Genomic DNA, 270262 nt, shown 5'->3' with positions numbered 1-270262 from the left:
CACCCGCAGTGGAAAGTGCCCCAGCCCGGAACCAGCCACACACCCCAGCTCTGTCATCTCGGGTGAAATCAATTCTCTTCTCTGTTAAGTGAATCCACAGCGGGTGAGGTCTCCCGAGTTCCCTGATGTGTTGTGGAATACAGGTGGGGGCGCTGAGCCCACGCTCTGCGCTAAATGGGGCCGCTCACGCTGGCAATTCCATCCCTCACGTCCACCCCTTACACTAGGGATGTTTTTCAGTGTTCTGGAGTTTGTTTTTAAATGTAAATATCACCCCACCATCAGACCCGATGGCGGAGAAGTGAGCCGCTCGGTGTAGGGGAAAGACTGACGCTTGAATCAGCGGTAATAGGAATGAGGGCTGTGACCTCGGTCGAGATTTTCAATTACGCTGAGCTTTCGCATCTGAGGTCATATGTGGATTAACGGGAGACAAGGCACGTAAATTCCCTGATGCATCACGGGGAGCAGTCAGGGGCATCCGTTATTACTGATCGATGTCTAGCCGAGACGAGGCATCGGTGAGAATGAGAGAGAAGTAAGAGAAAGGATGCGGGGGAGGGCACAGGAAGCTGGCCGAGGAAAGTGTAGGATGACCGGTCAGGTGTCACGCATTCTGATCCTAAACATGCTCACATTTGTCAAGGGATGAGCGCTGATTTAGAGGTTGGAAAATAAGGCAGTCGTGGCCAAGGTCGAACTGTTTCTCTCTGTTTTTATCAAGCCATAGCCCTGCCAGTAGCCACTGCAGAAAAGGGGCAATGGGAGATGGAGTTAGCTACACTGATGCTTGGAGCTAGGTAAGCTGCAAATAAGCGTTACTTGCAGACAAGCATCAGGTAAATTGCCGCAGGGGTGGCCCCGTCCCAGGAGACAACCTACTTTCCTTACAGGCTTTTTTGGGGGCATTTTGGTTCAGCAGGGATGGAGTGGTGGTGGAAATCGGACTTTAATTTGAACTCCTGTAGAGGACAAACGATCACATTTAAATGGTTAGAGCACACAGAGACTGCAGTCTGATAGAAAACAAATTTGTGGTTGGTGGAGGGGGCGGTGGAGGGATAAATTGGGAGTTGGGGATTTGGAGATACACTACTGTATATAAAATATATAAACAGCAAGGTCCTACTGCAGAGCACAGGGAACTATATTCAACGCCCTGTAATGGCCTATAATAGAAAGGAATATGAAAAGGAATTTTAACTGAATCACTATGCTGTGCTCCAGAAATTAACACAACATTGTAAATCGACTATATTTAAATTTTAAAAAAAGAGAGAGAGAGAGAGAGAGAAAGGACAAATGAACTTTTATATAAAACAGAAACAGACTCACAGACATAGAATACAGACTTGTGGTTGCCAGGCAGAGCGGGGTGGGAAGGGATAAACTGGGAGTTCAAGATTTGCAGATACTGACTGGTGTGTGTGTATATATATATATATAAATTTATAGTGTATAGCACAGGGAAATATATTCAATATCCTGTAGTAGCTTATGGTGAAAAGAATATGAAAATGAATATATATATATATTCATGTATGACTGAAGCATTGTGCTGTACACCAGAAATTGACACAAAATTGTAAACTGACTGTATCGCAATAAAAAAAAACCTGTGGAGAGACTCTATGGGGCAGCCGGTAGGGGGCAGAATGTAATTGAAGATGGGGTGAGGGAGGGTCTCCCCTACCCAGGATACCTGCAATTTCACCTTTAGAAACAAGGTCTCTTCGGTTTTTAGGCCCCCAGTTAAGATGCATATTTGATCAATTAACCTTCAAAGTGATCTCCGGTGGGGATGGGCTGTCTACAGGACCTGGGGCAGCCTGGGGTCTTGAGGTGGACAGGGAACAGGGGATTGAAAGCAGAGGGTTATCGGGAGGCCAGCAGGTGCCCCTGAGCTTTGTTGAAATATGACCAAATGACTCAGACCCATTAACATTCTGGTCCTAGGACCGGGCCTTCAGTGTTCCTACTTAGTGCGAGAGAGCCTTCTCTTTCATGGACTCCGGGGAAGCCTGAGAATGGAAGGTGGGTGTAGAGAGGCTGTCCTGTACCCATGACAATGGGAGCCTTGATTTCAGTCACAAGATTGCTGCAGGGGGCGGGGCAGAAAAGAAGAAATAAAAATAAATCTTGGTGAAATCACATCCTGGGAACATTGTATCAAAAGCCTTGGCTTTCAAAGCAGAGAAATAAAATGCCAGGCCCAGATAACACAGAGACCAAGTGGCCACAGGGAAACTGGAAGGAAATAATCCCTACAGAATTCATACAGGGCTTTCCCCGAAGACGCTGTTCTGGGGTCCTCCCCCACAGCATTGTGAGTCACCAGCCCCTTATCACCCGAGGGGACACAGAGGGGGGCACAAGAACAGGGACCTCACTGAGACCCCAATCAGCTGAGTAAGACATGATGTGATGTCTGGAAACTCAAAGAAAAGAATGACGGATGAGAGACTTGCGACAAGATGGGTTGGCACCAGAAGGCAGAAAAGCTGCGTACGATCTAGGAGGGTTTCATTTCAGTAGCCACCTGGGGTAAATATCACAGTGGATCTGAAACAGTGTCATTGGGTGGCCACTCACTTCAGCTAGCTGTCCCAGTGACTTGTCAAACAGGACACACCCTTAAAAGGGAAGCCCCCCCCCTTAAAAATGTCTGTCCCTGTTAAGAACCATTCTCCAGGGTGTTATTTTTGTATTCGTTGTGCCTCTTTTCTGTAAGTTTGAAATTACTTCAAAAGAAACAGGGAAAAGCTGAGTTATTCTCTTGGAGGAGTAATTCAACTTCTGAATTGTCAGCCCAATGAAATAAAAAATTTAAATTCCCATACAAGAAAATGTTAGGTGCAAAACATTATCATTACTATCGAAAAACAGAAAATGACGTGTGTCCAAAAATAGGGAAAGAGTCCTGTATTATATGTCAGGATAAGGCAACATTGTGTAGCCATTATGATGATTATATAGAATTATACAGACCATCAAAATCAATCTTAAATTAACTTACCCAAAAGAAGTAGAAAAATTTGTATATGAACTGTGATATGAACTATATAAACATCACGTATGCGTGTGGACAAAGATTGGAGAGAAAATCAAGTGTGGAGCACTGTTGTTTTTGTTGTTTTTTTTCCCCCAATACTTTGAAATTACTTTAGCAAAAAGAGGCTTCCTTGACGTCACACCAGATCCAGGCCGTCAGAAGTTTCTCTTTCTTCGTTTTTTATTTATTTTTATTATTTTTTTAATCTTTATGTGTTTTTTGTGTTCTTTTTTCTTTTTTTGTTTTGTTTTTTTTCTTGTTTTTGTTTTTATTTTTTATTAAAAATTTCTTTCTTTCTTCTTTTTTTAAATTAAAGTATAGTCAGTTTACAATATTGTGTTAAATCTTTTTTTTTTTTTTAAGTGGAGGTACTAGGGGATTGAACCCACCACCTCGTGCATGCTAAGCACGCACTCTACCACTGAGCTACCCCCTCCCCGCCAGCAGTTTCTCTTGTCCAAGACAGTGTGTCAGGAGATTGGGAATTTTCCTGAACCTGTTATGGAAAGTTATGGGGTCATCCACGAGGGTGTTCAAACGCTTCTTGAATATGTCTCATGTTCGGTCAGTTCCTTCCTGGAGAGAAGGAGTTTCTCGGGTTGGCTTCCTGATTTTCTAAAAGAGAACTTTCTGTTCCTGGTCCTAAAACTGTCCCTTTGAGCTCTGAGACATCACCTCTGGTGTCAGCTTTTCAGAAGTCGGCAAATACACACATCTCCACTGTGCTCCCGCGGGTGAGCTGTACCCTCTGTGAGCTGTGCCATCTAGGGTAAGAGCCTGCAGCTGTAAATTAGGAAATTCACCTTTTTTCTCTGGAATCCTTTACCTAACTGCGGCCACTTTGCCAGGATTCCAGAGAAGAGTGATAAACTTGATGATTATTACGTGGCTCAGAGAGGCTAACGTGGGAAGGAGCCGGCTCTTACGCTAATGATAAACTCTGGATGATTTCATAAGCCGTTTCGTAAAGTTTTTATAGCTTCGTTTGTGCCCTGTGGCTCCCCTCAAACAGAAAGCCCTTTGCAGGGAAAAACCTCTCCCTTTCCTTTCTACTTCAAATTTTCTCAAACTGTCTTCATGGTAATATTAGTGTCACACTTGGGGAAAAAAAATCAGTACCAATGATATTTTTTCTTTTAAAAACAATATCACCACACTAAACGTCAGGTAATAAAGGAGGGAGAGAAGGGTATGTGGGAAAACGCTCGTTCTTCTTATTTATTTTTTCTTTAATTGAAGTATAGTTGATTTACAGCGTTGAGTTAGTTTCTGGTGTACAGCATAGTGATTCAGTTATATATATATAATTTTTAAAAAAATTTTTATTGAAGTATAATTGGTTTGGGAAACTATTTTCTGCTCAGTTTTTCTGTAATCTAAAACTTCTCTAAAAACTGTCTATTAATTTTAAAAATATTGACTTATAATGCAAAATATGGCCATTTCTGATCTAAAACAGAGAATATTATATTTATGTATCCATATTCTACCTAAGAACCCAGTTCCTATGGTGTTTTGGCAGAGATGAGTTGTTTTCTGAAACCATCCAGTGCTGTCTACTTATTTCCAGGCAGATCCTTCTACCTAATCAATACCTATAAGGATTCTGTCAGCATTTTAAGGACATCTGTGGTCCATTAAATTCAGGTAAATTGCACTATTCCGGGCCCTTAACTTTATTATTTTTTTAAATTTTTAATTGAATTGTAGTTCATTTACAATGTTAATTTCAGGTGTACAGCAAAGTGATTCAGTTATACATACACATACATATGTATACATTTTCTTTTCAGATTCTTTTCCGTTATATATTATTACAAGAAATGGAATAGAGTTCCCTGTGCTCTACAGTAGGTCTTTGTTGTTTATCTATTTTATATATAGTCACGTGTGTCTGTTCATCCCCAACCCCTGATTTATCTCTCCCTGCCTTTTCCCCTTTGGTAACCATAGTTTGTTTTCTATGTCTGTGAGTCTGTTTCTGTTTTGTAAGTAAGTTCATTTGTGTCATATTTTAGATTCCACATATAAGTGATATCATTTGATATTTGTCTCTCTCTGTCTGACATACTCCACTCAATATGATCATCTCTAGTTCTGTCCATATTGCTAACATTAGTTTATTCTTTTTTATGGCTGAGTAATATTCTGTCATACACACACACACACACACACACACACACACACACACCCCACATCTTCTTTATCCAGTCATCTCCTGATGGACATTTAGGTTGCTTCCATGTCTTGGCTATTGTATATAGTGCTGCTATGAACATTGGGGTGCATGTGTCTTTTTGAATTAGACTTTTCTCCAGATATATGCCCAGGAGTGGGATTGCTGGATTATATGGTAACTCTGTTTTTAGTTTTTTAAGGAACATCCATACTGGTCCCCATAGTGGCTGTACCAAGTTACATTCCCACCAACAGTGTAGGAGGGTTCCCCTTTCCCCACACCCTCTCCAGCATTTATTATTTGTAGACTTTTTAATGATGGCCATTCTGACTGGTGTGAGGTGATACCTCATTGTCATTTTGATTTGCATTTCTCTAATGATTAGCAATATGGAGCACCTTTTCAAGTGCCTGTTGGTCCAGACCCTTAACTTTAAACCTAAGGACACTCAGAAGTGGCTGGTGGGAGTCACCACATAGGTGCCACTGGGTGGTACCTTGTCCTCCTCTATCCAGTGCCACCAAACCTGGCGGCCCTCATTGGAAGGTGGTACTTGATTTGTTTGCTTTCAGCCTTTCTGGTCATTTCCTTTTTGTTTTAAAATAACAGCAGCAGCTATAACCCAAACTAAGTGGACACTTCTCTGTCCCCGAGCTGACCCCAATGTGTCAGGTCCTTGCTGTTCCTGGGACCTACTTCCCGGAGAGAGTCCAACCCCTCCCACCTCCCATGGGATCACCCCGGCACAGTTACACTGGCGAGACTCTCCCGCCTCCGTTCTGGTCACTGATGGGGAAACTGTGTGTGTCTAGGGGAACAGGAACACGCCATTTCCACCGGACTCACTCCCACTGCAGCATCACAAGACCCCCTGTCTGGTGGCCCCCTCTTCCGGAGCCAGACATTTTTGCCCAGTGAATAGGGCTGTGGTGTGGCTTTCCGCAGCTCCCCTCTCCTCCACCCCAGGGAAGTGATGCATCTTTTATGAGATGCTCTTTTCACTCATCCTGACTGAATTGTACATTTTTTTCCTCTGTGAAGGGTTTGTACCAATCCGAACAAGAGATCAGATTTTTTTTTTTCCCTAGCTGCCCTTTATCTGTGGGGCACAGGGTTTCCTGTTTGATTTTTTAGATTGATGGCTTTAATCACATTCCAAAAGTCACTTGTCTTATCTGTGTGGTTCAGGAATGGCTCAGTCCACAGTTTTTATCAGAAATTGAGGGAAACTTCCAGAAAGCAGAGCCCTGAACACACACTTGTTGATCTGAATAATCTGACCTTCCTCTGGTTTGAAAGGAAGACCTCTGTAAGCACCGACCCACCTACCTGTCCCAACCATCACGACTGTAATAGGTCAAGGGCACAGATCCATCCATTCTCAAGTTAGCGTTTGAGGGTTTTGGGCTAAGAGGGAAATTGCTGTGGAAGGTGAAGACATAATTAGATGACCAAACATTTTGGTGCCAACCTTTAAAAAACACACACTTCCCCGAGGGTTAATAGCATAGGAGTGATTATAACTGAAGACTTGGATGACAACGGCTCTAAGATAGTATTTGAAACCAAGGGAGTGGGTGAGCCCCTCAGGAGAGAGTGTTGAGAGGGTCGGGTCTAAGCTTGGATTTAGAACCGGAGTGTAAGGGTTTCTAGCATGTTCAAGGATGCTGTGGGGATGGGCTGTTGGGTCCAGGGATCAGGGATGGGGCAGGGTGAAACTGGAGGGCAGAGGAGATCTGAGGCCCTGGAGACAGGGAACTGGGCTGGCTCTGGGGCAGCATGTAGCCAGGAAGAAAGATGTCTCATTGGGGAATGAAAGGTCACCTGAGTCACCAAGGAAGGGAGAAGCTGCCCCTGAAGGGTGGTGCTGGCAGGGTGGTCCCCAGTGTCACATTCCCGCAGCAGCAATTCCCAGGGATTGCTGAGACTTTGCAGAGGAAATAGAGAAGGAGATTTCAAACAAGGAGATGCCAGATGCTTCCAGGGTGAGTCCACCTGGCAGACACCACGTGATGCTGGTCATCACTAGTTTTATGCAGGGCTCTGTCTTTTATAGGCTCTTCCACAAACTTGATCACATCTATTCTTCACAAATGTGATCGCCTAGGAGTGGGACTGAGACAGTGTCACCCGATTCACAGAGCCAGAGGCAGACAACGGGCCTGTGGCCCCAGAATTGCTCACTGGAATAGGAGGGAGCCCAGCGAGGTCAAGTGAAATAACATCGGGGCTCAGCCGGGACAGCGCACAGCAGAGGGGCTCCGGGCATCTGTCAGTGGGCAGGGAGCGGTCCCACCGCAGCCTCTCCTAGGCGGCAATTCGAATAAGGATTAAATCTGTTGATGTTTTTGTCTGTCTGGCTCCCAGCAGAACCCACACCACATCAGAAGCAGACTTTCACAGTGTGTTGGCCAGAAAGGATGCTGCTGTGGTGGGTTTGCCTGCCAAGAGGCTTCCGGTAGCACACACCACCCCATGCTCCCCGTGGCCCCAAGGCAGAGCCACCTAGCGGGCTCTTGTCACCACAGAGCGGTCCTGTGACAGGGAGTTTATTTTCTCCTGCCTGTCTCCTGCACTGGGGACATTAGAAGACCCCTTCCTCGAGGCTGCAACCAAAGTGGGCCCTCCCACTGGGCCAGGAGCCCCTTGTGACTATAGGTCGTCAGCCAGCCCAGGATGTAGAAGGCAGAGGATGTTGTGGGGTTGGGGGTCAGGGGTGCAGCAGGAGGCAGGTGGGAGGGACAGGCTCACATTCTGAACACATCTGCCCAAAGGCTCCCCAACTGCCTGTATTAGTGCTAACATGGTCTAGAAGTCAAGCTAGGTCCCAGGCCATTCGCCGGGTGCCTCCAAAGCTCTCAGATCAGTTTGCTCATCTGTAAAATGGGAATGAAATCTGACACTGGGCCTTCAGAGAGGTTTTGGAGGCTTGAATGCTCAAGGGTGAGACATTGCTAAGCAAGAATCAGTTAAGTTATGACTCCCTATGGAGAACCTTCATCGAGGGTAGGGTGGGGACAGAGCAGGCAGGGAAGGCAGTGAGTTACCTCTGCACGCTCCATCTGGCAACCCTGCTTCTGGGGTTTTGCTCAGGCGACCCTGGGACCATCCAGCTGTGCAGGATGGGGGCTGACTCTCTGGGGAATGGACGGTTCAGGGAGCAGGGGGGCTGGAAAGATTGACCACATCATTTCTCTTAAGCACCCTGCCTGTCCTAAACAGGAAACGTGCCCAAGTACCAAATCCTAGAAATGATTCAAGGTAAAGCAATAAACAAAAACATATCTGAAGTGGTCCAGTCCAGCTGGGGGATGAACAAAAAGCTAAACACCCTTGTGGATGCCGAATCGAGGAGGGATTTCAATCAAGAGTCTAAACTTCCTCATTTGCAACAGACAGCAGAGGACCGTGACCCCCATCAGCACACAGCAGTACACCCCACTGGCCAGCACATCTCAGCAGCTCGGAAACCTGCATTTTTACTTCCGGCCACGTGAGCTGGTTCACAGAGACACAGTTCTGTGCTTCTGCATCAATCTGTGGGCATCCCACCCTGACCCATGACATGGGGAGGAACATGGCCCCTGGGGTCCTACGACTTGCTGGGGCACAGGTGTCAGTGGCCACTATTGGCCCCAGCAAGTGGACCTTGAAGCAGCCTTGGACAGGGCTCTCTCTAGAACACCATGAAATAAACCTTATCTCTCCAAAGAAATGACTGAGATGAAGATAAATATGGCCACAGGGTAAGGATGCTGCCTGTCTGAAGACAGGCTCAGCCATGACCCTCCACGAAAATAGATCTAGAAAGTCCTGGGCAATTTCGTGCTCGAAGCCATCACCACTTCATGACACACCAATTTGATCTCTGGTTTTCTTTCTTTACAAAATCTGTGTACCCTTCCTGGGACGGAAGCAGGTGCACACAGCTTCCCTGATGCCCTCTGATCTGTGGACTCTGTTTTGCGGTCCCGGGGCATCCTGGGGGCATCCTTAGAAGCACCTGGCAGAGACCAAAGCTTTTCATCATCCAGAGAAACTACTTTCTGTCACCATTTCATTCTGATGTGCTTCTGGGATCCAGGAGACCTTGTCTCAATCAAACAAACCCCATACCTCTACATTCAAGCCACACAACGGGCCCCCCCTCCACGCAGGGATAGGAAGACTGACGAAATGTGCCTCCTTTATTTATGGGTTTACTCTTTCGCCTCTCGAATGTTGGCTGGATTCCTGCTTTGTGCCCAGCAGGGTGGGACCTGCTGGGGACATTGAGGCAGATGACCTCCGCTCTCAGGCAGCTGACAGTCCAGAGAAGGGAGACAAGAGTGTCCAAGAGAAGATGCTGGCAGATTCTCTGTGCAATGCAAATGGTACAGGGCCAGTGGGGTCTTGGTCGTGATGACACAACACTGTCACTGCAGCGTGAGGACAGCTGTGCGTGTCAGCTGGGGAGTGGGGCCATGTTCTGATTCAGCCTGATTCACTGAGTAGGGTGACGAGGTGGGTTTGGCCCATAAGCTGCAGTTTGGGGTCCGGCACTTAGGATGGAATAGGCCTCGTGGGGGAGGCCTCGCTGTGCTGAGCTGATCAAGGAGTCTGAATGTGCTGTGTGGGCTGGGCTGGGGGCAGCATGGCTGGAAAGGAAGGCACGTGGTGGAGCAAAGGCCCTGTGGTCAGTACCGCATGGGACCTTCAGGAGCCACAACCCAGTGGTGTGACTAGACCGGGGGGAAATGGGAGCCAGATAGGAGGCTAGGGAAGGGGCGAGCCCTCAGGGAGGCTCAGAGCCCCACCAAAGACTTGATCTTGGTCCTCAGGGCAGAAGGGAAGAGGAGCAGACAGGCACAAGGTGTCTGCATTCAGCACTATTTCAGATTGTTAACATAGGCAATCTCACTTTAATTCTCACAAAATACGTGAGGTTGGCGTTATTAATCCCATTTGGTGGTGCAAACACTTGCTCAAAACGTCACCGCTTCCCTTAAGCGGCAGACGTGTTTGGTGCCAGGCCCCTGGCCCGCTCTCCGCTGCCTGTCATGGGACCTGAGCCCTGAAGACCCCTCCTTCCCTTGTCTCACGCCTTGGCCTCCCCTGCCAGCAGGAAAGGGTTAAAGAATGCCGGGATTTCTGAGTTGGAAGAAAGTTAAACCATGGCTGGTTGGGGGTGGGTGGGAAGGGGCGCTGACTGGTCAGGCAGGGGAATCCTACACAGCTGGCTGGGAGCCTGGTACCCTGCGGGGAGGGCGTGTCCCTGTGCCCTTCCGAGCCCGCAGGTCCTGGGGTCTGAAGTGAGAGGAATTCCAGGGGTTCCTGCGTGAAGTCATCCCCCCCGCCCAGCTCCTCCTTGGGCCTCATTTCCATGGTTGCTTTGTTGGCGAACATTTGGGTTCTCTGTGTCCACGCTGTGAAAGCGAGAGCGAATGGCATTTGGTGGGCACTCACCCGTGGTCGCATTTAATAATGAACATCAAAGTGTATCATTTATACAAATGCCTTTTATTTGGTTCTTCACATTGGCTCCACACCAAGACCTACAGAGATTTGCCCTTTACAGAGATCTGGCTCCTGGCTGCTCCAGGCGTGGACTTAGCAACAGGAGAGTTTCCAGCTCCTCCCAAGACCTGCTAAATCAGAATCTTAATTCTAATAAGATCTCTAGGTGATTCATACGCCCTTTTAGGTTTAAGAAACACTGGGAATATGATTTTGCAACCGTACCCAGAAATGGTCGCTAATTCCATTTCAATTCTTAAGTCACCTCTAAAGCGCTGTTCTTTATATGTTATGAATCCAGCTTTATTCTGATTCTTGAAAACATTATCTGCCCCACCCCTACCTCTCCCGCTTCCTTGTTCTTTTCCCTGCAAGTACCTGCCCCGCACCTGCTTCTAGGGGCCCTGGTGGTTGGGTGGGTGGACTTCGAACAGTGATAGTGGTTGGGTGGGTAAGAAGGAAGTGAGAGCAGAAAAATTGTAAAGTGACACGTTTGAGAGTCAGAGCCAAATGCCTCAGCCCTGATTTCCCATCTTACGTACAGTATGTATATCGTGTGTCCTACTTCTCCATTCTTTTGCCATTAGAGGTTTAGAGCAAGGGTAAGGTTACTCTTCCAAGGCCACACGACTAATCAAGTGGTGAGGGATGGGACAAGGGTCCCCTGGTGGTAGCACTGTCCCTGGAAAGACAGCAGAAACCCCACTCCCCTGAGCCCTGGGCCCTGGGCCCAGCCAGCGCTCTCTCTCGCACAGAAGGCAAGCTTCTGCCTTGCTGGCAGTGGCACCTTCTGCATGGCTGCTGCCTGGAGTGGAGGAAAGCAGACCAGCTTCAGTCAATGTGCTTGTTTTGAATCTTAGTTCCATAATTCGCCAGCAGTGTGGTCCTTGGGTGAGATACACACTCTCTGAGCCTGTTCCTTGTTTGTAAAACCTGGGGCAATATTCACTCTGCAGACCATGAGTTGCCATTCTATTGTCGCCTTGCTCAAGAACCTTCATTGGCTCCCTACTACCGATGGACGAAAGTGCAGACTCTTTAGAAAGGGCCTCTCCTGTCTAGTCCTCACCTCGCCTTTCCAGTCTTGTGTCCTAAGTATCCTTTAAGTGAAGGTGTGCTAAGAAATCTGATTTTCTCATTTCTAACTTATATGAGTATTATTTCTTCTAACATATGTAGAGTAGTTCAATGATTTGTTAAGAGTGCTAGTTGATTAAAGGAATTAAGCCACTTAAATTGATGCCTTCTCTGATGCTGACTATGAATTTTTGTTATTTTTATCTATTAACAAAGAGTATTTCCTATTTCAAAAAATCTATACTTCCTTTTTCTATTAAAATAACCTTGAGGTTATTATTGCTAAAAGTGTATTTATAGTTTAATCTAAATTTGATTTCCCTTAACTGACTGTCCAGGTGGAGTTGGCCTCTCTCCCTTACTAACAGATCTTCTCACGATATTGCAACATAGATGACTTCATTCTTTTAATTGTTCGTGGAATTGTTGGTCTAGTTACAGAATTTTAAACTGATAAGATTTAGTCGTCTCATTCTGGTTAATTTCTGATGCCAAAAGATGTAAGTTTCAATCTTTGCTAACTTTTACAGTTACTTTGATTGTTTGCCATTTTCTTAAAACACATTCTTAAAATCCCCAGTATTTTTTCACTTCTTTAAGTGAACATGAATGTTTGAGGAAATGTTAGCATAGTTTAATTAGACGTAGGAAAGGACTAGGGTGAGTTCAGGGTAATCAGGTGTCCCCCAAACCACCCCCAAGTCACTTGGGGGCTTGGACTGAGTTACAATTTATTCATGCAACTTACAGTCTTACAGTCTGTTCCTGTGTTCTGACCCACCTCCTGTAATAGTTCCGATAAAATACATCAGATTCTAGATGGTGGGTTTTTCATTGAGGTTGTGTATGAGTGCTTTATAGATTGCTTTTTGGTAATAGATTGTTTTTATTAAATATCAAATCCTCCTTTGAACTATTTAACCATGGAGACATTCATAAACCACATACGCTGAATGAGAGAATGTAGCTCCTTTGTTCTTAACTCAAACGCTGCACCTTTTCCTGACAGTTTTATGATTAATCTTGTACTTACTTTTGTACTCAGCCAAGACTTTGCTGATATAAAGGTAACTAAGCTAAGGTTTATCGGACAATCAATTATAGGACAGATTCTCAGAGAGAGTCAACAACCGCACATTCTTTGAGTTTTAAGCCATTACTAAAAAATGCTTTGTCTGTGTTAGTCTAGAGTGAAGCATTGTGAAGTCTAATTCTCATCAGGGTCTTGACTTAGTCTCTAAAAATCAATTTCATAAATCACCAATTTGCAAGCCCAGAGGTTATAATTTATTCTGTCGGTAGATACTAAAACCATTAGGCCAAAGATTGTGAGTGAAGCAACATATGTTCGTGACACCATCCACAAATTAATTATGAATTGCAAAGAGAAAATTTATCTTTATAATGGAGAGATCTGATGGTCCCCACTTTAATCAGATGATGAAAATTAACTAGTCACAAATAGTTGGACAACCTGACTGTATGAGCCTCTTAATGGGATGGGAAAAGCATATGACGGCCCCCATGAAGTCTTGTCCAAAATGGCTGACCTGGGGGATGGTAGAGCTCAGTGGCAGAGCACCGGGTTAGCATGCACAAGGTCCCAGGTTCAATCCCCGGTACCTCCATTAAATAAGTAAATAAACCTAATGACCTTCTCCCTCCAGAAAAAACAAACAAACAAACAAAATGTATGACCTGAGTCTACCAAGGCTGTAAATCTAACTTCCTGTTCACGGGAAGCACGGGGGAGAAGGGGGAACAAGTTAAATGACAGTAAGAGACCAGTTAGACAAATCTAGGCAGATCACACTGTGGAACTTTCCACAAGACAAGTGTCCTGGACTCATCAAGAAGTCAAGGTCATTCAGGCAAAAAAAGGGGGTGAGGAGACTGCTGGTCTGGAAAAGACTGAAGCATATGTAAAGAGCAATGACAAGGCAATAAAAGCCATAAATACATTCTGGGCACAATTATAAGGAAATTTGAAGATGGAGAGTGTATAGAGGCTCTTAAGGAGTGATTGTTCATCTTTTCAGGTGTGATAACAGTACTGTGAGAATATGAAAATGAATATATGTATGTTTATGTGTGACTGGGACATGGTGCTGTACACCAGAAATTGACATGTTGTAACCGACTATACTTCAATAAAAATTAAAAAAAAAACAAAACAGTACTGTAGTTACACAGGAGGTTGTCCTTGTTCTTAGAAGACTCATGCTGGATTATTTAGGGATGACTTGCTCTCCTGTCATAATGTCTGCAAGTGACTTTCTAATGACAAAGCAAAACAGAAACAGAACTTATACAACTGTACATACATCTATTGATCCATCGACTGATCCACCCATCTGTCTGTCTATCCTTCTAGAGAAACAAGAGAGATTGAGGGAGGGAGAGAGTGCACAAATATGCTGAAATGTTAACAGTTGTTTAATCTGAGTGGCAGGTATAAGGATTTTCACTGTACCATTCTTTCACTGTTTCTGTGTGTTTGAAATCTACTCTACCCACCCCCTGCAAAAAAAAAGGGAAAAAAACTGAAGTATCTTCATGTTTATTTCAGCTGGAGCTAGCCACAATTCAGCTAAATTTTAACTTCACTTTTTATTCTTAGACTTTTTAATTCTTTACAGTGGGGAAGGCTGGTTGGTTGGGGTTGACTCTATGAACCCAGTTGCTGGATGAAATTTACCATTCTAAGGGCAGCTTGGTCAAACCGTCATGTATTGTTTGATCATTTTTAATTATTTGTGGATAAATTTGATTCCATGGGAACGTGGTCAAACAAGATGCGGCGAGCTGCCTTATGGTGTCCTCGGCGCTGGGGACTTTCAGATTTCGTGTGTCAGAACCCCTTCTTCTTGGTGGGCTGATGCTTGAACACACGATTCTGCTGACAACTGACAACAAAGCCAAGCCTGGCCTTTAGGTTTGTGGGTCTGTAAAAGCCTGTGTGGGCATTTCCATTGCCAGGATTCTATTAAGCAAGGCCAACTCAGGGAGATTTTGTGTGCTGTTGTCTCTTCAAAGCATAAAAATCAGTCATTTTAATTTAATGTAAAATTATATAGGGATAGCTCAGTCAATGATCAATAGATGTGCAGTTGTACGATTTATGTTTCTGTTTTGCTCCATCATTTGAAAGTCAGTTGCAGACATTATGACAGGAGGACAGGCCATCCCTAATTTAATGTAAAAAATTATATTACGTAGTTTTACGTATATGTAAAACCAAGGTAAAGATTCTAAAGGATACATTAGTAATTTTAATATTATTTATACCTAAAATGTAGTCTTTTAATATAGGGTAATAGCTTTTGCTGTTGTATATAATAAGATTACTTTAGAGGTATAGCAAGATATTTAAAGTAATAGGGCTAGGAAATTCAAGGAGAGTGTTTCAGGAGGGTTTGCAGCCAACTAACCTAATTTTTTTTTGCTTGTTTTGTTTGTTTTTTATGAGCAGGAGGTAATTAGGTTTGTTCATTTATTTATTTTTAGAGGAGGTACTCTAAAGGATTGGACCCGGGACCTCATGTATGCTAAGCATGCACTCTACCACTTGAGCTGTACCTTCCCCCCTAATTAACTTAATTTTATGTTTATTTCCTGTTTATGCTTAATTAACTCATGTACATTTGCGGCCATGTACATATCTTTATTAGCCATTGCTTTTGATAAAATGAAGATTTATTTTATGTCTCAGAAACAGTAAGAAAATAGCATTTGTAGATCACATGCTGCAAGTTCTTAGCCTATACTTAGGTTTTTATAGCCACATCTGGATTACAGCATCTCCTTCAATAAGATCCCACATGATCTGAGTGATGTCAAGCTGCAGCCTCACAATTTATGTACTTCTCTGCATGGATGTTAAGGTTACGTGAAAACAAAATAAAACAAAAGCCATCCAGCTGATGAAACCACAGTTCTGCGTGACTGTGGACCAGTGAGTCATGAGTTCACTGTCATGATGTTTTAATTAAGAGGGATCAAGGGCAGTTTTAGGTTCCAAGATCTCGAAGGAAGGACCAGATACCATCTGGCCATGGTTCAGCTTAGAAACTGCTTTGAGCAATGGTCCAGGGCCAGGAAGGATCTTCGCGGACAGGGTTGCTGGTTTCTCATAAGTTTGCTGATCAAGGAAAGAATGGGGGTGATAATGTGTATGGTGAAAAGGTTACAAACAGTATGTGATATGGCAGGTGATATGGCACTTTGTCTTTTAAAAAGGTTAATAAAGCGAGCATGGTAAAATGTTAACATCTATGTTTAAATTAATGGTAGATGTGTGGTTGTCGCATTCTTGGCTTTCCTGAAGGTTGAAATATTTCACAATTTATATTTTTTAAAAAATATAAGAACAAGCATTCAACTAAAGTGAGGCTAACAGCTGCTAAAGATACCAGCTGTAAAAAGGAAAGCTGAGAACAGACTGTTCATCCTTAAAGCTGGAATTCATAAAGCCATGAATAAAACTGCTTTGAACAAAGCGCACATTTAGTGGTAAAGGATTTTTAAGTATATTGGCTTAATTCCAGTTGGCATGTTATTACTCCTAATAGGCAGAACATTGAAAAAGCAAGAGTTTTTAAAATGTTTAAAAACAGACTTTATTTTTAGAGCACTTTTAGGTTCAGAGCAAAACTGAGTGGAAGATATGGTAAGTTCCCATATACTGCAAGTCCCCACAGTAGCACAGCCTCCCTGCCCCCAGTCAACATCCCCCCAAGAGTGGTCCATTTGGTTCAGTTGATGAACCTACATGGGCCCATCATCATTGTTGCCCATTGTTGCTTCTTTTTAAGTAGGTTTGATTAATTTCAACTGGTGTTATTATCACTCTTAGTAAGTCAAAGATTGAAAAGCAACCATTTTATTTTTATTTGTTATTAAAGTATAGTCGATTTACAATGTCATGTCAGTTTCTGGTGTACAGCATCCTGTTTCAGTCATGCATGCACATACATAGATTCCTTTTCATACTCCTTTCCATTATAGGTTATTAAAAGATATTGAATATAGTTCTCTGTGCTATACAGTAGGTCCTTGTTGTTTATATATTTTATATACAAAATTTTTTTTTTTTTGGTGAGGGGAGGTGATTAGGTTTTTATTTATTTTAATGGAGGTACTAAGATCTCATGCATGCTAGGCATGTGCTCTACCACTGAGCTATACTCTCCCCCAGTATCTGCAAATCTTGAACTCCCAATTTATCTCTTCCCACCCTCTTCTCGTGGTAACCATGAGTGTGTTTTCTATGTGAGTCTGTTTCTGTTTTGTAAATAAGCTCATTTGTGTCTTTTTTTTTACATTCCACATATATGTGATATCATATGGTATTTTTCTTTCTCTGTCTGACTTACTTCACTTAGAATGACAATCTCCAGGTCCATCCATGTTGCTGCAAATGGCATTATTTTATTCTTTTTTTGTGGCTGAGTAGTATTCCATTGTGTATATACACTACATCTTCTTTATTCATTCATCAGTCAATGGACATTTAGGTTGTTTCCATGTCTTGGCTATTGTAAATAGTGCTGCTATGAACATTGGGGTGCATGTATCTTTTCAAATTGGAGTTTTCTCCAGATATATGCCCAGGAGTAGATTGGAAAAGCAATCATTTTAAAATATAATTTTTTCATGGAGCTTGGATTGCCATCGGGGCTTATAAACAGACTGCTTTGTTTTGTTTCATTTTGTTTTATTTTCTCTAGGAAATGTTAGACTCAGATTCCTGTAAACCAGTCCTGTTCCCAACTTGTCTTGGAATGAGCTGTTAGTGGTGGGAGACTTCTGCTGTAGGAGACAGTCATGACCAGAAGCCAAACCGGGGTGATTTCTCAGGAAGCCTAAAATGGGTAGCCAAGTAGAGCTGACTATAAAAATTACTTAAAAGCTTATTAAGTAGAGTCAATTATAAATATTTCAGAACCTGATTCAAAGCTGAACTTTCAATACAATGACAGAGAACTGGAGAGGACACTGTGTTTGCTACTGTTTGACCACATTGTTAACCAGTTAATGACAGACATGACTTCCATGCTTCTTACCCAATAAAAAGTTTGAAAATATTATTAGGGGTAATTGTTATAGTGATCATAAATGAGGGTGAACTTTTGGAGTAATTGATTAATATTTGAGTAAATATCTACTCATTTTTGAAAATTTCAGAACTGACCATGTACTTAAAAGGCAGTAGGAATAAAGTTTCTCAAACAAAATCAAATTTAACATTTTTGATTAGCCTAAATATTTGCACTGTTGGTCAATGCAGGTTTGCGGCGGTACTCACCTGACCTGCATTAATAAATGGGGGACCAGGGGAAGGGGGTGGGAAGGGATAAATTGGGAGTTTGAGATTTGCAGATACTAACTACTATATATATAAAATAGATAACAATAAGTTTATACTGTACAGCACAGGGAACTATGTTCAATATCTTGTAGTAACTTATGGTTAAAAAGAATATGAAGACAAATATATGTATGTTCCTATATGACTGAAGTATGGTGCTGTACACCAGATATTGACACAACATTGTAAACTGACTAGACTTCAATAAAAATATATTAAAAGATAAAAAAATAGTTTAAAAAATAAATAAATGTAGGACCAGGGAGAAGACCAGTTATGAAGGCATGTGGCAAGCTATTTGAATATAATCTGATAATGTGAATATTGCTATAATTTATGCAAGTATGTGGATAATGTAGGAAAAGTGATCAACAGGTTCCTAATTGAAGGATTAAATTTATTAATACTTTTAAATTTGGAGTATTACCCAGTTTTTGGCTCCTGAAACCAAAAATCAAAAACCATTATTTAAAATCTAAGAAAAACACTGTTACACAAGGTAACCAGAATTAGAAATTCTTAAAATTTTTCTTAGTAAGTAGGAAGTAATGAGCTTCTCTTCCCAGAATCACAGTCCAAAGTTTGATTTAAATTGTATTTACAGGACTTGAACCAAAGAATAACTTTAGGATTAAGTTATAGTAGAAGATAGATTACATATAAATTCATGTGGGCATGTTTGTGTACAAAAGATGGTTTAGTGTGATTAAAATGGTATATACACATGCTACATTCTTTTATGATGACTGTATAATTAGAAAGGGCTGTAATTACTAAATCTGAACCTGTTAATAAAGGAGTAATGCTCAATTAAAAGAAAAAAGTATTAGTTACAAGTTTGTCCCAATTAGATGAATAGGAAGAAAAAGCTTATTAATGTCAGCTGACAGTAATGTTTATAATCCTCACACAAGTAAATAGCACTGCTATAAATCTCCTTATAATTTAAATTACCAAATGAATAATATAGATGTTAAATCATGAGTGAGTATAAGAGATTCGGCCCCTGAAACCTTCAATGCTTGAATTAGTGTTGCTGCTACTACTTACGGATGCAGAAGCCACTTGTGGTTTTTAAAAAATATTTTATTTTATTTTTTTATTATTGTATTCTTTAATTATTTTATTTTGGCAGGGGTGGGTAATTAGGTTTACTTATTTTTGGTGGAGGGATTAGAGATTGAACCCAGTACCTCATGCATGCTAAGCATGTGCTCTACCACTGAGCTATGCCATCCCTGACATCAACCTGTGATTTTTTTTAAGTCTTTTTATAAATATATCCCAGGCAGGCAATATTAAAAGTGGATAGAGTCTCTGCTTCTGGGAAGATGGAGTAAATGTGCTTTTCCTTATTCCTCCTGCTGAGTACAACCCAGGACATCGCTTATAAAACAAACTTAAGAAGACCGGAAGGTGGAGAGAAGGCAGGGATCTGTCCAGGGATCGCGAGACCCAGGGAAAGACACGGAGGTGAGCTCTCTGGGTTTTCTTCTTGCCTCACCTATTTCCCAGACTTGGGGTTGGAAGAGAGCCACCTGGGAACACCAGTGGGTGCAAAAAAAAAAAAAAAAAAAAAAAAAATCCCTCCAGAAAAGCCTGTTCTTTCTACCAAAGGAGCAGGGAAGGGGCAGCCTAGTAAGACAAAAACTTGTAGCCAACACCTCTACCCTAAGCCAAACATCGCAGAAAACTGAACCCACAGCCACCTACATCAGCAAAGGCTGAGGGGGAGCCTGGACCTCCACCCTCTTCTGGCTGCAACGAGGTGCTCCCGTCTCCCTCCTGGGGGCTGTCAGAGGAGCACTGGGGAGAACAAGGACTTTCTCTACCACCCAGTGGTAACAAGGTCACCCCCTCCCCAACATGGGTGTCATAGGGAACCGGAATGCCCACCCAACCCAACAGTAATGACCCCACCCTTGGGGATCAACACTGGCTTCTTCCCCTCCTGGCTCTAATGAGGCAACACCTCCTCCCCATCTTCCCTGCCAGAATGGTGTCAGAGGCAGTATACTAAAACACAAGGCTTAGGAAAAGTTCCCGAGCCTCGTAATATGATACCCCAAATGTTCAGATTTCAACCCAAAATCACTCATCATTACTAAGAACCAGGAAGAACTCAAACCAAGTAAAAAAAGACAACCAATAGATGCCAAGACTAGCGGGGAGGGTATAGCTCAGTGGTAGGATGCGTGCTCAGCATGCATGAGGTCCTGAGTTCAATCCCCAATACCCCTATTTAAGTAAATAAATAAACCTAATTACCTCCCCTCCAAAAAAACAAAAAAAAATTTTAAATCGATGCCCAGACTGAGCAGAGATGTCAGAATTATCTGATGACGATTTTAAAGCAGCTGTCATAAAAATGCTTCAGTGAGTGACTGCCAACACCCTTGAAACAAATGAAAAAAGAAATAGAACGCCATTGCCGTTTGTAGAATTAATATGGAAATTTAAGCTTGCGTGCTTATAAGTAGTAGTGGTAAAAGCCAAGCTGTTAATACTGTAAGAGGAGAGAAAGGGCCCCGGTGGAATTGGTGGAAGTGTGTGGAATTCGAGCTCAGATCAGATGATTTCCTTATATCGCAGTACAGAACCTCATTAATATGGTAAAACAGAGAGCATCCTTTTAAAGCAGGGATGGTTTAGAGCATCAGCCCTGTCGTTGGGATAAAATTTTCCAGCATTGAAAAACAGCTAGGATTTTGAATAGAACCAGTATTGCAGATGTTAGATGCTGTTACTAGCAAGCCTCATTTCACAGCATCTCTGTTCACTGAAAATAGTAGAAGACTTAGAGAACTTAGGGTAGATATTGTCAAGGTGATGGATAAAGGAGGCAGGACCCCGATAAGAAATAATAAAGGTGTAATGAAAACTCTCTGGTTGGGGTTGGTCCGTGAATTATGGCTGAGTTCTGTAGGGGCTTGGGGAGCACGCTGGTCCTGTGCTGCTTTCTGTCACCCTCCACAAAGACGTCAAGCCATTCTGCCTGGTCGTTGGTCATTGTCCTCCCTCTTTGCAGAATCTGCTGCTGCTGCCCGCGGTCCTTCCGTAGCCTCTGGCTTATAAAGCCAGTGCCCCATCTGGGAATGGTGTCCCCGCATCCCTGCCGAGCACTAGTCACTCCTGGTGCCCTCCGGGAGGGCTGAGAGACACGAGGTCTGGACACACCTAGTCCCCATTTCCACGTGACTGCTGGGGAACCAGGCTTGCAGGTAACAGGCTGGCCACTCTGGACATGGGCACAGGGCTTCTGTATTCTCAGAGCCCCAAGCATCCCTGGGGTCTTCTGGCCCACCACGGCCCTGAGTTGTGGTCACGATGAATAATAATAACAACGATCGATTAACGTGATCGACAGCAGAATGACAGCTAGTGTGTGAAACGCTTTTTTTAATTAAATTTATTTTAAAAAATTTTAATTGAAGTATAGTCACTTTACGATGTTGTGTTAATTTCTGGTAGATAGCATAGTGGTTCAGTTATACATATCCATCTATTCCTTTTCATATTCTTTTTCATTATAGGCCATTACAAGGTATTGAATATAGGTCCCTGTGCTGTACAGTAGGACCTTGTTGTTTAATCTATTTTGTATATAGCAGTTAGTATCTGCGAATCCCAAACTCCCAATTTATCCCTCCACCCCCTCTTTCCTCATAGTAACCATGTTTGTTTTCTATGTCTGTGAGTCTGTTTCTATTTTTGTAATTAAGTTCATTTGTGTCATTGTTTTACATTCCACATATAAACAATATCATATGATATTTTTCTTTCTCTTTCTGGCTTATTTCACTTAGTATGACAATCTCCAGGTCCATTCATGTTGCTGCAAATGGCATTATTTTATTCTTTTTTATGGCTGAGTAGTATTCCATTCTCTAAATATATTATGACTTTATCCAATCACCTGTTGATGGACATTTACATTGCTTCCATGACTTGGCTATTGTAAATAGTGCTACTATGAACATTGGGGTGCATGTATCTTTTCGAATTAGAGTTTCCTTTGGATATATGCCCAGGAGTGGGATTGCTGGATCATAGGGTAAGTCTATTTGTAGTTTTTAAAGGAATCTCCATACTGTTTTCCATGATGGCTGCACCAAACTACATTCCCACCAACAGTGTAGGAGGGTTCCTTTTCTCCACACTCTGTCCAGCATAGCATATAAAATTGTTTGTGCTGCTGCTCACAGACCTGCCTAAGGCCTTGAGGTTCAAGGTTGATTGAGGTCACAGGACTGAGTTCCAGTGCAGCAGACGATACTGAGAGGAACCCCAGGTTCACAATTTCAGGTGAGCTCAGTGATGGACTGGTGTTCAGAACATTAAAATAAGAGTGAACAGTCCTGGTCTTTTGGTTAATAATTTTAAGAGCATCTGTATTTGGACACATAATCCTTGAGCTTTTAGAATTGCAGGTGGTCTAGAATTTTATTCATACTTGAAAAATCAGAATATAGACAGAAACTTGGTTGAACTCAGACGCAAGACTTTAATCACTGAGTGCTTCTGACTTTCTTATCAGTTACCCCACGAGGGGATCTGACTTCAAGGCTGGATACCCCTTGTCTATATAAACTCCAAAACAAGGGTCCTATTTTGGTGGGGTGGGTAACTACTTCTGAACACTTTCGTAAAATGTATTCATTATTTTATTTGGGACTTTGCCATGCTTTGAGGTCTTCCAACCAAAATGTGGAGATCCAGATCAATGCATGGGTCCTGTCAAGAATGGATTAATTAACTAACCTAACTAATTAACTAAATGGGTCCTTTATTGAATGGATTAATTAACAAAAACCGTCACAGTTTTCTAGTCTGACCTGCTCTTGGCACCAGGTGGTTAATTACTCTGTTTAGGGGAAGAAGCAAGTAAAACAGAATCCACTCTGTTTCCTGTTTAGAAAATAAGGGGGAACGTGTCCTTGGCTGTCCCTGGGCTGTGGCTACTAGACACGTAACTGAACAAGCAGGGTCTTGAACACACGCGATGCTACAGATTATATTTTGAGCAAATAGACCAGATTTTATTGTGCCAAGTTCCTTTTGCTTCTTTTAATCTTCTTGACTGTCCTCTGTGTTGGAATAACAATGATTCGAGAAGTAATTTATACTTAATTTTATAAGATAAATTGTCAGCTATCAATGGACTATCCAGTGACCCTGGATTGCTCCTGTAATTGGACCAGGATTGGAAGGCAGTAACCAGACTGAGGAACTGCAGGGTGGACTGTTTTCTAAACTGTACCAGGATGGACTGACGTCAGTTATACTCCTGTGATCTATTTTATATCATATGGGGGAAGATCTTCTGATGCATTCAGGAGGCTAACCTGAGAATGTGTTGTTGCCAAAATGATTTACTTTCAAAATGCCAAGATAATGGTAACTTATATTGACATATGACTTTAGAGCAGAGTTTGTATGTGTTTCTCATTTCATCCTCACACCAGCCTAATGAGGCAGTTACAGTGCCCCACTTTACCAATTATGTCAGAACCAGGCCTGACACAGCTGTGTAGGGGGCCCCAGCTGTAAGGCCATATCCTGAGCCTCCAGGGACGCTGGTGCAGATGAGGAGCTGGCTACTCACAGACCATGCCCCTGCATCAAAAGCAAGGTGATGTCATGTGTCATTCTGTTTTCCAAGTCTGAGCCCTCACTTTCTCTGGGCAGAGAGTTGTGCGTGAGAAAGCAGCTATGTCCTAGTTGGCCACTTGGTTGTAAGGAAGTGGTTCTCAAACTGGTGGGCTTAGGTACCATCTGAACTCATCCAAGGGCCGATCCCTGGGTTCTTTGTCCTGGAGTCTGATTGATTCCATAGGTTGGGGGTGAGGTCCAGGAGTCCAAACTTTTAAGAAACTGATGGCCCAGAAGGCACTCTTTTGAGCAACAATGTAGATCCAACATTGGAGGAGAACTAGAATGCACTTGTAAAAAAAAAGTTTAATTGTGGTAAAATCCACATATATTGAAATTTACCATCTTAACCATTTTTAAATGTACAGTTCAGTCACTTTAAGTATATTCACACTGCTGTGTAATCATCACCATATGTCTCCAGGACTCCTGTCATCTTGCAGAACTCAAACTCTGTACCCACTAAACAATATAAGTATCGTTAAACAATTCTTAGACACTCACCTCTCCCCCAGTCCCTGGTAACCTCTAACCTACCTTCTGTCTCTATGAGTTTAACTCTTCCAAGTACCTCATATAAATGGACTTAAACAATATGTATTCTTTTGTGCCTGGCTTGTTTTGCTTGGCGTAATGTTCTCAAAGTTCATCTATGTTGTAGCATGTGCCAGAATTTTCTTCCATTTTAAGGATGAATAATATTCCAAATACCCCTTCAAGTCCTTCATTTCAATTATTTTGTGTTTGTACCCAGAAGTGGGATTTCTAGATCATATGGTAGTTCTATTTTTAATTTTTTGAGGATCCATCATACTGTTTTCCACAGTGGCTCCAACATTGTACATTCTCACCAACAATGTACAAGGGTTCCAGTTTCCCCACATCCTCGCCAACACTGGTTATTTCTGGGTTTTGGTTATTTTTGTTGTTTTTTAATAATGGCTATCCTAATGGATGTGAGCTGGTATCTCCTTGTTCTTTTGATTTGGGTTTCCTTAATGATTAGTGATGTTGAGCATATTTTTCATGTGCTCATTGGCCATTGGTGTATCTTCTTTGGAAAAATGTCTATTCAAGTCCTTTGCTCATTTTTAAATTGGATTCCTTGGGGGTTTGTTTTGTTTATTTTTTACTGTTGAGTTGTGTATAATCCTTTGTTAGTTAATTTTTGTAACGTGGTATAAAGTAAAGGTCCGTGTTCCTTCCTCCTCACGTAGCTATCCAATTTTCCCAACACCAACTGTTGAGAAGACTGTCCCGGGAGGTGGGGGGTATAACTCGTGCTTGGCATGCATGAAGTTCTGGGTTCAATCCCCAGTACCTCCACTAAGGAAAAAATAAATAAATAAATATTTTTTAAAAAGAAAAGACCGTCCTTTCCCTAGACAGGCTTTTGAATCAGGAAGACTTGGGTTCAGATACTGATTCCCTCACTGACTAGCTCAGAGATAGATGTGCGATTCCAAAGAAAATCTCCAGCAAGTGCACTCTCCTTCTGAGTGGAAGTCAGTGGGATTCAGAGGCCATGGTTTGTCTGTTGCTCCTCAGTCAGCTGTGCCAAGGTCTGTGTGTCCCTCCCCAGACAGAGGGCACATTTGCAGTGAAGGGCGAGATCACAGGACATCTGGATAGCTCTGAACTAAAGGGGTTTTCAGGTCCTTTGTTTAGAAACCACACTTTGACAACTTCTGTACATATTAGGGGTACCTCTCCCTTTCCCATCAGGACCCCCAAAGCCGTGGGAGTTTTGGGAGTGGATGACATCATGGGTCTGCAACTTCTGATCAGAGGGAAGCAATAGAACAGGTCAGGACACTTCATCCCCTCAGTACAGCAGACGGATTATACACACAAAGGCTTAGCGACAGGTCACCGGCCATCTGTCAGCTGAGCTCAAAGGTGTCCCCAGCTCTGGCCGGAGAAGCCTTTTGCTGGTTGAGCATCACATGGGCAGGCGGAAAGCAGTGATGGTTCATCTGGACACCACTCAGCCCGCATGTGACAGCAAGATAAAGGGAGAGTCAGCCCTTGCCTCCAGGAGCCGGTAGTTTCATCTTATTGTGACCACAATCAAGGACTCTCTGACTCAGAGGGGAAAGGCAGCTCTCGGTTCACCAGACACAGAGCCTTCATTTGGAAAATGCCTATAAAACATAAACATTTTGGAGAGCAGTTTGGCAAAGACTATCCCAATATTTACATCTGCAGACTTTCTGATTCCACTTCTAGGGATTTCTATGATATTCTTGACATATGTGCATAGATACACGTACAAGGATGTTTATTGCAGCACCATCATGGTGGCCAATACTTGGAACAACCATCAGCGGGGAAATGGTTAAAAAGTGCCACATCCATCCAATGGAATATGAAACTGCTGTTAAAAAGAATAAGAACCGACACAGACTTTCAAGACAAAGTATGAAGTGGAAACAAATTGCAGAAGAGTTTCTCTCTGTGAAAGTTTCTCTTGTGAGAGTTTCACTTTCTGTACTATACTTTCACTTCCTGCCTAAGGAAGATGAACTGGCTTCTGAGACCATTGATAGCATCTTTCGTCTTGCAGGTCATTTCTCCCAGACAACTGTTGAGTGAATTTTAGATGCTGGTAAAGAAGAAGGATGTTCTCCAGGAAGCTCTGATCTTCACCTCGGAGTCCAACCTTCTCTCCTTTCACCATTCCCTCTGGTTCATGCACACTGGCCACATGCAGGTGGACTCTAACAGGGTGGGTAGTTCTCTCTCTCCGAGGTCCAGGTATCTGCTCCAAATTTGAATCACAAAAGAAATCAGCGAAGGAGAAAATTTTACAGTCGTAAGAGGACTCTGTTTTGCTAGATCTCTGAAGAGTTCTTTCAACAGAGACCCTCTCTACTTCAACTGAAAAAGGATTACTTTATAGAAATTGGTATAGACAGCCTTTCAGAAACATCTATTACATCCAGCAAGGAATATGGCTGTTAACTGGAACTAAGATTGACTGTAAGACCTTTGATTGTCCCGGGGAAAACCCAAGGACTCTTCTGCCTTCTGGTAGGACATCAGAACCTACTAAACCCTGCCCTGCTGTGAGGCACACTTTCACGATCGCCCCAGAGAGCAATGGAGAAGGTGGTATGGGTCCTGGAATTCTACAAACTTCTCTGCAGCCTGGAGCAAGCTGTCTCCTCTTTTCCATTTCCTCAAGAGCAATGATTAGAGAGACATTTTTCTCACTGAGTTGATTTTGATATTTAAATGAGATCATGTATCATTTTCCAGCTTTGAAGACACAGCAGGAAGCTACAATAATTAAAATAGCCACCCCCCCAACCCTGGAGAATAAAAGAGCGCTGAATTAAACAAAATAGAGCTCAGAAACAGATTCAAAACAAGTGAGGATGAAGTTTCTGATAAAGGTGTACTTCAAAGCAGTGAGAAATAAGATGGATGTTTCAGTAAATGGCTGGAACAATAAGTTAGCCTCTTGAGGGGAAAATAGTGCTGAATCCCTACCTCACTCCTCACACAAAAGGAAACTCTAAATGGATCGGTAAACCAAAGAAAAGAAACCACAAAAGTACAAGGAAAAATCTGAGTGGAGTTTATTGATAATTTTGTAGTAGGGAAAGCCTGTCTAATCAGACTATAAAGCCTCAGAGCCACAAAATATCAATTAACTGGCTATCAGAAGTGGTTTTTTTTTTTATATCACAGGAAGCAGCATCAGAATATAAATTGGGGAAAATTTGTCAAAAGGCTGGTGCTTTCATTTACAAGGCAGGTATATATTAATAAGAATATGTTTATTTATGAGAAAAGGATTCCACCAGGCAGTGTGAAATATAAATGGCCAATAAACCAATGAGAGCTATTCAGTATCACATGTAACGCAAGAAATCCATTTAAAACCATCATCGAATTGACGAAATTTTCAATTGTAGGTAACACTTAGAATTAGCAAGCTTCTAGTTAATAGATGCTCCCATACACGTTAACCAGAATCTTGATGAGTATATATGTGAGTGAGCACGTTTTTTTCTAATCTTTTCCAGGGAATAATTGAAAACACCTAGCGTATTTTTGAATGCATAAACGTGAGCCAGCATTTCATTGCTAGGAATTCGCTGTACAGTTGTGTTCCCAAATGGAAGCTGAGATGTATGTGTAAGACTATTCACAGTAGCAAACTTCTGTAATAGCTAAAAACTGATAATACTGCAAATGCTTATAATAGGTGAGTGGTTATAAGTCATATTACATATGTACAATAGTACCCCCAATCCATCAGTTGGGCGAAGGTGTGTGTGCCGTCAGCCCCCTGAGCTTGGTTTCCAAATACCGCTCTCTACTGAAAGGAACCAGGACTCACTGGAGAAAAGGATGATTCCAGGACTGCAGCATAGAAAGTCTAAGAAGATCCTGGAACATCTTGTTGCCAGAATGTTCCAGAATGTAAGGAAGGGCTCAAAGAGTGATGGGGACACATCAAAAGGACACAAGTGCCTGCCAACCTGAAGGGGTTTCACTGGCCATCTGAGACACGTGGAGCATTAAAATTAATGTTAATTAATTAAATTAATAAATTTATAATTTATAAAAATATATAATATATAATTTAATAAATTAATTGATTTAGTAAATTAATTAATTAAAATTAATGTTAATTAATTTTAATGATTAATTATGAAAATAATAGCATTGCATTACAACTCATTTAAAATCTCAGGGTTTATACTAATATAAATAAAAACAAAAATAAATGGTGGAGAAAGGAAGACTTTTTTTTTTTTAATGTTCTATTCATGGAGTTGGGGAGGTAATTAGGTTTATTTATTTTTTTTAATGGAGGGACTGGGGATTGAACTCAGGACCTTGTGCACGCTAAGCACACACTCCAACACTGAGCTACGCCTTCCCCTGGGAAGGTTCTTCTTTATAGTAGACTACCAACTGTAAGAATGATGGAGTTAGAAAATCATCAAAGGATACAAAACGAATGGATGACAGTGCAACGAGTTGGATATTTACACAAATCACCATAATCACAAAGGAAAAATACTAACTTTACAAGTGCGGACATCTGGTAGACATCACCTTACCCAAGTGATAGAGGTTAACAGCGCCAGTAATCCCTGGGCTAAAGCTGTGTCAGGTACCCCCTGAGATGATACACTGAGAAAGACACAGTACTGCACCAGGCAAACCCTTGCGGAGGTACATTCTGCAGAACAACTGGAGTGTGCTCTTTAAAAACATGACGGTCCAGGAAGAGAATGAAACGCTGGGGAATTTTTCCAGGTTGGAGGAGACTAAAGATAGAGGACAATGAAATGCAACCTGTGATGCTGACTGGGGAAACAGCCGTAAAGGATGTGACAGGAACACCTGAGGAATGTAAGTTCGGACTGTGAACCGGGAAACAGTTCTGTATCAAGGTTGAAACTCCTGATTTTAATCACTGAGCAAAGGTTATGTAAAAGAAGGTCCTATTCCTGGCAAATACCCACTGAGTAATTAGGGGGAAAGTGTACCCTGTCTCTAATGTGCTCTGAAACGGCTATGTAGGTATGCAGATGGAGAGATAGATAAAATAAATTGGTGAATCTGGCTTACGGATATACAAGAGTTCCTTTTACTGTTTTGCAGGTTTTCCACAAGTTTGAAATTATATCAAACTTAGTGTATATACTGACATTGAAAGACTCCAGGATGGCATATACAGTGACAAAGGAAAGACCCAGAGACGTGCATGGGTTGTTCTGCTTTAAGACAACATCCCCTGTTCCCCCTACAAAGGATGCACAAGAGATGTTGGCTCTTGGCAGGACAGACGAGGAAGTCAGACCTGGAGAGAGAATTTTGTTTTTACTTTCCATTTTGTTTCTTTCTTCCTGTTTGGATTGCTTCTTCCCTCTGGTAATAGGTCAAGATGTGAATTTACCTCCTCTGCTTTTTCCAATTAACATTCAAATGCCCCTGTGAGTGGTCCCACTCACGGGAAAGGGCAGGAACTGGAGATGGAGGATCAGGGAAGCTGGGTGTGGTGTGTTCAGACAGAAAGAAGCCCCAGCCCAGAGGCAAGCTGGAGGCTCAGTCCCACTTGACCTGTTTGGAGATCTGGTGGCAGCCTCCTGTAGGAAGGACAAGTCGGGGCTGGCAGACAAGCATGCAGGTGGGCCAGACACCCCTGGCCAGGGGTAGGGCCTGGACTCAGGATGGATTTGGGTCTGACAGTTGAATTGCAACATAGCACAGGCTTTTAATGAAAGTTCCCATCTCTGTGGCCATGTGGCCTCCCCCTTCCTCCCTCTGGAGAGCACCCGGCCTGTCCCTTTTCTTCTCTCTGTTCCTCATTCCTGGCCGGGGCTCAGTGCTGAGCCATCCTTCCTGCCTCACCTAGCTCAGCCGGGTCTGGAGCAGCTGACTGGATCCCTCCTAGACGCATTATCTTGGTCATCCCTGGCCTCTGACTCCTCATTTGGCCCGAGACACCCAGCCCAAGCCAGCAGCCTGGCCACCCCTTACCAGTTCTCTCCAAATGGTAGCTAAGAGGTTAAATGAACAGGGGCCAAACTGCATAACTACAAGTAACTGCACTGGTGCTGGCAGAGGAGGGGGTGGGGTCAACGGCAAGCGGGCAGGAGGGAGACTTTGGGGTGATGGAAATGTTCTGTGGGGTGATTCTCATGAGAGTTACTAGGCTACATGCAGCTGTAAAATAACGCAATAAATTGTACACTTAAAATCGGTCAATTTTCAAGTTTGTACATGATACATCTCTATCAACGTAATTTTAGATTTATTTTTATTTTTAAATTTTTATTTGTTTCAGTTCATCCAAATGACATTTATTAACAATTCTGAAGCATCTCCTAAGTTCTAATAGCAGTACTATTTTTTTTTAACTTTTTGTTTTAATTGAAGTATTTAGTTGAAATCCTACCAAATTGCTACAGGTCCCTTTTTCTTAGAGGGTAGTGGCTGGGCGGGGACAGAGAAAGAAATGAGACCCAGTGTAGATAGATGTCCCCATTAGCTCAGGATTTTGGCCATGCAAGGGGAGGTCCGCGAGGGGCGACGGAGGGTCTGGAGTAGGTGATAAGAGCCTGAGTGGCAGCACATGGAGAGCCGGAGACAAGGGGGACCGTCAGGGAAACGACGGGCTTTGAGCCCCAGCCTAAGACAGTTGAATCCAAATCAAAGTCAGACGCTGTGCGGGCCGCCTTGGGGCCCCTGGCTGCAGGTTCTGCTCAGGACCTAACTGGGGGCTGTGGTTTGGGAGAGGGGGCTGCTCTACCTGAGACATTGCAGGGCTCTGGTTCTCTGTCCAGGAGCAGGAGATGGGGTGGGGGCTGGGCCAGGTGGTGGGACTAGAAGGATGCTGTTTGGCGTTTGTTTCAAATTGCCTGTGGTGCTGGGTTGCATATTCCTCCATCTCTCCAAACCTTTGGTGAAGTCGGTAAATACCAGTCCTTCTGTGAATGAACATTTGGATGTATTCAAGGGGAAGGGCCAGGTGAACTCTGAACAGCAAAATGCACAAAACACCCAACTGCCATTTCTGAGGTCTCGGGGAGCAAGAGGAGGGCACTGAGCAGGAAGCACCACGAGGGAGTTGGGTGGACCACCCAAGCCCCCCTCCTCTTCAGCCTAACCCTGGTCGGCAAGAGCATGAGAAGAGCCATTCAAACTATTAAACAATTAAGCAGTTACAAATAGCATATGGTCACTGATGACACTAGGGTCCTGCTCGGTTACAACATGGGCTTGGGTCTTTTTGATTAAACCTCTTTTGTAATGTGTTCAATAAAAAGCTGATTCTTTTTTAAAAACAATTAGTGATAACTGCTCTTTAGGACTAGGACAGAGAGTGGTAACAAAATAGCTCATTGTGGTGGAGAGGAAGACAGATTTAGAAAGTATGGTGATGAATTTAGCAAAAGTGGGAGCTCAGAATCAGAGGATGCTGAGAAACTTATGACCTGTCTCACCCACCATTACATACCACCATCTCTTACATCAAATTCCTGGAGAGACGTGAGAGGTGAACCCACATGGGGCCTTTCACTGTAAGTGAGGGACACAAAGGACAGGGATCTCGCCAGAATTCTGGATTATTGCATCTAAAAAATAACAGAATTAATAACTACTATTCAAAGAGGTATTTAAAAGCACCAAGCTCTATACTGGATAATGTATATATATTATCTCACTTAAACCATATATCCATGAGGAGTAGGTTTTATTAGCTCCCATTTTACAGAAGAGAAAACTCATCTCTAAGGCTCAGTGAGGTCCAGTTAAACCACCTGAGTTCACAAAGCCAAGCAAACATAGAGCCGGCATTAGAACCACATCTCTCAGACTCCAGAGACCACTTATACCCAGATGCTAAAGGGTGCAGTATCACTAGTCATTGCATTGGCCAACTCACTCATTCATTCAGTAAATTTTTATTTTAGTGAGCATGTATGGTATTCCAGGCACTGGGAATGCAGCAGTGAGCAAAACCTCTGCTCCCATGGAACACAGGTAGGATTTCAGAACTAAGATGCGCTAAGAAACATAGCTGCCAGGTGGTATGAATACACACGCCCAGCCCACGTCCCTGGCTTCCCTGACAACGCGGCCAAGGGATGGGCAGCTGTAATTTAGTGACTTCTTCCTCCTTGCTCTGAATTTACTGGAATAAAAACATGTGTATGTAAAAATGACGGAAGCTTACAAAGTGATTTCCTCCTCTAAGCTATCCTTCTTCCAAAAAGGGTGACTCAGGGCCCCAAATCCCCAGCCTTTAGTGTTTCACCCAACATTTGAGGCATGATGCCGGCCTGGCCCATGTCTTATTCAGAGATAGAGGTTAGCTGCACTTTCTTCGTCTTCTGCAGCCGGCTCTGTGCTGAGCCCTGAAGGGTCTGGACAGAAGTTCATTCTGACCATCAATCTCGGCTAGCCCACCCCCACCTCCCACCAACTTCCCGAGAAGAAAGGTGGATTTCTTCACGTCTTCCAACTAAACAAGTCTTCCAACTTGGCTGACAAAAGAATTTTTGTGGGGTGGGGGGTGGGGGAACAAGTCCTGACTCTCCTCTCCCTGCAGGGCTGGGATAAAATAAACTTGGAAGGAGAATGAAAGAGTTGCTGAGGTCACTGAACCAAAGCTTACTCTGGCCGGGAGCCTGGGGAAATCCTCCCTGTGCCAAGTGGTCTGTTTTATCGCCATCCTATCTTTTAAACTGGTTTTTCTTACTGTGGCTCAGCTCCCAGATTTGCTCAGAAAACCATCCTTTCCTCACTCAAAGGCTCTCAGTGCTTCTTTGTCTGGACATTATTAGGTGAGAGCAGTTTTCTCAAAGTCGGAGCAAGAGTATAGTTATCTTTGACTTAATCTGGGAAGAAGATTTTATTTTAAAATAACCCCCTTATCACCAACACTGTAACTGCCTCAACCACAGAACAAATTAGCACCGGAATTTGTATTGCTTGGTTCTCATCTCTCATTACTTGATGGCTGTCTGTGAGTCTTAACGCCTCCAGGAAGATTCTAGGTGCCTCTGATGAGAGTTCCATTGCTTGAATCCCTTGGGTCGGCGGAGCCCGGGGCTGTGCCAGGCACTCGGGGTGCTCAGTATTTCTGCATTACCCGTCAGTCACTGCTAAATAGCACATCCAGCCCCAAAACAGGAAGAAAAAGGAATCTTCTGCTGCTGCATCTGAAAATATTTTTTTTGGAAACAATCTACTCACTCACATCTCTAGAGCAGGATAAAGACCAGATGGTAGCCAGCAGACAGGTCTTATCTGGAGGGAAAAAGAGATTTAAGATGATAAACATCTCAGGACTTGATAAAACCCAGAGGCTCCTTCCTGGGCCATCATTAATTTTTTTTTTAAATCCAGTGACGTGTCTTATCAGAGAGATTTATATTCAGTTGAAAGTTATTTTGAGCTGAGCAAAGGAAAAAATTCTTAAATTATAGTGGTTCAGAGTAAACCTTGGGTATATCAGTAGATGTCTCACTATGTTTCTCAGGGATAGTGATTTTCAGAAGGGACAGGATTAAAAAGAAACCTTTGTGTGATGTCAAACAGGAAACAGACTCTCCATGGGTCCCAGCAGACCAAGGAACTCAGTAACGTTTTATTTATGAAAATACATTTATTTTAAAAATTGATTTACCAAAGAAATACGGTATACTGAGAAGATGGTAGGCACTAGTCTTAAGTGTTTTACGACTCTTTAATCAGGTTCCTTTCTCTTGCTGCTTTGAGGCTGAGTGTGCTATTTAGCAGAGACAATAGGATACATGGAGAAATGGAGAAATATGGAGCAGCCTGGAGTGCCTGGCGCAGCCCTGGGGGGCTGAACCCGCGGTTTGGGTTGACTTCAGTTCCTAAGAGTTAACTTCAGCCCCTGGGCTCTGATCTGGCAGGCGCGTTCTCCGTGTCAGGCACGGCTCTTACCATCTTATCACATCTACCTTCACAACTGCCCTGCTGGTACCTCCTGTCTCTGGTTTCTGTGCCCTCCTGGCCTCCTGCTGTTCCCGAACCAGATGGAACTGCTCACCTCTGTTGCTGATGTTTCACTTCTTTCTGTTTGATAAAAAAAAAAAAAAAAAAGACAATTTCATGCAATTCACCCTAATGTTGCCTCCTTTTAAAAATTGAGGTATAGTTGATTTATAATATTACATGTTTCAGGTGGACAACATAGTGATGCCAAATGTGTATAGATTATACTCCATTTATAGTTATTATAAAATCTTGGCTGTATTCCCTGGGCTGTACAATACATCCTTGTAGCTTATTTATTTTATACATGGTAGTCTGTACCTCTTAATTCCCTACCCCTGTCTTGCCCCTCCCCTCTTCCCTTGCCCCACTGGTACCATTAGTTTGTTCTCTAGATCTGTGAGTCTGTTTCTTTTTGTTATATTTACTAGTTTGTTTTATTTTTTAGATTCCACATATAAGTGATACCATATAGTATTTGCCTTTCTCTGTCTGACTTATTTCACTCAGCATAATACCTTCCAGGAGCATCCATTAATATTGCCTACATTTTAAAGAAAATAAATGGGTGCTTAGAGTGGTTAAGTAACTTGCCTTAAAGACTTTGAGGCAGGCAACAGCAGTATCCGGATTCAAAACCCAGTTTGCTTCCTTCTGAACTTCCTAGTATGCTGCTTATAGCCACAATTAAGAGCTTGGGCCCAGGAACGAGCTGCTAGGGTTTGAGTATCAGATTAACATCCACTTACTAGCCTGTGACTTTGAAATAGACTTTTTCTCTCTGTGCTTCAGTTTTCAATTTTCTTATCCGTAAAATGGGGGTAATGATTACGCAGTATTGTCCGATTTGTAGGGTTGCCTTGAAGACTGAAGGAGGAGATCCAAGTACAGAATTTACAGTGCCTGGCACTTAGTAAGCACTCCATAAAAGTGAGCTGGTAACTTCAGGTTGCCTTTAATACTTTTTTCCTGCTTGAGTAAATATACCAACGCACACAACTCCTTTGTCTGCTCGTATGATGCGGATGAACTGAGAAATTCAATAGTAAAAACCTCACTGTGATGCCAAGCAGGCAGGTGATGGACCATTAACCCCAGGGCTAAGAGCCGTTCTCACAATTTCCCTACGTCACTGGGGGCTGAAACTGCTGCTTAGTGTTACCCTATAGGTTTTTTCCTGTTCTTTATTTTCTAAGGCTGGGGGGCGGGGGCTGTCACTTCTAAGGACCTCAGGTGGGATTTATCATTCTCCGTGCGAGCCAAAGAGCCTCCAGAAGAGGGGAATGCAGCCTGAGGACAGGAGGCCCGCGGCGATTCTTGTAAACAGTTCCTAGATCAATCCCAGCGGGGGCCGGGAAATTCCCCGAGTTAAAAGTCTAGGAAGCGAGTCAGGCTGACCCCGGGAAGGTCGGGGTGAGGAAATTCCCATCTCCTCTGCCCCAGAAACCGCTCAGATCAAAGTCGCCCATCTAAAGAGAACTCCGGCGTTTTCGGGCTCATTTTTGGGCTGTTCTTCCATCGCCCGGGGCACAACGGGTCCTGAGCATCCCGGAGCCCCGCGGAATCACCCACTGGCCGGGAGGGGCGTGGCCTGGGGCGCGCGGCCCCTTTAAGGGCTTCGGCCCACGTGCTCCGTGACGTGAGAGCAGGAAGTGTTTGAGGAAGTCGCGCTGGGCTGGCAGGTTTGAGATTCCCGCACTTTAATGTCTTCCGGGGGGGCGCCTGAGCCCCGGCCCCGCGCCCCCGCCAGGTGAGTCCCTTGGCCGGCGCCCGGACGCCTGCTGCCCGGCGGGCTCGCACCCGCTCCCGGCGGAGGCTCCCGGAGACGCTCGCGTCGAGTCCCGACTCGGGGTTCCGGTGCGGCTGGGAGCCGGGAGGCCCCGGAGCCCGGCACGGCGGGGTGGTGCCAGGTAGCGGCCGCGAGGTGGGGGCCCGGGACGCGGCGGTGATTCGTCCGCGCAGCGATGACGCAGCGCCCCGGGAGCTCGGAAGGGGAGGCGCCCCCGGCCACCGGGGCAGGGCGCCCGGGCAGGGTCCCGGCTGGGAATCCCCTTTCGGGTGCAGGGCAGTGTGGCGTCCGGTCCTCCCGGCTGCGTCCACGCAGCAGCCGAGGTGGGGCTGCTGGGTCAGGGGAGAAACCCTGCAGTTGCTACCCAAAACAAAAACCTGGTTTACTGACAAGATAAAAACCAGTCCCGAGTTTTCTTCTTTCACTTTGAAGGGCTACGCTGTCACTTTTGTTGTCCATCTCCTTGAGTTCCCTTTGCCCTTAACCTTCCCCTTGTGTCCTCCACCCAGATTGCTTACGGAGTTAGCAGGACGTCAGTATGAGCTGGTCGCCTTCCCTGCCGACCCAGACATGTGGGGCCTGGGAAATGAAAGAGCGTCTGGGGACAGGGGGATTTGGGAACGTCATCCGATGGCACAATCAGGTAGGCCCCGCGCTGCTGGGAAGAGCCAGGGGCGGCAGGTGGGCGGGGAAGGCAGACTGCTCTCTCTGCCTCTACCCAACACTGGGCTCCGTGGGTGAGTGGGGCTCACCGCTGGCCCTGAGCTTCTTGGGAGAGAGTGAGGAAGGGGGCCTCAGGGCCCTGAAGCTGACTCTAGGTTAGTGGTCTCTCAGCTTTATTGACTGTGCTCGTAAACAAATGGTAAAAAAAAAAACAAAAAAAAAAACGTAAGCTTTCAGCCTCATTTCTGTATCTAGATTTAAAATCCTGTATCTATGCCAGCATTAGATTATCACCTACTAATATGTTACACGTTATGAAACACAAAAATAGAAAAATTTAAAGAGTGAAAATAGTAAAATATTTTTAAATGTTTTAAAAAGTAATTTAAAACATGTTTTAAGTATTTACCCATGATGGTGTCTTTCCCAGTATTGTCTACGTACTTCACGGCCTCGAATTATACAGAGACACACGAAACTGAGAATCGTTAAGGATGGTAGATGAACATCCGTACTGTGAAGAAGTTTTTATAATTTTGAATTCTTTGGACCGATTTCTTTTTAGATCTGATAGATCCTCATTGTTTTTATTCCTTACGTGTCTGACATGAGTTTATCACATCACATGTGTTAGTTCTTCCACATTTTTTGTTTGCTTGTATAGGTGTTAACATGCACTGAAGTTCTCACAGGAATCTCTTTAACTCATTCGTCCATTTTATGAAAGTTTTTTTTTTTTTAGGGAAAGAGGTAACTAGGTTTATTTATTTACTTAGTTTTTAAGTGGAGGTACTGGGGATTGAACCCAGGACCTTGTGCATGCTAGGCAGGCACTCTACTACTGAGCTGTCTCCTCCCCCAAGAGTTATTTTATTAAAATTGGATAATACCATCCATAATGCTACTCAAGTGGGGGCACACGAAACCTGCCACATGTCCCAATAGGCCTCCGTCCACCCCCCCGCCTGTGGCATGCCCACTTTCCTTGCGATGCCTTGAGTGTCAGAAGTGTCATGTGACCCGACAGATGCTCTGATCTATACAGTTAGTATCAGAAAAGCTTTAATTTCTTGGATTCCAGTCTTGGGTAACCCCTGCAGATGCTCAGTTTGGAAATCACTGCTCGAGGGAACCCTCACTCACCAAACAGCTAAAATTGGCTTCTTGGCCCCAAATTCAGACACCCTGAAGTCCTAGGAGGAAGACACCTACTTTTTGTGTGTGTGTGTGTGGAGGGGGGTAATTAGGTTTATTTATTTATTTTTAGGGGAGGGACTGGGGATTGAACCCAGCACCTCATGCATGCTAAGCACGTGCTCTACCACTGAGCTATACCCTCCCCTCCAGGCACCTACTTTTTAATCAAGGGCCGAGAGTAACTTTTTGGACTGGAGAGATGGCAGATTGCATACTGCCTCCCAGGAGCCTGGCTGCAGCGAGCAGGGAGGTCCTCCAGGCCACCGGCCAGGGTGGCAGAGAGCCATTTCAGACAGCCGCCCTACTTTCCTTTATCAGTGGAAAGACATTTTAGGACCCGCCCTGAGGCCTGTCAGCTCTGAGTGGATGGAACAGGCCCCTGGAGGAATGTTGGGAGCCAGAGCTGGAGGGCAGAGGACAGCTCTAAAATTTGTTCTGGTCAGAGTCTAGCCAGAGGCCCGGCATTGTGATGCAAGGGCCAGGTCATTCCACCGCCCCTCGCAGGCCTGGGCTGGGCTGCTCGCAGACAGGCAGTGGCTCTCAGAGTCTTGACCATGGCAGATGTCCCTCTGCAGCTGAACCAGAGACATCTCGATTTCCTTCAGAAAGAGTTCTGTCAGAATGTACCACCTGCTCTCGCCCTAAATGGCCTCCATCTGGGCTTGGAAGGCTGTCATCACGTGGAGTTTGTTCCTGGCTTTATAGCTGTGAGCCTAAGAGAGGGGGGGTGTGTGTGTGTGTATTCATCTTCTAGAATGACTACTTTCAAGTTCCTTCTGCAAAAACCTTAATTTGTTCTTTATTTCTAATAAGCCAAAGACCAAGCTCTCATCCTGCCGGTTGAGGCCCCTCCACTGTCTGTCTTTCCAGCGTCTCCTCCCCTGGGGGCTCCCAGCAGGTGGGTCAGCTGAGCCCCCTCTGGGACAGGCCTCTCTCTCCTGGACAGCTTTCTGTAAAGTCTGCCCGTCCCTCCAGGACCCGCTATAGGCGACCTCTTCCACATCCCAGTCCCGGACCCCTTTACTGGATGGGAGTTACTTCTCCCTGAATTCCTTCGGCCCCTTTCATTCAGCAAGCCTCCCGCACCACCTTTTTGTCTGTAGGACTGTTCCCCATCAGCCTGGGCTCTGTCTGGCTTTGGCTTTCATTCATTTCCCCGATAGCGACTGCCTTTCTGTTCGGTGCACACAATCATCCACTTTTTGATAAAGACCTGATCAGAAAAGGGAAAGTCCCACTAGTCAATTAGGAGAAACGTAAGCTCCCAACTATGATCATTGTGACCTGGGGAGGGGCCCGGTGCGGTAAGACCTTCTGCCAGGGGCAGGATTGCTCAGGGGACAGGAAGACCTCCGCAAGGAAGCTGCCCTGGAGGGGAGACCTGAGGGTTGGTGGAAGTTAGCTGGGCAGAAGAGATGGGAGTCGGGCCCTGCCGTAGGGAGCCCGGCGCTGGCTGCACGAACCCACTGGAAAGGGCCCGGGCAGGGCTGTGCTGGGAGGTCAGCTCTCAGAGAAACACCCCGGCTTGTACAGGGTAACAGTAGCTTATTTCAAACCACTGACAGTCGAACGACCTTTCTCACCAGAATCCCAAATATCTAACAATCAGCTCTTGGGAGCTGGTACTGGGACCCCAAATGGCACTGCCCTGTCCTGAGGGGAGACCAGTTCTGAGGCTTCCGGAGTACAGGATGGGACTGGGCCGGTGGTGGTGGAGGTGGAGGGAAGGGGGCAGATTTAAGAGCTATTTTAGGGGAAGGGTATAGCTCAGAGGTAGAGCGCATACTTAGCATGCAGAGGTCTTTGGTTCAATCCCCAGTACCTCCTCTAAAAATAAATAAACCTAATTAGCCCCCCCAAAAAAAACTAAATTAAAAAAGAGCTCTTATAGGGGTGAAATTAGCAGGACTGAATGGTGGGATAGGCAAGGGAGGGGCCAAGGGAGAGGGGTCAAGTTACAGGTGCTTAGTGAGTGCCTGCTCACGGCCCCAGTCAGTCCAGGAAGCTCTCCAGGTCCGCCTGGAGCACTCCTCCTGTGGGGAGGCCTCTGGGGCCGCCCTGGTGCCTAGGGGAGGCTCTGTGACCAGCGGTCAGGATCAGGGCGCACATGGTGTGCACCCTGTGCACGCCCCTCTGTTCAGAGCCTCTTGACGAAAGAGACTGGGTTAGGTCGGTGAGTCCTGAACCCCAGCTGGACAGAGCGACTATACTTAACACGATAACCATGTACGTTTCCCTAATACTCCACGTACTTTGTCTCGGCTGCAAGAGAGCGCATTTTCACTTCATCACAGGAGAAGTGACAGGCGAGAGCCTGAGCGTTGGTATCCTCAGTCAGCTCAGCGATGCCTGATCATCAGACCCGTCGTTTATTCGAGAACGGACTGCGTGCTGGCACGGGCTAGGTCTTCCTCAGGCTTTTGTCTCCAGCCTGCACCGTAACCCTAAAGGGAAACACTCTAGTCTTTACTCCCGTTTTATGACTGAAGCACAGAGAGGTCAAGTCACTTACCCAGAGCGGCAGAGCTAGCACGTAAAGGAGCTGGAAGCTTCTGAACCTGCATGGGTTTGAATCCCAGCCTCGTGCTTGTTCCACTGGCCTGTGGCTTCTCTATGGTGGGGATCTGAGGTCAGGGCACCCCCGGGACAGGCTCAGAGCTCCACCATCAATTTAAACAGTTTCGAAGCACTACAGGGAAACCCCTCTCAGAAGGAGAAAATATACACCCGCATTGCTACACAGAGAACCCTAAAATGAGTATTTCCCAGGAAGGAAGGGCTGTGTAACAAATGAGCCCCCTACCGTGTCCCTGAGTTTTTTGATTCTCTTACCAAGCATGGGTCTCGACAGTCCTTGCCATGTGGATGCTGCCTTAAGACTTCAGCCCAAGAGTCAGGACCGTCTAGGCAGGCTGATGTTTTCAGTAGGATGTTTGTTAAGTGTAGAAGCAGAAGACAAGGGGATGACCCGAGTGACCTCAGCCTGCAGCACCTTGCAGGAGTGACCGGGAGAAACCCACAGTCACACAGACCTGGGCCTGAGTCCTGGCTCTGGTGTTGTCAGCTGCGTGGCTTTGGGCCACAGCATCCCATGTGGGTTTCAAGGATGCTGAGATACCGGTCCCCTCTGCTCTCCATGTGGGGCCGCTAGCTCCTCTCTGGAAGCGTCTGGAAACGTCCCAGCGTGCCTTGCAAATATCGCATTCTCTGCGCTGTGATGGGAAGGCGCTGGGACGTGCTGCCCCGGGGCCCCAAGGACACACCAGCTACCCCCTATGAAGTGGCACTGGCTTATCCTTGTCCCCTCACTGGACAACGCTGAGCTCACTTTAGCCTGTGTGTGTGTGTTTTAAATAAATTTAAAAAAATTTTTTAAAACTGTTTTTGAAGGAGGAGGGTAATTAGGTTTATTTATTTTTAAATTTTTATTGGTTTATTTTTTAAGGGAGGGACTGGGGATTGAACCCAGGACCTTGTGCATGCTAAGCACGCACTCTACCATTGAGTTATACCCTTCCCTTCCTGGTCTGTGTGTTTTTGAAGTCTTAGACTTTCGTCAGTAGTTCAGGAAGGATTTATTGAGCACTAGCCTAAGCGCCATCAGGGACCCATCAGGGAAAGAAAGCTGACCCTGACTTACGTGCCTGTGCTCTGATCGAGGGCATGAAACGAGTAGTTAGGGACACACCACGTAAGTGTAAAACTCTGCCCCGGATCCTGTGGCAGTGGTCGTGGCTCCTGTGCATCGAGAGCGGCACGTGCCTGATGTGCTGGGCGCTTTATCTGCACTTGACGGGCTCAGGGGTGACGGAAGGCTCCCGAAGCAGGACTTGAAAGGAGGTGGACCGCTGATGGCCTGACAGGAGAGGAGAAGGCAGTTCAGATGGTAGAGCCACGTCTGCACGGGTCTTGGAAAGGAAGTGGTACTCCCAGGATTGACTCAAGTATCAGCTGCTCATCTCGGTTTAACTGATGTCTCCGGAAGTGGGAGAGTCACCTGCGCCTTGTGGGTAAAGACCCGGGAGCTTAAATCACGGGCCTCAGGTCACGCGTTCACCAGGTGAAGGACGAGGGATGACAGTCAGACCTGCCTCACCCCTGAGCCCCTGCGGGTGGGTTTGGAGACCTCTGTGCCTGTTGGGTGTTTACACCGAAGGGAATGGGTTGGAGTCAAACATCTCAGCGTAGACTGATCACCGCTGTTGAGTCAGAATGAAGCTGGGTCCAGACCCTCAGCCTTCTGACTCTCAGCCCTGGGCTCTGTCCCTGGTCCCTCTCTGGGTCAAGCTGTGCACCACCTTCTGGAACCATTCATCTTGGAGGACAGGTCCTCAGAAGGAACCAGTTGGAGGGTCGCCATGGTAACAGGAGTCAGCTTTGTGACCTGTGGGTTTGAAGGAACTTCTTGGCTTCCTGTGAGCATCCTTTAGTCTTTAGAAGAAGGTTGACTGTGTGAGGCCGGGTTTTCTAGCTCAATTCTCCTAGAGCCTTCGGTGATCTCAGAAGTCTGAGGATGCGTGTCCCCACCCCCACTTCAGAGTGCACTCACGTTTATATTGCAGGGTTCATGTTTTCATGTACAAAAGGCAAAACATCACAGGGACTTGAAGGACCTTCACGATCAACTGCCTTCGATGTAGATACCATGGTTGGCCCCTTTCTCCGTTTTGTCAAAATACAAACCGATTTTAAATTGTGTCCCAACTTATTAGGAGTTAGATGCTGAGATGGTTCTGGCCAAGGTTCCATGTCCAGAGAACTGAGCTGAGACTAGGAGGTGCCAAGCCACGTGGGGAAAGTCCTCTGTGCTCCTCAGTCTCGTTGCTGGTGGGAAATGAACTCAGGGTTTCAAACCAGTCTTCATCATCTGCTTTTTCTGTACTGTTGAATTGAATTTTGCTTTCCAGGGCAGGTATGTTTTTAGCAACAGAAAGTCATTCTATTTGAGCTTCCGTTTCAAATGCAACATGACTCATGGAAAAACTGGAATATGTTAGAGTACTTCCTAGAGGGCAACCTTGTAAGAAAATGTGTATATCTGTCTCTGTGTGGGACAGTCCCAGGCCCAGGAAGTCAGGACTTCCCCTGCAGCCGTGGGGCTGGGCTGAGCTGTCCACAAGGACAAAGTCGGTTTTAGTGTTTGTGCCCAGTTACTCCACGATGTATTCTGTGTTTATATCACTAAGTTCAAGCTTTAGTTTGAGTTTGCATATTGAGGCCAATGTCAGATCAATATCAACCTTCAATATCAAAATCTATTCCTGGTCTCTGGAATGGGCCAAGTGACAGCCATGTGTTAGCTTGAGTGTTTGTGTGGGGCAAAATTGTGTATAGTTATCTACAGTCATCCAGTGTGTACACTGATTCCCTAAAATATTTCTCAGTCACATAATAAATCTGCCTTTTGGGTTTGATTTATCTGCCATCTTTATGAGGGATGCGTACTCTTTGTGGTCAGCAGATGAGGGCCCCTCCCAAAGATAGTCTACATCCTCATTCCCTGGACCCATGAGTATGTCTGGTTATGCGGCAAAGGGGTTTCAGGTTGTGAATCAGCTGACCTTAGGTGGGAAGATTACCCTGGGTGATCCGAGTGGGCCCAGCAGAATCACAAGCTTCCTTAAAAGTGGAAGCCGGAGGCCGGAGAGTCAGTGTCAGGGTGATGCAACGTGGCAAAGACTCGTCTAGTCACTGCTGGCTTTGAGGATGGGGGAAGGGGCCGTGAGCCAAGGGACGCGGGCAGCCCCTCGAAGCTGGAGCTGGAAGGAAACGTGTTCTTCCCTGGAGCCTCTGGAAAGGGACACGGCCCTGCCAGCATCTCGATTTCAGTCCAGCGAGACCCATGCCAGACTTCTGGTCTCTAGAACTGTCAGGGAATAAATTTGGGTGGTTTTAGGCCAGTAGGTTCCTGGCAGTTTGTCACAGCAGCAATAGAAAGGAGTACACTCTTCTGTGGACTGAGGTTAAAATAGTGCAGATTTTTAAGTGTCTCAATTTAAACTCTCAGACTCATTCTGAGTTAACAAACCACGAGTTGCAGCATCTGCTGCCAAACTGTCGCTTGAAGTCCATGAAAACATTCCACGCTGAGTGGGTGCTCAGTGGGCTCTCAGTGGGCACAGCCTGGCCATCCGTCTTCTCTCGTTCGTAGAACCCTGCATCCCACTGTCCAGGTTTCCATGGAGGCCCCACCTGACTAGGGATGAGCATCTGGAACGCACTTCAGAGCAGCATCAGTGAGGTTGCCGGAGACGTTAAGAGTCTAAACACTAATAGGAAGTGAAACGAAATCAGATTCAAACCGGTTTGAGGGTAGAGGATTCGGGAAGTTCATGCCATGGAGGGTGTAACGTCTGTGAGCTGTAAGCTCAGTCCGTTTGTACGTTGATTGAAGAAACGATGTTCTCATGACACATCCCCTAATTCTCGAGAAATATGAGGTGTACTTCCACCCGAGTTCACACCTGTAACTGTACTCATGGGCCCAAGAGCAACAGGATTTACGATCTCACAAAGAGGTCAGCTCTTCAGCAGTGCCTCAGAATCTTGGCCCAAGATCAGGGTTCTAGCAGCAAAGTGAGTGAATGATGTGGCAGAACCTGGCCATCGGCGCCTGCTTTCAGGGTGGCACCAAGGAGTGCTGTCACAGAGGCAGGTAGGGGCCACCGCAGGGGCGAGCCTGGGGACGCTGGGCTGGGTGAGAGAGGCCACCACAAAAGACCCCTGCATGACTGTTGGAGTCCCTTGATGTGAAATGTCCAGAACAGCTCAGTGTGTGCGGACAGAGTAGATGGGGGCGGGGTGTTGGCGAAGATGCAGAGCGATGGCTTATGGGTGTGGGGTTTCTTTGGGGGGTGATGAATGTGTTCTAAAGTTGATTGTGGCCTTGGTCGCAGTCCTCTGCACTCACCCTAGACCATTAAAGTGCACGCTTTAAATGGATGAATTGTCTGGGACACAAATTACATCTCAGTAGAGCTGTTAAAGAAAAAAGGTGTGTGAGGTAACTGTGTGACGGGGAACTTAACCAGGGCGTTGGGATTTAATAAAAACAGCTTCTGAGAGTGTTTTGGAGGCATTGGAATTACCTGCGTCTGACCTTGGAGCTGTCAGGGTCGGAAGATGCCTCCACTTTACTTCAGAGGCTTTCCATCTTGAGCGTCAGTTTTAGAGATGGATCTGCTGACCAGACGGTCTTACTGGACACCGTCAGTCCATCTGTCTGTCTGGGGACTCCCATTTTCCTCTTTTTCTCAGGGTGGGTCCTTGCTCCCGTGGGCATGGTGGCCGGTTTCGTCGCCATGTGACCGCGATGCAGTTCTGTGGCCGTCAGGATGGCACGTTGGGCCCTGGAGGTCCTGCCGCGTCCCCCACAGGCCTGTGTTAAGTCCTGCTCGGTGCTGAATGAGTTCCTGCACTTACTCGACTCATTCTTTTCAGGGTGCACTTTCATAAACTCAGAAAATGGCCTGACAGGGCCTCTAGGACATCTATCCTTCATTTGGGTACCAGTCGAATTTTGGTCCTGCTCTGAAACCTTTCCTGGCCAGATTGATTATCCATCCCTCCCTGAGGCCATCCCAGTGCGTGGCGGTGTGGGGCTGTCAGGGTTCTTGCCGCAGGTGCAGAGGGTACGCAGGGCCGGAGAAGAGGTCGGCGTGCTCAGGGAAGGGGGCCAGCACCCAGGCTGCTGCCCTCAGGGCACCTGCTGCCCCTCAGCACCCATGGACCCACGAGGTGGTGGCTGAGTGTGGTCCCTCCACCCCCAATGCCAGTGGTTCAAGGCCCTCCCCTTTGAGTCTGTCCTGAGTGCTGCCTGGACACCAGGGGGAGAGGCAGAGTTAATCCTCAGGACCCAGCAGTCCGTCATCCACAGGAGTTGCATCGATACTTTCTTTTCTGTTCGGAAACCTCCACTGAGGGCACCGTGCCAGTTACTGGCGTAGGGGTTCAGCCCGAGGCTGGACAGGCCTATAATTTACCAGAGAAAAGAGAAAATAGCCCTGTGCCCCTGCAGAAAATAAGTCTTTGATAATAAGTGCAATGAAAGGGTCACCTGCTTAGAGAGGAGGGCAGGAGCCCCTGCAGCAGGGCGGGTGAGGGGGGGGCAGTGCCTGAGCCCCTTTGAGAGCTGGCGCGGAGGCCAGACGGCACAGGACCTGGCGGTGGTCTGACGGAGGGTGGGGGAAGGCGGGTTGGAGCCCAGCCTCGGAGGATTGTGAATGTCAGGAGTCCGTGTGTGACACAGGGATGCCCACAGGAGTGTTCCTGAACGCCTGCTCAGGGCTGGACTCGGCTCCAGGCTCAGCTCCAGGGCAGCCCTTGAAGGTGGGTGTCCAGATCCCACTGTACAGATGCCGGGGTCTGCCCAGGGTCCCAGAGCTGGTGAACGGCTGCATGGGAGTTGAATCTCCCGTGTTCTGGGCTTGTTCCGTCTGGGGAGAGGAACTTCCCGGAGGGAGGAAGATGAACCCCGATGTCTGTGCCTGAGCCGTTAGGTTGGAGCATGTGGAGGTGATGTTCACGGGGTTCGGATGGTCGAGTTCAATGGCTTCAGGGGCGGAGGAGTGAGGACTCCTGCGGGCAGGAGTAGTCAGCAGAGGTCCCGTGGAGGAGGGGGGGCCTGAGTGCTTCCATGCAGACTTGGGATGGAGAGGGTGAGGGGCGAGGGCAGGCTGAGAGGTTGGGCTGGAGGAGCCCAGCGGAACGGGCTGGAGGTGATCACAGTCCTTGCTTTGGGCCTCGGGGGACAGTTTCGGATTTGACTCGGGCGGTCTTCTCTGCAGGAAACAGGTGAGCAGATCGCTATCAAGCAGTGCCGGCAGGAGCTCAGTCCCCGGAACCGAGAGCGATGGTGCCTGGAGATCCAGATCATGAGAAGGTGAGGGCCTGGTGCGCACATGCAGGGGCCGGGGGCACCGCAGGGGCCGGGGGGGGCCAGGGATGTGAAAGGCCCACAAGGGGGGCAGCCAAGCTTCACCACAGCCCCCACCCTGCATGTGGAAAAGAGTCCTAAATCCCAGCCCCTCAAACACGACGCCGGCTGGGCTGTCCAGATAGATGACTGTCCACCACGGGACCCTGTTGGTCAGTTTTGCTCGTTACATTAAATAATTTAAAATAGCCATCATGGTGGATTTTCCTTTGTCAGCAAAAATCCTTTTCCCTCCTGTATTTCCAGTTCTGAGGTGGGACATGAGTCTCTGCTGCTATGAACGCACTGCTGGTATCTGTGCCTCCCGGGTGGGCGCAGGGTCTGCCGGCGCCCTGGGCACATGGGAGGCCCTTAGATAAACTAGCACCTGGTCAGCTGCAGGACCACGTGCAGGAGTGCCCTCCCAGACCTCTTGAAAAGGAGGGGGGCCTCGCCTTGTTTGCATATGAATGTGCACACACACACACACAAACACACACACCACACCCACCACACACACACACACCCCTCCCCACTTAACGGGGCATGAGATGGAAGCCCCTGGACTTTGTCTGCAGGACAGAGAGGCCCGGCTCTGGGGTGTTCTGGGGGAAATGAAGGTAGTGGGATGCGCTCCCGCGTCCGTGAGCTTGTGGAGCTGAAAAAGTGGAGCAGGGTGGGTGCTAACTGACCACCGTCCCTTCCCCTCCCTATCGAGGCCCCTGGCCGCTCCAGGCCAGGGAGCTTGGCTGAGCCGAGGACGGAGGGAGCTGGAGCTGGGGCCTGGTCCCTCCCTCACCAGTCCCCTTCCCTCCTAGGCTGAACCACCCCAACGTGGTGGCCGCCCGAGACGTCCCTGAGGGGATGCAGAGCCTGGCCCCCAACGACCTGCCCCTGCTGGCCATGGAGTACTGCCAGGGGGGCGACCTGCGCAAGGTGAGTCCCGGGCTTGCGGGCACCCCTGCCCAGGCGGGGAGCTGTCACCAGGAAGCTGGGAGCGCTGGGGCCCCCGGGGTGACTTCTGCTCTCAGATGCCCCACCACACCCAGTGCAGGTGGCATGTGCGCTGTGACTCAGGGCTCCTGCATGGAGGGCAGGGCTTGCTGCACGGCGAGCTGCGCGAACATTCCTGAAATGATGAGGCAACAGACAGCGGGTCTCGGGTACCGGGAGGGCCTGGCCGGCTTCCAAAGCAAACCTTCCTCCCTGGGCTTGTCGGGGCCCCTCAGCCCTGCAGGGTCAGCCAGGCTGCTGTCCTTATTAGGAGGGCTGTCTCCCAGATGTGGCGACCTGCTGCACACAGGTCACCTGGTGGGGTGGGAAGGGACTGGCTCAGCACCGGAGCCTCCTGCCACTGACTCAGCTGCTGGGCTCCACGTCCTTCCTTCCCGCCACGCTCCTGTCCCTTTACCGGAACGCACACCACGGGCTGGGCGGTGGCAGCCCCTCCCCGCAGGTCTCGGGGACAGTTGTGTCCACTTGCCCAGGGTAGCATCCCTGCCTGCTTTCCCATGTGGCCTCGTGGATTTTCAGCAGCCCCATGACATTGGTAAAATCGATTGGATTTCCACAGAAAACTTGGGCACCGAGGCCCAGAGAGGCTGGGCGGGGCACCAGACATCACACAGCTACAGGGCAGAGCTTGGGTCTCGGCCCATGTGACCCCAGCCGCAGGCCCCTCTCCCTCTGTGATGTGATTAAAGCCTCAAAGCGTGAGGAGCATGGAAGCTCCAGCCAGAAGATGGTTTTGTATTGAGAAGAACTGGCTGTTGGTCCACATCTCCCTCACCTCTTGCTCCAGAAGAGAGTTCGCAGTATTGGGTGGGGGCTGTGGGGGCTGTGGGGGGTTCCCAGGTAATTCTTCATCCCTGGAAGGCAGTTTCCCGGACCCAGTGTCACGTGACTTTCCCACTGCTCTTCTGGCCTCTTCTGCCTCTGTTTCAAAAGGAAACTTCCCACGAGGGGTGATCTGCCTGGGTGGCTCTCTTCCACCCTGGGAGCTGGGCACATCCTGGGAGTGTCGCAGCAGGATGTGAACACAGTCACCGGCACGACCCACAGGCCGGGGACTGATCCCCGACGGGAAATGGAGGACTTGACAGTGCTTCATTTTTCTTTGTTATCTTCCTAACCTTTGACAGTCATCCGATTACTAATTGCAGTTATTTAAGGAGATAAAGTCGTATCACTGTAGTCGGGTGGACAGTTCTCAGGGTGGCAGGGGAGGCAGGTGGGTGTGACCAGATTACGGAGGCTCTGAGCCGGGCAGACGTCATCCCGTGGGCAGCAGAGAGCCAGTCAGCCGGGGTGGGGGCGGATACACGCTTTGGCGTGGTTGGCCTGGCGTGGGGTGCAGGGTGATAAGGGGGAGACAGGAGGCAATTGTACCCTGAGGGGCCTCTGTCCATGCTGTCCTTGGGGACCTAGGGGAGCTGGGGGAGGGCGCTGCTGCCCAGAGCGCTGGAGATCTGTCCTGCATCCCCAGATGAGGTGGCCTGCCTTTCTCTCCTCTAAAAAGTTCAAAATTCACACTCCTGGGCCCGGAGAGACAAGCTGGGCCAGCACGTGAGCAAATGTAAAAGGCAGAGCTGGGGGAGGGAGGGGCTGCGTGGGCCTGGCTGGGGGACCTGCTCGCAGACGGCATGGATGTCGGTGTTAGTTAATGACCAGATGCCCCAGGTGGGAAGTTGTTTCATTTGAGGCCAACTTCCAGCCCCACAGGGAGCCCCCGACAGGGCCAGGAGGGCCCAGGGGCTTGGGCACGGGCTTCAGGTGGACGTGCGTCACTGGCCAGCTCTGCCCCGGAGAGGCTGTGGGAGCAGATGGGTGGTGGACCCCAGGCTCAATTTCTCTCCTGGGAAATGAAACTCCCCCAGGGCTGACATCAGAGGTGGGGGGGGGGAGGGGAGAATGCAGTGAAGTGGTGCAGGTAAAGCCTCACTGACCAGCCGTGCAGCTCTGCCCGGTGCCGGCACGTCATAGGTGCCCACTGATGGTTCCTGCTGTTGTCCCCACCCCCCAGCAAGGCCACACTGGGGAAGGGGTGGGAGGGAGGTGTTCAGTGGGTCCTTCAGGGCTCCCGGGAGCAGTGGGCCTCTGGTGGCTGAGCTCAGACCAGGCCTGCCTCCATCAAGACCACCGCACAGGTGAGACTCGAACACCCCTCATCCTTGAATGGCTCAGACACGCTGGGTGTACCAGGAGTTCTCAGAACTGCTTCCTCCTTCCTGGCGTGGACCATCCCTGCCAGTCAGGCCACCTGTCAGCCCAAGTCCCCAAGGCCAGGGCCGGGGAGCGCTCAGGTGGCTTTGGCTGGTGAACGACCCCTGTGGACGTGTTGGTGGTCGGTACCCACTCACCCTGACGCCTCTTCTCCCCTTCCTGACAGTACCTGAACCAGTTTGAGAACTGCTGTGGCCTGCGGGAAGGAGCCATCCTCACCTTGCTGAGTGACATTGGTAAACCCCAGGCGCAGCCTGACTCCCGGGGCACAGAGGGGAGACGTCCAGGGGGTCGGCGGGGGCAGGGGGGAGTTCGGAGGGGTTGTCACCAGGTCAGGCAGGCGCTGAATAGATTTCTCTTCCTTCCAGACTAAGTCACGAAGTAAATTATGATGTATATCGAATAATAGATTTCCTTTCCCATTAAAACGCTCCACTCCCTGTTTTCCCGGAAAGGCCAGCGACGGCGTAGGTTGTCATTTGAGTGAATTTCATCCCCTGGCAATGAATTTTTCCACTTCCACATTGGCAATTTTTGCTGGCTGCCGGCGTAGGAAAAACGGCTCTTGTTTAGTCCTTTGGTGCCACCGTGTCCTCTGAGGAGGGTGTCAGCCGCGCCCTCTGAGAAGGCCTGGCCTGCCTCAGGGGGAGCGTGACCTCAGCCCACAGAGGTCAGATGCCATCTTCCTGACTCTGGCACCTGCCCTTTTTTATTTTGGAAAATCTCTAAGGGTGACGGTGCACGGTGATGGTTTGAGATCTGGAGTTGGAGTTGCCCTGAGTTGATGACTAAGCACTTGCCCCCAGATGTGGGAGGAAGATAGCATTTCCACTCCTCTTCTGCCACAACTTGTTTGAAGCTGTGATTTTTTTCCCTTTTTCTGTGTTCAAACTTCCTTTTTAGAAGAAGGTCAAATATATAGAAAAGCTGAGAGAGTAGCACAGTGAAACCCACACACCCTTCACCCAGGCTCACCAACTGATACTGTTTCAAGCATCAGCATGGCCAGCCCTCGGCCTGGAGGGGCGGGTGGGCCTCCCGTCCCTGCAGCGCTTGCCTCGCTGGTGCGGGCCTGCCTCTTCCTCACTCCGGGCGAGAAGGAAACGAAGAGGGAGGTTGAATGATGACACACTTAAGGCCTGGAAGAGGCCCCGTCCCTCTGGCCTGTGCCTCTGCCCTGTGGGTGGAGTTCAGCGCGAGGGCAAGTTGACGTTGTACAGGTTTGGGGGTTCTGTGCCAGCTGAGATAAAACTGACGTGTAACACGTGTAAGTTTCAGGTGTGCCGCGTGAAAACCATCGCACCAGTTTTATGTGAGCAGAGTGGGCGTCAGCCTGTGTCGCTGTGCGGGCAGGGTCCTCTCTGACTCCCTAGAGGGTCCAGTCCGTAGGCCAAGAATCCCACCTGTTCCCTTGACGCCTGGCCCATGCTGGCCCATCCAGGCCGTGCTTAAGACACTGCCCTGCTAGTGTCCCTTGCCGCAGTGGCCAGGTCATCAATTCACTCTGGTGAGTTGGCTTGAAGGCAGCTTAGTAAGTCAGGGAATATTCTTTTGCTCTTCACGGGCAGCTTTCATTTTGTTTCCCTCTGGTTAGAACTTCAGGTCATCTTTTGGGATGTTGTTCCCTCAAATATTGTGCCTTCCCTCATTAGATGATTCGTGCATTCAGGAAATCATTGTTAAGGAAGTCTTTAACTATTGGCTTAAGCACAGTTAACTGTCTGCTTCCTCATGCAACCTTTCACTTCCTCGAGTGATGCTCCAATGATATTAACAGAGCCTCTGCTGGTTTGCTGTTCTTTGATGTGGGCACGTATCTTATCCAGTTACCGTTGCCTCCTGTGGTAGCTTTCCTATCATGTCATCAAGGTGTGTTAGTGTGTAAGTTACGTGTAAATCAGAATAATGAAGGTAGGCAGACCCCATGTGCTCGTGTGTTCAGCTCTCCTGTCAGTGGATGAATATCAAAGATCTTTAAGTCACTGATTCCCCGTCTTCCCTCTCTGGGGCCCCAACTTGGAAATAAGGAGGCTTTGAAGTACTAATCCCCAGGAATTAAACTCTTGAAGGCCAAGACTGTAGTCACTGCTGTGTCTCCAGCATCCGGAACTTCTCCATAAATATTTCTCAAATGAATGAAATAGATCCCAAAGGAAATTAAAGTAAGGATGTGTTTTTTATGAAGAAGAACAGATGTCCAGATATAATTAAATTGACCCTCCGGGTCAGCTACCCGCCCTTCCACCTGTTGGTGGTGTGACCTTGGTTTTATTTGCTGTGAAATGGGAACATGACTCACTGCAGGAGAATTGTTGGGAGGATGAGGGGGTAACCCGTGGTCCCAGCAGGTCCTGTTCTGCCCTTCCCACTCTGCGTTTGGATGTCTAGCACCCCTTTTGGGAAACCTTAGCTGCCCTGATTTGGGTCATGCTGGGCCCCCGTGAGCCAGGCAGGGGGCTGTCTCCTGAGACTGCCCTCCCGGGCAGTGGTTAACCTGGCTCAGACCCCGTCCCCCTTGGCCGCCTCCTGGGTGCAGGCACACCCCCGGGTCTCGAGGCTGCGTGGAGGCTGCTGATAAGCTCATGTTGTGCTTTCATTCCCACTTCTGATTTGTGTCCAAGATTCATCACATTTATTTCTTTTACAAGGATGTCGTCATTGAGCCCGAGTCAAAGGGTTTTCTGGAAGCTCATCTAACATAACTGTTTTGTATTCTGAAACGTTTCCTGAGCGTATTTTGTTCCATTTTGTCCCGAGTGTTGGCCCCGAGTTCCCTTTGTCGGAGCTGCCCTGCTGGTCTCCGCCACGTGGGCTTGGTTAAGCAGCAGAGCCACGCCCTTGCCCGCCGGGTCCGGCTTCGTGGCCTGCTCCGGGTTAAACCTCTCCTGGCCTCCCTGGCTTGCTCACTCAGAACAGCGTCAAGATTATAGATGGGGGCTGGGTTTTTCCAGTGAACGTTGAATTGTCCAGGAAGATCTCGCAGAGTACGCCCAAGGGACTATGCAGATGCCTGGCAAGCACGTGGGTGAGCCCCATTTCCTGTGCCCGGACAGGCCAGTAAGAGGTCTGGGGACAGGTACAGAGGCACTAGAAATGATCTGTCTTCCACATAAAGGGACCCAAAAATAGCTCAAGGAAGTTCTGTCTAAATGGACTTCATTTAAACAGTCTTGCTCATCCGTTGGAAAACATCGATGTGTTGTTTCCTTCTGCCGGCAGAGGGGCAGACTCCTGTGCACCCTGGGGTCAGGTCTCTGGTGTCCGAGGGTCTGGGACCCGCCCATGCCCACACCAGCTAGCAGGACTGGGGATCACGGCCCCACGGGATCTTAGATCTGAATCCATCTTGGTTCCCCAGGTGGCTGGTGCATTGTGGTGTCCGGCCGTCCTGTCCTCTGAGCCTTCAGGGGTCCCCTGTGTTTCACTCTCTGAGTCACCGTCTCGGTCCCTGTTGGAGCTGCTCCTCCCCAGCATCCAGCCCTTCCATGTCGCAGAGCAGAGAGGGCTCCAAGGGGAAGGCGGCTCCCCCGTAGGGATCAGGACGCTGGGCACCCTACCTGGTGTTGCTGTCACTGTGGGTTTCCTGGCTTGTTCTGCTCATTACTTACATTCTGATGGCGCTATGGGTGGTAATGAAAGATGATTTCCTGGTCTCAGAATTTCAGATGATTTGTGTATAAAATACGTTGAGAAACGTAAATAACCAGATGAACAACTGTAACAATGATACAAGAGAAGATGGCCGCTCTCAGGCCTGCCTTTGCCAGCTTCCCAGCGCTGTCTCCTCTGACGGGGCCCCCACTCTGTGGAAAACTATGGTGACTTTCTGGGCTTGTGTGTCCTCAACTTTAAAATGAGGTCTTGGATAGGTGATCTCTCGGGTTGCTTCTGACGCTAAATATTCAGTTTTCATCATTTAGGTTCTGATTCTCAGAAAGGTTGCCGGGGAAGTCTTTGTCGTCCGCTGCTCTGCCCCAGCCTGACTGTTTCCCGCCATTTCTCTCTCCTCTGCCTTTAGTGCATCATCTGCCCAGAGATTTGTCTCGATGCTTTCTGTTTATTCCCTCCCCATCCTGTGTGTCCCTCTGTGTACCTGGGTGACCGCCCGCTGCTCCCAGTTTTCTGTTTGTTCTCAGGGCATCTGATCTGCCATCTCTTCCTTGAAGCCTCTGTGTTCAACCCTGACCCCCATCCTCAACTCTGTGTCCACGTCTGCACAGTATTACTCCCAAAGTCACTTCCAAATGGAAGTTCTGGACTTCCTTCCTAACCCCATCCCTTCCTGACTTTCTCTATCCTTGTCACTAGTCCCATGTGTCTGCCAGTCACCCAGACCCCAGCCCCGATTCTGAATCTCGTCTCTTCTTAGGCTCTGCCCCTCTCCCAGCTCCACACCCTCCCGTTCACAGCCTCCAGTCCCTTGACCCTTCCTTCGTGTTGTCTGTCTCGTTTCCCCCTTCTGTTCCCCCTGCCTTCACCAGTTCAGTGTCATAGCTTACCTCTTACAGGTCCCCAGTTCCCATGGGGCTCACCCACCTTTCACGCTCCTGCAAGGATGCTTTCATCCCAATCTACCATGAGATCAAGGTCTTACAAATTTTGTGCTCTTTTATGTATTTATTTTTTATCTTTTTATTTTTTTATTGAAGTGTGGTCGGTTACAACATGTCAACTTCAGGTGTACAGCATCATGTCCAGTTGTGCGTATATATACATATATTCGTTTTCATATTCTTTTTCTTTAAAGATTATTGCGAGATATTGAATAGAGTTCCCTGTGCTATACAGAAGAAACTTCTTTTTTTAATCTATTTTTACGTATAGTGGTTAACTTTTACAAATCTCAGACTCCCAAATTTGTCCCTTTCCACCCATTTCCCCTGATAACCATAAGATTGTTTACTATGTCTGCATGTCTGTTTCTGTTTTGTAGATGAGTTCATCACTGTCCTCTTTTTTCTTTTTTTTTTAAGATTCCACACATGAGTGATGGTATTTTTCTTTCTCTTTCTGGCTTCACTTAGAATGACAATCTCTAGGTCCATCCATGTTGCTGCAAATGGCATTCATTATTTTATTCTTTTTTATGACTGAGTAGTATTTCATTGTATAAATATACCACAGTCTTTATCCAGCCATCTGTTGATGGACATTTAGGTTGCTTCCATGTCTTGGCTACTGTAAATAATGCTGCTGTGAACATTGGGGTGTATGTATATTTTCAAATTAGAGTTCCCTCTGGATATATGCCCAGGAATGGGATTGCTGGATCATAGGATAAGTCTATTTTTAGTTTTTTGAGGAATCTCCATACTTTTCATAGTGGCTGCACCAAACTACATTCCCACCGGCAATGCCAGACCTCTCAACCTCCCATTTCTCCCAACCGACTGTAGCCTACTTCACATGTCCATGACTCTCAGCACCCGCTTTTCGGGCCTCTGCTAGCTTTGCACATGTGTCTCTCTTTAGGATGCTGCCCTAGGACCTCCCCACCCACTCCCCCCTCTGCGGGGACTGCCTTGACTTGTTCGTGCACAGGGGGTCTCCCTCTAGGGTTTCTGTCCCGTGGTCTCCTCCACTCGGTACTTGGTTTCCCTGCTGTGGTCACGTGACCTCTGCCTGCTCGTGACAGTTAGGACTGACTTCCAGGTTTGCAGCACGTTGAGCAGACTGTCTGTGCCATGAGGGAAGAAAACGCATCGGTCCAATGGCACGTTTTCTATAGCACATAGCAAATAGAAGCCACGTCCTAAGTGCTGTCAAATGAACAAGAGAGCAATTCTGCACTTTTCTTTTGCACTTGGTGTGACCGCCTTGCCACCTTGCCGATGAGTCAGAGGGGTGCTTTAAGCCAAGAAACCATTAGCTGGGCCAGATCTTAGGTCCGCGTGTCCACACTTGGCCTTCCACTGTGTTTTGCTTGGAAAGTTCAGTGTCACACCAGAGTGACTGGCAGGCAGTAGGCACGCAGCCATTTTTTATCGGGTGAATGAGCACCCTCTTGCCCTGTTTACTCATTGGCCCTGGAAGCCACCCGTTGGGACTGTCTTCTCTTTCTCTTCTAATCTCAGCTTTTCAGCCCATTTATCTTTCCATCTCTTCCCTGTGGAATTTATCACAGGCAGAAATATTCCCAGCAGAGCCTAGTAATCCTTTTAAAATCATAGTGTGGTGAGTAGGGACCAGGGACACAGTCTCACACACCTGCTTTTCTGCGTGGACGTCTAGCTGGTCCTCATCTGTTCCCTAACGTGTGGTCTGTGATCTGAAAAAAACACACCAGAGTGGGGTCTGGGGTTGTGGTTCATACATAGGAACCCCACGAGTGTCACATTTCACATTCTTCAGTCTGTGTCTGTGTCTGCCTCAGGAGCGCAGGGAAAGCTGGGGTCAGGCCCCAGTGCCCTTCCTGACAAGGATCCTGCGAGGAGGGGGGTGCATAACTCGGACCCTCTCTGTACAGTGTCTGTCCTCGGAAATGCCACTCTGTGGTTTAAAAATCCACAGAGTACTTTGCAGCTCTTTTCTGTAACTAGGACGTGAGAAATTAACTCGTGGGCTTTTATGCTTTGTGGCATGGTTTTCCATTTTTATACACATGTAGTATCTCTTCTACTGTTAGGAGTTTAGATTTTTTGAGAAACATTCAGACACAAAACTATTTTTCTTAATCTCAGATTCTCATTTTCCATCCAATTGAAATGGAATTAGTTTCTCTCGGCTTGTGACAATTCTTTTTTTTTTCCTAAGAATGTAATCATTTCATGTAAGTTGTCAAATTTATTGGCCTATGGTTGCTCCTAACATCTTCATATTATTAAAAAATTTTTTTTAAAATAGAGATACTAGGAATTGAACCCAGGACCTTGTGCATACTAAGCACACGCTCTACCACTGAGCTGTACTCTACCCCCACCGACTTGAGACAATTCTTATGCATTTCACGACACTGCTCTTGGAGTACTATTTTGTCAAATGAGGCACCGTCAGACTGAACTAAGCCCTTTAAAGTCTGATTCCATAAAGGGAGCTCTCTAAGAAGTCTTGTCCATCAGAGTTTTGTCTGTTTCACTCTGTCCAAGAAACCATATGTATTATTACCTGCAGTATTTAATCCAGGCTTTGTTAAGTTGACAAAAAAGTATTTGTGAATAAATGACTTCCCTGAAACGGGGACTGAGGTTTGTCACGGACTGTTGGTTAAGTATAAAAATAGACAGTTATTAATAGTGAACACAGGGTGAGTCACCTCCTTGCCCTCCGTCCTCACTGAAGACCTGGTGACAACTCTTTTATCAGCGTGGCGTAGAGACAGGGCTCACAGCCTGATCTGAATGCTCTCCCCTCCCTGGGGGGCTTCACGGGACACCTCCCCTGCCCCTGCCCCCACGTCCTTTGCACTGAGTTGTTCACATCCTTGTCTTAGTCTGGGCATTTCTACCTGCTCAAAATGCAGTGAGTCTCCACTTTCATACAATCTGCCTTTGAACAGACTGACCCCCACCTTTCTGTATGACACCCTGACACCCATGACCCACAACCAGGCGGGCCTTCTGTGGCCCAGTCACTGAGCAGACAGGCTCCGGGGCTGGTGGGGAGCACCCACGACGGTGCTCCCCACCAGCCCCGAGTCCACGTCCAGTGGAAGTAGCATCCTTGTGTGCGAGGTTACGTCTGGCATTGTTAGAGCTTTTTGTTCCACTGTGCTTTGATTCTTTAGTAAAAATGAATAAAACCAAAAGGCAAGTGCTGGTACGGAGAAACAGCCTTTCTGAAGTTAACGTAATTGAGAACAAGGTTGAGTGGGATTTTTTTGTTTGTTTTGTTTTTTTTATGGGGGAGGGTAATTAGGTTTACTTATTTATTTTAATGGAGGAACTGGGAATTAAACCCAGGACCTCGTGCATGCTAAGCATGCGCTCTACCACTGAGCTGTCCCCTCCCCATCGAGGTGGGGTTTTTTTAAAGGCACCCTTTGAAAGCAACGAGTTTGTCGGACCTAAGCCAGTCTCCCGTGTCCAGTTAGAAAAGAAAAGGAAAGGAAGGAACAAGTGTGAAATGTTGAAACTCTGTGGTCACAGGCTGGGCTTAAAAGGGCAGATTTCATGAGCGGTTTTGCAATTTGACTTACTGTGCAGGTGGAGCTTCCCTGAGAAGAGGGAAGTTAGGTGTTTGGCTCTCCTCCTCCTGTGTCTCCGGGAAATACTCACCATGAAAATCTTTCCCCAACATCTCTGATCACTCGGTTTGTGTGCGAGGGCTGCTCTCCTGCCCCGTCTCCACGGGGCCGTCTTCTCTCCTTGTGTGACCCGGGAGGGCGGTGACCCAGGAGGACTCGGGGTAAACTCTCTTAGTGTTCTTAATGCTTCAGCTTTTTACTTTTTTTTTCCACTATTCAAAACCAACTCATACCTTATACCATTGGCATCCCTCTGAGTCAGATGATACAAACCTAAGTAATTTTTAATAATTGCCTGTTATAATGTGGGTCTCCCATAACTTGTTCCATCATTCCCTGATTGGTGACTTTCAGTTTATTTCTAATTATTTCACTCCACACTATGCAGTGCTCACCCGCAGTTGTATGCACTGATGGTTTGGATTTTGCAAGCTGGATTAGCAGAGGTGGAAATGATGGGTCAGACAATCTGTACGTCTTAAAATTTAATAGCTTTTGCCATGTTTCTTTCCTCCAAATGCACACAAATTATTATTATTACTCCTTCCAAGCAGTGTATGGGAGTGCCTTGTAGTTCTTATCTAACATGCTTGCTGGATGAAGAAGCAAAAAGACATTTCATAGGTGCTTTTAATTAGTACTTTGTGGACGGCCAGTGAGCTTGAGTGACTTTTTGTGTAATCGCGTAATTTCTTGTGGTTTGAATTTCTGCTCCTGTAAGTTCCTCCTTCACTTGTTCTTTGCCCGGTTTCCTACTGGGTTTCTTTCTCTGTGTGTGTGTGTGTTAAAATTGCCTTTTCTTTATTAAGTTGTTAATCATTAAATTACATTGATAGTAGAAAATATTTATTACTTTTAGATGTCTTTAACCTGGCAAAAGAAAAACAGTAATCTTCTCTTGGACCCCATCCTGACTTTTTATTCTTAATTTTACCAGTTTGAATTGAAACGCCTGAGAACACATATCGAACCTACCTCTTCATTTTCTTTTATGTTCCTTTAAAGGAAAAAACTGTGGAATTTTGTTTTTCACTAGTGAAGTAACATAGCATTATGATATTGAAAAACAGGTTCAAAAAAGGAAAAGCAAAAGTATTCTTGCTTCTCTAACCCCTGCGTTGCTTTCTCATTGATTTGTAAGAGCTTTTGTTTATTAGCTATTTGCTTTTCAGCACGTTGCAGGTATTTTTTCCCCTTTTTTTGGTCTTTTGCTTTGTATATAGTATCTTTTGCCATAAACTTTTTTTCTTTTTAGGGAGGGGGAAGGTAATTAGGTTTACTTATTATTATTTATTTATTTATTTAATGGAGGTAGTGGAGATCGAACCCAGGACCTTGTGCATGCTAAGCACGCGCTCTACCACTGAGCTATACCCTCCCCGCCTTTGCCATAAACTTAAAACCTCTGTGTGGCTTTTCCTTATGCCATATGGCTTTCCTCACATGACACTACTTTTTTTTTTTTTGCTGAATTTATCCTTAGGTATTTTAAAATTTGTGTTGCTAATGTGAAAGGGATTTTTTCTTTCCTTTCAACTGGATATTGTGACAGGGAGAAAAGCTATTGATTTGTATATACTTGTTTCCAGATAACTTACTAAATTTTTCCCAGTTTTTAGTCTGTTGAGTCCTCTAGACACATAGTCAGCTCATTTCCAAATAAAGATAATTTTATCTCTTTCCAATACTTACTCATTTTTTTTCTCTTGTAGTACAGTTAGCTAGGACTCCTGTTAAAGTTATCAAACCTCTCTTACGGGAAAAAAATCACATCCTGCTTGGAGTCTGAGCTGCAGACCCACCCCCTCCTTGCTCTGTATCTGGCCTCCTGTGTGATGTCGTCACATTCCTTCTTCCCGGCAACAGCTGTGGTGTCCCGTGACTTCACAGCCAGCATGCAGGCTCCTTCCTCCCCAGCTAGGTTCCGAGCCCTTTGAAGTTGGGGACCACATCCCTCAGAACCTCACAGAAGACGGGGGCACGTAGGGAACACATGTCGAACTGTCAGGTGTAATGACAGGCCGCCTGCTGTCTCCCTGCAGTGCTCCCCGCGTGCTCCAAGTGGACCCCACATCAGTGACCAAGTGCCGTCTGCCCAGAGGGCCCTTCTTCTTACCTGCCCTGCAAAATTTAGATTTTCCAGCCTCAGGCCAGAGAAGTGCCCCTTCTCAAACTTTGTCCGCAGCAGCAGCACCTGGAGGGCTGGGTGAAACACAGCCTGTGGGCTGACCCCTGAAGTTTCTGATTCACTCCGCCTGGGGTGGGACCCGGGGGTCTTGCGTTTCTACTGAGTTTGGTTGCTGCTGGTCTCCGCTGTGCGACTTGAGGACCACTGCTGGAGACTGTAGTTGGTGACCTCGTGGGTGCAAGGCTCAGAGTTCTTTGCACGAATGAGCTTGATTCCAGGGGGAAGGGTATAGCTCAGTGGTACAGCACATACTTAGCATGCTCAAGGTCCTGGGTTCAATCCCCAGTACCTCCATATAAATAAGTAAACAAATTAATTTTAAAAAACTTAATTACCCCCCCCCAATAAAAACTAAATTTAAAAAAATAAAAAGTAAAAAAAAAGAGCTCGGTTCTGGTGCTGGTGCAAGTTCTGCTCACGTAACCAGATCCCCTTCCTTGCGCCCTCGGGGCGTCTGCCCAGCCCGGTCCCGCCCGCGCGAGCCCCGCGAGCTGAGTCAGGGTACGTGTCCGGGGTGGGTGATGCCGAATGAAAAGCCTTGTCCAGGATTCGGGGAAATTCACTCCCCTTTCCACCCAATTAGCCTCTGCGCTTCGATACCTTCATGAAAACAGAATCATCCATCGGGATCTGAAGCCAGAAAACATCGTCCTGCAACAAGGGGAGCAGAGGGTGAGCGACCCCGGGCGGCCTCGGGGAGGGAGGGGCTCGGTGGGTGGGGCCGGAACGCGCTTGCGTGTCTGTTTCTGTCCCTGTTTCCCTGCACGCATGTCTGCTTCGATTCCCTGGGAGTGCCTTTTGATTCAGTGCTTCAAAATTCAGCTGAAAGTTCTCACTCGCAGACTGAGACAGGATGGAATGGCCCACATTGTTCATCGTCCAAGTTGCAGGAATCTGATAAGAAAACTAATGCTTGGCTTCCATCCTCCACCCCCCAGCCTTTGGGACCCACGCTTCTTGGAAAACAGACTTTTTGTTTTCCATTTGTCTGAGAGCCTCAGCTTTCGAAGCGAACACGAAATCCAGCTGGATGGTGGGAACCTGGTCCAGCCTGCAGTCTTCCCGGGGCTCTCAGTGACCCTCTTTGGCGTCCCCCTGCTTGGGCATGGGGTCACCCCCCTCCCCCGCCACAGGGCTTGGCGCTGCCCTCCCCACGGCCTTGTTTGTTCCCCTGGGCCACAAGCAAGGGCGCAGCTGAGTGGAGTGAGTGGCTCAGTCCATGGGCCCTCTCACCTGGCTGGTGCGGCTTCCGCCAGCATCGCAGGCCTGGCCCACACCCACCGTGGCCCTCACCTTTGTCCCGGCTCACACTCATTCCTGCCTCTACTGCTCAGATTTGAGAATCTCAGATTTGGGGATTTACTGAGAAGGAGCTGGCCTGGTCCTTCATATATAAAGTCCAGCTTCAGCGATCTTGGGGGCTGGTGCGTGGTCTGCTCATCCTGACCTTCTTCCAGCAATTCGAGGGCCGTCTTCTGTGTATCCGGTGGTTCTTAGGAACTTAGGATCTTAGGACTGGGAATTCAGAAATACCCTCTGCTCTGTCAGAGACATTCAGAATTCTTGTAGGATGGTGTACTCTCATAACCCTCAGACTTCTCCTCCCTCCCACCCCCACCCCCCCTTTTTTTTTTTCAGTTAATACACAAAATTATTGACCTCGGATACGCCAAGGAGCTGGATCAGGGCAGTCTCTGTACGTCCTTTGTGGGGACCCTGCAGTACCTGGTAAGAAGCGGGGTTCCTGTACTTGTGGGTCCATTACTCTCTGATGGCCATATCCCTGGGGCTCCTCCTCCGTCCTTGCCTTCTGCCGTCTAAGTTTGCCGGCTCTTTGGCTGTTTCCCAGAGGCATAGGAATTGTGTGAGGTCAGGCTCAATCCATTCAAGTCAGCGGAGGCCCTCTGGAAGGACGTGGCCATCTTCTGCTCGTGTGCCCTCGCTCAAACCCCATACCCTCTCTTGTGCTTCAGTATTTTATCTGAGAACAGAGAGTTTAAACCAGATCCCTGCTGGTCTGTAGGGGTCTCAGTTTCCAGACAGCATCTCAGGGGCCATTGAGAAGAGGGCTGAGCCTCGCGCCCCCCACCCTTTCATTTTGTTATTTGGTCTGAGTAGTTGGATTCTATTTGAGTCACTCAGTCATCCAAGAAGTATTGACCGAGTATAGTCTCAGAGTTTAGAAAGAAAGCAGGCATCACCGTGGTACTTACACAAGTGAGGAAATTACAGTTGTAAGTACTGCACAGGGAAAGTGCAGCGGGTTATAAGAATCTATTTTAAGGGGACCTAGCCTGGTCTGGGGCCTGAAGGATGAGGGGTGAATGGGCTCTGGGAGAGCAAGTTCCAGGCAAAGAGATAGGACATGGGGAGACCAGAAAGTGTGGCCGGAACCAGCGGAGAAGGAAGAGGGGAACTTGAATTGGAGCTGAAGAGAGAGGCAGAGGATGGATCATTTGGGCTCATGTTGGCTGAGTTAGAGATTCTAGGCCCTAAAACCTCTGCAGAGACTTTGAAGGGTTTCAAGCTTGAGAGGGAGCAGGTTTACCTTTAGAAAAGACCACTGTCGGTGAAGTGTGGAGGGTGGCCTGCAGGTAGTGGGCAGGTAGTAAGGAGGACATTGCAATAGGCAGTTCTGAGCTGCCGGGTAAGGAGTAAGTCAAGAAATTCCTAAAAGAGGCTCAGCTAGACTTGATAATAGACTGCTGGCTGGTGGTAACCAGTAAATGTGGATTGAGTAAAGGAGCCTGCAGTTTAAAGAAGAAAAACAAGAAAAGGTGGAAAGCTACTGGGCTCAACGAGCTTAAATAACCCACCTAATTCTTAACTAAAAAGGGAAGAATCTATTCTCTGAGGTCTTTTGAGTGCATCTCACTTCCTGCTAACCTCCCCAGCTAGGTGGGTGGTGGGCTCTGAGATTCATCACTTGCTCTGTGGGACAGAGGCTTCAGAGCAGGGGCTCAGGGCTGAGATTCAGCACCTTTGTCTGTGTAATGAGATCCTGTAGGCCCTGCCAGGTGTCCTGGAACCCTTGTCAGCTCATCAGCGGTCAGTGGGGGACCCCAGGCCCTGATAGGGTGCTTGAACAGATCATTCACTTGCGGGGCTAAAACTTCTCCTATAACCAGACCACAACAGAGGCCGACTCAACTGTCCCCACGGTTTTCCTCTTGGTTGGGTCTCCACGGTCCTTCCGTGTGTTGTGCCTCCAGCCAGGCCGGCTCAGTCCTGCCTCCATGCCTTCACTTGAGATGGTCCTTTCTGGGATGTCTGCCCCCAGACACTCATGCGAGGAGCCTCCTCCTGAGCCGAGTCCTGTCCCGCCTGTGCTGGGAAGCTCTCCTCGGTCACCCCAGCTCTCTCTGCTGGGGCAGCAGCCGGGCACCCGGCTTCTCCTGCCTGATTGTAATATTCCATCCCACTGGTCGACCACATGCCCTGGACCTGCGCTGCTCTGGGAGATTCTGCCAGTGTCCACTGCGTGTGTTGTGCATGGGTGTGCATGGCCTGGACCACTTTCCCTTGTATGTGTGTGTCCCATCCTCCCCTCCCTGTACATTGCTCAGAAGGAGGGGGCACAGTGCACTCTGGCCCACCTAAAAATACCCCAGGCCCTTATCTCAGCCTCAGGATTGAATGGAGTACAGAGAAATCCTAGATCCCCCCCTGCACACGTGGTCACCTCCTCACTGGATGGAGTGTGAGACACCATCAGAAGGCTGGATGCCCCTCGGATGGGGGCGGCTCAGGTGTGTCCCGCCATGGTCCTTCGCAGGCCCCGGAGCTGCTGGAGCAGCAGAAGTACACGGTCACCGTTGACTACTGGAGCTTCGGCACCCTGGCCTTCGAGTGCATCACGGGCTTCCGGCCCTTCCTGCCCAACTGGCAGCCCGTGCAGTGGTGAGTGGGCGCCCCGGGCTGGGGCCCAGACCCCTAGGATCGGTCTCCCAGAGGAAGTTGTGTTAGGACCCGGCCAGTGGGCCGTCTGAACTCCAGAGCCCTAGAAAGACGGAGCATTGTTATGTATCAGCGTGGACCCTGAACCTTAACAGCTTGAAGTCTAAAACCATATGAATGTCTGCTCTGCTCAGTAGCAAGAAGTCAGTCCTTTACAGACGGTGTTTGCAGTGCGCACTCACACCGAAAACGCTCAGTGCTAGTGAACAAAGGGTGTGTTCACATGACAAATAATGAGAAGTATTTACGTGAAAATTTGTTGTTGGCAAGTTTTACTACACTTCAATACAAATTTTTGTTTTTAACGCCTAAGAAAGTAGCTTAAAACGTGAACTAAATAAATTACCAAAAAGATTTTCTAATTAAAAAAAAACAAAGGAGGAGGCGAGGGGATAGCTCAGTGGTAGAACATGTGCTTAGCATGCACGAGGTCCTGGGTTCAATCTCCAGTACCTCCATTAAAAAAAAAAAAACTAATTAATAAGTTTATTTCCCCCAAAAAAATTTTTTAAAAAAGGATATAGTTAAGGTTTTAAAAGTTTCTCTATATTCTTGAACTTTTTTCTGATTATGATAATAATGTATTTTATGTATATGTAAGTTAATCATTACTGAAATTCATAATTTTATTCATTATTATTTAAAAATTTTTAATGAAATAAAAATTTTCTGATGGAGGTACTGAGGATTGAACCCGGGACCTCACACAGGCTAAGCACGCGCTCTACCACTGAGCTGTACCCACTCCCAACCCCAAAATGCCTAATTTTAAAATTAACATTCCCCTAAATCAGTTAAGATTCATTCAAATGATTCCTTCAGAGGCCACACCTTAATTTAAACGAGGTTACTGTTGTGCAAAATTTTTTTTCATTTCCAGTTTTTATTTTTTTGGAGCAGGGATAAGTTCACATGGTTCAAACTTCAAAAAGTATTAAAGAGTGAAAGTCATCGCACACCACCTGGTCCCTCCCCACAGGTCCCCGGTACCATTGGTTCTGGGTGTGCCTCCAAGGATGTTTTGTACATGTGCAAGCGGATGGGCGTGTATCTGCTAGTTCATTTGTGTGTTTGCCCCTTTTTTTGACCCCAGTGATAGCATCCTGTGAACACCACCCGCTACGTGCTCTTAGAGGATTTTTACACTATGAGAATTTCCTTCACATAACCTGGAAACGGCCGCCGTGAACATTTCTGTGTCTCCAGGCTCAGTGTGCGTGTGTTTGTTTGAAAAACAAAAATAGGTTACCATACACACTCTCACAAAACCTGCTCTTCAAACTTGCTGTTGAAAATGCTTTATGTTTTTCCATGTTATTTGTCACGTCTGTATGGTGGTCCGCTGAGCGGCCGTAAATGTAGTTTGTTTAACTTATTTCCCATTATTGGAAGCCTTGGTGGTTTATAGTTTTTGCTTCTTAAAGAAACATCAAAAATAGCATTGTTGTAGGGAAATCCTTGTATATCCACAGGTACTTCCCTTGGATAGATTCCTAGAATTTTCAGATCAAAGGTGGTGCACATTGTAAAGATTTTTGATGTGCACTAATTGCTCAGCAGAAAGCTTGTATAAAAAACATCTCCACCAGGAATGCACAGAGTTGCCCCGTGGACCACACCATGGCCGACACGAGCTACTGTCCTCTTTTTCAGTCTTTCTGGAAGTAGTAAAAACATGAACTTTTTCAAAGGACAGGTACTTACATCATGAGACTGTTTGTTTATAAGAATAAGATGCAGCCTTTGAAATCAATCCCAGAGGAGGAGTTTTGTGAGACGGCAGCCCGGTTCAGTCACCAGAGCCTGGAACAGATGAACCGGCCCGGTCCCAGCATCTAAGGAGTCTGGTGGGGTGGCAGAGAGCGCCCTCCTGTGGGGGCTTCCTTTAGGACAAGCGGTGCTCCCCAGCTGCGTTCTGGGACATTGAGGAATTAGCTCATTCATCTGTAGTCACACCTTGTAACGTCACCATCATGACAATTGCTTTAGACAGCTGTGCCTCTGTAGTGTTTTTAACTAACCAAGGAATCACCACATTTCCTCAGTTCAAATGTTGAGCCTTTTCATCATTTATAGCAAGATGAGTTAAAATCATTAACACTGGAAGATGTGCTATTTGAAACTCTCCCAGACGGCTCCGCACGTTCATAGTAAGTTCGTTGTCTGCGGAACCAGCCTCCCTCACGGTTCTGGAAGGCCAGGTGACCGCTTTCCAGCGGACTTCCCTAAAACCCAATACAGAGCTGTTTCTGGGCTAGTTTGTGAGACATACCTGTCTTGTAATGTCTTAGGCAACTTTTAAAAATTGCATTCTCATCTCAGATGGCGAGTGGATAGTAATTTCAGGACAAGTGGAATTTGAGCTCTATTATCCTATTACAAAGCCACTTGGAAATACATTTTGGGACCAGTCTGAGCAATAAGCATTTCACTTACTGTGTCCTTTTACTTACACAGTTTCCCATTGGCAGACTAGGTTTCCATCAGGGGACTGTCCCCCTGTGTGTAGTGATAGTTGTTTCAGCCAGACCCCAGCCCATCGAGGCTCTTGTGTGCTCCACGTGGTCCAGTTCACCCTTTCCAATGAGACCTCAGGGCTAAAGCATTTTTTATTTGAATTTCCTACATGTCTTTGGAAAGGAAGGATGAGGACATTCAGATAGAGTAGAAAGAGTGCCCGACCTTGGGTCTGAGTCCCCAGTTCTGCCGCTGTCGGGTTGTGACCTTGGGCTGACCACCCAGCCTTCCTTCCCTCCCCGCTGAGCCCGCCACATGGGGTCATCATGCAGAGTCGGGCGTGCTCACCACTGATGCCTGGTTATCTGTGAAGCATTAGTCACATTTGTGCGTCACCTTCATTACCCAGAAGATTTGAAACCAGTTTAAACATTTTTTCCTTCAGTTACTATTTCTGATGCATCAAAGGGGTCACTAAAGTTGGGAAGTGTGAGGGTTCATTCACCATCAGAAGTAACACTTAGGCACGTGCACTGAGAGGGAAGCGCGTGGCGTGTGTGTTGCCTGCAGATTTCACGTGCACGTGGTGTGCGTGCAGTCATCTCGGTGTGCAAGTCCTAATTTTATCCTCTGCCAAAACCCGAGGGTTTTGTATTAGATCAAATGAAAAGTAGAAGAATGGTAAGGACGGGCCCGGGGTGAGGTCAGGAGTCAGCGGCGGAGGTGGGGCGGGGAGGGGAGGGTATAGCTCGAGTGGTAGAGCGCATGCTTAGCATGCACGAGGTCCTGGGTTCAATCCCCAGTACTTCCTCTAAGAGTAAATAAATAAGTAAGCTGAATTACCTCTCCCCACCCCCCATAAAAAAAAACATTAAAAAAAAGAACTGTTTAAAGAGAAAAAGAGTCAGCAGGGCTGTCTGTACAACTCCGGGCACCGCAGTTCGGTGATGCTTGGCGGTCTTGACGGCCTTAAACTCAGGGCAGCCGTCCTCGCAGGACGCAGGCACACTGGCCGGCATCCCAGGTGATTAAGAAGCGGCCTTGGGGGTGTCCCGTCTGGTTGTACAGTGGACTGTCCCCAGTGTAGAGGGGCTGTTGGCCACCAAGTGATGTAAGGGTCATTACGAGCGATGTAACAGACTGGATCCCCCGTTCGCAGGCACTCCAAAGTCCGGCAGAAGAGCGAGACGGACATTGTGGTTAGCGAAGACCTGAACGGGACGGTCAAGTTCTCAAGCTCTCTGCCCTACCCCAACAACCTCAACAGGTAAGGCCCAGCACGCCCCTCTCCAGTTGCCTTCCTTTCGAGAAATGGGTGTCAGAGCTGACATCCTGTGGCTTTTGCATGGTTTTCAGGGTAGCGTGCTGTGGTGTGAACCGATGTATCCATCTCAGTCTTAAATTTAGGATGCATTCCCACCCCTCACCCCCGCCCAGAAATCTCTCTTCTAAATTCACGTCACAACTTCTTTGGGCTTCTCTTCACCCTCAGTGGCTTCTACCTTGTGTTATATTCGGGTTTGCAGAGGGTTTACTTCCTGGTCAACTGTGAGCCTTTTAAGGAAAGGAGATCACGCTTTCAATAAAGTTCTCGCACTGCTCACGCAGCCTGGTGCTCTGTTACCATCAACAAGTAAACCTTTGCAGGTTGAACAGCGTTGCAGTCTGGCCTTAGAGCCAGCATGTGAGCAGTCAGATAATCAAGTCAGAATCGGGTAATCGTGCAGAGAAAGCTACCAGGCAGCTGCACACAGCTGAGGGGCCCGGGTAACTACTGTAAGTGTTTGGAGGATGGGGAGAGAGGTACCCTGTGGACCAGCTCTGCAGGATGACAGGATGGGCTGGAATTTTCTGGAAGGATCTGGAAAGGTGTGCAGGACAGGGATGGATGAAGAGACAGGAAGTTCAGGGGGGATGGGATTGGGGGGCGAGGCAGGGGCGCGGCGTGTAGCGATGTTGACCTCGGGAGGGCTTCCATGGAGGGGCAGCAAGGGGCCGCTGAGGGTGATGATGGAGCTGGGGGGCTGTGGGGGGCCCCCGCAGAGCTGGGAGGGAGTGAGACTGTCGTGTGCGCTCACCGGATGCTTTCAGGGAGGTGGTTGGTGGAGTGAATCCTGCAGGGTGGGGTCTAGATTGTGCGTGGGGTGGCCAGGGCGGGGCCGTGCCAGGAAAGCGCATAGGAAGCTCCCGGGAGGTCCTCGCCCAGCCACCTGCCGAGATGTCCTGGACATGAGGGTTCTGGCAGGTGCCGGAGGTGACCCGAGTGCTTAACTGCGTCAGGGACACTCGCCTCTCCTTTCAGATGAGCTCCTCCCCAGGGGTCACCTTGCCTGTGCATGCTGGGGGTGGGGCGGGCGTGGGAGGTGCACTCGCTTCCAGCTCAGGGGGCCCCCGCAGCCGGCATGAGCGGCCCCCCCACACCCCCCTCTTCTCAGCATCCTGGCGCAGCGGCTAGAGAAGTGGCTGCAGCTGATGCTAACGTGGCACCCCCGGCAGAGGGGCACCGACCCCGTCTACGGGCCCAACGGCTGCTTCAAGGCCCTGGATGATATCTTAAACTTGAAGGTGAGGCAGCAGGCCCGGGGCTGCCTGGGCAGTGGGACACGCGGGCCCCTGTGAGAGCAACTCTGTAGGAGGGTGGTGGGACCGCTGGCTGACATGGCGTCAGGCCGTCGCTGTGGACAGACAGGAACGTCCAGACGAGAGTGTGCGCACCGGCCCCGGACCCCCTGCTCGGGCCCGGCCCTCGTGGGGCTGGAAGTGTGGGGAGGAGCAGAGGCCCCAGGCCCTAGGTGGGCGTCTCTGTCAAGTGGTTTTTTTTTTCCAGTAACGTCTGGTTGTGTTGCAGCTGGCTCATGTCTTGAACATGGTCACAGGCACCATTCACACCTACCCTGTGACTGAGGACGAGAGTCTGCAAAGCCTGAAGGCCAGGATCCAGGAGGACACGGGCATCGCCGAGGAGGACCAGGAGCTGCTGCAGGAGGCGGGGCTGGCCCTGATCCCCGACAAGCCTGCCGCTCAGTGCATCTCAGACGGCAAGGTGGGCCCCGAGGAACCGCGCGTGCATTTAGTTTCAGTTCTACCGAGCCGGGCAGCCTGTTAACCACATGGGGCGGGAGCCTGTTCTGTGAGAGCCCCTGTGGCCCGCTGGGAGACTCCAGTCACTCCACACTCGACTGTTCCTCCCAGACCACTGAGCCTTCCTCTTGCCTTTGCCTCCTAAGTGATGTTTAATTCTCCCGACTCAACCAAAATTATTTTTGACACACCTCTGGTGTGCAGAACTGTGCTGACAACTGCGGTCACATAAGACGGGGTCCCTACCTGAAAGGAGCTGGATGGTTAATGTGGGAGAAACAGTCGTTGAACAGTAAAGGAGGTAGCAGAGGTCTGACCGGCACATATGGACAATCAGAGTCGGATGGAACATAGCAGGTGGTACATAAAGTGTGCATCCCAGGGACACGTGCAGAAGGAGCACAGGGCGGTAGAGGCCAGAGGCCCCGGGAAAGGTACTTGCTGGCTGAGGGCGATGCTGCTGGGAGGCTCCGAAGTCTCCCCTTTGTTACCTGGGCAAGGAGAGGTGGCCTCCGCGAGACCTCATTTTGCTCTTGTGCCTTCGCAGCTGAACGAGGGCCGCACCCTGGACATGGATCTGGTCTTCCTCTTCGACAACAGCAGAGTCACCTACGAGACCCAGGTCTCGCCACGGCCCCAGCCTGAGAGCGTCAGCTGCATCCGTAAGAGTGGCACGGTCTTTAATTTTGTTTGAATTTCTTTTAGAATTTCATTGTATTTTTTAGGGTTCTTTTGGGGGGGGGAATGGGGAGAGGTAGTTAGGTTTATTTATTTATTTATTTGTAGAGGAGGGACTGGGAATTGAACCTGGGACCTCGTGCATGCTAAGCATGCACTCTACCACTTGAGCTATAACTCCCCACTCGGCATGGTCTTTAAAAAAATAACCGCCTGTGGCACTTGGGACGAGGCAGGAGAGCCCTGGGCCATGGGAGGGGTCCGTTCCGAGAAGGTGAGTCCACCTGCTCGGTCCTCGGCCTTGGACACCGAGGCGTAGCGCAGCCGGACAGAGTAATGTCTCTGATTAATTTCAGCCTCATTTAAATGGAGGTCAGGGCATGCTGCCCATAGGCCCCTGAGCTTCAATCCCATGGCCCTTTTATTTATATTTGAAGCTTTATAGTTTAATAATTAGTCCATGTACATGATACCAAAAAATCAAAAGGCACAAAAGAATATCCAGTGACAAGTAACCTCCCCGCTGTCTCCCAGTTGCCCCTGCTGCCAGGTTCTCGGGTCTGCCTTCTGGGCTGCCTGCTCCATGTGTCTGTAAATCGTAACACGCCTATGCTGTCGTGGGGCGCAGGAACACGTGAGCAGGTGACCAGTTACTAACGGCAGAGCAGTTAACCTAACTGAACACCGCAGACGTGCCAGCGGGCCCCGCGGGCGGGATGCGGTTCATCACGGGGACCGCGTTCTGATGGCCCTGTGTCTCTGTCCAGTCCAAGAGCCCAAGAGGAACCTCCCCTTCTTCCAGCTGCGGAGGGTGTGGGGCCAGGTGTGGCACAGCATCCAGGCCCTGAAGGAGGACTGCAGCCGCCTGCAGCAGGGGCAGCGAGCCGCCATGTATGTGCCCGGCAGGGTGGGCTTTGCTCATTTGGAACCGTGGGGTGGCCCTGGCCCAGAGACAGGAGGGAGACCCGGGTCTGGATGGGGTGGGCAGCGGTCGGTGGGGCTGGCTAAGGGAGGCCCCATGAGACCCAACTGGGCATGTGATCAGCAGGCAGGTGGAGACGGGGTGGGGCTGGCTGGACTGGGTGGAACTGGGTGGAATTGGACCAGTGGAGAAGCCACTGCAATTTGGGTCAGCGCCCTCCCCTGTCGTGCCGGGCCTGCCTGCCTCTCTCCCCAGCTGCCGGCTGCTTTGGGTTACCTCATGCGGTCCTTTGCTTAATTCCAGGCTTGGTGCGGAACCTCATGTGTGGCCTCGGGCTGGGCAATTGGTTATAAGTGGCTGCTCTTGCTATAACTGCACTGCTGAGAGCAGGGGCCGGCCTGGGTGTTGGCGGCAGGTTTGTGGTTGTCCGGGAAGTGGTGCTGGGATCCCGAAGACGCCCCGAGGTCTGTGTCTGGTGGCCCCACAGGATGAATCTGCTCCGGAACAACAGCTGCCTGTCCAAGATGAAGAACTCCATGGCCTCCATGTCGCAGCAGCTCAAGGCCAAGCTGGACTTCTTCAAGACCAGCATCCAGATCGACCTGGAGAAGTACAACGAGCAGACGGAGTTCGGCATCAGTGAGTGTGCCCTTTGCAAGAAGTCTGTAGAGGCCCAGCCTTTCTTTTTTCTCTTCCTGAGGTTTCTCTTGTCCTCTGAGAACTGAGTCGCCTCTTTTTGCTTCATTTTGGGGGTTTTTGTTTTGTCTCTAATTTCTCTCTCTCTTTTTTGTTTCTAGCGTCAGACAAACTGCAGCTGGCCTGGAGGGAGATGGAGCAGGCCGTGGAGCTCTGCGGACGGGTAGGAGGCTCCTTCGGGCCCACAGCCCTGCTGAGGATGCGAGGTTCTTCGCTGCCGCCTCCCCCTTTCTCGCTGAACGCTAGGGCGAGCTTGCGTGTTGAAAATTAGCTTTTCAGGGGGAGGGTATAGCTGAGCGGTAGAGTGCGTGCTTAGCATGCATGGGGTCCTGGGTTCAATATCCAGTACAATCAATCAATCAGTAAGTAAATAAATAAACAAATAAGTAAATAAGTAAGTAAATAAATAACTAAAAAAAAAGATAACACTGCCCCCAAAAGAAGAAAATCAGCTTCTTTTCCTCACCTAGGTTTAATCCCCAATACCTCCACTAAGATAAACAAACAACCCTAATTATGTCACCGCCACCCCCCGCCACTTAAAAAAAAAAAAGAAAGGAAAATTAGGTCTTCCCCGCCCAGCTCTCTGCCCTCAGCTAGGACTTGCTGGAAAGAGGCTGGCAGGCGGGTGGCCAGGGAAAGGGGGCCCGCCTGCGACAGGCCCGGGAGCCGCAGGGATTTGGATCAGGAGCACAGTGTGATGTCTCCTGGGGGATACCTGCCTCCCTGTCTGCCCAGGGCGCTCCTGCACATCTTTGAAGACTCGGGCTGGGTACCACCCTGTGACAAGGCCTGCCCTGCACCTGCCTGGCAGACGTGACCCTGTGCACCACTCCCCTGAGCTCTCCAACTTCAGCACACGTGACTCTCACTGCACTGACTTGTGACACATCTGTCTCCCCTAGTGACTCTGCCCCATCCCTCTTTGAGTTTTTATGTTCCCACCCTGAGGCTCCTCTTCGCATGAGAAAGGGCCACGGATGAAGGAGCAACACTCCGTCTCATCAAAGATTTTCCTACCTCATCGGGGCACTCAACCCACAGGACAGAAAGTCTTAGCACAGTATAAATCGGGTGCCCTGAAGATGTTGGTCATGAGGCAAGGAAGGAAGCGTGACTCAGTGAACCTCTCGCAAATCGAAAACTATGGGCTTGGAGGCTCTTCTGGACCTTTTCACCATTTTCCCTGTGAACTTGGGCAAGGAGCTTCGCCTCCGTCTTAACATCTGTTTCTGTCATTGGTGCTGATGTGCACCCTTAAAGGTGCGTGGTCCATCGGCAGGACCTCGCGGTGACAGCGAGTGCCCCTCCCCATCTCAGTGCTCGGGGACGAGATCCCTGAGAACAAGGTGTCCCAGCCACCCCACTGGGGACAGCGTGGGATGGGCGCGTTAGGCCAGGAGAGTGTGCTGGTGTCTCCCTTGCGCCAGGACTGTGCTGGGTGCTCCCCCAGCTCTGTCTTATTTCCCCCCTGCATGGCCAGACCCGTGGCTCCAAGTCTGTATGCTTTCAAACTGCTCCGTTGTGAGTCTGCAGCGAGGCTGGAGGGTTCCCCCCACCCCCAAGAACCTCGCGACTCGGGCCTCTCGTTAGGTCAGCTCACTGCAGCCCAGCTCTTCCTCCAGGAGAATGAGGTGAAGCACCTGGTGGAGCGGATGATGGCGCTGCAGACCGACATCGTGGACCTGCAGCGCAGCCCCATGGGCCGCAAGCAGGGCGGGACGCTGGATGACCTGTGAGTGTCAGTGCGCCGGCCTGCCGCCCCTGTGTCTGTGTGTTTGTGTGTCTGTGCGTCTGTCTGTGTGTTGGGGGTGTCAGGTGCGGGCCTCTGGAGCCCCAAGAGGCTGTTCTCCTGTGGAGCTCATCCCCAGGGAGTCATCCTGGCACGTTACAGAGATGAGCACGGGCAAATCCCCGTCCCTCTGAGCCTCGGTTTCCACATCTGTTGAGTGGGGAGAAGACCCTTCTGACCCCACAGTTGTGAGGACCAACCCAGACCACGCCCAGAGTTCATGACCCTTGAAGGCTGCCGAACAAGGAGCCTTTACCAAAGTGTCAGGTCCCACGCTGTCATCCAGCCCCACCACCGGGCGTGGCCAGAAGAGCGGGAGGTAGAAGAGGGAAGGAGCCTGGCAAGTCTCAGAAGGTGGGGCCTGGAAACTTCACTGGAGTCTTGACCAGGAGCTCAGCTTGGCTCCGGGAGGCGCCGGGTGGGGCAGTCCTGCCTGCGGGTAACCACACACGGCTGGGAGCGCAAATGGAGGGGGCCGGCGAGCCGCGTCCCCTTTGGGCTCAGCGGTTCCTCTGATGCTTTCCTGGGGTTCTTGGGACAAGAAGCCCGAACATCAGAAATCTGATTATTTGTAGTCTATATTTTCTCAAATTATTTAATCCTTTATTCTCGACTAGTTTTCCAGTGAAAGTCACCCCGGAAAAATGTAAGCCGGTCTCGCTGTGTTAGGGGCACAAGCGAGAGGAGTTTGTGTCTGCTCTTGGGCTGCAGTTTTTGGGGGGAAGAGGGGGCACGTTCTCCGGGCACAGATCCAGTGATGGTGCCTGGAATCAACTGCAGAAGCTGGGCGGTTGGGAAATTCCAGGAGACAGACGGACACTCCTTTCCTTTGGGGTATCTGGGTTTTGATAGTGAGGACGAGCCTTCCCTTATCAGAGATGTCACCTGCGATGTCACCAGGAAGAATAACTTCCTCCAGTCAGGGCGGGCTGCCAGCTTGGCTTCCAGAAACCCCTAACCCTGCGGCACGAGTTAGGTCAGGTACTCACCAACCTCAGATCCTGACGGAGCTGCCTCTGTGTGTTTCAGAGAAGAGCAAGCGAGGGAGCTTTACAGGAGGCTGAGGGAGAAACCCAGAGGTGAGTGGGGGGCCCGCCTTGCAGTCCCACATCCGTCGGTCCAAGGCCGGCCACCTGCGGACCACACGGCTCCATCCCTCTTTGCAGACCAGCGGACTGATGGTGACAGTCAGGAAATGGTCCGGCTGCTCCTTCAGGCCATCCAGGGCTTTGAGAAGAAAGTGCGAGTGATTTACACGCAGCTCAGGTACCGGCCCGCCTCCCCTCCCGAGGGCGAGGGCGGAGGAGAGGCAGCAGGATGGGGTGGGGGCCCTGGTCACCCCTTTAACCCCCAGAAGATGCTCCATCCGCTGCGGCTGAGTGGGGTCCTGCTTTCTCCAGCCCAGATGCCCTGAGCTGGTCCCGCTTGTGCTTTCCAGCAAAACGGTGGTTTGCAAGCAGAAGGCCCTGGAGTTGCTGCCCAAGGTGGAGGAGGTGGTTAGTCTAATGAACGAAGACGAGAAGATGGTGGTTCGGCTTCAGGAGAAGCGGCAGAAGGAGCTCTGGAACCTCCTGAAGATCGCGTGTGTGAGTGAGCCCAGGCGGCCACGACTCCAGCCACTCAGCTGTGCCACTGCTCCGCTCCTCGACTTGGCCTGGGCCGGGAGGGGCCGGGTGGGGCCTGGGCCCTTCGCTTTTATTCACGCACGTGGCAGCTGTAATACATTCCCAGCAGAGTTATCATCACGGTTCTGGAGGCCACAAGTCCAAAGTCACAGTGTCAGCGGAGCTGGGCTGCCTCCAGCGGAGGCTTTTGGGGGAAAATCCTTCCTCGCCTCTTCTTAGATTCTGGGGGCTTCTGGCATTCCCTGGCTTGTGGCGACATCACTCCAGTCTCTGCCCCTGTCTCCGAGTGGCCCTCTCCTCTGTGTCTCTTTTCTGGGTGGCTCTTTTCAGAACACAAGGCACTGGATTTAGGCCCCACCCAAATAGTCCAGGATAATCTCATCTCAGGATCCTTAAATACACTTGCAAAGGCCCTTTCCCAACTAAAGTCACATGCCCAGGTCCCCGGAGTTAGGAATGCGGACAGGTCTCCGTGCAGCCCTGCACAGTGCACGCCGCCCGCGGCTGGTGGCTCCTCCCCCGAGTCTGCTGTCAGTGCCGCAGCCCCCGCTTTCTGTGCCCACTGCCTTAGCGTAGCTCTGATCCCATGGAATGTTGCAGCGCAGAAAAGAGAGCTCAGGATAGAGAAGTGAGAGGAGCTGGGTGGGAGACGTGTGGTGGAAGCCAGAGCTGCCACCCTGAAGGCTGCAGAGGGGCTAATGATGGAGCGAGTTCGTCCCCAATAGGGGAAGATGGTTGTTTAAGGGGGAAGTCGGGTACAAGATGATGCTTCTCAGGATCGAGGAGACGGAGATGGGAGCACACCTGCGGGCCAAGCGGAAGGAGACAGGGTACCGGGGGTTCACGGTGTCACAGAGCCGTCAGGGAGCCAAGTCTCAGTCCCCAGAACAGTGGGGAGCTCAGCATCCCGAGTGTGAGGGGGTCGGGAGGGCAGCGTTCCCTCCCGTATGCAGGGAGGAGAAGCGAAGGGGAGAGGTGACCCTCGAGCGCTTACTGCCCAGTGGGTGCTGAGAACCGGAGACACAGGAGGGAAGGCATGCCGGGCAAGATGGGGAACAAGAACAGTTTAGGGCAGGAGTGGTAAGCGGGAGCCACAGCAGGAAGGCAGGCGCCGCCGGTTCTGGAGGGGAGGGAACCCTAGGAGACGGAGGGGAGGGCCCCCCGCTGGAGATGTCCATGAGGAGGTGTCAGTTCACCCAAGCAGGGGTTAGGCAGGTGCGCGGGCGGGGATGGGGTGTTCCTGGACAAAGACATTGCTCAGCCTGGAGGCCCAGCAGTGTGGTGTGTTGGGTGTGTGGTGGGGAGAGGGTCTCACTGTGGGTGAGGTCGGGCAGGTAGGGAGGGCTAGCTTCACAGCCAACTTACATATAAAGGTGTAGAGGAACCGTGGCAGGATTGGTGTTTTCCTTTCATACTGAGTGTGTGATACACAATCACATTTGGGTTTTAGAAAAATTACTCTGATGGCAGCTGGAGGCCCTCACCACTGGGAGTGAAGGGCCCCTCCTGCCATCATCACAGGACAGGACAGTGGGAGTGTGGCGGGGGGGCCTTTGCCACACTCGAGGACCCAGGGCAGGAGGTGGGGGAGGGTGGCTGGGTCTCCATGGGCCACAATCGGCCAGGAAGACACAGCAGAGGGACAAAGAACAGGGCGAAACTGGGTGTTGGAATGTCCAGGTGAAGTTAGACCTTGACTCTCAGCGGGGAGAGATAGTGGGGGTCATGATGGGTCCCCCAGACAAAGCCTGAGCGGCAGGTGGCGGTGAGGGCAGGGTGGGGGCTGTGAGAAGTATGTGGGGCCAGCAGAGGACGTTTGCTGGAGCTCGGGGGAGGGAGAGGAGGCGCGACTTGCTGAGAAGGTTGACAGAGGTCGCGTCCGGCTGCGGGTGTGAGGAGATGCAGGGGCCGTTGGTGTGACTCCTCGGCTCCAAGCTGAGCGGCTGCAGCAGCCCAGGGATTTCCTTCTCGCCTGTCGCACAGGTGGTGCCAGTAGCAGAAAGTCACTTAGGACTTTGTCTTCTGTTTGGTGAGAGTAAACAGACTTTCCTTCTTGCTTCCTTGTCAGAGTTTGTTAAGCAATCAAACTAATGACACAGAGCCTGCAAATCCAGGCCCTTAAGTCTCCCCGTATTTAGAACCTTTTATCCAAAAGTACACCTGCAGATCCAGAAACACTTTCTAAACTGAAACACAAACTGTCAGATAGCGATGTTGGCCGATTTCTCCAGGAACAGCACGTGTCCCGTGGCCAGTTGTCCCAGGAGAAAGTACCTGGGAGTGAGTGCAGATCTTGAGTCCCTGCTTTGCTCCAAACCTGTGGTGACTTTCTGGTTTTATCCTCCAGAGCAAGGTCCGTGGTCCTGTCAGCGGAAGCCCAGACAGCATGAACGCTTCTCGCCTGAGTCACCCCGGCCAGCTGATGTCACAGCCCTGCACTGCCCCCGACAGCGAGGCCGTCAAGAAAAGGTACGTCCCTGTCAGCAGTGCCAGGCGTAGCGGCCAAGGGCACGTCAGGAGGTCGTGGGGACGGAAGTGCGTGTTTCACCCGTCAGGGACCCTGTGCGTGCTCTTTGGTGTTTGCTCTGTATGCTGGGCACTGTGGGGACAGATGTGGCATTTTGCTCTCAGAGTCCCTTGTGACTTGTCGGCTTAAGTGTCCTTGTCTGAGAGCTGGCTGCTCGCTCTTCACTGAGATACTGAAAGTGCTGGTCAGTCCCCTGCTGGTTGCTAGTCCACACATCGTGGTATGTTCTTCAGAACCAGGTCCTGCAGAGCATGCCCCATGCACCACGCCAGTGTCACCTCGCCTCCTCCCTCCCACCCCGCTGCCACTTGGAGTCACAAGTCCCTGGTTCCTCCTGTGGCCTCTCCTCACCTCCATTCACCCCTCCTGGCCCTGGCTTCGCCTGCATCCCTGCCACAGAGCATCTCAGCCCTTCTGGCAAGGTGTTCCCTCCCTGCATCCTGTCTAGTCCAGCCTCCAAGCCCCCTCTGGTCAACTCAGTCTTCACAGAACCCCATTGCGATCGAGTTATTCCTTAGTCAGCACCTAGTCATGGCTTCCCGCTGCCTCGAGGTTCCAGCCTGAGCCTGCTCAGGCCTTCCCAGCCTCTTCTCCAGGCTGATGCCCTGTTCCTAGACAGCCTCCTTCCTCTAGCCCAGGGGGGTCTTAAAGTCTGGTCCAGACCAGCAGGGCCAGCGGGTTCTGGGTACTTGTTGGAAATGCAGATTCAGGATCAGGAGCCCGGGATGGGGAGGAGCCAGCCCTGCCTGACTCTCACGCACCCTGAGGTTTGAGAACCTTGGCTCCAGCCGATGCCCTCCCTTGGAGCCGGCCTCCCTTGCAGACCCTGACCACATGCACACACGGGGATGCTCTCCTCCCAGACCACCCGTGGGGTTTTTTGTTTCTGCTTCTGTCTCACATTCATTTATTCAGCACCTTCTCTGCGCTGGGCCCCAGGCGCTGGAGATGGGTAGCCTTGGTTCCTCTGGGTAAATCTCTAGGCGTAGAAAGTAAGTTAGTGGTTGCTGAGGGCAGGTGGGGAGGGGAACGGGAGGTGAGTGACAACAGGTTTAAGATCTCTCTTTGGGGCGCGAAAATGTTCTAAAACTAGATTATCGTGATGGTTGCACAACTCTGTAAATATACTAGAGCTACTGAATTGTACACCTTCAGTGGGTGAACTTTATGGTTTGATAAATTTATCTCAATAAAGCTATTTGTAAAAATCCCGTTCCTGTACTCGGGGAGTCTGTATCCTGTACTGGTTTGGTACTTAATCACTCGTGGCCTCAGGTTCTGAATTCCCTCCCCAACTTGCTACGAGCTAGTTGAGGATAGTAACCAGGTCCGACTTGGCTCACGGGGCCCCGTGGGGCCGGCACCAAGGCTGGACTCTCGTCAGTAGCCCGTAGGTGAGGCTGAACAACAGTGTGCTCAGCTGTTTCCACCCACCTGCGCGGGGCCCTTCTGCCTGGATTTGTCACACTCCATCCAGGAGATACTCAAAGCTCTAGAAGACTCATCCCCGGAGCGCAGGCTGCCGTTGGTCTCTCCCCATCCTAGAGGCGAGCTTAGAAAAGGACCGATGGCCGGCCGTGCTCTCCCCTGTCTCACGTGGCCCGTTCCTGGTGGGACACATGCGTTTCCCATCATAGAAGAGGACAGAGCACAGTGCAAGAGTCACTCCTCACACACCTCAAGGAGCTGGGGAAATTGCATGGCCAGCGTATTTGTTTCCATTTCAAAAACTGGAAAACAGGTGATTTGGGAGAGATCTTCACGCTTGGGCAGTTTGGAGAGAATTTTTATTCAGCTGTCTAGTTAAGTCAGAAAGAGCTCTTCTACCTCTAACTTTCTTTTATCAAGCAGGGATCTCTGCTTTTTCACATCGTGGACAGTAATGCTTGTGGCTGGATTTGGGCTTCTGAGCAGCGCTTGACTAGATGAATGAAATCACTTAGGCAACGACATGGTGTTTGAAGACACTGCATCATAAGAATTGTTATTTAATTTTAAAAACCTTGTCGAAAGCTCTCTAGCGTCTTTGCAGACGGTTAGTATTGTCTCTGAAAAAAATAATATTGACCATTTTCTAATAATTCAATCATTTTCTTCAGCGAGGAGCTGGTGGCCGAAGCGCACACTCTCTGCACCCAGCTAGAAAATGCACTGCAAGACACCATGAAGGAGCAGGACCAGAGCTTAAGGGTAATGGCCTGTGTGAACCCCAGCTGTTCCGTGCTCTTCCTTCCTCCCGCAAGTGAGAAAAAGCTCATAGAAAGGCGACGCTGTCTCTCCTGGCTCTCAGTATACACTTAGGAGTTTCTAGTACATTCGTATTATTCACCACGATCCCCGTGCTGATGACTGTTGAAGGGGAACTTTCATTCATTGTGTGCATTGTCTCATTGAATCCTCACTGCTCTCAATCTTGATGAGAAGACAACCTGATTGTGAGAAGGCCTCCCCCCACCCCCCGCACCTTCTGTACCTCTGCGGAGCATCCGTTGAAGGGGATGCTGTGCTGGACTCTGGGGACAAACCAAGAGCCCGTCACCACCCCACCTCTCAGGGACTCGGAGCTTAGCAGTTGGCAGTACTAGTTAGAGGGAAGCAAACCTAGAGAAAAACTAGTCCACACGGAGGTACGTTAAGACAAAGCTTGAAATTGCCGAGAGGATGTTAAATCATTCACTCGGATCTTTAAGTGGCTTCTTCCTACCAATCCACTGCGAGCTAGCATCCCCGAACTGCTCAGTGTGGGGAAGAATCAGAGGGGATGGATACTGCTGATTGTAACCTCGTCTTAAATAAGACGTGTCCTTCTCCACTTCTGGGGCTTTCGGCGTCTCTTCCTGCTGCCCTTCCTCCTCCGGGCACTGTGTACTTTGATCCTTTCACTGCCTGTTCGCACTTCCGCCAGATGAAAAGGAAGTCTGGCCAGGCCATTGCACCTGGTGAGGTTGGAAGCTGAGGGCTGAGATTAGCCCTGGGTACCCCCTACCCACTGGGAGCATAAGTGAGTGCTGTGAGCTACAGTCATACCAGACTGCTTTTCCAGAATCTCGGGCTCCAAGCCCGTCTGAAGAAAAGCTTCTGCACAGTTTTGAACGTGTAGCTTTAGGTCAAGGGTACCCTGCAAAACAAGACTGTTGTTAGTGCGAGGAGTGAAATTCCCTTCTAAGCTTGTGCTGGTTGCCTCCCGCAGACAAAAAGCAGCCAGAGGTGCGTGAGTGGCCGCTGTATTGTTAACGTGCCTGTCGACTTTCAGTCTCTAGACTGGAGCTGGTTACAGACGGCGGAGGAGGAGCAGAACGGCCTGGAGCAGGCCTCGTGACCCTGGGGGGCCCTGACCCGGACGGGCTGCCTGGCCTGAGCCCCTTCCCCACCAGGGCCTCGCGGTCATCACAGTCCCTCGGTCTTCGGCACCAGACAGAGGTCTCGCTTCCCCAGCGGTTGTGACAGTCGCCGTGGACCAAGGGTATGGCCCTCTGTGGCCACTGCCAGCAACTTGGCTGCACACTGGAATGGGCCCAGGCATGGGCGTTGAGGGAGACAGAGCCCCAGCCGCCGCTTCCTCTGCTTGGAGCAAAGCGCCCCAAGTATGGTTGCCCCACAGACCAGCAGACAAACGTCTAATGTGACTTTCTGGACAAAGTAAGAAGGGCACTTGGTGCCAGCTGTCCCCTCCTGACCCCTCCTGGTCTCCAGAATCCCCGATCCACCCATCTTCACAGCCAGGGTTTCACCTGGATGCAGCTTCTCTGAAACAGTCGTTTAAATCATGGATTTGGCCTGGCGCCCCCTCCCCCTCCTCCTCTCATTTCACTGCTGCTAACGTTTGCCTTCTACCGACGACTTTGGTGGCTGTCCCCCCTTCGGCAAGGCTGCAGGTGATCGTGACACTTCCCCCGTCTGCAGTCTTTTCAGCCGCAGACTGCACGACTCGTCTGAGCCAGGGTGGAAGAGCACCTCCCTTCCTTTGGGTCCCAAAGACCCCCAAGGGCGAGTTGCCGTGGAGAAGAAGGAAAGAAGGGTGTCTGTCACCCGTCAGCCTGCTGACCACCTCCTGTCTGTGTGCGTGGCGGTGGTGCGACAGGGGCGTCCCCGCCTCTCGTGTCATCCCGCGGGATTATTCAATTGATTTATTTAAAAAAATAGATTCTCTATTTTTAACATGACTCAAATCCCACAGTCTATTTTTGTAATACCTCCAGTTAGGACTTAAGAACTCAAAAGTCCAAAAAAAAAAAAAATAAAGAACTCGAAGTCCAGCTTTAATTGAAAATTTTATGCAGTCGAATCGTGCCTGATCAAACAATGCTGCACCACTAACATTGCCTCTTTGACGTTTCACGAAACTTCGCCTTTGTATTACGGCAGGAAAGCAAGATGAGTTCAGATGATAACAGATTGGCAAGCTGGGATGGAGAAGAAAGCTGGGCTAGAAGACTTCCAGCGAATGGCTTCCAGGAAGGCGGTACAGTGGGTTCCACGTCAAGTACGTTCGGGAAATGCTTCCAGCTTTAACTGCCTCTCGGAGATTCACGTTGTGCACTGGTGTATTAAAGTATCTGAAAGTTCTGTAAAAATAAACTGGCTTAACTTTGTGTAAATCCACTGTTTATCAAACTCATTTGACGGTAGAGCCTTTTTTTTTACCTCCTGTGTGTACAAAACATTTATGAACATCCCAAAGAACTAGGGTTTGATAAAGCGTGATTTTGGAAACACTGATGTGGGAAATAAGACCAGAAACACAGACTGGGATGGGGTCAGATCAGAGAGGGAGTGAATGTTGAGCTAAGAGTCATGGGCTTATTTTATAGGCAGTTGGGAGTCACTGAAGAATTTTGAGCAAGAAGACATCACCACCCAAGCTAATGTTTAAAAAGATGAATATAAGCAGAATATGCTATTGACTAAAAAAGCAAAAACTCCAGACGCAGGACTTCCACTTCAAAAAGGTGCAGCAGATATACCTTTTCCTATTCCTCCTGCTAAGTACAGCTCAAATCCTTGGACGTTATTGATAAACAAATAGAAGATGACCCCACAAGGTAGCGAGGAGGAGGCAGACCAGCTTGGACTTGAGCAGTGACGTGGCGGTGAGTTTCCCGGGTGTTCCTCTTGACTCCAGTGTCCCTGACAGGTGCTGGAGAAGCCACCCAACAGGCACAAACAAAAAAGCTGCCACAAACTAGAACAGAAATGTATTTTCACAGTTCCGGGGGCCAGAAACCTGAAATGAAGTTCCCCCAAGGTCTCTCGAGGAGATTCTATTCTTGCTTCTTCCAGCTTCTGGTGGGTCCAGGAGCTCCTTGACTTGTGGCTGCATCTCTGCCTCTGTGGTCATATTGCCACCTCTTTTTCTACCTGTCAAATCGCCCCTGTGTGCCTCTTATAAGAACCCTTGTGACTGAGTGTGGGGCTGATCTGGATATTCCAGGGTAAGCCCCTCTTCTCAAGAGCCTTAATTTAATCACGTTTTGCAATATAAAGCGGTATTTAAAGATTCTGGGGATTAGGATGTGGACATTTCATCTTGGGGGGGCCACCATTGAATCCATTACAGTCCACTAACTGGCCCCCCAAAATTCATGTGCATCCCATGTGCACATACTTTCACGCCATCCCGAAGTCTCAACCCACTATGGAATCAACTCTGAGATCAAAATCTCAATATCATCAGCTCACAAGTGTTGAATCTCGTCATCTATCTCAGGTTTGGCTGAGACTCGACATGATCCATCCTGGGACAGAATCCCTCCATCTGTGGACCTGTGAAACTAGAAAACAGTTTGCTTGCTTCCAAAATACAGTGGTGAGACAGGCCTGTGGTAGACATTTCCATTAAAGAGGAGAAATGTGAAGGAATAAAGGAGTCATCATTCCCAAGGAAGTTTGAAATCTACCAGGGTAAATTCTATTAGGTTGCAAATGCTGAGAATAATTTCCTGTCACTTGAAGTTCTGCCCACTGGGCCCAAGGCAGCCTCACAGGCCTTTGCCTCTGCACCCACTGCTTCTGCACCTGCTCCTCCAGCCTCTGCCTTTGCACCCATGGCTCTGCTCTCAGACTCATTCTTCCTTTTTCTTGAAGGCTAGCACATTTCCAACCTAGTTAACTCTACTAATGGACACTTGTCATTGGATTTAGAGCCAATTCAGATAACCTAAGGAGAACCGCCTCCTCTCAAAATCCTTAACTTAATCACATATTCTGCTTTATAAGATAAAATATTCACAGGTTCTGGGAGTTAGGACATGGGCATGCCTGGGGAAGGGGGGCACCATTTGACTCACTACATTAGTTGAAGGATCAGGACAGGGGCAGCCTGGCAAAACAGAAACATTGAAACAATAACCGCTCGATTGCAGCCAAACACTGCAGAAAACACTGGCCCCACCCTCGCTAGCAAAGACCAAGTGGGAAGCTTGAACTTCCACACACATCAGGCTGTAATTACATGCCCCACCCGAGTGACATCAGTGAAGACAGGGTGAGGAACTGGGATTTTTACTGATGCTAGACAGTAACAAGGCCTCTCCCAGTGATGTCATTGGAGACCATATGGGACATGCTCAGCAGTAACAAGGCACTCCTGCCCCCAGGTGACCGTGGAGGTCTACAGTTATAGAACAACAGAATACATCTTCCCTCTCAGGCACCCATGGAACATATACCAAGATAGACCAAAGCCTGGGTCATAAAACAAACCTCAACAAACTTATAACAATTGATATATAGAGTGTGTTCTATGACCACAGTGGAATCAAACTATGGGTTAGTCACAGAAAGATATCAGGAAGATCCCGAACATGCTAACTAAAAAAACACACTTCTAAATAACTCACAACTCAAAGAGGAAGTCTCACAGGAAATTTTAAGAATACACTGAACTGAATGAAAATGAAAATAACATCAAATTTGTGGGACACAGCTGAAGCAGCTGAGAGGGAAATTTATAACACCAGATGACGTCAAGGACTTAGGAAAAAAAAGAACAAAGTAATCAAAAGCAAGCAGGAGGGAAAAAAAATTTATTTTTAAAGCAAGCAGGAGGAACAAAACAAAGATAAAAGCAAATCAATGGCACTGAAAAAAAGGCAAACAATAAAATTAATTAAAATGAGCTGCTTCTTTGATAAGATCAATAAAATGGACAAACCTCTAACAAAGAGAAAAGAGAGAAGACATAGATTACTAATACCAGAAATGACACAAGATAGTATTATTGATGTGGCAGATATCAAAAGAATAACTGAATACTATGAACAACTCTATACACATAAATATGACAACTTAGATGAAATGAACCAATTCCTTGAAAAGTTCAATTTACCACAACTCATCAAGTAGAAAACAATTTGAATAGCCACATAGCTCTGAAGGAAATTAAATTTGTAATTTAAAAACTCCTGAAAAAAGAGATCTCCAGGCCCAGATGGCTTCATTGGAGAGTTCTATGAAACACTGAACGAATTAACACTTACTCTCCATGATCTCTCCCAGAAAATGGAGTAGGAGTAAATCCTTCTCAATTCATTTCATGAAGCCAGTTTTAATATGGTACCAAACTAGACATAGCAGCATTATTTATAGTCTTCAAGATATGGAAGCAACCTAAGTGTCCATCAGCAGATGAATGGATAAAGAAGGTGTGTTGTATACATACAGTGGAATATTACTCAACCATAAAAAAGAATGAAATTTTGCCATTTGCAGCAACATGGATGGACTTGGAAAACATTATACTAAGTGACATAAGTCAGAGGTAGACAAATACTGTATAATATCACTTATATGTGGAACCTAAAAAATACTGTAAACTAGTGAATATTACAAAAATGAAACAGACTGACAGATACAGAAAACAAACTAGTGGCTGGTTACTAGGTTGAGGGGGAAATATAGGGTTGGGGGAGCAGGAGGTACAAACTATTGGGTGTAAAATAAACTGCAAGGATGTTTTGTACAACATGGGGAATAGAGCCAATATTTTGTAATAATTGTAAATGGAGTGTAACCTTTAAAAAGTGTATAAAAATAAAAAATAATAAGAAATCTAAAAATAAAATAATAAAGTAAAAATAGACCCAAAGGCAAAAAGAAAAAAAATTCTTAGGTGTAAACCATGTATAGGACTTGTATGCTGAAAACTATAAAATGCGGATGAAAGAATCCAAAGAACTAAATAGACGGAGAGAAATACCATGTTCATGGATTGAATGACTCAACATTTTAAAGTATCAATTCTCCCCTAATTGATAATCACGTAACAGAATTTCTATCAAAATCTAAGCAATACTTTTCGTAGATATAGGCAGGATCATTCTAAAATTTATATGGAGAGACAAAGGAGCTAAATAGCTGAAAGAATTCTGTAAAAGAAGAATGAACTGATGTAATTACTCAACCCAATTTCAAGACATTCTATACACACAGTAATCAAGACTGTGTGATATTAGAGAAATAAACACATAGATCAAGTGAACAGAATAGAAGACCCAGAAATAGCCCCACACAAGTGCAAGCAACTGATTTTTGACAAAGGTGCAAAAGTAATTCAACAAATGGTTGAATATCCGTTAGCAAAAAAAAAAAGAAAAGAAAGAAAGAAAGAAAGACCTAAGTCTCACACTTTATGTAAAAATTTTCTCGAAATGGATCATAAAGTGTAATATGTAAAACTACAAAACTATGAGGAAAAATATAGAAAATCTTCTGGCTTGTAGAGCTTCGTGACGCTTTCAGACATATTAAAATCATGGTCCATAAAATTTTAAAAATCAGTAAAGTAGACTTCATCAAAATTATAAACTTTTGCTCGGTGAAAGATACTTAAGAGACTGCAAAGACAAGCTATAGACTTGGCGAAAATATTTGCAAACTACACATCTCACAAAGGATTCATCTAGAATAGATAAAGGATTCTCAAAACTCAGTATTTTTTACTAGCAATCTGATTAGAAAATGGACAAAAGACATGGAGAGACATTTCACCAGAAAGGATGCATGGATGGCAATCATGGAAAAGATGTTCAGTATCATTAGTCGTTAGAGAAATGCCTGAATCACTCTCTTCCCAGATGTCCTCACCAGCCCCTTCTGCTTTGTTTACATCCCTGCTCATCTGTGGCCTCATCAGAGAGGCCTCTCCCAGCCATCCTCTCTGTACTGGTACCCATCCCTACTCCCCCTCCCCGGGACTGCCCTGTAACACTATTATTTTGATTTCTTTTGTTTTATGACACTTGTCAGCATCTGATATATTTATTTGTCCCTCCCCCAGTTAAAAAGCTCCACAAAACATGAGATTAACAGATACACACTACCATCTGTAAAACAGATCAACGAGAAGAATTTACTGTATAGCACAGGAAACTTAACTATTCAATATCTCTTCATAACCTTTAATGGAAAATAATTTTTAAGTATATATATACACATATGTATATATAACCGAATAACTTTGCCAATCACCTGAAACTGACATGATGTTGTAAATCAACCACAATTAAAAAAAAAAAAAAAACTCCACAAGATGGGATTTGATTGGTTTGTTGCTGAATACCCAGCCCCCAGGACAGTGCTTGGCTCTTAGTAGGTTTTCAGTAAGTGTTGATTCAATGAGCACTTTTTATTTCCAAGAAACTCCCTTAATCACATTTGGCCTTAGACGTACTGAGCACTATCTCTTTAAAGGGTTTAGGCTTTGGGAATCCTGAAATAAGAGACTTTTTGCTGTATTCCTTTTTTCCCCTGAGAAAATGAAACAACTGCAATTACTTGTTTGGGATGGGTGAGAGGGAGGAGAAAATTGACAGTTCACGTTTCAAAAAGAGAATCCTTTGCACAAGTTCTTACATCCCATTTTCCCAAGAGATGGGACTTGGTCAGTTCATTGCTGAATACCCAGCCCCCAGGGCAGTGCCTGGCTCTTAGTAGGTATTCAGTGTTTGTTGATTCAGTGAGCACTTTTTCTCTCCATTCACATTTCAAAGAGTATCCCCAGCAACAGTTCTTACTCCCATTTCCCCAAGAGAGTCCACAGACTTCTGGGTTCTAAAGTAAAGAATGGTTTTTTTTTTGGCAAGAGCCACTCTTTCCCGGTGGAGCCTTGAGGTCCTGCTCATCACTTGTCTTGACTATTGTAAACAGTGCTGCTATGAACATTGGGGTGCATGTATCTTTTCAAATTAGAGTTCCCTCCAGATATATGCCCAGGAGTGGGATTGCTGGATCATATAGTAAGTCTATTTTAGTTTTTTAAAGAAACCTCCATATTGTTCTCTGTAGTGGCCGCACCAGTTTACATTCTCAACAACAGTGTAGGAGGGCTCCCTTTTCTCCACACTCTCTCTAGCATTTATCATTTGGGACTTTTTAATGGTGGCCATTCTGCTGGGTGAGTTATGTTTCTCTGATAATTACTGATATTGTACTATGCTCAATTTTACATTCAATAAATATTTATTTTTTAAATTGCTGCAGTTGGGAACTGTAAAACAGTGATCGGTGTTGCATTCCAAATGAGATTTTGTTAGTGTCACGATTTGTTAAGATGGTGACAAATCTTAGGAGGACCAACTTCTCTTGGTTTGCACAGAACTTTCCTGGTTTTAGCCCTGAAAGTTCTGTATCCCAGTAAACCTTTTGGTCCCATTAGCTGCATATCCATATGGCACCTTAGGATATTTATCCAAGTATTGAGCTCTTCTGTGTGGCAAACAAGATTAAATCCCTACTCCCATGGAGCTCACAATCTGCCGTGGCGGGAGGAAGGGTAGAACAGAGAGTAGATAACAGACAAGTAACACATGGGTATATTTCAAACAGTTTCAATGCTAAGAAGAATATAAAACATAGTAATGGAATGGAGAGTGCCTAGGGTTGATCAGGACTGTGACAAGGAAGCAGTTTCTGGGCTGAAACTTGAATGATGAGCAGAGGGCAGCCAGGCAGAAGCCCAAACAATGAAAGAAGAGCCCTGAAGCAGGTACCTGGGTATGAAGGAACGACACTGTGTCCTAGACAAAGGGGAGAGTGGCCAGAAGTGAAGCAGGGATGTTGGTAGTGCTGGAGCAGACAGGGAGCTAGATATGAGCAGAGAAAGAGGACGCAGACCAAATGGCAGGAATTGAGCAAAAAGTAGAGGCACAGGCCAAGTACAGGAAACCCTACATCGTGTATTAGCCTTGCAGATTAGAAGTACCCATCATGCACCGATGTCGTGACACTTCCGATCCAGACTAAATAAGGACAGAAATCCCTCCTCCCTTCAGGAAGGTGGAGCTGGGATGAAAGTCAGGGAATACGACCCCAAACCCTCCCCTCCCCAATGAATATTCCACCTGTTCATTTTTTCACCCTATGTAACCAGTTCGCCAAAGAAACTCAGGGCAGCTGCTCACCTGCGCCTGCCCGCTTTCCCCTTGAGAGCGAAGTACCCATCCCTAAGTTAACTTTCTCTTTACTTTCTTAACCTCTGCATCTTGTCTCTGAATTCTTTCTGGGACAAGGACCTGGACATGAGCTATATCTACTGGCAACAGTAGGAGATGGGTCATGTTAGGCCTCGGAAAGGAGCATGGATTTTGTTTTAAGTGCAATGAGAGGGTACTGAAGCTTGTAAGTGATGTTTTATGATACACTTTTTTTTTTAAAAATCACTTGTCCTATGTGGAGAATGGCCTTTAGGGGACAAGAGCAGAAATGTGGAGCCCTGAGGAGGCTCTGGCAGTAACTGGGGAGGCAGATCATGGTAGACTGGACTAGGGTGGTGGCAGTACAGGTGGTGAGAGGTAATCCAACTCAGAATAAATATTCTGGGGACAGACCACACAAGGCTTGCTGACAGATTGGGTGTGGCATGTGAAAAGAGCAATTGAGAATGACTCCTAGGGTTTTGGCCTGTGGCAGGGTGGATTAAATGGTATTAACTGAGACAGGGAAAAGTTAAGGAGAAGCTTAGAATCAAGAGTTTGTAGAACAGTTTATCTTTGAAATGCCTGTTATGGACAAGGAGGGAGATCCACTAGGCAGTTTGATATGAGACCTGAGCTAAGGGAGATCAGAGATAAGGGAGATCAGGGCTAGAAATATAAATTTAGGAGTCATCAGTCTTCAGTCATGGTGAGGTGGGAAGCCCCATAAAAAAAGACTGGCAGGACCCCCAGGCAGGGCCACTACTCTCCTGCCAGCACCATCTGGTTCCCTGGCCCAGAGGCTCTGTCTCACTTTTTGCCTCTGAAACAGCTTACTTCTAGGAAAGTGGAACATACCCCTAGAATTCTGTTGGTTCCCTGAGCTCACTCCTGATTGGTTATTTCCTTCTCTCCTGATTGGTCCATTTCTCTCACTCCTGATTGGTTATTTCTCTCACTCCTGATTGGTCCATTTCCCTCACTCCTGATTGGTTACTTCTCTCCCTCCTGATTGGTCCATTTCTACAAAGCTTGTTCCTAATTAGTCAACTTTTGTTATACCTCATTTACATATGATGTTTCAAAGAGTAAACTGGCAGCCTATAAAAGCCTGTGTAAACCTACAGATGGGGTCCAGAGCTTGGAGTGTTAACTCCTCTGGGCCTGCTGGTGTAGTAAACCTGAGTTCAGCTCTTCGATTGTTGCTTGATCTCTCGCCCAGATCCAGGTTGCTGTCACAACTGAGCTGTAACACATTTTTCTGCAACAATGGCATCTAAAAAGGTAGAACTGGACCTGGTGGAAAAGCTGGTTAGAGAGCCAAGGCCTAAGGCACCTTCCCATGAAGGCTGGAGTGCGGAGGAGGAGCTGGGACCAGCACACACACAGAAACAAACAGAACAAAGCATTGGAGAAGGAGTGGCTGGTAAGGAAGAAGGAAAACCCAGAGGTGGGGCTAATTTCGAAGCCAAGTGTAAACAAACCATTTCAACAGGAGAGTGATTAAGTGAATCAAATGTTACTGGTTGGTCGAAGAAGTTGAGGACAGAGAGTCGATCATTTTCCTGGGATTTTCTGGTGCTGATTTTTTAAAAAGTTGGCATAACATACCAAAATTGATCCCACAATTCCCTAAAGTTGTTACTTTCATTATTCAGAAGAGAAGAAAACCTTTTTTTTTTTTCCAAATGAGAAATGATCATTCTTCAGAACAAAATAATATGAATATAACCCAGAATAGAGGTGGCAGAGGGAAAAAGGAGAACAGAGAACATCTAAATGAAGATGGAAATCAAGGTGTTAAGAAGGTTTAGCATAAAGTTAAAAGCCTACAGCAAAGGAAACTATAAGTAAAACAAAACGACAACCTCCAGAATGGGAGAGAATTTTTGCGAATGAAACTGACAAAGGCTTGATCTCCAGAATATATAAGCAGCTCATACAATTCAACAAGAAAGAAGCAAACAACTCCATCCAAAAATGGGCAAAAGACCTAAACAAGCAATTCTCCAAGGAAGAAATACAAATGGTCAATAGGCACATGAAAAAATGCTCAATATCACTAATTATCAGAGAAATGCAAATCAAAACTACAATGAGGTATCACCTCACACCAGTCACAATGGCCATCATTCAAAAATCTACAAATGACAAATGCTGGAGAGGCTGTGGAGAAAAGGGACCCCTCCTACACTGCTGGTGGGAATGCAGTTTGGTGCAGCCACTGTGGAAAACAGTATGGAGATTCCTCAAAAGACTGGGAATAGACTTACCATATGACCCAGGAATCCCGCTTCTGGGCATATATCCAGAAGGAACCCTACTTCAAAATGACACCTGCAGCAAAATGTTCATTACAGCACTATTTACAATAGCCAAGATATGGAAACAGCCTAAATGTCCATCAACATATAACTGGATAAAGAAGTGGTATGTTTATACAACGGAATACTATTCAGCCATAAAAGCCGACAACATAATGCCATTTGCAGCAACATGGATGTTCCTGGAGAATGTCATTCTAAGTGAAGTGAGCCAGAAAGAGAAAGAAAAATACTACCATATGAAATTGCTCATATGTGGAATCTAAAAACACACACGCACACACATAAATACAAAACAGAAACAGACTCACAGACATAGAATACAAACTTGTGGTTGTCAAGGGGGAGGGGGTGGGAAGGGGACAGACTGGGATTTCAAAACATAGAATAGATAAACAAGATTATACTGTATAGCACAGGGAAATATATACAAGATCTCGTGGTAGCTCACAGTGAAAAAAATGTGACAATGAATATATATATGTATATTATATATGTATAACTGAAAAATTGTGCTCTACACTGGAATTTGACACAACATTGTAAAATGACTATAACTATTAAAAATGCTAAAAAATAACATTTCTTAAAAAATAAAGTTAAAAGGCAAGGGCTAAGGGGATAATGCAAATATTTACAACAAATTTACAGGTACAGTATACAAAAAAGTTTAGTAGTAATAGTTTAAAAATCAGTATGTTACTAACCGATAACTACCCCATTAGAAAAATTAACAAAGGATATAAATAGGAATTCGCAAAAGAAATACAATGTCCAATAAGCATAACTTAGGATGTACACTGATACTGTAAAAAAAAAAAAACACAACTTAATCACAGAAACTAATTATATCTAAATAATTGTTCCATTATTGAAAAAAATGGGAATTTTTAAAGAACTAGATTAGAAGACTGGAAGTATATGCCTCAAAATATTAATAATGGTTAAGCTGGATGGTGAGATAATCACTGATTTTAACTTTCTCTTCTCCTTTTATATACTTTTCAGATTTTGCCACAGCAACCATGTATCATTTTGTTAAGCTTTTAATTTCATTTACACACAAAACAATTGCCTGGAATTGGCAGTTGAGTATGAGCCCCAGGAGTTACCCTTGTAAATGAAACGTTGCTGATGTCACCCTTCTGCTTCTCAAGCAGACCTCTGAATTTACGTCATTATGTTGTAAATGATGGTGCATTGCTCATCATCTAGGGTAAGGACTTTTCTCTTCCTAGTGGTTTTTCCACTTTGGTCCCTACTGCAGAAGGAGGGGAATAAAAAATAAACTATCTTCTGACACTGGTTGGCATATCTGCTAAAAATTTTAGGAGGCTTTCCTATGATGGGTAAATAACATTCCAGTCAGCCTTACAGGACTCCTTTGCAGCGTGAACCGCAACGCAGCCTCACAGAAAGTTTGGGCAGTAGATCTGACGCTGGTGTTGCGTCTAATCACACATAAAGCATGTGATGCTCTCAATAACGATTACTGTGCACATATGGTGTGTATTCCATCCCCCGCCCCAGCATCTTACATGCCCCCACCTCTGATGTTCTGACTTCAGAGTCAAAACGCCTCTCCCATTTTTCCTCTCCTAGGGAGAGGATTCCGGAGAAACGTACTGGGAAGATAGGTACGTCTTAGGTTAGAAATCCAGGTCTTCTCATAGGAACCCCCTCGAAATGTAATCTCGGGCTCCCATTTTCCAACCGCCATTTCCAAGCCCTGGCCCAACCTCCTGGTCCAAGTCTCCGCGCACTCTAGGTTCCCTTCACTCGCTCGCCGTCCAGGCCCCGCCCCCTGGACCCGCCCCTCGCCCCGGACACGCCCAAGCGCGTGACGTCACCGCGCCGCGCGCCGCGCCCCCTGTCAGAGGCAGCCATTGTTCAGCGAGTCGCTCTGGCTTCGGCGCGGCTGGGTCGGTCCTGCCCCCTGCCCCCTCTCCAAGACCCGGCCGCTCCTGAAGCTGGGAGAGGGGGCCAGGCCCTGGCTGTGAGCGCCCTGCGGACCTCGGGTGCAGGCCACCATGAGCAAACGGAAGGCGCCGCAGGAGACTCTCAACGGGGGCATCACCGACATGCTCACGGGTGAGCGCCGGCCCGGGCGCGCTGGCTTTCTCCTCTCCTCCTACTCGCTGCCTTCCCTCCCTGCCCTCGGGTCCCCCAGCCCAGCGCCTCTGGCTGGTTGTCAGCCCTGCCGGGGACTCTTCCGTGGCCGCTTGGGCTGCCCTTGGCCTGGCCTGTGTACAAGCCGGGGCCACTGTCCCGTAAGAGGCTGTTAGTCCCTTTCCAGGAAACTCGGTCCTCATTTGTTTACTCGTGGTTCTTGTTCACCGGAGCATCTCGTTGCCTTTACAGAACTCGCAAACTTTGAGAAGAACGTGAACCAGGCTATCCACAAGTACAATGCCTACAGGTGGGTCGGTGCAGCATTCTCGGGTACCGTGCGTTCCAGGTGTGTGGCAGTTAACAGGGCGAGGGTCCAGTGGATATTTGGACCATCTGCAGGGGGAGGAAAAAAAGCGAGAACTCAGGGTATTGACTCTAGTGGCACCTTACCGCGATTTTTTCTGGGAGAGTTTGGGCAGAGCTCTGTAGGATCAGTTCTGATTAGTTGCCTATTCTGATTGAAAATAGGCTGATCCTTATTTTTCCCGTCATCAAACTTGAATTACTGAAAATGCAGTTTGGTTTTAAATTATAATGAAAGACAGCGGGTGAGATCTGTGCTATGAAATAGATTTATTTCAAGGAAATCGTTCCAGCTGGTTGATCTATGGCTGATCGTTCACCGTTTGGGATCCTGTCTTTGTCGATTTCACCAGGGGCCTGATCCTAGCCATTAAGGCCACATCCCTTTACTTCTGCTCCGTTTACTGTAAACATGTCCAAGACCCTCAGCTCTTAAAAGCAAAACCAAAACAACTTTCTTAACTTCCATCTACCCTCTAGCTAGCACCTTACCTCTTTTCTCCATTACAGTGAACTTTGAATAGCCTGTGTTCCTTGCCTGGAATTCCTCATCCCCAGTCATTCCTTATCTCAGTGTAATTTCCATCCTTCCATTCCTCTGAAAATGCTCATCTTACTAGACACTCATCTCATCTCACCTTACTAGGCGCTCAGTGGCATTTGGAGACTCCAAGTCTGTATCTCGCTGGGCTTTTCTTCAGATTTTCAAGCCTCTATTACATTTATCTCTACTCTTTCAAAACTCAACTCCCTTCCTCCCTTCCCACTCACCATAATTACAGACTGGTTACACTCCTCCCTTTCCTTACCTCCTGTGGATTCCTATATAAAGTAAAGCCACTGTCGTCCACACATTTGATGATCTCGAAATCAGAGAGATATTCAACCCTATATTCCATTTGAGTCTCAGCAGGCTTCAGGGAGGTGGTGTTTACTCTTAAAGGGGCCCATCAGAAAATAAGGGAGAGAAAGAACAGTCTAGAGAGGGGAAACAGAATATGCCAAGGTGTTGAGACATGAAGGGGTATACGGTTTTCTAGGAAGTCAGTAATTCAGTTTGCTTAAGAGATATAGTCTGAGTGGGAAACAAGTCTGGAGAAGCAGGTGATGCCCTACATCCCCTAACCCTACGTGCTCCTCCGCCACCTCCGACCCCCATATACAGTCCTCTTCATGTGGCCAAAGTATTCTTTTGAAAATAGTTAGCTGATCTTGTCATTCTTCCACATTAAATAATTAAATATTTCCTCTTTACCTTTTCCCCCCCATTTTTTCTCTTTTTTTTGGGGGGGGGGATTAGGTTTATTTATTTTTAGAGGAGGTACTGGGAATTGAACCTAAAACCTTGTGCGTGTTAAGCATGTGCTCTCTACCACTTGAGCTATAACCCACCCCTCCTTTCCTCTTTACCTTGATAAAACCCCGCAGCATCGGGGCATAAGCAAGGCCTTCCAGGATCTAATTCTTCCCTTTCAGGGTTATGTGCCATAGTGCCAGTCATGTGGCGCTGCTTGCCTTTGCTGAAACATGTCCTCCACAAACTGCCCTGAACCTACCTTTCCAGATGCATCATCAGTAATACGCTGATAGAGAAGTTGAAATCCAAATCTCAAGCTTATATGTGCTAGAACAGAATCAAAAACTAATTCTCCAAAGACTATCCAATATTCATGCTTTAGACTTAGAAGTACTGTTGCTTTGTACCAGCATCAACGCTAAAGGGCATTTAGCATTGAAATGACAGACAGGGTACCATCAGTGAGTTCCCCGGGTGTACCCAGTCTGTCACCAGATTACCAAGCTGGGTGTGGGTGGAGATGGACAAGGGTCACAGGTCACTGCTTTATGTGGAACTGAGAAGAGACAGATGAAAAGAAGGACTGGCAGAAGGACATGGGGATACAGTTTTAAACCATGAATTTAAAAATGACCATAGATAAGCCAGTTTGGTATCTAGTTGTTTGAATACTACTAGGTGACACATTTTTTATGAAAGAGAGTTACGAACAATTTCTAAAAATTAGCTATTAAAAAAAAAACTTCAGTGATGTTTTCCAGTTAATCCCAAAAAGGAAAGGTTACTGATTTCCTGACTCTCCTTAGTTTTACATATACAGTTAAAATTGTATTATTCTCAAATGTGAAGATTTTCATGATTCTTAAGAGTCGGAGATGCAGGAGTCCTGTCAGCTCATTGACTTCTTAAAGTTTTACACGGATGTGGACAATTAGTTATCTTAGTGAGTTTAAGCTGCATATTTGCTCGTATGCGTATTATCCCAGTTTAAGAAAAATTGAAACCTCACTCGATTTCTAATTGGTTTTCCTCTTTTTTCCTTTAACTTGTAGAAAAGCAGCATCTGTGATAGCAAAGTACCCACAGAAGATAAAGAGTGGAGCGGAAGCTAAGAAGCTGGTAAGTTTAGCAGCAGGTGGACTGAAGGGCTCATGCATATGCAAATTTGGTGGGTTCCCCAAAAAACGAAATTTGCCTCTGAAGCTACCTTGACCCACACAAGCAGATTTCACTGCTTTCTTGGAATAGTAACGCTGTTTCAAGCACACTTTTTCAAGCTCAGAGTGTTTTGGCAAAGGGGATGGATTTAAACATTTAAAAACTATACGTGGTTATTTTCCTTTCTCTGTTTCGCCATATATATATATATATATATGTATCCATTCTCACCTTGAATTTCAACTTGAGTGTTCATCCTCAAGAAGAGTATGGTGGGAAGGGGGTGGATATAGCTCAGTGGTAGAGTGTGTGCTTAGCGTGCACGAGGTCCTGGGTTCAATCCCCAGTCCCTCCATTAAATAAATAAATAAATAAACAAACCTAATTACCCCCCCAAAAAATAAAAAAAATTAAAAAAGAATATGATCAGAGTGGTACTAGTGTGTCTGCTCCATAGCTGTGTTTCCAGGATCCCCAGGTATAGGAACTTCAGTGAGTTAGTGAGAGTCTGTGTTCCCAAAGAGATCTTACCTACCAATAGGCGCATGACTAAGCACCTCTGTGTATGGTGGTACTTAGCCCCGCTCTCTGTAATTTCCATGAAGCCCTGTCTGCTGGTAGTCTCACAGCTTCTAAAGGTTTAGCTGCATCTCTTGGTCATTAATTTGTATTAATATCACCAAGAATATCCTCGGAAAGTCTACCTATTGGTAGATGGTTCTCTGTCATCTAAATCTCACTGCAAGTTTCCAAGTTCCTCAAGGTTAAGGACCACGTCGTATTCATCTTTCGTGAAAGGTGTCCAACTGACATGGCTTTTGATTAGTCTAGGTCCTGACAGTTACCACCTTCTGTTCTTTCCCCATCTGTGTTTCACAAACCTCCTCTAGAATTTAGGTATCAATATTTGATTGTCCTTAATTTTCCCATGTGAGCCTTTAGAAGGTGAACTATAACTGTCCTTATATTTTTACCTTTCAGTCATAACATTCCCATAAATCGTGTACATCTTATGACTGAGTGACAGATTATCCGCATTAATTATGTGCCACAACTTTACCTTGAATTTATTACTCAGTACAAATTATGCTCTGGTGTATGGGTTTTAAATCCTTTTTGGCATAAACGGTTCTCCACATCAGTGTATTCTCCTGCAGTGGGCTAGCCAAGCAAGTGATAAATACATTAGACTCTCATTCTGAGCTTCTGTCTTGGTGAGCTGACTCAGTGGTAACCTCAGGAGCCACTTCTGCATCTCTTCTGTTCCCCTTTTATCACCATTGAATTTCCGTCTTCATGTTAATTGCAGATAGCCTGCTCATTTATTAGAGGCAAACTTCTGACGTGTTGTGATGCATTTCATCCCAGATCTGAGCCTGTGGTGTATCCCTGACAAAGACACAGAAGCACCCAAAATTGCTTTTGCATATGGCTGGACTCGTGAAAGGTCATCATTATTCCTTTTCACCATTATTTTTAAAAATCACAGACCTCCTCTCTGGTGCATATGAGTGTTTCTCAAAAACCTAGTAATCTGCAGTTTCCAAAATGAGTGTTTTGCCTTTTATCCTTTAATGTTAGGTTTGGAAGCTGCCTCAGATCAGTATGTATCTTGTGATAGAGGAAATGAGAAACCCCAGTACTTTCCCCTTTCTGTCCTACTTCCTAAATTTTGTTTGTTCCTACTTGTAATTGCTATTTTCAGATACGCATTCAGCAGTCTTGGGACAGGTATTAATCTTTAAATAAATCAAGAATACAGAAGGGTGAATTTAAGGCTAAGAGGCAGTAGGAAGTAACTGGCCCACATTATGCATGTTGCACGCTTATTACTAAAAAGGACCGATAAACATGAAGGAATGTTTCACTCATAATCAGAGTTGCAAATTCAAACAAGATGCTATATATAGTGAGTGCCTACCACATTATCAAATATAATGCACAGTGTGGGCAGAAATGTGGGAAAAAAGACTCATTTATTGCTGAGCAAAGTGTTGGTTATTTACAGCTTTTCTGAAGGAAGGATAAGGTTGCAGAATGTTGGCAAATTGTGTATATCTTTTGTCCCAGCAGTTCTACTTTGAGGAATTTATCCTGAGGAAACCAGCAGAGATTTTTTTTTTTAATTTTTATTTTTTGGTGGGGGGAGGTAATTAGGTTTATTTAATTTTAGAGGAGGTACTGGGGATTGAACCCAGGACCTTGTGTGTGTATGCTAAGCACGCGCCCTACCACTTGAGCTATACCCTCCCCCCAGCAGAGATACATTTATACAAGGATTCATTAGCTCATAATTGTTGAGCACCTGTATGCCAGGTATTCATCCAGGAGCCAGGGATAAAGCAGCAAAAAGATAGGATCTCTGCTGTCTTAGAGCATGTATTCTAGAGGAATGCTGGTAAACATGAAGCCACATTTGGCTTGTGGGCTCTTGAAAGGTGGCCAGTGTGATGAAGAAATTGAATTTTTAATTTTGATTAATGTAAGTATAAATTACCACCTGTGGCTGGTCTCTACCATGTTGGCCTGTGCAGTTTTAGAGCAGTGGTTCTCCATGAGTGGTACCCAGACCAGCAGCATCCGCATCACCTGGGAACTTGTTAGAGATGCAGCCTATTGGGTCGGAAACTCTAGGGTGTGACTTGGCATTCTGCGTTTTCACATGTCCCCCAGGTGATGCTGGTGTATGCAACAGCTTGAGAACATCTGTTCTAGAGGAAGTTCATGACAGCATTGTTACACTATCAAAAATTGGAAACCATCTAAATATTCTCCTGTATTTTTAAAGTATTTTTAAAGTAAATTATGTTACAGTCGTACAATGATACACTACGCAGCCGTTAAAGATGTTTTAAGTTGTATTTATTTATTGATGTGGAAATTTGTTCATGATGCATTTTTAAGTTAAAGCACTTAACAAAGCAGTATGATTCTAAAGAAAGTAGGAGTGTGTGTGTGTGTGTGTGTGTGTGTGTATAAGCAAAAAAGTCGGTGTATAACATGTTAAGTGTTAAGTTATTTTCATTTTCAGGGTGATGGAATTAACAAGTGATTTTAGTATTTTTCTTTATGCAACTATCTTTTCTAATTTTTCTACAAGAAAAATTAATTTTAAAGAAGAGTCATTTAGAATTGTCTTATTGGGGCTTCTCTTTTGTCAGATCATTGAAGCATTTTGTCTTTGGGAGAACGTCTTTTTACTGGTGCTCAATTTTCTGTGTCCTTTGTTTCGAAGCTGGTCATGTGATGATCACTTGTTTTGCATTTCTCATTTCTTACTTTACCTTTTAGTGATTTGGTTAGCATTATATTTGTGTAACTTTTGTATTTTTGATTTTCTACGTAGCCTGGAGTAGGAACAAAAATTGCTGAAAAGATTGATGAGTTTTTAGCTACTGGAAAATTGCGTAAACTGGAAAAGGTAACATTTCACTTATTTGCTTGCTTGCTTGATGATAGTGTCTGCCTTTGTGGCAGCGGTCACGTACCACCGCTGCAGGGCGAGTGATGGCCTCACCCTCTGAGACGCAGGAGGAGAAGGGAGTAGTGTTTATGGCTTTGTAAGTGTCCTATATTTTAAACTTTGAATATTGTTCCTATAAGCAGTTCACTGATTTTTACGTGGCATTTAAGAGATTGTCAGCATCTGTAATAGAAATACCTCCCCATTTTCAGTACAATTCAGAAGGGAGGTGATAAACTTGGACTCAGTGATGGTTATCTTTTAGCATGTCTATGCTTAAACTCTCCCAAGCATTTTTACTATTTTATTTCACCACGATAATAGTAATTCTATCATTTCTGGTCTCTTTTAAAAGTGTTAGATAAATTAGAGATGGGACATCTCCATCCATCTTACTCACCTGTACCCACTGGAGTTATGTATGAAACGCTTCTGCACAGGTTATCCAGGAGACTGTAAATGGCTCTTCAAGTCCCTTAGCTGACTGGTGTGTTGCCAATAAGAGTATTTGAGCCCTCAAAGCATTCCTAAATCATTGTTAGACTTTTTTTTTTTTCTTAAAGATTCGGCAGGATGATACGAGTTCATCCATCAATTTCCTGACTCGAGTTAGTGGCATTGGGTAAGAATTATTTTTTTAAGCAGACACAGTAGAGGGTTGGTTTAATTTCTGTATGTCAGCCAAACTGAAGTAACTGCTGTTTCCCTTGGCACCCCCCACCTCCGTGTCTTTGCCCGGGAAACGCGCTCTTCCATAATTAACGTGTCAGAGGCTGGTCCTTCACAAGCCGCCTCTACTTTAAAAGCCCCTGTTCAAGGCCCGTATTACCGGCTTCATGATTCAGTTTGAGTCCTCAGCCCAAAACCATCTCTCCTTCCTGTAAACCCATTAGCACTTGCTCTGTGGACAGCTTGTCACTCCCTCCAGAATCTACCTCTTTTGCCTCAGTGTGCATGATATTTATCTTAAACATTCAAGCTTTTGTATGAGTTTGGACCAAACACTCAGGTATTTCTTAATGAAAGCATCTTTATCTTAAATTTGGGCTAGCAGAGGTGCCCTTGGCACTGGGCAGAGTGAAGATGAACACCAAAATACCAGAGCTGTAGTGAATGCTTTACCTAACTCTTGTCTTGATAGAATGAGACGGTCTTTTAGATACATGATGACCGTTCCTGAATGGCAACATTTTGATGAAAGCTATTTTACAATATATTAAATTCCTAAACCTCGTATACAAAAGGAGCATGACTCCCTGGGGACCCAAGACAATGATAAAATATTAGCATTTGTCTTAGACATCATCTGCTAACATTATTCTCTTTAACGTGAGATGCTGTGGCAGAGCCAGGAATAGGACTGAGATCTCCTGACTTGCGACTCAGATCTATTATTTCTACGCCCAGTTGGCTTCCTGATATGAATATCAGTTTCTGTACAAAGGCTCTTTGTCATTCAAATCTCACCTTAAATATCACCTGAGAGGCCCTCCCTCACCACCCAGTCTAAGGTAGACCCAGCCACTCTGCCTTACGACCCTATTTTAATTCATCTACCTGATATTTTTCTTTGCATCTATTTACTATCTCTCTCTACCCACGGGAATGTAAGTAGGTAAGAGCAGGGCCCTTATCTGTCTTATGCTGTATTTTCAGCACCTGGAAGAGTATCTAACATGTAGTAGGCCCTCATCAGATCTCATTTGAATGGATGAACAGTTTCAAGTGCCTGTATGTATGTTCTATGAATAAACTGCACAGGCATCGTGGCACCTGGCTGCTCGGACATCTTTTTCGTGTCTAAGTTCATGATTGTCTTCCTAGATTAAGGCTTCAGGAAATCTCTTTGGATGAAATTGAATGTCACCAGAGTAACCTACGCAACAGTTTAGCAGGTCTTTTGTAGCTCGACAGTAACTCTTTATGTTTGACAAGCGAAGACGCGAAGACATAACTAGTTATTTGTTACAAGGATCCTGAGTTTCACTCGATACTGAAATAATCTTCTTTCTTTGTAGTCCATCTGCTGCAAGGAAGTTTGTAGATGAAGGAATTAAAACATTAGAAGGTACGTATGTACAATAGGTCACGAACTTCAGGTTAGATACAGTCCTGAAGGATCATTAATGCGCTAACAATCTGGAACTTGAAAAACCCTTTTTCAATTAGTAGGTACGAGTGACAAGATTTCCTTTTTAACAGTAAAAAATAGATATAAAGTGTAAGTTTATATTCCCATTTTAAACATGTTTTGGTTTATAAGTCAGAAGAAAACCAAGAAGTGGCTTCTTGGTTTAAAGGCAGTGATTTCATTTGCAGATTTTTAGACTATTTAAATTGCTTTTGTTTCTTTAATAAAATTTTAGACCATAAAGTCCTACACATTCAGCCTAAAAGCCAAGTTATGTATATTGGGAAAAGTTCTGTCGGAGGCTTGCAATGCCTACGGAAGGAATTTTTGCTTTCAAAGAAGTGATAAATATAGAAGTCAAGTAATTATAAAACATTTCCCTTAAATCTGATATAGCCATCTTTTAAATATAGTGTATCTCTTCATGTTTTCAAGGATGTATACCATATGGAGTCATTACAGCACATCTGTGGCTTCTGTGGGATTAATATTTGTAGGTTCAACTATTTGTAAGCAACCCAAATGATTAAGTGGACAGATTGTAGAGAATGACTTGGGTTTGCATCCAATCTCCACCACTCTATTAGCAAGGATGACTGTAATGCTTCAGTTTCTTAGCCACAAAATCTTATAATTTCTCCTACATTTGATTTAAAGCAATAATGTATGTAAAAGACTTAGCAGAGTGCTTGGTACCTAGTAAGTACTTAAGGATAGTAACTGACTTAAGAGGCTTGATTAATTAGTAATATTACTAAGTTAAGAATTTGTGTGAATCACATAGCTGGAGATGCCTTTCTGCCTGTGGCATGAATAGTTTATCTGAGTGAAATATTGGTTAAAGAGGCCAAGACTTTGTTTCTCAGAGGTATTCAGTTGCATCCCTTGGAAGTATCAAGGATTTACTGTAATGGTTTTTACATTATTTCACAATTTACAGATACGTAATATAACTATTGATATTTCTCCTATATTAATAAACTCAATATTTCTGTCATTTACTTTAATGTTTTCTGTGTGCACACAACTATGAGAAATATTATGTGCTCCATGTAGCATAAAGAGTTTATTTTTCTCCACTTTATACCTCCAGAGAAAATTCATGTTTGTGAATATAAAGGTGACAAGAGGAATTCCTTCTGAAGCATGCTTATCTTGCTGTTCCTTTAACAAGGCTCCCTCCTGTACTCATGGCCACGGAAGGAACGCCCAGATGGAACTAAGTCACTTTCAATTTAAGATACGACATCTTTTAAATTAAAAAATGATGATAATACCTCTCCTTTCAACAGGAGTTTTAGCATAGGATCTGCTCAAATTGGTACTCAATAAATACTAATTGAATGAAGGAGTAAATGAAAAAATGAACAATATGAATGAACTTCTGCTACTGTTTACCATAAACTAAGCAATATAGGTTCTTAGGAGGCTCCTTTTTGCTCTAGTCAGTGAAATTTGGTACCATCCTGGTAAGTTTTATTTACTAGCCTATGTAACTGTAATTGAAATTTTGATTCAGTAAATAAAAAATGATCATGAAATCAACTGTTAGGTTTTATTAAATTGATTTGAAGAATCACTTTTATCTAGTTCTTAATATCTGAACCTGTTTTTCATTGTCTTTTCGGAATCATTACAGTGTGTTTTCCAGGTAGTTCTTTGAAAAAAGGATCACTGAATTTAAAAGTTTTTTCTAAAAATGCTTAAATTAGCATCTCAACTTTATCTTCTATATAGATCTCAGAAAAAATGAAGATAAATTGAACCATCATCAACGAATTGGGCTAAAGTAAGATAGCAAATTTTCTTTTGACACTTGATATATAAAAGTAAAAATTATTAATAGCCATTCTTCATATACCATAATAAGTCTTCAAACTTAGTTAAACACAACCATTTTCCTATTCAGAAATGCTAACGTTTGTTGCAGACTTCTGAATTCACACGTTTTGTTGTTGCTTTCTTGTTTGTTTGCTTGTTTTGAGTATATCCCTCATTCCTTTGACTTTGGCTGGGAGCTTCCTCTTCAAATACATAGAACTGAGGGCATCAGTCAGTCAGCAGGTGTTTATTTCACGCTTACATTGCAGACAGCACCGCACTAGGTCTGAAGTGAGGATATAAACAGGTTTGACATGGCTCTTAAGAAGTTTAGAGTCTGCGTAAGAAGACTAGACATGAACATGAAACACCAAATTTTTTTAATAAAAGGAAAAGAGACAAAACCCCAGACACCTAAATAACAGAATAGGAATAACTAGTAGACATGTGGTCTGTCAGCATCAATGATCACTTTCTAATTGATTATTTGCAATGCCTAGGGCATAAGCTCTGTACACATGGACCTCCTCGTCTTCTACAGCCTTGTCGCTCACTCAGTCCTGATTACCTTCTGAACTTCCCTGTTGATGGTTTCCGCAATGTGATAACACGCAGGCTGCCCCACCTAAACTTTGAGCAGGAAGTGATCAGGATTGTGTGGTTCTCACTCTCTTTGCATTGACATAGTAAGTCTTCTGAAGAAAGTGGTTGTTGTAAGAATTGGTTTTGAACAGTCACTTTATCATTCTTCAATGTTGTTTCATACTGAGATAATATTTTTCTAACAGCCTCATTGAAATGCAATTCATATGCTGTATCATTCACCCGTTGGAAGTGTACAATTCAGTGGTTTTTAGTAAATTCACAGAGTTGTACAACCAGCACTGTAGTCAGTTTTAGAACATTTGTGTTATCCCCAGAAGAGCCCAGATCCGTTACTGGTCACTCTCCATTTCTCCCCAGCTGCGCTTTCCTTCCCCAGTCCCTGGCAACCACTAATCCACTTTCTGTCTCTATAGATTTGCCTTTTCTGAATTTTTAATGTAAATGAAATCATATAATACATGGGCTTTTATAACTGGTTCCTTTTACTTGCCTAATGTTGTCTTCATTTATCTATATTGTAGGATAATATTTTAAAAAACAATTTCTCAGGACTTAAGAGCAATGAACTGTAACCCCTTGATTTGCCAGTAGGGGGCAGTCTAACTTGGGACGTACTAACAAATATATTTACTCTTGGTATATGAATGTGAAGGTTACTTAAAGTAAGTCTAGATGGAACGTCTGGAATATCACAAAGCATGACATTTCAGGATTTTGATCCAAGTTAAGGAATAAGCCTCTCCCACCCCCCAGTTTTACTCTTGTCTTCTTAATAAATTTTAGTCTTGATTTTTGAAGGATCTGCTTATATAAGAACATTTGATATGGTAGTCAGTTTAATTTTTAAGATTTAAATTTCACAAAAATCTTTTGTCTACTTATTTTGTCTTTATAGATATTTTGAGGACTTTGAGAAAAGAATTCCTCGCGAAGAGATGTTACAAATGCAAGTAAGAGCATGCTGAATTGTATTCTGTGATTAGAATTAACAACGTCACTTGGTGAAAAGCCATTTTTAGAATACTAACTTAATTTTTCTTCTATTAGGATATTGTACTAAATGAAGTTAAAAAAGTGGATTCTGAATACATTGCTACAGTCTGTGGCAGTTTCAGAAGAGGTAACATACTTCCTAATCCTAGGTTATCCATGTTAAAATTGCCTAGTATATACGAAAAACCTGGATTAAAAAGATGTAATTTGTGTTACTTCATAGATTTACTGTAAGATCCAATAGTATTAGCTAAGTTCATTTGTTTATAAATGGCAATATGTATTAAAAATTAGATCCTGACTTTATTATAGGATGATTTTTTTAATGACTAGTTTTAATAAAATGTATAAAATAATTGTATAATTAAATACTAATAGTGGTTGTCTGGCTAGATTCTAGTGAAGCTGTGGGTAGTTTTTGTTTGTTTGTTTTATTTTATTTTATTTGTTTTCTCTAATGACTCTTAAGTTTAATGTCCCAGAAACACCAGTTCAAAACTGATTCTCGCAACAACCAGGTTCTTCAGAAGATCTTGGTTTCACTATGTGACTGTGGGCAAAGTGAGAACCACACAATCCTGGTCTCTTATTGGCTCAGAATTTTGGAAGCATAACTAAAATTATATTAAGTTAAAAAGTTGAAATGGAAAAACTTTATTTAAAACTTCAGAATAGATGTCTGACTAAACCTCTGGCCGCCTCTGGAGTTCTGCTTAGGAAGTGGTTGTGGGCTGTCAGAAATTCTCTGGTAGCTGCTGTAAGAACCTAGAGTTCTTATCCATGATACTTGTAACAGTAATTGTTACCACGGTTCATTAAATGAATTCATTCCTAAGAATTGAACTGAATTTTCTGATTAACCTTCATAGGGTTAGAATGTATTGCTTCATTTGAGATTTTTGGATATTTAGTGCTCCTAGATGTATTTTAAGGCTGTACTTAAATGTTGTTATTACTCATTATTGAGTAGTTATTTAGATGCATTTTTAATAATAATTAACCGGTTATATGCATTGTGTATCTAATGCCAATTACCATTATCCCAGATTTCTGCTGTTTACATCTATATACCTGAATAGTTGGGCAGAAAGTTGAAGTCTTTTAATTAATTCTGACAATGAAGCACAGTGTGAAATAGAAAGTTAGGCTCTAAGAAGTAAGGCTCTTCCATGTATGTCATCACCGTGGTCCTACGTTTGCCTAATTGGTAAATCCACACGGAGAATTCCACGCACATCTTCTGCTGTCACAGGTGCAGAGTCCAGTGGCGACATGGATGTTCTGCTGACCCACCCAAGCTTTACCTCTGAATCAGCCAAACAGGTACCTTGGAATTTATCATCAGATGTCATCAGTCTTCCACAGCAGTGAATTAATCATTTTCTAAATGATAGTTGGGATATTTTCAGAATGCATTTTTGTTTTACTCTTTCTGGAAGTCAGTTGGAATGTTTTGTACTGATTGAATTCTGGGAAAGGCAAACTAAGTTGTTGGAAGGGATACACATAATTTTTCCACACAACTGGCAGGACAGTCTAACATTTGAAAAAGATGAGATTTATAGATATTTTATAGATATACCCAGTGTAATTCAGGGTTTCATTAAAGAAGTTTTTTTCTACTAAAAAAATTGAATTAAGAAACTTTACGTCTTTTAGAAGACCCAATGAAGGCAAAATGTTTTTGATTTTGTAATACATACCTTTGAAAGATGAAGCGGCTAACTTTTTCTTTAATGAAATAGATAAACACAAATGATGTTCATTTGAGGGTATCGTGATATTGCTGAAAAGTAGTGGTTTCATTTGAGAAAGGTAAATTTTCTGTTAGAAAAAGAAATACTCAGAACAGAGGAAAACTAGGCATTCCTCCAGAGAGCATGAGAAAACTCACGTTAAAAATACTTTCTTGCTATAACCGAGTAATCACTTTTTTTCTTGTTCCCTAATTAATGATTCTACAGCCAAAGCTGCTACATCGTGTTGTGGAGCAGTTACAAAAGGTCCATTTTATTACAGACACACTGTCAAAAGGGGAAACAAAGTTCATGGTAAGTACTCACCTGAGTTAACACTTCTGAAAAACACCACTGGAGCCCAGTTCAATAACGGTTCTGAGCGTGTGACCTCAGGGCCGCTCGGTATTTCAGTCATTGAACAGGACATCCTGACCTTAGGGCAGGAGACGCAGCAGGATGCCCACCTGAGAATATTTTCAGAAAGAGTTTTGTTTTAAATTCCCCACTTGTAAGCAATCTGTGGCATTGGAATAAATAATTAGGCATAATCTACTATTTTTAAAATATCCATCAGGAATTTGACACATAGTAAGTTTTTCCCTGAAACAGCAGATATTCTTTGACTCAGAATCTTTTAATAGTGAGATTAGAATTGTCTGAAGAGGAGGGGAGGGTAGAGCTCAGTGGTAGAGCACGTGCTTAGCATGCACCAGGTCCTGGGTTCAATCCCCAGTCCCTCCATTAACATAAATAAATAAATAAACCTTAAAAAAAAAAAGAATTGTCTGGAGAGTATTAATCTATCATGACACCAAAGAAAGAAGGAATCAGGAAATGTAGTGGAAGGGAGAGGGAAGACACATTTTATGAGATGATTAAGAGGAGAGTTGGGGTAGGGGGACTTGCAGAGATTTTCACAGGAAACCCATCTTGACGAACTGTCAAAATCCTTTTGTCTTCCTAACGAAGTAAGATTTGAGGATTCAAGACAAATGGCAAACAGAGTAAAAACAGATTAATACGCAGACATAGAAAACAATCTTATGGTTCTGCAGGGGAAAGGGAGTGGGAAGGGATAAATTTGGGAGTTCGTGATTTGTAAATATTAACTGCTATATATAAAAATAGATAAAAAACAAATTTCTTCTGTACAGCACAGGGAACCATACTCAATATCTTGTAATAACCTTTAATGGAAAGAATATGAAAACGAATATATGTGTGTATGTGTATGACTGGGACATTGTGCTGTGCACCAGAAATTGACACATTGTAACTGACTATACTTCAATTAAAAAAAAAACACAGATGAATAGACGGCCCTGTGTAAACACTGACAGGACAGCAAATAGAAATCTAGGACTAAGGTGCTAAAGGCTTACCTGTACCTGCCGCTCACTTAAATACACCATGTGGACCCTGTTTTCTCCGTACTCCCCTTTCCCTGAGTTACGTGACTGAAAGGAAAGAGGCTGTGCTTTCGGAGAGTGGACATACCAAAATTAGCAAGAGTCTCAATGCCTAGATTTGACAGTTTTAGCCTGAAAGTAGAAAAGGATGGGTGAGATGGATAATTAAATTACCAGGGCGCTCAGAAGATAGAACGGTGGTTGCAAGGTCCTTGCTGGGGGAGGGGGAGTGAGAGTTTAATGGGGACAGAGTTTCAGTTTGGGAAGATGAAAAAGTTCTGGAGACGGATGGGCGTGATGGTTACATAACAATGTGAATGTACTTAATGCCACAGAAACCACACACTTAAAAATAGTTAAAATGATAAATTTTATGTATGTTTAATCATGCATGCAAAAAAAAACCAGGTCATTATATTAACATGGTGATTTTAATGGGCTATAAAAGTGTATTGCCTGAGTTGGTCACACTTTATCAACGTCTTCAAAAGAACCGTGGGAAAGGTAAAAATAAAAATGCTAGACAGTCTTTGGGAATTAAATCTATGATCTCCCAAATCTGTCCGGTTTTGAGTTCTTCCTCTATGTCCAAAAGTATGTACACATATGAGATGTTATTTTAAAATGGAGTTTGTAAATGCCTCATGGACGTCCCTTTAAATTTACATTGACTTTGATTCACTCAAAATGAATGTGCATAAATTTTAACATTTAAAAAACATTCATTCAATCTTGTAATAACCTTTAATGGAAAAAAATACGAAAATGAACATATGTATATGCAAGACTGGGACATTGTGCTGTACACCAGAAATTGACACATTGTAATTGACTGTACTTCAATTAAAAAAAATTAAAATAAAGAACATTCAACCAGATAGAATTCTAAAAATACTACGTGCTAGACAAGTTGGTTTTTTTTTTTTTTTTTTTTTACATTAGTAGGAAAGTGTCCTGGTATTAGCATATTCTGGCCTAAGCCTTTCTCCAGTGGCCATCTCTGTGACGGGCACTGGACTCCCTCCTGGGGAAGCGAGTGACCAGGAACATGTTTACCCCTTTTCCTTTGCAGGTTACACCCAGCCCACCAGCTGGTAATTTTCCCTGCTCTTCTTGCTAGCTGGGTTTCCACAGCCTCTGTGGGTCTTTCCTCTAGGTGCCCTTTGAGCACAGCAGAATACTGTAGAGATTATCAAAAAGTGCTTCTGCCTTTTTAATTGCCTTCCTGGTCGCTGGCTCTGGGCAGCAACTCCCAGCGATGCTGCAGAGTCAGCCAGCTTAGACCTGACGTTATGAGAAACTAAGGCCTTTATGTTGTGACAGAGGAATCCATCCGAGTGCGTGGTTTGTGTACCAAGTTGGGATCCCCTACGTGTGTGGTTCATGTACTTGCTGAAGCTTCGAAAATGCCTGCTGTCTTGACGTGTAATTAGTATTTGTTAGGATGAGAGGCACTCCAGGTCAAGTTTCAAATCATTTGACTTTGGAGGCAGTAAGAAGTGACCTGCACGTGTTGCAAAGACAGGATGGGTGCGGATATACCGCATTGTAGATGAGTAGGTTCGGGTACAAAGGACACGGCAGCTTTCACCTCCATTACCAATTTGTTGTGTGATCTTAGGCAAGTCGCTTGACTCCTGTTAAGGCCTTAGTTTTCTGACCTATAAAATGATGTTCTCGCCCTATGTCTGAGAACCCTTTTGCAGATCAAATTAAGTAATATACGTGGAAACTTTGAAGAGTTTGTACAAATATCTTTTGAAGATCCTGAATCTTCAAAGAGTTGTGCCATGTTATACTAATATAATATATAATAATAATAATAATACAAAAATAATATATTTCTGTTTGGAAGTGGATTCGTTAGAGGAAGGTAGTAATCTGGAAAGGATTAAATTGGGGAACGGAAGAAGGGAAAGAAAGAGAAGATGGTGCTGGGAAAGAACAAAATGGGGAGGATGAGTATCCGTAGGATGAGACAGTGTATTCAACCAGTCCAGGGGATGGAGGGTATAGCTCAGTGGTAGAGTGTGTGCTTAGCATGCACGAGGTCCTGGGTTCAATCCCCAGTCCCTCCATTAAAAATAAAGAAATAAACCTAATTACTCTCCCCCAAACAAATGAATACAAATGAAATAATAAATAAATGTTTAAAAAAAAACCCAAAAAACCAGTCCAGCAGATACGTACTTAGCATCTACTAAATTCCAGGCATCATTCTAGGAACGTGGGACAGATCAGTGAGTTTAAGTAGGACTCTTATTTGAGGGGTGTGGGAAGGGACTACAAGGTAACATTAACATTCAGTATATTCAGCAGGTAAATTGCATGTTAGGTTAGGATAATAAGTACTATATTTTAAAAAGAAAGAGAGAGCAGGGAATGGGGGATGGAGTGCAGGAGGCAGTATTAAATAGGAGGGCCTTATTGAGAAGCTGAGACTTGGGGGAAGGCTTGCGGTGAGGGAGTTAGCCAAGCAGGTATCTCAGAAGAGACAGGAAGACGGGAGTCAGAGCTGTGACCCTGAGTACATGAACACTAGCAGAGATAACCAACGAAGTGAAGATTCCTGGGTTTCTGAAAGGAAATTGGCTGCAAAATGAATCCAGCGGGATAAACCATTTTCACTCCATATCCACTTGGTTTCAGTCAGAATCTGTTGTTGCTAAAACCACCAACTGAATAGTTTTAAAGATGCAATCATCTGTGTGTTTTTTTCAGTTCTCTTCAAAACATGAATTCCTTTAAACTCATAGTCCTTAAACCTCAGGAAATCCAGGATTACTCCAGATCTTCCTGTAACATCATGGTCTTTTTGTTTTGCTTTGTTTTCTTTTTTTCTTTTTTCTTTTTTTTGATGGTGGATAATTTGATTTATTTATTGTTAATGGAGGTACTGAAGATTGAACCCAGGACCTTGTGCATGCTAAGCAGGCACTTTATCACTGAGCTATACCCTACCCCCATCGTAGTGTTTAGTTAATTCAACTATTCTTCCTGTGACTATAATAATATTACATTTGGAAGAAAAAAAAATCTCCTCTGCCTATTTGCTTTATATATGATGAGTACCACTCCAATTTTGTGCAAGTTTGGCCTCGGAGGAAGCTCTTTTGTAGCATATCTACAGGAAGGATTTACAGGACAATAGAAGACACCTTGGCCACACTGGGGAAATGAAAGGGTTTTATTTCAGACACTCGGCATGAAGCTACCTAATTGAAATGGGAAACAAAACTAATCCACTTAATGTAATAAAGAATTTATAGTAATACAGAGAAATTCTTTAACATCAGCACTTCAGAAAAAAACGCAGGAAATAAAATTAGCCTTGAGGAAAGGAACAAAGCCATGAGATGAAATCCTATTACTGATGTGACAGACACTGAGATTACTGCTTTTGGTGTTCCAGCGTCCATATCCGCAAGGTAGTGCCTCACAGTAATTCCATTTGAAGGTTGAGTTGGAACTTGTTAGTGCCTGAGAAGGGAGGTTTCAGAATTTAAAGATGAACAGCTTTCATTAATCTGTCAGCCGTAGCAGTAGCTGAAGGAAATACCCACTTTATTTTTTATTTATTTATTTTTTTTATATTGAAGTATAATCAGTTACAATGTGTCAGTTTCTGGCGTACAGCACAATGTCCCAGTCATGCACATATTTGCTTTCAAATTCAGAAAACACCCACTTTAGACTTAGATTTTAATTTTTCTGTGCTGCTGCATGCAGAGTATGGCTTTTAGTGACACGTGTACCAGAAGCCTGTCCCTCGTGTGTTTTACATACTCATGGTTTGCGGCCTAGTCCAGAAACTTTCTCAGTTTTTCTAGAAAAGGAAAACATAATGAAACAGACCTTGATCATTTTTGTTCGAAAACTGCAGAGATATCATGAAAAGTCACCTGTAGAGAGGGAAGAAAATGATCCCAATTTTCTTTTTTTTAATCCCTAATTTATTTAATCTTTTAAATTTTTCTTAATTTTCATCTCTCTGTCTTTTCTAATTTCTCGGCAATCCCCGCAATTTCAAATTTTCTATCATATTTTTAATTTTGATTTAAATCATTTCCTTGTGTGTTCTTTTTCTGCAGCATTCTGCCCTTATTTCATAAATAAAATATCTTGTTATCTGAGAACATTACTGATAGCTTTGGTGTCTCTTTTCTTCTCCCTGAATAATCATTGCTTCTTCCAAGTTGCTTTTTTCTGTTTGTTTTGGTTTCTGTCTTTCATGCTTTCCTTGATTAGCTTATTGTTTAGAATCACACAAAAGCCAGATCCTCATAACCAAAATCTTTGGCTACTGTTTCCTGCAGTTCTTTAATTATCACAAAGTACGGTAGGAAGGGGATGGTAATATTTAGTGCATAGAAAAGCTACTAAGAGTGCTCAGAATTCTAAAACGGCCTCCATTTAAAGCACCAATAATCTCACATTTAACAACATTTGATTCAAATTAAGCCTTAAGTTAAAAAAAAAATCTTTCAACATTATTTTAAATATCCATTTTAGGGTGTTTGCCAGCTTCCCGGTAAAAATGATGAAAAGGCGTATCCACACCGGAGAATTGACATCAGGTATGACTCAAAACTGACCTATTACCTTTTTCCCTTTTTCCCTCTCCCCATCCCATCCCATGTATCTTGGAATTTGCATCAATGTCTGGGACCCCTTTCATTCTGAAGTTCCATTATGTTCCTGCAGTAGACGATGTCTAGCCTGACATGACTGTCTGCAGAATCTCCTTTACTTTCTCTGGATTTGCATCTCAGCACGATGCCTTCCGCAGCTCAGAGCAGACCCTGCCTGGGGAGAGTCAGTTGTCCTAGTGATACGCCTCTCTGCCTCCCTCCCCACCTCAGCTGACTGCAAGGTTGAGGTCATTTGCAGGGTCTACCTGATGGCAGTCTCCTCTTCAGGACCACATAGACTTATTTTAGGTGTTCTGTGCCTCAGCAATTTTAAGAGTCCTATTTTTGCTAAATTTGAAATGTTTAGTAAAAGATAAGTCAGTTGTTTATTAATTTTTTTTTAGATTGATACCCAAGGATCAAGTATTATTGTGGTGTCCTCTATTTCACTGGGAGTGATATTTTCAATAAGAATATGAGAGCTCATGCCCTCGAAAAAGGCTTCACAATCAACGAATACACAATCCGTCCCCTGGGCGTCACTGGTGAGTGTTTGTGTCTTAGAGATAATCACAGACATCTGGATATTTTGGTTTAGCAAATTGGTTTTTCTAAAAAGCCTTTAAGTAACTGTACCAGGTAATTGTAGTTTCTTTGGTATTGTTAGTCCCTCAGGCAACAAAAGAGGCTTTAATCCATAGGTGCTTCCAAGCCCTCAATTGAAGGCCCATGATGACAAGATTTATTTATTTCTAGCTCTGTTAAAAATGGATTAAATTCTTTCTACCTTTGATGGTCAGTAACAAAAATCTTACTGATCTCAAGTGTTTCTGTGTTTTTAAATGTACTTCCAAGACTTCTGAAGAGCCTGGGTTTTATTGCGTTTAGTGCCAGGCCAAACGTGGCAGCTTCGACCCCAAGCTGTTCAAGTTTCCAGAGTAAGGATTGCTTAATCTCTGTTTTATAGCTCTTGTTGACATTTCACAATATACTGTGTGGTTTACTGTTCTCTGCTAGGAAAAGGAAGATTTTTGTCTTTTTGTCGTAAAAGTGTAAAACAGGGCTTTCGTCCCTGGTAGACGAGGGCGGGACTTCTCCCAGGTCAGTGTGTATGCAAACCACTGTGAGGACCCCATGGATGCAGATTCTAATTCAGTGGGCTTGGCGTGGGCTTCTGCATTGCTGGTAGGCTGGTGGTGCCTCCCTGCTAGCCCAGGGACCACATTTGAGTTGCAGAGGAACTCACTCCAGTATTTTCTCTGACACCTGGTGACTACGGTGGGGGTCCAGTGGAGAGGAAGGCCATGCACTGGGGGCACTTCAGATGGTCAGAGTCAGCATACTCGGGTTCGTTTCATGCCCCGGTCACCACGTGTGACACAGCGCGGACCAGGCTCGTGGGGAGGATGGGGGCGGCCCATGTCTTGTTTCAGTGGCTTGGTGACTCATGCTTTTCTTCTGAAGGTGAGTCTTATGTGGCTCTCAGACCTGCACCTCCTGTAACTAGAGCCTGGACCTGTTCAGGAGGAAAGTGCTTTTCTGTCCCCTTGCAGGAGTTGCTGGGGAGCCCCTGCCGGTGGACAGTGAGAAGGACATCTTTGACTACATCCAGTGGAAATACCGGGAACCCAAGGACCGAAGTGAATGAGGCCGTCCTCCCAGGCACAGCCCCACAGGGGTCTTAATTTATTTCTTATCTTTTGCTATGTAAGGGTCTGTGGTGTTTTTAAATAATGGTTTCTTCTTCCTGCTGTAGTTTGCACTAATAGTCAATAAAACCTCTTGTATTATTATCAGATGATCTTGTTATTTTATTAGCAAATATGTTTAAATTTATGTACTGTTTGTGATCACAGTTTGCTAAGGGTCAGTAAGAGAGAATTAAGAGATGAAATGGTAGCAGATCTTAAATGGGAAGTTTTATTTTCTCATTTTTCTGCCCTTAGGCTATAAACCACATCACCTCACTACATTTCCTCCTGTATCACTGAGTGTAAATTACTCAATTAAGGTGGACCCAGAGGCTGGCCTCTGGGAGAGGGTTCAATATCTTTTAGAAACTAGAGAACTTCATAAATTTACCTTTTTTTCTTTGCTTGGCCCCATATTCATTTTTGTAATATGTACTTATGACCTAAATAGAAGAACAGGTGTGTGGTTTATCTCTCAAATGAGATCTGTAGCAGTGGATTATAGTCCATCCATAAGAGCTTCCCTAATTAAAACCTCCTCCAGCATGCACCCATACGTACAAAACATGGCCTCTTAAACTTCGAACAAACCAAAATTTCACTTCTTTGCCCTGGTTTTCCTCCGACATAACTTTTAAGTTCAGATGGTCAAAATGTGTAAGTAAAAGCATTCCTTGAAAGCCCTAGCTTTCAAATACAGAAGTTAGATAAATACAAAATATAAAAAATTGTCAAATGGTAAGTAAAGCTACTAAGAACAAAATATGTGAAAATGCTTTAATACTTGCAAAGAACTATACAAACTATATAAGATATTACCCTCTGAATCTTTTTTCTTTGTTAACCAAATTATTTTGGAGTGAAATGGCATTTCCCTTCCAGGAAATCAAAGAATATAAACAATAGGGGTTTTAAGGAAAAATAAAGTATTTGCTGGGATAATTTTCACTGGTGAGGTTAACAACAAGATACTATCACCCCCCGCCCAAGTACTGTCAGGCACCAGAATGTCACCAGAAATTACTTAAAGATTTATTTGAACTGAATTGCTGGATCACAATTAAATTCATTACAGAATCACAGCACTTTTCTGCTCAAATAGACGATGAGCCAAAGCTAGTTTCCATTCATGACAAGGCAGCGTCCTCAGTTCTCCAGCTCAGTCTGTTTTAGTTGCTCCAAGATTTGGTTTTGAGAGATATTCGTGTGGAAAAGTTTTAAGTTAACGTCTGGGACTCCTGGCTGAAGACGAGCCGCTTTTTAGATTTTCTGGCACACTCTTAACCGTGCGCTCTGGCGGGTGCCAGCCCCTGGACTTCGACAGGACAGTCCAGGACCACAGTCACAACGCTGGAAGATTTCTGGAGCTTGGGCAGGCTCTTTGTGCCCTCTCCTGGAGCAGACCTGTCCCTCCAGCAGGACTGGCTTGCAGATTTTAGTCCAAAAATGACGAGCACAGCAAAGCCCAGGTCCGCAGTCGGATGTTCTGAGGCAGCTTCCTCCCTCCTGTCCTGGAACAGGATCGACACGGGCTTTAGTGATGAGCGGGGAGCACCGTGGCACCTGGGGGTGCGACTGGGACGAGGCACAGGGTGTGGGACAAGCCACAGAGCAAAGGCAGAGCAGCGTACCAGCCTCCTGAGCTAAGAACCACCAGGAAATGCACATTTCAGCCCTGCCTAACAGTTTATTGTTTTATAAAGTTAAAACACTGATCAAAGAAAGATGGGCTGTCTAGCCTTGAGAAATGAAATAAATATCACCCGTCAGTGTTTTATTCAATGGGATTTGTACTGACACAGTGAGAGACCATTGCTTGCACAGGGGCCAGTTAACCTGAAGACACAAACAAGAATGGCCAGTTCACCACCTTCCAACTTTCTAGCAATTTTATATCAAAGACTGGAATTTGAGACTACAATTTTGTAAAAAAAAAAAAAAAGAACAACTTGGAGAAGGTTGTATTTGTCCGAGGATGAAAAGTTATTGCATCTATGTTCATCTCTCTTTTCTTTTGGATTCTGAAGATCTAGAAAGGGAAATTTCCATTTGTTAAATTATAGGCTGTGAGAAGATGTGTCTATAAAACTTAATTAAACAATTAAAGGCTTTCCTGCTAATCAGTCCATTATCATGGCTCTTCCCGGGTCCTCTTGGTCTGCCAACTACCTTATACTGCTGCCCACGTGATCCCCGTAGCTGTTTGTGGAAAGAGATTAGAAACAGGACATGCTCTCTATGTGTTTCTGGGGTGGAGAGAAACAAAGTCAGTTTCAGCCTATCCTTAACAGCCTTGGAGGAGAAAATGTTTTTCTTAAAAAAAATATATAATATACGTGTGTGTGTATATATATATATACACACACACATACATGCTTAGACTGCTGCTCTTACCCTTACTGTCTTGTGAGTTTTTAATATTTGGCTTCCTCTTGGGTTTGTTTTCCCGCGTGGGATGCTCAGTTGTTCCTTTTGTATCCAAGTCATCTTGGTCATCAGTCTGCCTTTCCAGTATCAGGGTGGCATCTTCCATTGCAGTACAAACATCTGAGAGGCAACCAGGTGTAGTTAGAGGATCAGAACCACAGACGGGCTCATTATCATACTGGCACACAGTTTGGTGGTACCTCTGCCTTCAGTTTATATATAACTTACTAGATTTCTGGGCATAGGCACTAAATATTTACATCTCACATGTGGCAAAGAAGGCGGTGAAGTAATTAATGGAATCCAAGTGAAAAAGGGAAGAATTTGAAAGATTCCAACTTGAATCCTTCCTTTAAAATCATCTCCAAGTTATTGGCAAGAGCTGTTGCCAGGACAGAAGCTACTTTGTGCTGCGTCAAGAAAAGGCAGCTGCGTAAGTTCACTTCAAGAATGAATCCAGGAACCTGAAACTAACATGGTAAATCAATTACACTTCAATAAAAATTTCCTTTAAAAAAGGGAATGAGTCCAGGAAACCTTTAGAGAGTGCCTGTCATGGAATATACTAGTCTATGAGATTGGGATGTTGTCCCCAGTTCGCTGAAGCACAGCCGTCCTGCGCGGCTCTGTACTGACTCACCGTTCACGCAGAGCGACCCCGGGCAACACATGGCATCCCGCTGGCACCGCCTCCGCAGTCCACGACAGGTAGCACAGAATGGCTTCTCATCTTGGGGTCTGAGACAGAACTTCCTGGTACTGCAGTCCTTGTCAGACAAGCACTGTGAACCCTGTGAGGAGAAACTCTTGTCATAGGGCTAGAGAATCCAGTGCAATGAAGATGACTTTTTATATTCCAGGCGGGAGATGGGGGAAGCCAAATCAGCGTGGCACTTTTAAAGGCAAACCTCAGGCAGCATCTCAATTTTTCACTGTAATCAATTTTCTCCCACAAAGGGGAGATCTCGGATCACCAACCCAGAGACCTATGTGCTGCAAAGGTTATTCGTGTTTGGAAAATCGTCCCACTTTCAAAAATCAGAATTTAATTTTCTTGTGCTCTTTGTGAAAATGGAAGAAAATGTTTTCCCATGTGTGTCTTACAGAAGGTGGTGAGATTTTTGATATACCTCTAGAAGCCATGCTGCAGTTTAATTAAATGTAATGTTGGTGTTTGTGGCTTTTCTGTTTGACCTTTTACTCTAGTGAATCATATCAATCACCATGTGCCAGGTAGCTCCTCGGTGAGTCTCAACCCAGTCAAATGTCCTTTGATTTTTCGTGATGTCTCATTTGCAGGGAAACAGATACCAAGGACTGATTTTTCTTATCTACAGTTGATGCTTCTTTGTGTAAATGTGTATGAAAGGATCCATAAAATGTAATGAGACAGCGACAAGCCTGTGCACCTTGGCACGCAGCATTTAACTCCTAACTCCCACATTCCCTGGCTGTGTGGCCTTGGTTAAATTCCTCAGCGTCTCTGGGTCCCATTTCCGTCACCTGTAATTAGGAGGTGTGATAACTATCTCAAGCCTGGGGAAGAGGAAATGAGATCTTGTGCATAAGAGGCCTGGCCCATGGTACAGCTTTCTAAGGTTAGTTTACTTGCTGACTGATGGGTCAATTTATAGCTCAGTGTCCTGACAAGTCGCTCTGCTTACTTGGTGAGTAAAATTTAAGGCGGCTGGATTCTACCAGGGTGTTTTCCCAATTCCTAAATCCAACGCACCGTCTGGATGAGACCTTTCCACCACGGATCTGAGTGATGGTTTACACCTGAAATCCAGTGCCCCACTGCGAGCGCTCAGCCCTCCTCCCTCGCTGTGCGTTACCTTCCGAGCCCCCTGCGCGTCCGCAGAGCTCTTGATGTTGTTGAAATCCAGAACCAGAGCCCCCAGGGGAGCGCACAGCCAGCCGAGCCCCAGCAGGACCACTGCCACCATCCTCGACCTTCGAGTGCTCCCAGAGTCCTCCGTGAAGCTGGGCTGCGCTCAACCCACAAGGGAGTTTTTTTGCCAAAATGGAAAACTCAGCAAGTGGCCTGTGATCGTTTTTGCTCAAAGAGAAGCCAGTCCTTGTCTCAGGCAGGTGTGTGAATAGGACGCGCGAAGTCCGACCAGCAGGCTCCCTCTGAAACCCTTTATAGATGTGTGCCCTCCTCCCGTCTCCCTCCCCCCGCCTCCATTTCCGTCCTTCTTACCCCACACAGGCTTCAACAAATCCCTTCAAATCTGTTTGATCAATAGTTCAAAACAAGGACTCCATGGAGGGAGCGCACTGTGCTTCTCCTTCGGGGGCTGAATCCCTCTTAATTATTGCGTATCAAAGTTAGTTCAAAGGGCCAGCAAAAGAGCAGGATGTCGGTATCAAAGGCAGACTCTGATAATCACCTGCATTTCCTACCTTCAGTAATCCTTTAGGGGTGGAGGGAGTCTGTTCTAAGATCTGTTTTCACAGCTAATTGTGCTCCAAGAAAGAATGAATCATATTAGCCAGTATGCTATGATACAGGATGCCAAAAGCAAATGAATTACAAAATATACTGCGAATCTTTAAATCGTGCTCAGATAGCGAAGGCAAATGGGAAAGAGAGAAAATGCCCTCGGATTAGCCCTGGCATCCAGATGGAAAAATCCCCGTAGCTTCAGAGCTGTGAACCTACCCACACCTGTTCTGAACTAAACGTCAATTGGAAAATAATTCTCCTTCAAATAAAAATTGAGCTGCTGGAAGTTAGGATTAGTTAATTAAGAAAATAAGGAGATTTATTAAAATTCCTCCTTTTTTTTGATGGAGGGGACAACCACCGAAAGCTCATTTTATACAAATTCACACAATTCAGTAGGGGGTTCAGATGCATTTTATGATGTAAGTTGCATTCGATCTGCAGGGGATTTAATTTGTGTCGCGTGATGTTAAATCGACTTCAGCAGAACAGGTCTCTGAGCCTCTAGCTAATTTCACGTGGAATTTCACGCATTTCAATTTTCTGAGTTTGAATTTCTTTGTGGTGGGGAGGGAGGTAATTAGGTTTATTTATTTATTTACTTTTTGGAAGAGGTACTGGGGATTGAACCCAGGACCTCATGCATGCTAAGCATGCACTCTACCACTTTGAGCTATACTCTCTCACCTCCCCCCCCCCATGGACAGATGCTATTTAAAATCTAAAAATGCATGTTTTCTATGCCATCAATGGCAATCTTAGCATTGCTGGGTCTTCCTCCAGAGCAAGCTGACACCAGTCCATCGGAATCTGACATTTTATATCAAGGGTCCACTCTCAGCCTCGAGCATTGCCTGGTGACCCAGTGACTGACGCAGGTGGTCTGAGACCCCGTTACTTGGCTGTAGATTCCTGTCTGTAGGTCTGCCTGTCTTACTATCTTATGGAGCAGCGGGAGCCACTTCTTCTGCGAGTTTTTTTTTTTCCCCCACATACACACCGACAACATCAAACACCCTTTGATAGTATGATCGGCCTGGTGACTAGGAGTGTTCCAGAATTTATTTTGAAGTTGGACAATTATGACCAAAGATAAAGGAGAGCACCCCAGGGCTCACTCTCTGCTGGATTTCTCTGCTTCCTGTTACCTAACTGAAGAGAGACTATCTGGACAACAAAGGCCTCTAGCAAAACACACAGATGAAAAGGACTGGCACAAACATTCATTGAGCACTTTGTACGTAGTAGAACCTGTGCTTGGATGTTGGGAATAAAAGATAAAACACAGTCCTTGCCCCTGAGATAAAAGTGGAATGTGGGGCTGCAGGCTCACAGAGAAGGGCATGATTAGACCTTCTGGAGGAATGAAGGAATGCATCTATGGAGCAGGTATTATTTGAGCTGGGTTTTGTGGGATGAGTAGGAGTTTCCTAGGTTGAGAAGCAGGGGATGGTCTCACCCCAGGCTCAGAGAGGGAAGTGTGTGCAGGGGCAGGAAGGTGCATTTCGGCTCTAGAGAGAGATTCTGTGGGACTGGTGATGGAGAGAAAAGTTAGACTGCAAAGAACCTGATACACAGAGGAAGAAAACTGGAAATTATTTTATACTCAGTGGGAAGTCATTGGAGGATGTCTGAGCTGGAACTTGGCAGGATCTAATTTGCTTTATAGGAAAGCAGTGCTGGTGGCAGTGTGGAGCTGGGGTTGCAGACGATGAAAGCGGACGCTGAGCCAATGATGATGCGGAGGAGAAGGGCCAGGGTAAGGCAGTGACGTGGTGACCACGAGAACCAGCCAAGAGTAGGATTCTGCACCGAAGCTCCTTCACTTGATGTAGAGGGGTGGGAAGTGAGTGAGATGGAGGAGCTGAGAGAACCCTGACCATTTCTAATTCTGAGCACTGAAGACAGGGAATTCAGGATGGAAAGCCAGTTAGGGGAGGCCGGATGACAGCAGCGTAAGATGCAATCCACATCGTCGGGTCTTTGCTGGGTATCAAACATGGAGACAGAAGATGAACCCCCATGTCTTCCACGAGTGAGCGATGCTCTCTATTTTGCTTCCCACAGACAGAGGGGAGGCGGAGATGCAGGCACCAGATGCCGGGGCTACCAACAGTGCAGTAAGACCTAAAAGCAGACTTCTATGTCTCTGTCTGGCTTTCCCTCCGCCTTGTTAAGAGCGCTTTGGAGTCAGGGCCGACTTGATTTGACCACCAGACTGGCCTCCCCTGTTGCCCCTGACGCCCCCACTCCCCACTGCATCCACCTGCCCACCGTGATGTTGCTAACACTCTGTTGGGATTGTCTGCTTGTTTCTCTACAACAAGGTGATCAGCTCTGTGAGGGCAGGGCTGGAGCTGTTCATCTTTGTATCCTTGTGTTTTCAGGGCCCGGCACTTGACAGATGCCCCGTAAGTTGTTCTGTGTGATGGATGACTACACGAATAAATGGATTCACAGTAAGTTTGTGACCTTGAGAAGCTTACTTCACCTTTCTAGGCTGTAATCTCCTCAACCGTACAGCAGGCACGACCTCCCCATAAGGACTCTCTTTTGAGGGTTCAATGCGTAAATACGTGTGGAAGGCCTGGTAGAGTGTTTTGCACTCGTAAGACTCCATTAATAAGTGTCTCTCACCCATTTCCAGGCCAGAACTTTCCACCCTCACATACACTTCAGTACCTAGCATAACACATGGCCCTTCCATGGAGGCTGTCAATAAAATTTTGTTCTATTCGGTGGGGAGGGTATAGCTCAGTGGTAGAGCACATGGTTAGCATGCACAAGGTCCTGGGTTCAATCCCCAGTCCCTCCATTAAAAAACAAATAGATAAATAAACCCAATTGCCTGCCCCCCCAAAAAGAAGTTTGTTCAATCCAAAGCACCAAAGAAAAATCTCCCCTAAATGGTCTATTATTTCTAGGTCTCCCCAAAGCCAGAGCAATTTTGAGGATATAAGTACACGAAGTCTCCCTGGAAGATGACTTTTGGTGTATTTTATTTTTCCTTCTCTTTTTGTTGAAGTATAGTCAGTTTACAATGTTGTGTCAATTTCTAGTGTACAGTGACTTGTTTACACATACATAAATATATATGTTTTCTTCTTTTCATATTCTTTTTCCTTATAGGCTATTACAAGGTATTAAATACAGTTCCCTGTGCTATATAGTAGATCCTTGTTGTTTATATATTTTATATGTAGTAGTTAGTATCTGCAAATCTCAAACTCCCAATTTATCCCTTTCCCTCCTGGTAACCAGAAGTTTGTTTTCTATGTCTGTGAGTCTGTTTCTGTTTTGTAAATGAGTTCATTTGTGTCTTTTTTTTTTTCAGGTTCCACATATAAGTGATATCTTATGGATTTTTCTTTCTATTTCTGGCTTACTTCAGTTAGAATGACAATCTCCATGTCCATCCATGTTGCTGCAGATGGCATTATTCCATTCTTTTTTGTGGCTGAATAGTATTCCAGTGTATAAATATACCACAACTTCTTTATCCAGTCATCTGTCGATGGACATTTAGGTTGCTTCCATGTCTTGACTATTGTATATAGTGCTGCTGTGAACATTGGGGTGCAGGTGTCTTTTCAAATTAAGAGTTCCCTCCAGACACATGCCCAGGAGTGGGATTGCCGGATCATAGGGTAAGACTATTTTCAGTTCTTTTAAGAAATCTCCATACTGTTTTCCATAATGGCTGCACCAAACTTCATTCCCAACTTTTGGTGTATTTTCAGATCAGCCGAGGTTGCTTACCTGTTAATGATCATAGTGTTCCTCAGCCAGGATGCCGTAAGGCTGATCTCAGTGACTGGGGATCAGGGATGATGGGGCAGCAGGAAGAGGATGACAGGGAGAGCAGCGGGGAGAGGAAGGCTTTAGAAGTGTTTCTGCTTAAAAGGCATTTTCTCTGCTCTTAGGTCAGGGTCTGGAGTTCACAGCTGCAGTCGGCAGTTGGCAGAGCCCGTGCAGAGCTGGGAGCAGCACCTGGAGCCTTGGCCCCGTGGGCCACACAACCAAGGAAGCCCTCACGTGCACTTTTGGCCGGGATGCTGCCGTCGGGCACCCCCTGGCAAGGATTGTGGGCTAATTAAAATCTCCAGCTGATCCTCTCAGTGCCTCAGTGAGCGCCTGGGTAAGAGGTACGCTGGAATCACGCGGTATTGACCGAGCTCAGAGGAAGTGAAAATTCCCGAGAAGAAATTCCCCGAGGCCACTCACCCCCAACACGGCTGTGTGTTGAGGACGGAGGATGCCACCCTCTGGGTAATCCCCAGCGGGGAAGAGGTGCGGGCCGGTGTGTGAGCGCTGACACCTGTATCCTCCCGGTGACAGCTGCAGCACCTCACGTCAAAGGGAGAGTCAGCTCTGTGATTTATATTCACCGAGGAATGGAAAGTTCTATTCGTGACGGCTCCTGGGTCAAAACCAGGTGGATTTCCATAAATTTTGTTCTTCATAAAAGAAAATCAAAGTAACCAAAACAAGCAGGTCTTTGGCAGAATCTCACAGGAAATGTTCAATAAATGAAGGATGAGCGGGGCGGGATGAGGGCCCATGAAGACTGCAGGATGTACATAGTCACGGGCAGTGTAAGAGCTACCAGTGAGTTACCTGAGGTCAGCAGGTGGAGCAGGCCATCGGAACCGCAGGGAAGCAGGCTTTGTCCGATGTCTCACCCCTGAGTGTGGGCAGCTTCCAGAGCTGGCCTGGGTGGAGCCAGGGAAACCGGTCCAGCCTATCTCTGATTCTGCCGCCTTGGTCAGGCCACGTACCTCTCATCCTCAGCTCCCCACGACCACGACCTGATCGGTTTTCTAGGAGCTGGCGATGGTGGGGGCCCAGCCACGGTGTCACACACTCCGGGCCCCCTCTGGATTTGTGAAACCATGTGGTGCTGGGACCTCCTTTTTCCCCGCAGCGACAGCCTCAGTTCTGACTCCACACCAGGCTAGGAAAGGCACCGGGGGCCCCATGTGAACAGTTTACTTCTGGGGATCTGCTTTTTAAAGGTGAAGACACTGAGGCTCAGGGAGGTCAAGTAACTTGCCCAATGTCACACAGCAAGTGACTTGCAGACCTCAGATTTGAACCTAAGTTTTCCGGTTCGAGTTTATTCTGTCCTCTGCACCACACTCACTGAAGGCCATGACCCAAAATATCGCTGCCTGAAACCCAGCTGTAGATTCACTAAGGAATAAAATCACAGGGTACACTGCCTGTTGCTAACAGGTTTCATAGACCTTTAGGAGTAGGTCACCCTCTTTTCTCTTAGATTATCCTTTATGTGAACATGATCACGGTGCATCACTAGCCAGTGGTTAAGATGAGCGAAGTCGTAGGTTTTGTCTGCCAGGCTCTTCCCTGATCCACCCGAGGAGCCTTGACAACATTGGTTTCCTCATAAAAACAATTTGCAAATATTTGCTACCCTTTTGACATTTAACTTAAGACTCTGACTTCAGTAGGGAAGTGTGTTCACAACCTCGTGGAGAACTTGGATGAGGCTCTGGGGGCAAGGGGAGGGCAGGAGTCAACCCTGACTTGGCATCCCAGGCCCAGCGCACACAGCAGCGTTAGCTTATCTTTTACCTTGTTTCCTTCCGCCCCCTAGTGGCCAAGAGTGATGTGAGCGCCCAGAAGGCCCCATGTAAATTCCAGGTACATTTCCCAATTTGGGATGGAAATTCCCCAGGGACTAGCACCTCGCCTCTCATGAACCTAGGTACTTCCCCACCTTATGAAAGGGAGTTTAACTTTCCTAATTGCAACAGAAATGTGTTTCCAAATTTTAGAAATTTTGGAAAACACAGACAAGTGTGAAGAAAATAAAAATCACACGTACTCTGATGCAGCAGAGATAGTCACTGTCAAATTTTGGGGGAAAAATTTCCTGATTTTCTTTCAATGCATGAACATATATATAGCATTTATTTATTTAATATATATGTATAATATATCATGAATTTATCACCAGCTCCAGAACTAGCCATTACTAATGCCTAGATTTACCCAAGTGAGCTGCTTCTACCTAATCGGTCTGTCTCCCATCAAAGGTATTCACTGATGTTTATTTTTATCATTCCCTTGTTTCTTCTTAAGGTAAAACACACACACACACAGACATGGGATTACACTGTTCTTAAACTTTTATTTTCTCTTTTTTTTTAACCCAGATCATCAAACATATTATTAGAACCCATGGCTGTACCATATCCCAGAATATGGATATATGATAGTTTATTTAATGAATCCTCTAAATGTTGGCCATTTAGGTTGCTTTTAATTTTTGGCTACTGTAATTCATTCAAGCTATTCAAGAGAAATCTTTGCACAAATCTGACTGCTTCCTTGAGATGTGTCGTCAGATGCCGAATTTCAGGTGGTGACATATATCCTGAATACATAACAATATAGCCTTGGATCACCGTCTCTGTCCTCTGCTGCCTCCTTGGAGGAGGGCCAGGGATGTGGCTTTATGCTTCCTCTTCTTCAAAGATGCCTTCAGCTCCTCAGTAACTAGGAGATCCTCGCCCCCCCATCAGAATTTTGCAGTCCCTGAGAACACGCAAGTGGGCCCTTTAAAGAAAGAGGGGATTAAATAACACCGCTGGCTTCAGAATCTTAATTTTCCTTACCCTTAAGGCAATCAAGCCGCCAAATCTTCACAGTGGAGCTTCTGTTTTCAGGTTTTGTTTTGTTTTTTTCATTTCTGAGGGTAAAATTATAGTAATCTTCTGAGATTTTTCTCTCAAAAAGGTAACACGGGCAGATCAGCAGGTTTTCTTGACTAGAGCAGATGACGTGTGTCTGGGGACCTGCTCCCTGTGGCCTGGGGAGGTACAGAGCACAGACGGGTTGGGTGTCTGCTGGGACATTAGCTCTGAAGCTCTGAGCCTGGTGCTCTGCTGTTCATAGTAAGCACTTAGTAAATGTCTCACAAATGATACAGAAGAATGCTGGGTAATTAGGATTTGGACTGAGAAATTTCACACTTCCCAAGAGTTTAGAGCCCAGTATGGGTAGGGGGATGGGAATGGGCAGTAATTTGGACTGTTTTTAATGTTTGAGTTCAAACACTTTTATTTATTTATTCATTTTTTGGGTGGGGGAAGTAATTAGATTTACTTATTTATTCTTAGAAATAGTACTGGGGATTGAACCCAGGACCTCATGCATGCTAAGCATGCACTCTGAGCTATACCCTCCCCCTGAGGCCGGTGTCTTGATAGGAGACACTGAATGTTAACGTGGACCCTGCTAAGCTGTCAGGACCAGAGAGAGGGAAGCAAACCTTGCAGCTGCTGTTTCCTTAACGATTTCTCTCCTTGCCTCTGGCATCTGGTGTTGGGAGAGAGAGGAAGTCTCTCCGTGCGTGACCTGGGGCTGGTGGTGTCAAGCCCCGAAGAAAGATGTTTGGAAAAAGAAGCCAAAGGAAGGAATATTGCCAAATTCCCCTTCAAAGTGCTCTTTATGGCCTGTTGTACCGGACAAAGGCCAGGTCTGTGCCAAAGTACAGGCTGAAGTCATGGCTCTAATATTCCTATGCAAGTGAAGAAATACAGGTTTGCCCACGTGTAGCTTTTAATCACTTATAGCACATTCATCTTCATCTGTGTTAATAGCTTATGAACATTTTCCCATATGCCAGGTGGATTATTATGAGCTCTGGATTGATTATTTCATTTAGTATCCACTACAATCGCCAAAGTAGACCTTACTTAGTCCTGTTTCACAGGCGGCAGAAAGCGAGGCATAGAGAGGTTAAGCTGCTCACCCAAGACCACAGAGTTGGCCGATCTGAGATACAAACCCAGCCAATTTTGACTCCAAAACTCATTTTATTTAGCCTACTAAGTTAGACTGCTTTGCTGACAACATTTATCATATTCTGCCTCATTTGGCAGGTATTTGTCCAACTCTTACATTATGAGTCCTTTGGGAGGACTTATTTTATTTGTCTCTTACTAGCCTGGAGTGTCTCATACACAGCAGGGAAATAGTATTTGCCTTTTTTTTTTTTTTTTTTTTTAATGGAGGGACTGGGGATTGAACCCAGGACCTCATGCATGCTAAGCATGTGCTCTACCACTGAGCTATACCCCTCCCCCCAATATTTATTATTGATACCAGGTTGCTGCTTGAATCAATAATGAATCAAAGGCTTTGTGAGTTTTTCTTCCCATTTTTTTTATTTTGAAAAAATTTAAACTTAAAGGGAAAGTTCTAGAAAAATGCAACGAAAATCCAAATATCCTTCACCTAGATACATCAGTTGTTAACATTTTGTATGTTATTTTTTTCTTGACCATTTAAGAGTGTGCTGCAGATAATGTTATTTCACTCCTAAAACAGCCTACATTCGAATTTTCTCAATTGTCCCAATAATGATCCTCAATAGTAACTTTGTTTTCTGATCCAGGGTGCAACTTAGGATCACATTGCTCTCGGGGTCATATCTTTCCTTTGTCTCCTTCAATCTGAACAGTTCACTAGCCTTTTTCTTAAAATTTCATGAACTTTACATTTTAGGAGACCAGGTGGTGGAATAAATCACTCAATTTGGATTTGTCTGATTGTTTCCTTAGGAATAAAGAGACATCATCCCTTTGGCAGAAATATTATCTGTGTCTTCTGTGCATCATATAAGGGAGCACATGATGTCCGTCTGTACCGTCCCCGGTGATGTTGTTTGATCACTCGGTCAAGGGTGATTCCTTTGATGTGAAGGTACCCTTTTCTCTTTAGTAAGTAATCTGTGGGATGATGCTTTGGAACCGTATGAATATCCTCAACCGTCCAGCATCTATCGATAATTTTTGCCCGAATCAATTATCGGTGGCTCCAAAGTGATGATTTTCTAGTTCCATAATTTTCTTCTACACGTATTAGTTGGTATTCTTCTCTAAAGAAGCGCTTTCCTTTCTCCACCTCCTCTCTCCCTTTGAAATTACACCTATCCTGTGTCACCGTGAATACATCACTTACCCCCTGGGGACCTATGTTTTCTCATCGTTAAGATGAGATGACCGAAGGGCCACATTCTTGAATTTTAGTCAGTCGGAGATGAAATCCCCATACAGATCTGCCGGGAACCGCCAGAGAACCAAACGCCGGTGTGGGGTGCCAGCATCCACCGCGGAGTGGGCGGTGCCACCGCATCCTCCGCCGAGGCTGCCCCGCGGCCCCTCCCCTGGCAACAGTAACTGGTAACCTCCGCCTCTTCTCGCGAGAGCGAGCACCTAGGGGATAAAGGTGCGGTCCCCGAGCCTGCGCGCTCCATGTCAACCCCCGCCCGCCCTGCGCGCCGGGTCTGCCGCGCACGCGCGCGCGCGCGCGCTCGGACAGTTGGAGGTGTTGGTCGGTCTCGAGCCCGCGGCGCGCGACCCCGGCGCGACACTCCGGCGCAGCCGCGGCGTGGGGCTCGGGGCGCGCAGGCGCCGCGGGCGTGGGGCCGCGCAGGCGCGGACGGCGTTGGTTTGAAGAAGACCTTCAGCTGTGCCCTGGTGGAGCGGACAGGCTCTCCGGTCGGAGGTGAGGCTAACCGGGTCCGCGGGCCGGCGGCCAGGCCAGGCCGGGGCGGGCGGGGCAGGCGGCGACCGGCAGGGCCCCGGAGGGAGGCGGCTAACGGAGGGCGCGCGAGGGGAGGGCCGCGTAACGGGGCGCGGGCCCGCGGGCTGCGGGCGGCGGAGACTGGCCGCGCTGGCCGCCTCAGGTGACGGGGGCCGCCGCGCCGCCACCTGTCCCCGGCCTGGCCGGTCCCCGGCCTGGCCGGCCCCCAGGACTCTCTCCCGGCGTCAGGCCGGACGAGAGGCTGGTTTCGAGGGAAGTTGGGTCCTTGAACCACAGGCACACCCCCGCTCCCGGCTTCCCCTCCAGAATTGGCTTCCAGCATCAGGGAAGCTCTTCCACTCCCTGCCGCTAAAGGGAGGATGCTGAATGTGCAACTTAAAGAGGCGAAACGGGCCGACTGTCCGTTAGTAATTGTGTAAAGCTGTTACAGAGCCCCTTCCCCCCCCCCCCACTCCCCACCCTCCACCCCTACCGCTACCCCCACCCTCCGACTGCGGCTAATGCAACCCCGGTGCGCCTTGCAAGTCCACAGACAAGTGCTTTCGTAATGAAAATGTGTGTAAAATGAAGTCTCTGTGTCTTCTCGAGTTTTTGCTTGATCATACCAGCAGTGCATTTCCGATCAGAATCGTGGGACTGAAAAAGTAAGACTGAACTAGGCAAAACTGAGGTCAAACCACCTACACTTTTGCGAAGTATCTGGCAGTGGCTTTGAAGAAGAAGCAAAATGCTAAAAGATTGTATTTAGCCCCTAGATGGATGTTTCTAAACGTTTAAGTTTGTCTTTTCTCTTGTCAGTAGATAAAAAGCCAGACGGTAAAGCCTTAGCATTTCTATTTGAAATATAGTGTCTGCATTTCTATGCTTAACCTCCCCAAATTATAGACTTCTGGCAAAATTTCAACAGATGCCAGCATCAGTTGTGATTATAAAGAGTAATATCAAATTGCGTTTGGCAGTATGTAAAAAACCTAGAATTTGGTCGTTTGAACACAAGGGACTGAATTGTAAATTAATTGCTTTGAAAGTGAACTATGAAACCCTGTGGCTTAGAACATGGTTTTATTATGCTATGAGTCAGTACATTTATCTTCTTTCACTTTTACTATGCTCTTTCCTCTTAACTTTATATATATGTTTGTACTATATTCTGGTGTCTTAACATATGTCTGTCATATTTGACACGGTTAGGTTAAGGAACACATTTTAAATGAATTCACAGTTAAGTGCGTTATAGTGTGTTGTTTTCAAGTGTGATGAAATAGGCAGAGACTTACAGAAGGCCAGATTATGAGCTAGGCTAAATATAAATAAATATGAGTTTGTAGGTGGTTCAGGCATAGTCATTGCAGGGGCTCACTGGTGCTTTGCATTTTTCTGGTGTAGTGAGGAGGCTAATGGGGTCGCTTGAGGTGGTCCTACAATTGGTTAGATATGGCTTTTGAGGGTGCTGCAGGGAGAGATTTCTCGTGATGCACAGGGGTTAAAGGACTGTGAGGGTCATATTGGCCGTAGAAAAGCTGGCTGAATACTAAGTAGGCAGGATGAAAAAGGCAAGGCACCTTGGGTTTTCAAAGTGTACACCAGTTTTTGGTAAGCAGATTACTGTAGGTAGAATCTTTCCTATTTCTGGCTAATAGGTAAGATTATTGCACTTTAAGAAGAGCTTTGAGAGAGGGCATATTCTGGATGAATACATTTCAATTAGTATGGTAACGCTTATTTTAAGAACTGAATTTCAGAGTGGCAAAAATGTTCATTTTTAATGCATCTATTTTACAGTTCCTCAACAAATTTCCCTTTCATCTTATACAGCTCTTTGGCTTTATAACAGCCCAAGAAATGTTTTTCTAATGTAAATTTTTGCATTTTTTTTTAAAGTAAAAGCCCAGTTTAACAAAGCATCTCCTTCAGCCTGTGAGAAATTTCTTTTCTTTGAAATGCAATCAGAAAGATGACCTCTGTGACTCTCATGAAAAAACCCTTTCATTCTCCAGTGTTCTGGAAAGCTCTTTTTAAAGGAGTGGAATGTTTTCTCTTAACTTTGCTTGCATTAGGGTATAAGCATTAATGATGGAAAGGAAGAAAGAAACTGTATACGTCTTCTCAGAGGACTAAACAGTTGAGGGACAGTGAGTAAATACTAAATGGTTATTTTTATTCTTTTGTCCTCACTTTTCTTTATAAGATATGTGTAACACACCGACTTACTGTGACCTAGGAAAGGCTGCCAAGGATGTCTTCAACAAAGGATATGGTAAGTATGCTACTGTAAATGACCAGTTTTGGGTAAGCATCAGTAATTGCCTGCTATATGCAAAATACTCTGCTTAATAAAATAAGGCTAAATCAACATTAATCTACTTCACCAGATTTAAGGGGATAGCTGTTAGCAGGTTATTAGACCTCTTTAGAGGTAGAGTCCCACCAGCATTAAAAGCCATGGTATACATGAACACATACCTGTGTGTATTTAATATTATCTGTAAGGTGAAATAATATCAGTCTGTAATATGTATGCCTCCTCTGGCTAGCCCTGGGGACAATTAAAGTAGGGAGTGTATTTTTCCTCCTCCAAATAGTGGCAGTGTTTTCATGAGAGTGAAGACACAGCTTTTGGCTTTGGAATAACATTTAGTATTTGAAACCAAGTAGACATTTATTTCTAGTTTTTAAAATTTAGTCTTTTTGTGCCCCACACATTTGATTTTTTTATTAACTAGTAATGTTAATTGTATATTTTAAGCTTGTATATATATCCACATAATATTTTCTAGTAATTTGGGTTCTTAAAATAGTGCATATTCCTTTCATTCATTTGTTCTTTAATTTGCATTTTAAAAATATTTCTCTATTTTGAGGGGCTTAAAAATTACACTGAAGTTGTTTTGTTATAGTTCAGTTTCTTGTGGAACTCTCATGTAATGAGAACACTGTATTTTCCACATGGAATGTTTTATGGACCATTTTCTTAATTTCTAAGTTGCTGATTTCTAAGTTCATAATCTCTAAGACTAGAGTGCATGTCACATTTTGTACATTACTGTGTTTTTGTGTGTGTGTCTAGGGTTTGGCATGGTCAAAATAGATCTGAGAACCAAGTCATGTAGTGGAGTGGTAAGTACTTAATATATTATTAATAAATGCAGCGTAAGTAACATAAAGGAACCTTTTTTAAAAATCATTGTTTAGTCACATTACTTGAAACAGCATACTTCTGGTGCTACGCCATCTTCCCTGCAACTTTGCACTCTTCTCAGAGTTCAGTGAGCCGCTTGGCGGTTTGAGCCCAGAGATAATCAGGTTGAATTTGGGAGACCGTTTGTGTTTGTTGTAATAAGCATACTCTGAGTCTTATCCTCAGAAGGTACAGAAAGTATATGTATATTTTTGACCCATATCATATCTTTACACTTTCATGAATATCTATATGGACACTAAAATCTTTGCTTCCATTGTACTGGGTTTCATGCAAACTTTATTGCCCTTCTACAAAGGCAGATTAATTTTCATCTCTGTCCCTTCATGATTAGTAAAAACGAATGTAGAAATGCATGTAGAAGATTAGCCTTCAGTTTTTATTGGTGTTCGTAGTCTTTTTTGTTGGAAGTTAAGAATATGGTAAAGGAAGGGTGGGAGGGTATAGCTCAGTGGTAGAGTGTGTGCTTAGCGTGTGGAAGGTCCTGGGTTCAATCCCCAGTACCTCTATTAAAAAATTAAAAATTAGTAAATAAACCTAATTACCCCCCCCAAAAAAAGACAAAAAAAAAAAAGGTATGGTAAAGGATATATCAGCACATGATGATATATAAGCATCACTAACTAGAGCTTTTATTGAGTGAGTCTCAGCAAATAAATCAACTTTACATTCACCTTATTCTCTGATTTCTTCTTACTGGCTGCGTCTCTTTTGTTTGGTATTTACCTTTCAAACCAGTGCACATTTTATTTCTGGACATAAGGATTTAATTAGAAGGGCAGGAAGCATGTGGAGTATTTATGGCTCTTTGTCTTACAGTAATCCTGGTTTGTCACCGTTCTTCTTTCCCTGGGTTTTCTAGTGGTTAAGTAAGTATGTGTGCAGCTACCCAACTAGGATGGGGTGTTGTTATATCATTGGTTAAAACAGAAAAATTATACTCATTTTGATTAGGGCTTCAGAACTTGCTCAAGGTAGGTTTGTGTTGCAAAAATCAACAACTGAAATTTTATCTCCCTTTCATGCTGCTGTTGTGTGGGGATATTCATTCAGATGGTAAGAAAAACAGCTTATTTGTGTGCTTGTTTTTATGGCTGCTTTTGTTCTCTGATATTTAGGATAAATTTCATCCATTGCTCCAAATTTCTTAGATTGTCTCGATATTTTTGTGCCATGCCGTCTATAACACTAACATTTTAATGATTGTTCTGTCACATACTAGCGTTGAATGCAGAACTTGCATGTTATAAATATATTTTGCACTGTTTGATCTAATTATGAAATTAGACCAAAAAAACTGAAGCAATTATGAGCCTGGAACTCAACTTAGGAAAATTCTGGCGTTCACTTTGAGTTTTGTACCTCTGGCATTTTAGATTTTTGGCAGAGCTTCAGGCTAAGGAATGATGATGGTAAGAAAAAAATGTAGACGAAATACTCTTTTACCTTAATGTTTTTGCGCCAGAATTAAGGTTTATCTTTGCTATGCTTTCAAGTTTATAAAAGGTAAATGTGAAAAGTGACAACACTGGGTAGCTGGATCTACTAAAAGAAAGCGATGTGACCTGTTAAGCACGACTACGTTCTATCATGTTCTCCCAAAGCCGTGCCCCAAGTGTGCAGCAGGATACTCCCGTTGAAGGCTTTCTGTGCAGCGCTGATAAACAGATCACAGTTCCCCAGTTGTTTCATCAGCCTGGAGAACGAGAGTTAGGGAGCAGCAGGGTATTTGGTGAAAGGAGGACTCGTATTGCAGTCAGCGAAGCAACTGGCAAGGGCTGGTGGCGTTTCATTACTGTTGGCCTAGTTCAGAAACGTTCTTTAAAAACAGAATGTTTTTTCCTTGACAGTTCATAGATTGTCAGTGGCAGGTGTTGACTGTTTGTTTCCCCCTAGAAGGAGAGCTATTTCTAATTGCTTATTGTCATATGACTGAAGGGATACCTAACTAGGGAAGAGGATATATTTTAAGGCACTCATAGTAACTTTGACAGAACGCGCTTTGAAGAGTAGGTGGGGGGTGGGGGGAGAGGGATGAGTTTACAACATTCCATTTTGTTGTGAAAAGTGGGTAGATACTGTCAAATATTGCCATTCTTTTTTTTTCTTTATTTTCTTTTTTTTAAACTTTTTTTTTATTGAGTAATAGTCATTTTACAATGTTGTGTCAAATTCCAGTGTAGAGCACAATTTTTCAGTTATACATGAACATACATATATTCATTGTCACATTTTTTTTTTTTTGCTATGAGCTACCACAAGATCTTGTATATATTTCCCTGTGCTATACAGTATAATCTTGTTTATCTATTCTACATTTTAAAATCCCAATCTGCCCCTTCCCACCCCCTGCCCCCTTGGTAACCACAAGTTTGTATTCTATGTCTATGAGTCTGTTTCTGTTTTGTATTTGTTGTTTTTTTTGTTTTGTTTTTTTTTTTTTTAGATTCCGCATATGAGCAATCTCATATGGTATTTTTCTTTCTCTTTCTGGCTTACTTCACTTTGAATGACATTGTCCAGGAACATCCATGTTGCTGCAAATGGCGTTATGTTGTCGGTTTTTGTGGCTGAACAGTATTCCATTGTATAAATATACCACCTCTTCTTTATCCAGTCATATGTTGATGGACATTTAGGCTGTTTCCGTGTCTTGGCTATTGTAAATAGTGCTGCTATGAACATTTGGGTGCAGGTGTCATTTTGAAGTAGGGTTCCTTCTGGATATATGCTCAGGAGCGGGATCCCTGGGTCATATGGTAAGTCTATTCCTAGTCTTTTGAGGAATCTCCATACGTTTTCCACAGTTGCTTTCCTTGCTTCCCTCTCCCACTCTTAACGATTTAGATGTCTTCTTTTACAATTTTGTGTTTATTCTATTTGTAATTCATGGTAGTTATCACCTTTCTAGTTATGAATTTCTCATTTTTGTCACATCTTGTTTTTTTTCTATTTAGAGTAAACCTGTCAATATTTCTTTTAGCATGGGTTTAGTGTTGCTAAACTCTTTTAGTTTTTGCTTGTCTGTGAAGTTCTTTCTTTCTCCTTCTATTCTAAAGGATAGCCTTGCTCAAATATTGATGTTCTTTATGCTGAAAGTTTTATAGCTTTGTGGACAGAAGCAATAAAGTTTTCATAACAGTGTGAGTGTACTTAATACCAGTGAACTGTACACATAAAAATGGTTGAAGTGGTACATTTTATATCAAGTGTATTTCACCACAATAAAAATTAAAAAAAATTTTAATGCAGTAAAGGTCTGACCTTATTCAAAAAGAGGGGAGTTTAGGGCTTTTAGTGTTTTGGGTTTTTTAAGGGCCTTAAAATTAACTAATAGGTCAAAAGATTTGGTGAACTGATAGTCTTTTTCAGGTCGTGGAAGCAAAATATTTAAGATTCAATAGTTTTGTCTTTTTAGGAAAGGCATCTATTTTCAGTAAAGTTATTTTTCTTTCAAAAGAGAGAGTTTGAGATTCCCATTTAGGAGGAGAGTATAGGGGAAGATCTAAAGCTGGTAAAATGTTCAGAGGTCAGAACGGAGGAAGGGAAGTAGGGACATGCCACTGCAGAGCAGGGCTGTGGTTTCCGTACATTGAGCGCTACTTTCTGGAATGAGCTGGTTTTAAAATAATTATTTTTTCTTATCAGGAATTTGCGACTTCGGGTCATGCTTACACTGATACAGGGAAAGCATCAGGCAACCTGGAGACCAAATACAAGATCTGCAACTATGGGCTCACCTTCACCCAGAAGTGGAACACAGACAACACTCTTGGGACGGAGATCTCTTTGGAGAATAAGGTGAGAGCGGTGTTCGAAGTTATTAGCAGGGTGAATTCACCTTGCAGGTAAAATGATGAGCAAACCCCCAAATGTAATCTGCATGAGAGCTTGCACCCTGTCCAGCTGGAGCATTTTTTCTCTACGCATGGCCGCCTTTGGTATGTTTCATGTTTCTCGAAAGTAATGCTTTGTTGGTGAGCACGTAATTGTCACATTTTTTTTTTTCTGATGGTTCTCCTTACTGTTCACAGCTGAGCCTCTCCTGAGTAGACCAAGCTGTTTGCAGTGATTTAGTTTAATTCTGTTTTGTAATCATTGCAAAACTGACTCCACAGAAGAATGTTTCTAAAATTCTTTAGTTTTTTTAATAGAGAAAATCTTTCAGCAAATATTTGTCAAGTGCCTGCTATGTTCAGGGCACTATTTTTTGCTGTCTGTGTCTGTGCACAGTACCATATGTAGATAATGTATATACGTATAGCTGAATAAGTTACTTAGGCTGGCTTGTTACAGGTCCAGTTATCACAATAATTTTAAGAGCGTATCGGGGGGAGGGTGTAGCTCAAGTGGTAGAGTGCATGCTTAGCATACATAAGGTCCCAGGTTCAATCCCCGGTACCTCCTCTGAAAATAAATAAAACTGCCTGCCCCCACAAAAAAATTAAAGAATAAAAAGAAAAAAAAGGAGTATCATGATTATTTTGTTGTATTGGGATTTTATTGTTTTGTGCACATTATTGATTGCAATAGGGGAGGGATTGTAATAATTGTATGTTTTAGCCTGTTTTTTGGTGAGAGATTCATGATGAATCCTGGGGTGAGGGGAGCTGGGGTAGGGGCAGGGAAGGATGAAGAGGCAGTTTATTAAATAATTTAATATTTGGCTTTCTTTAATGACTTCCTTTTAGTTGTTGTTGTTAGAGAGGAAGTTAGAAAAAACTTTAGAATTGGTTTTTCAAGTCAAGAAAAGAATTGAAAATTACTAATTGTTAATTTTAAATCTTTATCTTTCAGTTGGCTGAAGGGTTGAAACTGACTCTTGATACCGTATTTGTACCGAACACAGGGTAATTATCCAAACCCCGTTTTCTGAAATGGGTCTGGGGCCTGAAGGGACAGGGAGGTGCAGTGAGACGCTGAGCTGCAGGCGGTGCTCAGGAGGCTGCGGTGAGACTCCCTGGAGCAGGGCGAGGTCTGAGACTAGATGGTTCTTAGGCTGTCCTGAGGATGCATGGAGGTGATGCTGGCTGCGATGTTAATATCTTAAGAGAAGAGTGTAGTCTCCTGGCACCAGCACGCCGCAGAGAGCAGCTCTGCTGCTTCCTTGATTCTTAGCCTTTATAAATCTCCGAAATTCTCTTGCCTCAATTTCATCTGAGAAATGGAGATTACGTTGCTTCCTGTCTGGCTGACGTGGGCAGTGCTGTGTAAGGACAGCCGTGCTCGATGGGGGCCACGTGGCACAACTCAGCTGTGACGACAGGTGTGTCCTTCCTGCTCCACACTTGACTATCTTCAGACAAGGGTTCTCCTAAAAGGCCTGATGGGAACAGTGCAGGAACTAGTGGGAGCTAATTTCGTGTTTCACTACTGTCCTTCTGAAATGCACACTTCTCTTCCATCCGTCTGACGTTATCCAGGGAGAAAACACTGACCTAAGAAAAGTAAATAAGCTTACCAAAAACAAGTGCACTTCTCTTCATGGCAGGTTAATCATTTAGAAGTGTGTTGGGTATTACCTTTTATAGCATTTGGAAATATCTGAAGAAATTTGGCTTCTTGTATGTCTGGGTACATACACCTTCAGATTATTGATTTGTACTGAAATTTCTTAACACCTTTTTATACTTCCCTTATGCCTTCATGAAATTAATCATGAAATGCCCATCATTTGAAATTATAGTGAGGAATAGATTAAAAAAATAATATATATATTTCTAATCCTAACTAAATTATATTTGTAGAGCCAGGTCATTTGAAACATTTTTACTATATATGTGCCATCTACGAAAATAGTGTTTACTCTGGGGGAGAGAAGGGATCCTACCCTAAAGATTCCTGGACAGCAGTAAAAACTTACATTGTTTTTATCTGTCTTTTACAGAAAGAAGAGTGGGAAATTGAAGGCTTCCTATAAACGGGATTGTTTCAGTCTTGGCAGTAATGTTGATATAGATTTTTCTGGACCAACCATCTATGGCTGGGCTGTGTTGGCCTTTGAAGGTTGGCTTGCTGGCTATCAGATGAGTTTTGACACAGCCAAATCCAAACTGTCACAGAACAACTTCGCCCTGGGTTACAAGGCTGCAGACTTCCAGCTGCACACTCACGTGTGAGTGTTCATAATTCAGCATTCTTCCTTTAGTGCCGGTGCTGTTGCCCACAAAGATGGTAGCCACTAGCATGTTGAGAAGGTTAGAAGGGGTGGTATTTGCATGTAATAACACCTTGGTGGACATCCTACCTTGCTGTACTGTTCTCACAGGCAGCAAAACATTGCCAGGGGTTAGCGCACTTGGCACACAGTGCTGTGCTGTTGCCTCGGAGCCTGGACCTCACACTCCGGACTGCCCTAGGATCTGTAGAAGAACCACTGGGTTGGAGAGAGCCCAGGGCATAGGTCGCCTCCTGTCAGAAGGGATCCTTTGGAGATGTTCCTGCTTCCTCTGGCTCCCTGCTCATCTTGGCAGTTTCTGGAAGCAGGTCTGTTTGGATCAGGGAGAACAAACCCCTCATTGAACTGAGCATCCTGGAGCAGCCCCTGTAATTCTGTGAAGGTTTTCAGGTATCCTGGTCAGAACCCAGTTTACCCCTGTTGCTTTTAGAAGTAGCACAAGTCCTCAGAGCGGTCCTGGGTTCAAGTCTGTAGGCTGCAGCCTGTTAGTTAAATGAATTTGAACTTTGAAATGGTATTTTCTGTTTTGATTTCCTGGGCACTGCTGCTGTCCCGGGAAGAAAAGCAGAGGATGAGCTTTGCATTTTTGAAGGGTTGCAGGTCAGTCTCCACTAGACACTAATCCACTTGTGATGACTGAAATAAAGTCACCGGTGGTGTAGACAGAGGCATTGAAACTAATGAAACAGCACTGTTAGGGAACCATGAGGACTCAGAGACTGACTTCTGGGATGCTCTGAAGCAGTACCTTGGGTCCTTCTCTGGGGCTGCGCACTGACAGATTGTAAGGGGCTGCTTTCTAACGCTAAGATTGTGTTTTAAATGAAATTCAGAGTTGGCCTGTACCACTGTTAAGTTTTTTTTAGCAGAATCTGTATAGACCTCTACTCTGAAATTTCTTAAGTCTGAACATCTCAGAGACACACAGATCGTATTTACTGGAGGTGTCTGCTTTTGTGCACAATTGAATGGTGCCTGAGAAATTTATATCCTGTGGAGGAGCTAAGTGAATGAATCCAGTGTTACTGTGGTTTAATTAGGCGGTTATAAATTACACAGCTAGATTCGGTTCCTTGTTTTGTTTGGCAGTCATTTATGCCAGAAGTTTGCTGAGATCTGTAGTGGCAAAATGAGACCCTGGTTTAGATGGTCTTAGAATTTGTTTCCGTATTGTAACAACGGTACAAGCTAGATCTTTATGACTTTTTCTTTTGCTATGAAAACAGGAACGATGGCACTGAATTTGGAGGGTCAATCTACCAGAAGGTGAATGAGAAGATTGAAACATCAATAAACCTGGCGTGGACGGCTGGCAGTAACAACACCCGTTTTGGCATCGCTGCTAAGTACAAGCTGGATTGTAGAACTTCCCTCTCTGTAAGAATGTGCTGGCAGACCAGATGGGCTTTTAGGGTTTCATCCACGTTGTAAAGGCTGCTGCAGGACGCTTGTTGTTCGCATGTTCTCTTTTAACGTTGAGCTAGTCAGTCATCGTGTAGTGAAGTCAGGACATATGGGTCCTAGTCCCAGCTCCCCGTGTGTTTGTTGTAATAATGCTTAGTGGACCTCTTACCTCCCTGCACTGTTCTCACAGGCAGTGAAACGTTGCCAGGGGTTAGTGCACTTGGCGCACAGTGTCTGACCTTCTTGAGTCATTTTATCTCTTTGGCCTCAAAATTTTCTTATCTATCGCTTCCTGGGATTTGATTACTATTCGTGTTGCCATTAGTAATTCTTGTTACTAATACCACTAATTGAGCTCTTAAATGTCAAGTACTGTGCTAAGGGCTTTATGTGTATTATCTCATTTAATCCTATTTGGTGAGTACTGTATCCTTATCCCCATTTTAGAGGTGAGGGAGCTGAGGCTTAGAGAGGTCAGGTAACTTGCTCAAGGCTGCACAATAAGAGGCAGTGCCAAGATTTCAACCCAGATCTGTCTGGCACCAGAGTTCATGCTCTAACCACTGTCAGGTGTTGTAAACTGGTATCTCAGAAGAATTCAGTTCACAGGGAGGGGTATTTGGTGTTTTAAAATTTTGCTTCAGGCCTCTAAGCATGCATTCTCAAGGTCCGCTCCATTCCTACCAGTCTTGCTGAATTCTTGAAAGATTTATCTTCTATTAATTTTCAGTTTCAGTAATTCTGGATTAGCCCTGAGGTGTTTCAGCTTTAGAAATCTGATGCGTGAAGTGGTTGTGTTGGAATGATATATTATGAAATTGATTGTTTTCTGTTTCTGTTTTATCTCCTAATCTTAGGCTAAAGTAAATAATGCCAGCCTGATTGGACTGGGTTATACTCAGACCCTTCGACCAGGTGAGTAAAGGAATGAGTAATGTTGGGTTGGGGTAGCAGGAGATAGAGGAATAATGAAAGTAACCCACAACCTGCAGTCCCTTTAGGTTGATTCAGACCGTTTTGTAATATTTGGTTCAAAGAACAGATCAAGAACTCTTGTTTAAAAAAATTTGTCTAATTACAAGTTGGTTACTCTGGCTTATGAGTTTGGTTGATCACTAATTAGTCTTAACCCTGAATTCCAAATACAGTGTGCCACGACCGTGCATTACTCGTTGCAGGTGGGTGGTTGTGGGTCACCTGGTGTCGGGTCAGTAACAGCCGTGACTCCTGCAGCCAGCTGGAGCCCACGCCATCCACCCAGCCTTGCTTCCAGAAAGCGCAGTTCTGACTAATGCTTGTTACGAGTGACTGTGGTGTCTGTCTCCTTCTTCCTAGGAGTCAAACTGACCCTGTCCGCTCTCATTGATGGAAAGAACTTCAATGCCGGTGGTCACAAGGTGGGGCTGGGATTTGAACTGGAAGCTTAATGTGGTTTTTGAGTAAAGCGTCCACTTTGTCCCTGGAGGTGAAGAGAAATGAACCCACTATGTTTTGGCCTTAAAATTCTTCTGTGAAATTTCAAAAGTGTGAACTTTTTATTCTTCCAAAGAATTGTAATCCTCCCCACACTGAAGCTAGAGATCGAGTCTGTGGTAAGGGAGGTGCTTGAAGGCACGCCCGGAAGTGGTCCCGTTTGTGCCACATTTCAGTTCAGTTCCGCAGTGTTGCTTTAAACGTGTTCCAAAGGAAGGGAGCCGGCCCTCTGGCTGTCACTGCGCCCTGCATGCCCACACCACTCCTTCATGGCTTGTCACATAGTGGTCTCTGTGCGGTAGTGGAACCTTTGGTTTGGCATCAGAGTAAAATAAAATAAACCCATCACATTTGGAACATAATTGCTCATCTGACTTGCTGGTGCTGCTTTCTTATATTCGGTGTGGTTGACTTTGTTTTGAAAAAACCCTTCTCATCGGTGGGGTTTGTGTCTGAGGTGCCTGTGCTGCCGCCGCCCCTGCCGCCTTTGCGGGCCTCCCTCCTGCTCCTGCGCAGTCAGGCTGAGGGCTGAGACCGAGTTTAGTTCTGCAGGGCAGAGGCACATCCAGTGAGGTCCTTGCCGCTGTTGCAGTGTCACAGTATAGTATCCTGTTGGTGGTTTTATACAGCTGCCGGGAAAGAGTGGGGTGTGACTGGGGGAAAAGAGGGCGAAGGAGCGCATACAGCTGGGGCGTGCTGCTGGGGAGAGGCTGGTGGGGGGCTCCCAGCTGGAGGGGGGGCACCTGCAGCTGAGCACGTGCTCTACCGCCAGAACCATACCCTTCTCCCCCCGCCTCAGGAAAATGCGGGAACCAAAGGATGGAAATACCACTTTAGAAAAGAAATGAGTGGACTGTGAGAACTTCAGGGCTTACTAGTAAGGCATCTTTCTAAAAGTAGAACTTCTGAAAATCTTTTTTTTTTTCAACAGAATATATGCTGGTCGCAACAAATTCAGTCAGCGTAGATGTAAATAAAGTGAAAATTCCCATTCCTGTCTCCATTCCCTTTCTTCCCCTGCCACTAATAGTTTGACATGTATCCTTGCAGATGTTCATGTGATTACATATATATCTATTCGTATATACATATTAAAATGCATGTCTTGTTTTGCAGCATAAGTCTGAAGGTGCTGTAGCCAAGTCCTCTTTCTGTTTGTTCGGCATATAGATATGCCTCATGCTTTTTATACTTGTGTAAATGTAACATTTATCTGTTCCCCTTTCTGCTGTATTCCGTTTGCTTTACAAACAGTGCTGCGCGGGCTGTCTGCCCACTTCCACGAGTGTCCCCGGGCAGCACTGCCCAGAGCCCTCCTGTGGTGCTGAAGGCGCCGTGTGTCTGCGCCGTCCCTTTTGGCGGCGCCAGCCACGCGTGGCTGTTGAACACTTGAAATGCAAGTAGGTCAGTGGAAGAACTCAGTTTTTAATTCTATTTCATTTTAAAAGTCAACTTTACAATTAAATATACACATGTGCAGTAGTGGCTGTTGGACGAGCTGGTGCAGGTCTCTAGGACCGGCTTCCAGAAGTGGGACTGCTGAGTCATGGCACGTGTGTGCACGTTTGATAAGTAACACAGTCGCCCTTGAGAAATTTTGTTCCAATTTGTATTTATACCAAGGGTGGTGAAGAGTGCCCATTTGTCCACACCTGCGAAAACACTGAGTGTTACCAGATTTTAAGATTTTTTTTTTTAACCAGTTTTAGAGGTAAAAATGGTATCTTGTTTTAATTGCATTTCCCTGCTGGCCAGTGAGATGGAGCTGTTTTCATGTGTTTACTGATTGTTTATGAGTCTCTGATTTGCCTGTTGGGATTCCTTGCTCATTTACAAATGAGTCATCTTAAAACCAACTAGACACGGTTGCTTTTGGAAAATTTCAGTGCAGCAAGGAATTTCTCCCTGCAACCACCGAAGGCTATCTTAACTAGAACCCAAATTCCAACCACTGCTTCTGGGGTCAGAAAATACCTGTGATATCAGCTACATGATGTGGTCTTATCTTCTCACTGTTTGTGCGGTGACCCTTCAGTACGGGAGATTAAGTGTAACAGGAGAGGAAAAGGGAGTGAGGGGGTAAAGGGTAAACATCAGGACCGTTCTGTGCTGCTGACACCTGTGTCTTCCTGGGAGGACCGTGCCACGCGGGCGTTCCCTCCCTTGTGGTGGGAGGCGTAGCCGCCCGTGTTAGAGGCAGTGGCTGTGGGCGTTTCTCTGGGCTGGGGGTGTTAAGGACACAGGGTGGAAATGACGGCGGTGGTGGGAGACATGAGGAGATACGAGGAAACACTGATGAGATGCTCCCCTAAGCAACTTCTTTGTTACTTACGTGATGAGGTTAGTCGCACTGATGGGCTGAATTAGATGGGAGGGAGATCGCCTTGGGTGTTCCTTCCTTCCTGTGCCATCCCTTTTAAGTGATTGGTTCTTGCAGAGCTAAGAAACCAAATTTGCTATTGATACAATAATCCAGACAGGGGTGTAGGGACTTCAGGTTCAGACTATTCAGCAGTTTGTTAAATCATAAAGGGGAAGAACGGGGTGCGGCGTTCAGCATGTGTGTTTTCAGCCGTCGCCAGACCCCGCCTCCGCCCTGCCAGGAGCGGCTGGGCCGGGCCTGGGGTTTCTGCGTGCAGGCGGAGGTTTTCCTCCTTCGGGTACTTGCAGTGCCCTGGGGCATCAAAGCAGCACAGATGATTCCTGACATTTCTAGCAACTCTGAATTGTAATCACTCTGTGAGGTGACTTCACTGGTGCAGTTTAAAAAGGTTCTGGAGAGGGTCGTAATTGCAATTATGTTTGAGCCCACTGGGTGCCGCTGTGGCGGCTGCCAGTGGAAGATGCTGGGCCAGCCAGGGGGTCTGTGCCTTCGCCCTTGCAGTCAGTCTCGTCCTTTTGACCTCCCCGCTCCCTTCCCCAATACCTGCCCACTCAGTTTGGAACCCACATTCAGGGTTTGGTTTAATCTGTAAATGTCAAGGCAGAGCCGTTCTCCATCCTAGTCTGGCTCTGCCGAAGGTCTCGTTTTGCTCTGGCCGGTGGGGTTGGAGAACAGTGGTCACCTTCATTGGGTCTGAAATTCCTTACTTAAAATCAGATTTAATTCCTCATGTTTCCTTTACAGAAACAGGCAGGATAAACCCCTGAGCCAAGTTCTTAGTCACATGTCGTGTTCCTTCTCGGAGCCTCCCTCCCTCCCATGCCCATGGCTCAGTCCTTTTTCTAGGGACCACGGTGGTGGACACGGTCTGACAGCTGCTGAACAGGGAGAGGCTGGCTACAGTCACCAGCCTGGGCTGCTCCTGTCCTGTTTCCGTTTTGCTGCTAAACTTTTTCTCATCCTGTGTCTCAGTTTCCCCAGTGCCCAGCCAGCTCCAGGTTTCAAAGACCAGTGTTTCAAAAAGGATGGTGGTGGGATGACAAGAGTATAGGTGATTTCTTCCTCTCTTAATATTATGCTTCCAGGTCATTTTATTGACTTTTTAATAATAAAGGATGACATGCTATATTTAAGAAGGTGACAGCTAACTTGAGAACAGTTATATTTCGCCTCGTGAGAATTTAACCATATTCTACAGGTCTCAGCAAGCACGCAGAGAACCTGTTGTCCAGTCCCTCATCTTGTTCAGCTAACTATGGTGTATGTTCTGTTCCTTTTCTCCATCATTTAATTTAATGCTATCCTCCGAGCAGTCCTCCCAAGGGGAATCACCCTTAAAAAGTGAGGCAGTGAGTAACGACCCACCCACAGGGGAGGGAAACAGACCCTCATGTAGGGGCCTGTTCTGGGCCAGGTGCGGAGCAGCCCATTTCACTACTGCTGCCAGATTTCCCACGGCTCCCTGCGGTGGTCTCACCACCACCTGCGAGGAACCTGAGCTCCGCTGACCCCAGGAATCATCGCAGGGCCGGCCTCCCACAGGTGAGCAGTCTGCACACAGCCTTACCCGAGGCTCAGCGGAGCGCTGCGCATCTCCTGGAAGTGCCCTTTTCCTGCCTCGCTCTGTCCTGAGTAAGCTCGCTGATGCCATAGTTCGGAATATTTCACCACTTTCTGAGGAGTGGAATGGTTTTAAATTCTATCATGCAGTTTATTCTAAGGAGCCAGGGAGGACTTATTTTTAAAATCATCTCGTTGGAAATGAACGAATGTGTTTACGTATTTGCTCGGAAGGTCAGTCCTTTTGGAAGGGAGAGAATGAAGTAGCTCGTCCTCTGAGTGCGGGCTCCCGCAGCGTGTGCTGCGGGCAGACTGCCCTGGAGGGGTCGTGTTCCCCTCAGCCTTGGCTCCTCACCACTGTCTTGTGTGCAGACAGCAGTGATCTGGTAACAGAGTTGCGGTAAGATGCCAGGGACGCAGGCGGGTCCCTCGTCCAAGGAAGAGGCTGATTAACTCAAAGGAAAGACTCCAGCAGTGTTCCCTCCCCTCCGAGGGGACCCCTCTGCTCACGTGGGGAGGCGATGGGCACGGCCCCTCTGCTCACTGCTGAGTCACTGGGGACCCAGCGTGGGGGTGACCTCTGGCCCACTTCGCTTCGGGGCCTCGGCCACCCTGGCTGCTGGGGCTGCGCTTGCATGCTGGCGCTGTGTCATGGTGTTGTTTTTCTTACAAATGAAGCTTAGGAGGACACAGAACTTGAATTTACGGTTTTATCAGAAGTGGGGAAAGCAAAGGCCTAAAATGCTGTTCTAAAAATCAGAGAGGGCAAGTTTCCTTGTGGAGGTGGAGAGCTGTTTACACCTGGCCAGCTCTCCTCCTCACTTACCTTCTTGACTCCAGAAGGAGAGGAGGCTGGAGGAGTTTCCTTCTGATGCTCCGAGGAGCTGTGTTCTTGCTGTGGTTTGCTTCCGGCTGCTAAGCCAAGAAGGATAGGAGTGCGTGCCCGCTGGGTGGTCAGCCCTGGACGCGTGAGCTGACCGGCCCGACTCCCCCGAGAGTCTCGCTGACTTTAGAGCGAAGTGGGAACGGCTGAGCCGAGTGTGATGGTCCCTTTAACGAAGGTCCCATCCGGGGACAAAGCCTCCAGGCGGATGGCTTATCACTGTGGGGGTGGGGGGGGGGGGTGGCGGCGGCGGCGGCGGCGGGTGTGTGTGTACGTGTGTGTATGTACACGTGTGTGTGTACGTACGTACAGCGGGGCTTTCAGGGTGCTGGGCTGTGTGGGTCATGCACTATTCTTGCTCCTGTATTTTCTGCACAGACATGTAATAGTAGTAAACTAAGGGAAAAAAGGGAATTTGAGAATTAGAAGTAAACAAATTAGCTTTTATTTTTGTGGAGACTCAGAATAAAAAACATTCTATTTAGAAAAAGACTTCAGAGGCAAACTTTTGAGGGGCATTTTTTATTATAAATTTAATATGGTTGATTAATGAAAAAATCACAATGAAGTACCGAGAAAATGTTTGTCAATATAAAAATTTTAGCAGCATTTCCGTAGTTTCAGGCTCTAACATTAGTCGTACGTCCTCCCGCTATCAAAAAAGAAGCCTCCAGTGGGACCACTGTAGAGCGTCAAGATGTTCAGCTTAGTCAAGGCCTCAAGGAAATCCTCAAATCCAGTGTATTGTCTAATAATAGTCCGACTCTCCCCACCCCTGAGCTGCTAGAATGTCAGAGCATTCGCCTCAGTGTCTGAGGTCAGAATTCCGTTCTTCAGGCTGCAGGGGAGAAGTGGAGCAGAAATGGAAACTGGACTTGACATGTAGTGCTTGACCACGCGTCCTCCCGTCTGCGCGCTCTGCACCGACGACAACGAAGGGCCGAGGGCTGGCGGGTGGCAGCAGTGGGGGTGGGGGACCGGGAGGGGGACGTGGACATGGGGGCGCTGGTGCGTCACCATCCACACCGCTCCAGGGCAGGGCAGAGCGTGGCGGTCTTGCTACATCCCCGTTAACGGTAGGATCAGTGAGGAAGGGAGACAATATGAAAATATAATACTGGCAAACTATTCCCCTGCCTCTTTGGTACTTTCCAAAATTCTCTGATCAAAAAAGTATAAGGGAAGCACACCATTAAAAAAAATTACAGTTTTAAGTATTTACAGAAGCAATTATGGTATTTTACATAATCAATACACAGTGTATGAACAATTCCTCAGTGAAAGCACTTGTGAACTCCTGTTCCAGTATTGTTCAACAGCACGCTGACACACGTACACCTGCCCACACTTGCATCATCCGTCCTGCAGCTCACTTACGTTACATATATGAAAGGGGAAAAATACCATTTTCCAATCTCTCTTTTCCTTTGCAAAGGGTCTTAAAATCTGCCACTGAAATCAATATGTACAAAAATTTGTCGAATATTGCATTCTAGGCAAATCTCTCCACTCCCATTGTGAATATGTTTGAAATACACTACCTAGTAATCTATGTATACAATATATATTTAATATATAAGTAACCGCACCATGTCCTACCACCATGACACCAGTTTAATGCACATTATTATGTACAGTAGTTAAGTTAGCTCTGGGGGATGACTCTACACCTAGGTGAACAGTGGGGTCTGGAACATCTGAACGGGACGTGGAGAAGCTGGCTGGGAGGCAGCCCGCCTGTGGGCCGCCCGCAGGCGCGTGTGTGAACGTGGGCAACACCGTCCACACACACTCACCCAGACCGTCCCTTGTGCACCGGCTGGAAGGAGACCAGTCACACGAATGGAAGGATCGCGTACACGAGGAGAGCCATGATAGCGGCACTGAACAGCCCCGCCACGGGGACTGTCACGAACCAGGCCACAAAGATGTTGCGGAACAGGCGCCAGTCCACAGCCTTCCGTGAGCGGATCCAGCCCACGGCCACCACCGAGCCCACCTGTAGAAGCACAGCATTTCAGGTACAAATTTAAAGGTGATACACAAAATCTGCATTCCACCAACATTAACTGGCTACTCTAAGAAATCAACTACATTATAAAATTACTAACTCTTTCCCCTAAATGTGCTTAAGGCTTTAAAAATACTTTTAGATTTTAGCTACAATTACTTTAGGATTGTCTTATTTAGAAATAAACAGTTCAGATGCACTTTGCCACCTGTATTCTGCTCTATTTGAGTGGAAGGTTAGCCACGTAACTAGTTTTCTATTCTCCTGCACTTTATAAACTAGCTGTGAACGCCCTGATTTTAAATATTCCCCAGGTAACTGCTTACAGGACGTGCGACTGCTGTAAGCACAGTGAAACGGCAGTAATGTACCCCTCTCTCCGAATAACAGCAGTCGTAACGTGTGGGCGTGGAGACCTTTGGGACTAGCTGATGCAGTTGCTCATTTTGTGGAGAATAAACATCTCCAGAGGGTTTAGGGCCCCGGGGAGTTTGTAAGTCATGGCAGGTTGAGGACTAGCACGAAGCATCTTGATTTCACGCTGGTTTTCTCCACTACCTCCAACTGCCTTGCAGTCTTTCTACTTTAGTTGATTGAAAAATAAGCAAATGGAGCATAAGTATTATTGGATCTAAACTGTCAATTGTGCCTCACAAAATGATACTTGAGAATCAGAATGTTTACAATGATTCAAGTATTTTTCTAAATACTTGTAGTCCATTTATGATTTGTGGAAAATTTACAAAGGAAAAAACCACCCCACAACTTTAAATATCTAAAAATGAAAATCATAAGAAAGTACAATGTAACATCACATGCCTCACTCAGGCTGTGGGGGTGGGGGGTGTGGAGCTCAGAGACTTCATGAGGCTGTCCTTGGCCCCTGGGAGGTGGCCCTTGAAGATCTCAATGAAACAAGCTTTGCCCTGCTGACCTACTGCTGACTCTGGACTCAGCAGTGGCCAGTGAGGTTCAAATAGCAACTGGGGTCTATTCTGGGGTCAACAGAATAAATAAAATCCAACATTTTACATTGTTTATGGAAGCAAACTGGAACACCAAAACCAGCAATTTTTAAAGGCAGTTAAGTCTGACACTTTGTCAACCCGAGCCATGATTAATCAGCAATGCCGTCCATCTCCAGGTAGCAACTAACAAGCTGTTTAAGGGACATCAAAATGATTACTTTATGTAGATTCTGTGTCTGTAACCAGTGTACCGTGCGAACCTGATAATCCTGCTTAGCTGTTCCTAGAACATGCCAACCGAGACTTCCCTCCTGCAGAAGGATTAGCTAGGTTCTGGTGGTCCTCAAATACGGTCAGATCCACTAACACCAGCTTCTGAGATTAAACCCTCCCTGTTACTCTCCATCTGCAGTGCACACCAGCTTGTTGGACTACCTCACGGAGAGTGTTCTCCAGTTTCAAGGTTATCTATGCACTCTTCCTTTCTGAACACACTTTTCTTAAGAGCATAAAAGTAATATGAACATATTATAGCAAGTTTATGTAATAAGAGTGGACAATCACCCAGAACACTGCTATTGTCAATATTTATATATTCCTTTTTAGTATTTTTATAAATATACCTTTACCTGTAAACAATAGGATACACAATTTCCTTTAAGAAAATTTATGTTAAAAGCATCTTCCCACAGTGCTCACAGCCTTTATGATTATCATGTGAAGTGGTACACCCTTTAGGTGGCTGTACCTTAATTTAACCATTTCCAACTTGCCTCCAATTTTTCCCTATTAGAAATAATTTCATGATTAATATACTTACTCATAAAGCTTATATTTAGGCTTTGAAAAATAAAATTCCCTGAGATGGATTATTAATTACAGGGGGCATTTAAAAAATCTTAAAATTAACTGAAATTAGAGAAAAGCTGCAATCCCGATTCACCAATTTCTAACATTTTGCCAAAATCATAAAGAAACATTTTATACCATGAAAATATCCTGCTCCTTATCAACCTACCCCTCCCCTTCTGCTAAAGAGTTGGCAATCCAATCTTTGTTATGGGGTTGCAAAGTGTTGATTTACCAACTCCCTTCCCATGTATCATGTGGAATGTTACTTTGATAAAGAGCTCTTTCCTAGTTATTTTAACATCTTAGTACATACAGCCAAATAGTTTCACAAACAGCTGTAAATGTACAGGGTCATCCATAATCTGTGAGTTTTGGCACACTATAACAGTCCTGGAAATTAGTTCCTTTTTTGCTAACCAACCAACAAAACATGTTACTGTTGCTTTTATTTGCATATCTTTAATTACTCAGGCTGAACTTTTATTTATTCAGTTTTATTCCCTCTGGTCTTTACATATAAAATTGTCTCTTCCATAAAGATGCAAAATATGACACCAAAATATAAAGTGTGGGAGGTAGGGGGGAGTAAAAAAAAAATGTAGAGCTTTTAGAATGTGTTTGGACGTAAACGACTATCAATTTAAAACAAGTAGACATAGTTCAACATGTATGAACTACATGGTAATCACAAATCAAAAACCTACAATACACAAAAAGCAAAGGGAAAGGAACCTCAACATACCACTAAAGAAAACCATCAAACTACAAGGGGAGAGACTAAAAGAAGAAAAGAACAAGGAACTTTAAAAACAACCAGAAAACATGTAACAAAGTGGCAGTAAGTACATGCCTATCAGTAATCACTTTGAATGTAAATGGACCAAATGCTCCAATCAAAAGACATACAGTGGCTGAATGGATGGAAAAAACAAGACCCATCTATATGCTGCCTACAGGAGACTCAGTTCAGAGCTAAAGACACACGTTAACAGATATAAAGGGAGAAATTGACAGTAATACAATAATAGTAGGGGACTTAAAACCCTGCTTCCATCAATGGGCAGATCATCCAGACAGAAAATCAATAAGCAAACACTGGCTTTAAATGACACATTAGATCAGATGATCACCTACAGAACATTCCATCCAAAAACAGCAGAGTACACATTCCAGTGCACGTGGAACTTTCTCCAGGATAGATCACGTACTAGGCCACAAAACAAGTTTCCATAAATTTAAGTACATAAAAATTATGTCAAGCATCTTTTTCAACCACTTTTGTGGTTGAAACAAGGTATCAATTATGGGGGGAAAGACAGAAAAAACACAAACACATAGAGACTAAACAACATGCTACTAAAAAAACAAATGGGTCACTGAAGAAATCAAAGAGGATACAAGTCTACCTCAAGAAACAAGAAAAAACACAATCTAACTTTCCATCTAAAGGAAGTAGAAAAAGAACAAGGCCCAAAGTCAGAAGAAAAGAAATAATAAAGATCAGAGAGAGAATAAAAAAAAAGACAAAAAACCCCCCAAAAACCTAATAGAAAAGATGAATGAAAGCAAGGGCTAATTTTTGGAAAAAGTAAACAAAACTTACAAACCTTCAGCCAGATTCATAAAGAAAAAAAGAAATGAAAGAGAAGCTACAACTGATACCAAATGATCATAAGAGACTACTACAGTTATACGGACAACCTAGAAGAAACAGGTTTTTGAAAAACTACAATCCTCTAAGACTGAATCAGAAAGGAAAGACCGGAAGAGATCAACAACTAGAATGGAAATTAAGTCAGTAATCAAAAAAACTCCCAATAAACAAACGTCCAGGACCAGATGGCTTCACAAGGGAATTCTACCAAACAGTCAATGAATTAGTACCTATCCTTTTCAAGCTATTCCAAAAGTAGAAGAGGAGGGAGCACTTCAAATGCATTTTATGAGGCCACTATTACCCTGATAATCAAAACCAGAAAAAGACACTACAAAAAAAGAAAATTACAGGCCAGTATTCCTGATGAGCACAGATGCAAAAATCCACAACAAAACGCCAGCAAACTGAATTCAGCAGTACATAAAAAAGATCACACCCCATGAGCAAGTAGGATTTATTCCAGGGATGCAAGGAGAGTATAATGTCGATAAATCAATCAACATGAGACACCACCTTAAACAAAATGAAGGATAAAAATCCCATGATCATCTCAGTAGCAGAAAAAGCATTTGGCAAAATCCAGTATCCTTCTGTGATAAAACTTTTCAATAAAGTTGGTATAGAGGGAACATATCTCAACATAAAAAAGGCCACTGATGATAAACCCACAGCCAACATCATATTCAATGGTGAGAAACTGAAAGCTTGTCCTCAAAGATGAGGAACAAGACAAGGATACCCACTCTTGTCACTTTTTTAATGGGAAAAAGACAATCTCTTCAATAAGGAGTGTTGGGAAAACTGGACAGCCACATGTAAAATAATGAGATTAAAACATTTTCTCACACCATATACAAAAGTAAACTCAAAATGAATTAAAGACCTAAATGTAAGACTTGAAGCTATGAAATTCCTGGAAGAAAATACAGGCAATATGCTCTTTTGACACTGGTCTTAGCAATATTTCTTGGGATATGTTCTCCCAGGCAAGGGAAACAAAAGCAAAAATAAACAAATGGGACCTAATTAAAAAGCTTTGGCACAATGAAGGAAACCATCAACAGAATGAAAAGGCAGCCTACTGAAGCAGTTAAGAGACAAAACTAATGTAAAAATGTGACGTCAAAAACAGTAATCATAGAGGAAATAAATATTTAGATACAAGTGAAAATGAACAAAACAAAACCCAAAGTTAGTAGAAGGAAAGAAGTCATAAAGATTAGAGCAGAAATAAGTGAAATAGAGACCAAAAAAATAATAAAGAATCAATGAAACGAAAAGCTGGTTCTTTGGAAAGGTAAATAAAATCAATAAACCTTTAGCCAGACTCATCAAGAAAAAAAGGGAGAGGGCCCAAATTCATAAAATCAGAAATGAAAGAGGAGAAGTTAAAACCGACATCACAGAAATACAAAAGGATCGTAAGAGGCTACTATGAACCACAATATACTAATAAAATGGACAACCTAGAAGAAATGGACAGCTTCTTAGAAAGGTACAATCTCCCAAGACTGAATCAGGAAGAAACAGAAGATATGAACACACCAACTACCAGCATTGAAATTGGATCAGTAATTTTAAAACCCCCAACAAACGTAAGTCCAGGGCCAGATGGCTTCACAGGAGAATTCTACCAAACATTTTTTGAACATTTTTTTTATTGAGTTATAGTCATTTTACAATGTTGTGTCAAATTCCAGTGTAGAGCACAATTCTTCAGTTATACATGAACACACACATATATTCGTTGTCACATTTTTTTCTCTGTGAGCTACCACAAGATCCTGTATATATTTCCCTGTGCTACCAAGCATTTAAAGAAGAGTTAATGCTTATCTTTCTGCAACTAGTCCAAAAACTGCAGAGGAAGGAACACTTCCTAATTCATTCTATGAGGCCACCATCACTCTGATACCAAAATCAGACAAAGATATTTAAAAAAAAATTACAGGCCAATATCACTTATAGATGCAAAAGTCCTCAACAAAATACTAGCAAATCAACTCCAACAATAGGTTAAAAAGATCATACACCATGATCAAGTGGGATTTACCCCTGGGATGCAAGCGTTTTTCAATATCCACAAATCAATCAATGTGATACACCACATTAAGAAATGCAAGAATAAAAACCATATGATCATCTCAAGAGATGCAGAAAAAGCCTTTGATAAAGTTCAACATGCATTTATGATAAAAACTCTCCAGAAAGTGGGCACAGACAGAACATACCTCAACATAATAAAGGCCATATGTGACAAACTCACAGCTAACATCATTCTCAATGGTGAAAAGCTGGAGCATTTCCTCTAAGATCAGGAACAAGACAAGGACGCCCACTCACCACTTTTATTCAACATAGTTTTGGAAGTCCTAGCCACAGCCATCAGATAAAAGAAATCCAAATTGGAAAAGAAGAAAACCTGTCACTGTTCACAGATGACATGATACTATACATAGAAAATCCTAAAGGCATCACCAGAAAACTACTACAGCTCATCAATGAATCTGGTAAAGCTGCAGGATGCAAAGTCAATACACAGAAATCAGTTGCATTTCTGTACACTAACAACAAAATAGCGGAAAAAGAAGTTAAGGAAACAATCCCATTTACCATCATATCAAAAGGAATAAAATACCTAGGAATAAACCTAACTACGGAGGCAAAAGACCTGTATCCAAAAACTGTAAGACTCTAATGAAAGAAACTGAAGATGACACAAACAGATGGAAAGATACACCCTGTTCTTGGATTGAAAGAATCAGTATTGTTAAAATGGCCATTCTACCCAAGGCAATATACAGGGTCAGTGCAATCCCTATCAAATTGCCAATGACATTTTTCACAGAACTGGAACAAAAAATTTTAAAATTTGTATGGAAAACACAAAAGACCCTGAGTAGCCAAAACAATCTTGAGAAAGAAGAACAGAACTGGAAGAATCATGCTCCCTGATTTCAGACTGTACACAAAACTAGAGTAATGAAAACAGTGTGGTACTGGCACAAAAAGAGACACAAGGGAACAGGATAGAAAGTCCAGGAATAAACCCAAACACTTAGGGTCAATCTACGACAAAGGAGGCAAGAATATACAATGAAGAAGACAGTCTCTTTAATAAGCGGTGCTGGGAAAACTGGACAGCTACCTGTGAAAGAATGAAATTAGAACACCTTTAACACCATATACAAAAATAAACTCAAACTGCATTAAAGACCTAAATGTAAGACTGGATACTATAAAACTCCTAGAGGAAAACATAGGCAGAACACTCTTTGACATAAATTTCAGCAATTTTTCTTTTCAAACCAGCTCCTAGGGTAATGGAAATATAAGCAAAAATAAACAAATGGGACCTAATTAAACTTAAACGCTTTTGCACAGCAAAGGAAACCATAAATAAAATGAAAAGACAACCTACAGAATGGGAGAAAATATTTGCAAATGATGCAACTGACAAGGGACTAAAATTTCCAAAGTATACTAGCAGCTCATATAACTTAATATCAAAAAACCAAACAACCTAATCAAAAAATGGGCAGAAGACCTAAATACACATTTCTCCAAAGACATCGAGATGGCCAACAGGCACATGAAAAGATGCTCAATATCACTAATTATTAGAGAAATGAAAATCAAAGTTACAATGAGGTATCACCTCACACCAGTCAGAATGGCCATCATCAAAAAGTCTACAAATTATAAGTGGGGAAAGGGAAGAAGGTGTGGGGAAAAGGGAACCCTGCTGCACTGTTGGTGGGAATGTACTAGTGGAGGACAGGATGGAGCTTCCTTAAAAATATAAAAGTAGGCTTACTATGTGATCCAGCAATCCCACTCCTGGGCATATATCTGAAGAAAACTCTTAACTTGAAAAGATACGTGCACCCCAACGTTCATAGCAGTGCTATTTAGCAAAGACATGGAAAGAACCTAAATGTCCACTGTCAGATGACTAGATAAAGAAGATATGGTGTGTACACAAACACACACACAGAGACACAGAATGGAATATTACTCAGCCATAAAAAAGAATGAAATAATGTCACTTGCAGGTAACAACATAAATGGACCCAGAGATTATCATATTGAGTGAAGTAAGTCAGAGAGAGAAAGACAAATACCATGGTATCACTTATATGTGGAAACTAAAAAAAAACAATGATACAAATTCTATTTAGAAACCAAAACAGACTCACAGACATAGAAAACAAACTATGGTTACCAAAGAGGAAAGGGGGGAAAGGGTGGGGAGGGATATATTAGGGGCTGGGGATTAACAGACACACATTACTATGTATAAAACAGATAAACAACGAGGCCCTGCTGTAGAGCACGGGGAACTATATTCAATTTCTTATAATAACATAATGGATACTTGACAAGAAGACAAAAAAACTGAGTAAAAATCTGATATACATTTATTAATTACAGTGCTATCAATCTATTCAAATCCTTTATATTCCTAAGTACTCTGTCTTCATTTGTCATAGACTTAGAAATACTAACGTCTGAGTTCGAATAGTTTTGCCTCATGTTTTTAGTTATGTTACTTGGACCACAAGGGGCCCAGAGTACAGTCTTCTCTACTGATGAGGTCTTCAGCTGATATAAAGTGACATTCTTTGCTGTCTTTGACTTCCCTCTTAATAAACCAAGTGTGTTTCCAGCTTAAGTCCATCACCAGGCACTGACAGCAATAGAATTATTGAGAAGTAGGAGAACCAGAGAGCAAGAATTAGAAAATCAGGTTAGAAACTCTAATCCTAAAATTTAAAATCAGTAGCATTTCCTGAGAATTGTTCCAAATCCACAGGCTAGGTGAGTAATCATCTACGTCATCAATAAAGATGAATAATGTGGGTGATTCGCAAAAAAGAATCCCAAACCACCCCAACGTGGAATTAAAACACTTTAATACCACCACCCTGAATTCCTATTAAAGACCCCACAGACTGCCGTCTGCGTTCAAGGTGGCCACTGTCAGCTGCATGAAGACAAAGCTGATTAAGGTTCACGAAGGCACGACTTCAGTGCACAACCCACTGCGGACACGAGGAGAGAACAGGACGGGAGGACAGAGGGGGAGGACACAGGACACGCGGGAGGAGGGAGGCGTCCGGCAGCTGAGCGCGGAGCAGACGCAGGATGCGCACGTCCTGCGGTGACCTGCGATGACTTCCCCACCAACCACCACGTGCAGAGCGCCGCCACCGCCTCCCTGAGGGCCCGTGGTGACCGCGGACAACCTACCTTGCAGTGCGTGGTGCTGACAGGAAGCCCGATGTTGGAGGCGATCACCACTGTGAACGCCGAGGCCAGCTCGATGGTGAAGCCGCTGCGGGGGAGACAGGACACCGGTCACAGGTGCCTCTGGGGGGCTCGCTGACCCGCTCCCCTGGCGGGGGTGTGGGGGTGGTGGCCCATTCTCACCAGAACTCATTCTTGGGGCGGACAACTGGCTGCTGACCAGGTCCGATGACATCAACAGAATAAGCAGCTGCCGCGCAGAGGCAGCGGCCACACTGAGACTCGGCATTGTGCGGTGTACAGCCCTAACCAGCCTGGTTGTCCTGATACGTCTTCAAAACCCACACGCTGGCGGAGGTGGGGCGGAAATTCCCACTGTGCCAAAGAGGGTAACTCAGGCATTTCTAAAGGGGCAGAGGGAAAACTACGGCCTCAATGTAAAAACGTGTACTTATGATAAAAGAGTGAGTTTTTCCCTCAGATTACTAATTTTTCTTCAAAATCAACCTTACAAGAGACTCTTTCATTGACACGCACTTCAAGGGAGAAAGGATTTCTTACAATAGGTAGTTCTGAGTTTTAGTTGTATTTGGAAAGTGCTCTAGTAAATTTCTGTTATTTAACCCCTACTATCTCTAAAGGACACACAGCCAGGACCACAGAAACCCACGTGGGAGGGGCTCCAGACCCCAGGCCCAGGGCAGGGGCGCCCCTCCAGGTGGCTGAGCCCGGGGAAGCGGGCAGAGCAACCTCAGGGGATGCAGGTGAGAGCTGCTTTCAACCAGCAGGTGGAGCTGGTGAGCGGAGAACCTGGGGGGAGCCCGCCCTCCCCTCCTGCTCTCAGGCCATCACCTGGGGAAGACCACCAGGGGGAGTGGAATGGGGGATGCGGGCGGGGTCTGCCTTTCCTCTCCCCTTTCTGCTTCTCTCTCCTCTCAGGGCCACTGCGGGGCGGGGCTGGGGAGTGTGTGAGGGTGATGGGTGAGGCTGCGCGGGGAGCCCCGGGGAGGACGGTCAGGCACAGGGCTCAGATGCTGGCCCCGCTGGCTTACCTGGACGGCGTGATCGGGGTGAGGTCCTTCCCCATGGTCTGGATCACTCTTCTCCCCCAGACCCAGAGGCCTGTACAAATCCCAACCCCTCCGTAAAACAGCAGCCAGACGGGGGTAACCGATTCCTGCAGGACCACGCCTTGTTCATAAATCAGCCACAGAGCTACCAGAGGGCCAATGGCATTACTGGGAAGGGAAAAAAAAAAAGGTTAATTGTACAAACACTGTACACACAGGCAAATGACACTGAACACAATACGTGGTGATTTCTCAGTCTTGAGAAATAGCCCATCAAACCGCAGTTGTGGCTTGCCAATATAATCTAGTGCTGATAAAAAATGATTAATTTTTGTTGTGGTTAAAAAAAAAACAGAAAATTTACTATCTTGACCATTTTTAAGTGTACAATTCAGCGCTGTTAAGGCTGTTCACATTGTGAAACCAGAGCTTTTTCATCTTTCAAATTTGAAAGTCTATAGTCATTAAACACGAATTGCATTTGCCCCGTCCCCCATCCACTGGTAACCACCGTTTTACTTTCTGTCTTTGTCAATCTGACTGCTCTCAGTATCTCCTGTGAGTGCAGGCAGCCAGTTTTTATCTTTTTGTGACTAGCTTGTTCCACTTAGCATAACGCTGTCAAGATTCATCCATGGTGTAGCATCTGACAGACCTTCTTTCCTTTCTAAGGCTGCATATCCCATTGTTTATATATGTATACACCGTATCTTGTTTATCCATCCATCTGCTGATGGACAGTTGGGTTGTTTTCCCCTCTGAGCTGTTGTGAATAACACTGCTGTGAACACCGGTGTGCATATATCTCTTCGAGTCCCGGCTTTCAGTTCCTCTGGGGTATATACCCAGAAGAGGACTTGCTGGATCATATGGGAGTTCTATATTTAATTTTCTGAGGAAACTTCAGACTGTTTTCCCAGTGGCCACACTAGTTTTCTTTCCACTGATGGGGCACAAGAGTTCCAATTTCTCATACCCTTGCCAACACTTGGCATTTTGTTTTCATAGATGTCATCTTAATGGTTATGTGATGTAATAAATTTTTTTTAAGTACTGAAAAATCATAAGAAGTGGATACAAACATCAAGTTCTTTTTTCTCTCAAAATCCCTCAAAGTCCCTAGTTTACATTAGGGTTCACTCTTGGTGTTGGACATTCTATGCATTCAGACAAATGTGTAAAGACAGGTATCCACCATTAGGCGATCAAACAGAGTGTTTTCACTGCCCCCAAATCTAGGGGGCAGTAGTTTGCCCGGTGTCTTTCTCTCTCTTCTGGATCCAACAACAGCTGTTGGATTTTTCTGTCTCTGGTTTTCACCAGTTGTTAGGGTGCAGCGACCACGTCCAGGCTCCTCCTCCTCACGGGCTTTTAGCGGCTTCTGTGGCTGCATCTCCCCCTCCCAGCCCGCCCTCCACTCTGTGTAGACCGAGTCACAAAGAATCGGCTTCCAAGTCTGTGTCTCTCTGCTGTGTGACCACAAATGTCCCATTTCTGAGCTTCAGATTCCCCGTGGTTGAAGGACACCAATTACGACCACAAAAGACTGTTTTGAGGAGGATTCAAGTACGTTACAAGCGGTAGAGCATTGAGCCTGGTACAAACTTAATCACCTCTGTCTGAACAAACAGAAGCCCCCTCTTCATTGTCACACTATTATTTCTAAAACCTTGCTTTTATCAGACCTTATCCCTGCTCAGAAGCCTCAAAACCAGCCCCCAAACTGCAAACAGTTGCTCTAGAGTCTGGGCACCTGTAGCAATTACTGCCTAGACTCTTCCTTTGGCCTTGAAATGTCTGTGACTTTCCCACGTATATGTCTTTCTTATCTCCTTAACTGGAATTTAAACTTCTAAAGGACAGGGATCCAATTCATAACACGTTGCTAGTTCCGGGCCATCAATAAAGAATTTGTGATAAGGAGGAGGAAGTGGGCTGATGGTGGGTGGATGGGGGGGGGGGGTTGGTAAAAAAAAAGTTAGGACAGAACTTGGTGCCTCAAACAAAATAACATGGCAGCACCTAGCAGAACACAAGCTGTCCGGGCCTCTTGCCTGGCAGGGAGATTTCTTTAAAAAAAAAAAAAAACAGAAAGGCAGTTGCACGTGTGTAGGCTGTGGAAGCCCACAGCTGTAAAATGGAGCCAGGTAACTAGGCAGCCATGGCAGAAACGTTAGCCCCGTGTGGTAACCATGGTGATCGTAAACAGTTGTAACCGGAATCAGTGGTAACTGTGAAATGTACAGATACTGACTGTGGGAGGAGCACTGTCCAAAGCACGTTATATAAAGCTTCTAACTTAATCTTCATAGAAATCCCATGAGGCTGGTATTAGTTTTACCCCCATTTTATAGCTCGGGACACTGAGGCTTTGGGAAACTCTGTGACGGGTCCAGGGCTCCCCAGCCAGTAAGACAGTAGATTCCTCGTATTCCTACATATCGGGTCTCCCATGACTGGCTGACCTCTCCGTCTACACTCACTTGCTCCCGGCTCTTCCTGGAACACACCACCCTCAGGCCTTCGCTCCTGCGGTTCCCTCTTCTGGCTGCTCCCTAAGTCCCTTCCGGCCTCACTGCGCGAGCCCTCCCGCCCCAGCAGCCTGTCCTACAGGGCAGTTCCCAGCCTTGGTGCGGCCCCCTGCGCAGTGGAAAATCCGTGGACATCTCTCTGCCTCAAAAACTAACGGGACTGACGAGTGACTCACCCCAGGGTGGGAAGCTGAAACAGTGTGGCCAGAATCGGGGCTCAAACCCTGGTTTGGGGGTGTTTTTTTTTAATTAATTAATTTGTAGGGGGGAGGTAATTATGTTTATTTATTTAGTTTAGTTTAGTTTTGTTTTTTTTCTGATGGAGGGACTGGGGGTTGAACGCAGGACCTTGCGCGTGCTAGGCATGTGCTCTGCCACTTGAGCCGAGCCCTCCCCCCAAAGCCTAGTTCTTTCGATTCCACGTGTTGCGATGTCCTAATCCAACACAAACCTTCCCTCCACACTGGGTAAATTTAGGGATCGGTGACATGAACATGCAAGGACATTTACTGACAAAAGCCCGCGTGTGAGCGGACCCGGGCAGCTCAAACCCGCGCGGGTGAAGGGTGGGCTGTACGCGTCCGCCGCCCGCCCCCCGGGCCCCCCGGGCCCCCCACCCTTGCCGGACGGGACGCTGCCCCGCGCGTGCGCGCGGAGCCGAGGGCGGCACTGACCTCACGTCGTTGCCGCCGTGAGCAAAGGAGCCGAAGCAGGCGGTGAGGACCTGCAGGAAGTGGAACAGGAGGTGGACCTCGGGCTCGTCCTTCTCCTCCTTCTCCTCGTCGGCCGCGTCCTCGCGCGGCCCGTCGGGGTCCGCCAGCTCGGCCGCCAGCTTCATCTCCACGCCGCCCTCCTCGGCCTCGATCTCGGCCTCGGCCACGGCGTTGCAGTAGCTGGAGTAGCTGTCGTAGCGCAGCCGCTTCTTGGAGTAGGCCACGGCGTCGGCCACCAGCTTCTCGCTGTCCTCGGGCGCCGCGGGCGCGTCGGCGCGGAGCGTGGCCAGCCCGGGCAGCCCGCAGATGGCCGCCGTGTAGCACGTGTAGCTGTTGTTGCGCCGCAGCAGCCGCGGGCCGCCGTCCTGGCCCGGCCGCTCGTCGTGGATGCGGTGCAGCAGGTCCTTGTAGAGCCCCGAGTCCTTGTGCACCGTGTGGTACACGTGGCCGTCGCCGCGCGCCGGGCCGTCGAAGCCGAAGGTCCCGTTGGACACGGGCGACTTGGCGGCGCCGTGCGTCATGGAGAGCGCGCGGCCTGGAAGGGGACAGCCGCCTTAGCGCCCGGCAGGGGGCGCGGCGTCACCGGGGTCACCCCTGCAAGCGCCGAACTCGGTTTTCGTGTTTGCCCCAGGCTGTTTCTGAAGGACGTGCCCATTGGTTAAGGTGACAAGGGGAACTTGGAAACACACGACAAGGGGTAAAACTAGTAATGGGGTCTTTTAAAAAGGATGTTAAGCTCTTTTAAAATGTGTCTTCCAGAAATTACCATAGCGCTCGTTCCTTCTCTAGTCACTAATAGGGGGAGAATCCTCCGAAGGAGCTTAGTTTAGAAAAATGTGGCACCGGAGGGGCACCACCTGGTTCACCGTGAGATGCACATGCTAGGTGCTCCTTACGGGCCAGTGGGGACAGTGCGAGGCGGATCTGTCACATTAGTGGGCCAAGTTGGCTTGCTTTCTTTGGTGAAGCTGAGGCAGCAGCCCTGGGAGGTGGTGCTGCCGCGCCTGTGCAGGGAGGCAGTCCTGGCAGAGGCTGCTGCTCCCTGTCACTGCCCGCAAACCCTGTGGGACAAAGGACTACCACCCCGACCCCGCCGTGGTCCTGATGGGACCACCAGTTCTAGCTTTCTCTCTGCACCTCCCAGGAGGAGGGCGTTCTCGTGAAGCTGGATGAACTGACCTTGGGCAGGTGGAAGACACAGGTGAGGGGCTCAGAGGTGTGGTGGCAAGGAAGGGGCCTGGGCGCTGTTTGGGACACCGTACAGAGAGGGCTCTTGGAAGAATGTCACAGGATAAGAATAAGCCTGCTGTAAGACCGGACGGTCCCTGGAGGCCTCGTGACGCCCTGGGTTTTCTCAAAGCATAAACTGGGGGACATCCTCGTGCACTGGCACCTCCCTGCCACATGCAGGCTGGCTGGCCCCCCCAGGATGACGCCCTCTGCCCCACGCTAACCCCAGCCTGAGGGTCTTACCATACGTGGCCCGGGGGTGGTGTCCCGTGGACGTGCCTTCTGAGGTCCCAGACTCCACAGCCGACCCCGTGAGGGGGACAGTGCTGTCATCATTGGCCTTGGCACCAGGCAGCTCTTTAAATACGGGAGACTCCACCTCCTGAATTTTGTGGAGGCTCTCATCAGAGACTCGGGACAAAGCACCTTCTTTCTGTAATTTACCTGAAGAAAACATTCATAGCTGAAAATTTTGCAACAGAATTCTTGTTACTGAAAAATGACTATAAAGTAAACATTTATTTTCATCTTTACTACTTCGGCAGTGAAAAAAAGTCACAGTTAGAGAAAATAAAGTGGAGAGTTCAATTAATTAGCTGGGAAACACAGGCTAGAGGACTCAGTTATTGAGGAAAAGATGGAGGGTTAGGCCTGAGTTACCTCATCTGAAAACCAACAAAAAGGAGAGGGTTTGACCTGACCCCCAAGGTCAAATGTTCTGTAAATTCTATGACCATCTAGACTAGCCTTCTGTTTTCTTAAACTAACCTCTGAGTCACTGAAATGTTTATCCTTTTTGTCTTCATTGATATTGTTACAGTCTGTGTGGTTTTCTTCTGTTCAATAAATTACTGGTCTCAGATTTCTTCAGGTCACCAGGTCTTAGGAAACAAGCAAATCGTTTTCCTCAAACGGAAAAGAGAGATTCTACTTACTTTTGAAAATCCTTTCCTTTCCAAAGAAACCAGGGATTTTTAAAAAGCCGTTTTGAAGCTGGATAACCTTTTTAACTCAAACCTGGTGAGCAGTGCTGCTGACTTTATAATCTTGCTGCTTGTACATTTCCCTGAGCAAATGTCTAAGCTCTTCTTCTAATAATAATTTTAAAAAGCCTGTTAACACACGAGACAGGTATTATTTTCTCTGTTTTATGAATGAGCAAATGGAGGCCCAGAGAAATGAAGTCATTTTGCCGAAGGTCACACAAGTAGTGAAGTGTGGACGGTTTACTGTATGTCTGTGCCCTTAGCCACAGTCTGTCTGCACTTAAAAGAACAGAACAAGAAATAGACATTGAAATATCAAGATATGTGGGATTGACAAAAAAAAAAAAAATCTCCTAGGAAGCCATAATGGGTAGCAATGTCAGTTTCCTGCAGTGACATTACAGCTTCAAGCTGGAAAGCAAAGCTTTAAGGTCCATTTGATATCAAGGCTGAGCTATTAGAAAAAGCCTTTAAACATCAGAGCAAGTGAGTACAGTTCTTCACTTGTCTGGGGTTAAATCAGACAAGGAGTCCGTCTGGGGGGGCTCCTCCTGGGCTGATACTCCGTATGAATGGAGGGGGTGCTGTTGAACTTCGGCAGAGAGCAGGGAGCGGCTACGAACGAGACATGCGGCGACATGAACCCGTCATCAAGGTGGCTTCACTTCTTGGTTGGAAGTTGCATGGACTGGTGTAGTATTTTTGTGATTAGTTTCTAAATTTACATACAGTACATTGGCTCTGTCTCTGTGTGTACAATCCCGATGCTAACAAATGTCTAGATTCCTGTACCTCCCATGATCAGGGTAGAGAAAGGCTCCATCAGCCCTCAGAGCTCCCCGCTGCCCAGCCCTAAGCCTGACAACCACTGATCTGGTCTCTGTCCCTGCAGTTCTGTCTATTCCAGATGTCATATAAATGAAATGTAAGACATGTAATTTTGAGGCTGGCTTCTCCTACTCGGCATAATAAATGCCGTTGAGATCCATCCATGTTGTCACTGGCATCAGGAGGTCACTCTCCTGCACTGCTGAGGTCTCTTCCAATACATGGATGCACCGCAGTCTGTTTATTCGTCCTGTAGATACTCCAGGTTGTTTCTGATTTTTGGTGATCGCAAATCAATCCGCTACAAACATTCATATCCAGGTTTTGGTGTGAATTTAAATTTGCATTTCTCTATTGTAAATACCTAGGCATGGGTAAGTGTGTATTTGATCTTATAGGAAACCACCAGATTGTTTTCCTGAGCGGCTGTACCATTTGGCATCCCCACCAGGAGCGTGAGAGCGCTTCAGGTGCTCCCTCAGCCTCTCATCACACTTCGTCATGTCGTTTCTAAAAGCCATTCAAATAGCCATGTAGTGGTAACTCACTGTGATTTTAATTTGCTTTTCCCTGACAGCTGGTGATGTTGGGCACCTTTTCATGGATCGACTTGCCATTCATGTATCTTTTTTGGTGACATGTCTGTTCAACTTTGCTCACTTTTTAACTGGGCTGTTTTCTGAGATTTCTTTATATATTCTGCATTCAAGTCCTTTGTCAGAGAGGAGATTTGCAAACATTTTCTCCCAGTCTGTAGCTTGTCTTTTTATTCTCTAATGATGTTACTCACCAAGCAATAGTTTCTAATTTTGATGAAGTGTAATTTACCAACTTCTTTTATGAATTGTTTTTGACATCACATCTAAAAACTTTGTTTTACCAAAATCTCAAAAGTTTTCTCCTTTTCCCCCCTAAAAGTCTTATAATTTTCTACTTTACATTTATATCTAAAGTACATTTTTAGTTAATTTTTTACAAGGTGTAAAGTCTAGGTCAAGGTTCTTTTTTTTGAAGCTTTTCATGTCCAATTGTTCCAATACAGTTTATTGTAAAGACTAGTCTTTCTCCATTGAACTGACTTTGTACTTAGCTGGAAATCAATTGGCCATATTTGTGTAGGTCTGTTTCTGGACTCTATTCTGTTCTATTAATCGAAGTGTCTTATCTTTTCACTAATGCCACACTGTATCTTTACAGTAGCTCTTAATCGGCGAGCAGTATGGGTCTTCCAAACTTTACTCTTTCAAAATTGTTTTGGCTTTTAGTTCCTTTAGCTTTCCATATAAAATCTTTAAGTGACTTGTCTAAATCTACAGAATATTCTCCTGGGGTTTTTCTTTAAATTGTGTTAAATCTATAGATCAATGTGAGAATTGACATCTTTACAATATTGAGTCTTCTAATTCATGAACATGGTATGTCTTCTCATTTGTTTTGGTCTTCTTTGAAATAAGGGTTTTCTTTTTTCGGTGGGGGGGGGAGATAATTAGGTTTATGTATTTATTTATTCTTAGAGGAGGTACTGGGGATTGAACCCAGGACCTCATGCATGCTAAGCATGCGCTCTACCACTGAGCTATACCCTCCCTCCGAAATATGGGTTTTCAAATTCAGATGCATCCATATGAAACCATGATTGTGAGGTACATGACATTGAGGCCAAAGGTAAATACTTCTTTTGAGAGTCCTGTAAAAGCATGTGGCCTCAAGGCATGGAGTTCAGTCATGTTGCTAGTGACAGGAAAATAGCTCTGGCAATTTTCTAAGCCATATTCTTCTTTTTTAAAAACTCCTTTTATTGAGGTATAATTTCTCAACAATAAAATTCATGCATTTTAAATGTGCGGGCAGATGACCTGTGACAAATGAGTACAGCCTATAACCGTTCTCCGATTAAGACAGAGTCCTGCAAAGTTCCTTCATGTCTCTGCAAAGTTCCCTCACGCCCCTTTGCAGTCGGGTCTCCAGCAACCAGTGGTTATTATCGCTATGGATTAATTTTCCCTGCAATCATATAGTGTGTACTCTTTGTGTCTGGCTTCTCCTGGTGGTTCCTTCTCTTCATCACTAAGTTGTCCTCTACTGAATGAATATACCATAATTTGGTTATCCATCTGCCTGTTCATGCGCATGGGGGTTGTTCCCACTTTTTGGCTATTATGATTAAACAATTTGTATACAAGTATTTTTATTTCTCTTGGGTAAATACCTAAAAGTGGAATTACTTGGTCACATGGTAAATGCTTGCTTAACTTTACGGGAAACTGCTACACGAACCTGCCCTGGGGTTGTACCAAGTTTCCATGTCACCCTCAAGGGATGAGAATTCCAGTTACTACACTTCCTCATCGACACTGGGAATGGCTGGTCTGTTTTGTTTTTAGCCATTCTTGAGGGAGGGAAGTCGTATCTTATGGTGGTGTTAATTTAAATTTCCCTGAAGGTTAATGTTTTCCGTTGGGCATTGATAACTTCCGGTTATCCCTGGCAACGAGGACCTGCCTCTCTCCTGGGTCACAAGTTATCAAGGAAAAGTTTGAGCCAGACGGCAGTCAGGTGCCAAGAGAAAGGACTGGGCCCATGTCTCAGTGTCTGTTCCGGAGTTCCCCATGCCTCCCTCTGTTAATAACGATAACCATGAATCATACCTGAGGTCTCAGGAGTCAGAGCATTTTTGTAAATCTGAAGAATAAAAAAGCCCTTACCTGCTATCTTCCTCCGCATCCACGGACACACAAAGAGCCACACGAAGAGGGCAAACAGCAGCGCGACCCCGAAGGAGATGAGGGCTATGGCCCACATGGGCAGGACCAGGCCCAGCACTGCGGGATAAAGGGGGTGCCACAGCGGCTGTCACTGGATGCTCCCGAAAGGCAGCATCGCACCCACATACTTCCCGCTGCCCAAACCTAAAACCAGTCACTGGGGTCTGTATTTAATCAGACTCTCAACTAAGAAAACGTGCCTGACTTTTTGGGGTAGGAAGCTGTGTTTAAGACACGCTACAATAGGTAGAAACGGCCTTCAAACGGCCTTCAATTCCTCCTGGAATTACAACACAGAGAACCTTTTCATGAATGTCCCATCAAGAACACCTGGTTGCCATGACATTAGCCAATAGAAGGGCAGACGTGCACGTGGTCGGGGAACATCACGCTTCCTAGCCCGGTGGTCTCTGCGGAGCCCGGGCCTCGGAATTCCATGCCTCCCCTGTCCCCGGGGGGCACAGGCAAGATTCACGCCCACTCGCTCCGGCGGCACAAAGATGCGGGCGCGGGAGGGCTTACCGCAGCATTATTTGTGATAGTAAGAATTTGCAAGATGACCGAGACCTGAGTCATTACGGACATGTGAAATTAGGAGAGTCCGCTGCATAAAAATGAGGCAGATCTAAATGCACTGACAAGGAAGAGAACAAGGTCTGGTTAGTTAAGTAAGAAAGGCTGGCTGGCTAACGGTGAGTGCAGCACGATCCAATTTGTGTTCAAAAGAAAAAACAAACCCACACGTGCACTCCTGCCCTGTGTGTGACTACACACAAAAAGTTCTGGAAAGACACAGCAGTCACGCCTGTGGAGAGACGGGAAACTGGCAGGGGCTGTCACTTCTCCCTACGAACACTTTTGTGTCATTAACTCTGAAAATTTCTAACCGGCACACAGTTTTGTTAATTGTGAAACTTCTTTTGTTTTTTAAGTTTGAAAGGAGAGAACTATTTAAACGCTTGCTACAGGATCAAATAAATCAGAATGATGCAGGCTTTGTTACACTGTTAACCATTTTTTTTATTATACACAGACCAACTCAAAATTGCTCAGCTAGGGTATTATTAGACATTTTGGGAATAGTAAGAGGGAGAATGGGTAGTTAATAGTATGACATATGTAAATGTTGTAATTAGCATGTTTAATTAGCATATGTAAATATAAAAAATAAACCCCCCAGAATCACCCAGCTCAGTGGTGGCCAGGGGGGTGGTGTCACTGGTGGGAGCAGACACACGGGGACCAGGCTGCTCCACCCCTAAGCTCCCAGTTACACCAGGAGGCTGCCAGCTCCCGTGGGGCTACGTCGAGGCATCTGGATGCCGGCTTTGCCCCGGAATCTGAGGCTTGGAGCTGCCTGTGAAACCACTCAGCCTGACCTCACTGGCCACGCCTGCGGCCGTGGTTTCCCGTTTCTGCTTCACATCTTCACATCAGTGTCCTGATACAGGTGATAAAGGACCACTCCGAGGCGGTTTCTTGCCCAGCTGAGTGGTAACTGTTAATGACCAACCCTGCACTGACCCGCTGACTGCTCACGCCTACAGCTTAGAAGCATGTGGTTTTTGAAAATGTTTCACCCTTTCCTTTGTGGCTCCTGGTTTGGTTGATGGCAAAATCGTTCTCTGTGCTGCTTCTGGCTTCGCTGAGTCAACCTGATCCAAGACAGGCGCACTCAGGGTGCTGTGAGGAGGGGGGTGCGATTTGGGAGATAAATATACGAAAATTGAAATGAGTGAACGCTTTGCCCCCAGGCGCATTTTCTCCCCTCCACGCTGAGCAGAGCCCACGACGGATGCAGAGCACGGCTGCTCCACGTGGGCCTTCTGTTGAGGTCACGTGGGTTCCAGAGGGAAAAGCATCCGAAAAGGGAAAAACTGAGGGTGGCTACAAGACTTCTGATGCTTTTCTCAGACAATAAGCCACAATGTCACCTGGCCCTTGAACCCTTACCAACACAACTACCTCAGCCACCGCTTTGGCCTGGGAAGTGGCCTGGAAGCTCTGACATCACCCTTGGAGTCACAAGGACTGGACAGGAGATCGGGGACTCAACACATCACCAAGGGTGGAAGGGTGGGAGACGGCGTGAAAAATCAAGGGGTTAGGGGAGGGCAAAGGATGGAGGAAAATGGAGCAAGTGGTCCATGGAGAGTAAGAGAGGGGAGAGGAGCAGAATGGGGACAGAATTTGGAGCTTATAAATTGTTCCAGCAATGCAGTCATTGACAAGAGCATCAAACGGCACCAGGATGCACTTTTAAAGCCTGCATGTGAGAAACGCAGACTGACAGTTACTCACGGGACACAGCCCTAAGCTGTACTAAGTAGACAAAACCAAGTTTTATGGATTAAAAAAAAGTAATTAAATACAAAAACCCAGCATAGAAAAGTACTTGAATCAATGTGCTCTCCTCCAGGGGAAAACTGTTTCCCTTCTGAAAATTCAAGGTTGGCTTTTTTTTTTTTTCAACAACAAAATTTCTGATAAAACGACTTTGTATTGAGTTGCCTTCCCAGGAGGACCTCAAATCGTTTTCCAATAATCGCATCTCAAGAGGGCAACAAGGCATGTGTGCCCATCACTCTGTGGGCAGGCAAAGGAGGACCCGGCTCGACTGGCTCCCGGCCCTGTGGCCCATGGAGGCGGCTGCGAACCCAAATGGGGCGCTTGGAAGCCCACGCTTTGCTCCAGCCCCTCGACGGCCTCTCATCTCAAGCCCTTTCATTTTCCGAACGGAAGAGATATGAAGAGTGATTCAGCTCTAACCTCAAGCATCTTTGCAATTCTCTCTCCAACCCACTGGAGACCAGAATATCCAACTGACTTGGAGAAGGGATACAAAGAGCTTTTTAGAAACACTCACAGTCCTCTGGGGTCATTACTTCATTCCATCTCATTTTTCGTATATAACAATCATCATTAGAATCGAGTGAAATAAATTAAACATCTGTAAAACCAGTAAGGTTTAGCTCATATTAGTTCCATAATACTACTCAGCCTCTCCTGGGCCCTCTCTTCTCTCTGTTTTAATTTGATCAATAATATATACTTATTGTAAACATATCAGCAATATAAAATTATATGATGTGCAAATAGGAAAATTCCTCATCGCCCTCCTCTCTTGAACCCACTTCCCAGAGAAACTCAGTCATCTACTTGGTCTGTATATTTCCTGGCATTTTCTAGACGAAACATACAGGGCAGAGTGTTTGTGAGAATTTCTTTTTTTTTCCCCTCAAATTTAATAGATGTAATCACACCGTGTATATTGCTGTGCGCCTTCGAGTGGACCTCCTCTTTCCACACACACACACACTCACCTCATTTATACAATCGCTTTTCACTAGTCCTTCCTTCCCCGATAAATTGAGTTTCTAGTTTTTGTTTTGTTTTAGGTCAGCATGTTCATAGCATCAGAAGAGCTCCCTAGTGTAAAAGGAATCCTCCAGCAACTTTAAGAAAACAAAGCGCTGTTTTCTGAAATCTAAAAAAATGCTATTTCCTACTTTGTCCTGTAATTGGGTTTTTTTGGGGTTTTTTTTGCCTATGGTACCAGCTTTCTCAAACGAGGGTGCATTTATAATAATTCTGAGAAGGAAGTGGATTTAAATCAGTCTGTTTTGAGCCCTTAGTGATACGGCAGACTCTTCTCCCCCAACTGCAGTCACCAGAGCGGGGAATCGGCACAGCTGCAATGCCTGGCTTCTCTATAGCTTGGATCTTAAAAACGGCACCACGGGACACAGGTCCTGTGGGAACAAAGCTCCCTCTCCCAAGTCAGCAGGGACCTGCAGGGTGGCTGGCTGATGCTCCGACTTCCTTGGGACTGGACCAGAAGAGCTTCAAGTGGAGGAGGGAGAGGAGGAGGGGATGGAGGAGGAGGAGGGGACGGAGGAAGAGGAGGAGGAGGAGAGAGAGGAGGCAGTGGTACCCTGTCTCAGGCGCAGGCTGCTCTGGGGAAGCCAGGCATCAGGCCTGGTTAAGTGTGAGAATTCATTTGCTACTAAGGAGCGAGCAAAGGTTGCTGGTTAGAACTTTTGAAGAGCAACCCTGACGTAAGAACCCTAAAAAGACAGCAGTGTTTATGGTAAAAGGTTATGGTAAAGTGGTGGTTAGAGCAGTGGTTCTCCAAACGGACGTTTACCTACAACCACCGGAGGCCGCGTTAGCTGACTGGCTTGGAGGACTCCGAGCAACGAGCCACGAACTTCCACGTTCATTTGTCAAACGCTGAACAAAAACCAGGTCCCACACAGCCCAAGACTTTCATTACCAATAAACTTCAGGCTTGGGTCCAACCCAACCCGAGCGAGCACTTTATTTCCTAAAGTTATTTTTTGCTTCTTGCAAATTATTTTTTTTTTTTAAGGAAAAAAAATGCAAAGACGATGTTTTTTCAAGGGCTAACTCAGTCTTTGAAGTCGTTAAGGATGACTTCTGAGAAGAGTCCTGTCAAACGCAAAGTAAAACAAATCAGGCTAACCCTAAGATATAAACAACTTCAGAATAATTCAGAGAGGCGGGCCGGGGAAGTCAAAACAACGCTCTAAGTCAACATCCCCGTTGAATCCACCTCCACGCATACAAATGCTATCGATCAGAATCTGAAAGTTGAAACCCAGTAAGGTTCACGCTGCCACTCTTTTTTTTGTTGTTGTTAGAAAATTTTGTTCTTTCATTTCTGCGGCTCTATGTGTTGACTAGAAGCATTCTAAGGAAGAAAGGGACTAGGAGGGGTACATTCCAACTGGTAGAAAGGCAGACAGACTCCTAAAGGGGCTGAGGATGGAGCCGTTGTGGAAGCACCTGTTCCCAGTTCAACCTCGTCCCGCGTGTGTGTGACCCCACGGCCCCAGGGGACCCAGCGGACGGGCAGAGAATCCCCACGTGAGGAGGCAGGGTGTAAATAATGTCTAGTTTGAAGGGCGAAAGTGACCCTTCAATGTTTAAATAAAAATAGGATTTGGACTCATCTCCTGGATATTCCAGAAACACACCCCAGGAGCCAAGACATTAACACAGTCTTTTTTGGACTGAGGGGAGGAACACAGTGCGGGACCTTCAGTCCTGACCTCCCTCCTCCCTTCTCTGTGCCAGCCCCCTGGGAACTTCCCGTACTGGAACTTCCCATACCAGTCCGTGTTGGGAGAACAGAGAGATGCTCTGGGAAGATGAGGCTACTTCTGCTGGATGGGAATAAAACAGCACGGACGCGTCCGCAGCATCGTTAGGTGCAGACACTGCTCAGCGCCCCGCCCGCGGGAACTCCTGTCGCGTGGCCTCCCTCCCCCAGGGATCCCTCTACGTCCTTCCTCTGTGAGGACGATCGGAGGCTCCGGGAGCGAAGATGAGCATGCTCCCACCACAGTGCTCAGGATCAGCTCCAGCACCGGGAGGGGCGTGTGTGCTCGCAGGTGAGCGAGGCTCTCTGGGGTTCTCGGAATGACTTTCCTATATTCCTAATTAAAGAGGTGGCCACCCTCCAGACCCTGCCTGCACATTACACAGCTACACAACACACACAGCCAGGTTTCCAAAGGTACCAGAAGCCGCTTTTAAAGAGAGAGAACAGAAGGGAAAGGATGTCTGAGGCTGACGTAGTCTGTCATTCTCAGCGACATCAGGTACCAGGCGCTACCTCCTGGGTGTGTGACCCGCGCTGCGTCGTGAATCAGCGTAACGGCACGAGCGAGAGCCGGGGACCAGGCTGCCGGCTTCAAGGTCCGGCTCTGCACCTTAACAGTCACGTGACCTTGGGGACCCAGTCCAGCACTGCTGTGCCTGCTTCCCACCTGGACAGGGGACTCAGCAACGTTACCAACGCCTCCGAGGAGCTCAGAGGACACGAAGGATTAGTTCATGTAAAACTCAGCTCAGTAAAAGCACTGACTTATTCTTTATTCTTCACAACTGCTCTGGGAAGTGTTTCTATCATCCCGCGTGCCTCATCCGTTACACGGTTTAATTGGCTCCAGAATAATTCACTCTCTTAGGAATATGATTCTTTCAACATATTTGCAATAGAACTGCAGCAAACGATGAGCAAAACGAAAAAGAAGAGATGGAAAAAACTAGGTCAAGGATCGAAAAAGTCAAATTTAATCCAAATCACGCAGGTGTGGTCTTCTGACATTCGGACCAAGAACCAGGCAGCCAGGAGAGAGGTTAGAAAAAAAACTCAAATGCAGAAACAGAAATGAACGATCTTCAGTGACACCAAATCCCATTTGCAGGACTCAGAGACAAAGCCCCCCACCCCAGCCCTCAGCCGCTTAGTCCCTGAAATCACTAACAGGCATGGGACTGTTTTCTCTCTGCCTCGTTTTTTCCTGTATCGTGAAAACAGCCTGTGACACACACTTCTTGGTCCCTGGATTATCAAGCCCGAAGAACCATCAGTCTGCTGTGGACGAGGCGAGGGTGTCAGCTCTCTTTCTACCCTCGACGCTCAGCCCCGTGCCTTCTCTGCAACCTGAAGATGCTTCACCACCACCCCGCCAGCTTTCACCCAAAGTCTGGAAGCCTTGACCACGAGCATCCAAGCTGGAAGAGCCACAATCTGAGTGCTGCAGAGATGCCAGCGTGGACAGGTACACGATGCTAAGAATCACTCAGAAAGAGTGGAGTCCACAAACATATGATTAGACACGACTCTCACGTCTGAGAAAAACTGCCTTGAGAAAGCCCAGTTGGAAAAATCATAAGGATTTCCCTCCATTCTGGAAGAGGGCACTTTCAACCATAATGTGACACATCATTTAGCAGAAACTTTACCTTTTTTTTAAAAAATAATTATGTGGGGGTTTTTTTGTTTAGTTTTGTGGGATTTTTTTTTTTAGTGGAAGTATTGGGGCCTCGTGCATGCATGCACTAAAAAAAGGGGGGAGAGGGTATAGCTCAGTGGTACAGCGCATGCTTAGCATGCACGAGGTCCTGGGTTCAATCCCCAGTCCCTCCATTAAATAAATAAATAAATAAACCTAATTACCTTCCCCCCAAAATTTAAAAAAACTTTCCATTTTTCTGGGGTTTTTTTTGGGGGGGGAGTTAGGTTAATTTATTTTAAAATTTATTTTAATGGAGAGACTGGGGATTGAACCTAGGACCTCATGCAGGCTAAGCACACGCTCCACCACTGAGCTCTACCCTCCCCCACCCAGAAACGTCATCTTTTGAACAGGGGGAGGGAGGTTTTTGTCAGATACGGCCAATACCTGACTCTTCATCCTTAAAGGACGTTAACAGGAAGAAAACCTACACCAACGAACATCTCTGCTGACTCTAGGTCGCCCCACAGTAACGGGCGTACCCGGGATCCGGCTGGAGGAGGCGTATCTCAGAAAGAGAAACGGGAAGCCTCTCCACCAAAACGTGACAGAAGTCCTCAATCACTGTCACCAGTTCATCAGCAGAAATGTGTGCAAGTAAGGATACAGCATATACGTTTTTCTTTACTCACTGAAAGTGTGAAAGAAAGGAACTTTCAACCCTGCTAATGAAACCCTTGTAAAAAAGAGCAAAAGCCATCAGACTGGGAAGAAAAGGGGTAATTCTAAAAAAGACAACTACCATTGGTTTCAGCATCTCAGGAAACATAACAGCCTCACTCCAGTCCCTGGGTTCTCTGGTCTGACCAGCTCCGGGGAGCCTGCTGTGTGTACTGGGCACCCCCCTACCCCGCGTGGACCTCCTGTTCACACGAGCTCCACGCCCTCCCGGGCCCTCCCAGCGCAGCCGGATCATGTTCTGAGACTCAGCAAAGGGATGTCCATTTCCCTTTCAAACCTGAACATCTGTTGCCTTTGGACTTCCCATCCCTCCCGAGGATGTGACACGAGTCAGCACACTTACTCCTTTCACTGCTCCCGAATGACCGGGAGTGATGCTTCCTACTGTCCACCCACAACGGTGCCAGCACCAAACCCACCAGCACCGCGAGCCTCAAACACACCCCGGCTGTGTGCTTCCGAGGACTCTTACCTGGCGCCCCCGTGTACATGATGGAAAACACGTTGATGGCGATTGTAGCAGCATAGAACACGGGAAGTGCCCGGAGGCCGTTGGGAACGGGGTCCTCCTGCGTGATAATGAGAGAGGGACGGTCAGGACTCCAAGGGCATCTGCACCGGCAAAGCGGCAGGAGGCACTGTCACGGGGCGGTCCCCACAACCCCGCGGGGCCCCGTCCTTGCCCTGGGCTACACATGTGCACCTCCGTGCACCTCCAGACACAAACGCTGTGCCAAAGGACCCGCTATAGTGGCCAGCAGACGTGCTACAGCCCGGGGGTCACATGAGCTAGCGGCAGATTTAGGAGCAGAGAAGGGCTGTTATGTGAGGGAGGCCAGCTCCCGGGGACCGAAGCCCAGAGCCGGCATCCTCTTCAGAGCCCTGGCCACTTGCTACTCTAACTACATTCACGTTGGCTCTAAAAAGCCACTGTCAACATATATTTCGAGGCTTGAGCCTCTGAGGACGCCCCAAGAGGGTCAAGTGACTGCAACACCACATGTTACTACAGCTTGCAGGTGACTCTGCGACACAAGCCAGGTGAGCTGTGCTGAAATACAGAAAGCCAATACAGCACCGCGCGCTCTGATGCTAAAGATCTTTTCACTAGGTAGAGCATTTAACCTTCAACCATGAAAAGCTGACAAGAACTGTGGGTTCTTTGTCTAATAAATTTTTTTTTTTTTTTTTTTTACAATCTTAGGCTTCTGGTATAGCATTTCCTAAATCGAATACTTCACCAAGACCAGTACTGCACATGTTTGAGGCAAAATAACACCCAAGAGAATACTGGAAATGCAGGGTTTAGAGAGCAGAAATTTAGAGTTTGGATCTACAGAGGATTTTGAAGGAAAATATGAACTGAGAACTCCTCAGTGCCTCACCAGCACAAAGATGTTGCCTTAAATAATTCAACAAAGGACTAATTTCTAATAATCATGTAAGACACTCTTGTACCTTTATATGAATCCATTACCTACTCATGATAAAAGGAAAATTAGGTCTAGGAAAACTGACGGGAGCTACAGAAGTAAGGGTAGAGACTGACTACCTCAGAGTCCTAGTGTCAAATGCGAACGTGTGGAAATCAAGGCTGTCCACAGGAGGCCCAGCTCGTCAAGAGCCCATTCTGGACAACAAGGTCCTACTGTGAGCACAGGGAACGGAATTCAGTACCTTGTAATGGCCCAGAATGCAAAAGAATATAAAATGAAATATATGTATATACATATATATATATGTATGTATAATTGAATTGCTATGCTGTACATCTGAAATTAACATTGTAAATAGACTATATGTCAATTAAAAAAAACCCATTCTGGAAAGTCTCAAGGAGCCATCCGCACTTATCAGGAGGCCTAAGTTGTGTGGACGTGTTGTGTAAGGAACAGTGAGTGGGTGGAAAGTGATTCAGCCACCTGAGAGTCACGGCCATGGTCAGAGGCGGGGCAAGTGAGGAACAGGTACGAACAAAGGATGGGCAGGGCTGGGGGTGAGGAGCCCTGATGGTGGTCTCCTGATCCGTCCTGCACCTCGGACAGAACCCAGGCTAACAAAATGCTGAGATGCTCACATGCCTACCGCCTCTGGTCCCAGAACATTTTCTTCTTGGGGACAACAGTTGCGAAAGAAAGACTCCCAACCAGCAACTTCTGAAGGTGTAAAGTCTTCGGTCTGTTCTAAATGAATCACCTACACTTTCTCAAATAACCTATTCCTAAAACGCAAGTGACAGCTGTCTCCCTGAGACCCATCTCTCCTCCTCCTCCTGTCCCCTCCCTCCCTCCCTTTCTTCCTTTCCTTCCTTCCACCCCTCCGTCATCTGCCACCCACCCGAGCACCCCTCATTCCCTCTTCGCAAATACTCAGCCGGTGTCACTAGCTGGGTAGCGGAGCGGACAGGTGAACGAGGAGTCCTGGCTCCCACTCTCACAGACCCTGCGGTCAAATAGCCAACGGGCAACTAAGCCAGAAATAAAGCCCAGTGCTGGTGGTGCGACAGTACTGAGCCTTGTGGAAGCACAAAGAGGGGAAGCCAACCAGAACCTGGGGGGAGAAGGGAGAGGACAGGCTTCCTAGAAAGGGACAGCTGACGGCAGACCAGGAGGAGTGTGCCCGGCAAGGGTGGGCTCCAGGCGAGGAGGCAAGAGAACATGGTGCCTTCCAAGATGCAAACAAGTATCAGCAGGGCTGGAGCCCCGGGGAAGGAATGGTGAGTCTGTGACCATCCAGGAGGGGGAGGCTGCCAGGCCGCGCTCGGAAGGAGAAGCGCGTCTTCAAGCAAGGAGACCGCTGAAGGCAGGCGAGCCCCGGATGTGCTCGGCGTGTGTGTAACTCAGGGACCGCAGGCAAGCGGCGGGGCTTGCAAAATATTGCAACAAGCCCAGGACAGTCAAATAAAAAATGCTACCTGGGCTTTTTTTTTTCCTAGAATATTTATCTCAGTACATTTTCATTTTCATCTCAGTTTATTTTTGATAAAAATGCAACCCCCCTCCCCCCGCAAGAGGTAGAGTTCCTTCTTTTTATCCTAAGCCTCAAGGACAGGGAAAAAGCCAGTGTCTCAAGGTTCCTTTCTTCATGAAAAGAAAAAAAAAAAAAAAAAACCCAAAAAACAGAAAACACCTTACATTTGGGGAAAGAAATTCTCCAGCTGTTTTTAGTGACAGTCAATTTCAAAATCGTAACTCTCTCACTCTATCCTGTTTACCTTTCGGGAAATAATTACCTGGCCTTTTTGAGGTCTGAGCACAGTGCCTGAGAGGGCTGACCAATGAACTAAATCATAGGGCAAGACGCCTCATTTCCAGTGCTGCTCGGGGGGGGGGGGGCTGGACCTCCCCCCAACTCTTCCCGCCTACGTGATGATTGCAACTCCAGGCGGCCGGGCCTTGACAACATGAAAATACAGTGATTCCTCTGACCCCTCTTGCTTTTCATTTCTACTGAGTAGAACCAAAATTAGTTCTAAAACTTTATTAAAAAAATATATATATATAACAGCCTCACTTACCTTTTTTAAGATGAACATTCTGATCAGTACAAACAGCACGCCAGACATGAAACCAGACAACAGTGGAGATATAAACCAAGAAGCAACTGAATAATCAAAAAAAAATCTAATGAATGTTAAAATTCTACATAATTCAGGTCCTATTTATATAATACAGTGATAACCAACATACAGCAAGTCCATTGATAAACGTTCCGGGAATTATGCATCTGAACTCAGAACCCAGCAAACCCCGCTGCCCTGGCAGACTGACCTCCATACGGGGGTCGCTATCCTCAGACCCAAACCCCAGTCCCCCGGCTGCATGGCCTCAGATGACAGTTCTTTCAATCCCTACTGAGCCCTTTCTGCCTGCCCTTTTTATCAGTCCCACAGGGAGACCTGGTCCTTGTGCCAGCACTGAGGGTACCTGAAAAGGGGGCCACCTTCCACTGCATTTTCCAGCCACAGCCTGGTGCTGTCAACCTGGAGCCCCTGGCTGCACACTGGAAACATCTGGGGAGTTCTCAAACACTAGTGATGCTCTGCCCTCCCACCCCCAAAATTCTGATTTAAAAGGTTAGGAATGGGGTCTAGGCATTTTTGTCTTTAAGTTGCTCCACCAGGTAATTGTACAGCACAGCCAGAGTTGAGAACCACTGTTCTAGAAGCCTGGGAGCTCAGGTGAGTTTCCTCAGAACTCAGGCAAGTACCCTGGGCTCTCAGGTAAGTTTCTTGGGAGCTCAGGTGAGTTTCCCAGGAGCTAAGTTGAGTCTCCTGGAATCAGGTGAGTTTCCTGGGATCAGGCGGGTTCTGGCCACCTGTGTCCTGCTTGGCAGTGAGGCCACTGTGGTTCTTAAAAGGATGGGGATGGGCCTCTGAAGTGTTTGTTACAATGGGCGGGGTGGTACCTGTGGGGCTGAATGGATTTCTCTCTTGGAAGCAGGTCATGAGCCCTCTCCGAACAGTCCCTGCTGGGCAGCCCACAACCCAGAAGGACACCAGGGCGCGTCTGCGTCAGGCCGACAGGGGTCTCCAGGACGCAGGGAGGTGAGTGCCCCTGGGCTCACCTCCACACTCCCCCATGACCAGGAACCCTGACTCCCCAAGGGCCCAGTTTTTCTCTGATTACACAGACTGATTTCAACGAGATACATTTCTTCACTTCCTGTGACCAACAGATAGATAACTGATTTTCAAAGCTAGCTGACCAGTTAACAATTGGAAAGAGAGCCTGGTGTTAAAAAACTGTCTAAAAGGTAATAGTTCATGATCTCTGTTAACAGAAATTTTAAGGGAAAGTGTATTATCCGTATGGGTCTCCTAAATCTTAACATGTGAAGGGAAAAATATATTTTAATGGTAATTTTTTAACACAACTTACTCTAGAAAACGTACACTTTCCTTCTTAGAGGTAAAAGAAAGGGCAATTACCAATCTTGACAAGCTCCATCCACTGCACACCTTTTGTGCCAATTGCCACGAGGGAGAACCCTATGGTGGAGCCCACGATGCAGTGGGTTCCCGAGATTGGGAGCCTCAGGAAAGAAGCGATGAGCTGCCAGACGGCGGAGCCTACGGGTTGAGAGAGAAAGAACAAGCAAGGAAGAAACAAGTCAGACACACAGGACGGTGTCTCCGACAGCCACAAAGGGAGAAACCCAACCACTGTCCTCCTGGGGTTAATTGTCCACGGATCATCTCTTTACAACGCGCCCAAGTCCCGACCAAAATCACTCAGGTGACTTGAGCCAAAGGAACATTCTTCCGCCCTGAAGGGCTGATGACGACTTATTTAAAGAAAAGTATGTAAAAGTCGTTAGAGGAAAGCCTCCCGGTGTCAGTTACTGGCTGCCTTTGTCACGCTCAGGTCAGGGCGCGGAAGAGGAACTGGTTGTGCTGAGAAGTGTGGCCAGGACCTTGCAAGCAGGAGATTAAAGACTAGTGAACAGTTTCGCTGTAGTCACGCCTTACGGTCACATAATGAGGAGGCTGGACACCCTCTGTGAATATCTGAGTGCAAAATACAAGTGTCAAATCACGATACTGACATCTGAAATGAACATGGTATTATGTCAACTCCCCTCGATTAAAAAGAGAGCAAGCATGTGTGTAACCCACGTTGCTTTTCGTATGTCTGCCTCTCCTGTGAGAAGGAGCACGTTTAACCCCACGCTGGGCCTTTTCTTTGCCTGCTCCCTCCAGCCGTCCCCTTCTCAGGAGCTAAGAGGATCCCTGGGTCCTGGCTCTGTGTCCTTTGACCTCAATTTCACCGCCGTTTCCAGGCTTCGTGTTTTTTCTAGGCTACAGTTCACTTGGGCTATTTCCACCAGCAGATCAAGTTCTGCAGTGAGTATTAAAAGCGTCAGCTGGGGCGAGATCACTTTCAGAAACAGTTGTGGAAAAAGCTCCCGCAGCTCTCGGGGGGACAAAGGGTCTGGCTGGTAAGCAGGGCACGTTATTAATCCCAAATGTTAATTCTGGAAATCTGGTTGCCTGGCAGCCGCAGCACTTTCCAACAGACCCCTGGCTGGCATTTTCTCCAGAAATATCTGCGCCACAGAGGATCATCAGAGGCCGTGCAGGTCCCAGTTGGTGGAGCGAGGCTGACAGCTGCCCCACGAGCGCCGGGCCCACTGACCTTTGAGCCGAGGCAGGCTGTGGCCCTGTGTCTATCCCTGAAACGTGTGCTGGGAGGGGAAGGGCCAGCCTCGTGCACCAAGCTGGTGACAGGTCTGTGGCAGCACCCGGCTCCCCCGTGGACAGGCCTCTAAGCCTGGACATCTAAGCCCTGGGCTCCTCAGGGACAGGTTGTTTTAAAAATAAAGCCAGAGTTTGGAGCACGGTTCACAGCACAGAACCATAACTTAAGCAAACTTTATGATTTACATTCTTAAAAAAATGAAAATAACATAGCAGTGTTAAGAGAAGGGGATAAACCCACCCACGTGAATTCTGACCACGAGATTTTCCCTCCTGAAAGCCGTTCCCCTCTCTCTGGCTGATTTCTAACAGATGTCCCGGAGCAGGAGGTTTGTAAGGAAAGGTAGGGGGGATGGGGCTGCCCAAGAGAGGGAGGGGGGAGGGGGGCGACCAGCAAAGCGAGGGGGGCGAGATGCCTCCTTGACCTCTGGCATTTCTGAAGGTAAACACGATTACATTAACACTAAGAAAAACAGTGGGGACAAGACGCAGTTTAAGCTAAGAGAATGATGTCCTGCATACAGGATAAGGCTGCAAGAGAAACCCCGGGGAAAGTAGGAGTTAAGATGGGCAGACGTCTCTGAGGCCCCAGGCTCCTGCAGGATGAAAAAGGGGCAGATGGGCAGGTGCGAGTGAGCTCGGGGCGGGGCGGTGGGGGGCATGGGGAGAGGACTCAGCACTGCCGAGGTGGTTCAAGGCGATGGCTTGCTCATGCTGCTATGGGTGTTTCCTTGAGAAGGTGAAGAGTCTGAGATTCTCAGTAGATTTCTGGTGGTTTCATACTAAATGGACTGACGGCTGCCTTAGGGCGGAGATACCTTGTTATCCCAGAGATACCTCATTCAGGAAGGTTAGCTGGCATGAACATTCCTTCTGCCCAACCACCTTCCTGCCACCACAGCTCCACCAGAGAGCACAGAGACCCACGGGCTTGAGGCGAAGTTTATAAGCGAAAAAGAGAAGGAAAAAAAATAGAACAGAGTGAAAATACGAGGGAGGGGCTGGTGAGAGGAGGGAAAGAAAAGGATGTCGACTTTAAAAGAGGAAGATTGGGAGAACTCAGGCATCGGAACAGAATCACCTTGGTTTTGGCCAATAGTAATCATACCACCATCTTAAAATTACAGAGCTCCCATCTGCAAGGAACCCAATTAAAAAAAATCTAGAAATTCCCAACAAAATAGGCTTTGAGAGCCATCTACCCACAACCCACCCACACACCACAAAAAAAAAAAAGCAACAACAAAAAACCCCAAAGCAAACAAAACTGAGTTATTCAACCAAACCCCAAATTGCTTTGGTTAACCTAAATTCTAGTTGAGGTCAGTGTTCTTCATCCTCTTGAGTACAGAGACAAAGGCCAGGGGTGGGAAAACCAAAAACCTGGACGAGTCACGCTGTCCACACGGAAAGCGAGCGGTGACGTGGAGCTCAGCCCCCAGGGCCCCTCCGTCCACCCAGGGCCTCGGTGCAGCCGCACGAATATCTCCTTAATAAGCACCACCCTCCTTAAAGCTTTCATCCAACGCAAGGAGTAGCCTCTGCTGGGACTGAACTTTATCAGTGTTTTTATTTCTCCTCTTCTTTTTTTTTGTTTTCGTATTTTTTTCATTAAAGGTTATTACAAGATATTGAACATATAGTTCCCTGTGCTATACAGAAGAAACTTAAAAAAACTCTAAATAAATTTTAATCTAGTAACTTTAATCTAATAATATATTTTGTTTTTAATTTTTATACATAGTGGCTAACATTAGTAAATCTCAAATTCCCAAATTTAGCCCTTCCCACCCCCTTTCCCTGGTAACCATAAGATTGTTTACTATGTCCATGAGTCTGTTTCTGTTTTGTAGCTGAGTTCATAGTGTCCTTTTTTTGTTTTGTTTGTAGAGTCCACATGAGTGATACCCTATGGTATTTCTCCTCTGCTTTCAACGTATCTTGTCCACATCATCCTGCCTGGAAAGATCTTAATTCCTGCTTGATATGATTATGTCTTAGAGATCAATCATGACTGCCAAGGGTGAATTTAACAAAATAACTGTTATTTTTCTAAGAGAAATTTCCATTGTATCTGACGATGACAAGAAATGTATGTTCTGTGAAGGGGAGTAAAAGTCAATCATTACAATAGCTGTTGTATTAAATTATTTTAAGTTAATTTTATATTATATTATATATAATTATATACTACTTTATATTACATCATTTACATATTATATAATTTTATATATTAAATATGTATTATATTATATATCACAGTGTATAATTTTATATATTATGTGTATTATATGTGTTGCATACATGTTATGTCTATAAAATATTAACATAATTATTAATTAAAGCAAGCATGAGCCTTATATCTTTAAAACGTAAAATGCTGAGCTGAGTAATAGGAACTCCTAAGCACATACAACCAGCCTACTGGGCCTACTAGTATTTAATACCTTACTTAGTACATCCGTCTGCTTCCAATCAAAGGCCTCAACAACTTCAAACTCACCTGCTGGGAACAGAAAGATGGCGGGCCACGCAAAGCGAGGGAAATGGTCTGCAACTGCAGGCGCTAAAGAAGTGCTAGCGGCTGCTAAGTCACCGGGGGCCCGTGGGGTGCAGCTGTGCTCCTGGCCCACCAGCATCCCGCCTCCTACTATGGGACTCTCCCTGCAAAAGCAGGTGCCCTGCTGGATGCAGAGGTGGCAGGACTCCCGGCTCCCCGCCCGCTCCCTGTGCACACCTGCTGTCTGCTGGGCGTCACCTCCACCTGGAGGCATGCAGAGAGGAGTCCTGTCAGCTGCACCTAAGGCCCAGTGGCCTCGATCTTCCTTCCAGCTCAAGTGTTGGGGGTGTACCTGGCCCTGCAAGTCGTGGTCACCTGGGAGGTGGAGGGACCATGTCTGACCAGGCGATCTGCGTATTAACGTAGCTCGCTGCCCTCCACACTCCTCCTCCATCCAGACAACCTGACGCTACCAGTAAAAGGTCCTACTGTAAACAGGTGACACACAGTCTTCTGGCTGGAAACCAAACAAAAAGGACGAGGGCAGCTCCCAGAGGTGGAATCAGAGAATCAAAACAAAGGCCGACAAAAGGATGACAAATGATGAAGAGCAGAATTTCTTGAAACATAAGCACTTAAGATTCATTTGGTAACTGCTCTCGCATTCACACTGAGAATACAAAAGTCAAGTTAATAAAATACCGTTTCTGGCACCCAAGTTTTCAACACACTGCATCCTAACTGATGAAAATCTATGAAAAAATGCAAATAAACCTGAAGGAAATCTCCTAGGTAAACCTTTCGAACGTATTCACTCGGACATGTTACTTCTTCCATAACTTTCAAACAACTTTCAAACACAAAAGCTAGGCTACAAATCTCTTTTTCTGTACTTTAGAAAAGCACCGACTTGGCCAAAATCTGTTTTAACAGCCAAGTCTGCTACAAATTCGAGAAACTAAATGGGTACTTGATAGTTGGACACTGACAAAACTGTAATCGAATTAAACTACAGAAAGCAAAAAGAAGACACAGTAAGTAAGAAACATCAAGCTAGTGTTTGAAAAGTCCAAGTTAAAATGACATTCATGACACTTTACCGTACATAAAAGAGATAAACAACAAGGACCTACTGTAGAGCACAGGGAACTACATTCAATTTCTTGTAATAACCTATAATGGAAAAAGAATCTGAAAAAAAATATATGTATGTGTATGTGTAACTGCATCACTTTGCTGTACACCTGAAACTAGCATTGTCAACCAACTACACTTCAATGAAAAAAAAATTAAAGTAAAATGAAATGACATTCATGGAGGTGGCAAAAGCCTGGTAGGGAAGAGGGGCTGCGGCCACATCTCCCACATGTGTGAAGGGTGGTGCGACTCACCGACCATGGCGCTGACCTCCCCGGCCATCAGTGTTTCCACGGTATCATTGTACAAGTTCACGTCAATGATGCCTTTCCGGATGGTCTCTCCGACTTTGGCCCCCAGTAACACTGAGCCAGTGGTTTCAAATATTGAAGCCAGGATGCAGGCCTGCCTCAAGGTCACCACGCCCGAGCCCACAGCGGTACCAAATGAATTGGCAACATCGTTTGCACCAACAGAAAATGCCAAGATAAAAGCAATGATAAAACCCAAAATGACCATCCACAAATACTCATCCATGGCCATTTTGAACAGTGGGTTCTGGGTACTTGTCTCTTGCGGGAAAAATTTTAAATAAACAAAGCTTGAGGTTCTGAACGTCGTAAAGGCCGAGAGTTCTTGTAAACAGTGAGTTTGCTCTGGAAAGTGCTGGACAGTGTTGGATCCGCACGAACTGCTAACTGCTGGTTTTCCAACTACTGTCAGGACAGTTCATTGGGTTGTGTTCAGTCAGCGGTAAAACACATTCCATATTTTTCCTCCCGATCTGGGAAAGCTGTGAGGTCTCCTCCTGCAACAGAAAGAAGACAAAAGACATCAATTACCCTGAGGAACCTGTGACAACAGTTTGTTTTGTCAAAAATAAGTGTTTTGAAACCACTAATGGGATCTGACTCTGGCTTGTGGCAGACGTGACCATAAAGCAACTCAAGGAAGATTATAATTGGGTTAACTCCCCCTCCACCCGCCCCCCCCCCCAAAAAAGCTGGCTTCCAGAACATCAGAGGCGGAAGCACGCTTTGTAATTACAGACTGACCGGAAGTCTTAATAGGATACGATTCTATGCAATTTGAAAAATACATGTGGACATTATTTTCAGAAAGAAAACATGGCCTCAGAGGAGCCAAAGATGAAGAAATGAGAAATTCAGAGCTTTATCAGAGTTCCTCACATCTGTGGAAGGTGCCTCATTTCTTGTAGCAGTGACTACCCCATGGGGTGCGGCAAACCGTCTACCTGCGTGTTTACATTCACGTCGTGAGCGCATCGTGCGTGTGTCTGGAAGCAAATCCCGGGGTTCTAGCATGAGGTCACTCGCCCAGCAGGGGACAAGCTGGGGAAGGAACGGGGAGAGCTGGAGCAGAGGCCATCCTGCCAGAGCACGTCCCCACCCCACTGCTGCCCGCCTCACTCAGGGGGAGAGCCAGAGGCCTTACCATGGCCTGTGAGGCTCCCCTCCAAGATCCCCTCAGGGCCCAAGATCTCCTCAGGGCCCCCCAAGACCTCAGAGTCCCTGCAAGACCTCCTCCGGACCCCCCTCCACCTGGCTCACTGACCTCAGCTCCTACCCACCCCTTCCTCACCGGCTCCTCATTATCCCCTGAAAACACCAAGCAGGCTCCCCTCAGGCACCTTCTACCCACTGGTCCCTCAGCCAGAAACAGCCTCCCTGACTGCGCACAGCTCACCGCCCACTCAGCACTGGTCTCCGCCCAGAGGTCACCACCGGAGCGGCCCTCCCTTACCCGGTCAAAGAGCAGGCCCTCCCCCAGCCCCCCGCCCTCCCGCTCACTCTACCTTTTGTCTTCACAGCTCATCACCTCATTCATTCATTCCCTCACCCCCTCCCTCCCTTCCTCCTCTCCCCGGGACTTTGCTGGCTTCACTGCCGTGTCTCCAGGACACAGAACCATGCCTGGCACGTGGTAAGCCCTAACAAAATTGCTGAATAAATGAAGAAAGAAGCTATTAAACAAAGAAAACTCTTGCCTACTGCTCCTTGTGGGATGGAGAGAAAACGTCACAAAATGAACACATCTGTGAAGTAAAAATGTCACTACAAGCTTTGCAACTATGGTCCTAGCATTATACAGTTGGGGTGCCACGTCCGTGGAGCGGCTCTAGGCCTAGGGGACGGTGCCTATAAATGCTTACTGAACTGAACTGAATAATCAGGCTCCCAGACCATGTCATACACAACGTGATGATCAACCAAGATTAAGGTTGTTTAGAGGGAAAAAAAAGCAGGACAGAAAATTTTACGTGCGTGTGATTATGGCAACGTTAAAAGGTGTATACAAGGGCCCCAAAGGGAATGTACTAACAGCACCACAGGGGTCGAGTCTGAGTAGCGTTATCAGCCACTTTTTCCTTTCCTCCAAAAACTGCGGTGATGTGCTTTTCAAATTAAAACAATATCTAATATATATATATATACATGGCTGGGACATGATGCTGTACACCAGAAACTGACACACTGTAACTGACTAGACTTCAATTAAAAAAATATAATAAATAAGTCCATACATATTAAGGACCATCTTTTCTTTTAACGATCTTTCTTTTAAATCTTTGTAACTTTAAAATATTTTTACTTTTAAATCTTTTACTTTTAAATCTTTTTTACTTTTATATCTTTTCTACTTTTAAATCTTTTTTGCTTTTAAATCTTTTTTACTTTTAAAACTTTTTACTCTGTTAAAAGATTGTTAATTCTTCTTAACAGTCAACTAAAATGTAGTGACTGCACGTTCTTGGAACGGCAGGGGAGGGGAGGCAGTGCTGTGGGCTACAAAGAAACAGAAACTGACAGACCCTAAGAGTTGCAGCCCATGTGATTCTGGAAATTTAGGTCCCAAGGGAGATACTTGAAAAGATCACCTTAAAGGCAAAAGACAATGTTCCACTGAGAGAGTTAAAGTTTTACTAACACGGTGGGCACACTGAATCTGAAAATGACAGTACAAAGTAAAAGCATGTGGGAACAATAACATCTACCTTGAAAGGTAAAAAAATTCTAGATGCACCCCCGCCTGTCAGGGTAGGTTGCCAACGGATCTCTCAGTTACCTGCCGAGAGCCTCCTCCGCGCCAGTCAGGACACCTGAGTGAAGGTGGGCGTGGCCCTGCGCAGGGGGCGGAGCCCACCGTCCAGGGGGGGAACCAGACCCTCACCAGAAACACACATGTCAGACTACACGCTGCCCTCGGTGCTACTGAGGCAGGAGGCGCCTGTCACGGCGTCACGAGAGCACCAGTGATGTGGGGAGACGAGCCACAAGGCCACTGCGTGGCCCCGGCACAGATGGGGTGTCCTGGGCCTAGGGTGACAAAGGGAAGTGATGGAAAGAGGAGTTTCAGGGACCGAAGCCAACGGGACGCGGTGCTGCTTTGTAAACCGGGGCTGAGAGAGGAGAGCTGGTGACGGACCTGTGACTGGGCTGCAAAATCACTGAGTAGGCTGTCTTTTCCCTTTTGCGCTGCATTTGGTTTTGTTTGTGGGTGGCGGGGGTTGGGGGGGGTCTGACCTCGTGTCCCTTCTGGGCACGGTGCACACGGAGGTCACTCACAGGAGCACCACTGTGATGCCCTCGGCCCAGCTTTGCTTGGAGAGCGTTTTCATCGTCTCTGATACCTCTGGCACCATTTCAGACCAGGGCTCCCCTCTCCTACTTAGATGGCCTTAGATAACTTGTTTCCACAATCACGCCTATGTTTTCTCCTTCATATTCCAACCCTCTGCCAACCAGTCCAACAAGCACCTGGTTGAGGAGAAGGGCTTGTCACTTTTTTGAGACCAAATGACTTCCATCTTGTGTGATATTTACCTGGCCTGGTTTTTACTTCAAGTACCAACAACTTGATTTTCTCCCCAGTCCATTCATTTTTATCAAACATGAGCAAAGTAAAAACAAAGCACTTAAATAACTACACACTTGGCGGCAAAGAAAAAGATCTGCTGAAACCCAGCCCCTGGCAGGCCGAGGACCACCGCGCACAAGGCCAAGATGGTCACTGGGCAAGAACCCGGCCCCAAACCAGAGCGGCTGAGACCTGACCACGATGACACCTCAGAGTGCTGGTGTCCAAAAGGAGGATTCTGAAGGCAGGGGGTCACGTCCGTGGGGAAATGTGACTTGTTCAGTAAAGGATGTTGGGACAACTTGCGAGCTGCTAACTCTCTGGAAGGAAGAAAAGAAGTTCGATCCCTACCTCACACCAAGATAAATGAAAGATTTAAATGTGAAAACTGAAATCTGAAGAAACTGAAACAAACAAACAAAAAAGCCACAGGTAAATTTTTACTTAATATTGGGATGAGGACCCCTAGAAGTGACATTGAAGGCCGTTAATAGAAAGAATGAATGTCTGTGAGTTCACAGGAATCACACAGCTAGAGGTGGAGGGTCCGAAGTGGGACAGCATCACTGGCAAGCGCCTCTTCTCTTCCTTAACAAGGGCCAACGCCTTTAGACTCTCCCACTAGCACCGTGTTCTTTCTAACTCCCCACCACAGGATGTTTTTGAGAAAGGTCAGACCGTGAAGGTGAAGGAGGGGTGGGAACAAGAGTCTGAGCTCTTCCCCCCTCTTCCCCACGTGGCTGCGATGCCCAGGACTGAAGGCCATAAGACATTCTCCCACTTTCAGATGCCGCTGGCCTCTTGCACTTGAGGCACGGAGAGCTTAGGGAGTTGCGGATTATTGCGAGAGATACTGAGGGGTTTCTGAAGTTCTGTCTCCCAAACGTGTGGTGTTCATGATCGATTATCGATTACCAATCCTCATTATCGATTCTCTCTCTTCAGCTTCCTCTACAAGCATCTGCTTCACTCTTTTCTTTTTTTCGTATATATATATATATATATATATATTTGTGTGTGTGTGTGTATATATATGTATATTTTTGTATATATATATATATTTTATCAAAGTCTAGTCAGTTTACAATGTTGTGTCAATCTCCAGTGCACAGCGCAATGCTTCAGTCATAAATGAACATACATATATTTGCTTTCATATTCTTTTCCAGCATAAGTTACTACAAGATATTGAATATAGTTCCCTGTGCTCTACAGTATGAACTTGCTGTTTATTGGATTTTGTGAGAATCCTCCTGTATTTGCAGGCGAGGGACATTTTGCCAGAGGTCAGCAGGTGCTCTGTGCGATGCAATGGGTTTGTAGATGTAATTCTTGGTGTATTTGTGGGAAAGGGTGAGCTGGGAGTCTCTCTACTCCACCATCTTGGCACCTTGTCCTGCTTCACCCTTAATACCCTCTTACCCACCCCAGAAATCGGAATGGTAGAGAAGAGTGAACATACACATTCTCTGAATATTTCCAGTCGGATATGTGTGCTGTTGAAAAGCAGGAATGTTGCAGGGTTGCAGCACTCCATGGATATTTATGCAAAAAGACATTTGGGTGGGAGGGTCCTGCTCTGAAATGCTGCCAAGGTGACATCGGCGGAGACCCCTGACCCTCCCAGCAAACACACTGCGGGACGTCTGCTCCAGCCCCGCGGTCAACACGCCTCTCCCCTCAGCATCCCCTCAGTTGGCGCTACTGGCCCCAGACAACCAGGTCCACAGTGGACTGTGGGCTGTTCAGAAGCTCATATGCACTCAAAGAAGAACCCCAAAGATGACGTTTACACCTATTTTCATCAATGCACGTGTTGATTTCAAATTCTGCTTTAAAAACAAAAAAAACGCCTCTCATCCGGAAGGATACTGAGGAAGCCAGCCTCGCATATCACCCAACAACTTTGCAGTCCTTGTCCTGTGGCTGGGAGGTAGAAGGAATTCAATAAATCTATCAAATGTCTCCTGTCCTGGGTCCGCTGGGAAACAATTTAAGTAGGGCAAGGTCCTACTTGATGAAGTTTATCCTATTTACGGACATGAGCTGAGTCATAATGAATAGCTTCTTACATCCACTGTAGCTGAACGCACTCACAAGCAGAGACCAGGAGATCTTCACTCTGTTGCTTCTGGCCGATGAGGGGGGTCACTTCCCTGAGGTTTGTGGACTACACCCGGGCCAGGCTCTCCCCATGACACGTGAGGGGAAGGAGACAGGTCCCCCACGATTGGGGGGGCCGGGGATGCTTAAGGAATTTTCCAGCACATCCCTAAGGCCCAGGGTGCCTCACACCCATTCTCTGAAAATGTGAAATGCACTCTCCTGGAAGCTGGGGCTGGATCTGAATACTGACACTTGACCACGTGGACACATGGGCACACAGGTACCCCGTCAGGGGCGCGATGTCAAATCCAATGCCCCTCTGCGACCTGCGGGGAGCCTGACTGCACAGACGTTAAAACCACTAGCTTTCTCCTGGTAACCTTAAAAACAAATTGGAAGATTCACTTTTGGAATCTTACTATTTGCAGAATAATACAGGAGGGGCTTTTTTTTCTCCCTTCAACGCTCAGGATGGAGATCTTGTTGTAAGGAGTTTCTGTTAGCAAACTCGTTCTTGAATAGCCCCCCAAAACACTGCCTGTACATTCTTCAATTTTCAAAAATAGTTTTGAAAGTCAGAGTATATTTAGGTTAGAAAAGTTGAGTTTTGATTTTCACCCTGGTGATAAAAAGCAGAAATATGACCAGAACAGGTCTGAAAACTGCCTCAACTAGCTTTAAATGACTTTTTTTTTTTTTTTTAAACCAATAAACAAAGCAGTCCTGGGAGCAGAGGCACCTGGAGGAAGGCAAAGAGGATTCTGGCAGGGCAGAGGCAGGAAGGAGGGAGGGGCAGAGGGGACGAGGAGGGGAGAGGCAGAAGGTGAGGCCCGGCCTGGAACACGGGGGCAAAGGATGCAGGTCACGGAGGCAGGAGGAGCAGGTGGGCTCACGGGGGACCGGGCACGCGCACAGAGCCGGTAACAACGAGGGAAGATGTGCTGGGTGAGCCACGCAAACCGGAACAGAAGTGGCAAAGGACGCCTGCTATCACGCGCTCAGCCTCATGTGTCCTTTCCTCTCTGCTGTTAAGAGGAGCATCTGTTTCTCCCGCTGGGAGAAGGGGAGAGAGCACAGGACCAGCTGGGGGCCCTGGGTCCACGCCAGGCCAGCCGGCTACCAGCTACACAGCCCTGGGCAAGTGGCGTAAATGCCTCGCCTGGACGTGGGAGGAAGGGTACCCGCGTGGTGGTGCGAAGGCCCACGCTAGCAGGTAAAGCCCCGGGCTGTGGTCAGGACACCGGAGGCCTAAGCCTGCCTCTGCTACTGACCAGCCATGTGACCGCGGGGACGTCCTGTTTCATCATCTGAAAAGGGGTGGGGGCAGAGATAACACACGTACTTCTCAGAATTAATGTCAGGATCAGATCTAACAAATGCAAAGTGTTTTGGGAAACCGCAGCTGGCCTCAAGCAGCCTGAGGTCATGCTATCACCATAGGAAGGAAACCAGCATGAGGTTCCAAAATCCTTCCGGAAGGATCTTTCTCGCTCTCGCGCCCCCGCCTCCCTCTGGTCCTGCTCTTTTTCCTCGAAGCACCAGCCCTGGCCTGGTCTTCGGCTGAGGACCGACATACACTGCAAGGCGCAGGGACTTCCCTGAGGGCTGGAGGGAGGGGAAGAGGCCGAGAAAAGGGAACTCTAAACGGTGCTAAGGAAAGGAAAAAATAAAAATCACACAAAATGGTAAAGCCACTTTGAAGAAACGGTTTGGGGGTATCTTTTGAAGTGAAGCATGTGTCTGCCACACGAGCCAGCAGTCCCGTCCCCGAGACCTCTTACCCAAGAGAAATGAAGACACACACGTCTGCACGGGACACTTTCTGTGCTCTGCCTTGAGTCTGGTGGCGGCTATGCCGCTACATGTGCACATCAAAATCCCTGAAACTGTACACCTGCAGGGGGTGGGCCTGAATATATATAAATCATGCCTCAGCAAACCTGATTAGGAAATAACACGTCCATGTAAATACACATATATATAACATGTGTTATTTCTAATACTATGATCAATCCATACTTGATTTTTTCCATGTATATAAATACGTGGAGTGATGGATGTATTAATTAACTAGGTAAGAGGAATCCTTTCGCCGTGTGTACATGTATCAAATCATCACTGTGTACACTGTAAATATCTCACCGTTTTATTTGTCAATTACACCTCAACAGAGCCAAAGGGGGAAGAAAACACAAGACTGGTCGCCTTGGAGGTCTTCCCTTCCCGCACAGCCACCCTGTCCCCACCCCCCCCCCCCCACCTCCGAGTCCCCTAGGACAAGGTGTAAAAGTTAAATAGTTAAAGAAAGAAGCTCCCTTATTGAAGGAAAGAGGGACCAGGGCCCTCAGACACAGTAACGCCCACCAGTGCAACCGGCCAAGCAAGGGCTCAGGGACAGGCTGCCGCCCCCTGTGTAAAGTAACGCTTCTCGAAGCAAAGAGCAAATACAGACCAGTTCGAGGAGGGGGGCTGCCCTGCACATGGGGAGCCCCACAGAAAGGGACTCAGACACAGCTCTTCTGAGGCCAGAGATGCGAGAGGAAGGCCTGCTGCCGGGACAGCCTGCTGAGCGCCCTTGAAGCCGGGCAGGCACTTGGTTCTTCCAGGAGAAAGAACAGCCAGTCTTTCCATGGAGACCAGCGTCTGCCAGTCCCATGGGACCCAGGGGGTGGTGGCGGTCCACCAGCATTCAGGGTTGGGGCCAACACACGCATCTCAGCTGAACGTCTTTTCTGCGGAAAGTCACCGCCTGGAGATAACATCTGGGCACGTGGACACTTCATTGTACCACAGCTTCAACTAAAGTGAATGAGAGTGTGAGACAATAAAAGTGTCACCTTGTCTGCAACTTCGATCCCAAACTCTCCCATCAGGCCTGACTGCGATCTCCCAGAAGCACAGTTAGAAATGATGCAGAGGTTCTAAGCGACAGCATTTACCTTCCCATGGGAAACGGGGCTTGTACACACGCCAGGCTGGGCCAGAGGCATGGCCACCCCGGCTCTCTACCTTGAACCAGGACTCAGGCTGGGCATGGGTGGTCTTTGCGATATCCATCTCAGAAGCTCAAGAAAAGAAGCAGAGTTTTTGAAACGCGAACAAATGCTCATGTTCAAAGGTGTTTATGACAGTGTCATTTATTCTGATCATAAAAAAGAGGAAACCACCGAACTGTCCCCAGACAGGAGTACGGCGGACGAAGTGCTGGCGATTTCAAAAGATGAAATATTATGCAGTCACTAAAAGGGTGTCACTTGAGAGTTTTCACACAACGTTGGAACATAGCAATAATGCTAGTGGAAAATCAGTACAGAACAGGGCCTGGGCCATATGATCTCAACCCTGCAGCAGGACTAAAGAAACGCTGCCCAAGGCAAGCAGGACTCTCGCTAACTTTCCTTTACATCAAAATCTTCTCCCAGGAGCCATCACTACATTTATCACAGAAAAAAACGTTTATAACACTACAAAGTACTTATTCTTTTTTTCATGTACTTAAGAGGCATTTTTTAAAATGTTGTTTATTTCTTTTGCCCATCTTTCTGTGAGATTATCATTCTTACTTTTTTATTTTTTAATTTTTTTAATTGAAGTACCATCAGTTACAATGTGTCAATTTCTGGTGTACAGCACAGTGTCCCAGTCATGCACATACATACATATATTTGTTTTCATATTACTTTCTTTTTTTAAGTGAGGAATGTACTACCAAAATATGCTTAGTTTTTCCAGTAAACAAAATGAATTTCACATGATCTGTTTGTTTTCAACCCAGGCCTCACAGACACTTCCTTCTTCCTTACGAGCTACAACTTCGGGTGTGAAAAGTTTCTGTTTCCTTTATCTTATCTCTGCTTTTGACTTTGAAGCCTGCCCCTTTCTGAGCCCTCGGTGGAGAGGTCTCTGCATGGTTTGGGGCTTCCGTGTGCAGGATCCCTCCTCAGTCACACCTGCACCTTCTCTGGATTCCTCCTTCATCTTCCTTTCGCTTCACCGGAGAGTTGACTGTGAGAACCAAACTTCACCCAAGAATAAGAAAATGTCCTAGTTTGATGGTCCGAGTGCTTCACCAAACTTGAGGTTAATGTTGACAACCTATGATGAATTCTTTCATCCTGTTTTGGTTCACAGAACTAGCGAATCATAGAACATTAGAGCTTGAAGGGACTTTAGAGGTCACCTGTTCCGATTCTGGTCACCTGAAGATGTGACTGTCATACTTGAGAGTCCGGGTTAGGATTGTCCACGTGCTACGTGGGAGGTACTCGGATGAAAGGCACCCGAAGTGACGCCCTGGCTGACATCACCGGCTCCCGCTCCTGGAGGCTCAGCTCGGCCGGGGATGGAGAGGCAGAGACAGTGGGAAGGAGGGCAGGGTGATGAAGAGACTGGATTACTAAGAGTGCGGCAGAGCCTGCATCCCGGGAAGTTTTCAAGGTCAGACGATGCCGTCAAGTTCCTTCCAACTCCATTATTCTATGTCCACCGGAGACCACAGGGCCGGGAAGAGGCAGGGTAGCCTGGAACTATGAACCACAGGATTGTCCTGTGGGGAGAGGGGGGTGGAAACTTCTGACGCTTTCGCAAGCCGTGCCATCAATGGCCTTCGTGAATTTCTGGAAAGTGAACAAACTTATTCTGGTCCTGTATCTACAGATTCCACGCAGACCCCGTAGGCTCAGCCTTCCTGGACCCGACCTCACTCCTGATGTATTCATTCTCCGTCCCGCATTTTTGTCATTCTGACATTTAAATTTCTTCTTGGCTCACAGAGCATGTGTATTACTTAGTTGTTTTCAAACAGCCTCTGGCCCTCTGGGAAGGCATTACGTAAATCTAGTAAGGAAATATATTTTAAAAGGATAAAGAAATAAAGCAGAATTAATAAAAATGAGATAAAGTTGAAGGAGTTAGGATGATCTGGCCTGAAGAAGGGAAGACTGAGACCATCCTACAGGACTGACACTAAACATATTTTTTAAACACTGAGAGATTTTTTTAAAGCCTTCTGCCTCTCGAGGGGCACCTGCTGTGTCCTTGGAGACACTCCATGGCATCTGAACGCCTGCACCACAGGTCACAACAAGAAAGCGTGTATTTACTGTTTCCATTTTAAATTGAGAAGTCAAATGATTCCACGAAAAGGTTACTATAAGGAAATATATTATCAGCCACTCTTTACCTAATTTGAAGATACAGCGGTCTTTTAATGTCATAAGAAAAACTAACCTCAGTCAGGAGGAAAAAAAAAGTTGTAACTGAAAGGAGTTTCCATTGGAAAATGCAGAATGACCTGGGCAGCAGAGATCTGAAAAGCAGATTATTACCACCTTGCCGGGTGTTTAAGAAGAATACTCCTTGCAAGTAAGGGACAAGAAGAGCTGTGCTTTAAACACTTGTCCCCACTCGAAGGCAGAAATGGCTTCTAAATATTTCCCCCTTTCTGTATACCCTATAGACAGATTCCGTCCAAGCAGCCTAGGTAACTTTTCTTCACTCACAACCAAAAATAGATTCGTTTTCACGAGCGAATCACTTAACATCACCTCTGTTAAATGGCAAACCCAGCATCACTGGCTCCAGGTCTGTGCCCTGAAGCGTTGAGCTGTCTGGCCAAGTTCCAGGGGCTATTTTAGAGACATACTTTCCCTTCCGCCACGGTTTAAAATGGAACTATGTATATAAATAGACATCTTGGTTCTTACATATTTATCTGCTAATGTTGTTCCGATTTATAGTGGAAGCTTGATAAAAATGTGAATGATGCTTATAAAAACCTTGATTCCTGATACCGCTCCATATTATTTCTATTAATGGAACAGTAATGGAAACAGAAGAGTTGATAGATGGAGATTATTATCTTAGCTGTTTTCCATGCTCAGCTTACAGCCTCATCTTTCTTGTTCTCATCCTTTTTAAGCACTCGCTCTTCGGCAGCAGAAGCAAGAGAGGACAAGTGATTATTAAATCGACTTGGTTGGACTTTGGCTCTCTGCGATGCAGCGAAGTCTATTCAAGTCCCTGAAGGGCCCCATCAGAAGTCTGCAGACTTGATTCAGTTCCACCAACAACGTGCTAAACGGCAGTGTAGACAGTCTAAACAAGGCAGTACATCCAGAAATTGTCCACCTGGCTGGTACATTGGGTGACAAATATCTCCCACTGTGACTACTGAAATTAAATTTTTTTTTACTAAATTAAGAAACCGTAAGCATTTGCTTGACATCACCTTCAAAGAACCATGAAAATAGAAGTTTAAAAAAAATGAGAGCGAGAAGACAGTTTATAAGATTTCTTTGACACTGACTTCCCAGCTCTGAGAGTGCTCCTGGCACTTAACTCCTTACGCGCGATTAAGACCAACTCTCCCGGGGAAGTCACTGGCTCCCTTTGCTTCAGTGTTTCCGTCAGAAAACCTGGAGCTGGCGAGGATGCTTTAATATGAACATAAAGAGCTTTCTTATAATAACGAGAAGGCAACTGGATAGAAGCTGTTCTTTAGTGATGTTTGAAATCAGTTAAGAGAAGAAAGAAAAAGAAACTTGTAATTAGGCTGCCTTTTATCATTACCTACTTAATTACCTTTACTGGAGCGCTGTGTGTGCGTGCGCGTGTGTGTGTGTGCGCGTGTGTGTATTCAAATTACTGTCTAATGTCACTTCCTATCAGCCTAATGAATTTCTTTAAGTATTTCTTGTAAGGCAGATCTGCTAGCAGTGGACTTTCTCTTTTTATTTACTTGGGAATGCTTTTATTTCAAAGATAGCTTTACAGGACGCAGGATTCTCTCAGCTCTCCGTGTTAGAGTCGTCTCTTCACTGCCTGCTGGCCTCCTCTCTCCTGATGAGATGCCAGCTGTCAGTCTTACTGGGGTTCCTTTATACTTAATGAGTCACTTCTCCCTTGCTGCTTTCCGATTTTCTCTTTGTCTTTCAAAATTTTGACTACAATACATCTGGGTGTGGCTCTCTGTGTGTTTATCCTAATTGGCATTTGTTACGCATTTAGGGTGCGGAGATTAGTGTTTTGCATCAAATTTGGGAAACTGTCAGCCATTACTTCTTTGAATGATTTTTTTCTGCCTCTTTCTCTCTCTCTTCTACTTCTGGTATTCCCATTGGTACAGTTAATAGTGGCCTCTATTTTTCTGAGGTTCTGTTTACATTCATCTTTTTTCCTTTCTGTTCTTCAGACTGCATAATCTCTATTGTTCTATATTCAAGTTTGCTGATTCGTTCTTCTGATCACTCAAATGAGTTTTTCATTTTGGTTACTGTACTTTTCAACTCCAAAATTTCTATTTTTAAAAAACATTTTCAATGACATTAAGTACATTCACATTGCTGTGCAAACATCGCAACCACCCACCTACAGAACTTTCCGTCTTACAAAACTGAAACTCTGTACCCATTAAACAATAATTTCCCATTCTCCCTGGCAACCACCATTCTACCTTCTGTCTCTATGAAACTGACTACTCTAAGTACATCATACAAGTGAAATCACAAAGTATTTTTCCTTTTGTGACTGGCTCATTTCACTCAGCATAATGTCCTCAAGGTTAATCCATGTTGTAGCATGTGTCAGAATTTCCTTCTGTTTTTTAGGGTGAGTAATATTCCACTGTACATACAGACCACATTTTGTTTATCCATTTGTCTGCTGATGGACATTTGGGTTGCTTCTACTTATTGGCTATTGTGGGCAATACTATTAAAATGGGTGTACAAATATCTCTTCAAGCCCCAGCTTTCAATTCTTCTAGGAATAGATCCAGAAATGGAATTGGTGGGTCATCTGATAATTCTGTTTTTAATCTTTTGAAGGACCGCTATACTATTTTGTACAGCAGCTGCACCTTTTTACATCCCCACCAACAGTGCACAGAGTTCCAAGTTCTCCGCATCCTTACCAATGTGTTTTCTATCTTCAACATTCTATTTCTATTTCTACTTATTTTTAACAGTAGCCATCCTAATGGGTATGAGGTGGTATCTCACTGTGGTTTAGATTTTCATTTCTCTAATGATCAGTGATGGTGAGCATCTTCTCACATGCTTGCTGGTCATTTGTACATCTGCTTTGGAGAAATGTCTATTCAAGTCCTGTCCCTGTTTTTTCAATCAGGTTATTTGCTGTTGTTGTTGTTGTTCAAATCATAGGAGTTCTTTATGTATTTATATTCTGGATACTAACCCCTTATCAGATAAATGATTTACAAATACTCTCTCCCATTCTGTAGGTTGCTTTTTCACTCTATTGACTTCGTGTCCTTCGATGTACAGAAGGCTTTAATTTTGACATAGTCCAATTTATCTATTTTTACTTTTATTGCTTTTGCTTTTGGTGTCATATCCACACTTGATTCTTTTTATCATTTCTATCCCTTTAAGGATAGTCTCTATGTGATGAGTCACTGCCACCGAACCTTCTTTCATTCTTTAAGAATGGCTTCTTTTAGTTCTTGAATTGAAATAATAAACTAATAGCTACTTTGAAGTTTCTGTCCGCTAAGTTCTATAAATGGACCTCCTCAAAAGCAGTCTCTACTCTCTGCTTATTTCTCCTGTGTGTCACACTTTCCCTAACATGTCTCATAATTTTTGTTGAAAAATGGACATTTTAGATAATACATTGTGGCAACTCTGGTCACTGGTACCCCCCAGCCCACCAGAGGTCTGATGTTGTTTGGCTGTTTGTTTACTTGGCTGAACTAATTCTGTGAAGTCTATTTTCCCTACAGCGAACAGCTGTCGATGGCCTGCTCAAATATCTCCCTTTGTTTTTGTATTTTAGCCTGGCTTGCTAGGGTTCACCCGTGGGGCAGCATAAGCCACTTACAGGTCAAAGGTTGTTCTTAAGCACCCCCTTAGTTAGATTTTCACCCTTTACCACAATGTGTGGGGCTTAGAGACCACTTTCACAGTTCAGAGAGCAAGGGCTGGAGGGGAGGTCTGAATCCCAAAAGGCAGCAATCTTTGGCGAGTTGGAATTATTCTACATCCTGTCTGTGCTGGTGGTCATAAAACCCTGAGCATGTGTAAAAACTCATAAAACGTACACCAGAAAAAGTGAATTTTACTCCATATAAATTTTTACATGACTGAATTTGCCTTTTAAGATGCCGCTAACACCTATATATTCCTCTTACATAGCTGGTTCCAATTTGATCATTTGAGTTCTTCGAAGTTCACAACTTGATATTTAATGGGGAGACAGAAAACAAAATCTTTCTTATTATACTACTGCTTACTGGTGGGTCATTTCTTCTCAGAACACAATACAAATTAAACTTAAAGATCGTATCACTCTTAATACTTAATAGGATGAGAACGTTACCCTTTTACACTTGATCAAAGACGTCTCTTCTGGATTAGACCTCAAGTCAGTTTTCTTCTAGTAAAAATTCTGGATTTACTAAACTGGTACTGACAAGTCTCACAGAGCCTGAAGACACTATGACTTCAAGATCAGGGGCAAAAAAACCAAACAAATGTGAACAAAAGCAGAGATGGCAAAAATCAGGCCTGACAGAAGGAGGTGTGAGGCTGGACGTGCTACCTGCCAGGTCCCCAGGGATGCTCAACTCTGCACAGCAGGCTGAGGCACGAAGTGACAGGATGTCCCAGCCACTCTCTCTTCCCGCTCCAGCCGCCACTTCAATCTCAGGTCAGGGTGAGAGCAATCACTCTTCCTTCTTAAAACATTCATAAGAACAGACGTGCTCACTGAAAACTCCCAACCACCTCGCTCTTTTAAAATAAATGAACAACAAGTTTATATTGTACAGCACAGGGATATATTCGATGTCTTGTAGTAACTTACGGTGAAAAAGAACATGAAAAAGAATATATGTATGTTCATGTATGACTGAAGCATTGTGCTGTACATCAGAAATTGAGACACTGTAAACTGACTAGACTTCAATAAAAATATATATATATTAAAAAAAAAAGGAACCAACCATAACCAACCACTTCACTCTGTTGAGTACATTCACACTCTCACTTTTGCTTTTAGTCTTTGGAGCAAAGGCAAAAACAAACAAAACATAACAAAAACAAATGAACAAACAAACAAAAACAGCAAAAGGAAGAAAATGAACTCAATCCAAAATTTTAAGCCACAATTCATGCTCCTCTTTCTCTTACAAAAGCCACCCTTCCCCTCAACAGCCACTAGTTTTCTGCCTTTTGTAACATAGCCTAGAGTCTCAGGAAATATTTTTACCTGCTTTACCCCTTTTAACAGATGTTCTTCCTTTTCCTTCGAGCCACTCCCCTTGCAAAGCTTTGCATCAGTTAAGCTGTAACCACCCACTTACTGCATCTTGATACAGAGTTGTGTTCCCACTATGTGCGGGAGAGATCTGTGACTCACGCAGGCTGCAGGTGCTTGGCAGCCACGATGTGCTGATGAGGCCACCACAAACCTTGTGTGGAACAGGATTCCATCCACCAAGTATCTGACCATTAAATGGTCCACCCACCGCCCCTCCACCCTCCCCTCCCAGAGACACTGAAGACACCATGTGGGGTGTGTCTGTACTTCCTTGGGGAGGCAAAAGTGCCGAGAAGGAGGACGCGATCGTTCCTACCACAGGATCGCAGGACAGAGACGAGACGAAGAAAGGTAGGTGAGGATGAGGGGAAGGGCGCTCCAGTCAGGATGCAAATGGTAAGAAGGAGACTTGAAAAACCAGCTTTCTCAGTTCCAAGGATTCCAGGAAACGCTCTTTATGAGTAACAAAGGTTCTGGACCAAAGGCTAGGCCAAAATGTGGTTGTAGGTTGCACGAGAAACTAGATTCCTTCTGGTTTTTCAAGGCACTTTGGCTTTAAATTAAGTTCAAGGTATCGGTCCTACGGAAAGTGGATTCAACTGACTCTCAATCCAGACCTCTGTCCCCAGGTAAACCTGGTCCACTCACTGGAGCTGAGGCCGAGGGTCAGGCTTCAAAGAGAGACCCTTTAAATAACCATCATAAGTGCTTACTCTCTTATGTTGCCATACAAAGGGGGTGCAAGCGAGGCCTACTGTTTCTGCTCAAGATTTTCTGAAATCAACTGCCACCAGTACCAGAACAGTTCCCCAGAAGAGCCTCCTGATTAAGGCCGCAAGGACATGCGGGCAGCATCTGGCAGGAATGACCGAGGGGGCCATCACCTCACTAAGCACGGGTGAGTCCCACGCTGACACCACTCGGAGCGGTGCTGTGGGCATCCTAGCTCGGCCACCACCATCACCCCTCACTGCTGTCCCCCCGAGTCTCACCTGAGGCCCAGGGCATCGGGCGCCACCGCTCACTACCCTACAGCTAAGATCTGGAATGATGGCCCCTTACAACACTTACCTGGGTAATTGTAACACTAGAGGTACTATGTTCATGACTCAAAAATGAAAAAAAAAAAAAATGCTGGATTCCCTTGCTCTCCACCTTTGCTCTCCAGATAACACTTAACCTGAGATCCTGGCCCACTGGAGACTCACGTTAAGACTCTGTGGAATTTGCAGAGCCCCAGGCAGGGACAGCAGCCCCTTGCTGAATACCTTCCACCCTGCAGAAGTCACAGAACGAACTTTCATCAGTAACTGTGACGCATCAGTCTGGGCGGGTCTCTCCCTAAGAGCCGAGATCTCATGTCTCTGCCTGGAAGACAAGCTGAATTTTTCCACTGTAAAAATAATATGCGTGCAGATAAAAATTTAGATAAATACAAGGGGGAGAGGGGGAGGGTACAGCTCAGTGGTAGAGCGCATGCTTGGCACACGGAGTCATGGGTTCAATCCCCAGTCCCTCCATTAAATAAACAAACACTAAAATAAACAAACCTAATCACCTCTCCCCAAAATAAAATAAATAAATACAATATATTTTAAAAAATTTTCTGCAAATACGGAAAAGCAGAAAGTAAGCCAGGGCAAAACGCTCCTACCCCACCAGTGCAAAACAACCATTGTTTCTGGGCACTTTTTGGTGGACTGATTTTATCTGCTGGGGTAGGCATGACTGATGGAAGCCACGGAGAGGCCAGTGGTGAATTAAATAAAACATGGAAGTCGAAAATAAACATGGATTACAGTAGTTCTCTTCTGAAAGGAAGGTTTTTCATTATTCCATAAAGTAATACATGCTCATGGAAGAAAAAAATCTAAAATGCAGGTGGCCAAAAGCAAAGGGAAAATGGTACACATGCGCTCATCTCATAACTATTATTTACACTTGGTGCACAGTGTTCCTTTTATATATATATATATAATAATATATAATATTATATATATATAATATATATACATAATAATATATAATATTATATATATATAATATATATACAGCCTTTCCTTTTAAAAAAGGAATTAAAACCATTAAGCCATTTAAAAAAATGTCTTCCATTTAAAAAACGCGGTGATACACGTGTATTTTGTAACCTGCTGGTTTTACTCACTACAGATCTGACATCAACATTTCAAACGGCTGCAGGGTGTCGCACTATATGGTAACACCATAAATTATTTAACTAGCGCCTTACTAGGTTGTTTCTGGGGATATTTGATTGAATGATTAGATTAGTAATTCGTGTGTAGTCTAATAATAAGCAAAGGAGTTTTTTTTCTCTCCTTTTGAAGCAGCTCAATTTTCTGAACAACTACAATGAGACAAAGTTAATCCCAAGCCGCTTGCTCACTTTTAATGACACATCTGCAGACTGGATACAACTGATTCTAGAAACAAGATGATTTTTGCCAGGGTGGAATACCAACAGAATGACTGTTGAGTAATTTCTCTTGGTATAGAAAGGAAAACAGCCTTTTGCCTGCTCCCCTGAAGAACCAAATTAACCAGCCACTTGGGAGTTTTCTAACACTGGATAGATCGTTACTGAGAGTTCATGAATTTTCAAGACAATATTTGATATTCAGGGACGAATCCAGGGTGTTAAACGTCAGCTATCCCTGCCCTTGGGACTGGGGAGACACCTACTCTGCACGTAGGTGCAGATGTAGAAAATAATCGTGCCTGTGGCTTCAGGTCTGAGAGGTCAGTGTTTTCCACCGTAACAAGGTCTGAAAACTCAGGATATACACTTGCCACCTTTATCCCTCCATCTCCCATTACAAGGCAGACTGGAGTCTGAGCCAGGCTGCCCTCGCTTGCAGGGATTTTTAATGCTCTGCAAATGCGTAATTAACTCCAGCTAGAAAAGCCAAGGGGTTCTATTCATCCCAATTCTCAGGGTTGAACCATCAGGGCCCAAGCGCCCTGGCCAAGGCAGGGCACGTCCTCTCTGGAGAGAGCAGTGTGATCCTTGGGTGACACTTTCTAGGCAGCGCAGGCAAAGCATGTCCTCAGAGAACCCCTCCTTCCTTCAGATCACAGAAAGCTTTCATTGTACTAAACGCTCTACGAAGTATAACAAACAGACACCCTCCCGGTAGTTTGTGTTTTCGACCCAAGACGATTCCTTCAAGCAAATGCACAAAGGAAAAAAACACTATACAAAAGGGCAAAGACAACTAAATTACGATGCATTTCTATTATGCACAAAATAGGGGTGGTGGTGGTGAGAAGAAGGACATTCAGGAGTAAGTATTTGGACTGGTTGGACTGGGGAGGGTGGGAACTGCCAACTTCCTGACTCGAGATCGTTAATTATGCGGGCGAGGGCAGAGCTCCCGTGGCCTTGAACATTTCAACTGAATCAGTAACTGTTTATTTGTATCAAGTGCCTACTAGGTGTATCCCGTCCTCTGCCTCTCGGGGAGACCCACCAACGCAATACACTCAGGTCCCCTAATGCCCCAGCCTCCACGGTGTCAGAAGGATCCGCCACGGCAGCCAAGAGGGACGGTACTCCTGCAGGTGGTTCGGTAGCCCGCTGACCCACCTCTCCCCTGGAAGTGACAGAGGGGGGAAATGGGGTGGGGTCAAACTTTCCTTACAGCCACCCTTCTTCTGAGACGGGCTCTGCGAGCAGGGGGGCCGATCCAGGCAGCCGTCTGGGACATGAGAGCATCGTGGGCTACCTACCATCAAAGGCTCCTCACTTTAACCTCCGCCTCAATTTCCCTTCAGGTGGATGCTGACAAGTCACACGGGGAGGAGAGAGTCTACTCAAAAACACTGGGATGAAGCAAAGGAGGATGCATCTGGTAACACAGTATTACTACCATCACCACATCTCATTTGGTCCTCCGTTGAAATGGGCACTGTCTTAACTGAGTTCAGAAAAGTTTACCGCAAATTTTTCCTGGTTAACGATTAATTTTCCCTAAGTGACAGAGGAAATCCAGAGCACAGTCAGGGCTAGAAGGGGCTCTGAGAGGTCATTTAACTCCTGGCTTCAGACAGGATATTGAAAACACTGCAAACAAATATGAGCCCCCTTTTAGATGACTCCAGGGAAAGAGTTTACATTTTCCGGTACCCGAACCCCCCATGTTATCTTTGTATCTGGTCTCGTGGTCCTCAAACTTCAGCACGCATACACATCACTGGGGGGCTAGTTAAAACAGAGGCTCCTGGGCCCCACCCCCATCGTTTCTGAATCCAGGGGTCGTGGGTGCACTTCTCCCGAACTCCCAGGTGGTGCTGATGCAGAGGGTAAGTGGGGCAGCACTGTGAGGACCACGGCTCTCACGGAACCTGACATCCTCAACAGACCAGCCCCCGTGCCCCGGTACCGTGGTGCACAGATACTTGAGTAGCAATTCAAGAGTCCCCTGGTCAGTTTTTTTTCCCTCCAGGCTAAATAACAGAAGTTCCCTAACATCTTATTATGGGCATTATTTTTCAACCCTTTAATCATTTTTGAGGTTCTCTGGGACGCTCTCTCCAAGTCTCTTCGTCGTGGAGCTGTGAACTAGACCCAGATCCTTTGCCAGAGGTGGGATGAGGCTGAGTATAAAGGGAGAATGACTCACAGATGCATACAGAATCCTGTTTATTCACCTCCAATACCCGAGCCTGCCTTTCAGCTCTGATTCACATCCTGCTGACTGCTTTATGAGCTGCGGGGATGTTTAGGGGACCTTCGTGATGCCTTTCTTCTGAGCAGCTCAAAGCCCTTCTCTAATTTAACAGTTGACTCAACGTCCCAAACCAGAGCAGGGTTAAGTGACTTGCTCAATCGCGTTATCAGTTTACAAGGCAGAGAAAATCTGGAACCCAAATTCAGATTTCTAACCCAGTATCACTCTGTGGAGAAAGATACTTCTTCCATTTATTGGCTTTTTTTTTTTAAGATCTTTGTCTTTGGTTCTGTCATCCCATTTTTTTTTAACCTTTGCTCATTTTTTTAAAATTTATTTTTTATTTGTTTATTTTTAATGGAGGGACTGGGGGTTGAACCCAGGACCTCATGCATGCGAAGCATGCGCTCTACCCTCCTCACGCCCCTACTTACTGGCTTTTATACGCTATCAAGTTTCCTTTTCTGTGGAATAAAAGTTCTAGGTGCAGGTGAAACCACTGAGTCTCCTCCCTTTCTGGGAGTCATCACAGAGAACTGGGGCCGGGGGCCGCCTTCTCCCTCACCCCCCCCCCCCCCCCGGCTGCTGGAAGTGGCTGGGAAGTAGTGCCCAGTGGCACCACCAGCCGCCTGAATCCCAGATGAACTGAAAGCTGGCCCGGGGGCGACCCTGACCCTCCCCACCTCATCTTGTTTGTCTTTTCTTCCTTCTCACATTCTTTGCTCTAACAGCTTACTTCATGTGTCTGTCGGGGCACAGGCTCTGTGGACTGCCTAATTGGAGCACGTGGGTTCTTGGAGAGTAAGAACTATGCTTTCTTTTGTGCATTGTGTGATGTGCTCTGGGGGCGCTTAATACATGCTAAATAATAACAGCAGTGCTAGCATTTCCAGGAGCAATCCGCACCCCCACCGAGGGGCAGGTCCTACTACCGCTACTTGGGCAAAGACGGGCAGAGCAGAGGACACCCCTCTACCCACCGCTCCCTTTCTTTCAATTTTTTTTTTAAATGGAGGTTTAAATAGATTGAACCCAGGACCTCACGCATGCTAAGTATGCCCTCTAGCACTGGGCTATACCCTCCCCCCTTATTTATTTTTTGCTAACTTTTTTTTGGGGGGGAGGGGAGGTAATTAGGTTCATTTTTTAAATTTTTAATGGAGGTACTGGGGATTGAACCCAGGACCTCATGCATGCTAAGCAAATGTTCTACCACTGAGCTGTTCCCCACTCCCTCCCTTCATTTCAGAGAAAACAGCTGAAACTCAGTATCACAAATCCTATTCCGACAAAATTTCCTCTTGAAAAAGATCATTCTATACGCGTGTATATGCATGACTGGGACATTGTGCTGTACACCGCAAATCGACACACTGTAACTGATGGCACTTCAGTTAAATAATAAAAGAGATCATTCTAGAGAGGTGATGACAGAGCTTCTCCAAACCAGATACCCGTCGAGGGATGCAGTTACCTAGTAAATTCTGCAGGTGGATGAGGGGGACCCAGAGAACAGGTTCCCCTCTGCTTCCCTGAAAACCCCACAAAGCTTTGGAGCCGAAGGCTATTCTCCAGGGATGAAGGAACAGTCAAATAAATCTACTGCAATCAGGAGTTGCTCCATCAGAGCCTCTGGGCTCTATTTTAAGAGGGGGAGGACGAGGACGAGAGGGCGGGTGGCCAGTGAAAGCAGCTTCCGCAGGGCTGGAGGATGAGACACACTTGGTGAAATGCGGGGGGGGGAGGGATTTGGGGACGGGAGGTGCAGCCACACAGCTGCCTGTGTTTCTCAGCATCTGGACACCACCCCCAGCTTGGTGACTTGGGGCTGAGCTCACTGGGATCTGTCAAGGCCAAGGTCACAACTAGTCCACAGAGCCTCTTCTCCTAACCAGTGTCACTTCAGCAGGTACACGGGGTGAACAGCAGGCAGGGCAGAGCAGCAAACATGAGAAATTCTGACACTGACACTCACACTGACATAATGGAAGCGAGCTCCTCGCCTATCTCGCTCTCTCACAGCACATAAATCATGGAAACAAACACCCCAAATGTGTTTATGAGCATTTTAGCAGCTCCTCCTAAAAGAATGCAAGCTCCCTCATAGGAAATACATCTTTGGAAACTACTATCTGTTAAATTAAAAGCTGAATTAATCTTGAACAGCTTTTTTCTTTTCTTTCTTTTTTTTTTTTTGCAGGACTAAACTACAATTGAGAAGATGAAAAATAGCTTGAAAATTATCTAATATCCGACTGCAGTGTGCCTTTAAGAGCACTCCACTGAGGTTCCGATGGTGCCTTATTAACAATGAAAAGCAAGAATAAGAACGTTACTTTCTTTGGCTAAAAGTATACATTCTGAAGAGTATACTGGAACAAAAGTCTCTTTTACTGCTGAAGATGACATGACAGACTTTTCTGGTATCATTTCAATGAATCTGGACTGCAAATTTCTCTTCTGTTCAATAAAAAAAACTTAAGTTTTTTTTTTTTAAGTTTCTTTCTAAAAATAGCCCAAGAACTCAGTTCTATTTTTCCCTCTTACATTCTTTTCCTACTAAATGTACCACTGAAACATTTCCTTTCATTGTTGGCACCTCGGGTCGTTAGGATTTAAAATCAGACAATACATCATAACAAAGAGGTCTTTAAATAAAGCTTTCCAAACGGAAAATGGCATCTGAGGGTAATGCCTTCCTCCAGGCCCACAGATGATGGAGACCCAGCCCGGCCAGCAGTTACCACCCGGCCCATCAGAACTGTTTCATTAAAATCCACATTCCCAGAGGGGGGACTTTATGTGATAATTGATAAAGAAATGCCTGATTCTGTGTTCTAAGCAACTTGTTTGGCATGAAGTCAGGGTACTCTGAATTAAAACACACTTCAAACTGAGCAAGGTGATTCAGACTTAATTAAAAATATTCTATACTAAAATCTTTATCGTTTTCTTCAGTCCAAATGTCAGTGGGCAACATCTTGTTAAATTAAGAGCAGTTAAGATTTGGGGATTTCATGACTTCAGTTAAATTCTGAGAACTAAATTTTCCAGACGATGCTTTCAATTGCTTTCCAAAGGCGTCCTTCTAAATGTGTTTTATTTTTTCAGGACTTCTCTTTAGGAGTGCACAGGTCTACTTTTAAACACAAAAATCCTCCTTAAAAATAAAACCCAAAAAACTGTCCAACTATATACACATTTTACAAAATTATATTTGACATTGCCTTTATTTCTGCCCATAAACTTGTAGCTCACAAGTAAGTATGATGTAACAGGAATCCACTTTTAACATTTTTTTTTCTCTGTAGGAGTTAGGTTACCATAGAAAATAAAGTTCAATGACACAACCATCCCATTAATCAAATATTTTTACAAATAAAATAAAGTAATCATCCACAGACTGCTTTTGCGAAGATAAAAACAGTAAGAACCAAATACTTTCTTCTTGGGAAAACTGAGTGAGACAGGTTTCCTGCAGAAGGGTCCACTTAGAGAAAAACCTTTTGCCACCATTCTTAGCGCTCTCTAAAGCAGTCACCCCAGAGTTTCCAGTTTTCCCAAGAGATAAAACAAGGACTCCGTTAGCAACATTAGGCAGATTTAAGGAGAAGAGAGCAAAGAGAAATCTTAAAAGTTCACCCAGTACTTACAAGCCCTTTCAAAGGAAAGCAGAGCTGCAACTTCTCAGAAGGCTGCTTTCCCGATCACCAGCACAATCTGAAGTCTAAAATAGACCTCCTCTCACGTCGGGCCGCAAAGGCACATTTCAGCTTACTAACTTCTACTTGGGTAAACAGTTTTACAACTCCTAGAACAAACCCCAGGCTAAAATTAACTGCACCGGCGCAGCAGGCAGGAACTCGCTGATCTGCATCATGTGTGCGGGGGATTTATTCACTAGGACAACATCGGTGTCCTCTTAATGGGCGATCTGGCCAAGGGGCGTGCTCTGGGGAACAATACATAGCATCATGATTATGCTAATTATTGAATTGAGGCCAATAATACTATCTTCTTTTAAGTTGTTTTCGCAAGTACTGACAAAGAGAAAGAGTAAGCTCTTTTTCACCACAGGCGTTCACTTGGTTTTTCGAGCACTTTCAGAGCAGACAGGACTTTGGCAACAAGGTGGCAGTGCTGTGTGCTCTTCAGGAGGGAAAACCAACTTAAAGGATGTTCTGTGGGATTATTTAAACAGCACGATCAGATGTGGTACGATGTGAAATTAAACAGGCATCAAACACACACACCAGTAAGCCCGTCAATGAATAGCCTTAAATGAAAGGGTTTTTTTTTTTTTCCCTCTGGACACATGATGAACTAATTTCATTTACTTGTTTTCTGGCTTTGTCTTCTGCACCTCCCAAGGAGTTGTTATGAGCATACAGGTTCACTAATAAATTACAACCGGCAATAAACATCTCAAATATTCGGAAGAGGCACCGTCCTAGGTAAGGAGCATTTTGGAGTGCATTTCACTGCCTGGCTGGCCGGAACTGGTAAACTGTCCTCTGCAGGTGACAGACCATCCATAAAGCGTGTTGAGGCTCAACTGGACAGTTAAAGACTCCAAGTATACAGCTGATATTCAAAGGAAAATCTGAAGTAACATAGAACTTTCTTTGAAAAAATATAAACTGTCTTGGTAAGTACAACTTGAGTCAAAGACACAGAACTGCTTAATATCCATTCACGGTGGTTCAGACTAGTTTGTTATAGATATTTAAGTTCTGATGACATATTTTGCTCTTACTGGACACTTTATGAAACATAGCAAAGCATGCTAAGAACATTAATTAAATCTCCAAACATTTCTGGGAGATGTCATTGTCCCACTTTGCTTTTTAAACAGATGGGTACACAGGGACATTCGAGGCTTCCCTCTGCATCAACAAGGGATTATTGCGCCCTCCTCCTAACCGCTCTATGACATGTCTTCCGTATTAACTATTTAGCTATAATCCGACAGATCTTTTCAGAGCTGTTTGTTTTCCTCAGTTTAAAATGTCATATGTCAGTTTCGATCTCCAGAGCTTTCTTTGACTCAACTCCCAAACCCCAGGTCTGAGCTCTGGGGCCATCCCCCTCCCCGACTCTCCAGTACAGGCAGGCATCCTGCCACACGGAGCCACAGGACCTGACCGTGTCCTTTCAAAGCCCTGTCCACCTGTGGTATGCCACGCAACGTGGCGAATGGGTTGATTTTCCCTGCTGTGAGCTGGTAACCACCAGCATGCCCCCCACCCTGCTCCCGGTTGTTTACGGAAACTGCTGGCTCCGGTCTGGCGTGCCACCCCCAGCACTTGAGGCAGCTGGATGGAGCCAGGACTTGGTCCACCCCCACGAGACGGCGGCCAGCGTGCTCTGGCCACCACCCCAGCCAGAGTCACTGGAGGCAGGACCCCCACTCTGTTGGCACTTACCAACGACGGCTGACCTCTGATTAACATGATTAATTCTCGGAGAATCCAGGGCAAACTGGCTCTAGAATTCTTAACACCAAAAAGACATCAGGAGGCTGTTTTTGACACAACTATCTTTATCCTGATATATCACAGCTCAAAGAGTTTCTAAGCCAAAACGTTATTTCTTCCCTAAACCAGAAAGAAAGAGCAAATACGCCGTAAATATTTAAGCCTCAGAAGGAAACAAAGGACAATGACCCCTCCCCCTGTCTACTGAAGGCGGGCGATGCTGAGCAGGTTTCCAATTCCTCACATGTCAAACAGGCTGAGTGCGACTCCACTTTTAACAGTGGCCACACCTGTTCCAAAACGCAAGAACCAAAACTTTCCAAAGAAAACAGTGTATCCTCCAATGTAAGTTAGTCACTCTGCTGCTTCCTTTTCCTTTGTGAAAAGAATTGAAGAGTCAACTGCACATTTGTTCCAGGCGCACCTATGACAGTAGAGGGGAAAAAAACATCCTTGGGCATCGTTTAAAAGCAAGGTCACTCCTTCCCATTCGTCCTCATGAACAGCCGGTGATGGGGGAGGCAGAGCTGTGCCAGTGGAGGGCGGTGACCTGTGGGCTCTTCTTCAGTCCAGCAGATCCAGGAGATTAAAACACAGACAACTGAATTTCATGAACTCGCATTAATGAACGAACCTGGACAGCAACCCTCTGGAGCAGCTACCTGTGTAATTTAAAGTTCTCTGGTCACATCAAAAAACTGAAAAGAGACAGGGGAAATCAATTATAACAATATTTTTATTGAACTCAATAGATCCAAGGTACTATCATTTCAACATGCCCTGACTATAAACATGGCCAAGGGGATGATGGGAGACACGGCAAGTTAAGGAACTCAGAGAGAAGACGAAACCGGCTTAGGAAAGGGAAAGAAAGGTCGAAAAGGAGAACGAATCGACCAAAAGGGGGGTGAAGAAAAGAGCTTCTCCCTGGGCCTGGACTCCAGTTATAGACTCCTGAGTACTGGAGCAAGTACTGGAATGTCCCCAGTACCCGGGACTAGGTGCTGGGGGCACAGAGAGGAAAGATGAGGTCTCTGTGTTCAAGGAGCTCGCGTCTGAGCGGGAGGGACAGGCCCCCACCCCTGGCAAATACATGCTTCTGAACCAGCAGTAAAGTTTCCATCCTGAGCTATTTATCAGTTTCAACTCAAACCTGGTTATTTGCTCTAAGCAGTGAAGGTGCAGGGTCAGGAAAGAGTAGAAAGGGGGGGGGGGAATCACGTTTCCTCATGGTTCCCAGTGTTCCAGAGGATGACCAAGTTCTAAGCAAAGGATCTGTGCTGACAAAGACATCACCTGCCCGCTAGGGGAGAAACTCTTCTCCAGGGTGTAGCTGCAGAGTCAGAAAGACCTGGGGTCAAAAGGCAGCCCCCAGCGACCAGCCAGGTGACCTCGGGCAGCTCAGCTGACCTGTGAGTTGGCTTCCTCGCCCATAAAACAGGGCTGGCGATGCCCACATCAAGGGGTGGTGTAAGGACTCCCGGGGCGGGGACGGCTGCTCCATTCTGGCCACGCCCCTCCTGCCACCCGTGCGGTCCTTGCTGCACATCAGTGTGGGGTATCCCTGAGTGAGGATTAAAGGCTCCCTACTTTTACAGTTCAAAGCTTCAAGGAAACAACACATTGAAAGGGCCTTCAAACGATTGTGAAGTATTTCAGGGAAACCCAGGGTCTGTAAACTGTCCCTCTGAAAACCTTGTAGCTTGGACAGCCTGCTCAGCTCCTCTTTATAATAATAATAGTGCACGTTGCTGAGTCTAAGGCTGGATCAGAACTTGGGGACACTGACTGACTGTAGCTACAAATCCTGTATCTGGTAGATGGTGCAAGAATAACCCCCTATTTGCTCCCACCTCCTGGTATCCACACCCTGAGGTAGCAGGACAGCAGCAAACACAGCCCAGAGACCAGCAAGTGCAGACCCTCCCCTGCTGGGCTTCGGACCCTGAGACCACGGCATGGTGCGCCCTGGTTACCCTCAGACTGAGAGACCAACGTGGAGCAAGGCTGCTCACCTTCACATTCATCTGCTGCTGAAGCCCTGCCCCAGCCAGCATGATGACTGCCTACTGGGGGGGCTGGAGGGGTGGGGAACTGGGGCAACTCAGGCCATGTGGCCCCAGCCAAGCTGCCAGCTAACTGCACAGACCAGCCGGGCTAGCTCCAACCAGAAGAGCCACCTGGGTGACCTACGGAATCGTGAGCCATAATGTTTGTTTTTCTAAGGGGCTAGAAATAGATGGTTTGTTACGCAGCAACAGCTTGCAGATATACAATCTTCAGAAGGTCTGTAACATTCCATCCCTTTGCCTCCAAATGAAATCTTGTAAGACTAATCTACATCTATCTTACATCTTAGTCTCAAAGATTCACAAAGCTATAAAAAATTCACAATTCTGATGACTACCTTTTATGCTGTCACATGAACAAGCAAGCTGAAATGAAACTGATACAGTCTGATTATAAAACTGCTAAAATGCTAAGTGCTCTTTTATTCTATTCTATAATCTGAAACAAATATATGTGGCCTTCAATGCTACAACTCTACAGGCTAAAAAAAATGACTTCTCCCTTCTGGCCTTCAGAGGGATTCCCTCTGTACACCATTCACAGCTGTTCAGTCTGTCTTAATACTTCAGAAATGAATGAAGAGTCCCAATTTACACACACACAAACAGGGAAAGCTGACTCAAAAGGATAAATCATTTTTCCTTCAGTATTTTTTGTAAGCGAAAAAATATATACATACATAGTAGTAAATTCTTCAAGACTATTTTTTAAGACTTTGATAAAGAGCTAATTCTACATAATTTATAACAATTCGTATCAGTAAAGGCAGGATTATTACTGCTCTGGTTTGTGTACTTACTTGAACAGAGCTGATTTTTTTAAGTATCTTAGAATTCTATGGGGGAAATTGTACCCTCACCACGCATTCCTAACAGTCATCCATTTAACAAACATTTATTGTTCAACAGTTGCCTCCTGCTGTTACGAAACTCCCAAGCACCTGCAAGATTTGTACGAATGGCAGGATGCCCAAGACTACTTCTGCCCTCAACAGGCTTATAAACTGATGGAGACATGACAGTGTATGTAACCTTCTATCATGTAAGAGTAATGAGGAAGCAGTCCAAAGGGTAAAAATCCATTCCAATAGAAATCTGAGAAGAAGCTTCCACTTGGGTTAGCTGGGAAAGGTATCTTGGAGAAAGGGACACGTGAGTTGAGCCTCTGCCTGCTGATAAGCTTTCAACAGCAAAAGGAGTGGAAAGGACCCTATACAGAACCAATAAAATGAGCACAGACAGAGAAAAAGAAAGGCTATGATGTATGTCTGGGGAATGGATTTCAGCTCCACCAATCAATAGTGGTTCTGACCACTGAAAAACTCCTTAATTTCTCCAACCACTGAAAAATCTCCTTAATTTCTCCAAGTCTATGCTATGAAGTATCCAATGAGAGTGCGGAACTCAGGTTCCTTCTGGCCTCATCACTTAGATGCTGACCTTGGGCAATCACTCTCTCAGTGCCTCAGTTTCATCACCTTTAAACTGGGCATAAACAATATGCATACTTCATAGGGTTATTATGATGATTAAATGAGTTTATATTTGTAAAGCATGTAGAACAATGGTGATTAATATATAAACTTTCTGTTAAATAAACGCACATGTTCACGTGTACACAGTAAGACAGACAGATGTGTATGAATACGACATACAGATACAGATCACCAGGACAGAACCTGTATGTAGGTGCTAAATATATTTAAATATATTTTTTATAGTTCACCATTCGTCTGAAGTTCACAGACAATTGCGCTGGAGCACAACAGCCAGACATGTTTTTGCGGGCTCCAACATGAGCCTCCATTCAGTTAAATGATCAGAGACTGGTCCTTCTCCTTTCTCTTGGGGCAGCAGTTCCGCATGTAAGAGGCTGGGCTTGAAACTGCCAGACAGACACAGCATGGCTGCCAGGTTCAAACAAACGTGTCCTTCTGTCTTACGGAATAAACACACCTTCATTGGAAAAAGCAGTGTAGCCTTATTAAGTACAATCTGAACCTCTGTAATTCATTAGTATTCAAGCTAATCTAAAACAAGAAACCTTAAATGCACTCTCCTTTGAGATTTGGGGGGGAAAACATGATATTTAAAGCTACGTAACTCAAAAGGTGAGTTAACAAAATCTTATTAATTCCAGTCTAATTAGGCTTCAAGTAGTTACATATTGAAACCGAAAATATTATTAAATGCAAAGTTTTATTATTTGAATCTACTAACAAAATGTTCAACTGAATTTCTTCCATTTTTAAGATAAAATACTAAAGACAGTTAACAGATTATATTTTAAAAAATACTGCTTGAAAGTACTTGAAAATATTCTATATTGAAATAAGTAAAATTCTCCTGCAATCTTATACTATTATTATTTGTCCCTTTTTTATAGACAATGCAAAAGTGAAAATTCTACCTGCCACAAATCAAACGTTATTGTCAATTCTGCCTTGGTGAACAGAATCTGAATTAATGAGTTGTCTTGAACTGCTGATCATAAATGCCCACTTCTCAATTTACTCCATTCAATTACAGGAAAACTATTAAGAATCGAGCAACGAGCTATTAACTTCTGAAATCTTTTGGTACATTGGCACTAAATATTAATTTCTGTTATTTCAACCCACACTGCTTCACAAGCAATCAAGACCACTTCAAGAGCATCTACCATCTTTTTAGGGGCAGGGCTATCCTACTTTTTAACTTGACACTTAAAACTTTCTGAGGAAAGAGGGCTGTAGGAGTGGCCTTTATTAGCGCCATACTGATGGGTTCATTCAAATTCCAACGCCACTTCCTACTGGCTTTGCAGGTTAACAGACTGCTACATAAATGAGTTAGCGCACGTGCTGCACTCAGAACAGTTCTTGGCTCGGATGTGTTTTAAATATATATTATATTTTACCTATATACAACAACAACGGGGGTAATGGCTCAGTGGTAGAGCACATGCTTAACATGCAAGAGGTCCTGGGTTCAATCCCCACCCCAGTCCCTCCACTACAAAAATTGAAAAATACAAATAGAAACAACATAAAACATAAAAAAGAAAAGAAAAGAAAAAATAAAAGAAAATAATAAAAAATAAAATAAAATTTAAAATAAAAAAAATAACAACGAAGGGGAATTCCTGCTGCAATCAGCTGTACATAGGAGAGAACCTACTTTGGGGTTCTGGGTTTTTACAGGAAAACTGCAGGGTAAGGTTGAAAAGACCCTCTTAATGGGGAAGGGTATAGCTCAAGTGGTAGAGCGCATGCTCAGCACCCAGGAGGTCCCAGGTTCAATCCGCAGCACCTCCTCCAAGCGGAAATCAATGAAGAAGCCTCGTCACCTCCCCCTCAGAAAGGACTCTCTTAATAACAGCCCAAAGCTGCCAGTTTTACTATGAATAATTTCAAATAAGTTCTCAGGGCTCCTGTATTCCATTCTCCAGTCTCCCAAACATTCACAGGATGCCTACGTGTGTGGGAGAACACCACACTCAGTACCGATTTACCAAGAGCGGGGAAATCAAGGATCTGCTTTCTAATTCTTACTAGTTTTGTTGTAAATGGATGTAGTCTGTTCCCAACCAGGTACACTGAGAAATAGCCACTTTTACGGTAAGCAGTTCAAAATCACCCTCCAATGAAAAGAGCTGAAATTGTCCTAAGATTCTCATTTCACTTGGCTGCAAGAATCCAGTCGGGGGCAAGTTCAGTGCAGGGGAGGAAGCCTGGTCTCTTGAGATAAACGTACATTACATGACTGTATCTCTCAAGCACTCTGTATTTCATTTAAAAAAGAACTCCAGTGACTACACATTTTTCAAAGTAGCAGCCATAAGCAAAAACCCAGAAGGATTAACAACTTGGCTCTTAGAACTATAATAGCCTAGTAATGGTAATGATCCAAGAGGCATTCTCAGAAACACAGAGACCAGTTCCTTCACCAAAAGAAGGGTGGGCAAACAGTCCTGGGGTGTCTGTGGTGGACTGTGGACCGTGAAACGGGACAACTACCCATTTTAGACCTTAACGCTTGCATCGTAAAACTTGGTTTCTGCTCTTTCTTGACATTCGATTCCTGTCTCTCCATATGCCAGGAGGGGTGCCTTTCCCAGCCCTTTGAGTCAGATCTGGTTTGTTTTTTTTTTTAATGCTCTTAAAAAAATAACTAAAAATAATTCTTCTTTTTAGTTTTACAAATTAAGATCCTTTCATGTAAACTCCATCGAAAGGAGGAGTTCTTGGTAAATCCAGAGTTCTCTAAGGCTTCATGTGAGGAATATGGCCAGTATTTTATAACAACTATAAACGGAGCAGAACCTTGAAAAATTGTGAATCACTATACTGTCCACCCGTAGCTTATAAAATATTGTACATCGACTATACTTCAACTTTCAAAAGTTTTAAAAAACCCTCTTTTTAAGTAAGACAATGGAAGGGTAAAAGAGCAGCATATTAATAAATTCCAGCTAACATTTTGATTTTGAATAAGAAAAATCTTGTTCTTATCACCGATTTTAAGACATGATGTTGGATTACAGGATAATGAACATCCGCATAGACAGGGTATTCTGGTCGTCCGCACACAGCACATCAGAACTATATACATGCAAATCATGACACCAGACTGGTACTTACTGTTCTTTGTCTAAGTGTTAAATAAGCCATCTCTTCTCCTAAGAGTGTAGGGGTGGCTCAGTGTTCAGGAAAAATAATTCAGATAAAACAACCTCAAACATCCCCCAAATAAGATCCAAACGAACCTCTCTGAGATCATTTGCTACAGTCATCTCTTTCAAAATTTAACTAATCCTGGGCACTGAAGAAACAGGAGGAATAAATCACATTTCAGTTATGGTTCCTTACAATGTGCTGGACAATTCTGAAACAGGCTGAAGAAGAAAAAAAAAAAGTATTAAAAATAGCCAAGAGAGGGACCGGGGAGCAGCTAAAACACAAAGGCCAGAGGGGAGAACAAAATTAGAAGCATATAACGTCTGGAGAACTGTCCATATAAGGGTATCTTTAAATCAGTAACTAAGTTAGGACAAGCCACTGGGTGAAAAAAGCCGCTGCTATCCCATCACCACAAGGGCTGATTCTCCACCTCTTGCTTGGAGAGCTCAGCACCGTCTCAGGACACAAATATGGCGTGACTTCATGTTATTATGTTCAATTATGTTCAACAACGTCTGGGGGTATTTTCAAAGCTGGACTCCACTTTCCTGGTCCCAGATGAGAAACTTCATATGCTTTGATCTTTCCTTTTTACAAAAGTATGAAAACGCAAACTTCCGCCCAGCCTTCCTCACCCCATCTGGTACAGCCGCACCGACTCGCTCCCCAACCCTGGGAGTCTCCTGGTTCCCAGAGCAGCCGCTGCTGACGCTCCCCATTACTCACTCTTTAGACGCTCAGGGAGCTTCCTGATCTGGGGCCAAGCACAAGAGAGATGAAATAAAGAAGGATCTTACCTTCTAGGGGTTCAGTGTGGTGTGGAAGACAAACGCAGGGAAAAACAGTATACCGTGTAAGGCCCCAAGTAGGAGTTTGTACAAAGTAAGGGATGCAAACCCTCCTTCACTGCTGGTGGGAATGTAGTTTGGTGCAGCCATTATGGAAAATGATATGGAGATTCCTCAAAAAACTAAAACACTCTTACCCTCTGATCCAGCAATCCCACTCCTGGGCATGTATCTGGAGGGAACTCTAATTTGAAAAGACACATGCACCCCAATGTTCATAGCAGCACTATTTACAGTAACCAAGACATGGAAACCACCTAAGTGTCCATCAACAGATGGCTGGATAAAGAAGTTGCAGTACATTTATACAATGGAATACTACTCGGCCATTAAAAAGAATAAAATAATGCCATTTGCAGCAACATGGATGGACCTGGAGATTGTCATTCTAAGTGAAGTAAGCCAGAAATAGAAAGAAAAATACCATATGATATCACTCATATGTGGAAGCTAAAAGAAAAAAGAAGACACTAATGAACTTACCTACAAAACAGAAAAACAGAAACAGACTCACAGACATAGTAAACAAACTTATGGTTACCAGGGGTGGAAAGGGGGAGAGAAGGGATAAATCGGGAGCTGAGATTTGTAAACATTAACTAGTATATATAAAATAAACAACAAGTTTCTTCTCTATAGCACAGGGAACTCTATTCAATATCTTGTAGTAACCTATAATGGAAAAGAATATGAAAACCAATATATGTATGTATACTGAAACATTATGCTGTACACCAGAAAAGGACACATTGTAACTGACTATACTTAAATTAAAAAAATAAATAAGGGTTGTGACTATCTTCAGGGCTTCTGGGAAGGGTCTGCAATGGAAATGACCAGGCAGAGAAAGGCTGAAAGGCATCTTAGGCAGAGCGATCAGCACAGGCAAAAGCTCAGAGATAGGAAACTACAAAGCGTGTTCTGGGAATAGCAAAAAGTCTGTGCCCAGAGTGTGAGTGACAGGACATGGACGAGGGACAATCAGGCTGAAAAAGTCGATCGCTGTGGTCCTTATGTGCCACGGCAACTCCTTAGTCCACTGTCCTGCAGCCCTGAGGCTCTCAACTCTGGTGATATATCAGAATCTCCTGGGAAGCTTTAAAACAAAATATTGATGTCTGGTATTTGTCAGCATCAATTAACTGGTCTGGGTGGGGCCTGGGCGTCAGTGTCTTTTAAAAGGCTTCCCATGAGACTCTAGTCCGTGGCTGGGCTGAGAACTGTCACTGCAGACCACAGAGAGACAGCATGCCTGAGCAGGACGGGGCGGTAAGGGTGTTAAAACGGCCACCTGGGCAACGGTGTGACGAGCAGGTCAGAGGCACAGAGACCAGAGGCGGAAGGTCAATTACAGGTAACTGACTACGGACGGGAGACGGGGCGAAGCCGGAAGTGGGGAACCTTTGATGGGCCACTGGCCTGTATTTATCAGAGATAAAGGCTAACAGCACTTTCCTCAGGAAAAAAGCACGTATTTGCAAACAAAATGTGCCTATAATGTCAGGGGATTGCGAACCTCTTTGAGTAGTGGATTCAAGTTAAGAAGCCCTGACCAGTGAGCAGTGACTGAGGAGAGGAGAGACTGTTGAGGTGGATCAACAGCGCCGAGGACGCCCAGGTGAGGGGAAGGCAGAGGGATTCAGGGGGACGCCGACACCTCTGGCCTGAGTTGTAAATAACTAACACGGGTTTGTGTGCTAACCTAAGTGTCCAGAACTGCACTCAGCCCTTAACGTCACTCTAACATGTACTTATCTCATTGAATTTCCCCAAGTCTGTTAGACAGGTTGCTATCACCTGTATTTCATTCCTGAAGAAATGGAGATCTAGAGACATTAAGTAGCCTGTCGAAGGTCACACGGCGTGAAGCGGAGGGACAAGAATTTCATCCCAGACAGGAAGATTTCAGAGCTCGTGGCATTAACCCCTTCTGGTATCACCTCTGGAGAGCAGTCCTCGTTAATTAGATGAGATGAGAAGATGGAGCAGAAGTAGGTTTAGGGTGAGAGAAGTAAGAGGTGGGGGTGGGGATAGAAAAATTAGCTTTAGATTGGCTGTGTTCGAGACAGTACGAGGCACATCGGCGACAGTATCTGTTAATCGGAAAAAATAGACAGGCACTCAAGAGCTGAGTCGGAGCCGTGGTGATAGAAGGTGTAGGAGGTACGGGGTTTTTTTTTTTTTCTTTTTAAGCTTTATATAAACAATTTTCCCAATATTTACCCATTTCCATAACCTAAAGGGTTTTTCTACAGTTTCAGTCATTTGAGGGATAATGAGACCTCTGCCTCTCAACCACGTGCAGCATGAGAGATACACTTTACGGGGCGGCGTGCAGACTCGGGAGCAGGCCTAAGCAGATGCCAGGCATGACACAGTTCCATGCGGTGTTATTATCATCTGAGTCAGAATTCAGAACAATTAGTCTAATGGAGATAGTGTCCTATGCTTCCGGAGGCCACAACGGAGCCAGGAAATGGTGAAATTTCCCTTTTTACTCTCTTTTTGTAGCTTGAAAAGAATGTGGCTTTCCTCCTCTCTTAAGTTACAAAAATAGTCTTAAACCACACTCTGCAAGTCTAGACTAGTTGCTTCAGGTTTCACAGTGGCATAACTTGTGCGCCACGGTCTCAGATCAGAATCTGTTATGTTTCAACTTTTCAGCACCTTTGAAATACCTGTAACTGGCAATCACGCAGCCTTGGAGTTAAAAGCATTCCTTCTACGAAAGTGCTTGAAAAGAGCCTACAATATTATCCTAGAACTGTCTCCTGAGAGAGGAAATTAGGACATTCCAATTAAAAGGGGTCTGAAATCCTACTGGGCGACCTTTCACTTAGAGCAGGAATTCCTCCTCCAGCCTCTGTCCTGGTCGCCTGCCACTACGATTAAAGTCCTTACTTTCCAGGGCCGCCCAGCCCAGCACTGGAGAACTCTCACCAGAGCTTATGTCAAGTCAAAATCCTTTGCCTTGTAATTTCCATCCATTCAAATGTTCACTGAGCACTTGTACGTCCATGCAAACCAGCGCTCCACGCCACTTCTGGTCCTCCCAGTCCGCAACCCACCTGGTCTTCCACTGCGACAACCCAGCTTCTTTCCCAGTGACTCTTCATGTGACTTCGTTTTCTCAACCCATCACTCTCCTCGTCTCCCTCCCCTGCTAACGCCTCTCATAAACGTGGGTCACAGGCATAAACATATTCCCCTCAAATGTGGTCCAACTCCTATTTTCAGCAGCAGTGTCACAGGGAGACTCACAGAAGCCTGCAGTCAAATAAACCCCTAGCTCCTTGTCGTCTCAGGTGGGCGGGAGGTGGTCCTCCATCAGCACATCCCTCAACACCCGCAGGTGCTTCACCCTTAGCACACTTCGTCTTGCTGATGTGGGAACATCATGACAGCCCGTTTGGATTATCCTGAATCTGGAGTCTGCTGTCTGTGGGGTTAGTCATCTCTCCCAGGTTGATGTTGTCTGGAAAATTAGATTAGCTTCTTTCCACCCAGATCTTTACAGAAAGGACACTGCGATTCAAACGTGCCATCAGTGATGAACTCAGTTCCTTTTGATTCCAAAGATCCCTCTACAGAATCTTTAGGCTAAGTACTACTCTCTGATATATTATCAATTTTTAGCCTTTCTTTGGGCAACAGCCCTGTTGGAAATTGGATGAAAGCATTAAAATGCACACAGTCTTGCAATCAGTATCAGACGGTTCCTGGACCCTCACAAAGCCCATCCACTGGCCTCCTGCTAAGGATTCTAGGACCTATGAAAGCCATCTCTGGTCACTAGAATTCATCCAATCCATTTCTAAAATAATTGATTCTCCTATCTAATGCCCAACTTAATACCCAAAAGGAGCAAATTAACTGGAAATTAACTGACATTAACTCACTAATCTATCAAGAGAAAGTATCCAGAAACTAAGAAATCTGACCAGAACCAAACCACAGGCTGTAAGAGCCCATCAGACACAGAAGCACAAGCACCCAAGGTTATAAACACAAAGATAAGTGTTGCACCACCGTTTGTAGTGGGGGAAAAAAAAATCTAAATACCCATTCACAGGGAGATGGTTGAATAAATTATGGTATACTGAATACTTTATTCATTTTTTTCAAAAACAAGAGTTAGATCTGATCTATTGCCCTGGAGAGAGATCCATGACGTATTAAGGAAGTTCGTATTAATGATGTATCAATGACACATTAAGGCCAGCCTCAGAATAACATAGTATGATCCTATTTAAAAAGCAAAAAACCTCACAAACCTTATGTTGTTAAACATACTTTTCTGAATACAGAAAAAGACATGGAAGAATTCACATCACGCTGTGAACACGGGAGGGGGATTAATTCTTGTTTTCTTTGTTCACTCTTGCATACTTTCACCTGCTACAAGTAAATGCTGCTTTAGCAAAGCAACACATTTTAAAAAAGAAAAGAAACAAAATAAAGCTGATGGCAGGATCTATAAACAGACTCAGATCTCTCACCCCGGCACTCCACGCAGGTTTTCTAAATACCTGATTTCCCCAAGTTTCCCAGCCACTGTGTCTTGGATGAAATCTAACTTCCTTTTTTTGACTTCTCGATGATTCTGAGTTTCTCGCCGTTCTGGGTCCCTGATTCCACGTCACCTGCACTCTTCTGTTATCCATATTAAAGCTGTGTTCTGTAGGTTAAATGTGGCCACAACTCACAAGTGTAGTTTTTCCCCCCTTAGGAAAATATGCATCTCAGCAGAGCCATAAACACAAGCAAAGGATGTGGAATCCATATCCGTCCAGCACGTAGAAGATGGATGAGTGCGGCAACTCTAAGGGGAAGACGTGTGAGCAGAGATGCCGTTCCTGTCCCTTTGGTGGTTCTCAACCTTGGCTAAACATCAGAATTACCTGGAAGCGTTTTTTTAAAAAATATCAGGGCCCAGGTGCCACTTCCCAAGATTCTGGTTTAACTGGCCTGGAGCCTGGACATTGGTACTTACTTCGTTTGAAAAGCTACCTAGATCATTCGAACAGAGTTAATTAAGTCCACTGCTTTTTACATTTCATCCATTTCCTTCCCATCCTCCAATTTTTCACAAAGAGCTTTTTTCTTTAATCATTATTTTAAGGCTAGAAGATATATTTGGGAAAACCAAAACCGATCAACCAGCTGATGCCTGTCCACCGTCCAGAATTTACACTATCCTGATATGGACTTCTGACATCCTAACCTAGACTTAAACAAAGTTACTTAAGTCTGTGGCTATCATAATTAGAAGCTATTCACATGTCCAAAGAGTATTTGCAGCTTCACCTTAATAATGATTTCTCATTTATTATAAAGCCTTGGAGACTATGATTTTATGAAACATCCAAACACTATGTTGGAAGCCAGAGTGCCAACAACACTCTACTGATTATTTGAAATGTCGCTGGACATTATAACGTCAATTAATGGACTTCTGGATTTTTTTTGTGCTAATCTTTCTAAGTACGTTGCTGAAAACGGATAAAAAGAAAAACCGTTACTTGAAATCTCTCCCTCATTCAAATTTAGTATCTGAGAACAGTAACGTACTTGAGAAAAATGTCAATGAAATATGAAAAGGGGATTCATTAACAAAATGCAGTATTTATTTAGTACACATCATTTTACAGCACAAAAAGACAGGATTCTATCCTTTGGACTCATGCCACAAATCATACAGAAAGATATTTTAAAACAAAGGTCAATGTATTTTATAATGACTGCCATTAGGAAATAATTGCCTTTTATATATATCTACACGTGTGGATGGTATGAGCATATATTTTCAAAGATTCTTACAAAGCTCCTTCAAAAAGGTTTTGAGGCAGGAATGGCACTCCCAAGCACTGATCCTAGGGAAATGAAAACCCAGGTCCACACAGAACACCTGCACACGAATGCTCACAGCAGCTCTACTTGTAATCCCCCAAACTGGAAACCACTCAAATGTCCTTCCAATGGAGAAATGGTTAAACTGTGATACGTCCACACCGTTGACCGGTACTCAGCACTAAAAGGGAACAAACCATTGATACACACATCAGCTGAAGGGATCTCAGGGGTATGAGACTGAGTTTAAAAAGCCAATCTCAAAGGTCACCCACTGCATGGTTCCATTTACATAATATTCGCAAAATGATAAAATTAGAAAGCTGGAGAACAGATGAGTGGTTCCCACGGGTTGGAGGGTGGAGGGAGGGCCATAAAGGGGGCAGCAAGGAGAAGCCTTGGGCTGATGGGTCAGGTCTGTATCCCACCTGTGGTGGTGGTAACACTAACCACACGTGATGGAACCGCACAGATCTACAGACACATGAGTGTGCCTGACACTGGAGACGTCTGACCAAGCTGTGTGGACTGTGCCAGCGTCTATTTCTGGTACTAGTTACCTTTGGGGGAAACTAGGAGAGGGACCCGTGGGATCTCTCCGTATCTTTACAACTTCCTGTGAATCTGTAGCCATTTCAGAGCAAAAACTTTAAGACATGTTTGAGGAAAACAGGAAGGTGGTCACGTATTTACGACCAACCATTTTTCTGAATCTGAGTGAATGTATAAACAAGTAACGGGAAAGGTAGACCAGATAGCTGGAGAGAGAAAGACGCTGAAATAATATTTATGCACCAGGCACTATCGCTGATCTCACTCAACTCAACACTCAATCCAGTGAGAGGGCTGCTACTGGACAGCCTCACTTTTCAGATGAGGAAACTGAAAGAGAAGATAAGAAATTCAATCAAGGTCACACAGCCGGCAAGGAGCAATGATGTCAAAGTTAGGAAAAGACCATCTCAAAGCAAAGAGGATTTTTAAGGGAAAAAAGTGTCACTATTGTATCAAGAAGGGGTTTAATTAGTAGCTTAAAATAAACAGAGGAGTGAATTGCTACAGACAAAAATCTCAGATACACCCACATTCACAGCATACCGTGCTGAAGGGTCTGTCTTCCAAGAACTTAAGATCCACAGACACGCTAGGCTCGGTTAACTGACTGCACTTAGCCAGAGGTGTTATTTGAAATGGTGGCTATTTATTTATTTTTTTTACCTCTAGACTTTCACTTAGAAAATGAGAAGAAAACTAACACGTTTTAAAGACGTTTGCTGAATGGAAACAGATGGGGGAGAAGTGCCCCAAAACTCAGAAATAACACAAAGCAGGGCACTTGAGACGGGAGGAAAACAAAGCTGACGGCCTGCCACAAAGCCCATTTGAGAAAGAAACGGGAAAGTTGGCAATCCTGTCAAAGGCAAGGGGGCAAAATCTGAACTAGGGCAGAATTACAACAGGAATCTGCACATAATGAGCAAGGTGGGGGGTCAGCAAGATGAATATTTATTTGCAGTAAAATAGTTCTAAATACAATCCTGCAGTTAAAATTGGCTTCTGCTGGGTTCAGCAAAAGCAGAAGGGAGATGCCTGCCAGTCTTCACACTCCTACTCCAGTTCTGGTCACTGTTTAACAGCATGTCCCCAAACAGGCAATTCTAGGATGAAGCCAATGCAAATAGGTTTGAAATTTTCCAGCATGAGAGTTCTGTGGATCCTTGCATGGGATGTAAAGTATGTCCATGTGACAACGGCTTCTGCGATGCTTATCAAATTTCCAGATCCCTGAATGCTTCTGCTACTGCACAGCCCCAGGCAAATGAGCTCAGCCAACAGGACCGCAGTTTCCTATTTCTAACCTGCAGGGATGGAACGTGACTTCTAAGCTCACTTCCGGTACTGAAGTTTTCACTCTATGAGAATGCTGTTTCCTTCTTCCAAATTGAGTTTAAATTCATCTTGTTAATTCTCTATGGTAACTGAATTTACACTGAGGACGCACAGGTGTCTCAAGACAAGGTGTGATCTCAAAGCAGTTTCTAGGACCCCGCCCCCCTACACTCCCTACCTCTGCCGCCAGCTCTGATCACATGAAAAAAATCAGAAAGAAAGGAGGCCACTACAGCGATAAACGCCACTGTTTTCCTAAGTCAGGTGAAAATGCTCACTCCTCAGACATCTGCTCAGCATATCCTTGAGAAAGAGTTGCAGACCACATCAAATGTAAACTGGGCTGTCCCTTTAAAGCAGCAATTTTTCCTGAATGGACAAACAATATTTTCTTAAATATAGTTTTTGAAGATGGCTCATCACAGCACTGCTTATGATGGTGACAAACCTGGTACCTAAGTTATCATCAAAAAGGTATTAAAGATATTATGGTGTATTCTTACAATGGAATACCAAGCAGCCACGTGAAAAATAATGAAGATATTACGCCCCCAATAGCAGGGTATGGCAAACAGACACAGGAGCCGACTGAACGGTCTCTTGATGGCCAAAGCCGGAGCAATTAGATAAAGATGTATTGTATCAGATTATAACCCAAAGTATAAATCTCCATTTGTCTACATTGATACAAATAAAGGATTGGATTTAAAAAATAAATGGTGAGAACAGAGCAACCTCCTGTGCAGGAGAATTCCAAATAATGTAGGTGATACTCTGCCCTGCCCTCAAGGAGGTGGAGAATGAACCCCCAACTCCTGACCTGGGGGGCTGCCTTCTTCCCAAGAGCACAAGACGGAAAGGGGAGACAGAGAGTGACTTCACAGTGGAGATACCTGACACTCCCTCGGTCAGGATGTCAAGGTCAACACCAGGACAGAGAAGGCACGCAGACAGGAGGTACCCTGGACATGACGTGATGAAAATCGCACTTGGCCCCAGGGGTCTCTCTGTCCTAGACACACAACTCCCATTTAACCATGAGAAAACCTTCAGACAAATCCCAGTGGAGGGGCTCTCCACAATATCTGACCGGAGCGCTCCTCGAAACTGTCAAAGTCATGAGACACCAAGAAAAGTCTGAGAAACTGTCAGAGGCAGTCAAAGCCCAAGGAGACACGGGGATTGAAGTGTGGGATCCTGGACGGGATCCGGGAAAAGAAAAAGATGAGGTCAAAAAACTGAGGAAGCCTGAGAGAAGTATGGACTTCAGTTAGTAACGGTGCATCAATGTTGGTTCACCGGTTGGGACGAACATACCACTAACGTTAAGGTGTTAACCGTAGGGGAGACTGGGAACTCTCCGGACTACCTCTGCAATTTTTCTGTAAGTCCAAAACTGTTCCGAAATGGAAAGATTATTATTTTTAAAATGACAAAGAAAATTTTAAATGAAGATAATACACTTCCAGTGATGTGGAATGATGGCCAATATATAATATATAAAAGGAGAGTGATTAAACAATATGCTTGTGGGAGGAGGGGATAGCTCAGTGGTAGAGTGCATGCCTAGCATGCGTGAGGTCCTGGGTTCAATCCCCAGTCCCTCCATTAAAAAAATAATAACAATAATAAATAAATAAATGCAATTATCTCCCCTGAAAAAATTTTTTTAAGTTTAAAAACAGTATGCATGTTATGAGTCTATTTTTCTTTTAAAAATATACATATACACATATACATACACATCTATACACCATATACACCAAAGTCTGGAAGACCAACCATACATTAAAATGTTAACCTCTGGGTGGTGGAAGTACCAGTGATTTTCACCACCTCCTTTATACTTTTTCTATTATTTGGTTTTGTTTTCCACTAAGCATTAATTACTTTTAACATTGAGTCCCATTACTTCCGTCTTTTTTTGTATATACATATTTTTAATTGAAGTACAGTCAGTTTAACATTGAGTCCCATTACTTCTAAAATCAAGAACATAGTTATTTGGACATAAATGAACTACTTATTATTTATAACTTAGATGACTGATTTCTTCAATATGTGTACTAAGCACATCTGGCTGTCCTTTTATGACTGGATTAACACATTCTGTTGATTCTTATTTTGTAGTTGGCTTTATTCCTTTGATAACTATGTAAGTTTAAAAGCCTAAAGCTCTAATCTGTTCTTAGAAACAATGATCAGTACACATATATAAACTAAAAAAAAAAAAAAAAAAGAACACAGCTATTTTATTTTGGAAAAAATTAGGTGTCCAGCACAGAATTAATAGAGTACACCCAAGTTCAAAATAACGTGGTTATAAAACAGCTACATTTTACTTTTCCAAGGGGAAGTATTTTAAAAGGCAGTGCAGAATAGTGATGGAAAGTGTGGGATTTAATCAGACCTGGAGCAGAACCCTGGTTTCACCATTTACCATCTGTGTGACCTTGGACAGTTAATAACCTCCCTCCACTTCCTCATTTCCACGGTGGGAAAGAGATAAGACAACACACCTACGATGCGCAGACCGCCCTAACATTTATCAGCTCCTTCATTCATCAACATAAACACACACTGCATACTTTAAACACGTACTACACACAATGTGTTTCATGACATGAAATTTTATTAGAAAATTACCTGAGGGGAGAAGCAAAGTGTTCAACAAATGTCAAGAGCCTGGCCCTACTGAGACTTCGCCATGGTCACTGTCATTGTTACCAATGATAATAATCAATAAACATCCAAGAAAAAATAAAACGCTGTCAGAAAAATGCTCGTTTCTCAAAGAACGTAACTGGGAGCAGAGAAGACAAAGCCAGCACCTCGGCTCTTTTCACATCATCTGCAGGGATTCCTGCAAACACCTCTGCTCACGAGACATTCATTCCAGGATCCCAAGTGCTGTGAACAAGCCCCCAGGACTCCGGCTGGGAGTCTTCCAGAGAACACGAGTGAAAGCCACTTTCCGGACCACAGCCGGCTGAAACTAAGCTTTGGAATATTAACGCACCAAGTCTCCCTTTCTAAGGAAATACAGTTTTCCTACCTATTATGAATGTAATGTCTATACAAATTAACACCAGCCATAAAATACAAAACTTAGTCAAATCCCTTAATTACAGATAATGAACTTTACTAGTGATGTTTTAGATGAGGCATATATTTTGATTTTAATCAAAATTCTGAGCTGGTATCCCAATACTGATTTTTTTTTAATTATCCCAAATATAACCCTTATAATACACAAAAATCACAATAGAACACACAAGTCTAATCATGCTATGAATTACTGGACTTTTACAACAAGGCTAAACAACCTTGTTGTTGGAGATCAGAAAAATCATCTGTTTCAAGAGAAAAGTTTACCCAGCCTGATTTATCATACGGTCTAGGACTAGACCCATATTTTAAAGACTTGCTAATTTAGGAAGAAACTAGTCAACCGTAAGCAAAACAGTATTAAGTCACTGTGTCAATTTTTCCTAGTACATTAGAAAATGCAGACTGTTCAGTTTGGTTCTGTGACAGGAAGTTACTTTAAACACCTTTTAAAACAACAAAAACATTGATACAATCTAGGAACAAAATTCCGGCTGGTGCATATAACCCCAGTATTGGGATTACAATGACACAAAGACTGATTTTATGACACGCTCCAAAGCGTCTGTATCCAATAAACCTTACTCCAGCTTTCCTGAAAGCTGTCATTCTGGATGGAGACCTGGCCCAATGATGTCATCCCAGTTAAACCCTTGAAAACCCTGCGGCACATTTTTGTCAAATATGCTTAATTGTAGCAAATGTTGAGAATGGACATGATTTATGGGAAGAGATAACTGTCACTGAGAACTGCATCTGGCAAGTGGATCAAGCTAAACTACTTTGGGTTCAAAAAGGGGGGGGGGGTTAACTGTATGGTTTTTGAGTAGGGTAAGTTTTCCTAAAAACTATAAAAGCAAATTTAAAATGGGAATTCCAAGTATTTTGGGCAACAATATTAGCTATGGAATAAGAGTATTATTTGTCATGGTATCACTCATATGTGGAATCTAAAAAAAGAAAGAAGAAGAGGACACTAATGAACTCATCTACAAAGCAGAAATAGACTCAGACATAATAAACAGTCTTATGGTTCCCAGGGGAAAGGGGGTGGAAAGGGATAAATTTGGGAGTTTGTGATTTACAAATGTTAACTACGATAGAAAAAAATAGATAAAAAACAAATTTCTTCTGTATAGCACAGGGAACTATATTCAACATCCTGTAATAACCTTTAATGAAAAAGAATATGAAAACAAATACATGTGTACATATGACTGGGACATGACACTGTGCACCAGAAACTGACACACTGTAACTGACTACACTTTAAAAAAAAAAAAAACAGAGCACATTTGTCTACCATGGTCTCTATTGGTTGTTTTGTTCTCTGAATTTTAAACAATCAAATAAGGAGCCATACTGGCACCTCATATGTTAGCTTGATTTAATTCAGGTAACATGACTAGAAAATTATCACCATTTCAAGGTGAAGACACTGAGTCTGAGTGTTTAAAGTAACCTGCCCAGTTTACACAGGTAATAAGGGAGACCAGCAGTTACTTCACAGTCAGCACGCAATGCGCGCGCGCACACATTACATACACATCATATCTGACTTTTTGAGGTTTCTGGCCAATACCTTCTGGCTATCCCCATCAATCTGTTCCAATAATAGCTGCTACATGTCCATTTTGCACCTGCCCCACTGTCCCATAAGTGTTCACTTATCAACACTCCCCACTCAGTCATGAGCTTTCAGAGAGGACGGACCATACCCGGCTCCTCTCTGAAACCCCAGGACACAGTCCTGTACTTCGCACATCTGCGTATGTTTGTTAGTAGTTGAACGGTGGCTCTGATTTTGATTTTACTAGCTGCTCACAGGTGGTGAATATGACAGAACCATTACCAGACCATGAGCCACTCTTTTAGTTTCAAGACACCCAACAACCACCACAATTAGGGCCGGCTCAGGCAGAAGGAAGATTCAATATGACCAGCCTCCATTTGTAGGGCTGGTCTTAAAAATTGTATTTAGAGAGAAACAACAAGGACTTACTGTACAGTACGGGGAACTATATTCAATTTTTTGTAATTAGCTATAATGGAAAAGAAACTGAAAAAAAATATATATGTATGTATAACTGAATCACTTTGCTGTGCACCGGAAACTAACATTGTAAATTGACTACACTTCAATAAAAAAAAACAAGAATTAAAAAAAATCGTATTTAGACAATGCATTATGTGATGTGTAGGGTTTTTCTTTTTCACGTTTAATAAAAATGCATTTGCACTCACATTTGTCTACCTCCAATAGTTCACCCACATTACAGAAAACTAAATTACAGGATGGCACCACATTCATAGTACATATAATGATGAAGAAAAAATACATGACAATGTAAATCATGAACTGCATAAAATTAAATTTTGCCAGAAAGCTACCTTTTCATTACAATTTGACTCCAGAGCCCAGAGGGGCAAAACCACACAATTTCTATGCTTTTCTACGCAAGAAACTAACGGGGTCAGTTCCTAGTGACATTTTGAGGCTGTTACAGCATATTCACAAAATGATACAAGTTAACATTTAAGGAGGCATCGAGTCTCTCAAAAGAAAATAAATATTCATAAGATTAAGTTTCTCTTCCGTTAAAGTCTTGGAATTTAAAGGAAAATATAAAAATACAGACGATCTAGTATCGGGATTGGTTGACAGAATTACTGATACTTTTTATTCTTTCTGGGGTCCTTTTACCTAATAAATCTTTGAGTATGCAGTTTGTGTTTTCAGTTTTCTTCCCAGTTCTAGAAATTGACTATGGGTCCTTTTCTAGTATTTATCTTTCTCTCCCCATCCTCCACACCACCCCCCCACCCCCAAACCTGCTTTGGATGTCATCTTTAATTTTTTAAGACAAGGCAGTGGATTCAAACGGCATGAACTCGGGAATCAAGAGTTTTAAATGACAGCATCATATCTCTGTCCTGACTCCCTCAAAGTAATATTAGCCTTCTAGAACACCAATCTAATTCTTAGAAGCAGAAAATACAGGAAGCTCAATGTTCTGAGAAAAGTTAATAATAATTGATTTATCCTGGCTACCCAGGAAATACACAGCAAGGACCTGTGTTCTCTGCAAATACTGACAATAAATCCATCGAGTAATACCTGCCCCCCGGGGACAGGGGAAATAGAAAAAGAGCTCACGGAGCACCCGAACAAGACTGAAAGGTACAGGGAGAAAACAACGCAGATTCAGAGCTGCGAAGGAATCGGCGCTGGGTGAAACTCATGACAGATCAGTGAATTACACAGATGAACTAGACGGGTGAGGAAGGAGGCACGCCCAAGGAAACCGAGGGTAAGGAGAATAGAATTTTCAATGGGAGGCTGAGTCACAGACAAGGCAGGAAGTAGGCAAAATGCAAAGACTCCAAACAAGAAATTCTGGACCGATGAGGAAAAAAAACGTGGAAGTGAGATAAACAGGTGATAAACAGGGTAGAAAGGCGAGGAAAGGATGAAGTGAAAGAAGCCTATGGGGCTGAAAAGAGAATATTTTAAAAGCAAATGGTTTCTGGAATTTCACTTTACTAAATTAAAATTTAAAGTCTGTTCTTTTGTTTCTCTTTGTCTCCACAGGGTAAAAACTTGAGTCAAGAACACTACAGAGGAGAAAATGATTGATGAGGTCAACTGACTTAGTAGCAAAAGAAAGAGCGAAGAGCAACAAAATTTGCTGAGGCCAGTTAGCAATCCTATAGCTCTAACTCACAGACTAATTCACACCGACCACGTGTGCATTCCCATCACTGACCTTGATGCCCAACTGCTTCATTTGTTAATCACAAAAGCTTTCTCTCTTTCTCTCTGTTTATATGCGTTTGGAGAAATCCCTGCTTCTAACTACCTCCCTAAAAAAGAAAAAGCAGAGTAAGAAAGTAGTATTTACATCAAGATTGCTAAAAAGAAGTTTGATGGAAGCTTCACACAAGGTTTAAACAATAATGGAAAGATGCTATAAATTTTCTATAAATCTCTACGACCCATGTTTTTCTGGTCTCCTAGGTAACTGAGAACAGAACATAGCCATCATCCTTCATTTCCATCTAGAGACAGCAGAAGAAAACAAAACACCAAACAGGAACATGAAAGTAGTAAAGGGCCACTCTGAACAAGGATGGAAATTATTCTACTCTCCAACCCACAAAACCACCCAGGGTAACAGAGCTACCATATCAAAAGTCTAGTCATGAAGCTATAATTCATCTAACTCTTATTTTTAGGCTGAAAAAATATGATCATCAGATTTTCAGTCCAAAAAACTGCAGGGGAAAAAAACATGCACACACAGAGACCGAGAGGAAGATAAAGAAAGAGGCAACTGAAGTGGCGAAGATTATGAACAAGCAGCGGCACACCACTGCGAAGCAGCAGCTCTTCAACGTCCTCCAGCTTCAGTTATTCACCAGGGAAGGTCAATTTCTGGGGGCCGCCGCCCCAGTGAACTGCTCCCATTTCTCCTACTCTAGCTACTACTTCTCCACCCACACAGAGTAAAACTCTGATCGTAAGCAGATGACCAGCTATTGCAGTAGAGGAAACTAACTTGAAAACCACACACAAAAGCAATGGGTTCACAAAGATAATGTAAGACACATGGAAAGAAACACGCTAGAGTCTTGTCACTCGGATTTGCAGAACTATCTTCTTTCAGCTGTTCAAAAATCCTACATGGCATTGGGGTCACTTCTTGAAATTTGCCTTTTCTTCAGTTTTTTTTTTTTTTAAGCATTCTTCCATGAACATCTTAATGAGTCACTTGGCCATACAGTCCGGTTCACAGGCATCGGACATTACTATTTACTTCTGGAAACGGCTCCTGTTCCGAGGCATTGGGACACTTCTTGAAAGAACAAACCTGGTTCTTTGGTCTCTACTGAGGACACGTTGAAACTAGGATTCTCCCATCCTCAAAGATGGCATGGAAGTGAAACTGTGTTGTTTCCACGGTAAGATGCCTTGGGGGGAAAAAAAGTTAAAAATCAACCAGATTTTAAAAACAAAAAAGACTCTAATAAAGCAGTGAAAATTTTCACACTGTTGCATCCTAACTAAGACTGCAAAATAAGCTATCTAAACAAAAATGTTCATCTGTCACTTCAGCTTTAAATATACTACACATTCAAAAAAATTTTAAAGGGCATTATAGGCCATACAACAAAAATACTGCAAATTATTGACTGTTTCTGAAATTAACGGGAAGTATCAGTCAAAATTGTAAAGAAAGTCTGGTGATGGACGTTTTGATCTTTACTCCGGCCAGGACAGAAGATGGGCTTTGAGAGAACAACTTTTTCTCTGCGCTCCTGTCTTTCTTGGGGATGGTACCAACAAGCACGGTTTTTATATTCAGCTATAAAGTGAGCTACAGAACCGATGACCTGCAAAATTTCTTCCAGCCATAAAATTCTCAAATCACATTCTATCTGGTGATAAAATCTTGATACCACCCTATCAGCTGTGGGCACGTCATTTGTTTGACTTTGCCCTGATTTTCTTATCAATTCCAGGGCTGGTTCTTCTCACGGGGGAGGGAGGTTCTAGGACCATTTGAGGATGGTTTAAAACAGTGATGCCCAGCTCAGCTCCTGCTCTGAAAAATCTGAATCTGTGGGATTAGGCTAAAGCATCTGCTACTGTTACTGTGTAATAAACCCTGGGTCATTCTGATGGGCACTCGTACTTAAAGAACTGCCCCAGGAGCTCAGGTTCGGGACCTAGTTCTCAGAGTCATCAAATGGGGCAGGAGAGACGGCATTACATTCTCCCAGCTTGACCGCCTTAAAGCAAATGAACTGGTGTATCATCACCTCTTTCCCTAAAAAGCCTCCGTTCCGAGAAGACCTCGAAATTAAGATTAAGGCTGACATGCCAACTGGATAAACCCTTCAGGAAGGATTATCTTAGCTCAAGTTTTCCAAATTATTTCCTCGGATATTACAATAGAACACAACTGTGGGACCATATTCATAGCTGGAAGCTTGCTTCTATGACAGGTCCTCCCAAAATATGAGCTGATGCGAAAATGACCACAGCACGGACCATTTCTTACTTAAATCACAAAGCCCTGCCCACCCCCAAGGCCCCCGTCACGACCTCCCACCAGAAGTGACCTGCAGCCCACGGCACCGTACCTGCAGAGCGGGTGTCCCCCCGGCATCAGACCAGGGTTGCGGCCCATGATTCATTCAAGGTACTTCATCCTCTGATTTCGGGGCAGTGGGTGTGGTGACGTGCGGACTCCCCTCTCTGCTGAGTCATTTGGATTCAGTGGACTCTGCTGATGCCCGACACCCCCAGAATAACTGTCAGCTCCCGACAAGAGGGATACAAGACTGGGCCTTCAGAGAATATTGTTTCTCTTCCTCTTGCTGGATTTTGTCTGTAGGCCCTCATCCAATTCCACATGGCTTCAAAATGACTTCGTTCTAGGTCTGTCACCAGATCAACAGCGTGATTTTATGGTTTGGGGTTTTTTTTTCCCCCCACCAAAGAACATCACTTGGTTTGAAGAGGCCTCTGAGCCCCAAGTGTGTTCTCTATTGTCCAAGACAAGCTGAAAACGTGGGTCAAGATTTCACAGATGGACAAAGCAAATGGACAGACGTGCACAGGAAACCTTCAGTCACACTCCCCTTCGCTGGGAAACTATGTCCACTAGGGGTTTAAAAGTGTTTTTAAAGTCGTAACAAGTGTCATTCAGTATTGCTTTATTTCGCATGAGTTATTTGACACTGAATTAGTAACTTAAAATCACTGCCCTATGTCCCGGTGAGTCACTGTCCTAGAACTCCATTCCTAGGAAGAGTCATATCCCTCACTTAGCTTTGAGATTCAAAATTCAGCTTCTCTCATCTTGCCTTTAGTCATTTCAAAATACAGTGTCCCCGCAACCATTTCATTATCAACCTCTTCCACCTGGAAAATCCAGCCCTTTTACTGCAGCCCAGAGCCACTGCAATTGTGTGTGCTACTTGGAAATTTGAGAAAACAGTGTCAGCTTTTAGACCTCTCGTCTGTCTTTGATAAAGTAAATCTCCCTAGAGGGCCCACAGTGACTCAGGACCCAGGCTGCCCGGGCTCACAGCCTGTCTCCCTGCTTACGACTCGTATTGTGATCTTGGGCAAGTAACTTAAATTCCTTGCTGGGCCTCAGTTTCCTCATTTGAAAAATGGGATTAGAACTGTACCTATGTTCTAAAGTAACTCATAGAAGGACCGGGGGCAGTGTCAGGCACATTTTAAGTCCTACATAAAACGTGATCTATTATTATTTCCTTCATTTAGCGCCAACGTTTCATACTGTTCCACGTGAGTACACAACGTTTGCTCAACTAAAATACTACCTACTCAAGGACTGGGACCACGTTTTGAATATTTCTGATGTTTCCCCATCTAGTGTTCACTTAATAGGTAAAAAGAAACCAACTCTGTACATACTGTTATCCTGGGTGAACAAGGAAGTTCTCAGACATAGCACTGTGTCTTCTCTGCCCTCAAGAAGCCTGTATTTTGGGTGGGGAAACAAAACCCAGGGAACGCTCATGCAACAATATAAAGCCAGAAAAGATGAAATGCCAAAGTATGGGGTATAAACGGCTAACATTCAGGGGCTCGGTGTGAACGGCAGACTCCGGAGGGCGAGGCTGCAGTGGCCCCGTCCCTAAAGGCCAGGGGGCTCTCCATCCGAGGCCAGAAGACAGACGAGGTTTCCAATGCATCTCTGCTCATTTCTCAGGTGTTTACTGCACACCTTCCAGATGCCAGGTCCTGTCCTAGGCTCTGGGGCCATGAGGGACACAGACAAGGTCCCCACACCCTGGGAGCTGACAGGGCATGTCATGTGAGGGCTGAGTTCCGAAGGAAGGAAGAAGGGCTGGTCTTCCCATCCAAGGACACGCATCTTCGCCTAAAGGACTTACACACAGGAGCTGACGCCGGCATTGCGGTCACCCCCGCTTCCGACAATGGTGAACATCCAACAATGGCTGTCGTGAGAAATTCACAACTTTTCGTGTACTGTATTCTAAACATGTACCACTGTCCGTAAAGCACACCAGAGGGATAGCCTCCAAATTTCTGGACACGAATAACATGAGAGACTGACAGACACACAGTCAGTATTATTGGGATGGTTTTCCCAGCTGATGGATGCCGCCCACACGAAAGTCACAATTAAAGCCCCATTCTGTCTCCTCCGGCCCTTTTCCCACGAACATCAAATACCTGCCAGGAAAGGGCCCGAAGATGCCATGTGGTACCACGATGGGAGGATGTATTAACTCCAAAAGAAACACATGATCTTTTTCTTCTCACATCCTTCCGTTGGTGACAACTCTCCACCCATCCCTTCCCCAGAGAGAGTGCCTTTAGGTAAAGGAACCCTTTTTTGAACACTGCCTGGCAGAGCATTCCCAGTCATTCCCTCTCCAGGGACGGACCACTAGAATCCAAAGACACACTGAGCCCAATATGCTCCAATTACAAACAAGACACATTTCCAAGGGCTTCCCTCATCCTCTACGGCCTTTCATCTACTTTTACTCTGACAAGATGCCAACTGTTAGACCCCACCACCATTCTCATCATTGCTATGCCTCCGTAAATCATTAAAGCGTATCTCTGGACACACAGTCAAAATACACTTCTTGATGAAGGAAGTCAAAACCACTCAGTTAAATCCAGCCAAAACGTAACTTCTTAATGCACAAAGTACTGGACTTAACTATGTTTAAGACGTTGAAAGGCAAACTGAAAAATTACGTAGAACTCGTACAATGTAGTTTACCTAACATGCTTAACGTTCTTAAACCCATGAATGTTAGACTCATCAACAAAGTAACAGCCAACCCCCAGTTTTTTACTTCCTTGGTTTGGTACTGGAAAAGTACTCTTTCTGTTTTATTGTCATCTGTTAACCCTTAATTAGAAACGTCCCTTAGAAACTTAATATGGAAACAGGGGGACTTTCAGAAGGGGCATTAAGTCTTTCCCAATATTTACCTTTTTCCAATATCCAAACGTAGCCTGTTCTTTGGGTAACAATGATGTGTCATGGGAACTTGGATAAAGAAGAGACAAAGGACTTTGCAAACTATTGACTAGCCAAATAAAGGGACTCACTGCAGTTCTATGCAATTGGAAACCCATCTTCTAACTTGGAAAAAACCTATTAATTTACTCTATGAGTCACTTCATATTGCTAACACCTGTATTTTACAAAACCAGAAACAAAGGAATGAATGTACACATTCCACTTTTGGACACGTTCAAATCAAACTCCTGTGCATTCTGTGCAACCTATGTTCATGCAAAAAGTAATTCGGAAGATTAAATGAGACAAAGCACGCAGACTATTTGGCATAGGCCTGGCAAACAATTAGTACTCAACACTATCCATTCTTTTTGTTCCTAATTTTCCAACCTGAAGTCAAAGTAAATAGTTATAAAATTATATATGTTAGGGGGAAGGTATGGCTCAGTGGAAGAGTCCTGTGCTTAGCATGTAAGAGCGTCCTGGGTTAATCCCCAGTACCTCCACTAAAAGTAAATAATAAACCTAATCACCTGCCCCCCAATAAATAAATAAATGAAATTTTTAAAAATAAAATAAAAATAAAATTATATATGTGGGTACATATATATATAAGCTAGTATGTGTTACTACTAAAAATAACGCTTCTATGTTAAGCACTAAGTAATGGTCGTCATCCAGACACAGGTGAGTTTAATTGTAACAGAATCCACAAAGCAGCAGAGAAAACTTGCTAAGGAGTACAGCGTTAAATGTTAGCTCTAATCTCTGCTTATCAATTAACACAAGCTCCACATGGGTCTACTATGAATTATAATCAGCAGTCAGCTGATCCTGGAGAACTAGCTCAGAATGAGTAGTTAAGACCTCAAGCACGTGGATAAGTGGCCACTTATTTGCAAGGCTGCGCCAACCCCTGAAATCTGATTACTTCAATACTGATGCTGAAATCCTACATAAATTCATTACCTGTCTCATGCCAGAATTTTTCAACTTCTTCCAACACAAAAATGTTTCAACACCCCAATGCCGCTTAAACTGACACTATTACAGCATCCTGGGCACATCCAGTTTTTAAAACACTTCCAACAGTCTCCGCCACGCATCATTTATTGCGATAGGGAAAATGCAAAGACAGTCTGGAGAACACGTGCTTTCCTAAGTAAATAATAAAAGTAACCCGATGCCCTCATTACGAAAAAAGACAATCTTCGCGTTTCCAGCTTAATCTCCACCGTGGGCCAAGGCACACCCCCCTCCCACGCCGAGCGGCGCCCGGGCGCGCCGAGGTGGGGCGGGAAGCAGCGCAGCGCTCCCGGGAGGACCCGTCCCCTCTCCCCGCCCGCTCGGACTCGCCGCTGCCAGACCCACGTGGACCTCCAGGCGGGGGCGGCCAGACCCTCCGCCACCAGAGCCGCGGGGTCGCGCGGCCCGGGGTCGCGGGGAGGGGCCGGGGGCGGGGCCGGCGCCGCGCCGCCGGGGAGGGAAAGGGCCGGGCTCCACTCACGCGCCCGGGGGCGGCACCGGGGCCGTCGCGGCGTCTCTCCCGTTCAAACCCTGAGAGGGGGGTGGGGGGGAAAAGACCTGGCTCCTCGTTCCATCCGGAAGCCGCCGGGCCGGCAGGAAATGACGAAGGCAGAGGTCGCCCGGGTCCGTCCGGTAACCGGCTCCGCGCGTCTGGCCGCGACTGCGGGGGAAAGAGCCCCGAGCTGAGCAGCCGAGCCGCGCGCCGCCTGCGGAGCGAGCAGCGTGAGTGGACCCGCGCCCCACGCCGGCTGGCCGGCCCCGCCCCCGCCCCGCCCCGCCCTGCCACACGCCCCGCCCCTTCGCGCCCCGCCCCGCCGCGCGGGGGAGGGGGAGGGGAGTGGGGGAGGGGAGTGGGGGAGGGGAGTGGGGGGAGGGGAGGGTGCCCACAGCCCCGCGGCCCCGGCGGCCCTGCTCCTTCGTCGCCGCGCCCGGCCTCGGAGCCCCTCCGGGCACAGTGGGGCCCCGAGTTCGCAGCGCCAGGCGCCCGGGAGAGTTCGGGAGGGTTGGGCTGTAGCGGGCGCGCTTTAGGATCGGGCCGCGCGCCCGCCCGGGCCGCTCCCGGGAGAGGATCACACCGTGCGGCTCCACCGCACCTCCTCCCGGGAGGAGCCGGTCTCCCGGGTCTGGGTCGGGGCCGGACGTGTGACGACCCTCCCTCCCACTCCCCAGTGTGGGTGGCCTGGGGCAAGTTGAATGACCACCACCTCCAATCCCGGTGCTTCTGTCAAATGGTGCTTTAGTGCCTCCCAGCAGGGTGGTTGTGAAAATTAGATGACTTTGTGTTAACTGCCTTTCCCCCTGTTGGTTGAAGGCCTGTCAACTTGTACCCTTTGGCTTCCGGAACCCAAACCTTTGGCATTTCAGAGGATTGGGAGAAAGAAAATCACATTTTTGCGCTGGATGGTGTTGTAAGGAACTCTTGAAACTATATGGGTGATTCTAATCTGAATTTGTGTCGCAATAACAAAGCTCTAAATGAGAGACAAAACTGATAGCATTCGAGATAGGCTGACAAGTGATCTTCAAAACTGAACCACCTAGACATGGTATCAGGAACCCCAAATCAGGACACTGTTTTAAAATTTTTCGATATAGCCGAGGAGTTCTTGTTCTCCACGTAAAAGTTTGTCAAACTGAAATCAAGCCCTAGTTGTCATGTTTTGCCAACTTTCTGGATACTTACGTTCAGCTCATCATAGCGTCTCCTTACGGAAATATTTCAAGCATTACTTTACAGGGAAAATATGTGAAAAAAGGTCACTTTTCTCAAAAAAGCTTTTAATGACAAACCAAGCACGTGGTGATCTTGCTGAAACATTCATTAACTTGCCAGGAATGAACCGCTGTAATGCCCCTGGGCCTTCTGCTTTGGACTCGAGAGGAAGGCTGTGGTGGTATGCAGTAACCACTCAGCAGGTGTGTGTGTGCACACTTGGTTAGACCCTGGCAGGCTGGGAGGGGACTGGTCATAGTTCAGGCCGCATGGGACCCATGGGTCTGTATGATGACCTTGAACAAGACCATTCCTTATTCCTGGCAGTCTTACAAAGTCCTGCCTTTGGTCATGATGGAGGACTGGGCAGGAAAGGCCTACCCTCAGTGCAAATCTTTCACAACTGCACTACCAAAAATAACTCCAGAGCGTGTGTCCCCGGAACTTCGGAACAGTGGTGTCATTGCATACTAATGAAGTTGTATAATGTATGCTGTATAATGCACGTGAAAAATGTACCATTCTGTCAGTATTTCAGAATCCTTTTCTAAATGTAATTTAAGTCTGGCCTCTTTGTAGCAGGAGGAACACAAGCTCTGTAGGCATACCTCATTTATTGAGTGGCACATGAACAGAATTTTGTGAATAACGGATGCAAGAAATTAACCTGCCTCAGATCCAGTCAGGTGTTAGAAAACAGGTCGGAAACGCTTTCAGAATGTGTCAGGTAAAGGGCACCTGCAGAATGTTCCAGGAGCCACTGTGATATATGTTCCCTGATTCTACTCTGATATGTTAGTAACTCCCCCATCCTGAAACCTACACCCTCGCCACATGGTTATGCGGGCCTTCTGCAGCATCTCAGATCAGACAGCTAAGACATCTCTTATTTGCCAAAAACACAGTCATTTTTATTTTACATTTTGGCACCAATGAAAATCTAGGAAAAAAATTCTAGAGTCCATAAATCATAAAGACAGTCTCCGATCTTCCAAAGGTTTCCATTTCTAAAGTAGGCGATTACTTACTATAAATCATGTTACATTCAGAGAAACTCTAGAGTTCAGTGTTAAGGAACAAGAATCAAAACCAAAAATGTGAAATCTCCCTGTGCTTCCTCCTCTTCTTAAAAAAAAAAAAATCTATAGCTAGTCTTTACTATCTAGGAATTGGACGTGGTTTAATGATGAAATAATGTTTAGATCTTGCATCTGTAACTTTTATAATTTAAGTCCTGTTTTTATTATCCCCTGGCTAATTTTTTACAAGACCAATCTTTTTATTCATCAGACAACAAAAGATGCTTCAGAGAAATTATTCTTGCCCATGATGTCTAGAGTTGAAGTTAAATGGCCATTCATGGTACTCAGTTTATTGTAAATGAAGAATCCTGTCCCCAAATGTCTGACAGAGACTTCAGGTGTCAGAAAGGGACAAACATGTCACCTGGCCTGGGAGCCCACCCCAGGGGGAACTTTCACTCATTTTATGCAGAGGCAAACTCTAAGAAAGAAAACAGACTTTTTACCCTTAATATATGCTTCATAACTTGCTGAGCCAAATCTGCATTAAAGAACACTTCGGAGGCTCATAGGACAGATTGCAAGATACTTTAGTGGAGGAATTTCTGCAATGGCTTTATTGTTGTAGAATGTCTAGGAAAAATTGCAAAACAATTTCTTGGACCTTCCAGATACTTCTTCTTGGTATTAGAAAATGACTCTTACTAGAAACCACAGTACAGTTATCCCCTGTCATTGGTTCAGTTTTTCTCCTTTGTATAAATCGTCTCAAACAACACTTCTGAATTTCTTTCACATACTAGGTCATCTTACTTAGCCCTACCTAGTTTAGATTTAACACAAGGGAGGAACTTTCTCTTGAAGGAAGAATTCACTTAACTTCCCAAACACAAATAGGAAACCATTACCCTTTCCCTTGTGATCTGATACACTGTCTGTTACCACGCTCATTTTCTGTGGGAACATCCAAAGAATGCATTTCCTTAAACAGAAGTCGCAGCTGTATAAATAGCAAAAGTCACTTTTTATCCCACAGCTCCTTTCAGCCCCGTTCAGCCGAGAGGCCGTTTGAGAAAGCTCCAGACATTTTCCAGGTGCGTCAGGGGCCTGTGAAGAGCAGAGTGGTGGCTGTGGCATCTCATCCAGTCCCACACTGTCCCTGTCCTCTTTAGCATCACGGCCAGTTGTTTGAGCCTGGATGTCAAGTGCTCAGTCACTCCCACCTGAGTAATAGTTCCAATTTGGACACCGTGCCCTGACATTTCAACCCGGAAACTTTTAGACATACGATTTTTTTGATCCCGAGTTTTAACCTTCATGGTGTCTCAAAGCTGAAAATCAGGGGAAATATGTTACATGCCTTAGTGAGCCAGACCGGGGTTGGCCAACTTTTTCTTAAACAGCCAGACTGCAAATATTTTAGGCTTTGAGGGCTGGGAGGCAAAAATAGGAGCTACTCTGGAGGTATTTCTAACCATTGTAATTGACTGTACTTCAATTTTTAAAAAATGACAAGAAAATAAATATTTTCATAGAAATATTGTTCTTTTATGTGTGGTGAGATTTTTATGTTATGGATAAAGAGCTTATATTTAAAAAATAGAATAGAATAAAATAAAATAAAATAAAAATATAAAATAAAATATTCATTTGGAAATATAAAAGCAGTTGGGGAAGGTATAGCTTAAGTGGTAGGGCGCGTGCTTAGCATACACACACAAGGTCCTGGGTTCGATCCCCAGTACCTCCTCTAAAAGTAAATAAACCTAATGACCTCCCCCACCAAAAAAAAATAATAATAAAAATAAAATAAATTTGTAAAACAAGTTCTTTAAAAAAAAATAAAAGAACTGTAAAACCATTCTTGGCTCCTGGGCGATACACAAACAGACGGCGGGCTGGAGCTGGCCAGCAGGCCATACGTGGGCCAGCCCCTGTCCGGGTCACCCCATCACTGACTGAAGGGGACCCTGTTTTCTTTGTGGCCCCACAGCCCCATGCCTGGCGGTTACGGAGTGATGGGTGCTGATGGCTCCATGGATTACAGCGTACACGAGGCCTGGAATGAAGCCACCAATGTTTACCTGGTCGTGATCCTTGTCAGCTTTGGGCTCTTCATGTATGCCAAGAGGTAAATGTTTTGGTGTCTCGGGGTAGATAAGAAACTGGGCCTTTAACAGTTTTGCAGGCTGCTTTGTTTGCTTGTTCGATCTAAATTAAATACACAAAAATCATTTCATCAGCATTTTTTTTTTCACCTCTGTGAAAACACTCAGGTCTGCCCTCAAATATGGGACACCCAAGATGAGGCTTTGAAAACCCCGTTGCTTCAAGAGCCGGGGATTTCAGGCAGCTCTTGGCGCCTGGACCAGCTGCTGTAGAGTCTCGTTCTATCATTTCTAACGTAGCTCAGTTTTATCACTCAGCCTGGGTTCACCATCACCCTTGGATGAGCGCATATTTTTGGCCCACATCCCTGAAATTCAGAAACACTGATTCCTGCGTGTTCAGCAGTTCTGTCTTTGCACATTCAAGCTTTCCCTGCTGTTTCTTGTGCATGACTATGTCATAGCACGTACTGGAATCATTTTGGTATGATCTGATTACTTGTCCATCCATCCCACAAAAACGCAGTCCCCCGAGAACAAGGACCTTTGACCTTTGTGTCCCTGACTTGCCACAGGGTGTAAATCCTCATTACTATTTCCTGCCTTAATTCCAGGTGCTGTAGCATGATTTAACTGTGCTTTCCCACATCCCCTGACTCCTTTCCTTTAAGTACAGTGAAAAAGAGGTGGCGGGGGGGTGGGTGGCTGCTTGGAAGAGGAAAAACAGTCATAGTTGGACCGAGTTGCTCCTGCACATAGCTGCGTGCCTCATGGAGTCCTCTAACCAAGGTCAAAAGACATTAGACAGTTCAAAATAATTAGTCATCCAAGAATAATTGACGTTTGCCCTGGGGAATAGTTCAGAGCCCACACTTGGCATCAGACACGCAGGCTCCCCGTGTCCAACCTCAGGACCTCTGAGCATCTGGCCCAGTGGCCGCCTGGACTCTCCGGGGGTGGCTGGGAGAAGGCTCCACAAATCAGCACGGGGCCACAGGCAGGTACCAGCTTCCCCCTAAAACTAACCCCCGCCGCCTCCACATAGCCCCGTTTTCGAAGCAGAAAAGCACTGTTGTTAATTTCAACCAGGAGATGGTCCCACTAAGGCCAGGCTGCTCCGTTTAAGAAATCCATTTGTTCATTGTTTTCCAAAATTAAGGTCTGCTCACCTACTGTTATCCCCCAACCCAGTCATTTAGCTTCATGTGGAAGACAGGAGAGGGAGGAAGAAAAAAAATCACATTTTTTCGGTTTGTGCATTTTTTCATATAATACGGCTTTTTTTTTTTTTTTTTTTTTTTTGCAGGGAGGTGTGTTTACCTACTTTATTTTTTTTTCTTGTAGCTCTGTGGCTTTACAGGTAGGCACTTCATACTTTGATGAGAGAAAGAATCTTTGAGCCAAGGAAGCATCTCACAGAGACAAAATAGAAGACGAACTCTGCCACTAATGTGCTTTTAATGCAGCTCCCGATTTGTATAATCATGAGAGTATTGCAGTCTTGTAGCCGTGAATCCAAATCTCTTCTCTGCATTGGTTTTGTGTTTTAGGAATAAAAGGAAAATTATGAGAATATTCAGCCTGCCACCTACAGCAGAGGCTTTGTCAGAGCCCAACTTTTACGACACAATAAGCAAAATCCGTTTAAGACAGCAACTGGAAATGTATTCCATTTGTGAGTATAATCTGTGCTTAACTACATACAGGCGTCAATTTAAAATAGGATTTTGGGAATTGGGTCTAGTTGGTGAAAGTTACCAGAAATAGCTGATAATGAAAACCTTGTGCCTTTTTTAGCTACTCCTCACGGTATCAGCAAACCAGGCTGGCGTGAAGTTAGTGCCTCCAGATCCTTCCAAGACCCCGATGTGTTCATGTGATTGCATTTTTGTAGATTTTGCCAAACTTAAGAAACTTCAACGCTGGGGAAGCCTGCTATCTCGTCCTGCTCTAATTCCCTCTTGGGCAGTGACATCCAAGTGGCCAAGAGCATTTTGGGGATCTGGCTGAGGGCAAGTTGAGTTGAGGCTGCTTTTAGTTTGGGTCTGAATTTTCTGTTTATAGAGTTTGCAGCCGCTTCTGTTACAATTAAGCGACCGTGTACAGCCCGCCACGGCAGTGTGGGAACGGCTTCTAGAACGTGGCATCCACGTGCAAGGCCAGAGGTCCTGCCTCAGTGTTAATATGTCCTGTGGGACTGAACGCTGTGAGTATGTAGGGTGGGGAAGGAAACAAAGGTCAAAGTGCTCGGAGCCAGGATGAGTCGTACATCCGAACCACAGCCTTTTATTTAAAAAAATGAGGTGTGGTGTCCACAGTGTGCCATCAATTGAGAAAAAAGCACGATTTAATTGTACGTTTACTAGGGTGCCACTCCTTTCAAATCAAATGACAAAAGCATCCCTATCTACATGTAATAAAAATGTTCTGTGTAATTACATAGGCATGGAGGAAGCCTTGCAAAGATACACATCAGATTGATAACATTCATTACCTCGATGGGAACACTGTGGGATTTAAAGGAAAAAGATTGGATATTTTTAAAAGACAGGTGTCTCTAGTGAAAACTTAAATATGTGTGTGTGTGTGTGCGTGTGCATGCACACACATGAAAAGAAGGAAGAAAGAATGATCAGCAAGATGTTACTAGAATATATCTCAGGTGGAGTGGAATTACAGGTGAAAAGTAGGGAAAAAAAGTATATATGTGTATTTTACACAAGTAGAGCTTCTAGAAAATTCTTCAGCATAAATTTTATCCTGCGAACTAAGAACAGCAGTTCCTTTGGGGAAAGGTAGGAGGAAGATAACACTTTTCACTGTTTCCTCTTGTGTTGCTTTTGCATTTTGTATCACGTGCCTGTGTTATTAGTTCAAAATAAAAAGTAAAACTTAAAAAATTAAAAGTAAAACTTACTAGAACACAGCAGCATTATTCACAGTAGCCAAAAGGTGGAAACAACCCAAGGGTTCTTGACCGATGATGAATGGATACACAAAAGGTGGTGAATACATAGATGGAACGTTATTCAGCCTCTAAGAGGGAGGAAATTCTGGCACGAGCTGCAACACGGATGAACCTTGAGGACATTATGCTTCGTAATTATCCTTATCGTGAAGTGAAGTCAGCCAGTCACGCAGGAACAAATATTGTGTGATTTCACTTATATGAAGCCAATTCATAGAGACAGAAAGTAGAATGGTGGTTGCCAGGAGCTAGGGGAGGAGGAATAGGGAGTTCGTGTTTAACGAGGACAGAGTTCAGCCCGGGATGGTCAAAATGTGGATGGTGTTGGTGGTAACACAATGCTGTGGCTGTGGTCAGTGCCACTGAACTACAAGCTTAGAAATGGTGAAGCTGCAAATTTTATGTTTTTATGTTTTACTACCAAAAAAAAATCCTTAAGAAAATTTAATTCTAAGCTGATTCATTACTGAAAATCATGATTGTGATGTGATGAAGTGATCTAGTAATTAATTTGATACTGTATTCATTTTAATCTCCTTTTTTTTTTTTGTATTTTGTTTCATCTGTTTCTTAACAGCCAGGAAATATGACTATCAGCAGCCCCAAAACCAAGCTGACAGTGTGCAGCTGTCTTTGGAATGACATCTCAGAAAATGAGCAACGTGTGTGATTGTTGTTCGAGTGTGATCTCCTGATTCTACTAAATCATGAACAGCCCTTTCTTATTTTTAACTTGTGTCTCAGTGAAATCATCTTACTTATGACTTTCTCCCAATTTTTTGGTGTCTTTCGTTTCGCTTTGTTAAAACGACATCTCCAGATCATTTGTTAGACAAATTAAAAATGCCTCAAAAGTCCTGAACACAGAGTCTGCACGTGCCTAGGGAGATAGACTGTAACCAGAGACAGTGATTTTTACCTTGTGAAGACCTTCGGTTTCTTCAGGATACAATCAGGAACAAAAAAAACCATCTTCAGAAGCAGGAGTCCAGTGTTCATGCCACTCTGATGTGACCTGTTTTGCAAAATTAAAAAAGAAAAATGCAGGCATCAGAATAACTTCCTCTTAGATTGTATTCTGGAATAAATGTCACATGGATAACGGACTAATTGGTGTTCTTACTCCTGCTGCTACCTCTTAATTGAATTAACCATCTTTGCTTCTTCAGAATATGCACAGTAACACTTTTATTCTACATCATGATATCGTGAAGCACACGCACCTGCTGATGGTGGAAGTTTTCTGTGCCTGGAATTTGTGCCCTTTCGTGGTGTTTCCAGGAGTGTGTCCCACCGGAAGTCCTGAGTACCTCCGATCAGTGTTAGCGACTGGCTTCTTTGGTCACATGACTACCAATATTTAATATAACTGGTTACTTACACTTTTTTAGCACAACAGCCTTGCCTGAAGACTCTCATATCTTGTACCGTTTGTTACCGTACACTGAAATGTTCTTGCTAATGAGCATTTAGAAATGTTTGTTCTAATTTTTCATGTTTGTTTAAATCAAAGCTGGTTAGAGGTAGTGGCAGGGAAATTTAACCGTCCATGTAAGTGTCCAAGAATTCATTTTTGAATCAATAACTATTCTTAATTTTTAGAGTTAGAATTAATATTTCAAGCATTCATCATTGTGAAGTAAAGAAAATAAATTCTAAAGGAAAAAGCTTGGACCAAAGGAAATCATTTCAGGGAAATTGCATTTGCTTTTACAATTTGTATCATTCAAAAATAGAGGAGGGAGGGTACAGCTCAAGTGGTAGAGCGCCTGCTTAGCATGCATGAGGTCCTGGGTTCGATCCCCAGTACGTCCTCTAGGAATAAATAAATAAATAAACCTAATTACCTCCTCCTACCAAAAAAAAATATATATATATAATATATATATATATATATACACACATATATATATATACACACACACACACACACATATACAGTAGAAGGTAAATTGTTGACTAAATGGAGTGATTCATAACTCGTGTGAGTCTGAATGCACCACCTATATACATGGAACGCAAAACTGACTGAAGGATGGTAAACTGTTGTAATTACCATCTTGGGGGAGTGGAGAGACAAGGGGACAATCTCCTTAAACTTCGCCTTGCTCTTTGGAAACTACTGTGTAATCAGGAGCAGGAGTGTTTACCTGTGGTTACCTGCTGTCACTGAAGTGTGGCACAATCGGGACAAATTATGAAAACCGGCTATCTAAGCTGATCTGTAAAAACAGCGTAAATTGAAATCACAGGAAACTGACAAGGATGGCTTTTTTCTTTGCACCCACTAGGCAGAGACAGTCATAACTAAAACCTGGTAGATCAGGGGAGGGTGTAGCTCAGCTGTAGAGTGCAGGCTTAGCATGCGCAAGGTCCTGGGTTCCATCCCCGGTCCCTACGCCCGCCGCTAAAAAAATAAAATAAAATATTAACAAACAACAACAACAAAAAACCTAGTAGATCGTTTGGAGAGCATCCAACTCTGCTAAGTAAGAGAGGAAGATTCCTCTGCACTTTTTCTCTAAAGCCCACTGGTGGAAATTGCACCCCCCCACCGGCAGGATCAACAGCAGGTCCGACTTTGAAGTTTCAACAGCTGTGCTGGGAAGAGGGGGTGGGGAGCCCTGCAGCCACACTTCAAAGTGACACCAGCTCATTGTCCTGCTTCTGCCCCCGAATCCACCAAGGGTCCCACGGAACTGTTTTCTTTGGAAGAAAAATGGAAGGATTAATAAACTGATCGCTAGCACTTGTGTTCTCCTTGTCCATGATTTTCCTCTTTTACTGCATAAGATACTCTGCAGTAAGCAAGAAAAGGGCAGAGGTCAGGGGGAGTCCGCCTCCCTGGGTGCCCCGCTGGGGCCAGCCTCCTGCTCCAAGGACACAGCTGTTTGCTGTCAACCTCACACCCTTTCAGGTGGATTTCCTTTTTTTTTTTTTTTATAACACATACTTAAGAATATATTTATTTATTTTATTTATTTTGTTGGTGGGTTTTTCACTTGCTTGTTTGTTTCTTTGGGAGGGGGAGTTGATTAGGTTTATTTATTAGTTATTTTGATGGAGGCACTGGGGATCGAACCCAGGACCTCGTGTGTGCTAGGCGTATATTCTGCCACTGAGCTGTCCCCTCCCTGCTCAGGTGGAGTTCCTGATGTGATTGAACAGAAGAGGGGATTCGGAGTGTATGGTAAAATTGCCGTGATGTTGGAAATACTTTTAAGCATTGAGTAGAAATAAGAGAGAAAATGGTAATAAAAATAACTTCAGACATTAAGAATGAAAGTAGTTTTTTTTTCCATAACAGCTGTACTGAACTACATTCCCACCCTCCTACACTGGGGCTGTTGTTTGGTGCAGCCACTATGGAAAACAGTGTGGAGATTCCTCAAATGACTGAACATAGGCTTACCATATCATCCAGCAATCCCCCTCTGGCCATATATCCAGAGGGAACCTTAATTCAAAAAGATACATGGACCCCAATGTTCATAGCAGCACTATTTACAACAGCTAAGACATGGAAGCTACCTAAATGTCCATCAACAGATGACTGGATAAAGAAGTTGTGGGATATTTATACAATGGAATACTACTCACTCATAAAAAAGAATAAAATAATGCCATTTGCAGCAACATGGATGAACCTTAAGACTGTCATTCTAAGTGAAGTAAGCCAGAAAGAGAAAGAAAAATACCATATATCACTTATGTGTGGAATCTAAAAAAAAAAAGATGAACTTATTCACAAAACAGAAACAGACTCACAGCATAGAAAACAAACTTACAGTTACCAGGGAGGAAAGGGGTGGGAAGGGATAAATTGGGAGTTCGAGATTTGCAGATACTAACTAATATATATAAAATAGATACACTGTAAGTTCATACTGTATAAGCACAGGGAATTATATTCAATATCTTATAGTAACTTATGGTGAAAAAGAATATGAAAATGAATATATGTATGTTCATGTATGACTGAAATATTATGTTGTACACCAGAAATTAACACAACATTGTAAACTGACTCTACTTCAATAAATATATATATATACACACACAAACACACAAAAATGTATCTTAGAACATATAATTAGAGAAGTGACCAAAATATACCATATGGAGCCAGGTGATTCATTCTGCAAAAAGTTATGGAGTAGCCACATGTCATCTGTTGGCTATTTGATTTTAATAACAGACTCAGAATAGCCATAGGTGCTGGAGAACTGGAAAGACAAAGGACACTTGGCTTATCTCCAAGCTATGTGCAAAATAAGTAGATCGCAGAAGAGAAATGGGAGCTTATTCTTCATCTGCCTTCCTCTTGACTCCCGAACAAAGCCAGCCAAACTCACACAAAACTATAAAGCAAGAAAAATTTCTCTGTTTTTAAGATGTGTTTTATTTTTTAATTTTTAAATTTTTAATTTATGTATTTATTTATTTTAATGGTATTTATTTTAATGGAGGGACTGGGGATTGAACCCAGGACCTCATGCATGCTGGGCAAATGCTCTACCACTGAACTATATATCCTCCCCCTGAAAAATTTCCCATCTATCTTTTTGCCCCTCTTCATCCTCCCATCAGTCTGTATGGGTGAGACAGGTCTTGATTGAGGATTTGAGAGTGGGGAACAAGGAAGTAAGCCAAGAGCTAAGCAGGTGAGGTCTACATGGAAACTTCCAGCAGCTGGTCATCTTTCTCTTATCCTGGACCTCTCACCCCTAAACAAATGAGGGGCAGGTAGCACTGAATTCTACCCTGATCCTCTACCTTCATTTTATTTAGACATAGTAAAAAGCTACAGCTGTTTATGCAGACGAGGAACATTCCACACACAGGTAGGAAGGTGAGAAGTCAAAGGTGAGGCTGATGACTGTCAGGGTTCTTGGTACCCTCTCAGCCCCAAATTTGGTACTGATGGAGAACTGTGTTGTTCTTTTTTTATTTTTGGTATTTCTAGTTCCAAAGTTTTTTTTTCTTCTCTTGCAAATCAAGAAATGACAGAGGTCTCACTGTTATGAAAGGGTGGCACCACCCCAGAGATTCTTATGAAAAAAATATTTTGACAGATTTCAAATTAGCAGAGGAAAGTTGGGTTTGTTTTGTTTTTTTTTTTTAACTGCAACCAATGTTGATGTTGTTAAACTCAACTGCAAATGCCTCTGGCCTAAGAAATCTGAAAAAAAATATCCACCACAGAAATGTAAAGTATTTGTGATGTAACAAGTAAATGTATGTTTATTATATTCATTTTGTGGGGAAGGGATTGCAAGGGTCTCTGGATAACATTTTATTTTGAGGTTTAAAGAATGAGGTCCATTCACGCTGACTACAAGCTAACATAACTCTTACATCTGAAATGCTTTCCAGCACCCAGCATTAGCATAGTAACTAGCCCAGAGTAAATGCGTGGTAGATAGTTGTTGAATTAATTAATTTACTTACAACAATTTGTAGGAATAGACGTTCATTTTTTACTTTTTAAGAAAGTGTTTGAAGGTTCTGCTTCTGATAATGGAAGAATAATTGTGTCAGACTAAGTCTTTTATAGATGGTGAGTTCAGAACAAAACATGAAAACAACTATTGAAGGGAACCACAAGCAGACAAACCAGAAAGAAGATGACCCTTGAAAGAAGAGGGCTGCACTGGTTGAGATTTGTGTTTACATGGTTTTTGTTTGTTTGTTTTCGTTTTTGTTTGTGTCAAGGCACTTCTTAGTCCACCAATTGAGAGTAGCTAGAACTTAAGCGAAATTGGCTTGAGGAATAGGACAGAGTTCAGAGTCTCTAGAGAGACTGAAATGTAAGGAGGAACATCACAGTAAGCAGAGAACCCCAGAAGGGGGAACCTCAGAATCTCCATATAAACTTTGCCAAGTCCCTGACTGATCTCTGAATTACAAATCTGCACAAGAGACTCTAAGGATCCCAGCAGAAAACATATAGCTAGAAGGCTGAAAGAACTCAGCAGAGTTTTCAGCTGTTGCCCATCATCGGGGATACAATTTGAGTCCTGCCAAATTAATTGCCTGTGAGAACAAAAACCAACACTTTTCAGAGGAAGATAACAGAATCTAGAATCTTTGCAGCAAGTCATCCACAATGACCAACATACAATAAAAAATTTCAGGAACAAGAAGAACAGGAAAATGTGATCCATAGTCAAGAGAAAAAACAGTCAATATGAACTGACTCCAAGATGACCCAGATGTTGAATTAGCACACAGGGATTTTAAAGTTGCTATTACAAATATGTTTAGGTAAATGAGCTACTTTCAGTTAAATGATAATTGAAAAGCTTTACCAACAGCACATCAGCCATACACGAAATACTAAAGGAAGTTCTTGGAAAAAAGAGAAGTGATAGCAGATTTTTTTTTTAAGTGATAGAGAAAGTACTTGTAAAGCAATTCCCTAGTAAACCAGAGCCTATTTTTTTGTATCCTATCAATCATTGGGAAATCTGAAAAACAGGCAGTGTGTCTGAACTTGTCTTGGACACATTACACGTCTTTATTCTCTACTTTTTCCTACAGTATGGAATTGACTCAGCCCTGAACTTTTGCCACATTAAGAAATGTTATGATTAAATGGGAAGAAATGTCTCCAGGGGCAAACAGGGAGAAGGACCAAGGCAGGTATATACGGAGGCCATTTCTGACAAATGTATAATTTGCTGTCAGGTTTTTTTCTTTATTCACTACAGCCTCTTATGAGGTTACAGTGAGGATACCAGCCATCAGGTGGGGCTGCCTTCAGCTGGAGGCTGAGGGAGTTGCTTCCAAGGTGGCTTCCACACATGCTGGTGGCAGGAGACCTCTTAGTTCCTTGCCACATGAGCTGTCTCAGATTAATATCCTCCAAAAAGCAAGAAGAAAAAAAAGGAGGATGGATTTATTTTCCCCCAAATATTCTAGAGCACAGTATACTATATATTTTCAAGATGTTACAATTTAAAATATGTATATAATTATTCCTCAAAACATTGGTAAGTAAATACAATTTATCAGACCAAAGAAAATGGTTATGGAAAACAAAACAAAACAAAAAAAAGCAAGCAATCCAAAAACGTTCACCTTTTTTTGTGTGTTGTTACAGGTTTGCCTTTCCAAATTAGTTTTGCTATACCAGTATTTTAATTGGTTTGCAATTTCTTAAACTCATTTATGCCTAATAATAAGGGCCAGCAAATACAAATCTATTTGAATTCCAAAGGGAAGGTAGCTGGCCTGGGACTGAGAAGGGGTTCCAGGTAATCTACAAATTCCCCAGTTGGTTTCAGACCATCTCAAGTGAGCCAATTCCATTTTTTGAAAGAGTGGTCATGGTACAGTGATGGTTTCCACAAATTAATTTCTCTGTCATTACATTCAGATTTAGCAAATTACCACACATCATCACATTTTCAATTTACTGAAGTACACCATCTTCCGCAATTTATAATTTTTTTATATTAATGTTAATTTTTTTCGTTTTTGTTTTTCTGTTTTTTTTTTTAATTTTTATTTTTATTGAAGTGTAGTTGACTTACCATGTTAGTTTCAGGTGTACAGCAAAGTGATTCAGTAATACATATACTTCCTTTTTTCAGATTCTTTTCATTATGTTATTCCATTATTTTATTACAAGAAGTTAAATATTGTTCTCTGTGCTATAAGGTAGGTCCTTGTTCACAATTTATAATTCTTAGGCAAAATCTAAATGACATTACTGTCTTGTGTATCAGCAAAACATCAATCAGTAGAACACTGTTGATTGGAAACCAACTAAGATCGAGGAAATATGTCAACAATGCAGAGCATGGCAGAGAACACTGGCCTGGCTAATTGCAGACACACTAGGCACCTGTTTTGAGCTGTCAAGACTTTTTTCAGCAAATCCGTTTGGGAAAAGAGTTGCTCCCTTTCTCCCTCGAGGCTTTTGATCATCACTTAGTGTTTTCTTTTCATCTTCAAGACCTGTGATGTTTTCTGCCGAGGACTGGAAATTGGGCTTTAGAAACACCAGGTCCAAGGACAGATTTTCAATTATCTACAAATTATAAATAAATGAAAGTGATTGGAAAAGTGGTTACTTACTCAAAATGTGTGTATTTGGTTGCATTCTAACTTTATGTAAGGTTCTGGATGTTTTTGGCTACTACTGAGGGGGTTACTTAATGGCTTGTGGTCTGTTGCCGGGGTGAAGTCAAATTAATAACAAATCTTGGCTGTGCTAACTTAATGCTTGTAAAATATATACTTTCTTTGTTTATTACAAAAAAAAAAAAAAAAAAGACCCTGGCCAGTCAAGCAGTCAAGCATGCTTCAAAAGGCTTGTAGAATTTTTAGGAACACCAGTCCTTCATTATAATTGTGGAGAAATTTGAGCTGAATGTATTAACCAACATATATGACAAATATAGAGACTGTTCTGCTAGCTAAGAGCTTTGACTGAAGTTTGACATTGGCTTTTTCCAGCTGTTTGAGGGTAAATTTAGCTTGAAACCATCCTGAATGGAGGGAAGTCACCTCATGGTCCAAACAATCTATTTCCTTTTGAACTCTGTTGACAGCTTGTGATTTCGGGCCAATCAGAAGGATCTAATTCATCTTTCTCCTAAGTTAAAATAGAATATGAGCTTGATTTCGATCATATCAAGTCACATTTAATGCAATCAAGGGCAATTCTTTTCTGTATCTTTCAGGACAATTCTGAAAGCATATACAGATAGAAAACGAACTAGGTCATGGTTTAATTAATAGGACACAGAATTTGAAACCCGAAGTCCAGCCAATTTGGAGCTGTGCAATATCTGTTTGAATTTGAACATAGCTCATTGCCCTTACCAGACCTCAGTTTGTTCATCTGTTAAATGGAAATAAGACAGTCTTTACCCCAGGATGTGTTCAGATCCTAAATGATTTGCCACTTGAGCCACTTGGAGGGCAAAGTAATGACCCTTGGTGATGTTGTTCAATATTCTTTTATCGTGTAATCACTTTCTTTTATTTTTTTTAATTAAAAAAATTTTGGTGGGGGGAGGTAATTAGGTTTACTGATTTATTTTAAAGGAGGTACTGCAGATTGAACCCAGGACCTTGTGTATGCTAAGCATGTGCTCTACCAGTTGAGCTATCCCCCCAACCCTACGAATTTCTATATTTAAGAGTTCAAAAGAGCAAAATCAGACACAGATGTAGTTTCTAACACCTCCAGGCCACTAGAGCATGTGTTCTCTGGCTTTCTCTTGAGTCCCAGGAAAAGCAGCTAATTAATGAAAACTTTATCAAGTCATCAAACAAAATTGCCACAAATGAACACACAGCTGGGCATCTCACACTTCGACTACATCTAAAAACCTTCTGTATTCTAGTGTCGTCCTTCAGGTAATGATGATATTCTCCATGTTTATTCAGATGGAAATACGGGCACAGAGAAATTAGGAGAGAGGCCCAAGGTTAACCACCAGAATTGTGTTTTCTCTTGAAATCCTTGTCACCGTGCATCTATGATTCTCACAGTAGAAACAGGCTGGCTGGGAGATTCAAGCATTGCTTCCAACAGAAAATAACACAGACAGTATTGCTGGGGAATAAATGAGCATGCCTACATTATCAGCCTTGTTCAAGTCCCTTTGAGATCAAAGAAAAGTCAAGCAAATAGTGACAAGTTTTCCTTACAATATTCTTGGAGTATCACTCTCAAGCACTCAAATATAGAGGGTTCTTTTTTTTTTCCCCCTTTGTATTCATTTGATTATCCCGGAGTTTATAAATCGCACGTCTGTTTTGTACACTTTGTGCCAGACAAGTCTGGGCAGGCAAAGATTGTAACCGGTTCACAAAAGCCACTTAACATATTTGTTTGTCATTTAAGTTATGACTTTGAAAACAAAAGGAGACAAGCCCTTTCACAGTGATAGGCAGGTTTACATAAATTGCTGCCCAAACTAGATTCAAAATAACTTCAGTACATATTGAAAAATTTCTTCCTTCATGCCCACTCCGTCATAACACTCTGATATTTTAAAAAATATCCACAGTGACTAATAAGTCTGAGGCGAAGGTTTCTACCTCTTCTCCTGTGTGTCCTTTTTGTGTAAGTCTGGAAACTGGGCTCTCTGCTGATGAATGAATGGATCAAGCCTCGTTTTTCCTCCAAAGCTCTTATCCTGACACGTTGTAATTCAGCAAAAGATAGTCAAGAGACAAAGCCTTGCAGGACGTGGGGATTTGCTTATTTGCTTCATTGACTATTGCCTTCTGCAACAGGTTGAGTTCAGTTACTCAAGAACATCTGAGTTAAAAGAAGAAAAAAAGGAAGACGAATCATCAGCGACCCATTAAGCACAGAGTCAGCAGGTGCGTCCCGCAGACGTGCACTGAGGGACCTGCAGTGCGAGCTGCGGCCCCAGAAGGACCTGGTTTACGTCCCAGCTCTTTTTCGAACCAGCAGCAGCCTGTGCCCTCGTCTACAAGACCGGAATCATAACTCCCAGCTCAGAGAACTATTTTCAGGGTTAAACGAGATTCTCGATGTTAATTGCTCTGCGTAGTGTCTGACCAAACACGGATTCCGTTAAGAGCTGCTCTCCTACGCTTGCTTTGAGCCAGCCTGTATATTTTATACTAAAAATAAAGCAAAGCATTGCGAGGGGGAATGGAGAAAAAGGACCATTCTCAGGAGTGAAATATTTGTATGACAGAATTTAAAAAATAAGACATTTCCTGCTTCCAATAACACACAGTAACAGAACTACATGCGTAGATGATGGAAAACCCGATTGAATGAGCACATATGAACCACTTAGAATGATCTTAGCAGGATATACTGGAAAGGGGTGTTAAAGCTGCTTGGTTTCAATTTTAGCTTTATTCCTTGAGCAAATTTCCTTATCTTTGATCTCTGGCTTCCTCATCTGTTAAATGAACATCTTAAAGTGATGTAATGAGGATAAGATATTAAAACAAAGTACATATCTGCCCATCTAGCTAGGAAAACATATTAAAATTATATACATGTCTGTCTATCTAGACAGTGAGAGAGCACAATAAACTATACAGAGTCGTGATCATTCTAATAGTATGACAAATTTTTCACTGCAGGCAGGGTGTTTAGATTATTTTAAGTGCTAGAAATTAATCTGATATATGTAAATATTCTCTTGGCAAAATTACTTGCGTGATCGCTTACCTAAACCTTTCGTCATCTACATACTTAAAACTGAACTTGAAGGCAGTTGTGATTGTGAAAGGCATGGGGGGTGACGGGCAAAGTTCTATTTCTTGGCCTGAGAGCTAATAACGAGGGTATATCTGCCTTACCATTACTAATTATGCCATATGTTTATTTTGCGTGGGTTTTGGCATCTGTGTTTTATTTATTTATTTATTTTTAATTTAAACTTTATTTTTTATTGAAGTGTGTGGTTGATTTATAATGTTAGTTTCAGGTATCCAGCAAAGCGATTCAATTATACACATACATACATATATATATTTTTCAGATTCTTTTCCGTTATATGTTATTATAAGAAATTGAATATAGTTCCCTGTGCTCTACAGTAGGTCCTTGGTGTTTATCTATTTTATGTATAATAGTGTGTATCTATGAATCCCAAACTCCTAATTTATCCCTCTATCTCTGTTTTATTATAGAATCAAATTGTTTAAAATAAAAAACTCACTCAATCCAGTTACTGTAATGAACTACCACAAAGGCGAAATCAGAGAGGACTGATTTAGTGAGGTTTTATTACGTTTTAAAAACACAGAAAATAGAATTAATGTACAAATAAAAGAGTGACCTTGAGTCCTACCTTTTTGTTGGGTCCTTATACCCACACACCAAATTGCTATCTGAGTTTTCCACTTCCAAGTGAAAAATTCTGGATGCCAAGAGCTATAAATAGAAAGTGAATCAGAGCCCCCTTAGACAGTAACAGAGTTTACGTGGCAATGTATGTAATCAATGTTGTTAATTCAAAGAGATGAATCCAGTTGCCATGAGGCCTCACGCGGGAAGCATGGTGGGGCCCACTTAAAGAATAAAAGTGTAGACAGTTAAAAAGAAATTGGTGGAGGGGAGGGGATGGCTCAGTGGCAGAGTGCATGAGACCTTGGGTGCAATCCCCAGTGCCTCCATTAAAATTGGAAGACAAATTGATTGTGAGTTTACTCTTGCGTGGCTATTAAAATGATAAAAATGCTTCGGCCATAATGTTGAACAAGCTGCTACTATCAGGAGTGAAAAATGTAAAACTTCCAATTATTCTGTTACTATGTGTAAAACACATGAATAGATCTTTTGGGGAGAATTACTGGAGCTTTGTCTAGATAAAGGAATATAGAGATGCCCAATGAGCGAAGCTTCATGAGGGATCAGAAGCAGAAAACCTGGCAAGAACCAAGGCAAACCCAATCTCCCTCCCCTGTACCATGGATCCTTGCTCTCCTCTCTGTAGACCACCTCCCTTCCTTGAGGACCCATACACATACCCCTGAAAGGCTGCCCTGCTTCAGGAACTCTTGGGGCCAACATCCGATGATAAAAGATTCATTCTGCCTGAGCTCCAATTCCAAATAAATGTGGGCAAAAGAGACCATGGGAGTGGAAGGTCCTCTGCCAAAGGCATTGAAGTGGTGAGAGGAAATGACTTACTGGAATTCCATATAGAAAATGACACAGCCACAAATGTGGGTCATTTATTCATTCCACCAACACAGAACTCCCATGAGTCAGAAAGCACTGGGGATTCAGAGGCGAATAATGTTTAGTCCTTACCTTGAGGAGGTCAGACTTAAGAAAACAAGACAGGTCATTGACAGAAATTCTTTAAAGAGGATACAGTAAAGAAGTATGAACAAACTCCTTCAAGATCCTAGAAAAGGTGATGATTGATTTCACAGAGGAGATTATAGTAGAATGATCTTAAAGAATGAGTGTTAAAACTCACTAAAACTGACTATACTTCAATTAAGAAAAAAATCATAAACACATTCCAGCAAAAGACCTGTTAATTTACTTTCATCAAAGTTGGGAACGAAGGACACTGCGGATGAAGTCTTGACAGGTCCGAGAGATTTTTGCGATATCTAAAACTGCCAAGGCTCTCCTGCAAATCGGGAAGAAAACGATGGATACGCCAGGAGAAGATGATAAACTTTGTGAGCCAGCAATTACCAGGGGAGAAAATCAAAAGCATCAAGCATCACTCATCTGTAAACATTTTATACCAGTGAGACCAGCAAAATCAGTGCCAAGTGTGGGCAGGGGCTGTGGGTCTATCAGCTCTGGCATGGGAGTATTGAATCAGGGCATCCGTCCTGGAGAACATTCAGCAGTGCTCATCATGTCTGCATTCGTACTCCACATCCAGGGCAGGGGGAGGGGCAAAGGGGGAGGAGCCAGTTTGGGAGGTGATCTGTGAGTTTGATTCTAAAGACAATGGAGAACCAAGAGAAGATTCTAAGCAGGCCAGTGACATGGCCAGAACAAAACTGATGGAGTGTGAAGTTATAAAAGGGGCAATGGGGAATGACAGCTTAGATAAACGAATTCAAGGGCATGTATACGTAAAACGACATACAGCGAGACAAGCAGAATACAAAGAGTACCCAGGTATAAGCTACTACTATGTAAGAACGGCAGGGTACATTTAATGAAGATCAGAAGTGAATCTACGCACCCCAATGTTCATAGCCGCACTGTTTACAATAGCAAAGACATGGAAACAACCCAAATGTCCATCAACAGATGACTGGATAAAGAAGATATGGTATATTTATACAATGAAATACTACTCAGCCATAAAGAAGAATAAAATCATGCCATTTGCAGCAACATGGATGGACCTGGAGATTGAAGTAACCCAGAAAGAGAAAGAAAAATACCATATGATATCACTTATAATTGGAATCTAAAAAAAAATGACACCAATGAACTTATGTACAAAACAGAAACAGACTCACAGACGTAGAATACAAACTGATGGTTACTAGTGGGAGAAGGGGGGTGGGAAGGGACAAACTGGGAGTTCAAGATTTGCAGATACTAACTACGATGTATAAAATAGATAAACAACAAGTTTCTTCTGTAGAGCACAGGAAACTCTGTTCAGTGTCTTGTAGTAACCTATAATGAAAATGAATATGAAAAGGAATATATGTATGTACCTGTATGACTGTAACATGATGCTGTCCACCAGAAATTGACACAACATTGTAAACTGACTATACTTTAATAAAAATTAAAATTAAAAAAAAAAGAGTGAATCTGGAACTGAGCATATATTTAACATTCATAGGTTTGTCATTTCCCGTGCAGAAGCTTGTTCACGATTTGTTTATCGTACAAAATATTGCTTAGAATTCCGAAGTCTAAATTAAAGGTGTTACTTAAAAAAAACAGTATGCAGAGATTTAAGAATAGAGTCTTGATCCTTTGATCCTGTTTGGAAGGTGAGGACTTGGCAGCCTTTGGTGGTTTCAGACAGTTACTTTTTATCTGATTATTATGAAAATTGAGAGACTAGTTATACATAAATTACTCTTTAGAGAATGTAACTACTCTGAATTTATGAGACTATGGATGAGCTTTTAAAATATGTTTTATATTTTTTATAGTTTCTACAATGAGGTCGTACCCCTGTAACCGACACCATTTCCCAACTAAATTCTGATTTTTATTTTATTAAAAAAATTTTAATATATATTCTTTATTGAAGTATAGTCAGTTTACAATGTGTCAATTCCTGGTGCACAGCACAATGCTTCAGTCATACATGAACATACATATATTCATTTTCATATTCTTTTTCACCATAAGCTACTAAAAGATATTGAATATAATACATAAATTCTGTGCTATACATAAATCCTGACTTTTAATTGAATGGATGTGGGATTTGTTTTATGCAGAGGTGTTTTACATAAGCTGAACCTGGTTCCTCTTGTGAAATGAGCCAAGTGGTCCAGCAATGTCCCGGCGGCCTCAACTGGTGGGCGAAGCATCCAAGCCCTGGGGCATGTGGGGAAGTTGGAGTGATGAAACCCACAGAGTCATGTGATCCGACAGGGAGCCACTCGCCAGTCCAACCAAGTAGACGGTCAAGAAGGGCTGGTTAGCTTCTCCTGGGTACGTGCAGAGACTTAATCAGCTCTCCTCTTACAAGCTGCTCATTTTGGCTTCTGCAACCCGAATGTTAATTAGCCTCTTTCCCCCTTTCCCTTACATCTGCCGTCTCAGGGCGATGCCCGTGCTGCGACTGCCCAGGGTCCTCTTTCTTATTTGCATCCAGTTTCCTGACTTAGCTTTCTCCCTCTGCCTCTCTCCCTGCTTTTTCTCAGCCCGAGTCTGCCATCTTTTCCTTTTGTTCCGTGTCCTAGTCTTGCTGGCTTGTTTTCTCATTAATCCACGAGAAGGCGGCTTGGAGACCTGGCCCCCAGAATGACAAACGGGCCCCCTGGGGACAACGTCTGTGTGGTCTTCTCCAACTGGACTGCACAGAGACAAGGCTGGAAGATTTGTGCTCCTCTGGCAGGGATGGATCCAAAAGCCAAAGACCCGTGTAAACCCCATGTTACTTGCTGGAATGTTTTTTTAAAAAGTAGATACTCAGGATGCAAGCCAGCTGTTTATATTATTGAAAATATCATCCAGCTACTGGAAATGGTCCCCAGCTGGGCCAGGGATGGTGACACGTGCTTTGCTCTGTCAGGTCCAATTTCCTTACTGCTCTTAAGTTAAGCACCTTTAAAGAATCACTTCACGCTTTTGGCCATTTTGCTATGATCTACTACATTACAGTAATACATTAATAGTAAATAATTGACATTTTAAACTTATTATCTACTTAATGCAATAGGTGAGCCCCCCCAAAGTAGTATGTAAATAAAATTATGAATAGAAAGAATAGAATTTAAAAGGACTAAGCTCTATGAAGAACTTTTCTTTTGCACCATGATACATTTTATTTTTTAATTTTTTAATATATTCTTATTGTTTTTTAAAAATTTTTTATTGCAGCGTAGTTGATTTATGATGTTAGTCTCAGGTGTATAGCAAAGTGATTCAGTTATACATATACACACATGTATTTCTTTCTTTTCAGATTCTTTTCCACTGTATGTTATTATAAGAAATTGAAATAGTTCCCTGTACTATACAGTAAGTCCTTGTTGTTTATCTATTTTATATATAGTAATATGTCTGTTAATCTCCAACCCCTAATTTACCTCTCCCCACCCTTCCCCCTTTGGTAGCCATAGTTTGCTTATGTCTGTGACTCCGTTTCTAGTTTGTAAATAGAATCTATCATTTTTTTTAGATTCCACCTATAACTGATATCATATGATATTTGCCTTTCTCTGTCTTACTTCAGTCAATACGATCATCTCTAGGAAGAAATCATCCTCTTCTTAATCTCTCAATAATTAAAGAATCTTCTTGCAAATAAGGTGGCAGCATTATAGTCTGGGAACATAATGGAACTTGGAGTCATAAAACCTGGGTTTTGGTTCTGTTTCTGCAAAGTACAGGCTGCGTTCCACTGAAACGCTCGTAGCCACAGGGATAGTTTCACAGTGTTATTGCTCTTTGCAGAGGACAAAGGACTGCACGGGCGTGAGCCGTTTGCTACGATTATCTGCAGAGCCTTTTAACATCCACGTTCTTGTGAGATTCTCCTGCATCCTGTAGTTGAGACACAGCTGATTTTATTATACTTTGCTCTATAGATGAGGAGAGTGAGGGTCAGGAAAGACCAGTGATGGACCCGAGGTAACATCACCAAAGGTGACTGGAGGCAAAAAACAAGTCCACATTTTCTGGTTCCTAAGTCAGGACATTTTCTACTGCACCACACCACTGCACACTTTGGGGGTGGGAAGGGGTGGGGGTGGGAAAGAGAAGATGATGTCCTACACATGAACCTACTTTCCCTGCTCCAGTGGAAAGTGGAAGGATATGGGAAACAATAGTGATGGAAAATTCTGGATCTACCTCTTATCAGCCGTGTGAACCTGGATGTAACACTGAACCCCACTGCGTCTCCATTTAGTTGGCTATAAAGTACAGATAATAAGGTTCAATTTGTAGGGTGGCTAGGATCAAATAAAAATACAGGAGACATAAAAAGCATTCATTACGGAAAATATTAGTGCCAAATTCAGGCCTGCATAGAAACCCAGGATGTCTAAAGTGACTGGGGGAAAGGCAGCAGTTTCCACCTGCTGTGATCTCCTAAGGGGCCGTTTGGGGACCAGGAAAAGAGAAACATTCTCATCCTCCGTAAGTTTCCTCCATCCAATTGTTCTAGCCATTGAAACTGTCTGCAATTCAGAACGTCCTCATTTCTTCCTGAGAAGCATCAATGAGATTATTTCTTTTTTTTTTTTTTGCAATTTTTTTTTATTGAAGTAGTCAGTTTTACAGCACTATGTCAATTTCTGGTGTATACCGTCATGTTTCAGTCATACATGTACATACATATATTCCTTTTCATATTCTTTTTCATTAACAGTTACTACAAGATATTGAATAGAGTTCTCTGTGCTGGACAGTAGCATCTTGTTGTTTATCTATTTTATATACAGTATTTAGTATCTGCAAATCCCAAACTCCCAATTTATACCTTCCCACCCTCCTCTCCCCTCAACCATAAGTTTGTTTTCTATATCTGTGAGTCTGTTTTTGTTTTGTAAATAAGTTCATTGGTGCCTTTTTTAGATTCCACACGAGTGATATCATATGGTATTCTTCTCGATTTCTCTTTCTGACTTAGAATGATGATCTCCAGGTCCATCCATGTTGCTGCAAATGGCATGATTTTGTTCTTTTTTATGGCTGAGTAGTATTCCATTGTGTAAATATACCACAACTTCTTTATCCAATTATCTGTTGATGGACACTTAGGTTGCTTCCATGTCCTGGCTATTGTATATAGTGCTGCCACGAACACTGGGGTGCGGGTATCTTTCTGAATTAGAGTTCCCTCCAGATATATTGGGCTTCCTCTTCTTGAATTGCTGGTTTTTGTTGTTGCTCTTGTTTTGGTTTGATTCTCCCTTTTTTCCCCAATTGGAGTTCTTTTTTTTTTTCTTTCCCTGTATCCTTTGGATATATTTGGTTTATATACTGCAAGTACCCTCTCCCAGTCTGATCTCACTCTTATTACTTCCCTGGTCTCTCATTTTCCATGTGGTTAGAAAATTCAAACCACCTAACCTCAGAGTCAGTGCCAGTCAAGTGTCTACACCAGTTCACATTAGTTCACACCAGCTCATACCAGTGGAAATCGGACTCTGCCACAGACACCTTCATCTGTGACCACAGAGGGAGAGGTGCCAGACCCCTGCCACAGGTGTGTTCCACTGACACCTGGCTCCACTGTGACAGCTTCTGGAATATTCTCTCACCTGCTCACCAAGAATCATAAAACCAAAGGTGATTTGAACATCCAGTGAGGCAGTGAGGTGGGGGGGTTGGAGAGTGTGGGATGGAGAAGGGGCAGAGGGCTAAGCCCGCAGAGAATTTTGAGGAGAAACAGTAGGCTTTCCAATACAAAGGGCTTAAGCAGGGTAGAAGTTGGTACAGAGAGCTGGTTTATAAGTAAAAGACCCACAGGAAAAAAACGGGGAGGTGGGGTACTGAGGAGTCCCTTCCTCCTGCCCCAGGCAGGGAAGCTGGTCATCTACCCGATGAAAGTCAGCGAAGGACGCCCTTGGACCTCAGCCCTCAGGCCCCTGAAGCTAAGGCTTAATCAGACTCAAATCTTGAGTAAATGTACCAGCAAAGTGACAAATTCCAGACCAAGGTGGCTTAAGCTGGAAACAAACAAACAAACAAAACCAAGCCAAATATTTGAAATACTGAAATCCAGTCCAATAACCATGCCAAACTGCACCAACTAAATTGCGTACTTTGCTCCCACCTCTAGTGCTGAGGGTTAAGCCCTCTGGGTCAGAGTCCGGTGATTGCAGTGGGGAGGACCCTAAACAAGGAGGAAACCCAACTCCTGGGCCCCCCTGAGACTCTCCTTCTGAGACAGGAGGAAAGGGGAAGGGGCATAGCAATGACACAGCAATGACACAATAATGACACAGCAATGAGCTCCAAGATGGCAGAAGACCTCAAGTTTCAATATACATTCATTGTAATACAAGAGCTGTAAATGGCACTCCCACAGGCGCCATGACAGTTCCCAGGCTGACCATAAAAGGTCTTTCCTGCCTGAAGCCAAAGACCCTCACCTGATGGGGCACGTCCCAGGGACTTGCCTGTGACCCGAGACATGACCATCTTCTCGCTCCCCATTATCCTGCATCACCTCCAGGCACTGCTGATGCACCAGTGTGGACAGGACGCCCTGAGCAAGCCACTCCTGATGACAGGCTTGAAATGCAGCATCAGCTGTTGATGCAACAGAAACCTCCCCAGTCCATTTTTCTCTCCAAAACTCAAGACAAAGACGTTTTAGTGAGGAGCAGAGCTGAACCTACTCTCTCTGTCAAAAAAACTAGACAAGGAGGTGTGGTCTAATTCCAACTGTTTAGCTCCTGGTAAAGTTACTCCTAGAGTGGCCTGGCCAGCATGAAGGGGTTGTTTTGGGTTTTGGCAAGCCAAGTGACTAAAAATAGCACTGTCAGGCAGCCTACTAAAACTCCCTGGAGTTCTGTCACCAGGACAGAAAAGTCTGTTAAGTGAGGACCTGTGGTTGACTGAGCACCTCGCCTCTGCTTTGGGACATCGTACAAAGCCATGATGTACAAAGCAACTTTGTTTGTTGTTTATCTATTTTATATACAGTGATGGAGGCAACTTCTGATACTTTCATTTCTTGCTTAAGACAATTTGGTTTTGGAAGTATAATTGACCTGTGATGGAGGCAACTTCTGATACTTTCATTTCTTGCTTAAGACAATTTGGTTTTGGAAGTATAATTGACCTACAACGCTGTGTTTTTTCCTGGTGTACCATATAGTGACCTGGTATTTCGATACATTTCAAAACGATCACAAGCCTGGTTACCATCTGTCACCATTCAGAGGTGTCACAGTTATTAACCACACTCTCCACACTGTACATTTCCTGTTCTTGACTCTTTTATTCTGTGACTGAAGTTTGTACCTCTTCATCTCCCTCCCCCTCCCCTCCCCTTCCCTTCTGGCCACCATCTGTTTGTTCTCCATATCTATGACTCTTTGTTTTGTTTGTTCATTTTTGGTTTTTAGATTTCACACATACATGAAATCATAACAGTATTTGTCTTTCTCTGTCTTTTTATACAAAGCTGAGACTCAGCTTCTCGAATTGGAAAAGTCATTTAAAAAGTTCTATTGGAATTATGTTAAATTTATAGATCAACTTAGGGAGACGTGCTATCTTTCTGATATTGAGTCTTCCTTAGCTAAGAATAATGTACTTTCCATTTCATTGGTTTCTCTTTTGTGTCCGAAAGTCAATTCTTTGTAGAAACTGCACATTTATTTCTATGTTTATTTCTAGCTATTTTATCTTTTGGGGAGACAATTGCAATGTCTCTTTCCTTCCATTATATTTTCCAGTTGACTATAATTTATCCATTTTTTTTCCCATTGGGCTCTTAGGTGGGACCACCTGAAGTGTTGCAGGCACTGTTGTTCCTTTTTTTTTTTCTTGGTATGTTTCCTAGGAAACCTTAAAAACAGTAAATTGAGCTCTCTTGCAAATTTCTCTCTTAGCCAGTAGGTTCCAAAATTCCTTAGCAAGGTCACAGATGGTGTCCCTCTCTGTTGGTATTTCAGTCAAATCAAGGTTTTTGTTTATGCTTTTTATCCCCCTGCAGGCCAAATAGTGGAGATATTTTTGGTTAAAACTGGAGTTTGATCTCATCAAGTCCCCAAACCAAGCATTTACGCCGCAGGCCAGCAGTGCAGTTATCTGTTCCAAGAACCACCCCCCACCCCCTGGTGTGGACGATTGTGCGTCTGTAGAAATTGCTAAGGCCATATTTTCATGCCCTCTTGTGAACCAATACAGCTCTGCAGGGCTGGGAGAGTGAAAATCACCATGCGTTCTGCATGTTAATTAATTAGAAATGGTGAGAACGGCAAGAGATTTTTGAGACCACTGCATCTGGTCTAAAGCTTTCATTGTACAGACAAAGAAGATCAAGATGAGGAAACTGTAGTTAAAAAGTGATGAATTAAATTGAAGACGTTGGACTCTGGGGCTGGTGACATCTCTTCTAACTTAAACTGTCTTTTCTCTTGTAACTTACAATTTCTCAACACTTCAAAGGAGCCGCTACAACAGTCATTGTTTCCAGCTGGTCAACCACATCCCACCCTCACTGATACTCAGGCCAGGCAGTGTGTTTGACCTCTGTTTGTCTATCTCTGGAATTTGTGCTAATCTAGCAGTCCACCGAATGTGGTCTGGGGACCCGTGTGAGAACACAAGACCCTTTTAGAAAGTTTGCATGGTCAAAACTATTCTTATAATAATATTAAAACATTATTTGTCTTTTGCTCTCATTTGCTCAGGAGTATTTTCTAGAATTTTTCCAATAAAGTAGGTTTAGGATACAAATGTATACATTTTCAGGCGTTAACTAAGTTTATTCTCCATACTTTTACTGAGCCCTTAATACCTTCAGTTATGCTCGCTGTAATCTCTTTCCGCCTCATTGTCCAATAAATTATTATTTTGAAATCCTGAAGTTTGCCCCCAGTCTACGTGAAAACCTAAGAAGTAAGCATGCTTTGTTGTCTTGATTTGCAATAATATTTTTAAATATCTAAAAGCTTTCCTAAAATTTCAAACTTTATATAGAATCAACTATTTTATATAAACCACTATATATAAAAATAGATTAAAAAAAACAGATCTCTTCTGTATGGCACAGGGAGCTATATTCAGTATCTTGTAATAACCTTTAATGAAAAAGCATATGAAAATGAACACATGCATAGATATATGCATGACTGGGACATGATGCTGTACACCAGAAACTGACACATTGTAACTGACTATACTTCAATTAAAAATAAATAAATAAATAATTTGAAAACTTACTACTTTAAAATTTTATAACAGGTCATTCTAAAATACAAGAAAATGTATTTATAATGTATCTTCTTTTTTTTAAAAGTGAATTGTTAGCTTTCTCAACCCTCAGCTTCACCATCTACACATAAAGATGTTTCTCTGACTCAGAAGGGAGGAAATTTCAAAGAAAAAGGATGAAACTGTGAATAAGAAATAAAATTATGGTGAATATTATCTTTCCCTTGGCTGTATACATGTTAATAATCTACTATTATTTCTGAAAGTATTGTGGTGGGTGACTTCCGGTTTCTGGTCCAGCATGTAAGGACCTTAGAAGTCACTACTCCATCCTACCAACAAAAGCTGAACAAACCAAAAAATCAACAACTCTTCTTAGATC

The 270262-nt window shown here is 44.7% G+C and overlaps 6 protein-coding genes and 2 long non-coding RNA genes across 19 annotated transcripts; 6 read left to right on the top strand and 2 right to left on the bottom strand.

Annotated features, from left to right (window-relative positions):
- Nucleotides 1-35843: 35843 nt before the first annotated feature.
- IKBKB (inhibitor of nuclear factor kappa B kinase subunit beta) lies at nt 35844-82831 on the top strand. Of its 4 annotated transcripts, XM_032468687.1 has the most exons (23): nt 35844-36073; nt 36321-36329; nt 36618-36755; nt 46759-46853; nt 47705-47822; nt 50275-50344; nt 61062-61150; nt 62117-62206; nt 64254-64378; nt 68052-68159; nt 69328-69457; nt 69741-69935; nt 70521-70635; nt 71419-71542; nt 72061-72212; nt 72371-72432; nt 73895-74004; nt 75091-75140; nt 75228-75327; nt 75500-75647; nt 78034-78155; nt 80313-80403; nt 81467-81571. In XM_032468687.1, exons 3-23 carry the CDS (start codon nt 36651-36653, stop codon nt 81530-81532), a joined length of 2265 nt encoding a protein of 754 aa, XP_032324578.1. In that variant the 5' UTR covers nt 35844-36073; nt 36321-36329; nt 36618-36650; the 3' UTR covers nt 81533-81571. The 4 variants fall into 4 exon arrangements, with proteins under 4 accessions (XP_032324578.1, XP_032324576.1, XP_006188447.1 ...); XM_032468685.1 differs by lacking the exon at nt 36321-36329 and having other exon boundaries at nt 35845-36073; nt 36622-36755; XM_006188385.3 differs by lacking the exons at nt 35844-36073; nt 36321-36329 and adding an exon at nt 36336-36435 and having other exon boundaries at nt 36622-36755.
- Nucleotides 82832-93806: 10975 nt separating this feature from the next.
- Nucleotides 93807-115467, top strand: POLB (DNA polymerase beta). Its single transcript, XM_032468688.1, is given in 15 exon segments — nt 93807-94039; nt 94310-94367; nt 96773-96839; nt 100225-100299; nt 100905-100963; nt 102360-102409; nt 104210-104261; nt 105795-105849; nt 105947-106019; nt 107145-107215; nt 107857-107943; nt 113553-113617; nt 114076-114094; nt 114096-114216; nt 115225-115467. Coding segments are annotated over 15 exon segments (1008 nt in total). The 5' UTR covers nt 93807-93978; the 3' UTR covers nt 115320-115467.
- Nucleotides 115468-115640: 173 nt separating this feature from the next.
- LOC116659991 lies at nt 115641-117665 on the top strand. Its single transcript, XR_004315327.1, has 3 exons — nt 115641-115652; nt 116827-116831; nt 117426-117665. It is a non-coding gene; the product is annotated as an uncharacterized LOC116659991 (long non-coding RNA).
- DKK4 (dickkopf WNT signaling pathway inhibitor 4) lies at nt 116274-120125 on the bottom strand. The gene is made up of 4 exons (XM_006188388.2): nt 119625-120125; nt 118430-118580; nt 117757-117909; nt 116274-116873 (listed from the first exon to the last, which is right to left on the bottom strand). The coding sequence occupies exons 1-4, from the start codon at nt 119733-119735 to the stop codon at nt 116623-116625; spliced, it is 666 nt and encodes a 221-aa protein (XP_006188450.2). The 5' UTR covers nt 119736-120125; the 3' UTR covers nt 116274-116622.
- Nucleotides 120126-129581: 9456 nt separating this feature from the next.
- On the top strand, nt 129582-142430 carry VDAC3 (voltage dependent anion channel 3). Of its 3 annotated transcripts, XM_032468409.1 has the most exons (10): nt 129582-129775; nt 132003-132071; nt 132882-132931; nt 134067-134069; nt 136662-136814; nt 137811-137863; nt 138901-139128; nt 140418-140568; nt 141453-141510; nt 141931-142430. In XM_032468409.1, exons 2-10 carry the CDS (start codon nt 132005-132007, stop codon nt 142020-142022), a joined length of 855 nt encoding a protein of 284 aa, XP_032324300.1. In that variant the 5' UTR covers nt 129582-129775; nt 132003-132004; the 3' UTR covers nt 142023-142430. The 3 variants fall into 3 exon arrangements, with proteins under 3 accessions (XP_032324300.1, XP_032324301.1, XP_032324302.1); XM_032468410.1 differs by lacking the exon at nt 134067-134069 and having other exon boundaries at nt 129584-129775; XM_032468411.1 differs by lacking the exons at nt 132882-132931; nt 134067-134069 and having other exon boundaries at nt 129637-129775.
- Nucleotides 142431-147400: 4970 nt separating this feature from the next.
- SLC20A2 (solute carrier family 20 member 2) lies at nt 147401-240726 on the bottom strand. Of its 7 annotated transcripts, XM_032468566.1 has the most exons (14): nt 240591-240726; nt 236107-236406; nt 234831-234930; nt 186358-186454; nt 185357-185910; nt 180197-180337; nt 178784-178869; nt 175739-175835; nt 167696-167812; nt 163420-163620; nt 161908-162481; nt 158685-158870; nt 157636-157720; nt 147401-148893 (listed from the first exon to the last, which is right to left on the bottom strand). In XM_032468566.1, exons 5-14 carry the CDS (start codon nt 185643-185645, stop codon nt 148729-148731), a joined length of 1941 nt encoding a protein of 646 aa, XP_032324457.1. In that variant the 5' UTR covers nt 185646-185910; nt 186358-186454; nt 234831-234930; nt 236107-236406; nt 240591-240726; the 3' UTR covers nt 147401-148728. The 7 variants fall into 7 exon arrangements, with proteins under 7 accessions (XP_032324457.1, XP_032324455.1, XP_032324456.1 ...); XM_032468564.1 differs by lacking the exon at nt 240591-240726 and having other exon boundaries at nt 236107-240472; XM_032468565.1 differs by lacking the exons at nt 186358-186454; nt 240591-240726 and having other exon boundaries at nt 236107-240472.
- Nucleotides 201588-208647, top strand: LOC116660044. The gene is made up of 3 exons (XR_004315393.1): nt 201588-201719; nt 205161-205237; nt 208257-208647. It is a non-coding gene; the product is annotated as an uncharacterized LOC116660044 (long non-coding RNA).
- Nucleotides 240549-248950, top strand: SMIM19 (small integral membrane protein 19). Its single transcript, XM_032468570.1, has 4 exons — nt 240549-240755; nt 244762-244899; nt 246427-246551; nt 248422-248950. Exons 2-4 carry the CDS (start codon nt 244766-244768, stop codon nt 248484-248486), a joined length of 324 nt encoding a protein of 107 aa, XP_032324461.1. The 5' UTR covers nt 240549-240755; nt 244762-244765; the 3' UTR covers nt 248487-248950.
- Nucleotides 248951-270262: the final 21312 nt, after the last annotated feature.

This window comes from Camelus ferus, chromosome 26 (assembly GCF_009834535.1).
Source record: "Camelus ferus isolate YT-003-E chromosome 26, BCGSAC_Cfer_1.0, whole genome shotgun sequence".
NCBI lineage: Eukaryota > Metazoa > Chordata > Mammalia > Artiodactyla > Camelidae > Camelus > Camelus ferus.
This window is presented reverse-complemented; position numbering and strand designations above follow the sequence as displayed.

Bases quoted from the DNA above. Each gene is read 5' to 3' on its own strand.
- SLC20A2 (XM_032468566.1), bottom strand. From the start codon at position 185,645: ATGGCCATGGATGAGTATTTGTGGATGGTCATTTTGGGTTTTATCATT. The intron at 180,338-185,356 runs GTGAGTCGCACC...CTCAACCCGTAG, and splicing joins GGAGGTCAGCGCCATGGTCG to GCTCCGCCGTCTGGCAGCTC. The intron at 175,836-178,783 runs GTAAGTGAGGCT...ATTATCACGCAG, and splicing joins GAATGTTCATCTTAAAAAAG to GAGGACCCCGTTCCCAACGG.
- IKBKB (XM_032468686.1), top strand. From the start codon at position 36,651: ATGAGCTGGTCGCCTTCCCTGCCGACCCAGACATGTGGGGCCTGGGAA. The intron at 47,823-50,274 runs GTGAGTCCCGGG...CCTTCCTGACAG, and splicing joins AGGGGGGCGACCTGCGCAAG to TACCTGAACCAGTTTGAGAA. The intron at 75,648-78,033 runs GTGAGTGAGCCC...TTTATCCTCCAG, and splicing joins ACCTCCTGAAGATCGCGTGT to AGCAAGGTCCGTGGTCCTGT.
- VDAC3 (XM_032468409.1), top strand. From the start codon at position 132,005: ATGTGTAACACACCGACTTACTGTGACCTAGGAAAGGCTGCCAAGGAT. The intron at 140,569-141,452 runs GTAAGAATGTGC...TCCTAATCTTAG, and splicing joins ATTGTAGAACTTCCCTCTCT to GCTAAAGTAAATAATGCCAG. The intron at 141,511-141,930 runs GTGAGTAAAGGA...CCTTCTTCCTAG, and splicing joins TACTCAGACCCTTCGACCAG to GAGTCAAACTGACCCTGTCC.
- SMIM19 (XM_032468570.1), top strand. From the start codon at position 244,766: ATGCCTGGCGGTTACGGAGTGATGGGTGCTGATGGCTCCATGGATTAC. The intron at 244,900-246,426 runs GTAAATGTTTTG...TTTGTGTTTTAG, and splicing joins CTCTTCATGTATGCCAAGAG to GAATAAAAGGAAAATTATGA. The intron at 246,552-248,421 runs GTGAGTATAATC...GTTTCTTAACAG, and splicing joins ACTGGAAATGTATTCCATTT to CCAGGAAATATGACTATCAG.
- DKK4 (XM_006188388.2), bottom strand. From the start codon at position 119,735: ATGGTGGCAGTGGTCCTGCTGGGGCTCGGCTGGCTGTGCGCTCCCCTG. The intron at 117,910-118,429 runs GTGAGTCAGTAC...GTTGCCTCTCAG, and splicing joins GGGGTCGCTCTGCGTGAACG to ATGTTTGTACTGCAATGGAA. The intron at 116,874-117,756 runs GTAAGAGCAGCA...ATCCTGTTCCAG, and splicing joins AAACTCACAAGACAGTAAGG to GACAGGAGGGAGGAAGCTGC.